At 38.6% G+C, this 288,358-nt stretch overlaps 1 protein-coding gene and 1 non-coding gene across 2 annotated transcripts; both read left to right on the top strand.

The window, feature by feature from the left end:
- The first annotated feature begins 55,724 nt into the window (after nucleotides 1–55,724).
- On the top strand, nucleotides 55,725–285,656 carry GREB1L (GREB1 like retinoic acid receptor coactivator). Its single transcript, XM_069468527.1, has 34 exons — nucleotides 55,725–55,762; nucleotides 144,232–144,341; nucleotides 157,171–157,336; nucleotides 157,884–158,081; nucleotides 168,453–168,629; nucleotides 173,614–173,790; nucleotides 177,134–177,256; nucleotides 211,224–211,352; nucleotides 214,671–214,787; nucleotides 215,324–215,443; nucleotides 216,507–216,644; nucleotides 218,658–218,843; nucleotides 223,408–223,734; nucleotides 224,929–225,057; nucleotides 225,617–225,751; nucleotides 228,294–228,491; nucleotides 244,400–244,580; nucleotides 246,692–246,884; nucleotides 252,435–252,568; nucleotides 255,604–255,943; nucleotides 260,493–260,608; nucleotides 261,571–261,815; nucleotides 265,173–265,744; nucleotides 265,984–266,086; nucleotides 268,409–268,564; nucleotides 268,858–268,997; nucleotides 270,832–270,993; nucleotides 271,102–271,309; nucleotides 276,340–276,505; nucleotides 277,523–277,750; nucleotides 278,702–278,843; nucleotides 279,823–280,023; nucleotides 282,377–282,515; nucleotides 283,598–285,656. Exons 3-34 carry the CDS (start codon nucleotides 157,180–157,182, stop codon nucleotides 283,759–283,761), a joined length of 5,901 nt encoding a protein of 1,966 aa, XP_069324628.1. The 5' UTR covers nucleotides 55,725–55,762; nucleotides 144,232–144,341; nucleotides 157,171–157,179; the 3' UTR covers nucleotides 283,762–285,656.
- Nucleotides 104,660–104,744, top strand: LOC138383545 (small nucleolar RNA SNORD62). The gene has a single exon (XR_011233611.1). It is a non-coding gene; the product is annotated as a small nucleolar RNA SNORD62 (small nucleolar RNA).
- Nucleotides 285,657–288,358: the final 2,702 nt, after the last annotated feature.

The following is a 288,358-nucleotide window of genomic DNA, read 5'->3' as shown; positions in this document are numbered from 1 at the left end:
CTCTGTATCTCAAGATACTAGTAAATACTATTCACAGCTGAGCCATGTAGGAAACCACGTGGCTTTTCTGTATGACTCTTTACTTTCTTTAGGAATATCCTACAGTTTCTTTTGTTACCTTTGTTTTCTATATATTTTCACTAATTCAACCTCAGAAGCCTCTGGTAATTGTCTAAATCTCTTAACACATTCACATGCACCAGGTATTTCATCAATTTAATCTTCTTAAGAAGCCTTCCCCGTCCTTGCTGGCTTGTTCCAATCTGGACCAATTGGCCTCTATCCCTAGTAGATAGGTAGGATATTTCTTCACCTTCATTCTGGGATTCTGTTGGCTTTTCTATTGAGTCCTTTGTTTACTGTGTCCCATATCTTGGTTGTTTACCCCTTTGCTTTAATGAAGCACATTCTCTTAGTAGTTTCCTGAGAAAGAATGAATGAAAGATAAAGCTTTGAGACCTTGCATGAGTGAAAATGTCTTTATTTGCCTTTCCTATATGATTGATAATTTAGCTGGGTCTAGAATTATCACTTGGAAATAATTTTCTTTAAAAAATTTGAAGGTATTTTTCGTTGTCTTCTAGATTTCAGTGATGCTTATGAGAAGTGTAAAACTATTCTGATTCTTGATCTTTGCATATAACCTGCTGCTTCACTCTAATAGCTTGTAGAATCCTCTCTTTAATCCCTAATTGTAATACATTTCAAAATGATATGCTTTGGGATGAGTCTATTTTTATTCACATTGATGGGTTTTTTCAATTAAAAAATGTGTATCCTTCATTTCTAGAAATTTTTCTAGAATTATTTTTTTGATGATTTCTTTCCTTCCTTCTATTTCTCTGTTTTCCTTTCTGGAACTCCTATTAGTTGTACCTTCCTAGGATTGGTACGCTAATTTTGCTAACTCTTCTATCAAATTTTCAATTTCTGTCTTTTTGTTCTATATTCTAGAAGAGTTTCTCAATTTTATTTTCAAGTTTTTTTATTTAGATTTTCATTTATCCTATTACATTTTTAATTTTCAAGAGCTCTCATTACATCATCCTGTTTTTGTTTTTGTTATTGAGACAGAGTCTTGCTCTGTTGCCCTGGGTAGAGTGCAGTGGCATCATCGAGGCTCACTGCAACCTCCAACTCCTGGGCTCAAACAATCCTCTTGCCTCAGCCTCCTGAGTAGCTGGAACTGTAGGCATATGCCACAACACCTGGCTAATTTTTCTGTTTTTAGTAGAGATGGAGTCTTGATCTTGCTCAAGCTGGTCTCAAACTCCTGAGCTCAAGCAATCCTCCTGCCTCAGCCTCCCAAAACGCTAGGATTACAGTAGTGAGCCACCGTGCCTGGCCCATCTTGTTCTTTCATATATTTAATATCTTCTTTTATTTCTCTAAAGATATTAATTAATTGACATTTTCATCTCTATGCATAGCTTTTTCCAGTTTGTTTTGGTTTTTATCTTCCACGCCAGAGACTTTTCTCCAATATCTGATGATGTTTGGTTATGAGTTCACATTTAAGAGAAGGACACTAAAAAGCTGACAGGGGGCCTCCCACCTTGGACTCCCAGAGTGCTAGGATTACAGGCATGAGCCACTGTGCCCAGCCATCTTTTTTCTTAGTCTAGCCAAAGATTTGTTGATTTTGTTTATTTTTTAAAAAAAACTTTTTGTTTCATTGATCTTCTGTATTTTTTTGTCTTAATTTTATCTATTTCTGCTTTGATCTTTCTTGTTTCTTTCCTGCTAATTTTGGGTTTGTTTGTTCTTGCTTTTCTAGTTCCTTGAGGTACATTGTTAGGTTGTTTATTTGAAGTCTTTTTACTTTTTTGATATAAGCATTTATTGCTATAAACTTCCCTCTTAGTACTGCTTTTTCTGTATCCCATACATTTTGGTATGTTGTAATTTCATTTTTATTTGTTTCAAGACAAATTTTCTTCTTTAATTTCTTCATTGACCCATTGGTCATTCAGGAGTATGTTGATTATATTTCCATGTGTTTGTGAAGTTTCCAAGGTTGCTGTTGTTATTGATTTTTAGTTTTATCCCAATGTTATCAGAAAAGATATTTGAAATGATTTCTACTTTTAAATATGTGTTCAGACTTGTTTTGTGGGCCTAGATGTGGTCTATTCCAGAGAATGTTCCATGTGCTGATGAAGAGAATGTATATCCTGCAGCAGTTGGGTGAAATGTTCTATAAATGTAAATTAAGGCCTATGAGGTCTAGTGTGTGTTGTGGTCTATCTCTTCCTTTAGATCTATTAACGTTTACTTTATATACTTGGGAGATCCAGTATTGGGTACATATATATTTATAATTGTTATATCTTCTTGCTGAATTGACCCCTTTATCATTATATAGTGACCTTCTTTGTCTCTTTTTTCAGTCTTTGATTTATGGTCTATTTTATCTGATATAAATAGAGCTAATTCTGCTCCATTTTTGGTTTGTAGTTGCATGTAGTATCTTTTTCTACCTCTTCACTTTCAGCCTACAGGTATCTTTATAGGTGAGGTAAGTTTCTTGTAGGTAGCATGTAGGTTGGTCTTGTTTCCTTCTTCATTCAGCCACTCTATGCCTTTTAATTAGAGAATTGAGTACATTTACATTTAGCATTATTATTGATAAGTAAGGACTTATAACTGCCATCTTGTTGCTTGTTTTCTGGTTGTTTTGTACTCCTCTCTTTTCTTCCTTTCTTATTGTCTTTCTTTGTGGTGAAGTGATTTTCTCTGGTAGTATGTTTTAATCAGTTGCCTTTTATTTTTAGCGAATCTATTACATGTTTTTGTGTTGTGGTTACCAGGAGGCTTACAAAACCCATCTTATAGATAACATGTTATCTTAAAGAGGTGAAAACTTATCACAGATCACAAAGAAAAAAATAGAAACAAAGAAAAAAAGAAAACTTCTACACTTTAACTTCATTCTCCCACATTTTGACTTTTAGTTGTCTCAATTTATACATTTTGTATCACCTATCTCTTAACATGTTACTGTAGCAATTATTGTTTTTGATAAATTTGTCTTTTGTGCTTCATACTAGAGTTATGAGTAGATTGCACACCACAATTACAGTATTAGAGTATTCTGGGTTTGCCTGTGTACTTATTTTTACCAGTGGGTTTTATATCTTCAAATATTTTTCTCTTCATTTTTTCCCCCTTTTTTGCATTTTAGTGTTTTTTTTTCTTTTAGATTGAAGAATTGAAGAGCTCCCTTTAGCATTTCTTGTAAAACCAGTCTGGTAGTGGATAATTCTCTCAGCCTTTGTTTGTCTAGGAAAGACTTTATTTCTCCTTCATATTTGAAGGATAGTTTGGTGGATACAATGTTCTTGGATGGCAGTTTTGTTTCTTTCAGCACTTTGAAAATGTAATTCTACTCACTTCTGACTTGTATTGGTATCTGTTGAGAAGTCTGTTGTCAGACAAATTGAAGCTCTTTTATATATTATTTGCTTCTTTCTCTTGCTGCTTTTAGTAATCTCTCTTTGACCTTCACCTTTTGGAGTTTGATTGTTATATTCTTTGGGGTAGTCTTATTTGGGTCAAATCTGTTTGGTGTTCTCTGACCTTCCAGTATTTGGATATTTATATTTCTCAAGTTTTGAAAAATTTTCTGTTATTATTTCCCTACATAAGCTATCTACCACTTGCTCTTGCCCAACTCCCTCTTGAACACCAAGAATTCTCAGATTTGGTCTTTTGAGATAATTTTCTATATCTTGTAAGTGATCTTTGTTGCTTTTCATTCTTTTTTCCTCTGTGTGTTTTAAATAGCTTGTCTTCCAGCTCACTGATTCTTTCCTCTGCTTGATCCATTCTGCTATTGAGAGCCTTTAATAAATTTTCAATTTTAATTTTAATTTTAAAATTTTTATTTATTTTTTTGAGATAGGGTCTTGCTCTGTTGCCAGGGCTAGAGTGCAGTGGTGTCATCATAGCTCACTGCAGCATCAAACTCCTGGACTCAAACGATCCTCCTGTCTCAGCCTCCTGATTAGCTGGGACTATAGGTGCATGCTACCTTGCCTGTGTAATTTTTCTGATTTTTGTAGAGATGGGGTTTCACTATGCTGCCCAGGCTGGTCTCAAACTTCTGGTCTCAAGTGATCCTCCTGCCTCAACCTTCCAAAGTGCTGGGATTACAGATATGAGCCACCACACCTGGCCCCCTAATACATTTTTTAGTTCATCAAATGTATTTCTCAGTTCCAGTATTTTTTTAATGATTTCAATATTTTAATTAAATTTCTCTGATAAGTTTCCAAATTATTTTTCTGCATTATCTTGATCACTGAATTTCCTTAAAACTAATATTTTGATATCTTGGTCGGAGAGCTCACATATTGCTGTCTCGTTAGGGTTAGTTAATGCTTCCTTGCTTTGTCTGTTTGAGGATATCATGGCTCCTTGTTTGATATTGTTTCTTGTAGATATACATCTATATCTTTGCATTGAAGGATTTGTTATTTATTCTAGTTTTCTCTGTCTGGTTTCTTTTGGTTTTTATTAGATATATTTGCTTAGAGGTTCTTTACCGCTAGGTCACTGCCTCTTTCTGAGCTCTAGGTGGCGCCTTAAGCCCAGGTTCACCTCTGCTCTGGCAAAGGATAAGTGCCGCTCTTCCCAAATCATGGGGGTCCCAAAGGGGATACCCCAGCAGTGTGGGAAGGCTGGCTAAGTGTTCATGCCCAGGGGACCTGTGGGACAAACCTCCTACAGTGTGGTGCTGCTGAAGAGCCACTCTGATTTGGCGTCTCCTTTGGCTGAGTTACCAACCAGAGTTCCCAGGGCTGGAGATGGTAGTTCCACCTCTCCCCTTCATCTCTGCTTATTCTAAGGGATATTTTTCCCTTCAGGCACTCATGATCCTTCTCATGGGTTAAGAAAGGGACAAGTCTCCTGCCATGGAACCCAAGATGGTGGAGAAGCTGGTTGTCCACCTAAGTCTCATTTTTTCCATTATAGAAATAGTGAGTTGGGGAGAAATTGTGCTTGGTGCCAGGAAGAATGGGGGAAGGGGCATCACTGATATGGAAGTCTGATTCTCTTACTATCTGCTTGGAGTTTTTTCACTTTTCTGTGGCCCTGGGAACTGTCTCATCTTCATATTTGAGTTCTGTGTTATTTCTAGTGATAATCTAGGCACTGTATATTTGGTTTTGGTTTTTTGTGGTGGAGGGGAGTGAAGTCAGGTTGCTTCTACACAACCATTTTTTCTCTCTTTCACTTTTGAAGGATAATTTTGCAGGGTAACAAATTCCAGGTTGGTGTTTTTTCCTCTCGACACTCCACTCTTTTCTTCCTTGCATGATTTCTGAGAAGTCAGGTGTAATTCTTTTATTTGCTTCCTGTAAGTGCTATGGTTTGAATGTCTCCTCCAAAACTCATGCTGAAACTTAATCCCCAATGGGTCTGTATTAAGAGGTGGGATCTTTGAGGTGATTGGATGATGAGGGCTCTACCATTGTAAATGGTTTAATCCATTCATGGATTAATGGATTAATGGGTTATCATGGGAGGTGAACTGCTGGCTTTATAAGAAGACAAGAGATCTGAGCTAGCATGTTGGCATGCTCAGCCACCTTGGCATGTGATGCTATGCACCACCTCAGGACCCTTCAGAGAGTCCTCACCAGCAAGAAGGGCCCTACCAGATGCAGCCTCTCAACTGTGGACTTCTCAGCCTCCATAAATGTAAGAAATAAATTTCTTTTTCTTTATAAATTACTCAGTTTCAAGTATTCTGTTATAAGCAACAAAAACAGACTAAAACAATAGATAAGGTGTTTTCTTCCTTTGGCTTCTTTCAGAATTTTTTTTCTTTATCTTTGATTATCTGTAGTTTGAAAATGATATGCCTAGGTGCAGTTTTTTTGTTTTGTTTTGTTTTGTTTTTGTTTTTGCCATTTAGTTTGCTTGGTGTTCTCTGAACTTCTTGTATCTGTGGTTTGGCATCTGATATTAGTTTGGGGAAATTCTCAGTCATTATTCTTTCAAATATTTCTTCTGTTCCTTTCTCTCTTTCTTTTCCTTCTAGTATCCTCATTACACAATATATCACATCTTTTGTAGTTATCCCACAGTTCTTGAATATTCTGCTCTGTTTTGTACAGTCTCCGTTCTCTTTGCTTTTCAGTTTTGGAGGTTTCTATTGATATATCCTCAGAGGTCCTTTCCTCAGCCATGTCCAGACTACCAGGAAGCCCATCAAAGGCATTCTTTTTTCTGTTACAGTTATTTAGCATTTCTTTTTGGTTCTTTCTAAGGATTTCCATCTCTGCTTCCAGTACCTACCTGTTCTTGTATCTTTTCTACTTTATCTATTAGAACCCTTAGCATATTAATCATAGTTGTTTTAAATTCCCAATCTAACATTCCTGCCATGTCTGGTTCTGATGTTTATTCTGTCTCTTCACACTGTGTTTTTTGTCATTTAGTATGCTTTCTTATTTTTTCTTGATAGCCATATATAAGGTACCAGGTAAAAGGGATTGCTGTAAATCAGCTTTTAGTGATGTGGTGGTAAGCTGTGGCAGAAGGGGAAGCAGTCTCCAGTCCTATGAGTAGGTCACAGTCTTACATTCTAGTGGATAACATTTATGTAGCACTAATTATAGGTCAGGCACCATTCCAGTCCTTTAAACATAGTGTTTTATTTAATCTACCCCCATTTAAAAAATAGCTGTACTAAAATATAATTTACATACCACACATTTCACCCATTTAAAGTGTACAATTCAATGGCTTTTAATATAGTTACGGAGTTGTGAAGTTCTCATCACAGTAAATTTTAGAACATTTTCATCACTCCATTAAAAAACCTGTATTCTTTAGCTGTTACCTCCTAGTCTTCCTATTCCCCTCAGCCCTAGGCAACCATCAATCTACTTTCTGTCTCTATAGGTTTACCTATTCTGGACATTTCCTATAAATAAAACCATATAATATATAGTCCTTTGTGATTGGCTCCTTTCACTTAGCATATTGTTTTCAAAGATCATATATGTTGTAGCACATATCAGTACTTCATTCTTTTTTACTGCCAAATAATATTCCATTGTTTGAATATACCTCATTTTGTTTATCCATTCACCAGTTGATGGACATTTTGGTTGTTTCTACATTTTGGCTATGATTAATAATGCTGCCATGAACGTCAATGTACAGGTTTTTATGTAGATGTATGATTTCATTTCTCTTGAGTATATAGCTAGGAGTGGAATTGCTGGATCATGTGGTAATTCTATGTTTAAGTCTCTTAATCCATTCTGTGTTGCTATAAAGGAAATACCAGAGGCTGGGTAATTTATAAAGAAAAGAGGTTTATTTGAATCACAGTTCTGCAGGCTGTACACGAAGCATGGCACCAGCATCTGCTTTTAGTGAGGGCCTCAGGAAGGTTACAATCATGGCAGAAGGCAAAGGGGGAGCAGTTATGTCACCCAGCAAGAGAAGCAGAAGAGCAAGGAGGAGGGGTGCCGTGCTCTTTAAACAACCAGCTCTCATGTGAACTAATAGAGTGAGAGCTCACTCATTCCTGTGGGGCAGGCAAGAAGCCATTCATGAGGGATCCACCCCCATGACCCAAACACCTCCCACTAGGCCCCACTTCCAACATCAGAGAATCAAATTTTAACATGAGATTTAGAAGGGACAAATATCCAAACCACATCAGTGTCTAAAGAACTATCAGACTGTTTTCCAAAGTGGTTGCACACTTTTATATTCCCAGCAGCAGCGTACGAGGGTTCCAATTTCTCCATATCCTCACCAACACTTATTATTGTCCATCTTTTTTATTGTAGGCATATTAGTTGATATGAATTGGCATCTTATTGTAGTTTTAATTTACATTTCCATGATGGCTAATGATATTGAACATCGTTTCATGTGCTTATTGGCTATTTGCATATCTTCTTTGGAGAAATGTCTGTTCAGATCATTTTTCCATTTTTAATGGGTTATTTATCTTTTTATTATTGAGTTATAATAATTTTTTAATATATTCTAGATCCAAGTCCCTTATACGATATTTGATTTGCAAATATTTTCTCCCATTCTGTGGATTTTCTTCACTTTCTTGATTTTGTCTTTTGAAGCACCAAAGTATTTTTGTTGTTATTTTTATTTTGTTTGTTTTTGTGTTTTTTTCCTTTTTTTCTTTTGTTTTTCTTTTTTTTTTTTTGAGGCAGAGTCTCGCTTTGTTGCCCAGGCTAGAGTGAGTGCCGTGGCGTCAGCCTAGCTCACAGCAACCTCAAAGTCCCAGGGTCAAGTGATCCTCCTGCCTCAGCCTCTCCAGTAGCTGGGACTACAGGCATGCGCCACCATGCCCAGCTAATATTTTCTATATATATTTTTAGTTGTCCAGATAATTTCTTTCTATTTTTAGTAGAGACAGGGTCTCGCTCTTGCCCAGTCTGGTCTCAAACTCTTGACCTCGAGCGATCCTTCCGCCTCAGCTTCCCAGAGTGCTAGGATTACAGGCGTGAGCCACCGTGCCTGGCCTGTTTTTGTGTTTTTTAAAAAACGAATTCTCGGCCGGGCGCGGTGGCTCACGCCTGTAATCCTAGCACTCTGGGAGGCCGAGGTGGGCGGATCGTTTGAGCTCAGGAGTTCGAGACCAGCCTGAGCAAGAGCGAGACCCCATCTCTACTAAAAATAGAAAGAAATTATATGGACAGCTAAAAATATATATAGAAAAAATCAGCCGGGCATGGTGGTGCATGCCTGTAGTCCCAGCTACTCGGGAGGCTGAGACAGGAGGATTGCTTGAGCCCAGGAGTTTGAGGTTGCTGTGAGCTAGGCTGACGCCACGGCACTCACTCTAGCCTGGGCAACAGAGTGAGACTCTGTCTCAAAAAAAAAAAAAAACGAATTCTCACTATGTTGCCCAGGCTGATATTGAGCTCCTGGGCTCAAGCAATCCTCCTGCCTCAAACTCTTGAGTAGCTGGGACTGTAGACATAAGCCAATGCACCCAGCCACCACAGTTTTCAATTTTGATAAATTCCAATTTATCTTTTTTTTTTTTTTTTTGTTGCTTGCACTTTGAATATAATCTATCCCCATTTTAAAGTTAGGAAAATTGAGTCTCAAGTTTACCTACCTAGTTTAAATTTAGCTGGAATTCAAACCCAAGAAGTCTGGTTCTAAAATTCCATGCACCTAACTACTTCACTATGTTGCCTACTGGGGGACTTATTTTCTCTATTTCATAATTTTAGAGGTAACTATTTTAGCTGGAATTTTAAAGTTCTATTTGTGTCTTGTATATATCTACTCCGTGAAAGGAAGCATGGAAGGAAATAACAAGGCATTTTTAAGTTCATCTTCTCAAACTGCTTTAATCATAAGAGAAATTTGATTCTCATTGTAGTTTGTAATAAAAGGATAAAAATTAAATGCCACCACTGCTGAATATTTCAGCTTGGTATAATCTATAATTTATTTATAATATATATTTATAATATAGATAAGTATGACCCAGCTCTATTTATTTGTCTAGGCTTTTCTCATTTTACCTTCCAAGCACATGAACTGTCTTTCTGTTACTAGAATACTCTATTCCTGTCTCCCCTACCTCTTACTCCTATATACTTCCAGTTTCAGACTAAATTATCAATTTCTCAAGAAATTTTTCACTGCCTTTCCAATCTAAATTCGACTTCCCTGATTTATGCTTTCATAGCTCTCTATATTTTTCTTTGATGACACATACCACATACTATAATTACAATCATGGTGTTCTTCATCTGTCTGTCTCTATCATCACATTTAAACTTAACAGGCATCTTAATTAGTTAGGTACCATTTTATCCCCAGCAGCTAACACAGAGCCTAGCACATTGTAAGCACTTTGTTTTTATTTGCTAATCAGTTTATCCATGTAATTGATAACTCTAAAGCTAATAAGTCAAATTATTGGCCTGACCATACCAAATAGGTAATGGAAAATTGAGTGAATTTATTTACTGGTCACTAAAATAACTATATATTGAAGGTAATTTTTAAAAAGTAATAGCTCAGTTCACTTGGTAAGTGGGCTGCAGTAAAAAAACAGTTTAACAAATATAATAGCCCAGTGATTGAAAATGCATTTGTTTATATACCTTCTGCCTTGTAGCAGTCAAGAATTGGGGCATCTCAAAGAATTAACAAAATGTTGCCTGACCTGGAAAGGACAGCCGTCTCCTTTGCCTCAAACCCTGCTCCTCTTTCAGTGTTCAACTCCTGTCGTATTTTCTTCATGAAGCCTTCTTGTACAACTGAAACACCCAATGGCTTTCCCCTTTCACTAAATTTCTGTTGCAGTTAAAAGTCCAAGGCCCCCAAGTCAGCACTGGATCATGTACACCACCGCCTTGTATTGTTCACAGTTGTTTTCAACAGTAGTCTTATCTCACCTTATTAGATTGCAAATGCCTCAAAGGGAGGAACCAATACCTTTATACATCTAAACCCCACAGTGCCTAAAGCAGTGCTGAGAATGTGGTGCCCACACAATCAGCACTTAGTGACTTGTTTGTAGGCAAAAACAATGAATTAATCTGACAGTATTGGTCCATATCTATCGAAAGTGTACATGTAACAACAGCTGTAATTCCTGGGAACAGCGGAACTCACTTTGTGGGTGGTGGGTTTGTTTAAACCTTTTTAGTACAGAGCTTGTCCTCCAACTACATCAGCAATGAGAAGGGACAGGGAGTCTCCTTTCTTCTTCTTCAACTTCTCTAGGGTCTTGCCATGAAAAAAGTAAAACAATAATTAGAACTGTTCCTATTCTGAGATTAGGTTCTCTTTGAGGAGACACTTTAACTCAGTGTCAAAAAAGCAGCTGCTTTGTGCTTTTAGGGAATGTACCTAATTAATCAGAGGCCAAACAAGTAGAAATAAAACCAGGCTTCCATTTTATTATTGAGTAAAGCTATTTGAGCTCCAAAAAGATTTTGGGCATGACATGTACTTGCCCCGCTGATTTAATGAGCTTCTCACTGATTCACTGGAATTTTGGCAGGATCAGGCAGCATCCTTGAGCAATGGCACCCTACTCTACCATGGACCCCTAGACAAAAGTGCCAAGAGGGTGTTGCCAGACATCCAATCAGAGAGGGAGGGAGAGTTTTGTACTGAAGGTAGAAAGAAATTCTTCATGCTGACCATTTCTCCCTATTTCATTCAATTGGTCATTTGTGAGCCTTTCAAAAGTATTTCTTCAGAATCTATTATGTGTCTAGGATGACTCAAAGGAAAAGTAAGAATTAGTGCTAGCTTTCTAGGAGCTTGCAATCTGCTTCAGAAGATTAGGTACACACACAAGGCAGGTAAGTAACAATAGAAGACAGAATTCGATTACATTTTGATCAGAGGAAAGCAAAATCACTATGAATAGGAGTTATCAGAGAATATTTTCTAGGGTAGTGGAAACTCTACAGAACCTGGAAAGGGTTATTTATAATGATATTTTCATAGCTAGGTCATTAATAGCCAACTTACTCCCCCCAAAATGGTTTAATTTATATCAGATGCTGAGTTATTTGATTTACATAATCCTATTTAAGAGTCATGGAAGACTAGAATATGTACTATTTTTCACCAAAAGTCTAGCTGCAGAAAACAAGGCAAGCCTAGATTGTTTTTGCCTATGATCACTGACAATTTGAAGTAAGATTTCAATAGGAAGAAAATAATTTTAGTTGATTTTAAAAATACATTTCAGCTTATCTACCTAGGAGTTTCTCTAAGTAAATAAAGGACTATTTCCTTAAACAAATCACTCTATCTCTGTGTCCGCTCTTTCTATAAATATCAAGATATTGGCCTAGAGCAGTGTTTCCCAGAGGTTCTACAAAATATTAATAGATATTATGCAAAAAGGGGGCTCTATGATCATGCGTATTTCACAAACTTTGGGTTAAACAAAGTTATACTGGGTACTTATTGTAGAATTTCTTTCAGCCTTTAATATGATTATTTGAATTGTGGGTTTTCAAGATGAGGGTAAAGTATGTACCACTTCCAAAACTTATTTGATTATAGAATACTTTTTTTTGGTAGAGAGAGGGTCTAGCTATGTTGCCCAGGCTGGTCTTGAACTCCTGGCCTCAAGTGATCCTCTCATCTCAGCTTCCCAAAGTGCTGAGATTACAGATGTGAGTGAGCCACTGTGCCTTGCCTAGAATACCTTTTTAATGAAGCATCATGTTGAACTGTGTTCTGACAACTCAACTTGGGTAATATGAATGCATTTTTGGGTTTAAAAATGTTGTGATTCTGCATTTGTACATTAAATGTATATTTGTAGATCTATGTGAAACCTAATTATTTTGCTAGTACTGATTTTACTTAAAACTTATAAGAAATATATGATTTTTATACATTCCAAACTTAGAGAATACGTTCATTTTTTTCTTTTAAGTATCCCAAACCAAGTTGCAGTTACAGGTAAATCTGTATTACACTAAAACACTGAAATGGTTCCAAGTACGTAACTGAAACTTAATTCTTTCTTTGGTATTAATTTTATAGTCTTTTGATTCTCTGGTGTTTTCTCCAAAGATGCTGCCTTTAGAGACAACTTTTTGTGCTTAAATTTGTCCATTAAAGAGGCTCTGTTTGATATAGGGTAGAAAATTACCTAATGGAAACAATAGTTAAGCCTAAAAAAGTTACCTTGTTATTAAACAAGGCCTGGTGCTTTATTTAATTATGATTTTTATCACCTAATAATAGCTGGAGAGCTTTTATTTTTTTTAAAGAGATACTCCTCCTGTGGCTAACCCACAAAAAGATGCCAGGTCACATTTGTTTGTTTGTTTCAAGAATCCGCAAACACTTACTTTTACATTTAAAACAACCTTACTCTGCATTGAAATGTCAGCCTCTGGGGTTTTATAAGACCCCTGCTGATTGACCCTACCCTTGACCTTAGCTCCAAAGCCCAACTCTTTTCTGGCATGCCCGAGTAGAGAATTTATTTACTTTAACAGTAGGGAGCCTGAATTCCAGGAATATGCTTTTAAAAAGCCTCCAGATACTCAACGCCTGTAATCCTAGCACTCTGGGAGGCCTCGGCGGGCAGATTGTTTGAGCTCAGGAGTTCAAGACCAGCCCAAGCAAGAGCAAGACCCCGTCTCTACTAAAAAATAGAAAGAAATTATATGGACAGCTAAAAATATATATATAGAAAAATTAGCCAGGCATGGTGGTACATGCCTGTAGTCCCAGCTACTCGGGAGGCTGAGGCAGAAAGATTGCTTGAGCCCAGGAGTTTGAGGTTGCTGTGAGCTAGGCTGATGCCATGGCACTCTAGCCCGGGCAACAAAGTGAGACTCTGTCTCAAAAAAAAGCCTCCAGATATATTTACGAAATCATCAACTCCACATGCATGGGAGGCTCTACTAACACACACAGTGGATAATAGTGGTTGGTCGCTGTCAAGGGCTCTGCGGAGATGACTCAGCTCTAAGCAACAGGACCTAGAGGGGTATAAACAGAGTTCCACTAGAAGTGGCCTTTTTGATCATCAAGAAAAAAAATAAAAATGATAGTCCTATGGTACCTCAAAGCAGGGAGGCAGTCTTGGGGCCAATTCTCCATTTTCCCTGCCTGCCTATATCCATTGATTCCCATTCACTCTCACATTTCCTGCTAACATTACTGTAGGGTTATAAAGTGCAATACCCGCTGCATTTTTTGAAGACTTTTTTTATTTGAATTGGATAACATGCCCATTAAATATTTGTAAAATGCTAAAAAGTACAGAAGGAAAAAAATTACTCATAGCTACTATTACATAGCTATTACTAATTTATTAATAGTAAATTTCCTCTAGTTTTGGGGGGCAGAGTCTCTTTTTACACATTTGTAATAATTTTTATATACAATTTTCTCATGCTTTTACAACATATTGCACTCAACAGGCATCTAGGGTGCAAAATTTAGGAAGGCCTTCACTCTCAGGGTTGTGAAAACACAGGGTTGGCACCTGAGAGGGAGTGTCTCCTTATGTTTTGCTCCCTGTGTGCCTTGCTTGCAACACTTACTAGTGTTTGATTGAATAACTGGGTACTCTAACCTAGATAAATTGACATAAACTAACCCTCACAGTCACAATCCCAAACCACGATTTTGAAACATGCTTGCAAAATATTGTGAAAACCAGAGACCAAGGGAAAGAGGGTATTAAGAGTTCACCAGGAGCCTCTTCATACCCTAGGTGAGAATGTCAGTGGCCTGAAAACAAATTCAGATTCCTTTATCACAGTGTGGACTGGTCTCAGTAAAAGCAGGGACTGTTCCTCTAGAGACCAAATTGTATACTGGAGTCCCCCATTATCCACGGTTTTGCTTTCTGGGGTTTCAGTTACCCACAGTCAACTATGGTCCAAAAATATTAAATGGAAAATTTCAGAAATAAATAATGTATATGTTTTAAATTGCATGCTCTTCCGAGTAGTGTGATGAAATCTCATGCTGTCCCACTCTGTCCCACCAAAGGAGATGAATCATCCTTTTGTGCCACAGCCCGTGCTGTACAGGCACACCTCAGAGATATTGTACGTTCAGTTCCAGACCACTGCAATAAGATGAATACCACAATAAAGCAAGTCACACAAAGTTTTTGGTTTCCCAGTGCATATAAAAGTTATGTTTATACTATACTGCGTCAAAATGTGCAATAGTGTTTTGTCTAAAAAATGTACATGTCTTAATTAAAATATACTTTATTGCTAAAACATGCTAACGATAATCTGAGCCTTTGGTGACTTGTAATCTTTTTGCTGGTGGAGGGTCTTGCCTTGATGTTGATGGCTGCTGACTGATCAGGGTGGTGGTTGCTAAAAGTTACGGTGGCAATTTCTTTTTTGTTTTATTTTTATTTTATTTTATTTATTTATTTATTTTTTTTTTGAGGTGGAGTCTCACTCTGTCACCTGGGCTAGAGTGCTGTGGTGTCAGCCTAGCTCACAGCAACCTCAAACTCTTGAGCTCAAGCAATCCTACTGCCTCAGCCTCCCGAGTAGCTGGGATTACAGGTACATGCCACCACGCCCAGCTAATTTTTCTATTTTTAGTAGAGATGGGGGTCTCGCTCTTGCTCAGGTTGGTCTCGAACTTCTGAGCTCAAGCGATCCTCTGGCCTCAGCCTCCCAGAGTGCTAGGATTACAGGTGTAAGCCACCGCACCCAGCTAGCAATTTCTTAAAATAAGACAACAATGAAGTTTGTCTCATTGATTCACTCTTCCTTTCACAAAAGATTTCTCTGTAGAATGTGATGTTTGATAGCATTTTACCCTCACTTGAATTTGTTTCAAAGCTGAAGGCCATCCTTTCAAACCCTGCTCATTTATCAATTAAGTTTATGAAATATTCTAGGTCCTTTATTGTCATCTCAACAATACTCACAGCATTTCACCAGGAGTAGATTCCATCTCAAGAAACCACTTTCTTTGCTCATCCATAAGAAGCAACTCCTCATCTGTTCAAGTTTTATCATGAGATTGCAGCAATTCAGTCACATCTTCAGGCACCATTCTTAATTCTGGCTCTCTTGCTATTTCCACATATGCGGTTACTTTCTAGACTGAAGTCTTGAACCCCTCAAAGTCATCCATGAGGGTCAGAATCAACTTCTTCCAAACTCTTCTTAATGTTGATACTTTGACCTCCTCCCATCAATCATAAATGTTCTTTAATGGCATCTGGAATGCTGAATCTTTTCCAGAGGTTTTCATTTCAATTCACTTTGCCTAGATTCATCAAAGGAATCACTATTTATGTCAGCTGTAGCCTTACAAAATGTATTTCTTCAATAGTAAGCCTTGAAAGTTGGAATTACTCCTTGATCCACAGGCTGCAAAATGGATGTTGTGTCAGCAGGCATGAAAACAGCATTCATCTCCTTGCCATCTCCATCAGAGCTTTTGGATGATCAGGTGCATTGCCAATGAGCAGTAATATTTTGAAAAGAATCTTTTTTTCTGAGCATTAGGTCTCAACAGTGGACTTAAAATATTCAGTAAACCATACTATAAACAGATGTGCTGTCATCTAGGCTCTGTTGTTCCATTTATAGAGCACAGGCAGAATAGATTTAATATAATTCTTAAGGGCCTCAGGATTTTCAGAATGGTAAATAAACATTAGCTTCAACTTAAAGTCACCAGCTTCATTAGCCCCTAATAAGAGAGTTAGCCTATCTTTTGAAGCTTTGAAGCCAGGCATTGATTTCTCCTCTCCAGCTATGAAAGTCCTACAAAGCATCTTCTTGCAATATCAAGCTGTTTTGTCTATTGTCTACATTGAAAATCTGTTGTTTAGAGTATCCACCTTCATCGGTGATCTTACCTAGATCTGGATATCTTGCTGCAGCTTCCACATCAGCATTTGCTGCTTCACCTTGTACTTTTATGTTATGGAGATGGCTTCCTCCCTTAAACCTCATGAACCAAACTCTGCTAGCTTCCAACTTTTCTTTATTATTATTATTATTTTTTTTTTTTTGAGACAGAGTCTCGCTCTGTTGCCTGGGCTAGAGTGCCATGGCATCAAGCTCACAGCAACCTCAAACTCCTGGGGTTAAGCAATCCTTCTGCCTCAGCCTCCCGAGTAGCTGAGACTACAGGCATATGCCACCATGCCCAGCTAATTTTTTTCTATATATATAATTTTAGCTGTCCAGATCATTTCTTTCTATTTTTAGTAGAGACGGGGTCTTGCTCTTGCTCAGAGCTGGTCTCAAACTCCTGACCTCGAGCGATCCTCCCACCTCGGCCTTCCGGAGTGCTGAGCCACTGCGCCCAGCCTGAAAACAAATCTTACACAGCCTTATATTCAATTTTTTTCTTCCAACTTTTCTTCTGCAGCTTCCTCACCTCTCTGAGCCTTCACAGAATTGGAGAGAGTTAGGCGCGTGCTTTGGATTAGGTTTTGGCTTAAGGGAATATTGTGGCTGGTTTGATCTTCTATACTGACCACTCAAACTTTCTCCATATCAGCAATAAGGGTATTTTACTGTCCTATCATTTAAGTGCTCACTGGAGTAGCATTTTTAATTTTTCTTAAGAACTTTTATTTCTTTTTTTGCATTTACAACTTGGCTAAGTCCTTGGCACAAAAAGCCTAGCTTTCTGCCTGTCTTGGCTTGATGGTGGAGGGTCTCCACCAGCCTTCCTCACTAAGCTTAATCGTTTCTAGCATTTGATTGAAAGTGAGAGACATGGAAATTTTCCTTTTACTTGAATACTTAGAGGACATTATAGGATTATTAACTGGCCTAATTTCAATATTGTTGTGTCTCAGGAAATAGGGTTGTCTGAGGAGAGGGAGAGAGACAGGGGAATGGCCAGTAAGTAGAGCAGTCAGAGCTTACACATTTATGGATGAAGTTCACTGTCTTTTATGGGCATAGTTTATGACACCCCCAAAACAATTACAATAGTAAATTGAAGATCACTGATCACAAATCATGATAACAGATATAGTAATAATGGAACAGTTTGAAATATTACAAGAATTACCAAAAGGTGACATAGAGACATGAAGTGAGCACATGCTGTTGGAAAAATGGTGCTGATAGACTTGCTCCATGCAGGGTTTCCACAAACCTTCAATTTGTAAGAAACAAAATATGTGTGAGGTGAATAAAGTGAATCATAATAAAATGAGGTGCGCTCATCTATGCTACTGCCCATTAGTCACTCAGTAGTGGTCTTGGTTACCAGATCAAAAAAAAGTACAGTATATATAGGGTTTGGTACTACCTGTGGTTTTAGGCATCCACTGGGGGTCTTATAACTTATCTCCTGTGGATGAGGGGGGGACTACTGCATCACAGAACATTCCAGGGAATTGATAGGAATTGCATAACCATGTCATTTTTATCATTAATAACCCAGCCTCTAGGACAATGGAGACTGTCAAAGGTAACATGGAAGGAGGGGAGGCAGTGATTACCAGACCACAGGGAAGAGATGTAGATGCTTTACTGTGTATAACACTGTCTTTTTAAATGTCAAAAACTCAAAGAACACATGTGTATGAGGAAAGAACATATCAAACTTGATGAGGGTGCATTCATGACCAAAAATCCAAATCATAGCTGGGACTGCCTCAATTTCTTTTTCTTTTATCTTCTTCTTTTTTCTCTTTTAACCTTTCCCAATCCCTCCACCCCACACTATTCTTCAGCAGTCAGTTCCAAACAAAGGTAAGTAATTATAATAAGAGAATATCAGCAGGAATGTGTGTAAAAAGTGGAAAAGTAATGAGTAAATAAACAAAAAATAGGAAAGAAACATAAGCAAAAAGGTAAAAGAAAAACCTAACTTCTCAGAAGAACTATCCCAGGAAACAGATTAAAAATTCCAGCAGGGCACAATGACTCCCACCTGTAATCCTAGCACTTTGGGAGGCTGAGGCAAGAGGATCACTTGAGCTCTGGAATTTGAGGTTGCAGTGAGCTATGAGACGCCACTGCACTCTAACTCAGGCAACAGAGTAAGACCTTATCTCAAAAAAAAAAAAAAAAAAAAAGAAAGAAAGAAAGAAAAGAAAAGAAAAGACAAAAAGAAATTCCAACAACTAGTTGAGTATATAGTCTCAGAGAAATCAGGTATTATGACCTCTCTATTAAAAGTATTTACAGGCCGGGCGCGGTGGCTCACGCCTGTAATCCTAGCACTTTGGGAGGCCGAGGCGGGTGGATCGCTCAAGGTCAGGGGTTCAAGATCAGCCTGAGCAAGAGCGAGACCCCGTGTCTACTAAAAATAGAAAGAAATTATCTGGACAACTAAAATATATATAGAAAAACTTAGCCGGGCATGGTGGCGCATGCCTGTAGTCCCAGCTACTCGGGAGGCTGAGGCGGTAGGATCACTTAAGCCCAGGAGTTTGAGGTTGCTGTGAGCTAGGCTGACGCCATGGCACTCACTCTAGCCCAGGCAACAAAGCGAGACTCTGTCTCAAAAAAAAAAAAAAAAAAAAGTATTTACAAAAAGATGCAAGCATTTAAAGAGGACATTATAAAATAACCTATAGATTTTAAAAGCAAGGTGGCATAATGCCCCTAAGTTTCAACCATCTTGTAGCATGTGTCAGAATTTTCTTGCTTTTTAAAACTGAATAATTCCCTTGTATGTATTTATCACATTTTGTTTATTGATTCATCTGTTGGTGGACACTTGGGTTAATTCTCCTTGTTGATGATTGCAAATAATGCTGCTACCCACATGGTTGTACAAATATCACCGGAGACCCTGCTTTCAATTATTTGGAGTATATACTCCAAAGATTGCTGGATCTTATGGTAGTTCTATTTTTAATTTTTTGAGGAACTGCCATACTGTTTTCCACAGCAGCTGCACCATTTTACATTCCCACCAACAGTGCATAAGGGTTCCAGTTTTCCCACATCCTCGCCAACATTTGTATTTCCTTCCTTCTTTCCTTCATTCCTTTTACCTGCTTACCCCTAGTCTTTATTTAACAAAAGACACCACCATTCATTCAGTTGCTAAGACCAAAACTGTACTGCCTGCCTTGATTCTTCATGTTTTTTCACACTCAGCATCACATCCTTCAGCAAATCCTGTTGACTCTATCTTCAGAACATATCACTCATCTAATATTTCTTACTTCCCCTACCATTCCCCTCTTAGTCCAAGCCACTATCACTATGTGACATGAATTCTGTAATAGTCACCAAACTCGTCTCTTCACCTCCACTCTCGCTCCTCACACTCACTGCCCATTCTCTACACTGTAGCCAGAGGGATATTTTTAAATGAAACAAAACATTTCACTCTCCTGCTCTCAATCCCTTTAGTGGTTTCCCATGTTCTTACTATATAAGAACAAAGTCCAAAATCATTTTCATGCTTGCAAAGTCCTTTACTATGTAGTCTCTGGCTACCTCTTCAGCTTCATTTCTTAGACCTTTCCTCTCATTTATTGCACTATTTCAAGCTTTTCTCCTTACTCTTCCTAGAACTTCCTATTCATAGTCTCATTACAGGAACTATGCTCTTGCTCTTCCATCTGTCTGGAATTTTCTGCCAGATATTCACATGACTTGCTCCCTCATTTTATTCAGTTTCTCCTCAAACTAGTGCTTTGCCAACACTTATTTTTTGCTGTTTTTTTTTTTTTTTTTAAATAGTGGCTATCCTGCTAGGTGTGAGGTGGTATCTCATTGTGATTTTGATTTGCATTTCCCTAATGATTAGTGATGTTGAACATCTTTTCACCTGCTTGTTGGCTATTTATATATATTTTCTGGAAAAGTTCAAGTTCTTTGCCCATTTTTGATCTGGTTGGGTTTTGTTGTTGAGTTGCAAGAGTTTTTTATATATTCTGGATATTAACCCCTTATCAGATATATGATTTGAAAATGTTTTCTGTCATCCTGTAGGTTGCCTTTTCTCTCTGTTGATTGTGTCCTTTGATGCACAGAAATTTTTCATTTTGATGTATTCTGTTTGATCTATTTCTGTTGTCTGTGCTTTTGGTATCATCTTCAGAAATCATTGGGCCAGACAGGGTGGCTCACATCTGTAATCCCAGCACTTTGGGAGAGTGAGGCAGGAGAATGACTTGAGGCCAGGAGTTTGAGACCAGGCTGGGAAACATAGCAAGACCCTGTCTCTACCAAAAAAAATAAAATTAAATTAACCAGGTGTGGTGGCCCGCACCTGTAGTCCTAGCTACCCTAGAGGCTGAGGGTTGACCCCAGGAGTTGGAGGTTACAGTGAGCTATGATTGCACCACTGCACTCCCGCCTCGGTGACAGAGTGAAACCTTGTCTCAAAAAAAAAAAAAAAAAAAAGAGAGAAATTGCCAAATATCCAGTGTCATGAACCGCTACGTTTTTAATAAATGTGTGCTCACTGTTCATAATTTTTAACTAATCTATGCTTGCAGATTATTCTTATTTTTATTTAGAAAAAATTTTAAAAATCATCAAGAAGAGTATCTTTTAATAATTAATTTATAGCTTTCTTATGTTAGGGTCAAAAACTATGCCTTAGGCCCTAGATTTCCATTCTTGAAAATTTGATAAGATTTTCTTATGTCTTAGAACATTTCAGTGTTTGTTAATATTCTTGGACTTTAGAAAAGAATGCAGTTGCATATCCTATGGTTTTAGAGCTAAAGTTATCTATAGATATTATGTATGTGTTTTGTTCATTATCCAAATCCTCTCTTTTCTATTATTTTTGGTCCATGTGAGCTGTCAAATTCTTAGAGAAATGGGTTAAAATTTTTAAAATAAATTATTTTATTCCCATTAGTTATTTATTTAAATATTTTGGTGCTATGTGTTTGCACTTTAAAATTAGCATATCAGGGTTTGAGTTCCAAGTCCATCTATCACTGTGACACTGAGAACATCTCCTAATCTCCCTAATGCCTAGTTCCTCATCTGCAAAATGAAAGCGTTAACCACAGTCATTCCATAGAGTTTTAAGGATTATTTGAGAAAATGTGTGTAAAGCACACAGCTAACTGTTCGGCATGTAGTGAGTGTTCACTATTCTTTTTATTGTACCTTTTGCTAAAGTAAATTGGCCTTGTTGTTCTACCTAATGCTTACTTTTTAATTATGAATTTCACTTTGATCTTATATTGCTCCTTTTTTCCTCCTCTTGCTTGTAACTTTATTGACCATTCATTTATTTTCAGTCTTTCTGTGTCATTTTATTTCAGATATTATTGAGGAGAATATAGTTGTATTTTCTTTTGTTTTTTCACTCTGAGGGATTTTTGTCTTTCAATAGTGAAATTTAACTCACTTGATTTATTGTTGTTAATGCCAAGAATGTATTCTACACATCTTAAATTATGTTTTCTCTTTGTTATGTTTTATTTTTCCATCTTTTCCTGACTTTTGTGGTATTGGTAGTTTTCTTTGTGTTTTTTTCTCCCAAATTATTTGGAAGTTCTACAACCAATTGTGGTTATTATCTTTAAATTAAAAAAATTGAACTGATAAATGCTTATAAACATCAAGACCAAAAGGGTATCTATTCCTGAGTCCCTATTCTCTCCCCAAACATGATGAAACTTTTAACAGTTAAAATTCTCTCTCTAAGAGCCCATACCTCCCACATTTGTTGAAATAAACTGGAATTTTAATTTTAGATTATTTTTAATATTTTAATTTTTGCTTTTTCTATGATGTGAACCCTGTCTTAACATTTACATTAGATTGTATAAAAACATCAATAATTATTTAGCTTTTACTAGGTGGTATTTTTTGTATATTTTATTTTCCTCTTTACTGAGTCTTTTAATTAATTGCAAGTAACATCAAACACATTACAGAGAAGCTTGATAGTAAGTAGAATTTGGGCATGTTTAACTGAGATAGTTCTGAGGCAAGTTGCAAGTACAGTTCAATGAAGGCTCCAACTCTTATCTCCAGAACTGTTTTGTTGTTTTGTGTTTTGATAATAACCATTGTAATGGGTGTGAAGTGGTATCTCATTGTGGTTTTCATTTGCATTTCCCTAGTGGCTAATGATTTGAGCACTTTTTCATGTACTTATTGGCCATTTGTGTATCTTCTCTGGAGAAATATCTATTAAAATTATTTGTCCATTTTTCATTTGTATTGTCTCTTTATTGTTAAGTTGTGAATGTTCTTTATATATTCTGGCTAATAGATTTTTTTTTTACCAGATATGAAATTTGCAAATATTTTCTCTCATATTGTGGGTTGTTTTTCCACTTTCTTGATACCATCCTTTGATGTACAAAAGTTTTTAATTTTATGAATCAGTTTATCTAGTTTTGCCTTTGTTGCTCATGCCAGAGTGTGGAGCCAAGGGCAAAAGGGTGTTCATGAGAGCATAACCAGGATGAAATCATAGAAATTTCCCCATTACTAAAGCAAAGGATAATAAAAAAGCATCACAATAAACATTCAGAAGGATTCTATCATTTATGTGGGCTCTGCTGTGAGTCTCACATTTTTCACTGCACTTGGGGTTTTAATACAGCATATCTATGTAGAAGCATTTGGGAATCATTGTTATGGGGCTGAGTGGATGGATTTACAGAAAATAATAGCAGTTAATGTGTAATAGTGTTCCAGGCACTAATGCATCCTCTCAATCCACATACCCACTCCCTGAAGTATATACTATTATGATGGGGGAGTCAAGTAGCTTGGTCAAGTTTACATAATAGATTAAGTCTTAGAGCCAGGGTTTAAAACTATGGGGTCTACCTTCAGAGTGTTCACTTTTAACCGTATCATCTTTCATAATCACGGAAGTCTGATGAGGGATATACAGATACCAAAGGAGGTACAAGGCATATACACAAATTCAGGGCAAGAGAGTATGTTATCTGATAAAGGTGACATTGAACTATTTCAACCTACCAGAATGTCGATAGATTACTCTCACTAACTTTTAACTTTGTTAGGGACTTGCCTTGTTTACTGATGAATCACCAGTAACACTGATGCTCTTATGCTATCTGATTCACAGTGCGTGCTTAATAAATGTTTACTGAATGGATGAAGAATGAATACCACAGTCCTGTAATATTATACTAAGGTCCTTGAGTGACTGTGCCGTGTTTGCCTTCACATTGCTAGAGTCAGTCTAGTGTGCTCGGCACAATGGTCCTTGAACTAAACTGAGAGAAAGCTGCACTGTGATTTTACTTTAAGGCTGCTCGGTGTTTGCAGTTTCCTTATCTTTAAAATGGAAGGTGTTCCTCCTGTCTCTCCCCAATCCCCCAACTCTACAGACCTCACGAAGAATTGGGTTTTTCAAAAGATTCTCACCTGCTTTAACTTATGAGCTTAGTTTATATTCATCAGGTGAACCTGAAATCTCAGGTTTCTAAAGTACGTAGTGTCTTTTCTGCATATGTGGCCAGTTCTCGTGATGAGTTTGCTGAGTGACATAGGATTCCTTTTAGCTACACTGCTAATCATCTGCACCTTTCTATATTATAGTTATTTTAAAAAATACTGATTTTATTTACTGAGCCCGTGTTGTATGCATGACCCAGAACTGTGGGAGTACGGCAGTGATTGAGAAAGTAATGTTTTCCAAGTTCAGGCCACTTAAAAATGTTCCTATGTATTTTTAAAGGCCCAACAATAGGAATTTAATTGTAAAACAACAACAAAAACATTTCAGCTCCTTAACCCCACAAGGAGCAAAACATGATTAAAAAAAATAAAAATGCCAGTTGAGTATGTCTTCCCAGTGGAGGAGGGAGAGAAGACAAACTGAATGAATCACTCACTTTTGCTAGTGACAACCGAACTATGCCTTGAGTTATTTTCTGGTGATTCGAGATTTCCAGTTAATTTCCTCTGCATCGACCAAAACAGAAAAGAAAGAAAAATGTATTTCAGTTCCGGAAAAGAAAAAGAGAAGAAGAAGAAAGCAGGAGAAACAAAAATACTGACTTAGCATCTGAGATCCAATTTAATTGATACTGTCTTTAAACTACAATTTGCAATTATACAGTAACATTTGACAATGAGTCCAATCCACCCGGGACTGGGCGCCGCTAGCGTCCCCCACTCCCACGAAGATGCTGAGCTCTCTGGGGCTACACTGCCGCCAAAGGTACTAAAAATAGATCACCTTTTCTCTACCTAGACTCTTCCACGACATCCAGCGATCCAGCGTGGAGCTTTTTTCCAGAAGGTGTAGTTGCGTATCTGTGGCAACAATTTAGTTTAAAGAAATGGAGGAGCTACACTTTTAATAACTACAGCCGCCAGCTGTGAAAAGTGGAGCTAAATCTGTCACTATCGGGCCGCAGCATCTCTGGAGAACATTGGCCCCGCAGCACCCGTCAAGGCCCAGGGCAGGCTGGACGTGGCTGCCCCTGAGGCGGAGCTTCCCCTGCGGTCCCGGGAGGCTCCCGACGAGCCCTGCCGAGCCAGCGGCGTCCCTGAGCCGCTGACCTGAGCCCCGGGCCGGGGGGCCTTGCTCATCTGGGAGGTGCAAAAGTCTGCTCTGGCCCGGTGCTCTGGGGCTTGTTTGGTTTTGTCCGCGCCCTGCCCCTGCCCCTGCCCTACCCCCTTCATGCAAAAGGCCAAGGGTTTTTGACCCACCATTGCCCAGGCCGAGTTCATGCTTAGGGCTCTTTAGCCGCCGTCCAGGGAGCAGAGAAAGCAATCGCGCAATGAGGCGAGAGCACTCTGTGAATGAACGCGGGCTCGGCGGGAAAACAATTTTTCTTCTTGGCTGCCCGCGTCAGCGGCCCTAGGGGGCAATCCTCCTTCCCAGAGACCCCCTGCACACCCGGGCCTCCGCACCTCACGGTGGCCACATACATGTTTGGTGGAGTTTGGAAATAGAGGCGTGAGGACAGTGCACTGAGGGCTCCACGGTGTGGAGCCGTCTTTGGAAGGAGTGGGTAGGGAAGCGTGCGCCCACTACGCTCACGGAGGGCCAGGAGCCCTAAAGGCCACTCGCGGGCGCGGAGGTAGCAGGAGGGCGAGAGGCGGGGCAGGGGGAGGAGGCGCGGGAGTCCCCGCCGCGGAGCTTCTGGGCAGGCGGGAGGGGCAGCACCTGAGGAATCCGCCTCCGGCCGCGGCGGCCGCCGCCTCGCTCCGCCCCGGGGAACTGAGCGCGCGGCCCGCGAGCCTGCCACAGAGACGGCAGCCGCCGGCGGCGCTAGCACCTCGGAGGAGGGCGGCCGGAGCGAGCGGAGCGCAGCGCTGGGAACTGGACTGGGGGTGGGGAGACGAGCCCGGCCGAGGCGAGGGCCACCCCCTGGTCCTCTGCCCTCGCGCCCCGCCAGGGCCAGGTGAGCGGCTGCGGGGACTGCAGGGCGCGGGCGTGGGGAGGTGAGAGGTCGCCAGCCGGGCGCGAGCGCACGCCTCTGCTGGGCAGGCGCTGCCCTTTGGCGGGCTGGGCACCCTGCCTGCGCCGGGAAGCGCAGCGGCAGACTTTTTCGGGAGAAATAGGAAGGCGGAGTGGGGGTGTGAGCACGAGAGCGTTTGTGTGGCGAGGGCAGGCGCCTGTGCCAGCCTGGGGTCCGAAGCCGCTCTCTTCCCGCCGCCTCGCGTCGCCCACCGAAGGGACCCAGCCGGTGCTCTCCACGCCCAGAGGCCAAAGGCCTGTCACCCCGGGTTCTACTCGCCGCCTTTGTGGCGGGAGCGAGGCAGCCCGAGCGTGGGATGAGGGAGGCTGCGGCGCGCCCGGCAGCGCAGGGAGCTCAGGGGCAGAGGCGACGAGGGGGCGCGCCCCAACCGGTCTCCCGGAGCCCCTGGGGCGTGAGGGTGTCGCTGGGGCTGGCGGACCGCAGGTACGGAGACGCGGAGGTGACGGGGAGAGGATGCATAGAGCTCAGCTTGGGAAAGTTGAGAGCGTTCAGACGTGGCTGAGCGTTCGCTCAGCGTCCATGGGTTTCTTTCCTCCACACCCAATGTCACTTCGTCACGAGCGGGCGCGCGTGTCTTCGGCCATCATTTCCATTTTTCTGTGAGTGGCCGAGGACCATTTTTATTCAGAATGAGACACAAAGGGTTGTGCTGACAGCTGACCCTGACACAAGTAGAAAGCGAGGTGAGCTGTGCCTTGGACGGGGGAGGGTGACGATGGGGCGGTTTGTTAAAGTGAATCGATTCCTGCGGCCCCTCTTCCGAGCTCCATTAAGAGGAAATTATCTGTGGAGATTCAGTGCGTGGGGTTTCTCGGTTACACCGAGCCCAGGGAACGTCCCAGAACACGATTCATCTGCGCACGGGAACAGCTGCTGCCTCTAACTGAGGCAGACGGATCCCGGAGAAACTCCCCAGTCTTGCCCCTTTCTTCTTTCTGTGGCCGTGACTGTTCCCAGGTCCTTCTCCAACCCACTCTGACCCTCTGTCGCCGGCTGAGATGATAGAAACCAAATTTTAAATTCTACTTTCACACCATAAGGTACCCCTCTCCCCCTTGCGACGAGAAGCTCTGTTCAAATCCCATTTTTTTAAGCCTAACCATTTAAAGATAGGGGTGAGCTTTTCCTCAAAAGGTTTTTGAACTTAATGCTCCCTTAAGAACCTCTCGTTCCTCTGTACGTGTTCTTTTAAATTAATTAATTAATTAATTTTTTGTACATGTTCTTATACTTTAAATCCTCGAATTCTGCTTTGAGATTTGTGACTGGGTTGGTTCTTTCGGAAAATCTCTATCAGATTTTACAAATTGTAGTACTGAAAACTTGTTTAAAAGAGAAAGAAATTAAGATAATTGTTTCATTGAAAATATTTAGGAATGAAATTACATGCATATAGGTATGTATTTAAAAGGAAAATTTTAATTAATGAATATTGAAAAGTAATATGATAGGGTATACATTTCAAATAACAGTGAGCAGTATACAGTCTTAAGTCTCCTCTCCCCAATTCCATCCTCCCATGTCCTGTCCTCCTCCCCAGAAGCAACCACTGTTGTAAATCTCCTGTATATCCTACCATAAATCTCCTATTAAAATGAAATTACACTATAGAAATAGAGGATGAAATGAATCTAAGACTGAACCATATATTAGTGGTGATGACAGTAATTTGATATCCACTCATGATGACATTAGAATCTTATTTGGCCTAAGGTGGACAATTATTACCTTGAAGATCAGTTAGAGTGGTAAAAATCTTAAAACAAGCATTCAGGGGAAAGCAGAACTATTAAACTATTATCCCCTCCCACACACATACCAGTTTCTCCACACCGGTTTTTTATAACATTTGTTGATTTTTTCCTCCATTTTGGAACTCTACGAAGAAGAGAATGAGTACTGTAGTTTACTTTGTCTATTGCAGTGTGTGTCTGAAAACACTGAAAGGACATATGTATGCTCCCATTGACATGACATAATATAAAAATGTTAGCACTAAGGGAGAAATATGGAGGCCAGTTTAAGACATTTGGTTGCATCTCTTAGTTTCAGGCCTAGATTTGCCAGAAAGTAGCCACACGAAGTAACTTTCTTGGAAAAGCTTGTATTTCCCCCTCAGTTAAATAAAGAAATTGAACTACATGATTCTTAAGGGTCCTCCTAACTCCAAAACTCTATGATTAAAATAGTAGTTTTGTAGGTGTTCTAAGACTGGCTAAGAATAATCCAGTTGGATATTAGACAGTGGGGTGACAAAAAAAGATTCCTGAATGGCAGATTCATAAAGAGGAGTTTAGAGATATTTAAACTACATTCCTGCTCTTATGGGTTTGATATCATTGGAGAACAGCTACTTTAACTTTCCCATAAAATGTCTGTTTATGTTGCTGAGAGAAGCCAAACCCTAGGCTGCATGGGCCTCTTCGTGTCACCTTGTGTGGCTAAAGAGCGAATTCTCTTCACAGCTCACACTGCCATTTTTAGGGAAATTACTCTTACCAAATCCTTACTTTTCTTTTTGGTAAAGTGGAAATAAAGTTTATTTACTTACTTCAAAGAGACTTGACATACTTTAATCAGTAATTCTCAAAAGTATTTAGACTATGAATATATTCCTTACAGTTAAGATATTTTAGTTACCTTATAAGTATTCACTTAGAGATCATGCTCTTAGGAAACTAATCTCTAAAACACCTACAATCTTTAGGCTAATGATTCCTGGGTGGACACTGGAGTTGAGGAGTGATTGCAAAGTTGTGATTGCAAAGTTATGAAAGTAAAAAGAATTAGCTAATTTTAGTTATGTATGATCTAAATTAAGGGATTTCACAAGTACACTGTGCATCATAATTGTAAAAATCGTTGATGTTAAAGTATGGATCTCATACTGGAAGCTTCTGAAACACTGAAAAATATTATGTAATTATTTTGAATAAATCTGTGATATAAGTAAATTATAGTAAAGATTTAGGAATTATTTGATTGGGATGAACTAGCATAATAGATTTGTAAGGTTGCTTAGAGTAATCTTGATTGACTGAAAAAACTGATAAAAAATTAAGTACCAATAGTGAAATTCTTCAAAATGGCAATAGTTTCTGTTTTTTTCCAGCTCTCTTCCCAGTCTTGGTATATGAATGTATATTTTTGCAGATGTCTTATCATACTGTAGAGACATTTTTTACTGATTTCTTAATAAACATTTTTCTATAGTTTACTATTACTTATGTTAATTTTATAATTGTTTATGCAATGGATGTCTCATCATTTATTTAACCTTCCTATTTTGAGTTTTCCAGTATTTAAAAAAAAAATATAATGCCCATCTTCATGAATGTAACTTTATTCTTTTCTTTTTTGACTTCCTTAGGAGAGGCAGTATAGTGTAGTTGCAAATAAGTTGGCTTTAAAATGAGAGGTTCTGGGTTCGAACCTAGCTTCATCACTTATTGGTAATTATTGGGCCAGTAACTTGTTTTTTCAGAACTTTAATTTACTAATTTGCAGAATGGCTATAGTAATAGCTCTCTATGAAGTTGTTAAGATAAAAAGCAATAACATGAAACACATATTGATTGTAGCTATTATTTTTATTAGGAAATTTCCAGATTTCTGGTAATTTCCAAATTACTTTCTAAAAGGATTATATAAATTTATACTGTCATTAACAATCTATGTGTGTGCTTATGTTATTTTAAAACATTTATATTATTGTTACTAATTTGATCAGTATGAAATTGTATCCCTTTGTTTTGATTTGGATATGTTTGGTCTTGTACAAAGTGAGGGATAGTTTTTTCAGCAGTATTCTACAGTTTTCTAAATGAAGTGGTGGAAGTTTCATTGCCTTTATCATTTTGAGCTGGACTATAAGATGGATATAAAACAGAGGTCAGCTAATGGAGATGGAACCCAATTTTCCAATAGGCTTTTTAAAAATTAATTATAGTTATATTGTATTTTCAGCCTACAGTAATATTTTTTAGCTCTTACTATTATTTTAAACCTTAGAAAAGTAGCTGTTAAAATTAATAACTAATATCGTATGTAAATCCTATGTAAGTAAAAATACAATCTTTTCCTTGAAGGGCTGATTTATAAATAGTAGTATTGTCATCACAATTTGATGGATTTTTACTAGGACTGCTTCTCGAAACTTGAGGAAAAATTAGAGAGAGAAAATTTATGATCTTGAATCATGTTATCTTTTGGCTACAAATGGATAATGAAGCTATGCTCTCTGACTGGAGTTCTTATAGAGTCAAGGTAATTTAGACTACACAAAAGTAAGTTCTGGAGTTCCAGCAGCCCTGATATTTCTGACAAACACACACCCAACATGGATAACAGCAGCTCTTTGTGCTTTTGAGCCCCAGGAGGCTCCCTATTGTGTACTCTTTCTTCCCTCCCATTCTTGACTGACTGGTGATAGCAACTCCCTCAAGTCCAGATGTGAAGTCCCACAGTGACTCCTCTCTTTTACCCAACTCTGTGTTTACCCCTACCACCCATCCCTTCAGCATGTTTGCTTTTGTTCTGTCTATGATATAGAGAATTCACTATCTTCAAGGTTGTGGTTTCAGGTTTTGTTTTTATTTTACCCTATGCTCTAGAAGTATCTTCAACAATCCCTATGGTAGAGACTCCAGCCATGATTAGCATAGATTAACACATAATCAGCACTTGATAAATGCTTGTTGCTGTGAACCATATCTTGTATTGTCTTCTCTGTCCCTGGTCATGGTTCTATTTTTATGGTATCAGTCTGCAGAAGCAAGTTCAGTTGTGTCCTGTATTACTGTGTTTGCCTATATTACCAAGGTTAGGAGTAGGGAAACCTGCTTGTTCTGTATCATCTCACTGCTTGTGTGCTTAGGGGAGTTTCTTAATTCCTGTGCCTTACTTTTCTTCTGTAAAGTGGGATTAACAATTATTACCCTAATTACCAACCTTCTGCCTAGGATTGTGAAGATAAAATGAAATAATGAGTGTGGACATATTTTAGAAAGAAGGATTTACAGATTCATGTTATGTTGTCAAAGTTACATATTGTCATTAGCCTTCTCAGAGTGTCCATATCTTTGAGAAAACCTCATGTCAGTGTGGAGTTGCACTTGGAGCTTAGAGTTAAATGCAAATTCTTGGGGCCCACCCTAACTTGTTGAATCAGAAACTCTGAGGATGAGGCCTACCAATCTGCATTTTAACAACCCTTTCAGTGTTCAGATTATAAAGATTCAATAGATTGATAAAATCTAGTGTTGGCAGTTGGCTAAAGAAATGGTTATTCTCATATTAAGAGTGATGGCAAATAATTACAAATTTTCTGGAGAGCAATTTGGCATTATGTATCAAGACTTTAAATACCTGCCCTGTCCAATATGGTAGCTCCTAGCCACATGTAGCTATTTAAGTGTAAATTAATTAACAGTATATACAACCAAAGATTCAGTTTCTTAGTTGCTCTGGTCACATTTCAGGTGCTCAATAGTTGCATGTGGCTGGTGGCTACCGTGTGGGTTGTGTAGATATAGAACATTTCCATCATTGGAGAAAGTTCTATTGGAGAATTCTGGTCTAAACTCTTTGACTCAGAAATTTCTCTTCTAGGAATTTGTTAAAAAGAAATAATTAGATGCACAAAAGCATATAACAAAAATATCACATGAAATGTTATTTATAAGATTAAAAAATTAGAAATAAACACCATATTAAAAATTGAGTTATAGTAAATACCTATGAAAATAATGTTAAATATGTTGTGAAAGTATTTCTATTATAGAATCATTTTACTTATTTGGGTAGATAGCTTAGGTACAAGAGGTTTGGGGATCAGTTTTTCTCTTCTGAAAAATGCACATGAGTATGACAGAGCTTTTCCTTCTCAGCCTACAGCTCTTCTCACAGTAGAATAGGATGACTTTCATTAAAAAAAAGTGAGCAGAGGTACTTGACAGCTCTCTAAATTGTATCAGTATCAGCTGGGTTCTTGTCAGAAATTCACAATCTCAAGCCCCTCCCCAAGTCTGCTGAATCAGAATGTCTGGCAGAGCCCAGGAATCGGTGTATTAACAATCTGTCCACTTACTAGCTGTATCTGCCTCCTATCACCGAATCACTGAAGTGTCATTTGTTTTATCTTAGCCAAGTTAAATCTCCCTGAACTCTGTCCAGGCACTGTTCTAGGTACTGGAGATGAAGAAAAGTGACAAATATCTCTGTCCTCTTGGGAATCAAACAATAAACAAAAGAAAACAATAAAACAGATTTTCTTTTAGATAGTGAGAAGTGCTAGAGAGTAAAATAGAGCAGAAAGGGAAGTTAGAAAGGGAGATGGGGTTGTGATTTTTTTGCATTGAGAAGTGACACCTGAGAGAAGACCTGAAAGTGACAAGAGACTGAGCCATTGCAAAGTTTAGGGGAAACGGTTCTCGCCTGTTGTTGCAGGGGTAACTAGGAGACCAGTGACCTAAAGAGGAGAGGCAAGTGAGGGAGTGAGTGGGGGATTAGGTCAGAGGGGTAATCTATTAATAGATCTTTTTACTTCAAATTCTTTGTTCTCTCTAGTGTACCACACTCCTCGAATTCTTTTCTTAATCAGTTTGTAAAGAGATCAAACATCCTGAAATTTACTGTTTTTCAGCGTGATCTGTCAACTCCTGCCACGTTTGCTTGGGGTGCTTGTTAAGTACAGATTATTGGTCACTAGAGCTACTAATAAGAATTTCTGGGGTGGGGCCCTCAAATGTGCATTTTAACAATCTTTCCGGGTGATTTTTATGGACACAAAAGTCTTAGAACCACTCTTCAAATTTATCATTCTGTACATTTGGTTTTTATAGAGCAGATGCACCTAAAGTTGTCACCTCTGCCTGTATAGGTTGCAATGTGAAGAGAAGATGTAATTGGTATGTCTTATTTACTTTCTGTACTTGTAAACCAATTAAATGGACAGTACTTATAGTAAGATTATATATGCATACATATATATATATATCTTTATGGAGGTATTTGGGAAACTGTAAGACTATTGTCATGATTTGTACCCACATCAGAGGATGGGGGAATATTTTTACTTGAGAGTTCTGCCACCCACCCCCGATATAGTCTGTTCTGTTTTTTGGAAAGGGTAAATTTAAATCTATCTGATTTTTTTCTCGTGTTTTCTTTTTCCTTTCTTCTTCCTCTTCCCTTCTTCCTGAAATCTAACCATTCTGAGTCAAACATCATTAACATTTTGGTGGCCATTCTTTTATGCATCTCTATGCATATTTGTGTGTATTCACCAACATAAATAATTTTACATGAGTGGGATTATATTATTTTTTTAAAAACTGTAGTCACTTCTTTTAAAAAAATCAGGGGTGTATTTTTTCCCCTTCACCCTGTATTTTCATGCCAACAATGTCACTGATCTGCCATTTGTGTTGTTACAACTTTTTCCATGATCATGTAACCTTATAAATATTGCATATTTTTCAGTATCTTATATATGCTATTTTATTTTATATATATGCACATATATAAGAAATCATCTTTCTTTTTCACTTATACTTAATAAAATACAAAGGCTGTAACTCTAAGTTAACTGGTATATCTTGTATCTATTCTTTTTAATTCCTACATAGTATTCTATGAAAATATTAGACAGTTAAACAGCCATTACTTCATTGCAGGGCATTTATTTAAGCTAAGCAGGAAACCAGAACTACATAGTAAAAGATAGACATATCTGATTACACAATTCTAAAACATTTTTGTAAACCAAAAAAGAACCATAAATACCATAGACAAATGACAAAGATCGGGGAAAAAAAATCTCTACATATACAGATAAAAGATTACCATATGTGGCACATAAGGAACTCTTACAAAATGATAATAAAATATTTTTTAAAACATAATTTTAAAATATTTTGCAAACACTAGGACTAGCCATTCACAGAATCACTATTCCAAATGGTCAATAAATATGAAAAATGCTTAGCTGTTTGGAAATATAAATTACAAATAGTAATAAGCTATCACTTGATACCTACTTGATATTAACATAGAACTTTACATTAAAATTTCCAGAACTAGTTTGTTTATTCATTAAAAAATCTATATAGAAACTTTTGTTATGTAAGTTATATTAAAGCTCTAAAACATAATTATTTTGATTTGCTCAGAGAATCTGAGGGAGACTTACTTTCTTTCAGACTCAGCTCAAAATATATTCTGTTTTAAAACAGAAGATTATTGGATTTTAGGGCCATAGATTAATCTACCCTGAGAAGAAAATAATGTTGCAGGGTTTACTTGACTTGGGCAAGTCAAGTAAGGTTACTCAGCTAGTCCTGCATGTTTTCTCATTTACCAGATTATTTCACAGTGTCTTCTCATATCTTTAATTGCAACTAATGTAGAGAAGTCATATTTTAGGAATTTTTTTCATTTACAAAAGATATTGAATATGCTATATTTAGAGAAATTATACTTTCTTTAATATGTTCAGATTTTAAGTAGAAATAATTGCGTATGAGAACAATATAAAAAATCAGAAAAGAAACATGGCAAACAATCCTACCATCCTTACAAAATGAGCTGTTGCGGCAGTTCTGCTTCAAATATTTATCTATATGCATTAATGATTTTACATACTAATAATAGTTCTCTAATATTTCTAAAATCTTTTGGTAACTTTGACTTTCAGGCTTTTTAAGATGGTCTGCTTGACTCTGCCTTTCTTTTCTTTCAATCTGTTTTTCATGGATGCCATTTTTAAGCCTTGAACGTTGTTTCGTATCATCCAAATGATCAAATGCCTTCAATAGCGACCGGTTTCCTCCTTTAGCATTTCCCAAAGGCTGTCACCCTAATCATTAGTACTCCAGTCTAATGCTGTCAGCTGCATGTAACAAAACAAAAAAACTAAAGGTATTAAACAATGATGAGTTCTTTACATCACCAAAATGCCTAGGGAGAAGGAGGAGAAAGGCAATTCCTGGGTTAATTCATGTGCTTAACCACATCATCATGGACCAAGATTCTTTTGTTCTTTCTCTGCCATCCTTAGCTTGTTGATGTTTGTCTTCCAGCTTGTCTCTGCATCATCCCAAGATATTATCAGCACCCCTAAGACTCACATCCTTACACAGGTTTGACTGGACTTAGAAAAAGGCTATTTTTCTTTAGGCTAAATGCTTTTTAAAGAGTTTACCTACATACATAGATGTCCCAAATCCCCTTGGCCAAAATTCACCACATGCTCATGCATACGTCAGTCAGCAACAAGGAAAATGGCATTACCAGACTGATGTAGAATATTCAAGATTTATATTCAAGGGGTTCATTCTTTGAGGTCAGCATGCACAAACTCTGGGGTTATTAATATTGAAGAAGATCAGGAAATAGCTTGGTCAGGCAACCAGCAGTGTATGCCATGAAGTTGAATTTCCTCAGTTCCCTTCAAGGCTCTTCAGAGTCTGACCCCACGATAATTTAAGGCAAAACCTGTATTCTAGATAAGCCAATCAGTTGTCTCTCCTGCCTATATGTATCTTGCTAATGTGCCTCCCTATGGATGACTTGACTTATGCTGTTTCTCTTTTTTAGAAAGTTCTCCCTATTCTCTAGAGCTGATGTGGCTATTTCAATCTAAATGAAGTAAAATTTAAAATTTAGTTCCTTGAGCACACTAGTCACATTTCAGGAGCCTAATGGCCACGTGTGGCTAATGGCTACTTTACTGGATCACAGAAAGTTCTGATGGACAGCCCTGCTTTAGAGATTCTTACAGATTATATCTATTATTTAACACAGTGTTGCCAAACTAAGGACCACCTATATGAGAATCAATTGGAGGTGCTGTTTAAATGTAGATTCTGAGCTCTAGGAGTAGGCCCTGGAGCCACTTTCATGCCTAATAAAGATGAAGAACACTGCTTTGAAATGTAGTTTAGTTTATTTCTTTTATAGAAATATACTGAATTTTGGAGTTTTCCTTAATTTTCTCCTACTCTAAACTTCTATAGCATTCATAGTTTGTATGTCAAGTTTTAGCATTTCATTATAGACATTAATATTTTCTAATTGTTTCAGAAAGTACTTTTTCCTGAATATTATAGTATAAGCCCCAGAAGAGGAGGTACTATGGCATATTATTGCCTGTGTTTTCCAAAATGTCTAATATAATGTTGGGTACATAATAAATATAAGTATTGACTGATGAATTATATTATACAGAACTGACAGTCTACAGTGTATTTAATTGGCAGTTTTTTGAAAAATCATAATACTGTCTACCATATTGGAGATAGGAGATGGATGATAGTAAGAATATCTTCTTACTATTTTTCCTCAATTTCATTTGTTGGAAATAAAGCTGAAAATCTTGGTTATATTTCTAACAAGTAGTATATGAGGGTGTTCCCTATAAGGCTTAAATTTTCAGCATTTAAAAAGTGCTCTGACCCCTTGATTCTCTTATAGAACATAAAATAGTCAAACCTCTGGATCCATAGTTGATAAAGAAACTTTCTGTTGCAAATGAACTTCCCACATGGACCAGGGTTCCTCTCCTGATTCACTAGAGAATCCCAGGTACCTTTTCTGGCTGTTCTGCTTTGATGATTTAATAATGGCCTGAGAATTGCTGGAGCAGGAGATTAAAGTCTTGGCAATATTAGAGAATAGCTACTTTTGCATCTTCACAAGTTGGAGCACAGTGAATGATCAAGGTAGAATAGTAACACTGTGGTCATGAGCAGTGGCATCTCACTTAGGACTAATGTGAGGAATGTTTCTCTTTGTGCATAATTTCACAGATTGCATCATTCCAGGAGGTTACGTGAAAACAAATGAATACATTTCTCTGGTAGGCTCATTACCTTATAATACAACATCAATCTAATCTATTACTTCTTTTTTTTTTTTTTTTGAGACAGAGTCTCACTCTGTTGCCCGGGCTAGAGTGCCGTGGCATCAGCCTAGCTCACTGCAACCTCAAACTCCTAGGCTCGAGCAATCCTATTGCCTCAGCCTTCTGAGTAGCTGGGACTACAGGCATGCACCACCACGCCTGGCTAATTTTTTCTGTATATTTTGAGTTGTCCAACTAATTTCTTTCTATTTTTTTAGTAGAAAGGGGGTCTCGCTCTTGCTCAGGCTGGTCTCAAACTCCTGAGCTCAAACAATCCTCCTGCCTCGGCCTCCCAGAGTGCTAGGATTACAGGCGTGAGCCACTGCGCCCGGCCTAATCTATTACTTAAGAAATAAAATCTGTATTGAACAAGTAACTATTTTCCTCTGAGACTCTTGATATTTTTGACTCAAAGGTAGTTGACACATAATTTAATTACCAGATAGTCACATCTCTGAGACAATGGATCAATGCACCAAGCACAACACTTGGTACAAAATAGGCCCTCAGAAAATGCTAGTTCTTTTTCCTCTTGTTGATTTGAATGATAGGTCTCAGACTTTATCAGAGAGTAGCAATTAGTTTTAAGTGTTTTGCCTCCCAATTAAAAATGTTACCAAGTTATTTTCTGGAAAAATTAGATTGTGTAAAAATCTCCTTTCTCCTCCTTCTTCTTATAAATAGAGGAATCAAATACTAGGTGTGGTATTTTTACAATATTCTTGGTCAAAAGTTGTACAGGAGTTGTTTGATATTGATAGGTATTAAATGGACCATTTGCATAATCTTCTAAAGCTCTGTTGGAGTCTGGAAGTGTATGTCTGGGTTATGGTATTTCAGATATTTGAAACGTTTGAGGTTTTATGCTATCATAAAGACCCCTGAGCCAGTAGAATGCCTTATCTCAAATTCTGCCTCCAGAACGGGGAATGTGATGGAACACTGGCATATTTACATATCTGGAATTTCAAAGAGATTGTATGTTAGAGTGCGTGTGTATGCACAGAACATAGCCTTTAATTTTAAAAAAAGCCCCAAAGGTCTTTGTGACCTATATACTCTTCCCTGCTTAGTCCTCTTCTACTATTTAATAATTTAATTTATAGCAGGAATTAATAATTTAGTTTAATAATTTAATTAATAAAAATTAACATACAGTACATCACACATTGTACACACATCATTTCTAATTCTCACAACAGCCCTGTAAAGTAGGCATCATTATTCTTACTTTTATAACTAAGAAAAGTAAGGCCCAGAAGGATTTAGGTAAATTTCACAAGAGCCCTTGGGTAGTAAGTATAAAGTTAGGATTCAACTAAGGCTGGCTGATTTCAACACCTTTGTTCTTTCTTCTATGTCATACTCTTGGGTACATGTTTTGTAATTCAACTAGATTGTAAGATCTGGATTTGTATCTTAAAATGTTTTATATTATCCAGAAAGTTAACTTATGGCAAATATTGCTGCTCTTGCTCAAGGTGAGGTAGCTAGGTGCTAAGAGGCATATTATTAATAGCTTTTTTAGACCCCACTAGGGGACCATTTAGTGCCATGTTTTCGGGAAACAGACTGTACAAGGAGGTATCGTGTTGGGTATGGAATGGTGCCAGAGGGAGTCAAGTCTTGGCTTTACTCACCAAACTTGAATGAAAGCTCCAAGACTGCAAGTGCTTTGTCCCCTTCGCTCACAGCTCTATCTCCAGCCCTAGGACAAGCTGGTAGTTGCCCCTCAGTAAACATATGTCGATAAATGAATGAATGACCTCTGTAGGGACCTGTTAGCTTTCTTCCATGGCTGTGTATTCCATCCTTAACCTGTGCCAAACTTCTTTCTGCTTTAAGCCACTGACTCCAAGGGAAGTGGGAAAAGGGAGGGTAGATGGAATAACATAAGCTTTTCATCTCTACTGGAAATACTAAGACAAAGCCCATGCCCTTTGGAAGCTGGGTCAGTAGCATTACCTTTTGAATAAAGCATGGTAACAAGGAAAAAGGAGTTCAAAACAAATCTGTGGCAAAGGTGAAAGGAGATTCATTTAATTTTTCTCTTTGAATTTTATAGAATGATGATGTCTTTGTAATCCTTCATGCATGTTCAATTTATCATCAAATTTACTTATGTAATTTAGGTAATATGGACCTTACACTTGCCAATAAATATCCTAGTTAATAAAAAATAATTGAAGACAAGCAGGGAGCAAGATGGCCAAACAGAAACCTCTGGTGATTGCCTTTCGGCACAAACACCTAATTCAACAACTAGCCACACAAGCAAGAACCTTCAGAAGAACCAAAACTCAGACCATAACGGAGTTTGGAACTGTACTGAGAACACCTGAGGAGGCCCCTGCAGGACAGGATCAAGGCCAATGGAAAAGGAGAGAAGTTCTAGGGAGTTCCTACAGGGAAGTCCAGCCTATGAACCCAGAAACCAGTCACAATCAATATCCAGGTTTAAAGGGCGCATGTGTGGAAGCATATGTGAGTTGTTTTTTTATTGCATTACAGTCTCCTTTTGTCATGCCGAAGCCTTCAGTTAACTTTTGTTAAATGCTACATCTTGATCTTGGCTGTGCTGTAATTGGAGAGTCCTGGGGCAGAGAGAAGCAGAGAAAGAGTCATGAGCCCCAGGAAAGCCAGATAAAACATGGCAACACAGGGTCTCACTCATGATAGTATCATGGTCTGGATGGAGGCTGGATGATGACAAACCCAAGCACAGATTTGTGAAACAAGTGTAGCATTGCCTCAGGATGCTCAGAGGATTTGGCGAGAGGAATCTAAAAAGAAGTGCAGATCTACTTGGGGAAAACTGGAACTATTAGTTATTGAGACATTGACAAGAAGAGCAAATAGGTGTTCACACATGTAAAATAACATATAAAGAGGAACATTCGATACATATGTTTGAAATAAAAATGGATTGAGACAATCTATATATGAATTAAGAGTGAACTTATTAAATAAGTTCTAGAGTAACCATACAGACTGTAAAGAACAGATGTAAAAACAATGGAACACTCTCTTGGTGGTTAAGGGCAATGTAGAAGCTGAGTCGATGGAAAGCAGGACTGGTAACAAGACTTCCCGTAGATTTTTGTTTAATCATATTTAACATTATGTATTTGAAACATTGAATTAAATGTTTGTTTAAAGTAGGCTAGAAGTTGGGTAACCTGGGCCTCACATCACAGGTATTTTTGCCACATAAATTTAGCAGACTTACATTAAGTGAATGTAAATTCAAAGTATCACCCCCTAGACTACCTGTAAATTACAAATAAAAAAGGTACTTTTACAATGGGAAAAAAATCAGTGGATACCCCTTAACCCAGTAATGAAACTGAGCTTCACCAAAGACAAGACAAACTAACGTGATAGGCTCCCAAGGTGCTGCAGAAAGAGGTACACAGGCTCATGCGTGGAGGTTCTTGCCAAAACAGATAACCTGAATCTAACCATAAGAAAACAACCAGATAATTCTAAATTGTGGGACATTCTACAAGATAACTGGCCTAGACTCTTCAAAAATGTCAATGTTGGGCCGGGCGTGGTGGCTCATGCCTATAATCCTAGCACTCTGGGAGGCCGAGGAGGACGGATCGCTTGAGGTCAGGAGTTTGAGACCAGCCTGAGCAAGAGCGAGACCCCGTCTCTACTAAAAATAGAAAGAAATTATATGGACAGCTAAAAATATATATAGAAAAATTAGCCGGTTATGGTGGTGCATGCCTGTAGTCCCAGCTACTCGGGAGGCTGAGGCAGGAGGATTGCTTGAGCCCAGGAGTTTGAGGTTGCTGTGAGCTAGGCTGATGCCATGGCACTCTAGTCCAGGCAAAAGAGTGAGACTCTGTCTCAAAAAAAAAAAAAAAAAAGCCAATGTCATGAAAGTAAAAAAACAAACCTCAGAGGGCCTGTTCTAGCTAAAAGAAGACCAAAGAGACATGACACCCAGTGCAGTGTGTGGACCTTGACTGGCTAGCAGATTTAACGGGAGGGAAGAGCTACAAAGGACATTTTTAGGAAAACTAGAGAAATTCTAATTTTGGAAAAACCTAGAACTGGATTGCATATGAGATGATTTTAATGTACAACATTAAATTTTGGGAGCATGATAATTTATAGATATGGAGGAGAATGTCCTTTCTCTTAGGAAATGCAGGTTGCAGTATTTAAGGTGAAATATCATGATGTCTAAATCTATTTTCAAATGACTCAGCAAAAGTATGTAAATAGAGTGATAAAGAAGCAAATTTCACAAAATATTAATAATTGATTAATATCTGAAAAGAAAAATAATCGAAGCCATATGGTATTTCCAGGATAATACTGCAAAGTGGAATAGAACCATGAAATTTATAGTCTGGAAAAAAGTGTTTTGAAAAATGTGACATTCTTGTACTGTATAAATGTTAAAATTCATATTGCTTATTAGATTTTAAATTGATAAGACTTCCAAAATAGTATGAATTTATTTTAGATACTATTGCATGGGAGGTTACCAAACATCTATCTATGTGGTGTTTACCCTTGGGAAGCTAAAGTTCATGCATTGCAAACAGATACTATAATTCTATCTTAGATTAAGGTTTAACTGTACTGATTTTTTTAAGGGTTTGAAGTAATAATTGATGACAGTAATTATAATATCAAACTGTCTTTCAGTTTTCATTTGGATAAAAGGTAATGACTTCATCAAATACACTTTCTTAAAAGTAATTTTTCTCTTCATAATTTTCCTACTGAGCAAGAGGTTTATATCCAGTGAGGATAATAGAATTCTCCGTTGGACAGAAAATTAACAATAAGGATAAGTTAATAAGTCTTTATTAAGCACCTATAATTGGAATGGATGCTGTGGGGAGAAAGAAAGGGAAATAAAGAGCTGTCCCTGCCCTTGGGGAAACCTACAATCTAGTTAAAACACAACACTGTGGTTTGTGGTTTTGTAGATTCACATCTAATTTTATTCAAACCATGTTCCTCAAACCATTACTAATGTAGTAAAAGATTTATATAAGATAATATGTAAAGGTGTTCTTTGTTCTGTTCCCCAGTATCAAAATTATAAAAGAATTCAGTTGAACTGATATCTAATGGAATTTTAATGTTCATTTTTTTAAAACTAGAAATTTTTAACTTGTTCATGAGACAGTGAATGTAAAATTTAAAACAGTGCTGGTGATGTTAAGAAAATCATGGTATGAGTCTTAAGTTTTTAGTGACACTTCATGGATATTATATACTTTTGTAAATAACACCAAAAGCGTGACATGCACTTCTTTTGGTAGGAGGTGGGGTTATGAATTTGACCACTATTCAACTCATATCCTTTCTTTTGGTCTTATAAAGCAGAAACCAATTTAAGTATATATACTCCTTTTGATATGTTCTTTATATAGTTAATAAAGAAATGATCATTTATAAAGAAAATGAATGAAAGCTCACTTTGACCTTCAGACTATGTTTAAAGCACATTTACAGTTAAGATTATGTAAGTAGTATATTATTATTCTGATGCATGTAGATTGTACTGAGAAATAATATTCAAAGCATGGATCTTAAAGCATTTTCTTATAAATATAATTCACTTTTTAGAAATTTGGATTTTCTGCAATTTTTCATTAGTGAACGCTGTGTGTACTCTAATTTGGCCCTTGATATGTTTCCCATTAGGTACAATATTAAAAAAATAATAAGATGAAATCAGTACCATATTTATGTCATATGTTATCTTTTTAGAAATTTTCTTTTAATTGAATGAAACTAAATTTTCTACCTGATTTGTGGACCACCAGAGAAAGGAAGATAATATTAGGGAAAGAAAAAAAAAAAGAAAAGACTTAAAGGATAATTAGAACTCAATAATTACATAATAATATCTTAGCTTTAAACTCTGTTAGTCCTTTATATTAGGATCCACTAAAGAAGATCATAAGTTATTCTGCTAAATTGTAGCTCATTACATTTATTAGTCATTTATTTTTGCTGCTATTGTTTTATTTATGAAAAAGCTTATGTGCATGGGAAATCTGTTCTGAGTTGGACTTTTGTTAGTAGAATTCCATTTTGACTTAATTGCTTAGAGATACTTTTCCCTTAACTCTTCTATTAAGTGAAAGTATTAGCATATAAATCCATTTGAAATGATATATCAAGTTGACTGATTAAAAATAGTTGTGCAGTCACAATTTTCTTTCCCCTAAGAATTAAATAGAGATTTAAATCTCTGAAAACATTAATGTGTGGGGGTGGTTATGATGGTCCAGCTGCCATTGTGTGTGTTTCATTTAAATGTAAATTTATCTTAGAGACCCTAAAGATGAGCTCAGAAGGTAGAGAATTTTAATTTGAATAGTCATTTTCTTCTTTTTTTCCCATGAATCCTGAAATCCCTGTTTTACACTAAAGAAAAAAACTTATTAAACAGCCAGTACTCAATTATCTTGTTTTAAGGGTTCTTAATGGATTGTCAATTTTCTCTCATAACAGTTTTTCTATGATTATGTACTTCTATTAAAATTAGTTTATATGTTGTAAAAGCACATATAACAAATAATTCCATTTCCAGTATGATCCGGAGTATTACTTTGTAGTTCTGTGTAGAGGAAAACAGTAGTGTTTTAAAAAGAAATCATGTTGTAGAAATAAATTTCAAATATTTAAATCTGAGATGTGAAAGAAAACTATGCAAGTTAGACGCACACTGACATATGTATGACACATATCATATATACTATGTATATGTTTAGACTATCTTCTTAACCACTGATTAAAACATAGTCTGATACTGTAATTATAAATAAATTTCCAAGAACAATTTTTGAGGACAAGTTTTTAAAGAAGTTCCCATTTATCACTATTCTCTTTAAGACAGAAAGTCAACATTCGAAGTTCTGTACTTCTTTAAAATTTTATAGTCATGGTGTATATGTTGTGTCAGCTACCATGGATGTTCTCTTAAGCAAGGTTACCTTCTATTGCCTTTAGCAGCCTTTTCTACTACTTCCCTATAATAAAACAGGCCATTTGGGTGAGTTACTGTTGATTGCATATTTTGAAGTTATTTTTGTCTTTAGTCATTGCATTACCAGCCTGTGATTACCTTGTGTTAAAAAAACAAACAAGTAGACAAAAAACCTCTTTGATCTACCCTAACCTTTCTATATGTAAATTTTGGAAAAGTGACACTGTAGCATACCAATAAAATGTACTCCTGAATTGACATTTCCAAAGTAATTATAAAAAGGATTATAAAGTTTACTAAGGGAATTGCTATTTGTTGGTTGGCAAAATTTACTTAAGCCACATAAATGTAAATATTTCCTAAGCAACCCCTATAGAGTCAAGGGTTCCCGTCAAAGAAAAGACCTTTGTTTGTTCTAAATATCTTTATTTTGTACAGTTAGGAAAAGTAAAGGAATGTGTTCTGAACATTTTTGAGAGGTATTGAATTTTTATTTATGTCACTGTTTAATATATATGTGTTTCCATAGAGTGCTTGTAAATTTAAGACATAATTCTGCATGTTTTGCTTTAATTAATAGTTACTGTTTAGAATTTAAAACTGAATTTTACAGTAACCAATAGGGGTGTGAAATGTGTATTTACAGCAGTACCCTAATTTACACATTCTATGACATGAAGTCAGACATAGCGGTTTATAATAAAAATCAGTGATTATTTTTCTCCTGTTTTCTCTGTGATTCTAATAGAATATGTGGAAGTGTTTTCCTTGAGAACAGGAATGTTAGTACTATTGTTAGGAGCAATAGCTGTACTCCTCCCCTTAAACAGAAATCTTTTTTGCTCCTTCCTCAACTTCTATCCCATTCCTCTAAACTCTTGAGGCTTGGAGAAAGTGAACTCAAAAAACCAGAGTCTTTCTGTATTTTGAATGACAGACCTTGTAGAGGCACTTGTGTGGCTAAGTTTCTCTCATCCCAGATGAAGTAAGTAAATACTTTGTAAAATTCTACACAGTGGTTGCACCTTTACTTTCCCAAATAGTTGCTTCTATTTTTAAACAAATAAAACTAAGTTCTATTTCATTATGTGGATCAAAGCTCCAGTTAGTTTAAGACACATATTTTGTAACAAAAATTTTATGTTTCTTAACACCATATAGAAATTAGTATTACTATTTATTAGTTACTTTTCTTGGTAGCTTGTCATTGGTAATTGTAAAAAAAAAAAATATTTCTAGGTTACAAACCTAGAAACTCCTTTGCAAAGTGGTGGCCCAATGATATCAATGTGTAGAAAAGGATTATGATAAACCAGTTTTCTCTGGGCTCATTTCTATTTTGTGTCATGGTTTGAGAAAAACAATAGATGAGAGCAAATTAATATGAATATTTTTAATCATTCCACCTGGTAAAACTTAAAGCCATGCCTAAAAATTGTGGGTTTTCAGAGGTATTTTCCTTTCAATAATTGCTGCACAGTAACTTCCCCACTTTTTATAAAGATTTTCTGTTTTAACAAATTAGATGGTGTTGAGGGGGGAATATAGGTAATTCTAAAAGGTTTGTACCCCACAGTAAGGTTATTACCTGGTAACCAAAAATGCTGTCTCAATCTATTTTTGGAGTGCCAGAGAGGGCGGGGGATGGGAAGAATGAAACTTGAATCGGTGACCATCTGGCCCAGATTTGGCTGATTTCCTGTGCACTGCCCTTTGTTTCAGCTAGACAATGGATTGTTCCTTTTAAAGATAAGAACTCTGTTGATGACTTTGTGCTGAATCAGCAGGTTTGGTTTGGGATTGCAAGCATAGAATCATATTGAGGGGTTTTCTGTTGTTCTGAGGTCACTATCCTTGTCTTCATCTATTACAAAAATATTCTTAAGGTTCTTTTCTATAGTTCCATGGAGTGATGGGATTACAGACAAATTGAATAAACTCATTGGGAATGTGGCTTTCTAGATTGATATTACCTATCTTAAACATTGAAATTTTTCTTGTCTTTAGTTTCCAAAATTAATATCTCCCTGATTGTGATTTTTGATAAATCTTTATGTAGAATTTGCTCTTCTGTCTGAATTTGAATTTTCCATTTGAATCTCTAATGATTTAAATTTAATGTTGTCCTCAATCTGAGTTAGGCTTTTATGATGTGGCTATGTAAATGGTAAATTTTCTGTGACATCTGTTGCCATACATCTGCAAATTACATTTCAGGATGTTAGAGCTATTTTCCTTACTTTAAATGCTACCTAATCATTGTGACACTGTTAAAAAATGGTTATTGATTAGAAGTAGGGATCTCTGTCACCTAGCATTCTAAGTCAACCCTCAGTTTTTGTAGGTTACCTCAAAGAGATCGAGTGTTGTTAAGTGCTATTTTTCAAAAGACAAGAGCAAACTTCCCTGCTACCATCTTGCTGTGTGGCCAAGATATATAAAAATAATCAGTTTTACTTCTGAAGTTATAGGAGGATTGTTGGCAGATTTTAAGCAACCTTTTAGTTGACTCACAGCCGAATGGCCATCTAACTCTGTAGTACAGAATTTTCTCTAAAAGACTTTTTCTGAAAGCACTTATAACTTTAAAATCATGCATCTGAACAAAATGGACTGTTTTGAGAGCTAATCTATAATTCTTTTATGTAGATAAAGGTATGTTGTTTAGGTAGAATCAAAGGGCCTAATCGTAAGAAAAAAGCTTAATAGTTAGTTCCTTGGGGATCTAATTATGTAGCAGATGGGACCACACGGCACAGTTCACTGTCATTTGGTGTAATTAATTTTGGGTCCACATCCAGCAAACGTGAATGACAACAAATGACACAAAATCTTAGTTTGCTTCCGTATGGGACACTGTCCATTCATATACTGTTGTTTCCCTTCTCTTTGGGATCTCTTTAATCCACTACTTGCTCTATTTGATGGTAATAAGGTCTCAGAATTGTTTGTTTGCTTTAAACGCATGGGTGGTTTTGATATATGGATGTTATGGATGTAATGGATGTTAATTGGAATAGAATATTCAGATTTAGAACACAGGTTAGTTTAATGATAAAATATGGGACAGTTAAAAGCTACACCACCACCACCATCAAGACCAGTTCTATTTTATCCCCCACTAACACACACACTTTAATCAGGGACTAGTTCGGGAACTAGTTCGAGGTGGAGGGGAAGGTCTTATCCTTTTCTCCCCCTCCCCCCTCCTGGTCACCCTTCACCCCCAAACCTCTGACTCTCCTTCAAATCTCACTGAGGAATTATAGTCTCTACAGAGACTTGGTTGCAGATGCCTGGAAAGTTTACACTGCAGAGAGTTGTTTTGTTTGGCATAGCTAATCAGGAGCCAGGCTGGAATTGCTCATAGCTGTCATTCAGGTTTTGTTTCAAAGTCCAAGGACCTGCTGGGAAAAACAAAAAGCTAATGAAAGCTGACTGTATTTAGGCCTCAAATCTGTGGAATCTGAAATGATGTCCTGACAGTGTATTCTTATTCTTCCACATTCTTGCCGTTACTAAGGTAACAGATTTTTAGAGGCTTTCCATCTTCATTGTCAAGTATTTGCTACACTTATTGTTGTTTTTCAGATTAGAGCAATTCAGATTATCTCCTTTTGAGATGATGGAAAAAGAGAAAATAATGGAAATAAAATGTCTGAATCAATTACCATGAATCAATTACCCTGAATGCTAGTAAGATCATTGTTTTAATTAAAAATTCTTAGATTCATAATGCATATTAAAATTTAAGACGAGATCAATTTCCCCAAATTTGTGAGTGCTGTATGAAATTCCCATTCTTGTAATGTGAAATAGTATTCATATAGTCACTAAAGAATACATCTTATGGGGAAAAGGTATGTAGTGAAATACCTTGTATTTAAGATCTTCCTTCTTGAATGAAAAACCAAACTATATGAAAAACTGATGTGCTTGAATTCTTATCTGCAAATATTAAAATCAAGTAGCATGAAAAAATGGACTGTGACAAACTTATTTACTAAAAAAATGGTCTTTTGATATTGGTTTTCACAGGATGGTTTGGGTTGGTAGATTAGCACTCACATATATGAAAATATTATTGTTTTTACAGTCCATTTGGGGCACATATCAAACCTGTGGTTTGATAAGTGATAAACAAAAGATAATTTTGTGGAGACAAGGTATTCTTTGGGTTGGCTTTAGATTTGAGAATCCCCAGGATGTTCCTCAATGGTCTTATAACTTTTGTGAAACATGTTGGCAAGACGTTGACTCATTGGAAGATGACACAGTTTTTTTTTTACACATTTATCAAACATCTTCATCAAATACTCTTTCCCCTGTGGCATTGACTATACTATTGAAATGACCTAGTTTTAGTACTGATCAGATCACAGTGCTAATTTGGTCCCAACACAATAAAAGCCTACATTCATAGAGATAAAATCTGGCTTAATTTTCTTCCAAGAAATAAGTAAGAGAGTGGGCAGCTAAGTGGAAAAAAAAAAAAAAAAAAAAAAGAACCCCTTAAGGGTCTGGAGGAAAAGTGTTCAAAATGTATTAGGAGGCCCTTGTTTTAATTTCTGTATCTTTGTTCTTGCTAGTTTCCCAGTTTGGAATTTTATCTTCTCTCTTCTCCACCTATCTAAATCCTACGCTTCTCAAGGTCTGGCTCACGTCCTTCTTTATTCCTAAGCCCTCTTCAACTGCTGGTGTCCAGATAGTAAGAGAGGCTGCATCCTCAGCTGGTCACAGTATCTAAAGAACTGTGTTCAAATAGGGTTTCAGCATTTTTAGGGAGGAGAATGATTAGGATGAGGGAGATATAAAGGGAAAATAACATAAAGGGAATAATTTAAAATGGGCAAGTTTAATGCAGAAATGATTTAGAGAGAGACACGATAGCTGTCTCCAAGGACTGGCATGTGCAGCTGGAATTAGATTTACTCTAATTACCTTTAAAGCAGTGGTTTTCTAATTGAGCTCAGCAGAGCTGCAGGGATTTTGTGGTGAGCCTTGGGCTGTGGGGGTGCAAGGGTAGGGGGTAGAGAAGAACCAGGGACTAGGGGACATGCTGAGTGCCCCCTGCAGCTGCCAACAGAAGAGTTCCACTTTTAACTGCTTTTTTATATACTGGGTTTGTCCCTAATATTTCCTTTAAAGACATGCTGTACTGCTTAAAAAATAAAGTTTTAAAAAATCACCACTGTATAGAATAATAGATAAAAGTTTTGGTTCAAATTGAGTTGAAATGTTCTAGCAATAAGAGACTTTGACTGCTTTGTGAGATGGGAGTTCCACATTAAACCAGAAGGTTAATGACCCTGGCAAGGATGTTGGAAGATATCTGCTTTAAAGGAAAGATTAGGTTGGATACCTCTTAGATTTCCTACAGTTCTAATTTGTTTAGTTGATTTCTTCTCTTGTTGTCAATATCAGATAATTTGGTACTTAGCTGTTCTTAATTGGGTTTTGGGTAAACCTCACCTCTCCATTAAATCATGAAGTTCCAGAGAGTAGGAACAATGTCTTCACTGCTTTTGGATTCTTTGGATCCCAGCACAGATGTAAGGGCTCAGTAAATGCCTGTTGATACCGAGAAATGGCTGCAAGAAGCATTTGCTTGATTGCCTTATGACCCCATCCAATCATAAATGGTGATAAGGAAAGGTATTTGCAGGATTTTTTTCTCCCATTGCTTTCTGCCCTTCAGGAATAGTAGAAATGAGAAAGGAGATTTAAGATAGGCACCCCACCCTACCCCCACCAGCTTATTTTTTTTTTTTTTTTTTTTTGCCAAGAGGCCAGGCTACTACTGTGTCTAGCAAAGGAACATGGAAATCACAAGTCTCTATACAAATTGAGAAAGTGAGGCACAATAGAAGAAGGGTGAAGTGAGGAGATTTCCAGGTATTCTGAGTGCAGATAGAAGAATACATTGAAAGAGGATCACATTGGCAGCCTGGACTTCAGGGTCTTTTGCCCTGTGATTCAGTTGGTTCTGATTTTATTGAGAACTAGGACTAAAGGGTATGAATTATAGGAAAGTTTTCCAGATGCAAGATTGGAATCTAGTAACTGTGGTAGAATTGATGGGGCAGGTAGGTGCTTGATGAGCACAGTGGAACCAGAAGCAGCCCTTTCACTCATAGGCCTTCATATTTTTGCCTTTGTGCTGTGGGGAAAAGGCCGGAGTGTTTGCCCCAGCTCCTGGCACATTGCCTTCTAGTAGGCACTAAAGAAATCCTTATGGAATTCAGCTGAATTTTATTAATGGGACCTTCAGAGCCCATTCCCAATTGCAATGTACTGTATGTGGTGATCATAGTCATTCTTGCTTAAAGTCCCCATACCTCTGCAAACTCAGGTGAGTTTAGTAACAACAAGTTTCATGATGTCAATATCTTAGAGTTCAAATAGGGGTCACATTCAGAAACACAAATACACTTGTGAAGATCTCTGTACAAGTTCTTCATTGGTGTTAAATGATAAGAGGACTCTCTGGAGCCAGTAATGATTCCACCATTTAAAAAAAAGCCTTGTCATACCCTCAGGAAAAGGGATACTTTTCATAAGGTGAGTAATTATAAACCATAACTATGTATACTGTAATGCTTGAGTACCTTTTCGGGTGAAGATGTCATAAACAGAAAGCTAGACTGGAAAGGGCTCTTAAAATTAGCCTAAGACCCATGCCTACTGGGGGCCCAGAGATACTTAAAGAGCCAAGATTAGAGCATAGGTTGATTCCCAATATAAATGCCTATTCATAATGGGGAGGGAGGATATCTTTATTCTGTAAATTTTTCATAATATTTAGGAATGGCCTTTCTTCTCAAGGCAGTTTTGTAATTTGGGGATTATGCATAATTCTGGAAATTGTTTATGTATCCTTAAAGCTACTAGCATGTCTTAGGGCTTTATGCAATAAGAGGGCACTTCAGGTGTCAAGAACATCACAAAACTGCTCATATAGTAGACAAGATAACACCATAATGCCTTAGGCAACAAGTGTCTTATGTAAGTAGGAAGAAAATATAAGGTCTGTGGAAAGAAGTTTAAGACAAGTAAGACAACTGATTTGGAAATTATGTATCTGTAAAAGAAGAAAAGAGGATTAAGCATATTAAAGCAAATTATTGGAACAAATTTTTAATTCATTTAAAAGAACATACTTTTAAGGGCTTTAAAAAACCTCAGTTGTATATGTATATTATATGATTCTTAGCAACAGGTTCTTAAAATGTCTATCAATCAGCATATTTGAGTTCTTGTAGACAGCCCTAGAGATCAGAAATACGATCAGGATAAAAGTTTCACAGAGGAAGATTTAAGCATATAACAAGAAAGAACTTAAAAAATATTTTACTTTATTATTAAATATGTCATAGAGTCTAATAGTGAAAATTAGGTCATCTTCTACCCCTGCCTTCCAGCTACCCAGATCTCCTAACCAAAGATAACTCCAGCTTCTGGGATATCCTTCCTGAGATGTTCTGTGCATGTACATGCTCGTAGGGAAATATAGCAAACGTGGTTTGGTAGTCTGCATTTTCACTTAGCTATATTTTGGGGATTGACAAAAACCTTTCTGTGAACTAGTTCTCTTCAGCAGTGCAACAGGCTGTCTTGTGATGTAGCTGAGAAGTGGCACTAGAGTGTTCAACAGAGGCTGGAGGATGGGATTCCCATTCTAGGTAAAAGTTGGGAATTGAAGATATTGAAGGTTCCCCTCTCAAATTTTGTGATACATTTAAGTGCCTACTGGGTGCTAAGCACTGTGGGCACAAAAAAGAAACATAAGGAACTTACATTTTAGTTCAGAAGATAAGATACATGCTTACATGCAAACCATCAGAATAAATGCAAAAAGTTCCATAAGACAAAATTAGTGATATCACAAAGCTGTGTACAAATAGTTGTTGAATGAGCCAGGTAGATGGTAGTAAGTACTATGAGTTAAGCAAAGGGTAGGAAAGTCTAAGAAAACATTGCTTAGGAGGTAGGACCATACCTGAGCCTTGAAGAAATGACTTTGGATTACTAGGGAAGAGGTAAGGGAGGGCAGTTTATTGTTGTGGAACACTGAAAGTGAATACAGGGACAGTAGGTAGAACAGGATGAAAGTGGAGGAAATAAGAGGTTGATTGGGAGCGAAGCTGTTAGTTTAAGACCATGTAACAGAGTCAGCCAATTCCAGGCTCTGAAGTGCAACTCACATAAAATGAATAACAAATACAATACTTACACTTAAGGAGCTTGAAATTTAGTGAACTAGTTTGTACCCTGTGGCATGTTTTACATGCCTCTGATTTAGTGATTTTTTTTTTTTTTTTTTTTTTGGCAAGCAAAAAAATTATTTACTGATGACAATGTAATGTCCAATATTGAATGATTAGATGTTTCACTGAATGATTGGTCTATATAATTGCTGAGATCGATATGTACAGAGAGTGGGGAGCTTTATTTCTTGTTCTCTCCTCCTCGGCCTAGGGTCTCTCCTCAGGGCGCTTGCCTGCTTCCTCAGTCTCAGACCTGCAGTTCTCAGGAGCTTCCTGTGGGCCTTGTCTGCCAGCAGCTTATGGATGTGTTCCATGAGAATCCTTTACCTTCCAGTAGCAGCTGTGATGCATGTGGTGGTCAGTACTCTTAGATTCACAGTAACTTCTGAGCAGCTGGTGCAGAATTCCCATATTCCTCATCCAGGTTACCTTCTCGGCCTTTGCACACAGGCAGCTTACTTATGCCTACATGCCTGCCTTTCTGGCAGGCGGAGGTGTTTTTCTGTTAGCCCAGGAACGAACAGTTACGGGCTTAGGGGGACAATCAGCCTATCTATCTTTGATCATGTTCCAGGTCTGCTGGTGAGAGTTGGCATTGGCGATTCTGTTGGTCTCACTGGGATCCAGCCAGACCTACCCTTTGCCACAGTGGAAGATCTTGGAGAGTAGCCTCTTCTAAAGCCGACCATACTCATGGCTGGGGCCTCAGTGCCTAAAGTAAAGCTGTTTTAACAGTTTTGATGCTGAAATGTAATTATCTGAAGCCTCTATAATATCCCAAGTGAGAAATTATGTAATATTCATACTTTAAGATGAGGCATAAGTTTTATTTGTCCTGAGGAGCTGTTGTGTAACCTCTTCTCTATTGATAAGAGAGCATTGTGTTCCCCTTCTAGCCCTTGTTCTCTAGGAAGGTTAGAGCTAAATTTAATGCTGAACTCTGTATTTACTGGTGAGTATATTTGATTTCCTCTATCTTCTGGACTTGAACTTTCTTTTACTGTTCTATTACCTGGTGCATATTTCTTTTCTTTTTTTCTTTTTTTTTTTTTTTTTGCAACAGAGTCTTGCTCTATTGCCCAGGTTAGAGTGCTGTGGCATCAGCCTGGCTCACAGCAACCTCAAACTCTTGGGCTCAAGCAATCCTCCTGCCTCAGCCTCCCAAGTAGCTGGGACTACAGGTGTGCACCACCATGCCCAGCTAATTTTTTTCCTTTTTTAGTAGAGATGGGATCTCGCTTTTGCTGAGGCTGCTCTTGAACTCCCGACCTCAAGCAATCCTCCCACCTAAGCCTCCCAGAGTGCTAGGATTACAGGCATGAGCCACCATGCCCATTCACAGTGCATATTTCTTATTGTAAGCCAGGGCACATCTTGTTGGGGAAGACAAAAGGTACAAATGAATTCAATTTATTATAGGCTTTAAACCATTCCTAAAGAGTCAAGACCATGTCCTCTCAGCACATAGAATTAATTCCAAGGTCATAGTGGGTACTCTAAAAATGTTTTGGAATGGATGAAGTTCAACAGAAGTTCAGAAAAGTCTGAGAGACTATTTGAGTGGGAAAACTAAAGATGCTATCTTTTTTTTTTTTTTTTTGAGACAGAGTCTCACTCTGTTGCCCAGGCTAGAGTGAGTGCCGTGGCGTCAGCCTAGCTCACAGCAACCTCAAACTCCTGAGCTCAAGGGATCCTCCTGTCTCAGCCTCCCGAGTAGCTGGGACTATAGGCATGTGCCACCATGCCCGGCTAATTTTTTCTATATATATTTTTAGCTGTCTATATAATTTCTTTCTATTTTTAGTAGAGATGGGGTCTCGCTGTCTATATAATTTCTTTCTATTTTTAGTAGAGATGGGGTCTCGCTCTTGCTCAGGCTGGTCTCGAACTACTGAGCTCAAACAATCTGCCCACCTCGGCCTCCCAGAGTGCTAGGATTACAGGCGTGAGCCACCGCGCCCGGCCTAAAGATGCTATCTTGAAAGAGAAGGCATTTATACTCAACTTTGAGAAATGAATGGGGTTTGACAGGTAGAGATGGGCTGATGGATTTTTTAGGGAAGGGAATTGCATAAGGAAAAGATGTAGAGGCATAAAGATATGGGTCTTATCCTTGTAAGGCGAATAATCATCTTGGAGAATCATGGGGAAGGTGGATGGAGTGGTAGGAGGGGAGCCTGGCCCACTCTGCTCTTAGGATTATCATCTGTGGCTATTACTTGGCTCCTGTCTCCTTATCATCTTGTCTGGAGTGAGGCCCCAGAGTCCACAGCCCAGGGCATAAAAATTCACAGGGACAGGAGAGGGCACACACCCCACTCTCCAAGTGTCCTTTCTCATATTGCCCTTGACTCTTAGTCATTGACTCTAATCCTTTACTTAAAACAACTTAGCTGCGATGTTATTTTAACCCTGCCTAAAACCCAAGCAGTCCAAAGGCTGTCAGGCAACCTTAATTATTCTTTAGTGTACTCACCAGGAGGCCCTGCATATAAAGCACACTTACACATATAGGAAGCAAGGACCCCCTCACAGACAATGGATTAAATCACTACTTGAAGCTGTATGGCTGAAATTTGGAGGTAATAAAAATAAAAGCTTATATTTATCAAGCATTATGTGCCAAGCACTCTACTAAGTACATTATCTTGATTGTGCCACTTCATCCTCATCACTGTCCTTAGTCATCAGAAAAATGGGCACAAGTTTAGTACCATTTAAGTTTACACAGTAAGTGCCAGAGCTGGGATTTGAATCCAGGCAGTCTGACTCCAAACCCTGAAATCTTAGCCAGTACATTGTTCTGATTTAAAGAAAGCACATTAAGAAAGTATGAGAGATAAACATATCATTCTGTATTCAATAAATGATGACAAACAATTAAAGGTTAGTGTTAAATTAACAGGCCTTTCTATTTCAGATTTCACAAACTGAGCGGCCTTGGGCTCATTGAGGCCTTTGTTTTGTCATTTCAATATCTGAATTAAAAGTTATCTTTGAATGCCTTTAGATAGGCATGCATTCTTCTTTTCATGCAAGTCCCCTGTTAGTCCACAAATTTATGGCATTGGTGCATGTATGATCAGAATGCATTTATTATGTTTGTTCGGAATGCAGCCCCCACTCATGCAGGTCCCTGGTTAAGGCAAGAAGAGGGAGGAAGGGATGATGGCAGCCATGCAGGCCTCCTTTATCAGGGAAGGAAAAACCTTTCCCAGAAATTCCTGCAGTAGACTTCCCAGTAGGTCTTAGCTGGAACTGGTTAGCATGACCATCCCTCACTGCAGGGGAGGCTAGAAAGGTGAGGAATAGAATGTTCATGATGAGCTTAGATCGATCAAAATCCTTCACCTAGAGCTGTGCGCACTGGCATCCCAAACAAAATTGGGGTCCTGTTAGCAAAGAAAAAGGGATGGGTATTTAAAAAGGGACTAAGAATATCTGTCATTATTGTGTTCTTTAAAATTCTGATTGACTGCATACTACCTCACAATGGAATGATTTGTTAGGATAAGCTAACTCCTATAACAAACATCCTTAAAATTTCAGTTGCTTAACTAATTACTTGCTCACATTGTGATGTGACCTAGTGAGGCTGTTCTCCTTGCTGTTGCTCAGGGATCCAGGGTCCTTTCATCTTGTTCTGCTGTCATCTTCCAATTCTGGACTTCAGGATTGCTGTGGAAGGAAGAGAGAGTATACGGAAGGCAAGCAGCTCTTAAATGTCTCGGCCAACACTTCAGGTACATTCCATTGTGAAGAATAGGAAATGTTTGGCCATGTCTCTAGGGAGAGGAAGTAGGAGGTTTGGTGAGCATCTAGCCAGCCTCTGCCACGCTGTAGTTGAGTGAAATCTAGTTGTCACTGAAGATGATCAGACAAGATGGATAAAGGTATTCTTTACAAATGTGAAAAGTGACTTTCACAAGAAATTATAAATAAATGGGATTAACTATTTTTTAATATTTATTGAAAATATTTCGCTTAATATTTCTCTTTATACACAGTTAAAATATGAAACATATTAAAAATATAAAATGTGCTGCTCTTTAGCTGTAATAACTGATTGGCTTTTATCTCACTTGGCTTAAAACTCTCAGAGGGCAAAGACTATGTACAATTTATCTTTCAATCACGAGGGCTTAATGCTGAGAAGATAATCAATAAAGACATAATTAATGACTAAATAGATAAATGCATGAATGAATGTATTGACAATAGTAAAACTTCAATTCAGACTAACAGGATAAAAGACTAGTGTTGAATTCGTGAGAATTTCAATTTATAGAATTTTTATTAAAATGCTTTTCTCTGTAGCAGAAGTGATAATTTGAATTAGCTACTCACAAATAATTAACTTATGTAGTATTATAATATTTGGTAGCATCTAGTTGAATTCCAGTGATTTTTGAGGTAGGCTGGGCGTGGTGGCTCACGCCTGTAATCCTAGCATTCTGGGAGGCCGAGGCTGGAGGATCGCTTGAGGTCAGGAGTTTGAGACCAGCCTGAGCAAGAGCGAGACCCCGTCTCTACTAAAAAAATAGAAAGAAATTAGCTGGACAACTAAAAAAATATATATGGAAAAAAATTAGCCGGGCATGGTGGCACATGGCTGTAGTCCCAGCTACTCAGGAGGCTGAGGCAGAAGGATCGCTTGAGCCCAGGAGTTTGAGGTTGCTGTGGGCTAGGCTGACGCCACGGCACTCTAGCCTGGGCAACAGAATGAGACTCTGTCTCAAAAAAAAAAAAAAAAAAAGTGATTATGAGGTAAAGATCTTGAAATTTTTTCATAAAGAGATTAAACATGCAGTTCAGTTTGAATTCAAATTTCATATCTGTGGTGAATAAGTTAGTGAAATTTTTATTTCATTAGTAATATTTGTCATACTTACTGTTTTAATTTTCTATTCATTTAATTCTACCATTCAGTGAGTTCCTTCTCAAACAGAAGACACTAATAAACACACTGTTCTATAATTATTAATATATAACCAGGTGATTTTATAATTGTAAGGAGGGCTAGAAAGGGGGAAAAGTAACCAGGAGTACATAATTTACCTTGGAGATTTAAAGAGGTTTTTGAAGAGGTACTGTTTGTGTTGAGATGAAAAGGAAGAGTGAGACAAAGCCAGACTGAGAATTGGGGAAAAGAGCACTTCAGAATGTTTGAAGGTACTGAGGAGAAGTTCTTGACAGGCGGGAGGAACTGAGAAAGGAGGTCAGGAGAGGTGAGAGGCAGGCACTGGCTAGATCTCATGGGCTTCCTAGGCCATGTTAAGGCATTGGACGTTTGCTTTAATGCATTAGCTCATGTGATATAAAAAAGGAAAAAAGAAGAACTTACTGTTTTAGATGACAACATATAATAAACCTTTTAGCCATCATAAAACATTTTGGAATAAAATATGTAAATACTGTCTTAGTCTGTTTGGGTTGCTATAACAAAATACCATGAACTGGGGGCTTATAAACAACAAACATTTATTTCTCATACTTCTGGAGGCTTGGAAGTCCAAGATTGAAGAGTTGGCAGATTCAGTGTCTGGTGGGAGCCTGTTTCCTGGTTCTTTCTGGCTGTGTCCTCACATGGTGGAAGGGGCGTGAGGGAGCTCTCCGGGGTCTCTTTTATAAGGGCACTAATCTCATTCGTGAGGGCTCTACCCTCATGACCTAATTACCTCCCAGAGGCCCCATTCCTAAAACCATCACCTTGGGGGTTAGGATTTTAACGTGAGTTTTGGGCTGACAGACATTCAGACCATAGCAAATACCAAGTATATAAATATAATAAATACAATTTTTATTTTTAAATTAAACCAACCAGGTGTGGTGGCTCACCCCTGTAATCCTAGCACTCTGGGAGGCTGAGGTAGGAGGATTGCTTGAGGTCAGGAGTTCAAGACCAGCCTGAGCAAGAGTGAGACCTCGTCTCTGCAAAAAATAGAAAATTTAGCCCGGCATGGTGGTGCACACCTGTAGTCCCAACTACTTGGGAGACTGAGGCAGGAGGATTGCTTGAGTCCAGGAGTTTGCAGTTGCATGAACTGTGATGACACCACTGCATTCTAGCCTGGGTGACAGAGTAAGACCTTGTCTCAAAAAAACAAAAACAAAAACCCACACTTGTAGCAGCAATTAAAAAAAAGTGAAAATATTGGTTGCATTTCATAAAGGAAAGAAAGAAAGCTAAACTAGATTGACAGAAATATGGTGGGAGATGGATTTAAAAAAGGGGAGAAAACAGAATTTGATTTAAACCTCACTTTTTATTTTTTTATTTTTATATTTATTTTATTTTATTTTTTTTTATTTTTTTATTTTTTTTGAGACAGAGTCTCACTCTGTTGCCCGGGCTAGAGTGAGTGCCCTGGCGTCAGCCTAGCTCACAGCAACCTCAAACTCCTGGGCTTAAGTGATCCTACTGCCTCAGCCTCCCGAGTAGCTGGGACTACAGGCATGCGCCACCGTGCCCGGCTAATTTTTTGTGTATATATATTTTAGTTGTCCATATAATTTCTTTCTATTTTTAGTAGAGACGGGGTCTCGCTCTTGCTCAGGCTGGTCTCAAACTCCTGACCTCCAGCGATCCACTCACCTCGGCCTCCCAGAGTGCTAGGATTACAAGTGTGAGCCACCGCGCCCGGCTTCCAACCTCACTTTTTAAATCAGAATAATTTCTACGTGAATTAAAGTTACCAACATAATAACTTTTATTTAACTTGTACTATGTGTCAAGCCTAGAATTAAACACTTTGTATTATATTGTCCATATTTTACTCATTTAATCCTTGGAGCAGCCCTATAAATGAGGGGTTATTTTTCTCCCATTTTGTAGTTAAGGCAGCAAGGCTTAGAGAGATAATGGGTAGTGCTACAGGCACTATAAATCTTGGCAGTTTGGCTCCAGAGTCTGTGTTTTTATCTGTCACACACATACTGTCTCAAAGTTCTAGGAAAAAATATATGCGAATATTTACGTAATATTGATGTGGGCAAGATCATTTTAATTATGATTATAAAGCCAAAGACAAGGGGGAAGGATTGATAGATTTGACTATATGCACATAGTTTAGTGAAACTTTTACATTTTCCCCAAATATCCAAAACAAAAATATAAACAAAAAGAAAAAAGTCTTGGCAGTGTATATAATAGACAAAGTGTTAATATTCTCTGTACATAAAGCATTCTTATATTTAAAAAAGAGCAAATACCTCAAAAGAACATGGTCTGGGGCAGAGGTCAACAAAATCATCTTGGACCAAATATAGTCCACTGTCTTATTTTGAAAATGAGGTTTTATAGGAGTGTGGTCATGCTTATCCATTTGCATTTTGTCTGTGGCTACTTTTGAGGTATGGCAGAGTTGAATGTGACATCCAAGCCAACAATGTTTAATATCGGGCCCCTTACAGGAAAAGTTTCCTGACCTCTGATACAGAGGAGTATCTACTTTTTGTGGTCTTGAAAGACAATAGAGAATCTCTTCTCTTTGGAATGACTTGGAGTAGTCCTGTTGAGCAGCAGAATGGACCAGCTGGGCTCTTGAGGTTCCTTCCTCACTTTCATCCTCTTTTATCTTGAACTCATCTTGGGTTGAGTTATTACATATGAATGCCTGTAGGCACCTGTTGTCTCTTATGTCTTTATTCCCATTGAGTAAGTCCTCCTACTAACCTATCTTTCTATACTTACCTTCTTCTATGGCACTACCTCTTTCATGGTAAACAAACCTCATAGTCCTCAGTGTTTCCAAGATACATTCTTTGACTTTCATCAATACCTGACTCTGCAACCATCTACCCTTTTCTGCTTTTGCACCTAGGTTGTTGACTTTTGCTGGAGAAATTCACACAAGCAGGGCAATTGATGTTACAACTACATTCATGGTCTCTAACCTGGTCTGGGAATCCTGTCCTGAAATCTTGTATGATCCCAAATCAGCTGAGAATTACCTCTAAAGGCTGGCCAACCTAACCTTTATTCTCTCACTTTAGCCCTCTTGTCCTACCACCCCCTTCCAGCTCTCCTACGATGAACTCACCTTCTACTTCACAGAGAAAATGGAGGCCTTCATGCAGTAAGTACTGGACCCTAACCTCTTCTCATTCCTCAGAGTCAGGAATCCCTTTGTGATACCTTCTTCCTGCTTTATTATCAACATTTTGCCTCTAAAATGTTTTTTTTTTCTATAGCTTATAAACTAGTTCATCTCTAGTCTTTCTATAAAAATGGAAGGAAGAGAAAGAGGGAGATGGGGTGGGGATAAAGAAGGAAAGAAAGCAAAGGAAGAAACGAAGTTTGTTTGTTTGTTTGTTTTTTTAAAACAGAGTCTTGTTCTGTTGCCCTTACTAGAGTGCAATGGCATCATCATAGCTCACAGTAACCTCAAACTCCTGGGCTCACGTAATCCTCCTGCCCCAGCCTCCCAAGTAGTTGGAACTATAGGTGCATGCCACCACACCTAGCTAAGTTTTCTATTTTTTGTAGAGCCGGGGTCTTGCTCTTGCTCAGGCTGGTCTTGAATTCCTGACCTCAAGTGATCCTCCTGCCTCGGCCTCCCAGAGTGCTAGGATTACAGGCGTGAGCCACCGCGCCCAGCCAAGAAGCTCTTTTGATATTTCTTTGGATCCTATATTCCTCATCAGCTGTCCTGCATACCTCTCCTTACCTTCAGCTCAGCTTTTTGATCACAGGCTCTCCACTTGTCACCAGCCCCTCACACAGTGTCATAAGGTTTAGCCTCCTGTGAGGCTTGTGCAGGTGCCCTGGCCAAAGTTGTCATGATAAGTGTGCCCTTCTGGTCCTGTCTTCTTGGACTCATTTGAGCTTGTGATACAGTTGACCGTTGCCTCATTCTTAAAATTTGCTTCATTTTCTTTGTGGATACCATTCTCTCCTGGTTTTTCTCTTTTATTTTTCCTCAAGTGCTTTGTGTGCTGTTACTCATTTTCCCACCTCTTTAGCAGAATTCCACCCTTAGTCCTCTTTTCTCTCTCTCTTCCTAGGCAATCTCATGACCTCTGTACTAATGACTCACACATGTTTTCCCATCCTAGACCTTTTTGAAGAGTCAGTCCTCCATCAAGTGCCTACTAGGTGAGTCCCATGTCTGGATGTCCTAATTTCATCTCAAACTGAAAATAGCCAAAATTCAACTCTTCGTCACCCCATCTACACCATGCTATGCTATACCCTGTCATACTGCATGAACCACCAGAGCATAATGCTTTGTGACTTATCTGCCTAAATTCCCTTTTGAGCTTCTTGAGGGCAGGGACCACATGTTTCATTGCTGTATATCAGTGTCCAATACATTGACTTTGCTCAGTAAATGTCTGAGAAGGCTGGTCATGGTGTCTCACACCTGTACTCCCAGCATTTTGGAAGGCTGAGGTGGGAGGATCACTTGAGGCCAGGAATTGGAGAGTAGCCTCAGCGACATAGGGAGACCCTATCTCTACCAAAAAAAAAGGAAAAAAAATTAGGCACGCATGGTGGTGTGCACCTGTAGGTAGTCCCAGCTACTTGGGAGGCAGAAGGGGAAGGATAGCTTGAGCACAGGAGTTCGAGGCTGCGGTGAACTGTGATCTTGCTTCTGCATTCCAGCTTGGGTGACAGAGCAAGACCCTATCCCTAAAATGAATGAATGAATGAATGAATGAGATAATTGAAGTAAGGAAGAAGAATGAAAGCAAGAAAGGATGAAAATTATTTTGGATTCAAGTGTTCCCAGCAGAAATAATGAAAAATCAATCAGTAGATTGTCCTCTGGGATGAACTGATTCTGGGAAATTGGCTGAATGATGAAGTGCCAAAAATATTCTCCTTAATCTAGGACCTGTTTATAGAACACAACAAAAACTCATGAGGCCTTTTGAAATCAGTGTGGCTATGACAAATGACTTTATATTTAGTGTTGAAACCATCTGGATTGTAGATTGTAGGATAGTAAATCTACAACAGCATCTTCCTTAAAACATGAAGTTTAGTAGTAAGTGTTGAAAATTTTACATTTAGCACTTAGTGCACTTTCACTTAGTACCGGAATTTTTGGTACTTTGTGGACTGAGAACACTCAGTGTAAAATGTTCTGGGTGTAAAACGTTCTGGTATCAAGTGTACTTAGAACATTAAAATCAAAATACTAATCCTCAAACAATTCATAACACCAACTAAAAAATATGTAACAAGGAAAACACCAGTCACATTGTATTATAAAGTGGAAATATTATGGTTTTCAGAGCCCATATTTAAATTAATAAAGTAGCAATCAGAAATCATAAGGAAACGTGTATGCCAAACTCTGCAGAAACCAATTGATTATATATTTTTAAAATTCACTTGTCTTGATGTCAATTATAATGTTTCATTTTAAAAAGTCAACTTAAGACTTGGAAATTTGAAATTAATAAAACATAAGAATAGTCTAATAGTTACGTTAAAATAGTAACAGTTCCTGTATACCTGAACACATGTGCTGTAAAGTAATGTTATCTACAGCTAACACTATGTTTCTCTAATTTTCCTGACAAATATATTATTGTAAAAATAAGCATTCAAGGTTTAAATCTTTCATAGGGTAAAAAATGTCATTAAGATATCCCAAGTCTAATATTTATATTGAAGTCATTCTAAAAATGCAATTTTCCTCATCACTTCAAACTCCTTCCCTGTTTAAAGAAAATATAATAATATTTTGGAGAGTTGGGGAAATAGAGGAAAAGGGCATCTATAATTCTACCAATTTTGCACAGCTTTTTGCAGAAATTTTTTTTCATAATCAAAATTGTATAATTTTGTATTCTTTTAAAGTTAATATTTCTCTCATGAATATTTTTATGTGATATTACTAAATAATTATGATTATAAGTTTTTATAGCAGCCTAATTCCATCTAATGATATATTGTAATTTATTTGATCATTTACCCACTGGATAATTTAACTCATTAACTGCCATGTGAGTTGTACTTAACTCATGCTAGTTTTGAGCCCAGGGCCTTGTGAAGCATAGGTAACTGCATTTGGTTCATGAAAATCTTACCCGTTGATGTTCTTGTTGTTACAATTAATATTGACAATTTAATTGCATATAACTCACAGAAAACAATAAAAAATAACAAATTTTTCATTAAATTAGAAAGGATCATTTTGTTTTCCAAGTTTTTATTCTATTTTAGTAATAAAACACCGTGGCTCCAAGGAAAAACAATTTTTTTCTAGGGTGGCAGTCAATGTGTTAAACAAGATCCAATTTTTTACTTGGTACTTATGGATCTCTCCCTATCATACTTTGTATTTTTTTCTTAGAGTAGATTTCCAAAAGTAAAATTGCTCAGTTGAAAGTTATACTTTTAGATATATAATATATTAATGATTTCCTGAAAGATTTTTTCCAATTTACAGTTCCCCCTAGAATCTAAGAGTGAACCAATTTCACTACTAATTTCAATTAGTAGTGAACCAATTTCACTACTAATTCAACAGGGTTGGGTTTTTTTTTTTTTTTTTTTTTTTTTTTTTAAGCGATAGAGATGGGGTCTCATTGCATTGTCCAGGCTAGAGTATAGTGGCTATTTATAGGTGCAATCATAGCACACTACAGCTTTGAACTCCTGGACTTGAGCAATCCTCCTGCCTCAGCCTTGCGAGTAACTGGGACTATGGGTGCACACCACCATGCCCGGCCTAATTAAGCAGGGTTTGTTTCTTTTTTCAGTTGATTTAGGTGGGTACAGGTGGTTTTTTGTTACATGGATAAATTGTGTAGTGGTGAAGGCAGGGCTTTTGGTGCACCAAATAGTATATATTATACCCACGGGTGGTTTGTGGATGCCCCATCCCACTGCCACCCTCCCCAGTTCTGAGTCTCCAAAATCCATTATACCACTGTGTATGATCATGTATACCCACCATTTAGCTTCCTCTATAAATGAGTACATGCAATATTTGTTTTTCCATTCCTGAGAGATACTTCTCTTAGGATAATGGCTTCCAATTCCATCCAAGTTGCTGCAAAAGACATTATTTCATCCTTTATGTCTCAGTAATATTTCTCTTTATCCACTTATCAGTTGATGGGCACTTAAGTTGATTCCATATCTTTGCTGTTGTGAATTGTGCTGCAATAAACATATGCGTGCAGTTGCCTTTTTGATATAATGGATTCTTTTCCTTTGAGTAGATACCCAGTAGTGGGACTGCTGGATTGAATGGTAGGTCTACTTTTAATTCTTTGAGGAATCTCCATACTGTTTTCCATAGAAGTTGTACTAATTTACATTCCCATCAACAGTATATAGGTATTTCCTTTTCACTTCATCTGTGCCAACATCTGTTGTTTTTTGACTTTTTAATAATGGCCATTTTGACAGGGGTGAGGTGGTTTCTCATTGTGGTTTTAATTTAATTAATCCCTGATATTAGTGATGTTGAGCAGTTTTTCATATATTTCTTGGCCATTTCTATGTCTTCTTTTGAAAAATGTCCGTTTATGCCTCTTGCCCACATTTTTTTTTTTTTTTTTTTTTTTTTGAGACAGGGTCTCTGTTGCCCAGGGCAGAGTGCAGTGGCATGATGATAGCTCACTACAGCCTTGTACTCTTGGGCTCAAGTGCTCCTCCTGCCTCAGCCCCCCTAGTAGCTGGGACTACAGGCATGCATCATCATGCCCTTGCCTGCTTTTTGATGGGATTATTTGGTTTTTTTTTATTGCTGATTTGTTTGAGTTCCTTGTAGATTCTAGGTATTAGTCCTTTGTTGGATGTATAGTTTGGGAATATTTTCTCCTATTTGGTAGGTTGTCTATTTACTTTGTTGATTATTTCTTTTGCTGTGTAGAAATGTTTTCATTTAATTAAGTCTCATTTATTTTTGTTTTTGTTGTATTTGCTTTTAGGGTCTTAGTCATAAATTCTTTTCCTAGGCCAATGTCCAGAAGAGTTTTTCCTAAGTTTTCTTCTAGAATTTTTATGATGTCAGGTCTTACATTTAAGTCTTCAATCCATCTTGAGTTAATTTTTGTGTATAATGAGATATAGGCATCCAGTTTTATTCATCTGCATGTGGCTCTCTAATTTTCCAAGCACCATTTATTGAATAGGGCATCCTTTTCCCATTGTATGTTTTTGTCTGCGTTGTCAAAGATCAGTTGCTTGTAGATGTATGGTTTTATTTCTCGGTTCTCTATTCTGCTCCATTGATCTATGTGTTTGCTTTCATACCAGTACTATGCTGTTTTGGTTACTATAGTCTTGTAGTATAATTTGAAGTTGGGTAATGTGATGCCTCCAGATTTGTTCTTTTTGCTTAGGATTGCTTTGGCTATTTGGGCTCTTTTTTGATTCCACATGAAATTTAGGATTTTTTTTAATTTTGTGAAAGATGATGTTGGTATTTTGATGAGAATTGCATTAAATCTGTAAATCACTTTGGGCAGTATGGACATTTTAACTTGATTCTTCCAAAGAGTACTTCTCTGGTTGTTTTTTGTTTTGATTTATTTTACTTAATAGACTTATTTTTTAGATCAGTTTTGGGTTTACAGAAAAATGAAGCAGGAAGTACAGAGGCTCCCATATGCCTCCTTTTGCACACTATAACCTTAGTTTCCCCTATTATTAACATCTTGCATTAATGTGGTACGTTTGTTACAATTGATGAATGAATATTGACACATATTATTAACTAAAGTTCATAGTTTATATTAGGGTTCACTCTTTGTGTTATACATTCTGTGGGTTTTTACAAATGTCTAATACCATCTATCTGCCATCTCTATATCATGTAGAATAGTTTCACTGCCCTAAAAATCCCTTGTGCTCCACCAATTCATTCCTCTCTCCTACCCTTCAAGTCCTGGATGACCACATGTCTTTTTACTGTCTCCCTAGTCCTGCCTTTTCCCAGAGTGTCATATAGTTGGAATCATACAGTAGACAGGCTTTTCAGATTGGCTTCTTTCACTTAGCAATATGTATTTAAGGTTCCATCATGTCTTTTTGTGGCTTGATAGCTCATTTCTTTTTATCACTGAATCAAAAGATAATATTCCATTGTATGGATGTCCCGCAGTTTACCCATTCACCTATTGAAGGACATCTTGATTGCTTCTAGTTTGGGCAATTATGAATAAAGCTGCTAAAAACATTTAAGTGCAGGGTTTTTTTTTGTGTGTGTGTGTGTAGACATAAGTTTTCAATTCATTTGAGTGAAGTATATGTTTTTATATTACTTGTTATTTTATGCATGCATTATCTTCTCTCAACATATTAATAGAGTAAATGTTTAAATGATTTTTTTCTCCCTGAAAAGTCTCTCTTTTCTCCAGGTTGCTTTTTGTTTATTGTTTTGATCTCTATTTTCTGTCTGAGATATTTCTCAGTTGTCTGGTAATCCTGGTTGTCTGCTCTTATTTAAGAGCAGTGCCCCAGAAAGCTGATAAGAAGCTCTGATCCCATGGTGAGTCTTGCCACCTGTGGGCCATTTCACTGAGAAATGCCCACTGTTGGTATGTTAAATCCTTCTTCCCAGACCAGTTAGATCCTACAGAGAAAAATCTAACCTCCTGCCTTGATGGTATAGGACTTGTTACCATCTTTCTGGGAGCTGAGTTGGAGAAGAGGTCTGGAGATGGGTGGACTCGGCTTTCAGTATATACAGTATTCTTCTAATCCCCCTGTTTGCAGAATGGTATCCCCACCCTCAACTGTTCCTGTCCAGCTTTCTGTAGAATGGGGGAGGTGTGGTTGCCTGCTTGGAATTAGGGAAAGGATCTGGGGATTTAACTGATTTTTAAAAGAGAATTTCAGTTAATCCTTCTGTTTCTAACCTTACTTTTATTCCTATACCTGGAATCTAACCTAGAGCTGCCTTAGGGCTGGGGGAGAGGGGTGTGGTTTACTGTGTAAGGCTGGTTGTTCCTAAACTTCCCCCATTACTGAGTTGCAATATGACTTTCTCATTTCTGCAAAGTCAATTTTTGCTTGTCCATCTGCTTTTAAATTTACAAATTTTGTTGCTGTTTCATTTGCTTCTGTCGTCTTTTGTTCTTTTGATTTCGTGCCTTTAAAAAACCCTTTACTTTTAGTTGGGTTTTGCTAGGAAGAGAAAGTAAATACATTTGTGCAATCTGCCATATTTATGTGGAATTTTCGTATATCTTTTTTTAAAAGGAAAGTAAAATAAATTTTCTCTGTAGGTAAGAGAAGCTAATTGGCTAAGAACTTCAGAAAAATATTTTTCAAAATTCAAATTAATATTTTCTATAAATGGACTACTGCATACAATTTTGGTACATGTCCATTCCAACTTTTCTGTGTGAGTATACAAACGTGATTTATTTTCATTTTTTTGGGCACACTTAAAACTTTGACTCAAATGGTACAAAAGCAATTTATGTAACCAAAACATTTGTACCCCCATAATATTCTGAAATTAAAAAAAAGAAAAAGAAAAAAATACAATTATATATATGGAAATAGAAAGCAGATGGGGATTAGCTACAGACAGACCTGATGGATATTTTGGGGGTGATGAAAAGGTCCTAAAACTGAATTGTGGTGATAGTTGCATAACTGTAAATTTACATAAAACTAGTGAAATATATACCTACAATGGGTATGTTTTATGGTGTATAAATTATAACTCAATAAAATCGTTTTTAAAATTTCCCACTAAACAGCAAAAAATAAAAAACCCAATCATTATATCATAAATCTTTGTTCACTTAAAAATTTATTATGAATACATTTCATGTAAACAAATTTAGACCTATAAAGTAGAAAGAAGTGCTTAATTAACATATTGTATTTCCTCCGACTCTTTTCCCCTCCCTCTACAAAATATATGAAATCTCACTTTCATAATACCTTTTTACGTTTGCATCTTTTCATTCTTGTTAATGTGCTTACATATTGATGCATAGTTATAATTATTGTGTATAATTTAGCATTGTAATTATAAAAATCACATCCTGTTTTTCCATATGCTACTTAAGTATTGTTGACAGTTACGTAACACTCCATAGAGTACATGTTTCATACATTAATTACCTATATCTCTGTTTGAGCATTTAGGCTATTCAAAATTTCTACTGTTAAAAATGATGTATAACTTTATGCATTTAGCTTTTTCCTCTTTTTTGGATTATTTACTCAGAATAAATTCCAAGAAAGCTTCTACTGCTCTTAAACATGAATAAATTCAGAGCAAAACAAACTGGCTTTTATATGTTAAATAATTCCTTTTTAATATACTCCAGAAAATTCCATATATGGAGAACCTATCATTTGTTGCTACTACCTTTTAAGTTGTACTGCATTATGGCTTCTGATATTTTGCTGAATATATTTTTTATCAGATATACTCATTTGAAGAAGTGAAGAAAGGTAGGTTTTCCATGAAAAAACCCTAGATAATGTTTTTTCTTGCTGAAAGGCAGCAGCAACCTCACAGTGTTTTACTCTACTTAAAAATCCCACATAGAGGGGTGCAGAACACACTTTAGGTAGGACAACCTCAGATTTCTAATGTTTGTTCATTCTACATAATTGTTTGTGTTGAGGTATCTCATCATTGATTTGTGGCCATGTTGTAATGGACACGTGCTAGGAAGCTTTCTTTTTTTTTTTTTTTTTTGAGATTGAGTTTCACTCTGTTGCCTAGGCCAAAGTGCAGTGGCGTCATCTTAGCTCACTGCAATCTCAAACTCAATCTCAAACTCCTGAGCTCGAGAGATCCTCGTGCCTAAGTCTCCTGAGTAGCTGGGACTACAGGTGTGCGCCACCATTCTTGGCTAATTTTTCTATTTTTTGTAGAAGTGGAGTCTCGCTCTTGCTCAGGCTGGTCTCCAACTCCTGGCCTCAAACGATCCTCCCACCTTGGCCTCCTAGAGTGCTAGGATTATAGGTGTGAACCACTGTGCCCAGCCCTAAGAAGCTTTCTTTTAAACCAAAAACTTAGTTTAAAAATTTTTCAGTTAGCATTAATGGATCATTACTTGGACAAGTGGGGAAGTGACTGGGCATTCTGGAGAAGGCTCCAGGAGTTCTCAGCATCTAGGATATTATACCTCGCCTCTTAAATGGGCAGGTGCTCAATTTACTGGAATCAAGGAATCTGGGGGTTTTGTCCTTCTGAAATGACCAGCCACTTGAAGTCTGTTTTAACCATCTTTAGGATATGAGCACCATGTTAATCTGTGCTTTCCTACAATCTTTCCTGCACTTTCTTCTTCTTTTTTATTTTTTTAAGTAGGAAGATGTTGTTGGGTTTTATTTTCCCTAAAAAGAGTGCAATGATAGCCATATTGTTCAGTTTGGGAATAATTTCTAGGGATTTGATTTTTCAGCTCTATTTGTTGCACTTTACCTACACTTTCTTCTGTGCTAGACGACTGGAGCCTTTCTACCAACAATTTTAAAAGATAATTTTTAAAGGCTGTGCACATTTTAAAGCCAGCTGCCTCCTTGGAAAATACTCCCCTTCTCACTTCTCTTCAGTAGCTAGGCAGTCAGGAAACCCAATGTCAGGAGCAGGAAGTGCTCCATTCCACCCCCTTTGTGTGTATGGTACCTGTCAGCCTTTCACATACTCCTACTTCATCCCCCAGTTGATTCAAGGACCTGTTTTTTTGTTTTTTAAAGCTCTATTGAGATATAATTCACACACCATAAAATTCACCTATTTAAAGTATACAATCCAATGGTTTTTCACAGAGTTGTGCAACCATTACCATGATCAATTTTGAAACGTTTTCATCACCAAAAAAAAGAAACCCATACCTATTAGCAGTCACCTCCATTTCCCCTAAAATCCCCCAGACTTAGGCAATTCCTAATCTTTCTATCTCTATAGATTTGCCTATTCTAGACATTTAATACAAGTGGAATCTTATACAATGTGGGCTTTTGTGACTGGCTTCTTTCACTAAGTGTAAATAGTGTTTTCAAGGTTCATCCATGTAGTAATATGTATCACTACTTCATTTCTTTTTATTACCAAATACTATTCCATGGTATCATTGTACAACATTGCTTCTTCATCAATTGACAGACAGTTGGGCTGTTTCTACCTTTTTTTTTTTTTTTTGGCTATTGTAAATAGTACTTGATGCTGCTATGAACATCAAGTGCAAATTTCTGTGTGAAGGTATGTTCATATCTTTTGGGTAGAGGACTGGATTTGCTGGGTCATATGGTAACAGTATGTTTAACATTTTGAAGACCTGCCAAATTGTTGTTCAAAGTGACTGTATGGGTTTATGTTGCCATCAGCAATGTGTGAGGGTTGCACTTTCTCCATATCCTTACCAACACTTGGTTATGCCTGTCTTTTTTCTTTTAGCTGTCCTAGTGGACATGAAGTCATAATAGTATCTCATTGTGGTTTTGATTTGCATTTCCCTAATGGCTAATGATGTTGAGCACATTTTCATGTGCTTATTGGCCATTTGTATGTCTGTCTTCAAGAAATATTTTTGTGAAATCCTTTGCCCAGGTTTAGATTGTGTTATTTGCCTTTTTATTGTTGAGTTGTAAGAATTCTTTACATATTCTGGATGCAAGGCCTATATCAGATATAGGATTTACAGTGTTTTCTCTCATTCTGTGGATTGTCTGTTCTTTTTCTTGATCATATCTTTTGAAGCACAAAAGTTTTTGATTTTGATAATATCCAGTTTATCTGTTTTTTATTTTGTCACGTGTGTTTTGGGGGTCTTGTCTAAGAAATCATTGCCTAATCCAAGGTCATAGAGATTTATACCTACGTTTTCTTCTAAGAGTTCTATAGTTTCAGCTCTTACATTTAGGTTTATGATTTGAGTGAATTTTTATGTAAAGTATAAGGAAGGGGCCTAACTTCATTCTTTATATGTGGATATCCAGTTGTTTTAGCCCCATTTGTCCAAAATATCTTTTCCCAATTGAATAATCCTGGTACCCTTACCAAAAATCAGTTGACCATAAGGGTAAGGTTTTTTCTCAGCTCTCAATTGCATTCATTCTATTGATCTGAACGTCTGTTTTTATGCCAAGTAGTACACAGGTCTTGATTACTGTAGCTTTGGATTAAGTTTTGAAATTAGAGGTCTGAGTCCTCTAGCTTTATTCTTCTTTTTGAAGATTGTTTTGGCTATTTTTGGTTTCTTGCATTTCTGAATGAATTTTAGAATGAGCATATCAATTTCTGCTAAAGCCAGCTGGGATTTTGATAGGGATATACTAATTTGTAGATCTTAAGGGCTTGTTTCGTGTGGTTGCCTTGGGTGCCAAAATGGCACCTTATGACTCTGCCTCTCTTGTCCTTCTCCCAGAAGACAGAGTTATCAATGGCCTTAGTACTAAAAGAAAAGGAAGAAACCTATTCATCTAAATGTTAGCAATTGTGTTTTTCCCCTTCCTCAGTTTCCTCATATGTGAAATGAGGTTAATATGTCATAAGGATATTGTGCAGATTAATTTAGAGAATCTATGTAAAGCATCCAGTAAGCACTCAATAAATGTTATCCATAATCTTTGTATCTTATCTAGAATCTTTGTATCTAGATTGATTCTCCAACTTCTTCCTGTACTGGCCTCATCTCCCACTGCTCTCCCAAATATGACCTATACTCCAGGAAAACCTACATTTATCTGATTCTCAAAAGCCCATGTTCGTTGACAGATGTTTGGTATATTAAAATGTAGAAAAATAAGAACAATATTTGTGATATGTAGCAAAAAGGGTATTTTCCATTAAGAAAACCTTAATTGAAAAAGTGTAATTTTTAATTTTTTTTTCTTTTTCAATTTCTTTTCTTTTTTTTTTTTTTTTTTTTGAGACAGAGTCTCACTCTTTTGCCCGTGCTAGAGTGCCATGGCATCAGCCTAGCTCACAGCAACCTCAAACTCCTGGGCTCAAGCAATCCTTCTGCCTCAGCCTCCCAAGTAGCTGGGACTACAGGCATGCGCCACCATGCCTGGCTAATTTTTCTATATATTTTTAGTTGTTCAACTAAGTTCTTTCTATTTTTTTTTTTTTTTTTTTTTAGTAGAGACAGGGTCTCGCTCTTGCTCAGGCTGGTCTTGAACTCCTGACCTTGAGCGATGCACCCGCCTTGTCCTCCCAGAGTTCTAGGATTATAGGCGTGAGCCACTGCACCCAGCCAAAAAAGTGTAATTTTTAAGCTCCAAGGGAAGAGAGCGTAAAGAAAGAGCTGTTGGAATATATATTTTTTTAAATCCTTAAAAAATTCTCCTTCCTAGTCTTGGTAGTTTCTCTTGACTGGGATGCTTATGGCTTTGAAGCCAGTCAGGAGCTAACAAATGAAGGAGAACCTGGGCGGTGTGTGTGTGGGGGTGGTTTCTCCAAGATTAAGTGTCAGATAGAGAGGATTTTGTGTGTAGGTTTACCTGAATAGCCTGTAAGGAGAGTCCCCTCTGTTTAATACCCAACTAAGTCTGTGCCCTGGTCCAGGCACCTCCCCAAGTACCTGAGAATTTCTAGGTAATATTTATATACTTAGCATCAGAAATATTTCTGGCTTGTTGCCTCTCACTCTGTTATGGCTTGTTACTTCTCACTCTTGAACATAGCTTTGAGCTTCTGAACCTCTGGTCAACCTAAAGAAGTTGATATTAATAGTTTATGACTAAACAACTTTATTAACATTATAATGTTAATATAATATTATCTTATAAACTGGAGATTTCTTTGCATTTATTGTCCTTTTCCTTACTTTGGAAATCTGGTTTCTTACATTCACATTTTGAATTAACAACCATAAAATACAATACAATCCAGTGGTGAGGGAATAGATTTCTTTAGTGGTTTATAACTTTCACAAATGATACAATATTTTTTGGTACAATAGCCACAGAGTTTAAGGAGGATATTTATGGGCAATAAACTAATGAGTTTGTATTTGTGTGTGTATGACGTTATGCTCATTTCTTTATTCTCCGTGTAATACTGTTAGCTGTTGATGTCTTATCCATTTTCTTAGCTTCCCTCAAATGTTCTCTATTCCATAAAACCTATCCAGACCCTCCCAACTAGATGTGAGATTATCTTCTTTAAACTCCATAAATAGAAGTTTATAAATCTATCACAGTACCTGCTGGATGCTACTTTGTGTGGTAGTTATTTGTATATTTGTATCATTTTCCTACTAGGGTAGCTCCAGGCACTATATGTTGTTAATGGTGGTCTACCCTTACCTCCTAGTATGATTCTTTTTACATAGTGTTTACATATGTTTGCTAAATTAAACTTCTCACTAAAGGTGGAAGGGAATTGGCCAGCCACCCACCCATATGGGTGGCCATTTTCATGCTCTTGACTAGGGTTACCTCATCAAGGAACCTCCTACAGAAGTTTACTGTACCTGGCTCTATAATGGGAGCACTGGGGTTTATAATTCATGTAGAAGACACCGTTAACACCCTCGTACAAATAAGAAGATAATGTTGATGAATCTACACTACTGATTAAAGAACAAATCAACTAGAACTTCCTCATAATGTTGACCTTGGGGTTCATGCCATGGGAGCACTTATTTAAATATTTTTGTTTAAAGTTAATTTCTAACCAAAGCAACTTATTAAAATAGTGAACAAAAACTTAGAGACTGCTTGGAAGGAGCCCAAAATGTACCAACCCTGTATCAAATTCCATGCCATAGTAAGTTGTTATCTAGCAAAATTCCAGTGAGCAGAATTACAACTAATACATACATGTAGGTAAGTAGATGACTATGTTTGTTCCTGAGGTAGAGTAGGTTCTGTATAACTTAGTATTGTCTTCAGTGTTCAGATTACTTGGAACCCACCATCTTTATTTTATTTTATCTTATTTACTTACTTATCGAGACAGAATCTCACTCTGTTGCCCTGGCTATGTAGAGTGCAAATGGCATCGTCGTAGCTCACTGCAGCCTCAAACTCCTGGGCTCAAGGAATTCTCCTGTCTCAGCTGCCCGAGTAGCTGGGACTACAGGCACACACCATGATGCCTGGCTGGAACCCACCATTTTAACAGGGGAGACCAGCTGTGCTCTAGGAGCTAAGGGAGATAGCATTTAATAGAGCAGGGCAGTATGTTAGAGCAGTGCTTCTCAAATTGTCTGTGATGAAGACCAGTTTATTTTCTTTCCAATTTGGAGTAGAACAATAATTTTGTAAAATACAATAAACATAAAAACTAGAAAAATGAAATTTAAAAAGACATACAAAATACAAATCCCAATTTTTCAATATTAGATTCAACAGTTACATTTCTGTTCTGTCCTTGTCTGATCAGGGACCATCTCTGGTCAAAGGACCACATTTTGAGTAATACTGGTTTAGAAGATGAACTGTCCTGATAAGCTCGTTCAGGGGCTTGTATTACTGTATGTGGAGTCAGTTAGGAGATCTCTTTGACTAGAATGTAGTCTCAGGAGTAACAGGAGAAGATACTGCATCTTTCAAGGGGTCAGGCAAAAAATTAGCTATTCTTCATTCTGCAGGGCAAAAATATTTGAATAGGAAGGAGGAGGATGTAATATGATGGAAGTGGCACCTTTGGAAATAATTTTCATGCTTAAGATTGATTTTAGGGAGAAAAATGAAACACAGTGAGACTTTCAAAAAACAAATCATGAGGTTCAGGCAAAAGACAAACAGTAAATACAGCCTTGCAGGGGTGGGGAAGCCTTATTAAAAGGATTTGTTCTGTAAAATTTGGATTTGGCCAAAAGACAGCACTCAGTGATCCAGAAGGCCACATGTGGCCCCAAGACCACAGGTTCCCCACCACCTCAAGTCTGCGGCTGAGGAAGTAAAAATGGAGCAGCAGCAGAGATATTTACTGAGTCTCTCTTATGTGCTAAATATAGTACTCAGGACTTTACCTAATACTTTCTCAATTAATCTTCATAACAACCCCATATGGTAGTATTATAACCTCATTTTTCAAATGAGGAAATAGGCTCCAAGAAATTGAGTAACTTGCCCCAAGGTCACATCACTTTCAGATGGGCAGAGTATATAACCCCAAACTCAGATTTATTAGGTTGTGAAATGAGTGTCTAAATAAAGTGATTTTGGCAAATCTTGCTTAGCATTTGGGCCATGGACTTGAATGTTACCACTATCCTTTAATACCAAATAGCCTGTTAACTGTTTTTTGTCTTAAGTTTTTAGAGATTTGGCCTTGAATAGAAGAGGTGGAACGGCATAGCAGGAGATAACCCTGAGGGTTGTAGCCATGGCATGAGCAACATACCCCTGTAAGGTGAAAATCTAACCTAGGGTAGATTTTCACATTGGGCCTAGGATGTTAACCTAAGGTGGATGTTTAATATGTAAGTGGCATTTTATAATCTTCTACTTTTTTTTTTTTTGAGACAAAGTCTCACTCCATTGCTCTGAGTAGAGTGCCGTGGCATCAGCCTAGATCACAGCAACCTCAAACCCCTGGGCTTAAGTGATCTTTCTGCCTCAGCCTCCTGATATAATCTACTTGTAATCATGTAGTTTCTCTGAACTGCATGTTTAGATTTTTAAAATCATATGTCCCCATTGCATATGATAAAGTGTTTCATCTGGCCTACTTTAAGTCCTATTGGTGCCATGCTTTTCAAAATGAGCTGACCCTCTAATAGATTAATTATATGGAATTTTTTTTTTTTTGGTGTGAGTTTTTGGTTTGTTTTTTTAAAAATAGAAAAGAACTAGAAGAGAACATGTAATTAGTCATACATGCTATTTTTTCCCGATACCAAGACTTACACCATGAACTTGTACTCATTGTTCTAAAAAAACTGCACACTCTACCACACTATTGGCACTCTGTGAATGATAAATAATAACTCCTTGGAGAGGAGGAGAGGTCTTTTGTTAAAATGGAGTACAACATTCATTGCCATTTGAGATATATATACGCTAATAAATAGCCCAAACATTGCAGTTGTCTGTTATACATTCATATTAAACCCTGTCATCTGTTCTTCATTGAAATTATCTATTTTTCTTACATGCTACTGAAAATCAATTTTAATTTAAAACATTTACCCAATATTTTTTTTCCCTGCAGTGGCTGAGTATCTTATGACTCACTCCTACATGAACAAGAGAAACACTGCCCTTGAATATATTTTTATAGCAAGAATGAGAGTTAAAAGTTACCATATTTTTATTTGGGTAGAGTTATTGCTCTAGTGAAGTGAAGGGAGTATCTTTAACAGGTGTTTATTTCTTTGTCTGTTTGTTTTAAGAGACAGGGTCTCGCTCTGTTGCCCAGGCTGGAGTGCAGTGATGTCATCATAGCTCCCTGTAACCTCAGTCTACTGGGCTCAAGAGATCCTCCTGCTTCAGCCTCCTGAGTAGCTGACTACAGGCATGTACCACTATGCCCAACTAATTTTTTTGTTTTTTTTTATAGAGACAGGGTCTCACTATGTTGCCCAGTCTGGTCTGGAACTCCTGAGCTCAAGCAGTCCTACTTCCTCGGTCTCCCAAAGTGCTAGTATTACAGGCATGAGCCTCTGTGTCTGGCCTGTAGTAGGTTTTAGCAGCCTTATAATAAGAGGAAAAGAATATCAACATCAACTTAAACCTATCAGCATGAAATAATTTAAAAAAATAATTTTTAAACTTATTAAACGTCAGTTTAATATTATTGCCCTTTTCCCCCCTTTCTTTGTTTTGGTGGTAGTGGGATGCATAAAACATTTTGGGCTGTGTTAGCTGAAAATAGTCCAAAAAGCTTTTTTACCCAGATGAGTAAGAAGACTACCCAGGAAAAAAAGGGCTGTGATCTTTCTTCCACTTGGGGAAATGGGTATGTGTCTGTCTGTGCAGGGAGAGGTACTGGTCCCTCATTCCTGGTGTGAGCACATTTGTGCCACTGTAGGGCTGCAGCCAGATTGCCGCTTTTGGACCAAGGACCACTCCTCTAGGCCGACCAGTCCGCACCAGGTACTAATGAATGGTGGTGAAGCTGAGCTTTGAAAAATGCCAAGAAGGTTATTTCTTTGCAACAGTAAATAGAAATGAAAAGGCTGTACTTCCTATTAGTTGGATATTATTGTTTTCCTAGTATGTCTCTTGAGCATACATCAAGGAGATTTTTGAGAGCTGAGCTAAAAATATCTGTTTTATATAATAGGCCTAATAACTTTTGTGCAGGTTTAATTTTTAGATAAATTCTGGGGTATGTGGGAAGTTATGATATTTATGAAAAGTAAGGAATTGAAACAGGTGACACAGAATTTGTAAGGCCACCATGCTTTCTTTCCCTTTCTTGATCACCCTCCTGACAGCTGAGGACAAGAAGATGAAGATTTGCCTCATACCCTTTCATTAGGGATGGAGCTACCTGACTGTACATTCAAGGGACTCTGATTTGATGAAAGGAAACTAACAGCCATCTCTCTTTCCATCTGTTTCCCAGAACTATAATAATAAAGACTCACTAGAGAGGATCTTCAGTAAAATATGCTTTTTAGTCTTGTCCTTAATATATGTACCTATTTGAATAGAATGTAAATTATCATTTTACTGATATTGGCCTAAACAATTCTTTTGTGTAGGTTGATTCCAGTTACTTTACATTCAGCCTTGCCCTTGGTTTAGAATAGAAAGGGGAACAATCCATGTTTGTTTGGATGATAAAAGTCCGGTTTCTGTGACAACTTGGATTGTTTTCTGCTTTATCAAGGCAGTTAAATCAGAATTGTCCATGGGTGATATTTGGTGGTGGTATGCCATTACCATAGCAACAGACTGCATTCTTGGTTGCTACTAATTGCCTCCAGAATTAAGAGGACATGGAGGTTTTTTTCTGTTGACAAGGCATAGCATTTGTAGCAAAGGCAAAAAGGTCTCTATTAGAGCTACTTTATTCAGAACGAACAGCTTACTGACTGAAATAGATGGGACTGTTGGAGTTTACCGGTGACTTGCTGTGCTGTCTTTGCGACAAATACTATGCTGCTACCTGGCTTCTGGAAGATAGAAAAGGTAAAGTGGACTTTAACCTTGAAGTGTTTCTGTGGAAAATGTAATAGCGTGAACACCTGGCTTCCTATCCTATTTGGTCATGCAACTACCAAATGGATCATTTTAATTACCTTCCAGATGTAGCCAAAACAAGAGATTGAGGGGCTTCATTGAATGCTAATGGTAGTACCATATTCCTTTCAATGATAATATAAGTTTTTGAGCCTTTATCTTTCAGGCAGGTTTGTGTGAAATGGATGAGTCATCTTTTGATATCACTGTTTTATTTTGATATCACAATACACTAATATAAATGTTGTTACTTAAAACAGACATCTTATATAAATGCTTGTCTAATCCTCAACTACTGGGCAGATGGCTCCACTTCAGTTTTCTAAATCATGGTTTGGGTATTTTCCCCCCAAAACAAAAAGGTTCATTTAAGATAGATCATCTCAAGTTTATGGTGAACTTTACTGTAGACTCAGGGCATGTAACACTTAGCCCACCTGTACCAGCTGACATTATTAGCTGTCATTTATATAATGAGTCTTTCCCTTTTGAAAGTACTTTATAATGAACAACATTTGTCCTGTATGATTTTTGTCCAGCCAGGCAATTTATTCTCTAAACCTAGTTCTATATTCATTCCACTGAGGTCATCAACTAAAAATGATTTGTAGACCAATATTCTATCGTATTCTTCAGCCAGTTGGTCATACATCATAATCTGGCCCTGTTTCCTCTCCTCTCCTCTTGCCCCCAGGCTGTACCCTGGAAACACTGAGGACTTGCCCCATTGTTCCTAAAACCCGGGCATTCTCACATGTCAGTGACTTTGTACACCCTGTTCCCTCTGCTCACCTGGAATTCTCACTCTGCCCTTGCTCTGCCCAAACCTGTTTGCCTGATGAAAGCCTGGCTCAGTTCAGCTCCAGAGTTACCTCTTTCGTGAAGCCTTCCGTGACTCATTGTCCACCTCCGTGTTAGAGACATCTGGGGCATCTCCTTGTTGGGCACACATGTCTATTTCATCACTACAGAGTGAGTGCTTTTTCTTTTTTGCACTCCCAACACCTAGTACAGTACTTGGTACTCAATATATGTTAGTTGAATGAATAGAGAGACAGCCCATTCATTTTTTTTTTATTCCTTTACACTGCTAAAAGAAGGAGGAAGGGAGGTACCCACATTATTTGAAAATACTGTGAACACGATGGCTGTGTATTAAGCAACATGCTGAAATTGTGAATCCATGCCAACCTTAGACATAATTGTGAAGTAGGTGGTTCCCAAGGCTTCCTTTATAAGGTTCAATTCATGCATCTTACTGGCGACTAAAACCTTAAAGAAAGAGAAATGGATTGTGGAATTTCTGGGGGCCCTGAAACCACTACCACACCTGATATATGCAGGCATCTCTCCGTAATGACACCAAAGACTGAAAGATTTGTTAATAACAAAACCCACCCTGTAGAGTAAGAACTACTGGTCTACATAGTTTACTCTGAATATTTATATTATATGAACTGTAAAGCATACAGGATGAGTTTGGATGTTATTTTCTGTTTCTGCCTCTCTGAAAAGCTGGTAATAGCTCTTACTGAGTAGCTAGTGAGCATTCTCCGTCACGATCTGCATTGTACCGTCTTCTTTGCATCCCAGATTGCTGACTTGCAAACTTTGGAAAGACCTCAGGAATGCTACTGTAGATAGGCTTATTAACTTGATGAAGCAAAGGAGAGAGCACAGCAGGGGAACTGTGAGGCATCTCAGCAACATAGAGGTCTTTTTGTAGGGTTTGGTCTTGTGCTGACTGATTCTAAAGAGGGACAGGGAAGAGAGGATGGATGCTGGATTGGGTGGCATCATGAAGAGGGGCAGTTTAGTAATTGGATATCTTAACAGTCTTTGTTCAGGATGAGGGAGGAACAAAGGGGCTGGGGAAGTCATTGGCAAGACAGCAGCAATCACAAAAGGAGTGATTTTGCAGCTCTAGTACAGCCTTGGGAGTAATGCCTTCTGTTTGCTGTGCCGCTGGCCTTGTCTGTGTCTGTAATAGACTTTGCAGAACCAATGTTCACGCTCTCATGAGGTTACACTGTAAGATTTACAATCTGGTTCTAAGATTAAGGATTAAGTAGACTTGGCAAGACTAGGCAAGTAAAACACAACCAAACTACTAAATAGGACTGACCATTCACCCATGGACGTGGTATCCCTTAGCATAAAATCTCTTTAATGGTCTCCTGGCAGAGTATGAATTGTAAATTATCAGAAGGTAAAAAGTAGGACTTCTTAAACAACTCATATGATTAAGCAACCTTTATTCATCACCTGCTATGTGGTGACCTTCATGCCAGGTGTTTTGTGTATGTTGTATATGTTTTTTCTTGTGGGTTTAAACATTTAATGAATAATTAATCACTTTTCGTGCAGCCAAAAGAGTATGCGCAAACATAACCTGTTTGTCAATATAGTCATTCATTTACAAACTCACTCTAGCTAGAGTTAGGCTCTAGGAAAGAATAAGACATGGTTCCTGCCCATTAGAGTGTAATAGTGCTGTTCAGTAGAACATTCTGTGGTAATGGAAATGTTCTGTTCTGCATGGTCCAATATGGTAGTCCTAGCCACATGTGGCTCTTGAACACTTGAAATGTGGCTCATGTGACTGAGAAACTGAATTTTAATTTTAATTTATTTTTAATTTAAATATTAATAGTGGCATATGGCTAGTGGCTATCATATTAGACAGCACAGCTCTAGAAACTCACAAATGATAGAAATACAGATGCTCATAATTTAGGGTGTGATGTACACTCCAATACAAGTCCCTATAAAGTACTTTAGAAGCTCAAGAGACAGCCTCTGCTGGTGAAGGTGACAGGGAAAACATCCAGAGGAGAGGAGACAGCGTTGAAGTGAGACTTAAAAACAAATTAATAATAATAACAGAAAAGTAAGAGAGGGAGTGGAGAAGGTTCATTCCAGGCAAAAAGCATAGTGTGCAGAACCACTGAGGCATTAAAAACATGTATGCAGGCTCAGTAGGGTGGCTCATGCCTGTGATCCCAGCACTTTGGGATGCTGAGGTGGGAGGATTGTTTAAGGGCAGGAGTTTGAGTCTAGCCTGAGCAACATAGTGAGACCCCTTCTCTACAAAACATAGAAAAATTAGCCAAGCATGGTGGCTCATGCCTGTAGTCCAGCTATCGGGAGGCTGAAGGTCACTTGAGCCCAGGAGTTCGCGGCTGCAGTGAGCTGTGATCGTGCCACTGCACTCTGGCATGGACAACAGAGCAAGACTCTGTCTTTAAAAAACAAAATTTAAAAAAAAAAAAGACGTATGCAAGTTCAGGAAAAGGCATCTGGCTTGGTAGGATCAAAGTGTAGGTTATTGTAATATAACCACTATACGAAATAACCTTTATGGTAAAGGCTTATTTGTACAGATTAAAAACAAATTTAACACATTTAGCATGCATTGTATAGTACAGTATACATTGTTAGAAGAACAGCCGTAGTTATTTAAAATAGATGAATAAGTTGTCATTATGATCCTCATTTTGCAGAGAGAAAATTGAGGCCTACAAAGTTAAAGAAGTTTGCCCAAGGACACACAATGAGTGGAGAGAGTCAGGATTTCAGCACAGGCCTGTTTGACTTCAGAGATCAATCTCTTCATCAATGTATCTTCCAATTTAAATTTTTTCTCAGTTTAGAATTGTGATGAATTTCCCTGGGTATGTTTTTCTGATTTGTTTCTGACCACTAAAAGTCTTCTATTACTTTTTTGTCTCTGATTTTTTATTGAAAATATTTTCTGGCTAAGAGATAGGTATTATGTTAATAAGATAGTCTATTAACAAAGCATTTCATGAACTCAGGTTTTGGAAATAGCTCTATTAACAATGTCCCTTCTTTTTCTGTATATTTATGGCACTAGGAGCCTTTTATATCCTAAAATGGAGTAGTTAAGGAATTAGTTAAATTGGAGGACCCAGTCCATTCATTCTCAAATTTGAATGGGCTCCTGTGGCCACCATGCCCAGAGCATTCTTGCTTCCTGGAGGTGGGGAATGGCTTGTTATTTGAGCCTCTCCACATCTTAACCTAAAGGTCATGACCCTGGGCTCCAACTTCTTTTTTGCTTTTTACCCTTTCCTGAGAGCAAATCTTAGTGGCTGGATAGAGGATTTGCTTTTCTTAACTGAGAGGAACTGGATCTCTGCACCTGTCTGGCAGGCACGGTCAAGTCCTGAAAATATCCCTTCCTGGCTGAGAAAGTACTTGTGCTCTGTGAGGACTTTTTCATTTTTGTTTTTTTATTTTCAGATGTGAAAGAACTCACTTGCTGTTATTAATATTTGCTGATTTTTCCCTCAAAGTCCATCTCAAAGTCATAGTAAGGTACATATAACATTTGTACTTGCCAGGCCTGGAGAGTATGGAGAAGTGTAATAAACAACACCTGCTTCAGGGAGCACACACTCCACTGCCAATGCAAGACAGAGATTAAAGAGTGGTACAGGCAGTCCTGGAGGTCTTCCAAGGAGGGCAGGACTTAGCTGAGGAGAGAAAGGGCAGTTTATGAATGGAACACATGCGTGGGCAAAGGCATAGGGTAAAGGGAACCAGTAGAATGGTTTGGCTGAAGTAGAAAACATAACTTTGGCTGCACATTAGAATCGCCTCTGCAGCTTTGAAAACAACTCCCCTAATGATTTTGCTTTAACTGATCTGGGCATCAGGATTTTAGAGTTTTGCAGATGATTTTAATGTGCAGCCAAGGTTGGGAACCATTGCTAGAGTCTCTCTACCCGGAGTGTGGTCCACAGACCAGCAGAGCTGGCCTCACCTGGACGCGTGTTAGAAATGCAGAATCTCAGGCCCAGACCTAGGAAAGCAGTGTTTGCATTTTCACAAGGTCCCAGCTGACCCCTATGCACATTTTAAAGTTTGAGAACCACTGCTGTAGAGAAAAGATGAGAAATATGGTTCACGAGGGCCCAATTACCTAACCAGATTTTCTGAGCTCTCGTGCAGGGCTGGGAATGAGTTACAGGTGTGCAGTGATAATGCTTCCCCCTCCAGCCATTAGGGATGCTTGTACTTCTTGTCACCAAGAAGTCTCCTCCTGTTAGCTCTGTGTGCTCCACAAATAGTATTGCATTTTCTTTGGGCACCTTGGGGGAAAAAGGCAGGGGTGCACCAGCTACAGCGTCAGACCTGTCAGTGGTAGAGATCCCCTGAAGATTTTTCATCCAAGGATGCTATGTTGTGATGTAGGAAGATTCTCCTGACAGACGTATAGAATGGGGTGGGTGGGGGCTGTTCTGGGGTCTGGGAGACATGTTAGGGGAGACTCACAATAATTCACACACAAGGTGAGCAAGGCCAAGACTAAGGAGCATTGTGATGCTTAGGAACCTGAATAGCACTGAAATACCCATTCCCAAATCTTTAGGGCAAAGCTTGGAAGGAATTACAACAGAGTCCCTTACATCTTTTTAGAGACACCTTGTAACTTTTTGTTTTGTTTTCATTTATCCTTGTGTGGAGAGTTCTGATGATTAAAATCTGCTTGGGGTAAATAAAGCCATAAACATTCGGCTCTCACTTGGCATCATCCCCTAGTTCTTGGTGGGTGGGATCATCTGACTTGAGGGTTATTGGTGATTTCAAAGGAGAAAGGAAAACAATGATGGTCATCATTTGGTGATTGGGCAGTGAGGAGGAGTTTCAGGAAATGGAGAGGTTAAAAGTCCAAGTATGAAAGGCTCACTATCGAGGAGGACTCAGGACAATATTTCTAGTAGGGACAGCACTCACGGGGAGCCCATACGTTTTAGGAGATTATTTTGTTTGGGACAAAATAAGTTGAAATTATTAGTATGCTAAATTGATTTATCCTTCAAGGCCAAACTAAATTTGTACCTCTTCTTCTGTGAATTCTTTCTTTCCTAGTTATCCCAGTTCACAGCACTCCCCCGCTCACTCACGTGCCTGTACAAACTCTTTCTTATTCTTTTTCTCTCTCTCACTTCCTAAAATTCTCTTTGATAATTCAACAAGCATTTTTTTGTTCTAATATTTGAAAAGGACGGTGGTATCTACTTATTTTCTAAGAGCTCACTTAGAGTTTATTTAATTTTCTTATTTATGATTGTATCCTGTCTCCCAAAATAGTTGGTAAGTACCTCAAGGACGTGGACCATGTCTTATTCTTTGTCTCTTCAGGGCTTTGCCTTTTGGTAAATGTGCACAAATAACGATGATTTTCTAAGATGAGTCATTTCATTGAGGCATTTGTGACTTTATAAAATAGCTGTTTTCAGGGGTACTCAGTTAAAAATAATTTGAGATATACTTTTTCATTTTTCAAGTTTGTTGCTCTTTCTAATGAAAAGAAATGGAGGGGTGGGGAGGGAAGGCTAAACAATCTTTTAAAATACAGAAAAAAAATACAGTGTGCATTTAAAACTACATAGTTTAAAAGTAAGCTGAAACAATACTATCAGAATAAATATTGGGATCTTTTTGTGCTCTCAACAGCTCATTTCAAAACAAGTTTTTAAAAATTATAAAAGTATAAAATCTTTTTACATATCTCTTTTTTCCTAATCTTTTTGCATGGTACTTATTTTCCTTAGTTGCTTTTCTCATGTTGCCATTTGGGTTTCTTTTACTTTCTTTTTTTCCCTCCTGTTTGGAAGTGTTACCATTTGTTGTAAGAAGGTAACTCCTGGCCATGTTTGTAGTCAGGAGTGTTACTAGTCATCTGGATGTGACCCGCAAAGACATTTAAACTGTTAAATTGTATTTTTATGGGCAACATATTGAACTTAAATGCTTTAACAATTTTACTTAGTTTCACATCATGACATGCTATATTCATGCCTTTTCTTGGAATTAGGAAACCTAGGAAATATATATGCCAAAATTCAAAAGACATATATATTTTGAAATTTGGGACACTAAAAATTGTCAGTGTCATCTAAATTTTGAAGGGGAAATTATTTTAATTGTAGTCTGCTGTCATATTAGTCATTATGGTAGAAGAAATGTATATTACACATGGAATACCAGCTAGAACTTGACCAGAAAGAGTGAAACTACTTTATCAAGATTAAATCAACAACAACAAAAAGGCCTAAGCTGGGGAAAACCTTTTTAAAGAATTCCTTAATGAATCGATCAGTAGTTTATATCCTTAAAGAATTTTTTATGGTATAGTAATGAACATTTATAACAGAACAAAAATAAGCCATTTCCTAACATTAGCCTCTCTGCCTACGGAGGTCATAAAAATTGTTAATGCAGATGAGGTTGCCTTCTGTTGTGTGATGCTAATAGGAAATGGATCATTGCAGTTTATGGGGTCCTTAGCCATTTTGGTTCATGATAAATGGCTGACTTCAAGTGACATTCCTTCACGGATTTCCCACTATTCATCACCTGAAAGAATGGAACCCAAACATGAAGTTGATTTTGAAGTTGTCAGGAGTTTCACTGTGGTGTAAATCCATCCTAATTCAATGTTTTAATTGATTTAGGAAGAAATCATATGAGCAAAAACACTCGTAAATGTTTTATGCTCTTATTTTCTTTTGTTCAAAAGCCAGTTTTGTGACTCTCTTATCCTGCTCTAACTTCTGCTGCCTCTTCCCTTTCCCCTCCCCCTCTCCAAACATTCTCTTTTGAAAACTCCCTTGATTTTATCTTTGCAGATGCTTTGATGTAATTAAGTTGTTTTGCTCTATAAAAGCCCAAAATAAGCAGAAGGAATGAAACATATTTTCAACTTGTATGTTTATCTATATGACAAGCGTTAAACAAAGTAGTATTGAAAACTTCTCCCACTGCTGTGTTCTTGCTATTATCCTGTTTTCTCCCTTTCTCATTATCTTTTCTTGAAATAGTCCCTCCTTCCCACCCTTCAACAGGACGCACACCATCCCTGAGTGGAGTGGAGGGACTACTGGAATAAGGCACATTATCTAAACTCTTGCTCTTACAAAATTATTCCCCAGCTTATTTTCAGGGAAGCCTTGCTGATACTGTAAGACTTATCCAAGATCTAGTCATGCCTGACATATGCCTAAAGGAAGTTCGAGTCTTTCCTGTGTTATCTCGGTGTTTGGAATGTTTATCTCTGAGGCAGAGCCTGTGTTTAATTCAGTAGCATGATGCTTTCCATGTTACTGGCATTTGAAGAGTGTTCAATATCTGGCAGGATGCTATTGAGAAAAGAAAAAGTAAATGTTCCCACAGAATGTCTTAGAATCATTTAGTGTAATTGAGATAATTTGCCATTTATTTCCTTGCTTCTTAAAGGGATTTTTTTTTCCTAACTCCACCTGAACCTGACGGTACTTAAAGGGATTTGAGCCCCCTTATCTGTATGCATTGTTGGAGTGAGGGTGACAGTAGGTTATTTTGGTTGCTTTGTAGAACTTAACAGGAAGAAGCCATCCCTTGGCTTTTCTTGAGGTACTGGTATGTTGGAAAGGAAGCTAGCCAAACTCTCCCTCCCAGAGACTGTCTTTTGAAACAGAGTATTTTAGTTCCTAGCAGATCCCCCTGAAAGGCTTTCATGGAGCTGTTCAGACTGTTGAAACATAGCCATAATTTAATTTTTGGTCTGCATTTGCATGGTACGGCCATTGGTGGCATCAAGGCTGGGGCTGGGAGGAAGTTGCTAAGGGAAGAAAAAGGAGTGAGGGAAAGAGAAAAGGAGGAAACCACAAAAAGAGGCTGTGGGCATAGATACCCTGGTTAGACCATACACTTTGACAGCATTTACCATTTTTTAACTCTGGCATATTAAAGTGAACATTGTCTTTTACTTCCTTCCTTTTTCTGTTTCTTCTTCTCTGCCTTTCCCCATAGATGGGTGTAAATATGTTGAAACTAAGGAAAGGCAGACTGAAATCTAAGGTACGTAAGTTTTTCTGGGAGGAAGGGTAGAAGATTGAAAGAAACACACCTCACCACCCAAAGAATGCCTTCAGAGTGAACAGTAAATAGAAGTATGCTTTTTTGGAGGCGGTGGGGGGGTTTCCGTTTCATAGGGTTTTAATTATTACTGTCAAAATACAAAATTACAACAAATTTAGTTTTAGATAGAATTGGCTTTTATTTGTGATTCATGAATTGGGGCAGCCTCCATTCTACAAAATAGAATGAGAGCTCCCACTGGGCAGTGGCAGAACAGTGGGTTTTGTAAGGTGAAAACAAGGAAACAGAACAATAGGAAAAAAACTGATTAACATCAGGTCACTTCAAGTTACTTTTTCTGTAAGGGTTGAAGCAGAGGGGACTTCCTTATTATGCTGACTCAGGTAGACTGGAATCTCCTGTTTTCAGAAAAAAACTGGTCTGTTTTAGGATCTGTTTCCTTAAAGCTTCAGTTTGATTATGTGGCATTTAACATGGGTGACTCCATTTTGGTTTTGTCTGGTCTGTTGGGGCCTCATTGTTGGCTTAGTCTGAACAATGGCGTCCCATACCATCCATGGACATTGCCACACCTTTTGAATGCACTGTGTTCTTGAAGTCTAAGTCTTCACATGAACACCTTTAAGGCAAATCTTGAAGTGTTTCTCATCCATTCTCACTCCCTGGGTGCAAGTTACTGTCATCTGTTAGACTTGCACAGAAACTGCCAAATAATCCCTCAGAATTAAACTAAAAGTGGGGAGTGAGGGAAGTCCATAAATGGAAAATTATTGTTCTTTTGGAGGTTTTTATTTTATTTTATTTTTTTTTTATTTTTTTTATTTTTTTTTGACAGAGTCTCACTCTGTTGCCCAGGCTAGAGTGAGTGCCGTGGCGTCAGCCTAGCTCACAGCAACCTCAAACTCCTGAGCTCAAGCGATCCTCCTGTCTCAGCCTCCCGAGTAGCTGGGACTACAGGCATGCGCCACCATGCCCGGCTAATTTTTTCTATATATATTTTTAGCTGTCCATATAATTTCTTTCTATTTTTAGTAGAGATGGGGTCTCGCTCTTGCTCAGGCTGGTCTCGAACTCCTGAGCTCAAATGATCCGCCCACCTCGGCCTCCCAGAGTGCTAGGATTACAGGCGTGAGCCACCGCGCCCGGCCTGGAGGTTTTTAAATTCTGAAATTTATTGGAAATTTTTAGAAGAACTAAACTTAACATTAAGCATAAATATAACATTTTCCAGGGACTTTCTAATTGGTTTTTGAAATTCTCACTAAAGAATTGGTTAGCTGTTAATGATTTTCTCTCTTCACTTACTGATTCAAAGGTGTGATGTTAGTTTTACCCTGTAGGCTGTTACTTTGCTTCTTTGCACTTCAAAAAGATCTAAGGTCCCTCACTGATTATGACTTTGCCACTTCCTGCCCTATTGTCCTCACAAAGGAATTTGGTGAGTTTAGACCTCACTGTAAAGAAATCAGCCCAAGTAAAAATTCTTGATATTTGCATGTCTATTAAACTCAACACATGTGCTTTTCATTTGAACCTGTTTAATTGTATAATTTATAAGGCAATACGTACCGGGACTTGAGAGTCCTCTTGTGAAAATTGAAATGCCTTTCACTTACTTCCTTTCATGAGGAATCCTGCAATAAAATAAGAGAGCCAGTCAACTAGAAGCAAAGACTGTGGGGAACAACCAGGTCAGGAGTTGTTTACATTTCCATGAAATTCTGTGGACCTACAATCAAAATTTAAAAAGCATTAATGTATTATTAACACCTTTTAGTCAAATGCCCCTCATAGAATTTGCTCATCTTTTGATGTAGCAGTACTGATAAACCTTTCTGCAATAGTCATGCCTCTTCCTCGATATCATCTGGGAGTGACCATTGTGTTCAGGCTTGAACTAGCAGAGCAACGCATCTGGTTCTGAATCAGGAGAGTATTGCCTTGACTTGCTTTCGAATCTTCATTAGCTAAGCCCATGTTATTTTTCTCCTGGTTGTGGTCATTCTTTGCTACAAGTAATTGTCAGTCATGTGGTTTTTGGTGGGGGAATACTTGAACTAAGTTGGCAAGGGCATCAAGCAAACAAAGATATTTCAGTTTTTGGTTTTATGATTACAACTTTACATCATCCTGTGTTTTTTCAGCACTTTACTATGTGAAGCACAACAGCCTACAGAGTAAATTTAAAGACACAGTCTCCACCTCTCTCAAGCATGTTTCTAATAGTATCTTTCATTTGGATTGTTAGAAAACAGAATATATCTGACCTTTCCACAGAACTCCAGATTCATACATACAACTGCCTACTCTACATCTCCATTTGGATATTAATAGGTATCTAAGGTATAATATGTACAAAATGCAACCCTTGATTCCCCTACATAACCATTCTACCTACCTCAAACCTATTTTTCTCCAATTTCTTCCCCTTTTCAGTTATTGACAATACCTGGCGGCTCAGGTCAAAAACCTAGGAGTTATTTTTTATTTTTTCTCTCCCTACGTATATATCCCTGATTCAATATGCCAGCAGGCCTATCTCCAGAATAGGTTCCCAGTCTGTCCACTTCTCCTCCATGTCTATTTTCCCACTGTAGTTCCAGCTACCATCACCTCTTACTTGAATGACCACAGTGGCCTTTTCTTCCCTACAACCTTTTCTCCATGCAGAGCCAGAGTGATCCTTTTAAATCAGAGGTCAGATCCTCTCTAGCTCAAAACCCAACAGCAACTTCCCATCACTCTTGGAACAAAATCCAAATTCCTTGCCCTGCAAGGCTCTGCATGGTCTGGTATCTCCTTAACTCTACTGTCTTATCTCCTATCATTTTCCTTTCACTTACTGGCCTTCTTACTATTCCTCAAGCCTACTCAGCTCATTCCCACCTCAAGGTTTTTATCTTAGCTGATCTTTGTCCTGGAATGCTCTTTCCCCAGATCATCTCATGGCTGACTTCTTCTTCTTGTTCAAGTCTTGCCTAAAATGCCAACTCCTCAGAGGGGCTTTCCCTGAGCATCTCATGTAAATTACATCTCTTCCTGCCCTGGTAATCTTCATCCCATTACCTTACTTTATTCCTAGCAAAGATCACTATCTAAAGTTCTTATTTAGGCTACCTATTTATTGTAATTCACCATCCCTCTCCTCTAAATGTTTGCTTCTTGAGGGGGTGAGACTTTGTCTTGTTCACAGAGGTTTCCCCAGTGCTTATAACACTGCCTGGTATGTACAGTTTGTACTTAATAAATGTTTACAGTCAAATTAGTGAATGAGAATATTTAGGACTGGGTGCAGTGGCTCATGCCTGTAATCCTAGGACTCTGGGAGGCTGAGGTGGGAGGATCACTTGAGGTCAGAAGTTTGAGACCAGCTTGAATAAGAGTGAGATCCCATCTCTGCTAAAAATAGAAAAAATTAGCCGGGTGTGGTGGCACACGCCTGTAGTCCCAGCTACTTGGGAAGCCAAGGTGAGAGGATTGCTTGAGCCCAGAAGTTTGAGGTTACAATGAACTATGTTGACGCTACTGCACTCTAGCCAGGGGGACAGAGTGAGACTCTGCCTAAAACAAACAAAATTAGGCCATGAGGAATATAAACTACTGAATCAGTAAAAGTGAGTATAGATTATATTTTAGTGAGAATACTTCTGCCAGATTTTCATAAGTAGTTCACAGGCAAAGAAATGAACCTTTCTCTTCTGGTTATTCTGTTAATTTGTGACAAGGAAAAAGAGACTGGCAATCATAGTCAGTTGGCTTTTTCTCTTGTAGTATCTGTTCATGTAAACTGGTCATCATTTGTCAGTTCACATATCTTTTATTTGCAACTCGATGTGAGTGTTATATGCTTGAACAGCAGTACAAAGTGTACTCCTTGCAGATAAGAGTCTGAAATTGTCAGTACTCATTATGATGAGAACAGCTTGCACGGAACGCTCGACCACGCATATGTCTTTCTCAAGAAAGAAAACATCAAATTGCAGACTGAGTGTGGTAAACAACAGTGCATTTAACTATAAAGTTTCTGAATATATAATGATTATCCAAGAATTGATGAATATATAGATAATGAAAACTTACTATTTATTTTATGATTATAAATCTTTGCAAATCAAGTGTAATAAATTGGGTGTATGCATTTGATTAAAGCAGGAAAGTGAAGAAAATGGAAAGATATTTTTCTTTTCCTTGCTGTGGTTTGCTAGCAAATGTTGGTAGGCTACAGGTTACAGACTCATCAAGATTAAAAGATGATAATGATATTTTGTTTTTGTCTCTTTTATTTTTGAGACCAGTCCAGAATTCTTAGACTCTTCTTCCCAGTATTCCATTGTGTTATTTTCTGTCATTTGAGTGATAATATTTTCCCTTCTGTTTTCTTTTTTTTTTTTTCCTCTTTTTTTTATTTCAGCATATTATGGGGGTACAAACGTTTAGGTTATGTACATTGCCTTTGCCCCACCTGAGTCAGAGTTTCAAGCATGTCCATCCCCCAGATGGTGCACACTGTACCCATTAAGTGTGTATATACCCATCCCCTCCTCCTCTCTCCCTTCTGCTTTCTTAGGAAAAGTAGCAGGCTTTGAAGTTAAGAACTTTTCCCATTGACAGTCTTCATAAATTTCCCAACCTCAGCTGTCTTTTCTGTGTTCTACTGCCTGGGAGCAGTGTTTGCCTTGGAAGTTTTGGGCACCTTTCCTTCCCCCTATTCCATTGGCAAATCCCCAAATCTGAGTTCTGCTGTATTTTCTCATGCTAAAACTTTTAGTTATATGCAGCAGTCACCATTAATCCTTTGATTGGTTCCCCCACCGGGGTTGGTAGATCTGTGGCTCACTGATTCAGGTCTGGCTGAATTAAATCTCACAATTTCTCTGTTCTTTGAATGTAACTTTCTAAATTGGGATGTGGTTTTTGTCCTAGATGAAATCCTGTTTTTAAATTAAAAGAGCAGCCCTAACACTCAGGTTTTGACCATCGATACAGAATAAGAGTTTAAAAGTGATTCTTTCTCATGGGACTATGGGTAGATTGATCATGAATTGGCATCTTGAAGATTCCTAAACATCACTGGTTCAGGGATGGAAATCACCTCTTGTTAAAGATACCTTCCTTCGCCCCTTCTGACTACCTCTCCGCCCTTGTCTGTTCTGGCTCTCCCTAGCCAGGAGGCTCTGTGAGGACTACAGCAACGTGCTGTGCAGGAGACCCAGGGCAGGGAGGAGTGAGGTCAGGCTAATTACTCTTCTGCTCCCTCCTAGTGGGGTTGCCTTGGGCTGCCTGTGCCCCTTGACCTAAGGTCATGGTTCTTTGCTATAAGACTTTCTCCTTTTGGGTTTCTGCAATCAATCCTCCTTCTCATCTCTTTTCCCCCATGAGTGGTAACAGTTCTCCTTGTTGCTGATGCCAAATTATAGCAGTATCCCTTGTAGTACCCCTACACCATGTCCATATCTTTGCAAATTGTCCCTTTCAAATACATTTCCACAAATTACTCTAATTTGAATGTGCCATTGCCATCTGTTTCCTGTTGGGATCCTGTCTGATACAAATGACTCTTACTGTTTCTTGGATTTTGGATGCTATCAACTATTTTTGACTAAGTACCTACTATGTAGATATCACCTTAATAGAGTCTATGGAGTGGGCACAAAATAGTCACTGCCTTCTTGGAGATCTATCATGTGAGATAGACAGCTTCTCCTTTACCTTATTCCGTATTCAATCAATGTTCATTGAATAGCTACTGTAAACCAAATGTGGAATATGGATCTGAGGCAAATAGAAAGCCTAGCACTATTTGGTCTCTGCCATTATAAATTGTTACCCATATATTTACAGATCAGTCTAGGTGTTAAGATAATTATAATTCACAGTCCTGAACCAGGCAGAGATAAAGTCCCTCCATCCCAGCCTCACACATTTTTCAGGATTGAACAATGGCTAAGAGTATCATCACCACTATCATTGTCGTTATCATCACTGGCCCATAAGAAGCTGATTGGGAGCACGTAGAGGGCATGGGCTTTGACTTACTCATCTTTAGAGCATTAGCAACACACCAGTGCCTTGCCTGAGCCTGCAGATGTCTTTAACCCTGTGATTTATTTTGTTGGGTCTTACCTTCAGTTTTGGAAACCTCTCTGATGCCCAGTTTCTGAACTTCTGTCAGTGATTTTTGTGGCTCTGGACTAAGGAGGGAGGTATCAGCCTGATTTCTGTGTCCTTACAGCCCAGGGTGCTATAGACCCTCATTAGTCTTCAGTAGTCTCCTGTCTTGAGAGCTCGATAAGAAAGCAGAAAATCATCAGCCTGTCTAGTTGTGCATGATGCCTGGTCTTGGCCTGTTCTGTTCTTAGTCTCCAGCTCTTAGTTCTATAGTGACCTCTGCAATTCTCAAGTGTGACCATTTCCTGAGCTCTTAACAGGACCTCTTTTGTGCCGTCATGTCTTTGGATGGGAATCTTGCAGAGTGTCAAGGAAACCCTTCTGGGCAGATGGAAGATTTCAATTGAGGACAAGTTTTCTTTTCTTTATGTTAGCATTGGGTAAAACATATGCTGTGGCTATATTTCATAAGAAGGGGCCTGTGGTGAAATAGATCTGAGCAATTGTCTTTAAAAAGTTCCTTCAGGCCGGGCGCGGTGGCTCACGCCTGTAATCCTAGCACTCTGGGAGGCCGAGGTGGGCGGATCGTTTGAGCTCAGGAGTTCGAGACCAGCCTGAGCAAGAGCGAGACCCCATCTCCACTAAAAATAGAAAGAAATTATATGGACAGCTAAAAATATATATAGAAAAAATTAGCCGGGCATGGTGGCGCATGCCTGTAGTCCCAGCTACTCGGGAGGCGGAGGCAGGAGGATTGCTTGAGCCCAGGAGTTTGAGGTTGCTGTGAGCTAGGCTGACGCCACGGCACTCACTCTAGCCCGGGCAACAGAGTGAGACTCTGTCTCAAAAAAAAAAAAAAAGTTCCTTCACTTGTAGGATATCTCTTAAGGCTGTGGGCCACATTTTAGGAAAACCTGCTTTGTATAGTGGAGTTGTATCCTCTAGAACCTCAGGCTGTAGTGACTTTCCTTACACAGCTTTCAGTATCTGCTAACCCAGAAGAGCTACTAGAGTCAGAAGATATATTAGTAGTATTAGGCAGGTCAAAAAAGATTTGACACTCCCTGTTCTGTGCTGGGGGAGCAATGTGTGTGAGTGGACCAGCCCAGTGGGTAAGGTCTCGTGTTCATCTTTAGCATCGTGATGTGAGGATCTTTTGGCAGCCTGGTACTTCACATTCTCAACAGTAGGCATCATCAATCTACACTACAGCCCAAACTCTCCCTGACAGGTGTGGGGGTGGAGCGGGGGCAGCGTACCTCACCATGACCCCGTTTGCATGATCTAAAGGCCGTGGAAGCAGCCAGAATAAAATCTGCTGCACCTTACCGAATGACTAGGACCTGTTATGAAAAAATAAAAGTTACCCTCTGGCCTCTTTTCCCTACTCTGTCTCTTGTAACCAGCTTCAAGTCTCTCTCTCCTCTTTTCTTTCATGACTCATCTTGCCCCTTCTCTGTGAGTGAGCAAAACACAGTTCTATAGCTATATGGTTTCATCTAAATCAGGGTCTGGCAGTGTCTGGAGACATTTTCAGTTGTCACATGGGGGGAGTGCTACTCAAATCCAGTGGGTAGAGGACAGGGATGCTGCTAAACATCCTACAATGCACAAGACGCCCTCCCCCTCCACTATGAAGATTTATCCAGCCCCAAATATTAATAGTTCTAAGGTTGAGAAACCCTAATGTAGACCTTAATCTGCCTGGTAGAACTTTGTGTGATGATGGAAGTGTTCTATACAGTAATTATTAGTGGAGATGGAGCACTTGAAATGTGGCTAGTGCAACTGAGGAACTGAATTTTCAATTTAATTTTTCTTTAAATGGCCACACTATGGCTAGAAGCTACCATACTAGACAGTGCAAATCTAGACCATAGGTCCTGTCCAAATACCTTGGTTTACAAATGCTTGGCAGAAATGGCTGGTACCTGAGAGACGGGAGGATTGGTGGGAGAATTTAGAGGAAGCTGCAAGGGTAGTGCGTCTTTAAGAAGCTGTGAGACTGAAGGCAGGGTGGTCTCCTATGGAGAAGACAGGAGGTTTTTCTTTTTGTAAGCAACAGCCATTTCATTACCGTCAGATTCTGTGGGTTAGAAATTCAAACTGTGCAGAGCAGTGATGACTTTGTCTCTGCCTTACAATATCTGGGGCCTCAGCTGGGGGCGGGGGCTAGAATGATCTAGAGTTCTCTCTTAGGGATGACTTGAAGCCTGGGTTCAAATACAGCTGTCAGTGTGGCTTGGGCTTCCTCACAGCATGAAGGTTATTTGGACTTCTTATATGGTGGGACAGGGCTTTAAGAGTAAGTGGACCTAGGAATAAGGTGGAAGCTTCATGGCCTTTTATGATCTAGCCTCTGAAGTCATACTGCATTCCTTCTGCCTTATTTTATTAGGTTAAGTCATTACAAGCCCGCCATAAATCAGGGGGGCAATACATAGACCTGACACCTCATCAGAATAAAAAGCAAAGAATCTTTAGCCATATTTTAAAACCATTACCCATTTACCTGAGCTTTTTTTTTAAATTTATGTTTTGACAAATTAAAAATTGTATATATTTGTCATGTTCAATGTGTTGTTTTGAAATATGTATACATTGTAAAATGGCTAAATCAAGCTAAATAACAAGTGCCTTACCTCCCATACTTACCATTTTTGTGGTAAGAACACTTAAAATCCACTCTCTTAGCAATTTTCATGAATACAATACATTGCTATTAACTATAGTCACCATGTTGTACAATAGCTCTCTTGAACTTATTCCTCCTGTTTAACTGCAATTTTGTATCCTTTGACCAACTTCTCCCCAATCTCCCCTCACCTCATTGCTACTCCCTGATAACCACCACTCTCTCTACTTCTGTAAGCTCAACTTTTTTTTATACTCCATGGGATTTAGAAGATAGGTTTGGAGGGGCCTTGTCATCAGGAAGTTTATATGAGAGAGAGCTCAGAAAGCCACCTGGTACCTTATGTTGAAAGATGAAACTATATATAGTCATACATCACTTAAGGATGGGGATATGTTGTTAGGTGAGAAATGTGTTGTTAGGTGACTTAGTCATTGTGTAAGCATCTTAGAGTGAACTTACACAAATCTAGCCGGTATAACCTACGACACACCTAGGCTGTGTGGTATAGCCTACTGCTCCTGGGTTGCAAACCTGTACAGCATGTTACTGTACTGAGTACTGTAGGCAATTATAACACAATGGTAAGTATTTCTGTATCTACACACATCTAATCATAGAAAAGGTACAGTAAAAATACACTCATATGCTCTTACAGGGCCACATTCATATATGCAGTCTGTTCTTGACCAGAACATTGTTATGCAGCACATGACTATTTATTTTAGAATGAACAGAGAATTGGATAAACTGTTCAGGAAAAGAGAAAGCTTAAGTTAGTGAACTAAAAGCAATGGATATAGAGGGAAGAAATGATGGCGGATTAAGTAATGAGAAAGGTCGATAAAGAAATGTGGAAGGAGAAAAGGTAACATGATGAGAGAGGGGCTGGAAGAAGAGTGTGACCAAGACAGGTGGAGGGCTTGCTTCATGGAGGAAAATTAGTTGTCAGCTCTTCTCCTCCTTCTTTCTTCTACTTAGTGTCACTGGGAATTTCTTTTTTTCTGTACCCATGTCTATCAGTCAGGGTCCCAGCAGGACAGACATGACACACTCAAATTGGGATGATTTGGGGAGAATTTCATACAGCAACTGTTTACAAAGTTGTAGGTGGAACGTAGAGCAGCATGTGGGACAGTGCGGGTTCTGTCCTTGCAATGCAGAGGACTCTGAGGAAAAAGCTACCTGGTAGGGGCTGTGACCTTCAGGGGAGGATTCAGGCAGCTGTAGCAGATCTGGCTGGAGGAAAATACTCTGAATTCGTTCTCCTCCTTGCTTACAATCTCCCTGTCTTCAAGGGTTCCCGTAGGTCCATCCCAACTGGAAGCCAGAGCATAGGTACCCTGGGTGGCTGTGAGGCACACAGGCCAGCCTCCTGGTGTAGAGCAGGGTCTATCCAACACATCATGACTACTCTTTTTGCTTTCAACCTTCTCCTTCCCCTCTGAATAGCCCTACATGTAACTTTTTTCTCCCACTGTTAGTCAGCCTTTGTCCTTTACAGTTAAGACTATTTTGACTCCAGCAAGTACATGTGTAGTGCTGGTATTATAACCCTTTGGGACGATTTCTCAGCATCTGTGCTCTGCCTCTCTAGCAACAGAGACTCTTAGGTGCTCTAACTTCTTAGCTTCTTTTTTTAAAAAAATGCCTGGTATTCCAGCTCTCTCATGGACCAATGCCTGCTACTTTTGCCTGGCCTGAGGTCAGTTTTCTGTGCTGGAAGCAGCCCTTCACCTGTACCCAGGGAGATAGTGAATGACCATATAGCCTTCTCCAAAAGAATTTTCCAAATATGTTGTATTTACCTGCCAGCAGGAGGCATTAGAAATCACAAGGGCGTTAAAAGGTGTTGGTTTTCAAATCACTGAGAAATTGAACTTGCTGACATCCCTTGGCCCTGATTTAATCATCCAGGGCTAAAGTAAGAAGGGCTAAACTAGGTTGGAAATGGATGGATGAGATACAAAGGATGTTTCAGAGGTTGAATGTATAGGTCCGAGCATCTAGTTGGACATAGGAGCAGTGGAAAAGGAGTAAAAGGTAAAATCACTTCAATAGTCCAACTCTGAGTAATTGGGAGAACTGTGGTATCATTAACCCAGGAAAAGACAATAGAGTGAGCAGCATATTTGCTTGGGAAGTCGAGTTACATCTGGGGCATGTTGAGCTTGAAATGGTGGTAAGGTAGTCTGTGGAGATGTTGTAGAGGCATTTAAAGACGCATGTCTGGAGCTTACAGGAGTGGTTGAGGCTAGAAACAAAGAAGAGGTGTTTAAGGATATACAAATGGGTGGGATCCCCAAAGGGGAGAGGATTAGAGGTTTCTCAAACTTAAGATCATCGTAAGAGTCACTACTTGATATTAAAAAGTTCACTATACCACCTCTTCCAAAGACTTGCACCTTCAGTAGGTTTGGGCTGATACAATTGTCCTAGGAATATTCATTTTTAATAAGTACCCTAAGTAATTCAGATGTACTTTGAGAAGCACTATATTTTAACAGAGAGAGAGAAGTTTCAGAGACTAAATTAAGGAGGATCAGTGCTCTGTTAGGTTACAGGGAAAGAGGAGAAGTGAAGAATGAGGATTAGATGAGTGGAAGAGGTTTCTGAGTTGTGCTGTGTGAGCCAAGCCATGGACAGGCAGAGCTGGGGCATGAAGAGCTGGTAGGGGAGTGGATGCAGTATGAAGAATGTAGCAACTAACAGTGTTAAATGCTGCAGAGCAGAGGTTCGCAAATTTTTTGGTCTTAGGAACACTTTATGTTCTTAAAAATTATGGAGGATCCCAAGGAACTTTTGTTAAGTGAGTTATATCCAGTGGTGTGCTGGTAAACCAGTTCTCCAAAAGCTCTGATTTGTAGTGCTTTCTGATTTCCATTGTATCAACTCCCACCTACCTATCTCAAGCTATGAATAGCTTCCTTGTAAACTGAGGCAAGCCAGCTCCAACACACCACTGGGTAATCTATTGATATTTATCATAATAATATTTACAACTAGGATTTTTTTTTTTTTTTGAGACAGAGTCTTGCTTTGTTGCCCGGGCTAGAGTGAGTGAGTGGCGTGGCGTCAGCCTAGCTCACAGCAACCTCAAACTCCTGGGCTTAGGCGATCCTACTGCCTCTGCCTCCCGAGTAGCTGGGACTACAGGCATGCACCACCATGCCCGGCTAATTTTTCTATGTATATTTTAGTTGGCCAGATAATTTCTTTCTATTTTTAGTAGAGATGGGGGGTCTCACTCTTGCTCAGGCTGGTCTCGAACTCCTGACCTCGAGCGATCCACTGGCCTTGGCCTCCCAGAGTGCTAGGATTGCAGGCGTGAGCCACTGCACCCGGCCTACAACTAGGATTTAAAAAGATTTAAAAATAAAAATAATCATTCACCACATGTTAACATTAACACTTTCTTAGGAAAAATAACTTTTCTAAAATAAGAAGAAATATAATGACAAGGGCAACATTGTTTTATATTTTTTGCAAGTCTCTTTAATATCTGCTTAATAGAAATATAAATGGCTCCTCATCTCTACTTCTGTGTTCAGTATGTTGCAATATTATATGTCATATAGCCTCTGGAAAAGTATATTTAGGAGAGAACGAGTGGAAAAGATGAATTCCATCTTAGTATTATGAAAATAGTTTTGACTTCGCAGATACCCTGAAAGGATCTCAGATACCCCCCTGGGTCCTTATACCACACTTTGAGAACTACTACTATACAGAAAAGGGGGTCACAAAATTTTATTGATTTCATATGCTATTAGTAAGAGTTTGAGTAATCATTTCCCTTATTGTATCGATATGCTAAACACATTGTAAAAAAAATACAAAATAAAAAATATTAAGGTTGAAATTAAAAACATGAGCAAGAGTTTAAGGTTTTTTTTTCTTGTACCCCAAGTATTGTCTTGCATAGTACACAGCTCCTTAGAGACCCATGGTTGTAAAGAATGAAGCCTTTGAATGTAAGGCCTTTGGGTTTGGTGAGTGGAGGGCCTATATTGTCAACCTTTGAGAAAACAATATCCGTAAAGTGGTTAATACAGAAGTAATGTGTACAAAGAGTAGAGGGGGTGATAGAGGAGAAGAAGTCGAGATAAACTGCTCTTACGCTCGGTGAGGGACAGAAAGACAATAATTAATTTTCTTGGCCAGGCAAGGACTAGGTACATTTGAATCAAGATACTTTGAAAGAAGCCAAATATCACTGCAAGCATTAGTTATCTTTAACTTCTCTCGCAAGAGCAAAATAAACAAAATGATAAAATCCTTGGTGGATACTTTGGAGATATTCTGAGAATGATGTTTTTATAACAGAGTCAAGCAATACAGGTAATAGTTGCATGGAGGTTTGTTTATTCTAAGTAGGTCAGAACAAGTCATTCTGATGGTTTTGAACTGGCATCATCAGGCAGGACTGTCCTCTCCTTTTGCAAATAGGTACTCCTCTTCACAAATGAATATATTTTCACAAATGGGCTACTGGAGTCCTCTGAAAAATGGTAAATTATGCCCAAAGTGTCACCCATTCACCTCCCTGCTCAATATATCTTTCCCTCTTCTAGGCACATGTGCTGTTCAACATGGGAACTTTATTCTAAAGATACTATGCTCTGCTAGATACCACCTAAACCCAGAAGGGGTTCAGTTGTAGTATGTTAAGACGTCAAGCATGCAGAGGTGCATGCATTTTTGCTAGCCACTCTCCATGGCAGAGGATTTCAATAGCCAAAAGAAAATATCTCTGGTAGTAGAATTTTTTTTTTTTTTGAGACAGAGTCTCACTCTGTTGCCCGGGCTAGAGTGCCGTGGCATCAGCCTAGCTCACAGCAACCTCAAACTCCTGGGCTCAAGCAATCCTACTGTCTCAGCCTCCCAAGTAGGTGGGACTACAGGCATATGCCACCATGCCCAGCTAATTTTTTCTATATATTTTTAGTTGTCCAGCTAATTTCTTTCTATTTTTTTAGTAGAGAGGGGGGTCTGGCTCTTGCTCAGGCTGGTCTCGAACTCCTAAGCTCAAACGATTCACCCACCTCGGCCTCCCAGAGTCCTAGGATGACAGGCGTGAACCATCGTGCCTGGCCTCTGGTAGTAGAATTTTAATGACTGAAAGAAAAATAGGAGCCAGGAAGGTAATTGCCAAATGAAACCACAGAGGCAACTGTCTCCTCCACCAACTCTGAAAAATCCATTTTGGGGACTTTAATACATATTGTACATTATGAAGACAACAAAAATGTATTTTATTCAGTCCTTACTAAATACCAATAACTGTTATGAGCTAACTCATGTTACCTCATTTAATCCTCAAGACAGCCCAGCAAGGTAAGTGGTATTATCAACATTTTGCAGAAGACAAGGTTCTGAGAGGTGAGGAAACTTACACAAGGTTGCCCAGCTAATGAGAGGCAAAGAAGGAGTGCAAATCCTCTCTTTTACCCCTGTGCTCTGAGATAGCCATAGCAGCAGTGATCCAAAACAACAGAGTGTTCAAGACGTTTGTTTTCGGTTTGTAGTTTTCTAATGTAATTTCATAACAGACTAATCGTGCCAAAAAAAAGTGAGAAAGTATATGGGTTTTAAATATTTTCTCCCCATGTTTATCTTTCCACTAAAACTCAAAAAAAACCCACTTTCCTCAAACTTGGATCCAAACCACATTTCTTAGAATCCTCTGAAATACTTAGCTCAGATTTATGTCCTCTCCAAAGCCAAATGACTCTGTTATTTCCCCGTCTTTATGAAGAGTAAAACAAGTGACGACTTCTTTTATTTCTCTTTACTCACTATGTTTGTATGGGCTTTTTTCCTCCTCAACATGAATTTTAATTTTTTAAGTAAACAAAATAATCATTTACCAATCTCTTGCTTATCCTGGTGTCAAAAAGTGGGCAATTCTTTTCTCTGGCTGGCTACAGCAGAGACAATAAGGGAATTTCTGCAGAAGGGATTACTTAGTACATAGGAATTGTTTGTCTCACCTGTTTGCCTGCTCTTCCTAAGTCTACTATCAGTGATTTTTCACCAAGGTAGCCTAATTACCAAGTTGCTATGGTAAAGGTGCTTCTATTCTTTGCCACAGTTTCTTTATAATACTTGCTATTTACACAACCCATTCTTAGAATCTCAGAGGTGATGGTAGATAGTCTAGAAAGATTAGAAAGATCCAATTGGCTTTGTGAAAGCTTAGAAACAGACACTTGGAAAACTACTAAACTCCTCAAGGCCAAAAATGATTAATTATTCTTCTATAAGCCCTTAGCACTTGGAACAAGGTCTGCTTGACATGCAGTAGGCACTACATAAATGTTTGTTAAACAGGAAATGACGGCAGCTATAAGATGTCAGTAGGAACACCAAACAACAAGGTCAGGGCATCTGATTTGTGAAATGGGAAAAATTTATGACTTAAAGATTTATGACTCAGTATTTCCTAATTTTCTATTTCATGGTTTGTATTTTGTGGATAATTTTAGACCAGTGGTTGGCAAACTTTTTCTCTACAGGGCCAAATAGTAAACATTTTAGGCTTTGTAAGCCAGCAATATATGTTCTCTGTTGCAGTTACTCAACTCTGCCCTTGGAATGTGAAAACAGCCCTAGACAATATGAAAATGAATGAGCATGGCTGTGTTCCAGAAATATTTTATTTATGAAAATAGGCTGCAGGCTGGATTTGGTGGGAGGGTCATGGTTTACCCATTCTTGATTTTAAGGGTTGAAATTTAATGGACTTTGTATTGAAAGATACTTTGTGAGTCAGTTTCCTATCTTAAAACAAAATGACCATATGTAAAAGTCTTTGAATAGGCTTGGGCTTTGTAACCATTAATGGAGGTCAATGGATTTGGTGTGTAGGTAGAGAGTAGAGAGGTAGAGATTATATTCATTGAGATCTCCTGTTAATCTCTAACCGTTAAAGATGTTGGTCGTTAAGAGTTTATACCTTGGGCGGGTGCAGTGGCTCATGCCTGTAATCCTAGCACTCTGGGAGGCCGAGGCAGGAGGATCGCTTGAGGTCCGGAGTTCAAGACCAGCCTAAGCAAGAGTGAGACCCCGTCTATACTAAAAAATAGAAATAAATTAACCAGACAACTAAAAATATATAATTGGGCATGGTGGCACATGTCTGTAGTCCCAGTTACTCAGGAGGCTGAGGTAGTAGGATTGCTTGAGCCCAAGAGTTTGAGGTTGCTGTGAGCTAAGCTGACGCCACGGCACTCTAGCCTGGGCAACAGAGTGAGACTTTGTCTAAAATAAAAAAAAAAGAAAAAAGTTTATACCTTTTGGCCCAGTAATTTTTCTTCTCAGAGTATGTCATAAAAAGTAATCAGCAATGAAGGCAAATATTTATATTATGTTCAACTTACATCATTTTAAATAAAAATTTAGGAACCATTCACATATTCAACCTTAGAAGAATGGTTAGGTCTATTATGATATATCCATTTAAAAATATATATCTGTTACCAGTCTCCCCCCAACATTTTTGGGGCCCAGAGCAAGAGGACACAGGGAGGCCCACATAATATGTCTAAATATTTTAAAGTTATAAATCAAGCTAACAGACTGCTGAAGTATGTTTCATCCTCCTTCTTTGACAAATACACCTTCTTCTTGATCACCTGGAAGGCCAGCTTTAAATTTAGAATTCTCAAACTCTTTGCAATTCCATATTGGAATGTCATGGCTTGGGGAGAAGCAGCCAGTCTCCTACTCCTCTTGGCTCTGTTTCAGCCCTGCAGCAAAAGGGGCCTTACACAACCCTCACATCCTAAATCCATCAATACCCTCTGACCCCTGGCCCCCCAACCTTGGGCCTGGGTGTACATAGTGCTGTGCAGTCTGCCCTCAGGGCATAGGCCTATGGAGCGTCTAAGCAGGACCTTTTGGTTATATTTCAGAATTCCTCATACCATGAGAATGAGAAGGATAAGAATGTTCTAGAAGGATGGCTCAAACTCTGCGTGGATATATCATCCTTTTTCTGTGGACCCCTCATCTCCTGGCATGGTATATAACCAGAGAAGGGTTACTGTAAAATGCAGGGTGCAAGGCCAGGGAGCATTTGCTTAGTTTAAGAACACTACTGCCCATTACAATGGTTAGCAAAAGGTTTTAATAACATGAGAAACATTTTCAATGTGATTTTACATAAAAGAGGCTTAGAAGTAAACGTATAGACTGATCTCAATCATGTGAAGGAAAATTATGTACAAAAAGAACTGGAAGGAAAAAAAGCAGAACTCAAAGGAAACATGCCAAAATGTTAAATGCATTTGCCTCTGAGTGCTGAGATTAGAGTGAGTTTTTTAAGATAATTTAACTTTTTCTTTACTTGCCCTATCTTCTATAGTGATCATGTTTTGCATTGATAATTAGAAGAAAAATAACTTAAAAAAAACTTCCTAAAATATTGGCCATGAGTGTTAATAAATGCAGCATGGTCCTAGAATAATTGCTTTTCTTTATCATAGTTTTCAGGAGGCCTTTTACTCTTCTTTTTGACCTTTAAAATAGCATTTATTGCCTTTTTATTGTAAAAGTCTTAAAATTAAGGATGTTTTGAAAATGTGTAGAGGAAGGCAGTGTGGGACAGTAGGAAGAGAGGGTATATCTTGGCTTGGATCTCATCCCGACTATTTACTAGCTGTGTAACGTTGGGGAAATCTTCCAACTTCTCTGGACTTCAAATTCTTGCTCTGTCACCCAGTTTAGAGTGCAGTGGTGTCATCATAGCTCACAGCAACCTCAAACTCCTGGGCTCAAGCGATCCTAATACCTCAGCCACCACGCCCAGCTAATTTTTCTATTTTTTGTAGAGATGGGCTTTCACTCTGGCTCAGGCTGGTCTCAAACTCCTGGCCTCAAGCAATCTTCCTGCTTCTGCCTTGGCCTCCCGGAGGCCAGGATTACAGGCATGAGCCACCCCACTGGGCCATTAAATTCATTTTTTGGTCTCAGTGATATACTTCCAATAGATCCTTCTGACCTCTACTGTGGACTCAATAGCAGGGAGATGAAGAAGACAGTGCCTGAGAGACTGAGGCAGCCCTCAGTTAAAGTAAAATGTCCCCCTAAGTGTCTGGGGCAGTTAGTGCGTAGTTAGGTGGGAAACGTAGGCCGGAGCCTGCCTCCCTCCTCCTGGGCCTGGTGCCGCAGCCTCCCTGGTTCCCTGAGGTGTGTCCCAGGTGTGTTGTGAGTGGGGTGTGTGGTACAGAAGCTTGAGGAACCAAGCAGCCCCTGCACACACACACCTTCACCCCCACTGAGTCCCCTGGGAAGTGTAGATGTGCAGAATGGCTTCCTAAAGGGACATTCAGAAATAGTGAGACCAAAAAAAAAAAAAAAAAAATCCTTTTTTGGAAAATAGGGATAATGGCTATGCCATAAGATGTTTATGGGAAGTCATTATAATTGCATATAAAGATGGCTTGGTACACAGTGGGCCATCAATGTTGCTTTCCTATCTCCATTCTATGACTTGTGAGCTAGGAGTGAGAATGGAGATGTTTCCTGCCTCTCAAGATGTCTGTAAGTTAATGGGAAAAATAACACATAAAACACATAATAATCAACTAGAGAGCAAACGAAACATAAGTATAACGAAGATGGGGGTGATTGGTGGTTGTGGGGACCATTGGCAGCTCATTTTTTCTGGGTCTGGTGAGAGTTTCACCCAAATAGGTGAAGTTTATGCATATATGTTAAAATAACTCAAACCAGATTTAAACCCAGAACTCCCCAGAGGCTGTGACTGGCTGGCGTTCTCATGACCTTGGATATATTTGTTAACTGGATAGAAGGACACAAACAATAATCTCTTCAAGTTAGAGGCTGGGTAGAGGATGTAGCTATTAATTTTACTGTAGAGTAGTGAGTTCCTAGCTATAGTCTGCTTATTTCAGTAAACAAGGGAAACATGTTTGCGACAAGCAAAAAGCAAATCGGCCACTTTAATGCTAGTGTTATTTAAGATATCAGCAAAATGAGGGCATGAGCAATTTCTTTTTGTTCCAGTCTTTGTCTGAGTGGTGGAAGAGAGAGTCTGGCTCAAATTATAGAAAACCAGGAAAGGTGCAATATTACGTTAGAATACTCTTAAGATTACAGCTGAAATTTGTCTCCCAGATCTTTTTGTCTCTACCAAATGGCCATGAGTCATTTTGAAGGTGGCTGAAGGGATGAAGCTAGGATTAAAGGGAAGAACATCAGGCACAGAGATTATTATTACCGTTTTATCCACATGCTTTTGTGTTCTTGGGACTTTTGAGAATGTTTTGCATGTTCCCTGGCAGTAAAAAACACCTCCTTGCTACTGGGTTGTTACAAAAGACAGTAGGTAATATTTCCAGAAATTGTTTTAAGTTGTTGAAAAGAAATATCTATATAAATACAAAGTTATGCTGCCAGTAATGTTAGCATCATTTATTTTACTATGACTTTAAAGAAAATTGACCTTGTTATTACTGTTTCTTAGCAACTAGTTGTAAGTTTATTGAAATAAGCATCTTCCCACTGCTAAATTTTACTGGCTAAAAAAAAAAGAAAGAAATAAGCATCTTCTTTTCTAATACATTTTTAAGAAACCCCTATCCACGTCAGGTGTGGTGTTGGTAGTGCATACCTGTAGTCCCTGTCACTAGGGAGGCTGAAGCAGGAGGATCACTTAAGCCCACTTGATCAAGACCAGCCTGGGCAACCTAGCAAGACCCTGTCTCAAAAAAGAAAAAATCCCCATCCAAAGTTACGTAATGGTTAAAAAAATTGCAAACTCATTATATAATAATTTTGTAATTGTAAACAAATATTAGTTTATCAAATGTCTTTCATGTGACTAAGAAATATGATCTGTTCATGTTCCTCCCAGCTATGAAGTAAAGTCAGTGAGCTAACCTGCAGTCAGTTTGGGCTCTGCTGCTTACATCTGGGTAACCTTCGTTAAGTCCCCAACCCTGCTGATGTGTTTCCTCAGATAGAAAATGGGGATAAGTCATATCCCTGAGGATTGGTGTAAGGATTAAATGAGATGAACTATGATAATAGCCATTTCAGAATGTAGTATTTAGTAAATATTCAATATATGTCTAGAGAATCTAAATTTGTTTGATCACACCACAGCAAAAAAAGGAAGTTAAGGGTAAAAACAGCAAGTAACAGTGTACTAATCCATAAACTCAGATGAAGACCCCATGATCCACAGGGTATCTTATAGTTGTTTTTGTTTTTTCCCCCCAGGTAGGCATAGGCAGCATACTAACTTTAAAGGCTCTACTTTATGCTTTCTAAGTTCTTTTAATTATGTGCCTTTTTAAAAATTACTCTAGATTCTTCCAAAGAACTAGTGTGACCTTGACAACAAGGCCCGTATCAATGGGTCAACACCCAGTCGTAACGGTTTTGTTTGTCTACCTTCCAAGACCTGAATTTTGAAAACTCAAAATAATTATAATATATATCCAATACGTATACAAGTATAAAACGCAGATACTTTTTCATGCATATTCTGTTTTCTACCTTCATGAAGACGAAGTAAATCATACATAAACATGCCAATGTCAAAAATATATTCCAAAAACAATTTATGGGATGTGGTCAGATTCGGATTATAATGACAGCTCTTTTGACCTTGTAGAAGTAACCAGGGCTCTCTCTTCCATATGTCAAACGTACTCACCAGATGACAGCTAAATGATCCTGGCTATCAGGCTAAAATCTAGTACTGCAAGCATTTCTCCTTCCAGGAGTTACTTATGTTTGTTGCTAAATATGTATTTGCTAGTTGTTATTGTAAATGTACATGTTAGACATCAAACAAGCAATGAAATGTAAATTATAAAAAAAAGATAGTTATTTTTTCTGTGAAAACTAGATTGAATGATTTGGAAAAACTTGATAAAGGTGAGTTGCCAAAAACAATTCCTGTTGAAATAGGTGTGGTGAAAGTGCCATAAAAGATGTTGATAGGGAGAATCATAAAAATCTAGAAGTATTCTCGACTTATATTGTTTCATAAGCATAGTTAAATTCTTATTTCACTCAAAACAGACAGAAACTGGAGATTAGAGTTATAACCACATTATGGATGTGGTTACTCACAGTGACTTCCAAATAGCCGGCTCATACCAAAATCAAAGGCTCTTGTCCTTCATTCATATTGGCCAATGAATTTATACTTACATGTTTTCTTTTTTTCTTTCTTTCTTTTTTTTTTTTTTTGAGACAGAGTCTTGCTCTGTTGCCCAGGCTAGAGTGCCGTGGCATCAGCCTAGCTCACAGCAACCTCAAACTCCTGGGCTCAAGGAATCCTACTGCCTCAGCCTCCCGAGTAGCTGGGACTACAGGCAAGCGCCACCATGCCCGGTTAATTTTTTCTGTATGTACTTCTAGTTGTCCAGCTAAATTCTTTCTATTTTTTTAGTAGAGATGGAGTCTCGTTCTTGCTCAGGCTGGTCTCGAACCCCTGAGCTCAAACAATCTGCCTGCCTCGGCCTCTCAGAGTGCTAGGATTACAGGCGTGAGCCACCGCGCCCTGCCTATACTTATATGTTTTAAGTTAAATGAATAAATGGATCTTTTTGTATGTCTGAGTCCCCACTTTATCAGTCAGGGTTCAATCAGGGAACAGAGCTACTATGAATATTATAAGAATAAAGAGGCCAGGCACAGTGGCTCATGCCGGTAATCCTAGCACTGGAGTGTTGCTTGAGGCCAGGAGTTCAAGACCAGCCTGAGCACGAGTGAGATACCTGATCTCTGCAAAAAAAAAAAAAATAGAAAAAATGAGCTGGGCATGGTAGTGCATGCCTGTAGTCCCAGCCACTGGGGAGGCTGAGGCAGGAGGATCACCTGAGCCCAGGAGTTTGAGGTTGCAGTGAGCTATGATGGTGCCACTGCACTCTAGCCAGGGCAGCAGAGTGAGAACTTGTCTCCAAAAAAAAAAACTTCATGATGAGAATCAACTGAAAAGCTATTATAAACAATAAGAGAATTCAGAAAGTGGCTGGATATATAATTTAAATGTGAAAATAAGTAGTGTTACATATACAAACTAGCTAGAAGACATACCAGGGGAAAAGATCCCCTTTAGTTTAACAAGGAAAGGAAAAAAAATCAAAACAACAAAACACCTGGTATTAAACAGAAGTATGCATGATCTAGATTAGTGGTTCTCAACTCGGGATGGTTTTGCCCGCCAAGGAATATCTGACAATATCTACAGACATTTTTGATTGTCCAGTATCAACAGTGCTGAGGTGTGAAACCCTGATCTAGGTGAAGAGCACTATAAAATGGGACTTAGGACCACAGGAGAGGGCTAATCTATGTTCTTGGATAAGAATCTCCTCACTGGTAAAATACATAAATTTTTCCTAAATTACTATATAAATTTAATGAGATCTCAATAAAAAGAAAATGAACCAGAAAAGCTGATTCTAAAGTTCGTATGTAAAATTAAGCAAGAAATTCTAGAAAAATTCTGAATAATAATAGTAGTGGTATGAAGGACAATCCCTATCACATATTACAACAAAACATCTAAAACTATGATAAATATAACATTAAACTCATAATAGACCCAAATATACACTGGGATTTAGCATGAAATGAAGAAGACCTTTCAGATCAGAGGGAGAAAGATGCATTATTCAGTGAATGGACTTAAGTTAATTGGATGCAATCTGGAAAAAAATAAAATTAGATCCATGTTCCATATTTTATACCAACGCAAATAACAAATTAATTAAATATTTAAGTATAAAATTATAGTAAACATGAGATTTTTTTTCTTAATCTAAGGATGAACTTTTTAAGTTTGAAAATAAAAGATTAACAAGTTCAATACATAGAAATAAATGTATAACAATATAACTTAAAGTTGGAAGATGAATAATGAGCTGGAAAAATACTTATAACTCATATCACAAAGGGCTAATTTCCTTAATTTGTGAAGAGTACTTTTATATCAACCAACAAAAAATGGAAAAATGGATAAAAAATATGAATAGACATTTCATAGAAAGGCTATAAATGGCTCCTTAACTTGAGAAGATACTTAACCTCACTCAAGAGGAATACAAATTAAAACTTCAGTGAGCTACTGTTTTGTTCAATTAAATAATCAAAGTTCTAAGCTAGTACATTGGTGTGCATCTGGAGTCCCAGCTACTTGGGAGGCTGAGGCAGGAGGGTCACCTGAGCCCAAGAGTTAGAGGCTGTAGTGTGCTCTGATCATACCTGTGAATAGCCACTACACTCCAGCCTGGGCAACATAGCAAGGCTCAATCTCTAAAAGAAAAAAAAGAAGTGCTAAAAGTTATAATAACATTCCATGGGTAAAGGTATCGTGAAGCAGGCATTCTCATATGTTGTTGGTGGGAGCAACAGTCCCCAACCTTTTTGGCACTAGGGACCGGTTTCATGGAAGACAATTTTTACACGGAGAGGCATGGGGAAGCGGAGCTCAGGTGGTGATGCCACCAATGAGGTGCGTCTGCTGAAATGAAACTGGCCCACTGCCCACCTCCTGCTGTGAGCCCTCCCCCGCCCACCCTGTTCCTAAGTTTCATACAAGACAATTTTTGCACGGATGGGGGTGAGGGGTAGGAGGAGGCAGAGCTCTGTAGCCTGGTCCCTAACAGGTCACTGACTGGTACCAGTCCATGGCCCGGGAACTGGGGACCACAGGGTGGGTGTATAAATTAATATAATTTCTGTAGAGAGCAATTTAGCAATATCTATCAAGATTTTAGATACACATACCCAGCAATTTCATTTGTAGGAATTTATCCTACTGAAGTACACATTTCAAATGGTTGTGATACAGTTCATCATTGCAGCATTCTTAGTAATAGCCAAAGATTGGATACTCACTAGTGAACTGGTTAAATCAATCATGGAATACTAGACAGCCATAAAAAACAATTTGAATACTATAGTCTGATATGTAAAAATCTCCTAGATCTATTATAAAGTGAAAAATGTAAAAAACAGAAGTATGTATAGTATACTACCATTTGTGTTAATATATACATAGATACATATATACACACATATTTATATTATAATTCTATTCCATCTTCCCTCAGACAAATAAACAAAACTGGTTACAATGGTTGTCCCTAGGGAGAGAGATTGAGTGGGAGAAGAGTAATTTTTCATGCTGTTTATCTGTGTGTGTGTGTGCATGTGTATATATGCACATACATACTATGGGTGTATACTGCTTATTAAAACATTAATTTAAAATGTTTTTAAGAGAAATATATATAGATAGCCCACATCATTGGGGAATAAAGAGTTCCTAATTTTTCCAGAGAATCATAATCTTGAATGTATAGAATTTCTAAGTTGTAAAGGATCTTTATAACTTATTCTCTTACTCAGATTTTAAAAAGTAATGATTTTATAGAAGGCTTTTAAAACATTATTGTAGGTTATTAATTGCTTAATAAATATACCTTTATCTTGATTATTTAGGTTATATTCAGCAGCTTAGTTTTGGGCCAGGCTATAGACTAGAGTCATGTACTCTAAACTGAAAGGCTCCAGCTCGTTACATATTTTAAGTTCTTTCTCCTTTTAAAAATTATTTTTCCTGTCTTCACTTTCAGTGTCAAATTAGAAGCTTTACTTTATATATAGTCATTGTCCTTGCTGTTAGCATGCCACTCCTTTTGATCTGCCAAAAGCTAGGAGTAATATAAGCAAATTTCTTAAAAGTGTGTCTAAAATGAGAGTAAGTTTGGGATAGTGCCTGATGGCTTCCCTTGAATGAAGTGCAAATACCTTTAGAATGTGAACTTTGTGCTATCTGTTGGGTCTGTTTATATACTTATTTGCCTACTTTTAGACATTGTTTCCAGTAGTTGAGAATTCTGGGTCAATGACTCATCGAAAACTTGTTACAATATTTGAATTGTTGGAAAAGTTGAGCATGTACTTACTTGCGCTTCTTAACTAATAATATTTAATGAAATATCTATGCATGCTTAGTATATAGATGTCCAATTCCTGTTTACTAAACCTAACTGAAGAAGCACTTTATTGTCCTGTCATTCTGGACAAGAATAAAAGCTGAGTTTGTAGGAGGTTGAGTGTAGATGTATCTCTATTTCTTGGGTATCATTTGGCTCTTGGGGAAAAGATAAATCTTGATTAAATATGAAAGGCAATATTCACAAAATAAAATAACAGGAAATTCCAGGTAACTGGTAATTTCAAAATCAACCAGAAAACAATTTTTGTTTTAATCCTTATTACTGAAAATGTTTCTAAGGAGAATACTCCACTTTTCTGCTCTAGAAGGAGACCGTATGGGCATAAGTTAATTGCTGCATATGAGGATCCTTACTGGGTTCTAGAGTCACAGTCCTCAGTAGCTGTTCCATAATGGTGTAGTTATAAATTCTGGTAACTTAATACACAGGACTGACTTCATTTCTGTCAGGACACTCACTGGAATTTCAGAAAGGTTTTAAATAAAATAAGAGTTTGTTTTATTAATCTTTCATTTTATGTCAAGTTTAGACATAATTTTATAGTTTTGGATCTTCTTAATTACACCAAAGTCTCTTTAGTAGAGAAATCCTAAGTCTTATCTATTTCTGTCCAATTAGGCTAGGGAAGTTGCCAGAGAACAATAGTGTTTTTGTGGGAGTAAACTTTGTAGTCTGAAGCCTTTTGCTAAAATGTTAGTCATAATAAGTTTATACAGATTGGCAGCATTACCTATTCTTCTCTGTCTTTGATGAACAAATAACCAAATCTCTGCTAGATTCCTTCTTGTACCTCTCTTCTATGCTCAAATCCAACAGAAATTAAATTGAATGAAGTAGTGGCCAGACTGCTCAATACTGTATGACAAAGAATATTTATCATGCTGGCTTGTTGTGAAGGTATAGCTATATAATTTTTGTCCTGATGTTGGCTGGAAATTATAGCAAATTGAGGAAGTCCACTGATAAGTAAAAGTACTTACTGAATGTCCCCAAACAGGGAATTGGTTGTATAAATGATGTTACATTCATATTGTAGAATTCTAAGAAAGTCTCAAAGATTGTGTCATTATTTTTTTTAGCATAGGAAAATATCATAAATTGATAAATGAAAAGAGCAGTGTACAATATGATACCTTTTTGTGAGAGAAATTACATGTACACAAAAACTAAAAAGCTAAGATAATATAGGAAAAATGTTAAAAGGAGTTGATTTTTGTCAGGATTAGGTTTGGCAATGTGAACAAAGAGCTAAGAAATCATGACTTAAATAAAATAGAATTTATTTCTCTCTCACTTTTATGAAGTCCTAAGGGAGACAATCTAGGCCTGAGATGGTGACTCGAGCTGTCAGAGACCCAGAGACCTTTTCCATCTTTGGCTCCATCCTATTCCCACAGATGCCCATGGACCAAGATAGCTGGCTGCTTGAGCTCCAAGCATCTTGTCCACAATCCTCCCCCACTCTCAGTAGTAATTTTATATTCTTTTTATAAAAGTGAATGTGATGAGTAATCATGCAGTTTAGTAAATAAACCAAGTTGCTTTTCATTAAAATGTCGTATTAATTTTGTTTATATTTGTAACACTTTATTGTTAATACAAATCACCTTTTAATCTGATGTAACAGATACATGTAAAACAATAACATGAGAATGAGACTGCTACTACCTTCTAAAAAGGTCTCTTTGACCTGGACCTTTATATGTTGAAACCCATCATAAAAGAAGTTCTTTCCATTTAGAAACTTCCTGAGTAGTGAAATAGAGGTATTAACCAGCCTGTTGTTCCTTCCTCTTTCTCTAAACTTGTTCTCATTTCCCATTTGGCATCCCTTTTGGTAGATGTCTGCCCTTTTTTTCCACCTGGCTGTCTCAGACTTAAAGACTGGTCTAGCCACAAAATCCATTGAGCCATTCGGTTTATGAAGTAAACCATGAAACTTTGAATTTCAGGGGCAACTTTAAAAATTAGAATTTATAGTGAGTGTCATAGGATTCCTTTGGAAAAGAAGCAGAAGTAAGAGAATAGTTTATTAAAAACAAATTGGAAAATGTTATTTTCCTAAGGTTTCAATCTACTCTTAGATTCCTTCTTGGGGAGTCCAGGTGTTGGTAACACAGGGAAAACAAGAGGCCCTACAGGGTCACACAGACACACAGGGCAACACTTCCTTTACTACCTACCCCATCTAGATTAATGGCATGACATTTACTGAAGTGCTCAAACTAGAAAATTCCCAGTTATCCCAGACTTCCCCATCCCTGCTCACATTCCATGTCTAGGGGGGGGTCACTAAACCTTGTCGATTCAGCATCCCATGTAAGTCTCAAATAAATGGCATCTCATCTCCACTGTCCTTGCTAGTCTCACTGTCTCTTGTCTAGACCACTTTAGTCATCTCCTTAGGCAAGCGCTCTCTTTTTTGACTGTTCCTTATTCTGTTCCTACTCCAGAGTGTCTTGCATTTGGTCCCATGAATTATCTTTTTGGAAAACAAATTTGCTCATGTCACTCTTTTGTCTTTTGCCTACAATTTTCAAGGACTCCCCTTTAATTTGTAAAAGAAAGAAAGAAAGAGAGAAGAAAAGAAAAGAAAAAAGAAAAACCCAGTTGCCTTTCTTAACCTAACTCCACTGTCTAGCCTAACTTTTCAGACATACTCAGAAAGCAACACGGACTTCTTTTGCCCCTTTGTTCCTTCACGTGGAATGTTTTCAACCTCACCCTTTCTCTGTCGTGTGAACTCCTGCTCATCTTGGAAGTCTTGACTCTGTGCCACCCTCATGCCCAGGATTTTTAAGCACTATGTGTGTTCCTCTGTGAGAGCCCTAATTACACTGTATGGAATTGTCTGAGCTGTGAACTTCTGGATGGTACGGTCTTATTCACATACATGTTCTCAGCCTCTGTCTCAATGCTTGGCACCTACAGGAACAAAATAAATATTCATTGAATTGAGGGAGATAAAAGCAAGTGCAGAATGTGCTTTGTGTATCCTAGTAAGACCCCATCCTGAAAATATGCCCAGACAACCAGGAAGCAGGGTGGGGAAGCTGAGCCGTGTGAAGCAGAATGAGGCACGCACAGTCTGCAGTCGTTCAAATGTGGTCCTGAGAAATTGTCTGTTTCCAGCCCTCGAATCACCCTGGACTGCCCTGCTCTTCTTTGCTTGCTCTGCCTAACAACTTCATTCTTTTCTCTCAGTTGCTCAGAAAGGTTCATTTGGCTCAATCTGTTGGGCCTGCTTCTTTCTCAGCACCAAAGGCTGCTATATCTATTATATGTACTTGTGTGTATGTGTCTCAAGATAAACTCCCAGAAATAGAACTGGATGTGTCCACTTAGAGGATTGAGTGAATGAGGGGGAAAGGGGGGAATAGGGAATGAATAATAATCAGTTGTTATGGACTGTTTGCCAAATGCCAGGGTTTGTATTTAATCCTTATGACCACCCTGTTAAGTGTGTGCACCATTATTATCCCTACTTTACAGCTGTGTTAACTGAGGCAAAGGGAGACTGAATCCCCTTGGGAAGTGGGGATCCAGTCAATGTGTGTCTTTATCCAAAAATCAGTGCTGTAAGCACAGTTAGTTTCAAAATATTGTAATGGACCACATTATAGCTGACCCTTGTCTTACAAAGATATCTGTGAAGAGCAAAAGAATGAAATGTTTTTCCCTGAGTTTTTTGTGAGCCCTGGTGAGTTTTTCTCATGAAGGACTTACAAAGATCACTGTAGACAAGAAGATATTCCTTTTGAACTTGAACATAATCTCAAGGACTTCCAGAGTGTCCAGGAAGATTTGCCTGTCCTTTTCCTGGGTCTTATATACCTGGCCCTGAGAAACCTGTTGCTCAAGTTCCATTATAACCAGTCAGTAAGTGTTTATTGATATCCTTCTTGACAAGATGCTGTGTGATGCATAATAAGCAAACAAAACCAATGAGGATTGGTTCTTCCCCCCCCAAAAAAACCCACTCCTCACAATCCTGTTGATTTCTGGTCCTTTGCTGGTGAAGGAACACTTCGGAGTCCCCCTTAGATCTTTATCCTAGATATAACTCTTTTTTCCTAAGTCTTCAAAAGGGTCATCCATCCTGAATTTAACTTCGCAATTTCAGAAAAACCATAACCAAGCCACTCATTGCAGAATAAGTGGATCCTGGCTTTGGGCTAGCTGTCAATTGTTCCCCTTAGCTGAAAAAGGCAGGCCAGCTGGAGAAGAAGCCCCACAGTGGCTCAGGCAGTGGCCGTCTGTCCTTCTAACCATGCCAAGGGGAGCACCAATGAGTAGGGGCCCTGGCCTGAAAGGGCTGGCCTCACTTTTGGGCACTGGAAGGATAAACAAATATTTTCACAGGGTGCGTCCAGAATTGAGTAGTCAAGGTCACTGTGGTGCAAACAGAACTCATGGTGTCAGTGTGTCCTGGTGTCTGGGCTCAAGTGCCTTTCTTGGCAGCGTCTGTAAAGAACACAGAGCATGCTGTAACCTCTGCTGTTGATACTGGGTGTGCTCTTACCCCAGCTTAGACATCTCTAGATCTGTTTCCATTTTGTGTTGATTGCTTTCAAAGTGGAGCCAGGCTTGCATTTGCCGTGGATTGGACTTTTGCCCAGTGTGCTTTGCTCCTCCACTTGAAATTGACCTATATTGCTCTGATTTGTTAGTCCCACCCCAGGAAGTAGCAGGTACTCAGAGGAGTATGGAATGGCCTTCAATTTTCTTTCACAAATGGGGGTGAGAACATACAGGCATACCTAAATCTCCCTTTGAAAAAACTTTACTATGATGATTCTGAAGAAATGTGGGGTTTTTTTTTTTTTCTTTCTTTTTTTTTTTTTTGAAACAGGATCTTACTCTGTTTCCCAGGCTAGAGTGCGGTGGCATGATCATTGTTCACTGCAGCTTCAAACTCCTAGGCTCAAACAATTCTCTTGCCTCAGCCTCCCGAGTAGCTGGGACTATAGGTGTGTGCTACCATGCCCAGTGAATTTTTCTTTTTTCTTTTTTTGTTGTAGAGACAGGGTCTTGCTATGTCGTCCAGGCTGGTCTTGAATTCCTGGTCTTAAGCCATCCTCCCGCCTTGGCCTCCCAAAGTGCTGGAATTACAGGTGTGAAACCACTGCGCCCACCCTGAAAAAAAATTTTTTAAGGGAGTGTCAGTAGTATTTTCTTCTTTGACTCACCTGATTTTTTTGGTTGGTAACATATGTAGTCCCTCCCCACCCACCCAGATAGCCACGATGTAGGTAAGAAGTATTGCGTGACTGTTCAGATAACAAAGAAAATCACAATATTATGCAAGTATTAGACTTTTCTTGTTTTTTAATGGGAATGTCCATCTACATACAGTGTAGTATATAACACTTTCTAATATACATGTACTGTTCCATAGCTTTGAGAATTTTCTTTTTTGTAAGCAGACATTGGGCTAATTTATCTGCAGAGTTTTTATCTGGCTTCAAAATCAGTGCCTTGTCATTAGCAAACTTCAGTTACTAGTTTTAGTCAAGTCTGAGCTGCACAATGGTTGGATTGGTGACTATTATATTTGTTTAACTGCTGTAAAGTAAGTTTGCAACAATAGATGCTTGCACTTAAATAGGCCTGCAGAGTGTTAGAGCCCTATCAATCATGCAGAGATTTCCCTCCTGCTGTCTCCTCTGATGGACAATTCTGCTGATGTGGATATTCAAAAAGAAGGGATCAGGAAGAACAGATGATGGATAAAGACAATCTTCTGTCTTGAGAGGAAATCAGAGAAATCCTTTTAAGGAATTTCTTTGTCATGGTGTCAGAAGATTAATTATGCTCGTGTGAGAACAGCTTTCTCATTGGGTGAAAAGAGACATTATCCTTCTGACTTGTGACAGAAGATTTTCAAAGACAGAGAGTTAAAGATTTCAGCTACTCTGATATCTTCTTATTCTGTTGTCTTCTAAGAATCCTCCAAGACCCTTGGATTACATCTATGACATTGTGATGTTCAAGGAGCAATTAATGAATTGGGAATTTTTGTTTCAGGCAACTTCTCCTCCTGTTCCTCATGAAGCTCTTTAGAAGCCTTAATATCTGAGTTTGTACATCTGCTTTTAAAATAACATAATAATAGTAGAGATGATAACTTATTACAAGCCAGGAGTGGTTTCTTGTTGTAGTGGTATGGCAGAAGAGACATCACAGTACGACAGAAACTTGTACAACAAATCAGTAAACACAATTTTAACACGGCATATAACTCTATAACCAGAAAAGGTATCATTAAGAAAATTCAACTCTTAATTGTATGATTTAATCTAGTTATAAGTAGTGATAATATTTAAGATATTAACATTGTTTGCAACCACTCTGAGCAATGAATCAGTATTCAAAAAACCTTTGAAAGTTAAAGACTGAATACATTTTATGAAACATAAAAATAATAAAGTTGTTTCAAATAACTTTATCTTCCAGATGACTAAAACCTTAAAACTCTTTGAACAAATTATTTCAGTGAAAAATCTTCCTCATAGACATTAGTTAATACTCTGCCTTTTAAATAATGCACATGAACTGACCTGAGGTCATAAATATAAACGTCTGCTATTGTGCTGTGCTGAAAAACAATGATGTCTTCAGGGACCATTGGGGTATTTAGTGTAGGGTTATTTGCCTCTGCATTGACTGGTTTGAACAGCCATGTTTCTGTTTTACTGTTGCTTTTTATAGAAAGGGAGTCTCTTCCCTTCAGGTGGTTAATCACTCCTTCCTGGAATCTGTGTGTCATGTTGCTCATAAACTGCTATTTTGCTTTTTACCTGAGGGTTAGCCTATGCCTACATTACAAATCAATTCTATTTCTTTTGTTATTCACCATAAAAATTCCTTTTTCTCTTATTTCCAGGTATTTCACTGGTAGATAGTTGGATTTCCAGAAGTCTGATGTCTGGAAGGAGGTATTACTGTGCACACACATACACATACTCATATACACATGCACATATAACTGGGTTCATTTATTAATTGTATTAAATATTTACACTATGTATAGTATATTATTTTAGTGACTCTGTGACTATGGATCACCAGGGCACACTTTTACATTGAAGCCTAAAGAATAGATTTCCAGAGCTGGGCTCAGTGACTCACACCTATGATCCCAGCAGCTCGGGAGGCTGAGGTGGGAGGATCACTTGAGCCCAGGAAATCTAGGCTGCAGTGAGCTATGATCATGCCACTGAGCTCCAGCCTGGGAAACAGAGTGAGATCCCATTTCTTTTCTTTTCTTTTCTTTTTTTTTTTTTTTTTTGAAACAGTCTCACTCTGTTTCCTAGGCTAGAGTGCCGTGGTGTCAGCCTAGCTCACAGCAACCTCAAACTCCTGGGCTTAAGCGATCCTCCTGCCTCAGCCTCCCCAGTAACTGGGCCTATAGGCATGCGCCACCATGCCCGGCTAATTTTTTCTATGTATTTTTAGTTGTTCAGGTAATTTCTTTCTATTTTTTTTTAGTAGAGACGGGGTCTCGCTCTTGCTAAGGCTGGTCTCGAACTCCTGAGGTCAAACGATCCACCCACCTTAGCCTCCCAGAGTGCTAGGATTACAGGCGTGAGCCACTGCGCCCAGCCAAGATCCTATTTCTTAAAAAAAAAAAAAAAAAAATTAGCTTACCAGTGACTGTATCACTTTAGACACGTCTTTTCTGCCTTTCCTGGGGCCCCAACACTGCTGTTGTGAAATGGTGGCTACACCTTGGTTTTAAATAAAGATTAACTATTAGATTCCACAGTAAAAATCATTAAAATGGGCATTAAATATTAGCTGATATTAGTAATTAATTGTAAGTTTTACAGTAACTGTAGTAATTGTAGGGTCAGATTTAGATTTTTGTGAGAGTTTGTAGCCAAAACCAGTGAGTAAGTCAGTCTTATTTTAATTCACACTTGATAGTGATACTTGGATGAATAGATTAAGTTCAAAATTTAGAGTTCTTGAATTTTAAGCAGGATCTAAACTTCAGTATATTACCAGTTCCATTTCCAGTTTGAGTTTTTAAAGATGATAAGCCAAACTGATGATTTTTATAAAACACACAAAGTGTTTAAGAAACAATTCCAGGAAAATGAAAGTCCAAAATGGTAAAACAATCCCTTTTCTCCTTCCTTTATCAAGAGGGACCTGATGATTCTGTTGCATTTTATCTTGCTGGATGAAACATCATCCCATTATGCTCCTTTTGTGCTCTTTTTTAGCAGAATGAGTTAACTTTTGAGAGGGCTTTAATTAAAACTGGAGGTAATTCATCTCTATGACTTAGAACATTTGAGGGAAAAACAGTTTACTAATTAGTGAAAAATATAGCCAGTTATAGATAATGTTTTTCTCTTTGTTTTTCTGAGCTGGCCATTAAAGGAAAACAATCAGTTTATCACCTACTAGCTGCATAAATTCAATGGAAAAGAACTTTGGGGCTTTTCCTTCCTAAACCCTTGCTGAATTGTTCTGGCAGTACATAAAAGTGGGTCATTTGTATCTAAAATACTTCACTGATGCTCCATTAATCTTAGTGATGTTGTTCTCTCTTTCCCTGTCATAAGAGGGAACAAGGGGTTATTGTGGGGAAAGAAGAGGAGGTAAGCATGTTTTAAATGGATGTATAAATGTATAGTAGGGGAAGGTCACTTAATATTTTGCAGCCTGGCCTTTCTGATAATGAATACATGATCAAGACACCCATAATTATTTTGTGATATATTTTATATTACTTAGTAATAGCATTATCATACCTTCAGCATTAAGAGGAATGCTTCAACAATTTTTGAAAAAGATCATGTGTGTCTTTGGGTATACCAAGAAGGTCGTCATTTTAAAAACAAATGGTTTGTCAGACCAAAATAATGTGAAAAGATAGATGAATCAAGGACAAAGATGTTTTTCTTTGGTTATTTTGTTTTAAATGTAAAAGCTCTATCACTCTGCTTCTAATACACAATGATTAGAGAGGAAAATAACCTGAGAGTTTCTCAGCTGTTGGATGTTTAAACGAACCTTATGAAGACCTTGATTATAGCCTTTGTAATGCGTTTTGCTTTTCTTAAAATAATTCCTTATTATTCTCCATTCTTTCAGTGAGAGAATACCAGACAAGCAAGGCTGCAGTGACCTTCTCTCTTGGTCTCCTCTGTTATTGGCAGGTTTCAAAGGTTAAACTAGCTACAGATGAAATGTAATCATTAGTGACTCGGTGCCTTTCCAGATCTCTCTGGAAAAACTGTAATAGCCAACTTTGTTCATTGGGAAAGAAAGAAAGAAAAGTCATTCCCTGAGTAGTTTGGAGTGGGAAGAAGCTGCCTTCTGTCTTACTTAAATAAACAAACGAAATGGAAAAACAAACTGCTTCTTCACATCTGGTAGAAAGCTCCCTCTTTTGCTGAAGGTTCACATGTTCCCATTGCTGTGCCTGGTTGTGTGAAAATCAGGTGTCTCCCTTCCTTCTGTAAAGTGACTCATGTAGCTACCATGAGAGAACACTGACTGCTTTACCTGTAGTCCAGCAGCATCATTATACAGAAGAAAGAAGCAAAATAAATCCCTCAGCATTGGAAACAAAATCATATGACATTCAACTCAGCCTCCCACATACCTGTTAATAATAAAGCAACAGGACCTTATGACAATAATGCAGTGACAAAATTTGAATAAGCAAACAAATTCTGCTGGGTCCCTGTAATAGGGAGTCAGATTGTACTTGTTCCTGTGTGTGCACTCTACTTAATGTGACTAATTTTTCAGTTTATACAGTGATTTATTTCCTTCACGACATAAACACAAACTTTGGCAACCAGAGCAAGATGTTACAGGCAGCAGTGCCATGATTTCTGAGGCCCATGGACGTTACTTACCACCAGGGTACTGCTAGTAGTCAGAACATATCGTTGCAGATTCCCAGTGTATCTTTCTACCCTCACCTTCACCCTTTATGCTCTTGGACCACTTTATCAGAACTCCCCTCCCCGCTGGCATTCCTTCTCTGGTGAAATAACTTTTGTAATTGGTATTCAATAATGTTGTGGTTTTTCTGCTTAGCTTTTCCATGAAACAGCATTGTCAAATATCATTTGCAGCCTCTTTATCTCAGAATTCCACAGACGTGATGCCCCTCATTACATAGTTGAACATTCCATAATGTTCTTTGGGAACACACAACCTTCATGTAATGCAGGAGCCAATGATCCTTATGAAAGTTTGGTTAGAAGCCATTTGTGGGGGAAAAGTAGAATACAATACTTAGAGGAATCTTTTTTCTTTGGGATCCTAAGCATAATGTTTCATCCCAATGATTTTGTGAGGTTTTATGAGGATAATAGTTCTCATGAAGCTGTTGGGATTCTTTTGCTGTTTATTTTTAGTGTTTTGATTTTTTTTTAAGTTTTATACTTAAAAACTTAGTTGATAAACAATGTTTAATTTTTAATGCTCTTGTTCCCTGCTAGGGCTAGCCTGAGAGGAAAAGGTAAAGGTCATATGCCACAGGCAGAGGGTGGACGTGATGCTCATCCCAGGACCAAGTTGCTGTTGTTATGGGAAAATGGTCTTTCATAACTCTGTGGTGCTCTTAGGCACCTCCTTTGAGGAATTCTGAGCACTTCGTTAACAGAACCGCAGAATGGCAAGGGGCTTAGTGTGGGCAACGTAACTGATTTATTTCCATTTTCCAAAGGAGGAGATTAAAGCACAAAGGAGTCAGCTCTGCAGTCCTGAAGTCAGACAGTGAGGGGTTTTCTCTATCTTTTTTCCTTTTTTTGTCCTTTCTCTGTAATGTGTTTGGCTAATCCTTACAAATAAGCATTCCATGTACTAATCGTACACAATTTTGATCTCTTTTTTTAAACCAAATAAATAGTTTTCAAATTAATGTCATAGAATCATCTGAGGTTAGGGCTGCCTATTTGCTAAATGCCCTGTTCTGGGGCATTCAAAATACAGATTCTTCAGTCTTTCCCTAGACCCACCGACTCATAAATCTCTGACAGAGAGGAGAAGGAATCTACAGGGTAAAAGTGTTCTTCAGGAGATTTTGAGCCTCTCCCTGAGCTGGCTCTGTGAGAAACACTGCTCTAAATGACTGGATTTAAAGGGTGTCCCAGCCTGAGCAAGAGCGAGACCCCATCTCTACTAAAAATAGAAAGAAATTATATGGACAGCTAAAAATATATATAGAAAAAATTAGCCGGGCATGGTGGTGCATGCCTGTAGTCCCAGCTACTCGGGAGGCTGAGACAGGAGGATCCCTTGAGCTGAGGAGTTTGAGGTTGCTGTGAGCTAGGCTGACGCCATGGCACTCACTCTAGCCTGGGCAACAGAGAGAGACTCTGTCTCAAAAAAAAAAATAAAATAAAATAAAAAAATAAAATAAAAATAAAGGGTGTCTCACTGGCCATGCTGGCCTCATCAGGAAAAATCAATAGTAATTCCTACCAAGTTTTCTATTTTGCTATATTCAGGTCAAATATAGACCATGCTATAGCAGTTGCTGAAACAAATGGGACCATACATTCTATTCGTCCTGCAATGGCTCCTGATCTATCATTCAGCACTTTCTACCACCACCATCGCCATCGGACCAGCCAAATGACTTCCAGAGCGCATCTCTGCACCAGATGTCAAGGCTGACCACCCCACCTCCCTTGCCTGTTGATTGTCTCATCCACGGCCGTGATGACTTGTTTCTCCATGCTGTTTCTTCCTAGGATTCTCCAGCATTTCTTCACTTTTTACCCCAAAATAAAAATAAGTTGTCTTCCTACTTAAGCCATCAGCACCCATACCTTTAGGAGGTTCCTTATATTTTGCTTCTCAACGAAGACTTTCCCAGGGCAGGTAATAAAATGAAAAGTAATAAGGGAGAGTGAAGATCATATTCTTGGATGAAAAATTGTCATTCTGGGCTAAATTTTAAATTTATCTTATTGGAAAATTTGAAGTTTGAAAAAGGCACATAGTAAAGTCAGATTTTTTTTTAATTGAATAGAATCTCATAAAAGTAGGGTAGGAATTCCATATTCTTTTAGTCTGAATTCTCTAGTAGACCAGGAATAACTTTAATTTTTTTTTCAATTCTTTTTTATTTAGACTGACTGTCAGTCTGACCTCAGAAATCTCTAATTAGGGATTTTCACAATTTGTGTAAGTAAACTCATGTTTAACTAACCTACATTCATCAGTTCTCCCTTGAGTTTTAATTAACAAGTTTGATTACAGTTTGCACCATTTCACATACTCTTTTCTGTGACTAGAGAGAACACAATGTGGCTTAGATTGAAGAGCACAAGATATGGAGTTTAACGGATGTAAGTTTACATCTCAGCACTGCTAACTTTCTTGAACAAGTCACTCAATCTTTTAGATTCTGTTTTCTCGTGTAGTGAATGCAAGGATATCTATCTCAGAATGTTGGCCGGGCGCGGTGGCTCACGCCTGTAATCCTCACACTCTGGGAGGCCGAGGCGGGTGGATTGCTCAAGGTCAGGAGTTCGAGACCAGCCTGAGCGAGACCCCGTCTCTACTAAAAATGGAAAGACATTATATGGACAACTAAAAATCTATATAGAAAAAATTAGCCGGGCATAGTGGCGCATGCCTGTAGTCCCAGCTACTCGGGAGGCTGAGGCAGTAGGATCGCTTAAGCCGAGGAGTCTGAGGTTGCTGTGAGCTAAGCTGACGCCATGGCACTCACTCTAGCCTGGGCAACAAAGTGAGACTCTGTCTCAACAAAAAAAAAAAAAAAAAAAAAGAATGTTATTATAAGGATTAAATGAAGCAACACGTATCAAAGATCCCAGGGTAGTTCTAAGGTTTTATTTAGAAAATTTTGGTTAATTTTGACGTGGGTTACATCTAATAATGATTAGGAAACCTCTCTCAACCTTAGACTGAGATATTGTCTTAGTAGGTCTGTTATTTTCATAAGTTTTTCTTTGACCAACCAAAAATAATCACATTCTTATAAAGATCTAGAATGTAGGACATTGTAATTATTTTCACTTTTATTTTCATTGCCTTTTACAGTGGACACTTTATTGATGGATCTCAAGTACAGCTTACCTCTCTAGCAGTTACCCTACTAAGTGGCATGGGTTTGTTTGTTTATGTATCTATTTTTTGCTTTATTTGTTTGCTTCTAAGATCCCTTCCAGGTCAGACCATGTTCCCTGCCCCCACTCTCTGGACCTGATGATATAGGAATATAACTGTGGTCCTCACCACCACAACCCTTCACACAGCAACACAATAGAAAAAATATTGGTTCTGGAATCAGGAGGCATGCATTTGAGATTCAGCTTGGCTACTTATGAGTGTGGTAATCTTATAAAAATTAACTGAGATTAATATATGTGAAAGGACTCTATAAACTATAAAAGCATGTTCTTCCTATGGTTAGGGATTTATGTAAGAAAGTATATTAATATTTATTGCATGCCTAACATGTGCCAGGAGCTCTACATACATTATCTTCTCTACTATAACACTATGAGGTAGGAGATATTATTCCCATTTTACAGATAACTGGTCTCAAGCCATGTGATTATAAAGTAGTGAAGCATGATTCACCACACTGCCTGTCTTCATTGCTTTAGGAACAGCCCAGGTCAGGCCATCCCTGGCTGCCTTGAAGAGAGGAAAGGTAGATGAGAAAATGGAAGGAGACACTCTGTGTTGCAGTCAGCAGATAAGGAGCTATCTGAGAAAATACACTAGTCACTGACTGGATAGGATGGATACCTGCCGCTTGTCTGTGGAACAGCTGAAAAGACCAGAGAGGCCCCCACACTGGCGGGGGTTTCTTCAATTGAGAGTTTGTGGTGGAGGTTGTGCCCCTTGTCTGCAACCAACTTGAACTATGGCTCAGCCATAGTCCCTTGATCTCTGTACTTCCCTTGTCCTCTGTCATATAAATGTGATTGGCTTATTATTTTTAAACCTTAAGGGGTGAAATACTCTGGTAAAGGGGTCTAGGGAAAGACTCAGGAATCTGCATTTTGAATACCTGAAAAAGGGTTTCCAGATTTAGCAAACAGGCAGCTCTAACCTCAGAGGATTCTATGACATTGGAGTTTGAAAACTACTTATTTGGATGAGAAAAGAGAAGAGATAAATAATGTGTGTGATTATTAAATGGGATGTTTGCTTGTAAGGATTAGCATTTTAGAGTTTACATTTGCTGAACTTTTCCAATGTTTTTCCACTTGAACACAAATGAAGTCAAAGTTTTCACCTGGCCTGAAAGCCCCAGGTGACATCAACCCTTTAAGTGTAAACGGTTTCCTTCTGTGTCAGTGCAGCTTTGCTCCTGGCCCTATGAGGGTTTGCCAAAACAATGGGAGTACCTTTCAAAGGGAAGATGGGAGCTGAACTACTTTTGTCGGTGGTGAGGGCTCATGATCTTAATCAAACAGAACTGGGGAGGTATGAGGAGAAATTGATTTTCTGAAAACAGAAATTACAGGGAAATGTTCTCATTATTGTACCTCAACTTTGGCTTTAGGCTTTAAGGACTAGTATTTAAATTATCAGAACCATTTTTGCCTATGTGTTTATGGGTTCTCTAACACTTGTAAAATTTCAGGCTGATTGATGGTCTGTACATCTGGAAATGTTGAGTGGGTGACCATTTGATCTAATATTACACATCTTATAATCACTTACAGTTCAGGAGGTTTGGGTTTTTCAGGTTTGTATTTAAAGTAGCACTCTGGAGTAGAATGGGGTAAAATTGAAATGATGTGTGCAACAGATTTTAAAGTCATTATAGACCTTTAAAATGTTAGGAAGAGGCCTTCTCTTCCTAGTTCTTCTGGAGTTGGGAAAAGCTGGGTTGAGAGGGTGAAAAAAAAAAAAGTTAGGAAGATTAAAAGAGAAAAAGGCCAGCGTGTCTGGATAATGAATTTTGTTCATGAACATGTTATATTCAAGAACCATCCTTAGGTACTTGTTCTCGTAGGCTTCAGTGCCTCAAACACAACTGAGGTGGAATTTTTAGTTCTTAATAATTACACTTAAGTATCTAATGATCTAATGAAGACAAGTTCTAAATGTGTCAAAATGAGTTCTTCGTATCTTATTTGAATTTTTTTTTTTGTTTGTTTTTGCTTTAAGCTAATCTGCTTTAGGGTTCTCAAATCCAGGCATTTTACAATGCAGACTCTAGCAATGGCATTCATTTGGAATGCTGCCTTTTGTTTACTAGCTTTACCAGACGCTTACTGCTTCCTTTGGTCATCTGGTGTCTTCACTAATGTGATTTGTACTCCTAGGCTCTGCAGGTAGCCATGGGCCTTTATAAGTGGGATTTACAATGGGACTCACCACCCTGGCTGCTAATGAAGGCGGCCCCAGGGATTTTGTTTTGTTTTTTCATCTGTCACCCAAAAGAGTGGAGGAAAACTGCTCTGCATTTTCTAATTCTCCTTGTTTTACATTTACTTTAACTTTTACAACTGATTTATTTATTAACTATGGTGCAAAATATATAAATATTTTTGTTTAGGAGTCAGAATGTTTCATCTGCCAGCCCTTCACGCTAATCACTGGAATTGTTTATTATTGAACCTGGAAAGAACAAAGTAAATTCTCTGTTTAAACTCAACCAATTGGCATTTTACCCTCAAGTGTTTTTGTCTTTCAGGAGATTTTTCACCAATTTGGTTGTTTAAAAATACATGGCTGGGAGCCATGTACCAGCCTTGTCATTTAGTACTTCTGTAATCTTGACTAAGTCACAGAAACTCTTTTGGTTTCTCATCTGAAAAAAGGAGTGTGTTAACAAGGTACATAAGAGATCCAAGATGATGTTTCATATTCTTCCACCTTGCTTCTCTTTTTACTACCAAAGTGAACTAAGGTGTGCCTTCATTGGATTTTTGGGTAAACTTACCACTGAAAAACAAATTTGCATCTAATAAAATGTATTAACTAGCAGTCAAAGCAATAATTAAATATAAAATGTTAATACCTTCATTTTAGAAGTGATACACTTTGTAGATTATAACCCAGTTTTATAGAGAAAGGGATTTGCCTATTTCCAATAGGGAAACACAGAACTCATGTTTTATTATAATTGTGCTTCATAAGGCAATGGTTCTCAGGTGTGGTTTAAAGGTCTTCCGAGGGTCATGGAATCTTTGGATTGTAAAACAGGAAGGGACATCAGCCATCATTGGGTCCAATCCCTCAAGTTTTACTAATGAGAATTTAGGAGGCCCAGAAATGCTTAGTAGCTTGTCTGGGTCACAGAATTTATAGAGCTGCTAGTAGAGCCCGAACTCCAAAGACAAAATGGGAACATACCAGGGAGGAGGAGTCCTCAGTACCTCTTAATGAAAAACAGAGAAAAGGGGTTGAGAGGAGGGACTGTTAATTCCAAGTCTGAAACCACTGCTTGATAGTGTTAAACAGTTGGTTAGTTTTTCCATTGCGGGTTGCCAGATTAAAGTCAATTGAATCCCACAAATGTTTAACGAGACACTGCTCCTGCAAAGGTGATTAAGCCAGTTTCTCCCTTCTGGGAGGTTACAGTCTTACCTGGAGATAAAACAAGTATACAAGTAGTTCTGTGCAAGTTGCTGGGAATAAAAATGATAAAAAACCACAAACAGCGACTCTGAGGATTTCAAAGTCCAAAGGGAAGATGGGTTTAAATAGAACGTTATAGGCCAAGTGTTTAATAGCAAGTTAAAGGTAAATTCACGGTGCTCTGGGAACTCACATGCAAGGTCTTAAATCAGACTGAGAAAAGTGAGAGGAAGTAATAAGATGATAAAATGCTGGCAAGTGTTCTTATTCTTGAGTTGGTGATTGCTACTGGAGAAAACCCCTCATCCTTGCTGATCGATATCACTATAAATTCATTGTCCCTAATCATAAATGCTACTTAATTATATCTTTGACTGCTGTTGGCTGAGTTCCTCTCCTTTTTATCTACATCACTTAATGTCAAATCTATTCCACTCTGTTCAAGCCTGTACCCAACTGCCCCTTTCTCAGCAGGCGGCTCCTCTCACTTCTAGGAGCCCCTGAAGAGTCCCAGTAATTGCCTTGACTTTAGCTGACCCTAAGTACTAGTGATACCAAGTGCTTTATCTCCAACCCTGGCTTCCCCTTGAACTTCAGACTCATCTATCAAATTACTGCTGTATATCTCCATTTGGATGTTTTACAGCCATCTCAAAACTAATATGTCTAAGAACTGAATGTATCACCTTCCATCCAAAACTTCACCTATTTCCTCAAAGTGCCCTGAATCAGAAAAGGTTCTGTCATCCGCCTCAATTTGCATTTTTAAAAAACTACTCTGGCTGGACCATGCCACATGCAGAAGGTATGTCCAGGTAGGAGGCTATAATAATACAAGCACTATACTCCTTGTCATAGTATTTCATATGTTGTATGTATCTCACAATTGCATGAAAGAGAGCATCGTCAAGTGATTTAAAACATGACTTTGGCCGGGTGTGGTGGCTCACACCTGTAATCCTAGCTCTCTGGGAGGCTGAGGTGGGTGGATCGTTTGAGCTCAGGAGTTCGAGATCAGCCTGAGCAAGAGTAAGACCACGTCTCTACTAAAAAAAAAAAAAAAGAAAGAAATTACCTGGACAACTGAAAAAAAATATATATATATATATGTATATATATATAAACATTAGCCGGGCATGGTGGTGCATGTCTGTAGTCGCAGCTACTTGGGAGGCTGAGGCAGTAGGATTGCTTGAGCCCAGGAGTTTGAGGTTGCTGTAAGCTAGGCTGACACCATGTCACTCTAGCCTGGGCAACAGAGTAAGACTCTGTCTTAAAAAAAAAAAAAAAAACCCAAGGGAAAAAAAACCATGGCTTTGAAGTAAGATGGATCTGTGTTGATTCCTGGTACTACCACTTACCAGTTAGCTGTGTGACCTTGGACAAATTATTAAACTTTCTAAGGCTGGGTTACTTCATCTGAAAAATGGAGACAATAATAGTACTTATACGGTGTTCTGGGGATTAGAGATATCACATATGAAGCATTCATCACTGGTGTCCCTAACTAAGATCCATAGAGCAGAGATCATTTCTGACTTGCTCACCTTTGCAGGACCTGACATGAGAAAGGCATTCAATATATATTTGTTGGATGAATGAATAAATGAGGTGGTGGCATGCCTGGATTAAGCTACTAACAGTGGGCATGGAGAAAAGCAATACAAGGTGGAGACCTAGGCTTCTTCCTGAATTACTTCTCCATGTCATCAGTCACTAATTCGTACTGATTTAATTCCCAAGTATTTCCCAGGCCCATGCCCTCTGAAACCCTACCATAACAGCACCCATACAGGCTATCATGATCTCTCACCAGGACTATAGTAGAAGTTTCTAAACACTCCCCCTGCATCCTGTCCCATTTTACCTCCTTGTGGGCCCCTTCCACACTGCCACTAGAGGAATCTACTGAAAGCTGAAATGGGAACATGTCATTCCTTTGCTTGACACCTTTTCACAGCTACTTTTTATCTACAGGATCCAGTCTCAGCTCCTCAGACCTGGGTTTCATTTCCATGTTTCTTAGTTACTTCCTTTCTCACGCTTGGGAGTCTAGTAATGCCAGGTTGGTCTTGGTCTTGTCTTCTGGACATACTGTGCTATTTCACGTCTTCACACTTTTGAGAGCTTCTTGCTTATTCTTATTCTTCCAACATCCTTCTCTCCTGTGTCAATTAGGTTTACATTTGTTTGCAAATGACAGGAAACCCTAAACAGCAGGTTAGAAGTTTCTTTCTTTCCCTCATAAAGTTTGCAGGTAGCAGTCCAAGGCTGACAAAGCATTTACTGTCACCAGGGATGAAGGCCCCTGCACATTGGCTGTCATCAGTATGTGGCTTCCATCCTTGCTCCTCTCTCTTCTCTACCTGCTCCCGGTCCTCATTCCATTAGTCATCTCCTCTTTTCTATGTCATCACCTCTCCCTTTCCTTTGAGGGAAGAACTGCCTCCTGTAAGCATCCCTCCTTCTAATAGGTCCTTCCTGCTATTTTCCCTTTCCTACCATTTGCAACCTGTTTCCACCCTACTTCACCACACTTACTTCTTGAAAGAGTAATCATATGCCATGGCACATTTTCATTCCTGATTCTATGTGTTTGACTTCTCCTACCTGTCAAAACTGTCTTGTCCCTTGGCTTTCACACCTCCATCTGCTCCTGGCTCCCTTCCTACTTCTTTTATTGCTCATTCTCCATCTGCTCTGCTGGTTTGCCTCTTCCTTTGCTTGCCTTTCAAAGGACAGCATTTCTCACGGTTTGCCCCCACCCCCTACCCTGCCCCTCGACCCTCTCTCACTCCACATACTTTCTCTACCTAGACAATTGCTAGGTAACCTCTCCAGTACCCCATCAGCTACCTGTGTGCCTGCTGTCTGTCTCCAGGGCCTGTTTGTTCAGTCCCCACGTCTTGAGCCCAAGTCTTGAATTCCTAACTTCCTACTGAAAGGGCTCCTCTTCACTGTTCCTTCCACGCCTGATTCTGTGCATGCCCCATCACCTCTTCCTAGACTCTTACAGAAACTTTTTACCTGGTCTCTAATCCAATTTTTATACTCCTACCAGAGTTACCTTTTATTTTTTTTTAAAAATCTGGTTAAGTTCTCTTTCGAAAACTTCCATTGGCTTTCTCCTGCTTCCAGGATTAAATTCAAACTCCTAATTTGGCATTTAAGGGTCCCTTAGAGACTGGCCCCAACCTACTTTTTTATTTTTTTCTCTTGCCACTCAATCCCTTCCACTACCAAGCATGAGCCCAACAATTAACTTTCAGTATTTCTAAAATACCCCATGCCTTTGACAGTCTGTTCTGTTAACCTGTGAGGTCCTCCTAATATGTTTGATGAATTTCCACTTTATTCTTTAAAGCCACCCTTAAAAGTCACCTCTTCTCTGATGTTGTCTCCATTTCTACAGAGTTGCTGCATTCTCCAAGCTTTTATAGTACTTTGTTCCTACTTCTAATGAACATTTGTACATTTACAGATCTGTCTTCACCTCTAGATTGGGATCACTTGGAGATTAGGGACTGCCTTTATCATCATTCCTAGAACAGTTCACAGTCGTTTCTAGGGGAATAAATGAATAAAATAGTAAAATCAGGAAATCAGAATAGATTGTACTTTAATAATAATGTGTTCTGTTTGGGACATTAATTTTGGACATGTTGAATTGACCTACTGTGGTTGGGGGATAGCAGAACACAAAGGTGATATTCTATAGGTTTTCTTAATTCAGGAACAGCAACTCAGAAAAGGCTTTGTAGCCAATGATGTAGATATTGGGAGTTACCAACAAACATGATGAGAAACAACTGATTGGATCCCATGTTTTTCAGGAATGGACTAAAGAAAAGTAGAAGATCTATGGGAAGTGAGGACAGGGTTGGTAGTGGGATTTGGGGTATGGAAAGAGAAAACCCATATTTGACAATTTTGCCTGGGATCCTCTCCCTCCTCACCCCCTACCCTGTACTCCTGATGGCTTCCTCAAACCCATCTTGTCCATTGTCTTTCTCCTCTTCTGCTGTTTGGAGGCACATGGCTGGCAGAGGCGAGTTTGGGTTTCTGCCCCTTTTGCAGTAGCAAGAGAGAATGGTTAAGGTGGAAATATGTGTTTTGTTCCCCTCACAAAATAATCAACAAACAGAAAAAGTTTAAGACTTTCTTTTTTAAAATGGAAAAATAGCATTTATTCAGATAGGTTTTTTTTTTTTCCTTCTTATCTCTTTCTTCCTCTGTTCTACCCCTTTGCTTTCTTAGAGCCTCTAGGAAATAAGACACTGGCTTATACAGATTATTTCATTAAACAAGTAAAGTGAGTTCTGTGTTTCACACAACTGCTTAACATTTTAAAAATTGGTTAATTTATTTTATTTATTTATTTTCTTTTTTTTTTTTTTTTGGAGACAGAGTCTCACTCTGTTGCCCAGGGTAGAGTGCCATGGCGTCTGCCTAGCTAACAGCAACCTCAAACTCCTGGGCTCAAGTGATCCTATTGACTCCTGAGCTCAAGCGATCCTCCTGTCTCAGCCTCCCGAGTAGCTGGGACTACAGGCATGCACCACCATGCCCGGCTAATTTTTTCTATATATATTTTTAGCTGTCCATATAATTTTTTTTCTATTTTTAGTAGAGATGGGGTCTCGCTCTTGCTCAGGCTGGTCTCGAACTCCTGAGCCCAAACGATCCACCCACCTCGGCCTCCCAGAGTGCTAGGATTACAGGCGTGAGCCACCGCGCCCGGCCTGGATTTATAAGTGTTAAATGAGACAGTGTATGTGAGGTACATGGTAGGTATTCAGTAAATGGTAGCAGTTGTTACTGTTACTATAATGTGCTTAACCATTTCCCTATTGATGGAATATTAGGTTATTCGCAGGGGTAGAGGTATTAATGTTTTACATTATCATGTGGATAATAGACTTTAACTCTTTTCATTAGAAACATTTTCTTAGCTGGTTCTTTTTTTCATTTTATTTGTTTAATATGCAGCAGTTTTATATTAATATTTTCACTAGTCACATCTGTCAGTCTTTCCTTTGTGATCTCTAGGTTTAGAATGCTAAACTTTCACTACAATACCATATTAAATATTGGTAATGTAGGTGATAAATATAAGTATAATGGATAATTCTGTTTCCTTTTAGTTTTTTTGTTTTTTTGTTTTTTTTTGAGACAGAGTCTCTGTTGCCTGGGCTAGAGTGAGTGCCATGGCGTCAGCCTAGCTCACAGCAACCTCAAACTCCTGGGCTTGAGCGATCTTGCTGCCTCAGCCTCCTGAGTAGCTGGGACTACAGGCATGCACCACCATGCCCAGCTAATTTTTTCTATGTATATATATATATTTTTTAATTGGCCGGATAATTTCTTTCTATTTTTAGTAGAGACGGGGGTCTTGCTCTTGCTCAGGCTGGTCTCGAGCTCCTGACCTCGAGCAATCCACCCACCTCGGCCTCCCAGAGTGCTAGGATTACAGGCGTGAGCCACTGTGCCCGGCTCCTCTTAGTTTTTATATGGTTTGGTGTGGATGGTCATATAAATGGATTTATTTATGAATATTTAAATTTAATCTTTTATTCTCTCTGGGTTTTATTTTTAGTGTCTCATGTAAGTTGTTTCTTTACTATTACTTTGTAAATTGTCAATCATTATTTCAGGATCATTGAATGAATAATTTGTCCTTGCCTCTATTATTTTATAATGTCTCAATTATTATATAATAATCTTAGAAATAAGAAAGTCTTTTTGGACTGTCACCAATGAGCTTCTCATTCTTGTTCCAGTCCTGCCTATTAAATTATTAAATTATTCAAAAAATATTTTTGAGTGCCCACTATGTTGAACAGTACTATAGTAGGTGCTGGGATTTCAATAATAGGCAAAAAACAGAAAAACAGTTCCTGCTTTCATGGAGCTTAGAATGTAATAGGGAAGACAGCATTAATTAGTCATACAGATTATTACATAGCTCAAAAGTGAGTTACTTGTTATTTTTTTATTTATTTTTTTTTTTTGAGACACAGTCTCCCTCTATTGCCCGGGCTAGAGTGCCGTGGCATCAGCCTAGCTCACAGCAACCTCAAACTCCTGAGCTCAAGGGATCCTCCTGTCTCAGCCTCCCGAGTAGCTGGGACTACAGGCATGCACCACCATGCCCAGCTAATTTTTTCGATATATATTTTTAGCTGTCCATATGATTTCTTTCTATTTTTTGTAGAGACGGGGTCTCGCTCTTGCTCAGGCTGGTCTCGAACTCCTGAGCTCAAACGATCCGCCCGCCTTGGCCTCCCAGAGTGCTAGGATTACAGGCGTGAGCCACCGCGCCCGGCCGTGAGTTACTTGTTAGAAAGGAGATGAGCAAGGTTCTATGAGAGCTTGTAGGAAAGGACAGAGAGTTAGGGATGGTTTCCTTTAGGAGCCATGTTCAAGTTGAAATCTAAAGGATGAAAGGAATTTAAATAGGCAAAAGTAACAGATAAAGGTAGGTGGTATTACAGGTAGAGGGAATCTGTCTTTAAAGGTTGATCATTGTTGCTGGAGCACAGCGTTGAGGAAGAGAGCAGTGCAAGATAAGGCTGGAGAAACGGGCAGGGCTAGTTAGGAAATTGGTTTTTATCCTGAGAGCAATGTAAAACCTTGAAGGCTTTTAGCAAAGGGTTGACATGATACTTGCACTGTAATGCAGGGAAGTGATTGGAAGGTGCCAGAGAGGAAGCAAGGAGAACAATTAGGCAAATTGGTACAGGCTTTTGGGAAGAGTGCCTACCCATGAGGGCCGTTCCACAGAGCTGCTTGAGCTTCCTTAAAGCATGGTGACTGCCTTCCCTCACAGCACGTGATCCAAGAGATCAAGGCAGAAGCTGCAGTATCTTCTATGACCTTGGAAATCACACACTGTCTGTTACTCAATATTTTATTGATCATACAAGTCAGCCCTGATTCAATGTGGGAAGGTATTATATAGGAGGTGAGACTCCCTTGGGTCCATCTTGGAAGATGGCTACCACAGACTAAGCTCTGTGCAATGCCAACATTTAGGAAATTGAGAAGCAGCATATGGATGGAGGAAAGCTAGAAAAGCAGTGAGATGAAATCCAGCAGAAAGTAAGGAAGTTTTAGAAATCTACTGAAGGGGCATTTTAGATGAGAATTGAAAAATGTTCATTGGATTTTGTGACATGGATTTAATGACCAAAAGCTTTTGTTGTAGTATGGTTTTGTGTGGTTCAGACTCACTTCCCCTTATAACCTTTTTGAAAAGATTTTTTTCTTGTCTTTTCCTTAATAATCTTCCTTATGAATTTATGGATGTTTCTATAAAGTTTCACAAAAATTCTACTGATACATTAATTAGAATTGTGTTGTTTATTATTTTGTCTGAGAAATACATATTTTTACAATGATTAGACTTCCCTTAAAGAACCTACTATATTTCTCTGTGTGTAAATTTTCACTTAAATCACCTAATAGTTTGATAATTAAAAAAATAACATTATCACCTGTCCTTAAGATGGTTCCTAAGCATTATTTTTCATGTTGCTATTGAGAATGGGATCTTTTCCCTGCCCACCCCCAATTAAAAAAGGTTTTTAATTGACAAATAAAAATTGTATATATATTTATGGTGTACAACATGATGTCTTGAAATATGTATACATTGTGGAATGGCTAAATCAAGCTAACTAACATATCCATTACCTCATTTATAATATTTTTGTGGTAAGAACCCTTAAAATCTACTCTCTTAGCAATTTTCAAGTATATGTTATTAACTATAGTCACCACGTTGTACAATAGATCTCTTGTACTTATTCCTTCTATCTAACTGAAATTTTGTGTTCTTTGACCAACATCTACTTCCCTCTCCATCCCAACCCCTGATAACCACCATTCTACTCTCTGCTTCAATGAGTGTGACTTTTGAAATTCCACACATATAATTGAGATCATGCAGCATATGTCTTTCTGTGACTGGCTTATTTCACTTAACATAATGTCCTCTGGGTTCGTCCATGTTGTCCCAAATGACAGGATTTTGTTCATTTTAAAGGCCAAATAATTTTCGATTGTGTATATACACCACATTTTCTTTATGCATTCATCTATGAGGGCAACTTAGTTGATTCCATGTCTTGGCTATTATGAATAGTGCTACAATGAACATGGGGGTGCAGAAATTTCTTCAGGATGCTGATTTCATTTCCTTTGGATATATACCCAGAGGTGGGAGTGCTGGATCATCTGGTAGTTCTATTTTTAATTTTTTAAGGACTCTTCATACTGTTTTCTATAGTGGCTGTACTAATTTACATTCCCACCAAGAGCTTGCAAGCATTCCTTTTTTTCCACATCCTCTCCAACTCTTATCTTTCATCTTTTTGATAGTAGCCATTGTAATAGGTGTGAGGTGATATCTCATTGTGGTTTTAGTTTGCATTCCCCTGGTGATTAGAGGAGTTGAGCATTTTTTCCTATACTGTTGGCTGTTCGTAGGTCTTCTTTAGAAAAATGTCTACTCAGGTCCTGTGCCCATTTTTTAAATTGGAGCTTTTTGTTTTCTTGCTATTGAGTTATTTGAGTTACTTACATAGTTTAGATTTTAACCCCTTATTCAGTCATGGTTTGAAAATATTTTCCTTCATTCTGTAGGTTGTCTTGTCACTCTGTTGATTGTTTCCTTGGCTATGCAGATGCTTTTTAATCTGATGTAATCCCATTTGTTTATTTTTGCTTTTGTTGCCTGTGCTTCTGGAGTCATAGCCAAAAAATCATTGCCCAGACCAATGTCATGGAGTTCTTCCCTTATGTTTTTCTTCTAGTAGTTTTATAGTTTCAGGTATTAATTACATTTAGGTCTTTAATCCATTTTGAGTTGATTTTTATGTATGGTGTGAGATAAGGGTCTAATTTCATTCTTTTGCGTGTAGATATCCAGTTTTCTCAGCACCATTTACTAAAGAGATTATCCTTTACCCACATGTGTTTTTTGGCATCTTTGTTAAAAATCAATTGACTGTAAATGCATAGATTTATTTCTGGGCTCTCTATTCTATTCTGTTGATCTATTTTTATGCCAGTGTGTCTGTTTTTATGTCTATACCATGCTGTTCTGATAACTACAGCTTTGTAGTAGATACTGAAATCAGGTAGTGGGATGCCTCCAGCTTTGTTCTTTTTGCTCAAGATCTGCTTTGGCTATTTGGGATCTTTTGTGGTTCCATACAAGTTTTAGGATTGTTTTTTCTTTTTTTGTGAAAAATATCATCAGAATTTTGATAGGTATTGCATTGAATCTGTAGATTGCTTTGGGAAGTATGGGCATTTTAACAATATTAATTTTTCTAATCCATGAAAACAGGATATCTTTCTATTTATTTGTGTCTTCAATTTCTTTCATCAGTGTTTTATAGTTTTCAGTACATAGATCTTTCACTTCCTTGGTTAAATTTATTTCTAAATATTTTATTTCATTTTGTAGCTATTGTAAATGGGATTTTTTTTCCATTTCTTTTTTGGATAATTCGTTATTAGTGTGTAGAAATGCTGATTTTGTATGTTTTGTATCACTTTACTGAATTCGTTTGTTAGTTCTAACAGTTTTTTAGTAGAGTCTTAGGTTTTTCTATATATAAGATCATGTCATCTGCAAGTATATACAACCATAGTGTTTTCAATCCAGAAGTGTATCAATTTATCCCCCATTTTATGGATAAGGAAATTGAGGCCCAGAGAAGATAGGTGTCTTGGCCATAGTTACTGAGGGGCAGAGTTAGGAACTGTGCGTTTTGAACATCCAAATTTTGTTGTGCTGTATTAATAAGAACTCAAGTTGCATGCCCGGTCAAACCTTGTTGGAGCTAATACTCCTTAAGTATCACTTTCTTTGGTATCAGATTTCAGAGTAGTAATATACATTTTACAGCACATTTTCAGTTTTTAGCATTGTCATTTTGAAGTATAGGGCCACGACTTGAGGAAGTGCCTCTTATTTCCATTCAATTCTCCTAAGACATGATTCCTACCAGACAGGAACTATTTCTTCTTTGAGGTCTAAATAGCACCTAACAATCTATTGCATTGAATAAATATTTAATGAAGATTGAATATTTCCTCTGTGGTGCATCAATTACTCTTGTTGATTCTCTGAGGAAAGCTTTTCTTTTTTGATGTCATGTAGTGGGTTAAGACATTTGTTTTCCTGAATGTTGTTATTAATGCCAGTTTGAATTCTTATGTCATCTCAAATATAAATCTGAGACTCAGTGATCTGACAGCATGCAATAAAGTCATTTACTAGGAGAGTTGGTTTTTCTGGAATTTGTGTTATTTAGGGCTCTGAAAATGAAATATATTTGCCAGTGAGGTATAAGAACATTTTTGTACGTTTTTTAATTGAAGAAGTGTAATTTTTGTTAGTACCTCCAAAAATGTGAATAATTTTTTCCTTTCAATTGACAAACATTTCTACTGCTTGTATTTTTAACAGCCATATGTTTGCCTTTCTTATTTTTAAGCTTTTCTTAACTGATATTATTAGGTTTAAATGAAATACATTCATCTTTGCCTGTGGAGTCTCCAAATTTATGAAGTGAATGAAATAGCTTGAACATTTTCAACTTGTAAAATTGGATCACTGTAATTGAATCATTTGGTGCAAGTTGTTAATGTGGCATTCAGATGGAATTTATCAGAATCATTTAGAAAAACCAACTCCTCTCATTTAAATAAAACAAAAAAATGAATAGGTAGAGGAAAAGATGTATACACTTTTTATTCTCTTTCTACTCTAGAAAGCAAGTGAACAACATTATGAAATAGATCAGTCATGCCTAGTGACAAAATAGCCTCTATTTCTAAGGAATAACTTCACTGTGTTTCACATTTGATGATTTGGGGGGACACATATTTCAATGTAAATAACTGTTGACCTTGTTTGTGTTTATTTTACTAGAGGAAAATTGTGTAAGTGTGCATGATGACAGTTATGGTACATATTTGATAACAAGGGTAGGACAAATCAGTTGAGTCATAGTGGTCTGATATCTGTTATTAGGTCTTTTTGACCCAGGAGTCTGTGACCTCTGAAATCTTTGCTTTTTTGGATTTGTTAAGGCATTTTACAATGTAAGGATTTAACTTTAGATGAACACCGCACTCTAGGAAGTTAGCTAATGTGGTCCAGAACAAAGAATACCAAGACATAATTTGGGAAAAGTTTAAGAAGTTCTGATAACATTATGAGAGAAGAAAGAAGCTACAACTTACAACAAAGAGAACCTGAAATTTAACCTGATATTTGCAATGCTCTGATTACTCAGGAGCATTCCATTTTCTGAAATCATTGCCAAGAAAATGTACCCAAATCTTGAGTTACACACTGTTCTTGCATCTGATTGGAAGGGGCATGTTTGTTAGGTATTGCAGATCCAAGGCTGCACAGACAAAGGTGGGGACTTGGGGGGAGGGTTTCAGTCAGGGAAGGGAAGCTTCCTAGACATTACAGCTCTGTCCAGAGGCCAAATGGGAGATAAATCACTACTGGCCACCTCTCTTATTATTGAAATGGTTCAGCCCTGGGGTTTAACTGAAGGACTAACAGGGTTTTGAAGTGCAAATAGGATGGTGAAGGGTAAACCCTTTTAGGGTTTCATTTTGATGGATTTTTTTCCTGTGTGGATTTCTGGTACTGACTGTGATCTGGAAGAGGCCCTTAAAAAAAAAAAAAGTTTTGTTTTGTTTTTGATCAATCAGGCAATAAGAACTTTCCACAGGGGTGTACTTTTCCTGCATGCATATTGATCCTATTGTGTTTAAAAGTAGGTCATTTAATTGGGTTTTTTTTTTTTTTTGAGACTTCTGCAATGGAGCTGTCATTTCAAGGTCACTTCTCTCTTGGTATTAATGCCAAATTTTGAGAGTGTTGAATGATGTGGTACTTTTGGATTAATGGGTTGTAGGGCATTACTTAAGGCCAGTGTGTGTAAGGCTTTGTTTACAAAGTCTTCCAGATAAAGATCCAGTCCATATTAGAATAAGTCTTTTATATAATGATAAGCATTCTATAATTAATCTTTTTTCTATTATGTTATGTAATTGTACATATTCATTTTATTATTTTGTATGCATTCTGTTTTGTCAGCCTTAAAAAAACTAAAAATTCTGAGATTGTGAAATACTGTACTTGTTATTTGTAAAGATATACTGAAATGTTTGAGGAAATAAGGGAGATAAGAGATATCTTGATTTATCAGGTTGAAAAATTTTCTTTTACTCCTTGCCTTCAAATAATTCAAACACAGGAGATAAAATGAAATATCTTTTAAAATTTATATTATTTTGGAAAATGGGAATGTGAGAATCATTCATGACTCCAAAGAAAAATGACTGTAGCGTAACTTAAAGGGTCTCTGTGCAAAGGTTTTAAGAAATATTAAAATTTTTTCCTAAAGAAATGTCATTATAAATGCTTGCATTTCTTCTTAGAAGTATTGTTGATGGAACTTTTCTTTAGCATTTTGGAGCTTTACTTTAGATACAAACTCTTTACTTCAGATACTTTAGATATAAATATTTGTGTCATTTGCCCTTTTTGAGACTAACAATGTATTTAGCTGCAACAAAGATTTTCCCTTGTGTTGCTTGATATCTATTATAAAAACGGTTGTTAATCTCTGTAATTGACATTGATCACACAAGGTTCTTAACTGACCTCCAGGTTGGTTTTTGTTTTATGTGCTTCAAAAATTTCCCTTCATTGTATATATCTAAATATTAGAGATGTATTTACTTACTATTACTGTATGATGATTTTAAATAAGATATTTTAAATAACAACAGCACCGATAATAAAACCCCAAAACCCTGGATGGCATCAGGCAGAGTCTCCTGCATCTATAGCTTCCCTGTCATTAGTTTGTTGCTGGGAGATGTTAATATGACCTTTCTTTTGTTAGAAAAAGAGATCTGCAGCTCTTCCCAGAATTCTCTGTTGACTGTCTTTTTAACCCAAGTTGGAGGTTGTCTGATGAATGAATGGTGAGCTTTTTTTTTTTTTATGAGCTGCACATATTGTTGACATTGTCACATGTTGCTTTTTAATTTCTAATGTGTTTTTAATTTGCAAAGCATGCATGTGTCTTTCACAGCAGTAGAACTGAGTCAGCATTTCTGAGTTTGCCTTATGCAAACAAGAAGGGTCAGGCTTAAGAATGCGTATCTAGTCTTAGATTTCCTGAAACACACATGTGAATGAATTTCACTTTGAATATTGTTGAATTAAAGAAGATACTTGAGAAAGGCTTTTTCTCCCCCAAGAACTTCTCTTGCCTCTTGGTGAGTGAATTGCCCCAATATAAAAGCATTGGGGTGGGGGGGAAGTGAGTTACAGAGTGAAAAGGCAATCCACAAATAATCACTCTTTTCTGCCTTTGATTGTGTCAGATTTTTTTGTGTGTGTGGCAATTGTTTTCTTTTTCGCTTAGAAGAGGTTTATGGTCCAATGTCTGTCAAGTCAGCCTCTGTCTTAAGGTTGCCAGTTGTATTTCTCTCTGGAGTTCCTGGGGGTGATGTTATCTTTTGTTCACTCAGCAGTGTGGTCGTTCCTGAGAGCATCTGTCACTTTAGGCATTACAAGATGGATGGGTCTCCAGTGAACTGCTGGTTGAAGCAAATGGTGAAAATAAGAAAAGACAAGGGGTTTCAGGGTCTGCAGAGGGGACAGACAACAAGGAAACACTGTTAGAAATCAAGAGTAAGCTGAGCAATAGAGGAAGAGAAAGCAAAGATGGATCAGATGTCATTTTATAAACATCTTGGAAATCAGAATCTTTGGGAGGCTATTGTGATCTGAGGGAGACATCTACATCATGGTAAACAATTCTGTGCTTTGGGTTTGCAAAATGTTTTTGGATTATTTTAAAAATCTGTGAAAACTGTTGGGAAATAATGACATCGAATATATTATGTGAGGATTTTGCTGTTTAGAGAATTAGTAGTCTTATAAAATGTTTTAAAGATTAAATTTAAAATCTAAACCTTTAAATTTTTCTTTTTATTTTCACTTTTTTCTCTCCTCCCTCTGTGTTTTTTTCTTTTTCAGTAAGCAACTGAGCAAGCATAGATATTAAAATGTGTGGAAAGTTTTGGCCATATAACTAACATCCTTATTGTTTACTGAATGCTTTTTGGCATTTTCAGGGAATCCTGAAAATTCTATGCTCATGCTTAAGGGAAGCTGGGTGCAGATTTTAAGTTATTTTCAGGAACCTTCAACTTAATTTAAGTTGGCTCTTTGATCAAAGAAAGAAATATAATTGTTAATGATCTGTCAGAACAAGTTGGAGATTTGTACTGTATTTAGAAATTCATTTTGTTGGTGAAGGTCAAAATTTGTAAATTCTGGCTAATACAAAGTCCCTCCCATGAAAGACAAGGAACAGCAAGGAGGTTGGACCAAGGAAGTGGGGCAGGGTAGAATGCGATTGAAAAAAATGATTTTGTCAAACTTTTTGGCATTTGTCTATGAAGAAGACCATAGGTTGAAAGGCAAAGAAATTAAGATGATTAGAAGCTTTAAGCTATACAAATGGTTGAGTATCTTCCTTCTCTATGGGTGTAAATAATAGATGAAAGAGTAAGAGTGACAACAAAGGATCAGGTCATTTAGGAGAATGTGTGCAGCCTGAATAGGGGTCTGTGGCCCAGGGCCAAAGGTCTTAGCTTTGAGTGTAATTAGAAGAAAATACAAAAATGTCATTACTAACAGGTGAAGTGTGCAGCACGTGGCCAAAAATTAGCAATTTTAGACTCTGAAGCTATTGGAATTGGATTACTGACCTTTTTTTTAAATCATTAAGGTCCTTGTGGAGTAATATAGTTTCATTGGCAGTAATGCAGTTTGACCTTGTTGACCATATGGGGTAATCTTGGGTTGGGATGTAGGTAGCGAGGCTCCTCCTGATTTAGAAAAAGATGTCTATTTGTGTGTGGGTGAGATGAGAAATATGTGAGTTTGAAAATCTGGGTCTTGCATTTTGAATTATTCTTTTGCCTGAGGACATTCTTCTGACAGTTAAGAGAGGTAAGATATTTTTATTTTAAAGTCTAAAATGGTTCTTTCCTCTCTATATAGTTGGCATAAAAGAAAAGCAAAATAAAAAAAACATTTTTTAGACAACCTAAGTTAATTTTACTTCAAATATTTTAGTGCTATAAATATTTATACTGACATTAGTACATTTGTAGGAAAATCCTTGTTTTCTCTTTAGACACACTAACAAAGGGCTAGATGCTTCTAATTTATGTATCAATGATAGTTTTATTTCACTTTATGCTTTACCACTATATTTCCTATTTTTGCATGAAATAGTTTATATTGACCATAATCTAGTAAGCAGAGAGAATAATAGCACACTATAATTTTCAATCAATTATATGTAATTATAATTAGTTTAATATTTTCTAGAAATACACTACTCAAAAGTGTAGGAAACAGTAGCTTTTTTCTTTTTGCAAGCCTCTTGGAATTTATTCAATCAATGTTAGTTGTGTTTTACATTGTTGATAGTTTTTTGAGTAAATTTTGGCCAACTATCAGGGATTATTATTCTTAAAATCCTTAGAGTAAAAAAATTACCTTACACTAATTTCATGCTAAAAATAGTCTGTGGGCCTTGGCATTATGGTAACACCTGCCATAAATGCAGACTTCACAGACTTAATTCAACTTACATTTAGTGGGTGGAAATTATTTTTGAGTATAAATAATTAGGAGTATTATTTTGGGAGTATTTAGGAAGGGGAAATATCCATATATTTACCCGTTATGATGTATATGGAGTTGCATAAGACTTTGATAATTAATTTCTACTTGTGATTTTTGTGGAATTGTAAATATTTAGATTATTGTATTGTAGAATATAATGTATTTGGAAATTAACTTATGTCTTTATGTACGTATTTTTATTTTTTATGTTTTTGCAGGTGCAAAAAAAGCTTTAAACAAGTTAAAATCTAGGCAACAGACTCCCTGAAGTGTTGACTGCCCAACCTAATCATGAACGTGATTCAAAAATGTTAATAAATAAACCAAGGTATTGTACAATTATATATGCCCCCCTCTACAACTTTCAAGATCAAATTTGTTTTAGGAAGTTGTGTTTAGAATTTAAATAAAGCCACTATACATTGTCCTTAAAGTGATTAAGCAATATTTCCATGGACTCTTCTCCTTCTGTTTCCTCCCCTGCCTGGTTTCTTCTCCCCTTGCCCACCTTCTCGCTCCTCCCCAGCAAAACTTATTCTGCAATAAGTTTTTTTCCCTATAACAGCCTGTATACCTAAATTTTTCCTATGTAAATATGTCCTTTATACTTAAATTAAGAAAATAAGAATTTAGTTTTTGATTCCCCTTTGTTGATTGAAGTTTTATCTTTCAAACTGCCTAATAAAAGGGATTAGATTATTGGCTTCTGCAGAAAAACCCAAACTATATCTAATGGCCACATGTATTTAAAATTTATCTCATATAACACTATTGTGAGATGTATGTTATAAAGGTTTTATGAAAGTTTTTTTTTTCTATTTTTAGAATGCTTTTAATTTAAAAAAGGAAAAAGAAGATAAAGCCTTTTTCCCCCCTCCTATGTCAAAGAAAATCAAAAGCTGGCTTAGAATTGAAAATTTAGGGCTACTGTTTTAGGTTAACTCTTGTCTGTCAGGGAAGGGGTATATCCCAAGACTGTCTCCTTTTGGAAGTTACAATGTGCTTAATGTGCTTAAATAGCCTGGTATTTCCAAAAGAGGCCAAAGATCTTTTCCTCTTTTATGACCCGTTGTATCCTTTTGAGGCGAAAAAGAACAAGAGGGTCATTGCCACTTCAGCCTGGTCCCGGTTTGTCCCTTCATGGTGACCACGCAGATACTGAAACCCAGTATTAGCTTAACATTTGGGCCTGGAACATCTGGAAAATGGTCAGAGATAGAGTGGAGGAGGCAGAAGAAAGAGGGAGAACTGTTGCATTTTGTTTCACCAGGTGCTAGGAGGAAGCAACATTAGCCTTTTTGATATGGGAGGCACATTCTGTGGACCCTGGAGTTAGGCTTCAACAATTGAGGAGGTCAAAGGACAGCTGAGTGGGGTCAGTGAGACACCATGGGGTGTATTTTGTTACTTAGTAAAAGGAGCAGCCTCCTAAAACCTTAAAGGATTCTCTTGAAAATCTGTGTTGTGAAAAGGTTTTATGAGTCTCATGGCAAAAACTCCTGATTTATCTAAGGAATGCTCGCTTTTGTCTAATAGAAGGATAATCCTTACCAAATGTTGGCAATTACTATAAGAGTCAATATAGGTCTGAAAGAACAGTTAGGGTTTAAAGTGTACTTTGCTTTCCAAAATGTTTATCATTTTAAGGTTTCTCTCTCAGTGAAGAATTCTGCACTGTTGAGATATCACCTTTTTCTTTCCACGGAGCAGAAAATGGGGGAAGGGGGTTGGGGATGGAGAGAGAGAGAGAGGTAGGAGTGAACCTACGTTAATTTAAAAATTATTCTACAAGCTTTTGACCTTACCCACAAATAGTATATTATTATTAAAACTTTAAAAATACCAAAACTTGTTAACTCTAAAAAGTTATCTTTGAATTTATTGTAACTTATAAGGGAAATAGGTGGCACATGAAGTGTAACATTTCTGGATTACAGATTTTTTTAATTTAGTTGTTAGTAGTTGATAGAAGGGGCTATCAGTCGATGAATAACCTTAAACTTTGTGCTTCTCCCTGGATGTGTCAAGAAGAAAAGCAATGTCAGAGTTGAGGCTAGAGAATAAGAAAAGCAATATAACAGGGAATTTTCTCTCTGAAGGGAAATGGAGAAGGAGAAAAAAATCTACATGTTGTAAAAGCTCTCTTTAGCACAGCCCATGACCTCAAGAGACCACTTGTATGACTGTGGATACCTTTGAGAGGTATTAGCCACCTGGCAGATAGGTTGTGAAAGGAAACTGTTAGAGGAATCTGGCAGTATTTTGATATTCCAATTTATACACTATATTTTATATTCCAAACTATACATATATATAGAAAGAAAGCATATATGACAATGTGTATGGTAAGGGGAAAAAGATAAAATGATGAAAAATATTAATAGGCCTGTTAATTTATACATTTACAGTATTTATTACTTGCGTGTGTGATTTTTAAAATCCTTTTCAATAATTAGTCGTGTTAGAGGAACATAGACATAAATCTAAGGCTTAGCACGCAGTGTGCTTTTTTTCTGTTCTCTCAAGGTTAAAGCACCTTTCAACAACTAATTTAGAAACCTAAGTGTAGTGACTGATAATTGCTAGAGAAAACCTACAGCTGTTTAAGTAGCATTGAAATTGTGGCAAAACTGACAAATACAATTAGCAATGTTAATAAGATAAGACTATGGAAAGACAGGGCAGATGACAGGGGAAAGATGAAGGTAGCAGGAGTAAGAAATGCATAAAAGAACAAAATCAGAAGGTTTTAAAAAAAGAAAAAGAACAGAATGTTTACAGTTGCTTTGAATTTCCAGTGCTTTTTCTTTTAAGCTAAGTCTTCTTCTTTTATTACTTACTCTCTGAGTTAGCAGCAGAACATGGGTTTTCCAAGTTAAATAATTCAAATGCATTTGTTGATCCCCTAACTCGCATCTGATTTTGGCAAAAGACAGCTGTTTGGCAGTAGTATTTAAGAAACACAATCAAGTTTTGCTGTTTCTAAGGCACATTGTGATTTGCAGTGCTTTTTTAAAGTCAGTTTTAAATGCACTTCTGTTTTACTGTAATTACTGTGAGTGGGAATTTCTTTACCCCTCTTTGCACCTTTATAATGCTTAGTAATCCAAGTACATTACAAAGGAGACCCTGTTTCTAGATTTAGTGACCCACCATTATCAAAAACAAAACAAAACCCAAAAAACCTGTAGAAGTCTTTAATGTGTTATTACAATTATGTTTATCTGGTTAATGTTCATAGCCCACTTTCCAAATAACTTCTTAGGAATAGCCAATGGGGCTAGGTAAATAAGAGAAATTAGGTGAGTGTTATGTGAAAAATATTTAGTTATTTCCCACTATACTTTTAAAGGATCAGATGAAATTTGGAAAATTACTGTAGTACCTTTTGAAATTCTGTGCGTTTGGGAAATTGCCTTTTGCCTCTGGTGTTTTATATAGATTTTAATGATTGTTGTGATATGTCCCCAGAAGTTTGTTCTCTGAAACCATACAGACTCTGAACTCTGAGTGTGGCAGAGTTGATGGATGTGGTGAGCCACACTTTGGAAGCATTTTTTGTTATTTAATGTTTTCTGTTCTGGATTATTGACTATTCTCCCTGTTGAAAAATTGGTCTCTGGTGACATGGTAGAGGTCACACGTTGCCTATTATTGTTTGTTTCTTTGATCTTACACAGGGATTGCCTCTGGTAATTACACTAGTTTCAGAGAGTCTTGACAGGAGGTGTTTATTTTACAGAAGAATTTCTGGCATTTCAAGGAGGAAAGTAAAGATTTCCAGTAGTAATGTGTACCTCTTTGTTACAAAGGAAAAATAGCATTGTACTTTATCTTGTAATTATGACAGTTTTTAGTCATTATTATAAAATTAGTTGGTATATTACAGTAATTATTTCTACAAGAATTTAATACATATTGCATATCTTGTAAATATATTGCTAAAATGGTAAATTTTAGAATTAACTTACTAGGGCTGGGTTTTTATTTCAGTATCTAAAATACTTTTGGCTTCAGAAACTGTCAAAAGAGATTCATCTGAATTTAAATGTACAGAACTATTAAAAGAGGTTGAAAATTTTGTCTTTTAATCTGTTTGCATTTTCTAAAGATTCTCAGCAAGGAGGATGAATAAAAATGAATTAGAACACTTTTGAATGCATGGTTAGCTTTGTGCTTTTTTGGAATGTGCTTGGAAGAGATGATATCTCTTCAGACCTGTTTAATGTATAATTGGATATGACACAAAAGCGCAATCTATTCTTTTTTTTTTTTAAACTCCATTCCAGCTTTAAACAAAATATTTTCCTCCCAAAACTCACAATCTATTGGGAAAGTTAAACAAACCCTAGACCCAACTAACTGTAATTACGAGTGGCAAACATCAGCTTAAAAGAATAAATAAAATGCTAAAAAAAGCACAAAAGAAAGAGAATTTATATGCTTGTTTTTAATTTTGGATTCCAGACTCTATGAACACTTGCAAGAACTATGGTTTATTTGTCCCGGAGTCGTATGTTATTGCTCTCATCAGTGAATATTTTTAATAGAGAAAGCATGTAAGCAGTAATACAGTAACAAATGATTTTCATACACAAAGTTGAAGAATTTTATCACTGTTAAGGGACAGTCATAATCTACTCTCTGCACTCACCTTACAGATGCAGAAACTGAGCTTGAGAGGGGTTAAGTGACTTGTTCAAGGTCACATCACTAGGGACACAGCCAGACCTCTTAGAACTTCAGAAATCTTTTATCCCTCAGTCATTGTGTATACTCTAGAGCAGCAGTCCCCAACCTTTTTGACACCAGGGACTGGTTTCGTGGAAGACAGCTTTTCCACGGACGAGTGTGGGGGGGATTAGGGGGGAGGGGGTCTTGCAGCCTCTCGTGGGGGGCATGCAACCTGGATCCCTTCCATGCACAGTTTGCAGTGGGTTTCGCGCTCCTCTGAGGGTCTGATGCCACAGCTGATCTGACTGGGGCTGCTCGGGTGGTGATGGGAGCGGCTGTGGGTGCATGTGGGACTTCTCTAGCTCACTAGCTGCTATGCCAGGTTCCTGATGTACAGCTGCCTGGGGGTTGAGGACCGCAGCTCTGGGGTTGCACTGTCTAATATGATACCTACTGACCACACGTAGCTATTTAAGTTAATTACAATTTTAAAAAATTGAAATTTTAGTTCCTCAGTCACACTGGCCACATTTCAAGTGCCAAACTGCCACGTATATCTCATAACTATCCTATTGGACATTGTAGAATGTGAACATTTCCATCATCTCAGAAAATTCTATTGGACAGCACTGCTCTTGGTGTCAAAAGTCATCTCTCATGATTTGTATGTGTGATTGTAAAATTTCTTAATAAATAGTGTATAGTGACAAATAGAAGCTTTTGGAACTTTTACGTTAATGGTCATTGGTCATTTGTTCCTAAAACAATGCCCCAGAAACTAATGTAGTGTTCAACTCATACAAGGGAAAAATGCATCTTAATTTTCTTAGTATGCATAGTGTTAAAAAACAAAACAAAACAAAACAAAAAAAACAGGCCAGGTGCAGTGGCTCATACCTGTAATCCTAGCACTTTGGTAGGCCGGAGTGGGAGGATCACTTGAGGCCAGGTGTTTGAGACCAGCCTGAGAAGTATAGTTAAACCCCATCTCTACAGAAAATAGAAAAAATTAGTCAGGAACATGCCTGTGGTCCCAGCTACTTGGAAGGCTGAGGCGGGAGGACTGTTTGAGCCTAGGAGTTTGAGGTTGCAGTGAGCTATGATAACACCACAGCATTCTAGCCCAGACAACAGAGCAAGACCCTGTCTACAAAAAACAAACAAACAAACCGCCTACTGTTACTACTGACATTTGCTGCAGTCTTATTCTGTACCAGGCAGTATTCTAAAAACTTTATATACTATATACAAAATTTCATGTATTCTCACAAAAACCTATGTTTGGTAGTATTATCCTAATTTGACAGATAAGAGTTGAAGTAACTTGCCCAATATCATACAGGAAGTATGTGGGTACAGGATTTGAATTTAGATCACCTTATTCCAGAGCCAATGTAATGAACTACTTGATAATAGGATTTCTATAAATGCTGGCTGGCTGGGTGACTGATTGTTAAAGTTTAAAAAGTGAGTGACAACATCTGTCAACAAAAAGGTAACAGAAAACTAGGAAGTTACACGAAGTTGTCTTTTAGTACTATGCCTAGCACACAGTCAATAAGTTGTGCTTTAAAAAATATTAATCTCAAACCAAAAATAACCACACACACATACACATACACACCCCACAAACAGGATGTATCACCTTCCCTCCTACCTTTGTTTCTATTTCAAACAACATGTGTTAGTGGGAAAAGCATGGGCTTTTGAGTTTAAATTTAAATCCTAGGTCCAACATTTACAAACTTGATGACCTTGGCTTGTTGCAGAAACTAGGTCAGTTGCCCTATAGATCTGTCCCTCGTTCTGAATCTGCTTGTTTCCTCGTGATTTCATTTAACTTGCTCCTTGATTCTATAAATGGAAGTTGCTCTAGAGGGTTGACTAGATTCATTATACCCTTTGGCAGGAATACTTCCTGGGTGGTGTGCGTCTTCATATCAACACTGTGTGCTGGGAAGGCACACAGCGTCTCACTGCCTCACTTTTAGTGATGCTCAGCTTGATCACTGGGTTCAGGAGGTGATAGGTTCATCTCTCTTGTTGTAAAGTTCCCCATCAACCTTCTATCTCATGATTTCACTTATTATCATTGCCTGCATGAATTTTTCATTAGAGGTTGCAAACTGGTAATTTTATAATCATCATTCTTTGCACATTTTTTAGCTGGAATTCTTTATTTAAAAAAAAAAAAAAACTCTCAATAACCAAGGCTATTTGGTTACTTTGAGGTACTGAAAGAACAGAGTAAATGCTTCCCTCTTTTCTTTTCCTCCTAATAGTGTTCAATTAGGTGGTTTGTTTTTGTTTTCTTCTAAGAGGAGCTTTCTCTTTTCCCCTTGAGTAGCAAAATTAATTTGTGAGTTTTTCTGCTTTAAATATGCTTCAGTCATTTGCATTTATTCTGTTTTATGTTCAGTTTCTCTAATCTTTAGCCCATGGGAGCCCTTCAGGTGGTTTCCTATGTCTTTTGACATGGCCCATTAGTTCTTGATACCTTCTTTACTTTCCAGCTCAGGATGTTCGAGGCTCATCTTCCCTAGTTCCTGCCCCAGACTTGGAACTGGTCATTCCTTCAAGGACCCTTGATTCCTTTCAATGGGGAACGTATTATGAAACTGCAATCAGGGTACTAGGACGTGCTTATTAATAGTTAATGAATATTATTGCTTCTGAGACTTATCAGTAGACAAAGTTTGGAAATACATATTTTAAAACTTAAAAAATGAGTTATTACTTAGAATATGCATTTTCCCATCTACCTGTTTCATAGCTTAACTTACCATTAAAACCAGGCAACTCCAAAGTAGTGTCTTAAATATAGTTCTTTTTCTCTTAGCATGTTTTTGATTTTTTTTTAAAAATCAGTGTTTTTCTTGTTTTTTCTTGTCACTTCCTGTTTAAATCCTTTTTAAAATTAATGTTTATTTTCTTCAGATGGTATTAAAAGATAACTTTTATTAAATGCCACCTGTAGTACTTGAAAATATTTATACTTAGTCAGAAGAGAAACTTGTTGAGGGAGTATGGTTGGATCAGTACAAATGTATGATTTTGTACCTGGAGGAAAATAGTCTGGAGTGATTATGCTAGAAGGCAGTAGCAGAAACTCCAGCTCTTAGGGAGAGCGTCACAGCCTAAGCACTGCAGTGAATTTCATTTTCCTTGGAAACTTGAAGCACCAGCAAAGGGTGGAGGGAGGTTCACTTTGCAAATTCAGCTGTTCTTACCATATTTTTGAGTAGTAAAATTATTTTTTAAACTACTTTTTCAAGGATAGTCATAGAATTGGGATAAGCTCAGTTGCTATATGATATTTTCCTTTTCCTTTATTGTATTATTCTGTAATACTCTTCATTACTTTAAAAATTGGAAGTTACCAATAAAAAAAAGAAAGATAGTAATCTGTAAACAACCTGACCATCAATAGATAAACATTATTAACAAGCTATTGTATTACTACTTCCTGGCTTTTTTTCTGCTTACGTCAATACTATCTTCACAGGGAAAATTGTGTTTATAAAATTTCTAATAAATTCATATCATATTATTAATATAACAATTTTTTCTTTTGACTCCTACCTACCCAAATTAAGTGTTCTGCCAGGAATGGGGAAGGAAATTTAAATTAAATTATGTTCACTTTTTTAAGGTAACAGATTGGGCAACATCTCAAATCTAGTATTTCTTTTTACTCTGATGTGAGAAGATAAGAAAAATACACTCTCAAATTAATTGCTCTTTATTATTTGAGCTCCAGAAAACATTCTCTTTTCCTCATAAAATAGAAAATAAAACCTTATTTAGAGAGGAGAAAGATTGAAGGAAAATATTTTAGGGAGTTGATAAGAATATTTTTAATTTCTAGATTTGCCACAGCAAAGGAAACATGACTGACTCTTTCAAAGTCAGAAGCAATGGGGAGCAAAAGGGTACAGGCAAGAGAATTCCCAAATTCAGCTGGTCGTGCTGCCAATTGGTCTGATGCTTTGAAGTCTAAGGCCAGGCCTGTGCCTCCTTCCCCTGTATGTGTGCATGTAGTTGTTCTTTGTTAGGTATTTAACCCTCTGTTCCTCTTTTTCTTTTCTCTAATACTTACAGTGAGGAGTTTTTTAATGGAGGGGGAGGGTTACTTTATTTTGTTTTGTTTTTTAAAATTGTTGTTTAGCTTTGTCCCTATTAGCCCCATATCTTAAGTTAAAACTCCCTTTTCAGCCTTGTCTTGCAACTGTGATATGAGATGAGGACACATCAGCAAACAAAAATTTTCTTCTTTGATTTTTTTTTTTTTTTTTTTTTTTGGTGGTTGGCAATGTAGTATTTTACAGAGTATCCATTTACCTAATTGGGTCATTTTAGTAGGTGTTTTAATAACTGAATGGCGTAAGTGATAAAGCTAACGTAAGAGAGCTTCTTCTGTAGCCAAACTGATGAGGTTCTTCTCTGTCTTTCTCATTTCCTTGAAGTGTGATCTTGGGCAGGTTCCTTAACTTCCCTAGGCCTCAATTCTCTTAAAAATGTGGGCAGTAATAGTACTTGCCCAGCACTTAGCGCTGCATGTTACTATTATAACTGTCCAAAGAAAAATGCTTCTTTTCACGGTTCTTAACAATGATAACCACTACCACTACCACCATCACCACCACCACCATTATCAGTACTAGTAATAATAACAGCAGCTACTATTCTATCAACTGCCAACAACACCAACAGTGCCTACCATTGTGATACATGCTTTGCATATAAATTTAAATTAACTTTTAAAAAATATAATCTAATTTGATGCTTTAACTGTAAAAAGTCTTTGAAAGTAAAAGATTTAATCACTGAGGATAATTTTTCTACCCCTCTGCTATGTACTTAATAATTACTATATAAGTACAATATTAATAACAGTAATTATTAACCATGAAATTTTTAACAAAAAGGAAATAAAAACACTATAGATCAAGGAGTACTCTCTCTGAAAGTGCATTGCTTATCCTTTCCATTTTCAAGAGAAAAAGGAGAATTGAGGAGAGGCTATGGAAGCATTAGCAGGTGCCTCCTTCTCAAACTACCCATTTTTTTCACTTCTGCAGTCCTCCTTCCTGAAGCCACCAGATATAGACGCTGCCTGTCTACCTCCACCCCCACCCCCCTTCTTTAATAATTCTTTCTGTGGAAAAAGGGAAAAGGCTAGAGCAGAAAGGCCCCTAATCACAATGTCATGGTGGTTTATAGTTGATCCCATCTATATTTTGAGCAATTAATTTGTGATTCAGAAAGAGCCCATATTGTTTGCTATCCTTTTCTTAAACATTTCCTGATATCAGTGTCTATTAGTATCTCAATATCAGTGTCTTGTTAGTATCTCAGAGGTCTATAGTGCTATAACAAAATATTTAATAGAGTTTATCCTTTTGTAATTTTACAATAAAAAAAGAAAACATGGAAAAGCAATGTAATGCAACCTCATAAACTTGATGTCAGCCAGATACATAAAATATTTAAGTCCGTAAGGAATATCACACATTGGCTTTCTTGTTACCATTTGATTTAATGTGATATTGGGCATATATTACACAGGCTTCCTCTGAACCACACCTTTCTGTGGCTAGTGCTGGACGATTTAGGCCAGAAGTCCACAGTTACGCTAAAGAAGTGTGGGGTCAGTTCTGTAATTCTTTACACTATCGTTAGCATTTTTAAAATGTCCAGTTATGTTTTTATTTGGAGTAGAGTCAGCTACTTCCTCTTACTTCACCAAGTCTGAGCGGGGAATGGATACATCCCCTTGTCTTTATCAGAGTATTGCTAATGCTCTCGTAGGATTATGATATCTTCTGTGATGATGAAATGCCATTGCCCATTTTTATGTTGATTTAATATTTTTATTCAGCACAGTATTTATTGTCTTGTTTATAGGTATCTGTCCTTATGCTCCTTAAACTATAAGGGGAGAGGATTGAGATTATGCGATCTTCCATGTATAATTTGGCACTTCTTTATTAAACTAAAAAGATCTCTTGGAGAATGCAGATTTTCAAGATTTTCCATGATGAAAGGAAGATAACTTGTTGGAGTGGTACTAGATTAAGAAGAGGCAAGATTTCCAGTCATTTGGTGCTCTGGAGAAAGGCTAAAGGTCTACCTTTGAAGTAATTCCATTGTTCACGGATAAGAAATCCCATTATTAACTCTGTGCTAGTTCCTGGTGGTGTTCTCCCTTTAGCAAAGAAGAAAGGTGAAATGGTTGTTGGATTTTGACTTAGATGCTAGTGACACAGCGTATTTATCTTCCAACCCCTACCCTGCTTTGATCATGTGTGGTACTGTTGAAAAATAAATTTCTTTTAAGCTTTAGAAATTTTTAATGCTTACCATTGTACTGGTGGGGAGTCTTAGTTCTTGGCCAAAAACTTGATGTTTCAGGAAAATTTCATTTGACAGACTTTGTTGATTTTCTTCCATTTCAACTTTTAATTGGATATCATATATATATATGTATATACTCAACTTTTAATTGGGTATGGTACATTTGGGGTATATACTTTTTGTAAGAAAGGAATGTAATAATTTAAATCCAAAGCATTTAGTTTTTTATTACCTATTATGAGAAAGGATGCCAAAATAGGATCCTGGCTTTTCCTCCAAATCATAGGAATCTCTAACAAAGTTTTGACAAACCCAGCCACTCTTATGGAAATCACTGTATACTACTTCTACCAGGAATCACATAAGAAGCTTCCTTTGCTATATACAAGTAGCTCAGAGGCACCAAAATCTCCTATGGAGCTCCTGGGTATAAGTCTGGGAAACTTGAGAGTAGGATGTGAATGTGCTATGCCTGGCCCCTTCTCTGCCCATGAGTCGGCAGGCAGGACCATGGCCCCCTTCCTGAGGAGCCAGATGCATACTCAGGGTCCTTCTCAGCCAGTCCTCTCGGGACTCTCTCCAGGAAGTCAGTCAGAGTTGACGTGCCAGATGAAATGCAATATCTATCCCTCTCTTTGATAGGAGAAGTGGGGCTAGGATAGTCTCAAAATTACCTGTTTTGAAATGAGATTTACCCAAGTTGAGCCTACACAGGGGTGCAGGCTGTGTCATCCCTTGGCTAGATACCGAGTTCTGGCTCCACTCCTTACAGCTAATTGATAGTGGGCAAGTCACTTAGCTTCTTCAAGCTTCAGTTTTTTGTTTTGTTTTTTAATCTGTGAAGTGGAAAGAAGTCATACCTACTTCAGAATACTGAGGATTAAATGAGATAACCTTTATAAAGTCCTTAGCATACTGTCTAGTCTAACAGTTCTCAACCTGTTAGTCTCAGAACCCTTTTATATACTCTTAAAAATTATTGAGGACCCCATAGAGTTTTTGTTTATGTAAGCTATATTAAAAATTAAAACTAATATAGATACTAATATAAAACTTATTAATTTTTTAAAATTAATAATAAACCTACTACGTATTAACATAAATAACATATTTTATGAAAAATAACTATGTTTTCCAAAGAAAAGTTAGTGAGAAGAGTAGCCTCTCTGCTTCTGCAATCTGTTGTAATGTCACATATCACATAGATTCTGGAATATTCCACTGTACACATATGAGAGAATGAGAGTGAAAAAGGCAAATAATATTCTAGTAATCATTTGAAAATAGTTTTGACTTCATGGACCACCAAAAGGGTCCTGGGGCCCCTGGAAAATAAGAATCATTGATCTAGCCAATAATTAGCACCCAATAAATTGTAGTTATTATTGTTATACACAGAAGTTTTTGTAACTGGCAAGTACTATATATTAATAAATGCTAGTGATGAGAAGTGAAGGTCATGGCTTCAAAACTTTTTACCATATAGTTTCCTGAAAAGTCCCAAATAAGATTGTACTTTAAATGAGGCAAAAGAAACAACGTTTCTCAAATAAATACTAATAATACATAAACGAGTTCTTTGAGTTTAAGAAGCTCAAATCCTTTCAGGAATTTGTTAATTAAATATATTATCATAAAGCTTTCATTTTTTTCCAGAGGAGAGCCTTTTTTCCCCCCTCTAGAGGAATAGATCTTAGTAAAGAGAGAAGTAATTAGATATTTACTCTGAAACCAGTGATAGAGTTGGTGTGGGGTTATGGTTGCCCAACAATTTTAAGGAGGTAGCATGGCCCCATTTTTAACCAGGCTGGGCTTCACAATTGACAGGTCAATCTTGATTTACTGGTTAGAGAGCCTCAACTTAACGCATTTATTAATATTTGATTCTTAGATACAGAATCCTTTAAAGGGGCCTTTTGAGATGGGTTTGAACTGTAAAGACAAAAAGCAGAAGTGATATGATAACAACTTACACAAGTTATCTTAACAAGAAATATAGGTTGTTTATATAGTTCACATCTTCAGATATACGGATATAATTTATATTAGCTGTATGTGTCCTTTGAGACATACAACCTCTAATTATATCAATTTTCTCCTTTCTTTTTTTTCTTTGGGGTGGGCAGGTGTAGACCATGGGGAATTCATATGCTGGGCAACTGAAATCTGCTCGATTTGAGGAAGCTCTCCACAACTCCATAGAAGCCTCTCTCAGATGTAGTAGTGTGGTACCACGGCCCATTTTTTCCCAACTGTACTTGGACCCTGATCAGCATCCCTTCTCATCTGCAGGTAAGGTTCTTAGTCACACACATTTCTAGACTCCTTTTTAAGTTTTATTATTATTCTTATTATTTTGCAGAAGGTGGTGAGGACAGGGGGATAGACTCCTTTTAAAAGAAGTGGGAGGCCGAGGAGGGAGGATCACTTGAAGCCAGGAGTTCAAGACCAGCCTGAGCAACATAGCAAGACCTTGTCTCTACAAAATATAGAAAAATTAGGCAGGTGTGGTGATGTGTGCCTGTAGTCCCAGCTACTTGGGAGGCTGAGACAGGAGGATTACTTGAGCCCAGGAGTTTCAAGTTGCAGTGAGCTATGATGACACCACTGCACTCCAGCCTGGGCAACAAGAGAGAGACCCTGTCTCAAAATAAATAAATAAATGAAATACAAATATAAAATAAAATAAGTAGGGATTCCAAATCTTGGGACCTCTGAAATAAATTAGCTGAAAGATAGAAAGTGCTAATCTTCCTTTCTACAAATATGTCTTTCAGAACTATGAATTTTTCTTAAGTATCTTTTTATTAAATTTGCTATGATTTATTTGCTTACCCAGATGTCAAACCCAAGGTGGAGGATCTGGATAAAGATTTGGTACACCGGTACACACAAAATGGAAGTCTGGATTTTTCTAACAATCTAACAGTTACTGAAATGGAAGACGATGAAGATGATGAAGAAATGTCTGATTCAAACAGCCCACCAATTCCCTATTCACAAAAACCTGCCCCAGAAGGATCTTGCACTACAGATGGTGGGTTTCAGTTTTGCTTCCCTTTTGCTATTTTCCCTCTAATATCTCTAGCCTATTTCCAATCATTACATATGGTGCTCAAGGCTGGAAACCAGTAATTATGGAAAGGAATGGGGAATGATTATGGTCTTATGTTATCTCGTATGACTTCACAGCAGGTGTCTTTAAGAAAGACAGGTCTTATCATCCCATCTTAGAGATGAAGAAGAGACTGAGATTCACAGTTGAATAACTTCTCTAAGATGGTCTGTGGCAAAGGCAAGTCTAAACCCAGGTCAAGGCTTTTCCAGTATTCCTTGCACTTCCTGCTACTATTTTAAGAACTTTTTTAGTGTTCCTTCTTTGTAACTTTCTATTCTACTTCCCATAAACAATCAGAAAAATATCAGATGTTTCATATTTACCTTTTACATTTATTTTGAACACTCATCCAGTATAGAGGATAAAAATGTAATATTAAATGTAATATATAATTATTAAATGTAATATTAAAATGTAATCTTTCATAAATATTATAAATGTAATAATTTATCTATAGAGGATAAAAATGTAAATATTTTGATAATCCCATTTTATTTATGAGGGTGAAACTCCTCTTCCACCAAGGCTTTAACCACACTTTTAATTAGAAAATCTTGGTATAAAGCATTTTCAGTATTTCATGGTTTTGGTGATATCATAGCTTAAATTACACTTTCTTTCCTCCATTTAGTTGTTTACTGAGCTATTTCCTGATGATCCCAGCCTGATTAGTTTATAATACTTTATCCAGATTAGACAGAGTACAATTTTTATACCTAGACTGACTTGAACCTGGAATGATTTCAGATTGCAAATCTTGTGGGGGTGGGGTTAGGAGAGGGAAAGAAAAATAATGAAATCACAGGACATGCCCCTTACAAAGCTTGAAGTGCAAATAATTGGAATAAACTAGAAATTCAAATATAGAAATTCACCAGATAGCAAGCACTATTTGGGAGTTTTATTTTCTCTTGACTTTTTCTTTCTTTCTTCTTTCTTTTTTTTTTTTTCCAATCTGATAAACAGTAAAGGGGTCAAAATCCCCTACTGAGGAGATGAGGAGACCTGAATAATTCTCTAAGTAGCCTATCTGCCTGATTGACTACAGGTGGCCTCTAGCAGTTATTACCACTGCTCTGAGTGAGGCCTGCCCCTAATCTAGCACATCATTTGTATTTGCTTTCACTTATGATTGTTTTTTTTGCCCAGACTTAATATATGTTGATTTAGTCATTATAGATGTAATACAGGCCTTTAAACCTGTGGAGGTGTGGGAAGTGACTAGCATTATGCTGCTTCTGACTTGTTTTATATCCATCTTCATGCCTTTTAATTTAATTCAGCAGTCAACTCATTTATCAATTAACAAAGTAAAAGTTGAAATCATTTTTAAAATATTGTTGGATTCCCATTGAGAATCTTGTTATATGTGAGAATTACCTAGAACCAGAATAGAAGCTTTAGAGGACATTTTGAAATATCACATTTTATACCAAAAATAAGGAGAATTCCCTTGTTTTTCCCGTGCCCTAGGTGTGTTTTTAGTTTGCATTGTGGGGAACCCAGCACTGGTGTATTATTTATAACTAAATATGGAGAGCTGTGTAGTACTCACCAAGATATAAAGTCAGTGATCTAGAGTTAGCCAGTATTTCTCAACCTTTAAAACATGAGAATATGAGTACATGGGAAGGGTAATAGTAATTTTAAAGATAAAAGAGGTACAATTTTTCTGAGAACAAAGAACTACCTCACCCACATTTAAGATTCAAATTCCAAGACAACCCCAAAACACTAGTCCTCCGTTTAGATTTCTACATCAGATACTTTAGGTTCTTACAGTTAATGTCCATTAATCATTTTCCCATTTTAATTCACCTGGGGGTAGGCATTTAAAACAAAAAGTTTATAATTTGGTAGTTTACAGTTTACATGTAGGCCTTTCAATATGTCTCATTCTAAGATAGTTCTAAGAATTTGCTTACTCAAATGGAGAACAGCCCTGAAGTTTTCCTTATAAATATGGCAGTGAAATAGGGCAATATACTCCCTGGGCTTGTTTCAGTATACCACCTTCCCTTCATGGGAAATCTTTTATTTACTTAAGGCTTAAAGGAAGATAAAGCTATTTTTAGAGGCAATTTAGATAAGCAGATACTTAACACCTGGTGGGCTGCTGGGGGTTACCATTCAGATGTAAATTTTGGTTGCTAATTTCTTATGTAAATTATTGGCATAGTGTAGGTTCCTACCCTGCTGGGAGGCAGTTGATTGTCTAAAGGGGTAAAGGGCAACCAAATTTTAGGCCTCCCAATACTGCTTTGATTACTTTAGTTTGTGTTTACAGCTGTTTCAGTAAACTTTCCCCTCCCCCTTTTAGCTTACTCTGCAACCTTCAAGTTGGAGATAATTGGAGAATGCAAATCTGTTTCTGTGAAGTGAAAACCTTGGCTATTTTCTTAGGGAAATGCAGATGAAGTTTATAAAGAAGGGCCTTCTACCATCATATCTTTTTTTTTTTTTAGTTAAAATCATTTGCTCTGCAATGAGCCTTGGTTTTAGGGCAACATTTCGGTATTACTCTCAGAAAATGAAATTTCGGGAGGCAAGTTTGTCAAATAAATTATTTGTATCCCATGTCAGTAACTTACTTCTCTTTCCTTGTGTACAGTAAACAGGCTTAGATCCTTCTTTAGAATACTCTTAACCTGATCTTTCTGTAGCCTCTAGGAGAAAGTTCAGATCAGTCTTTTGGAATTATTTCAGATGTAATTCAGAATTACCTTCCGGGAGTACTAAGGTTTCTTTTCATTTAGTTTGAGGTTTTAATTGAGTTTTAATATTTGATCTTTATTAGATTAATAATTTGATATATTTCTGATAGTGGGGAAAAGAACTACCTGCCACATCGGATGTTTGGATTCTATAGATCTTGAAATACAATCACATTTCATAGATTCTTTAGCTCTCCACTGTTTCTTACAGACACACACAGCTTATTTCCTATCTTTAAAAAATTAAATTAAATATTGCTGTTTGTATATTTTTTCTTTCTTAGGGCTCCTTAATGATATATTTTGTGTATAATTAGGTGATCTGAATCCCAACAATGAGGATTTGGAGGAAACAGTCAGAAAAGAGTTATTTACAACAAAAGGCAAGACCCTTGGCAGGTGAACTTATTTTCAGAATAACTACAAACTGAATCTAGGAACTTTTCCTTGACTTTACAACCATTGTTGGCCTTGAATTGATTTCTTCCTAACCACATTAGTTAGACTCGGCCCTGCCTTCCCTTTCTCTCCTATTCTCTCTTCTCAGTTAAATTGCCTGTGTGGTTTGTGTTGACAAGTAACCAGAAGGTAACAAGATAAAATATGACTATTTTATTTTATAAAATAGACTTTATTTTTTAAGAACAGCTTTAAATTTTTGGAAAAATTGAGAAAAATAGTATGGTTTCCATATATCCTTGCACAGTTTTCCCTATTACTAACATCTTAGTATAGGGCATCTGTTGCAATTAATGAGTCAATATTTATACACTTTTACTAATTTTAACAATTAAAGTCCATAGTTTATTTGAGTTCTTTAGTTTTTACTTAATGTCTTTTTTTCTGTTCCAGGATCCCATCCAGGATATGACATTAGATTTAATTGTTATGTCTCCTTAGGCTCCTGACAGTTTCTCAGACTTTCCTTGTTTTTGATGACCCTGACAGTTTTAGGAGTATTGGTCAGGTATATTGTAGGAAACCCCCTAGTGGAATTTGTCTGATATTTTTCTCCTGATTAGCCTGGGGTTTTGGGATTTGGGGAGGAAGATCACAGAGGTTAAGTGCCATTTTCATCATACTATATCAAGGGTATATACTATCAACACAATTTATGACTGTTGGTGTTGACCTTGGTCACCTAGCTGAGGCAGTGTTCTCTCCTCCCCTCCCCCTCCCTCTCCTGTGGAAGGAATGCCAGCTCACACCTAAGGAGTGGGGAGTCAGCTCCACATCCTTGAGGGCAGAGCATTTACAAACATTATTCAATGTTTTATTTATTTATTTTTTTTTAAAGAGAGGAGTCTCGCACTGTCTCTGAGGCTGGAGTGCAGTAGTGAGATCATAGCTCATTGCAGCCTCCAACTCCTGGGCTCAAGCAATCCTTCCCCGTCTGCCTCCCAAAGTGCTGGGATTACAGGTGTGGGCTACCAGTCCTGCTTTCATAAATTATTTGAAATTCTACTGCATGGGAATTTTCCTCTTTTCCCACATGCATTGATTTATTCAGTCATTTATTTATATCATTATGGACATAAAATAAATATGGATATTTATAATCTATTACTAATTTATTTATTGCTGCTCAAATTGTTCCAGGTTTGGACATTGGGAGTTCTCTCAGTGGGTTCTTTTGCCAGTTTTACAAATGCTCATCATTGCAGGGTTTTTTTTATTTTTATTTTTTTGCAAAAACTAGTACATTTTTTTTTTTCAGTGGCACAGGTACCTCTTGAAATACTTTTTTAAGAGGAGGCTAGAAAACATGCTTCTCATGGACTCCTACTGTTTGATAATTTTTTACTTTTGACCTCTAGATGTCCTCATATTATCATATGTGAGAAAACCCTAAACTGTTTGTGCCTCTTCTTTTGAGTGAACTGTGTAGTTCTCATTTTGCCATGTAAGTTGCTCCGAAATGACCTCCCTTCCCTAGAAAATGCTGATTTCTGCAGGCATTCCTCACACTAGCTGTGCCTTCTGGACTCTATCCCTCTTTAGCCCAGAACCAAAATTATACTTTTCCCCCTTCTTTGTCCTTTTGCTGCAATGTAGTGTTTGAGAAATCTTATCAGAAATGTCACTCTCCAAGCATGGATTACATTTGTGCCTTGAAAAAACTTGAATTAAAAGGATTCATCAGCAAGGATGAGAGAGGTGGATGCTGACATGGTCCAAGGCTGGCAGGGGCTGGTGAATCAAATGACACTCAGAATTTAATCTGAAAAGGGACAGGGAAGTCAGGTGATAGGACCTAGCAAAAACAGGCAAGGAAGAAGTTGCATAGGAGAGTATCCTACATCACCCTAGGGGAAGGGGGAACTTTACTCAGGCATGTGCCTCATAACAACAGTTCAGTCAATGACTGCATATATGATGGAGCTGAAAAATGCCTATCACCTGGTGATGTTGTGGCGTGTAATGTTGGAGTGCAACTCATCACTCACATGTTTGTGGTGATGCTGGTGTAAGTAAACCTACTACTGCCAGTCGTATAAAAGTCTAGCACATACAGTTATGTACAATACATGATACTTGATGATAATAAATGACTGTGTTACTGGCTTATGTATTTATTATACTATTTATAATTATTTTAGAGTGTACTCCTACTTATTAAAAGAAAAAAAAATTAAATGTAAAACACTCTCAGGTCCTTCAGGAGATGTTCCAGAAGAGAGCATCATTATCATAGATGACAACTCCATGTATGTTATTGCCCCTGAAGACCTTCCAGCGGGGCAAGATGTGGAGGTGGGGGATAGTGATAGTGATGATCCTGACCCTGTGTAGGCCTAGGCGTATGTGTGTGTTTGTGTCTTTGTTTTTAACAAAAAAGTTTAAAAAGTAAAAGAATAAGATTAATTTTAATAGAAAAATCTTACAGAATAAGAGTCAAAAAGTTTTAAAAAAATTAAAAAATTTATAAAGTAAAAAGTGACAGTAAGCTAAGGTTAATTTATTATTGAAGAAAGAAAATATTTTTAAATAAATTTGGTGAAGCCTGAGTGTACAGTTATGTATGATGTCTATAGATAGTAGTGGACAGTAATTAGGCCTTCACATTCACCCACACTCACTGACTCACCTAGAGCAACTTCCCGGCCTGCAAGCTCCATGGTAAGTACCCTATAGAGGTGTGTCACTTTTTATCTTTCATACTGTATTTTTACTGTACATTTTCTATGGTTAGATTTGTTTAGCTATACAAATACTTAACATTGTGTTACAGTTGCCTGCGGTGTTCAGTACAGTAACATGCTGCACAGGTTTCTAGCCTAGGAGCCATAGGCCGTGCCATATAGCCTAGGTGTGCAGTAGACGATACCATCTAGATTGGTGCAGATCCACTCTATGTTGTTCACACAATGGCAAAATTGCCTCTCAGAACTGTCCCATAGTTAAGGGAGGCATGACTGTGTGTGAGTCAGAGAGGTGTTAATTAGGTGGAAGGATCAGCTAATTTGGAGTTAGGAGGCCTGAGTTCTGGTCTCACCATTTCTGGTTGCTTGGTATTTGACCTTGGGCCATTTTCTTAGCCTTTTTGGGCCCTTTTTTCGTTTGCATATTAAAGAGATTAAAAATAGATTAGTGTTCCTCAATCTTTGACTCACCAATCTCTCTTATAGTAATGTATAATCTTTTGAACTCCTCAGGGATTGAAAAACTAATTTTGTCATTACATAGCATATGATAAAGACTTGATTTTAAATAGAAAGTATTTATTTTAGATCAGTATATTAATGTATCCTTTTATATTCATACTATATAAGAAAAATTGTCTATAGTATACCATTCAATAATTACTATTTAATTTAGTTTAAATTGATGTATAGGAAAAAACATGTTGTGTTGACAAATTCGGAAATAAAATATTGTACTTCCTTTGGGGGGAGGAGGGAAACCAAATGTTTTTAAATGTTTTCTAACATTAAAAAAAGTTTTAATACCTAAATTTTGAAATTCCTACATTTTAGTTTTAAAAGGATGTACTAGTTTATTTTTATAATTTTTGCATTTTTGCTCTGTGATGAGAACGTTTTAGGCTGTTTGCAAGAAAGTGTCTATAAATAACATGCTGATGAAAGAGATAGTGTTTTCCCTCTCATATATGAAAAGCCAAGTTGAATTATAATCACTACATTTTTACCTTTTTAACAATTGTTTTTTGGTGTTCTAGAAACATATCGGTGCCTTTTATATAATCTTATAATTTTATGAGTGAGGGTGGGGAATGAATTTAACTTTTATATTTAGCAAAGAACATATTTAGATGCATTTGTAAAATTACTCTTTTTCTGTTTATTAAGACAGTATTCCCTGAGCTTCCCATCTTTAACCAACATCTCATTATGTATATAAATTAAGCAATCTATCAATATGTGTGACTGAAAAGAAAAACAATTGGAAATTGTATAATCAAAACCATGCAATGATAATAGAGTTTGAGTGAGTAATGAGTTCACTCAGGTGGTTTCCACTAACCCTACACCTGTTGGGTGGAAAACCCTCATAACATTCTGTTTTAAAAATAGGACATTAGGGAGTAGATAGGGAAAAATTAAAGTAGGATATTAGAATAATTATTTGAAATTAATAACTATATTTAAATTTCAATTATAATTCCCAAGTATCTTGGAACATCTGGAAATTTAATAACCACTTATTGAAAAATGCTGTGTTAAATGGTCTTGAGTTTCCGTATAACATAATTTGCAAATTGGTACAGACTTGTGGTTCTGTCTAGTCCGCTCTTTCTAATAGAGAATGAGTCACAATTGTAGCAAGGGTGCATTGCCATTATACTTCTCAGTGACAGAGAGCGCTCCCCAAGCATCCTGTTTTCCATTAACAGGCAATCATGAACTTCTCCCTTCTGAATTTATCTATGCCTTTGGGAAGATATTTTATATGTTCTACCTTTTAGAGCAAGTCTTAATAAAGGTGCTACTTCTTAGGGGAAATATGTTTCTAGGTTTACTATCTATGTGGAAATTAGTAATTCCTTTGATTAAATTAGTGTTCCTTTTAGCAATTTGATGAAAAAGTCTGTGTTAACCCCTCATAGTTGGATTATAAACATTCTTAGCTTTTCTTTTGCCGAGTTGAATACTGTGCTTTTTGTCTGTTCTTATATGGCAGACTTCCCATGTCGTACATCACTGAATATTACTGAACTCATTGGGTAGCCTTGGACATGTTCCCTAATCTTTCTGAGGCTCAGTATTTCCATCTATGAAAAGGAGAAGGTAGTACCTACTAGAGTTGTTGAGAAGATTAAATAAGATAATCCATACAGTGTTTAACACTGTACCTGGATTATGGTAAATGCTTCATAAATTTTAGCTGCCATTATCATCATCATCATCAATTCCCAGTTTCCAAACCTGTGAGCCCTGTCCCTTAGAGGGTGTAGGAACAGTGAATTTTTTTCCAGGGGTTCCATGTAGCCATAGGCTCAAGAATGTTTGCAAACTGAATAAGTAATATGACTCACATATATAACTGACTTTTTCAAATAAATCTAGATGATATTATGAATAATTAAATGCAGATTCATTTAAAATTCATAAATATTTCATAATAACTTTTTAATATTTTTCTTAATTCATAAACTCTAAAAGTTAAATTGACTTTTTTAATGTTAAAAGACAATCCACAACTTGTAATGGTTGAGCCCCATTGTCTTTATCTATCTATCTATCTATCTATCAAATTAACGACAGGGTCTTGCTCAGTCACCCAGGCTAGAGAGCAGTGGTATTATCATAGCTCACTGCAGCTTCGTGTTCCTAGGCTCAAGCGATCCTCCTGCCTCAGCCTCCTGAGTAGCAGGGAATACAGGTGCATGCCACTACACCTGGCTAATTTTTTATTCTTTGTAGGTACGGTCAGGGGGTCTCGTTATGTTGCCCAGGCTGGTCTTGAACTCCTGGCCTCAAGCTATCCTTCAATGTTGGCTTCCCAAAGTACTGGGATTACAGGCATTAGCCACTGTGCCTGGCCCATCTTTATCATTTTAGTCTTTCTTCTGTGGACTTCTTCCAATTTTGTTATGCTTGCTTTTGAGGTTTGATGATCCAAATCACACGGTAGATTTAAAATGCACCACAACTTCATCCAATGTTTTGATAATACTTTCTTTTTTACTTCTCATATACTAAGTGATGATATTAAATTATTTGTTGGCATTTGGTTAAAATCATAATATGAACTGATGCTAGAAGCATCTGGCATGGTTCTTCCCTACTTTGTACTGGGCAATGATGGTGGTGCTCCTTGCTAGATTTGTGTGTGGAGAGGTAGGCGTCTGTCCTTTATGCTTCCAAAATTCCCTGAAATAGCATTATTCAGCTTCTCTTGGTTGCAAGTGACAGAAACCCAACTGAAATTGACTTAGGTAAAATGAAGATATTGTAAGAATTTCAAAGCAAAGGGTTTCATGGCCAAACCATGGCAAAGGCAAATACAGCTGGGCTTCAGGGATCCAGACACTGCGGAACAATCTCCCTCAGCCTCTTGTCTCTGCGGACAGAGCTTCTTCACAGGTTGAGGAACAGGGCTGCCCCAGAGTAAACCAAGCCATAGCTTTCCCCAGAACTGTATTCAGAACTAGGGGAAAAGTTTTGATTGGAAAAGACCTAGGGGAAAAGCTTTGTTTAGGTCAGGTGTCCACCCCTGGATCAATCAACTATGGCCAGAAAGGTGGGATATCAAAGTGGCCCAGCTTGGGTCAGGGACCAGCTGCACATCAATCTGGAGTATCACAGCTGTCCAGGGGAATCACATGATTAGAGTACAGAGAGGATCATATCCTAGAAGATGTGCAGCACAACAGTAGTTGTCCTCTATAACATTGTCTTTGTGATTCTTGGTTCCTTATACATTCTTCCAATTGACTACCGTGTGAGTTCTTAGAGGAAGATATATTAATTTTGTTCAATTCTGTATCTCCAGGCCCATGACAGCATCTGTTGCAAATGTTTGTTTAATAAATTAAGAACTAATGAATTAATATAATACATTATGGTATACAAAATGATTATGTAAGATTTTGTCATGTCTTGTCATGTCAGGTTGTATCTAGTGAAGTGACCCAACAGCTCTGCATTCTAGTTCTGGCCTGTTCATTTATGAAGTCACCAAACTCTGAGCTTCAGTCTTTTCTCCTGTGAAATGGAGAGAATCTCTATTCTGACAGTCACCATTTAGAGAAGTGAGTTTGCACTGGAAGTAAAAATTACTAGATTATATGCACGTAAAAATTATATGCATTTTTCAAGGTTTGCTGTGTATTTATCATTGCCTTACTTGTGAACCAGAAAATACAAGGTTATTTTGGCCAAAGCAGATGGAAATATCTCATTTTAGTGTCTGTTCAGCTCTGTTCAGAGGGGCACATACAATAGATTTATCTTCTGGTTGGAGTATATGGACCTTAATTTTAATATAAAAACATTTTAGTCCTTGACAGTGATTCCCACAGATTAATCTCCTCTCCAAATGGTTGGTAAGGAGGTAAAATCTCACTAAACATTTCATTGTGTCCCTTTTTTTCTTTATTGCCGGTTTTTAGGTTTTTGTCAAGCAGGCAAGGATTTGCGTTTGGTATCACTGTGTATGGAACAAATCGACATCCCAGCGGGATTCCTCCTGGTGGGGGCCAAGTCTCCCAATCTTCCTGAACACATCCTAGTTTGTGCTGTAGACAAGCGATTCCTACCAGATGATCATGGAAAAAATGCACTTTTAGGTAAGTATTTCATGCCTATAGAATTCCTTTCACGATGAGGAAGTTAAAATACCTGTTTATTTAAAATTATCACATAATTTTAAAAAATATATCACAGAATTAGTTGGAGATTGTATAGTTTAGTATAATTATGAACATTTTTTTTTAGTAACTTCTTAAAATTTAGTTCTTTTAATTCATTCTCAAAACACTTGCCTTAATTAAAAGACTTTTTTTGGTGAGATATTAAGATAGCATGCAATTTATCAAAAATTAATATTTTATAAAATAAAACAGAATTTACTCTCTGTAGAGTCATTGATTTAGACCTGATGTCAAATCAATTCTCAATTATTCATCTGTGGATTATCTACTTTGTAACTAATTTGTCATTTTTCCATACCACCCATTATTCCTATCTGTACTTGTTTGATGTGATTTTTGTTTTATTTTTAACATTAGTTCACTCAAAATAACTAGGAATAAATATATATGTATACATATATTATGATATAAAATGTATAACTTTATCTCAGAATTGCTTTACTTTCTGGTATTAGAATTTGGGCTTTTTCACAACATAGCTTCCCTATATTCTTTTTAGATTATTTTAAATAATTAAAAAGATAAGAGGGGACTTGAGATTTGTTGCTTTTTTTACTGCTATGTTTCTCTGTAGTTATTTTATTTATTTATTTTTTATTTATTTATTTATTTTTTTTGAGACAGAGTCTCTCTCTGTTGCCCGGGCTAGAGTGAGTGTCATGGCGTCAGCCTAGCTCACAGCAACCTCAAACTCCTGGGCTTGAGCAATCCTCCTGCCTCAGCCTCCTGAGTAGCTGGGACTACAGGCATGCGCCACCATGCCCAGCTAATTTTTTTCTATCTATATATATTTTTAGTTGGCCAGATAATTTCTTCCTATTTTTAGTAGAGATGGAGTCTTGCTGTTGCTCAGGCTGGTCTCGAACTCCTGACCTCAAGCGATCCACCCGCCTCGGCCTCCCAGAGTGCTAGGATTACAGGCGTGAGCCACCGCGCCCAGCCTATTTTATTTATTTATATCCTTTTGGAGACAAAGTCTCACTCTGTTGCCCAGGCTGGAGGGCAGTGGCGTCATTCATAGCTCACTGCAACCTCACCCCTGGACTCAAGCAATTCTCCTGCCTCAGCCTCCTAAGTAGCTGGGACTACAGGCAAGCACCACCATGCCCAGCTAATTTTTTGTAGAGGCGGAGTCTTGCTCTTGCTCAGGTTGGTATCAAATTCCTGGCTCAAGTGATCCTCCTGCCTTGGCCTCCCAAAGTGCTGAAATTGCAGGCGTGAGCCATGACGCCTCAGCCTTGGAGTTGTTTTCATTTCTCAGAATTTTTCTTAGTATAGATGGAATCAGATAGATGTTTTAGGCACAAATATCAGGGAAAAGGAAAGAGAAGAGGGCAAAGAATTCAAGTATTGTATTGATCATGAGGTGCATTTGTTTGTTTAGTTTGACACAGTCTTCCCAGTTACAGAGTGTCATCAGAAAGTCTAGAAATACATCGATCAATACTTTGAGTCAGAAAGTGACCCTGCATATGCTTTATAAAGGTTCCTTAAATTATAGTTCAAAGGTTTCTCGTGGTTCATAGGAAAAGAAGTGATAATTTTCATTTTTCTTAAGGCTCTCATAAAAAAAGAATATGTTCATTTTATTTTCTGAGTGAAATTTAACAGATGGTTTGATATAAAAGTTTAATGATAAATCTTACACATTGGACTAAATTAGCAAAGAAGTTCCAATTATTCATTTGTTCATTTATTCACTCATTAGTATTTATTCAAAGTGTACTGTATGATAGAAATCAAGCTAGGCTATAAGGACAAAAAATTTAGAAGTCTCAGTCCTTTTCCTCACAGAGCATACAACCTAGTAGCCTGCAGCAGAATGACTTTAGAAAACTTTTTAGCATTTTAAAAGCTTTGTAGTCTCATCTAATGAAACAGTTCAAATGTGGCTCTGACTACAGACATTGAAAATCTCTCATAATGCCTTTTTTTGCTCAGTGATTCTTTATGACTACAGAATCTTCTGAGACTGTGTCATGGAAAGGACACAGAAAACACCATCAGAATAATAGATCTCATAATCCTTTGAAATCAGGAACATGAGACCGAAGACCATAGGCTTTGGAATCAGAACTGGGTTTAAATCCCAGATTTGCTACTTAGTACTTTAAGAATTTGGGCAAGTGTTTTAAGAACTTGAAATCTCAGAATCTTCATGTGTATGATGGGGCCAGTAATGCCTATCTTGCAGTATTGTAAAGATCAAATGAGATGATGTTTATAAAACACCTATCCAACACAGTGCCTGGGACATCGTACTTTCACTTCAAATGATAGTTATTTTGCTGTAATACTTATTAGATACCCTTATAGACTTGGAACTTTGCTTACTTTCTCTAGCTTTGCAAATGGACATAATTTTTCAACAGCCATTTCTCATGTAAAAATATTGTACAGCAACAGAATGGTAGAAGGTTTTTCTTAGATAAGCACAATATTGAGATTTTTACATGTTCAGTACTCTATTGTCCAAATGCTAATATTCATCCAACATTTCTTACTTATGGTGGATGATTTTAATATGCATTAAGATTTAGTGGGAAAATTTTTAAGCTTCAGCTATTTTAGAATCCCTGTGGACTCCAATATCAATCTATCTAAATTTTTATATAAATTATACAGATTCCAAAGACTGTGGGGGAGTTGATTAAAAAATATATTGATCCAGTTGGCAGTGCATATACCCCAAATCTACCATGCAAATGGAAGACTTGATTGCCAGAAAAACTAGAAAGGTAATTGGGCTGTAAGAGGTGTTATTTTTTGTGTTCGATAATAGCAAGAACTTTGAGCAGATAAATCTCCCTTGAACCAAGGCTAATGTTGAAATCATATGGAGTTTTAAAAATGGACTGTAGGATTCTAACACTTTCATATTGTTAACTTATCATTAATGTGAAGGTTCTCTTCTTTGCACATCATCTAGACCCCATTTTATCTTTTCTTCTTCTTCACATTCTTGCTTTTTACCCCAGAGAACAGACAAAGGAAAAGATTAAAAACTCAACCTTAGTAATTTGTTAATTCTAATTTTCACACTAATTTTTCCTGAACTACTTGGACCTATCAGTTAAGCCTCATTTTTTGGCACTGTTCTTAATTATTTTGGCTGAAAGTTTCTTAAAAGCTTTTAACTGTGTTTTGGGTATGGTATACCTGCTTCACAGGTCAGGCAATTTTTCATCAAGGCATGGTGATCACACCAGAATGTAATTTCCACGAAGGCGGGGGCTTTGTCTCCTTTGTTTAGTGCTAAAAACCTGGTACTTGAAACAGTGCCTAGCACGCAGTAGAATACAAGTATTTGTTGGATGGGTGGATAGACGGATGGATGGATGACTTCAGGAACTTGATGAATTAGGCAGCCATTGACAACCTGGGTTTGTTGTTTTTTTTTTTTTTTGGCTTAGAACTTTAAGATATTGGACAAATATCCAAATGCTCTCAACTACAATCCATCTCTGAATATATTTAAGTCATTTATAAAATTATAGTAATGTTTGCATTTCTATAAAGTAACAGTAATAAACTATTAATTCTATGAGATTGGCCAGAGGTTATGACTATCTTTTCTTCACATTGTTTCTCCAGTGTTTAGCAAAATGCCTGGATATAGGTAGGTGCTCAGTAAATAATTGTTGATTGAATAATAATAAATTGGACTTTCCACTTCTAAATGCTTTGAATTGATTGTCAGCATTCTGAGATTGGGGTATTGTGTGAGATATTCTGTCTTTAATCCTTCTGGCCTTTTTCTTCTCCTGAAATATCTTTGTTAATTATATAACAGGTTTGTTTAGGGATTTGGAAAGAGTGTGTCACTTTATCAGTGCATTTATTATATAGAATGCCCTTCCTTATGTGCAACTTTTTTGTCCTGTTCATCTCTGTGACAGTAAATGTGTTATGTCCTCATCAGATATAACCAGAGGAACTAACTTTCTTCCTGTCTGCCTTTTACTCTGTGTACCAAGGGGGACTGAAGGGTTGATTTTCAATAAAGTGAGGCATGGCTTCTCATTCTCCCAGCCTTCTCCATTTCTTTTTTCCATGTCCCCTGCTCCAACCAGGTCACTCAACTTTTATTTTGTTTGATTCATCTAAATGAGGACTTGTTTGGGTGTTAGATCTAAAGGAATAATATGCTAGTTTGAATAAAGAAGTGTTAAAAGAGGACATGGAAATCTCGTGGAACCCATGTCAGAAAGTATATCTAGATACCACAGAAATGGAAGTTGACGAAGCCCTGAATTTGTACATCCCGGCCCATCCTCTGCTCTCCTCTCTGCAGACCAGCTTCCTCTTCACAGTTGTTTCCACACCTTAGCTTACATGTGGATGACATAGCCCCAATTCAAATTCCAATGTTACAAAACCTTATAAATCCAGGGTCCAGTATCATCTGGCTGGCTTTTTGTGTTTATTTCAAAATTCCAAGAGAAAGACTCTGTCCCAGATTAGGTCAGATAATGGTCCGCAGCCTCATCAGCTGTGGCCATGGAAGCAAATTCATGTGGTGGGCAGGAAAGAGAACCAGGGCTAGGACCCGCAGGTTCATCTAAGAAGGGAATATGTGGGGAAGAAATAATGGACATCTCTAGAATCAAACTTTTTCTTATATTATGTATACTATATAAATCCTATTATATGATACTATCTATTGTATTTCCTTAACCATTATCCTTTTAGAGCAGCACTTAAATTATTTCTAGTCTTTCACTATTATAAAATAACTCTGCTAAAAAACATTTTGGTGCCTGTTTGTTTTTCCCCTTGAATTCCTTGGAATTGAGACATTATTGGATCAAAGAATGTGACGTGTTTCTATGCCTTTTATATGTAAAAGTATTGTGTCAACTTATAAGGCCACCAGTAATGTTAGTTTTCCTCATTTCAGGGTTTTCTGGAAACTGTATCGGCTGTGGAGAAAGAGGATTTCGGTATTTCACGGAATTTTCCAACCACATTAACTTGAAGCTCACCACCCAGCCAAAGAAGCAGAAGCACTTAAAGTACTACCTAGTCAGAAGCTCCCAGGGTGTACTGTCGAAGGGACCTCTCATCTGCTGGAAAGGTAGTCAACTCCAGGAGGGAAAGGGGAGGAAATGAAGATTTTACAATGGTGACAAGTTATCCATGTGGGGTTCAGAGTTCAGGTGTAATACAGATAAGTATCTCAAGTTCAGAAGGCTATTCAAAAATTTAAAGCCCTCTGATAGGTTATTTGACTTGCTCTGTACTGTTTTTAATCGGGACTATTCCCGTATAGGAAAGTATATGTCTGTATTTGTTTCTTGGGAAGGTGGTGCAGCTCTCAGGGAAAAAATGGACTCTAGTTATTCCATCATTTAGAGAGGACCTTAGAGTGTCAGTTCCTTTGTCAGATGCTCTTTTTACTCTATTTAATTTCTTTGGTAATTCTCAAGTAAGCATGTTTAGAATAAACAGTGCTTTCTTCATAATACCTGGGAAAATGCACCATTAAGTTGGCAAAGTTTTGTTTCTTTTACATTAGAAACAACTTATTTGTAGAAATGAATCCAGTTGAAACTTAACATCTTCATGTGTTTGATAGGAATGGCCACAAGTTGTATTCATTGTTTTAATGCAGAGGAGAATCTAATTCCTATTGATCAGTTTCTTAGATGCTGAGATTTTTTTCTCCATATAATAACTATCTTTACTATTTCTATTTGTTGTCCATACAAGATTTTTTCTTATGAAAAATAGCATAATAAACTCAACTTAGCACCACAGATTTGTCTTTGAGTCCTTTCCCTTAATTTCTCTTGGTTGCATTTGAAGTGGCACAATGTAAAACCTCAGGAAATGGCTACATGTTCCAAGACAGGTATCATCAGAACTTCAAGCTTGTGACCACTGAATCATAAGCTGGTGAATTATAGGTAACTGTTTGTCTTAAGAAAGGACTTTCCTCTAGAAAAATCATTCTGAATGTTATGAATCCTAATAAAAAGGTAAAGATCGGATAGATTACCTCCCCACATCTTAACTTCCTTCGATAGCTTTTGCTTTGGTTGCATAGAATATTTTTGATTTCTCATTTAGTGCTTAATGACAATTCATCTTTCTAATAAAGAATAACATTTGTGAAAGAAGCCTCATGTTTATAGCAGTTGCTATTTTGGAATTGGAATTATATATATTTATATATAAAATATACATATATACCTATAGGCACACATAATGTGGAGATATGCTTTTAGGCCAAAATACAGTAGCTCTTCACAGAAGGTCGTAGCATAGAAGGTTATACAAAACTGCCTCCAGCCCTTGTATGTACCTGATAAACTTGGAAACTCTCCAAAAGGCCCTCTATAATTAACTTTGTCATATGCAACCATTTATATTCTTTTCTTACATGCTACTTTTTGAGACTAATATAGTGTAATTTAGTTGGACATTACAGTCTCACAGGCTATCATGGTATTCATTATCTTCCTGAATCAGTACAAAGTACTGTTAAAATATTGTACCAGAACCCTATTAATATTGGCTTATTTAGACTGGTGCAAAAGTAATTGCAGTTTTGGACTGTGAATTTTTAAATCATTATAACTAGGCTCAAACACATCTTTATTAATCAAAATAGGAACCATCACAATCAACACATGTTTGCCAATGAGAAATAAGTTTGTTCCTGTAGTGTAAAAATCCACGCTTCAGGACTCAACGAACTCTTGGAAAGCATTTTCTGCATCCTGCTGATTGTGGAAGTGTTTTCCCTGCAAAAAGTTGTCAAGATGCTTGAAGAAGTGGTAGTTGGTTGGTGAGAGGTCAGGTGAATATGGCAGATGAGGCAAAACTTCGTAGCCCAATTTGTTCAACTTTTGAAGCATTGGTTGTACGCAGTGCGGTCAGGCGTTGTTATGGAGAAGAACTGGGCCCTTTCTGTTGACCAATGCTGGCTATAGGCATTGCAGTTTTCGGTGCATCTCATCGATTTGCTGAGCAGACTTCTCAGATGTAATGGTTTCCCTGAGATTCAGAAAGCTATAGTGGGTCAGACCAGCAGCAGACCACCAAACAGTGACCATGGCCTTTTTTTGGTGCAAGTTTGGCTTTGGGAAGTGCTTTGGAGCTGCTTCTCAGTCTAACCACTGAGTTGGTCATCGCCAGTTGTTGTATAAAGTCAACTTTTCATTGTACATCACAATCAGATTGAGAAATTATTCATTGTTGCGTACAGTAAGAGAAAACAACACTTTAAAACAACGATTTTTTTTTTATTTTTGGTCAGCTCACGAGGCACACACTTATTAAGCTTTTTCACTTTTCCAATTTGCTTCAAATGCCGAACAACCAAAAAATGGTTGACGTTGAGTTCTTCGGCAAGTTCTCGTGTAGTTGTAAGAGGATCAGCTTTGATGATTGCTCTCAATTAGTCATTGTCAACTTCCGATGGCCGGCCACTGTGCTCCTCATCTTCAAGGCTCTCATCTCCTTTGCAAAACTTCCTGAACCACCACTGCACTAGATGTTTGTTAGCAGTTCCTGGGCCAACTGTTAATGTTGCAAATTGTCTCCACTTTTTTTTACAACCCATTTTGAACTCAAGTAAGAAAAACACTGGAATTTGCTTTTTGTCTAACATCATTTCCATAGTCTAAAATAAATACAAAATAAACAGCAAGTAATAAGTCATTAGCAAAGAAAAGTGAGAAATGTGCATTAAAATGATGTATAATATAACCACATTTTTTAAGAATGCATTCCAATATCAAATGGCAAATTTCAACAATGCTAAAACTGCAATTACTTTTGCACCAACCTAATAAAACGAGCTTGGCATTGCATGATCAGTAATCACATTGAATATTGTTTACCTATCTCTTTTAACAAAAACTAGGCATGATATTAATTTGAGCGTTTCTAATTTTTCTCTACTGCCTATATGTTTTTCTTTGTTTCTGTTTTTGGACGTAAATTAAGGTTGAGAAGAGAAGGTTGAAGGCAGCCTAGACAGACCCTACATTACTGCTCTACACTTAAGTCAACCCTTGATAGGAGGTTAACTGGTGTATGGAGAGCTTTTTGGGGTTTTATGAATTATTAATATTTTAGCTTCTGTCTTACCCATAAAACTAGCATGACTGTGTTGGTTATGAGTATTTTCCCCCTGGAAACCAGTCTGTGGGGAACCAAGGTCTGATCGCTCTTTGTAATCCTTCGCATTCCAAACACAACATCTGGCCTTAGGAAAAAGAACTGTGTTCACCAGCCTGGACATTCTGTTGCAGTCAGGATTAGAGGAAGGGGATCTCTGATTAGAAAAGTGGCTATCACTTAAGGAGAAGCAGTCTATTTTAGAGATTGTATGGATCGTGTCTCCATCACTTGTTTTGACAGAATATTGGTCTCTTCATATAATGTGATTTTTTTTTACTCCTTTCCAGAATGTAGAAGCCGACAATCCTCTGCTTCTTGCCACTCTGTTAAACCAAACTCTTCGGTGTCATCAACTGTGACCCCAGAAAATGGGACAACTAATGGATACAAATCAGGATTCACTCAGACAGGTACGGGGTGTTTTCTTTTGGATGTTTCAGGCAGCAGATGTATATTTAATGAGGCATTTTTAAGCTTACTGTTGGCTGGTTTGAACAGAGATATTTCAAAATAAAGATATCACTTGAGTTACTATTAGAATTAGAACTCAGCATTGAGATGGCTTAGTCTGTGGGTGGCCAGGACCCAAGTCTCAAGAGTCCTGCCAGCATTAGGCAGGGGATGGAGAAAGGAACTGAAAATTGGTAGGGAATTTAGCTCAAATATAGGATCTGATTCTAGGGGAGACTGACAGCAGGCAATAAGTAGAAATCCAGACATGGGGGACATCTGCATCGTAGCTATCAGGTGGGGCTAGTACTGGGGACACCCTCATGAAGACTGGAGTCCATGGTAGGGCTTTAAGCCCACAGAACATTATAGGGGGTCGTGTACCATCTGGGATACAAAGTAAGGTCCAAGGTAGGATTGTGGATCAAAACAGATGAATCCAAGATAGGGTCCAAGATAGGGGCTTGGTTACAAATAACCAGATAAAATCTTAGTCCCTGAAACTAGGTTGCAATATCAGGGCAGGATCCACACAATGGCCGACCTGCTACTGAGCAGATAAACTACTAGGCTAAGGCTTCTAAAAATTCCTGCAGTAGACAGCACTGGCCCAGGCCCTAAGGTCAGGATGAAACTCCAGGTGGGACCTAATGGTTCCAGGTGGCTGAAGGGCTGGAGGGCTGTAACTGAAAAGATCACTGAAGATAATATTTGAGAAAATTACTCAGAACCAGTCTCAGTTATATCTTAGGCAAGAAGGAAAGTATTTTAAAAGGATTGTTTTCCAGTTCACTTGTTTTTGAGAAGTACCATTTTACCTGTCTGATATGCAAACTTCGTAGCATATGTGCCTTCCCAGTGTCCACTCAACCACAAGTTGAAAAGAAGGTCTGCATAGCAGACCTCTTTCAAATTTATGTGAAATTCTCATGAGCTAGTAAATTGTTTCTATTTTTTTCAAGATGGAGGTGATTATTAGAGTATGTTAACAACAATAGCGATGATAATAAGGCTAAATTGATTTAGGGGCACTTCTTGCCATGTGCCCATACCCAGCTAAGTCCACCTCATCCTGGATAAGAAAAAAGTCTAACTTGTCCAGAAGATTTAGATAGAGGCTGTGAAGAAGAGGCACCATTTCTCTTTAGAATAAATGAGAGATAATCATGTCACTAGGTATTCAAGAAAGAAAAAAGTTGGCAATTTGCTCCTGGCATTGAAAGATTAGCCCTTATTACATTAATGACAAAACTGCATGTCTCTCCTAGGATATTATTTTAGTGATTTGATCAATTCCACTTTTCTGCCATTAGATCTTGGGACTATGAAATATGATTTTTCAAAGTACAGTATTAAAAGTTAATATATACTTCATTCTAACAAAACTTTATCAAATGTATTATGTTCTAAGAATCTTATCAGTTGCTGTAAGACAGGGTTCCAATGACTGACAACTGCAATATTTTAAAAATCACTCATATAAGGGATTAAAGAATAATAAAAGAATTCCCTTACCTAAAAGGGAGAAGTGGATGTATAAATAACCAGTTGTACCTGAAAATAACAAAAAGATACTAAAATGTTAATAAGCAGTAATACAGTTTTAATTATGCCAACAAATATACTGTGAAAACAAATTTTGCTCTGAAAAAGGAATTCAAGATTCAGGCTTTAGCAAAGGTGCCCAGTTACCGTCATGAGACACAGGCGACGGAGGGAGAGGTGCTGACCGACACACAGGGAACACAGGTGATCAAGTGTTATGCCAATGTTCTTGTGTGTGTCCCTTATGGGAGTGTAAGTGGTAATCTGACCATGAAATTAGTTATTAACAAGTTTAGGTGCAATCCAGAAGCTTTGTATATAAAACTTTCATACTGATGAATTATGTTTACAGATTCTTCAACAATAATTTCTTTCTTCTGACACATGTTGAAAGTAATAGGCTGTAAGAATTTCATGTTAGTATTATGATATCATTGCAAACATTAGGGTATATGGCATCCCCATGGAGATTCACCTAATTTTTCTATTTTTAGTAGAGATGGGATTTTGCCCTTGCTCAGGCTGGTTTCGTACTCCTGACCTGAAGCAACCCTCCTGCCTCGGCCTCCCAGAATGCTAGGATTACAGGCATGAGCCACTACTCCCAGCCAACACAGCTTTTTCTTGAGTTCCACCTGCCAAGCTCTGGATGTTCTGCTCTGGCTGGCTTGCCACTTACCCTTGCATATTTTCTCTTAACATTTTTATGTCATTAATAATTCACATTTTAGTCACTAATCTCAGTGAAATATTTTATCATTTTTACTGAAGGTGGCTATATCTTTACCTACATCACACATGCATGCTCTCCCCCACCCCTACATGCACGTATTGTGTTTAATCAGGGCATGAATTAAAAAATAGATGAAAAAGAAATCTTTGCCTAACCCAAGATCTTGAAAATTTACCTGTTTTCTTCTAAAGGCTTTATTGTTTTAACTCTTGCAATTAAGTCTATGAGCCACTTTGAGTTAATTTTTGTGTATAGTGTGAAATGAGAGTCTAAGTTCATCTTTTTGCATGTGGATATTCAGTTGTCCCAGCACCATTTATTGAACAGACTATCTTCCTGTCAGTGAATTGCATTTCTCAAAAATCAACTAACTTAAATATAAGGGCTGGGCGCGGTGGCTCACGCCTGTAATCCTAGCACTCTGGGAGGCCGAGGCGGGTGGATCGCTCGAGGTCAGGAGTTTGAGACCAGCCTGAGCAAGAGTGAGACCCCGTCTCTACTAAAAATAGAAAGAAATTATATGGACAACTAAAATATATATATACAAAAAATTAGCCGGGCATGGTGGCGCATGCCTGTAGTCCCAGCTACTCGGGAGGCTGAGGCAGTAGGATCGCGTAAGCCCAGGAGTTTGAGGTTGCTGTGAGCTAGACTGATGCCACGGCACTCACTCTAGCCCGGGCAACAGAGTGAGACTCTGTCTCAAAATAAATAAATAAATAAATAAATATAAGGATTTATTTCTGTAAAAATTGATAAAATGAACCTCTAAATCTACAAAATCTAAAACTTTTGTACTTCAAAAGACACCATTAAGGATAAAGAAAATCGGCCGGGCGCGGTGGCTCACGCCTATAATCCTAGCACTCTGGGAGGCAGAGGCAGGTGGATCACTTGAGCTCAGGAGTTTGAGACCAGCCTGAGCAAGAGTGAGACCCCCGTCTCTGCTAAAAAAAAAAAAAAAAAAAAAAATAGAAAGAAATTAGCTGGACAACTAAAAATATATATAGAAAAATTAGCTGGGCATGGTGGGGCATGCCTGTAGTCCCAGCTACTCAGGAGGCTGAGGCAGTAGGATTGCTCGAGCCCAGGAATTTGAGGTTGCTGTGAGCTAGGCTGACGCCACGGCACTCTAGCCTGGGCAACAGAGTGAGACTCTGTCTCAAAAAAAAAAAAAAAGAAAAGAAAAGAAAGACACTGTATACACAATGGAATACTATTCAGCCATGAAAAAGAATGAAATCCTCTCATTTGCAGAAACATGGATGGAACTGGAAGTCATTATGTTAAGTGAAATAAGCCAGGTATAGAAAGGTAAATATTGTATGTTCTCAATTATTTGTGAGAGCTAAAGAAATTCCTTTCATGGAGGTAGAGAGGAGAATGATAGTTACCAGAGGTTCGGGGTGGCAAGGTGGTGAAGAGAGGTTGGTTAATGGGTACAAACATACAGTTAGATAGAAAGAATAAGTTCTAGTGTTAGCACAGTAGTGACCATAGTTAACAATAATTTATTGTATATTTCAAAACAGCTAGCAGAGATTTGAATTGTCCCAACACAAAGAAATGATAAACGTTTGAGGTGACAGAATCCTAATTACCCTGATTTGATTATTACACATTGTATTCCTGTATCAAAATATCACATGTACCCCATAAATATGTACCAATTATGTATTATTATGCATCAATTTAAAAAGACATATTAACAAAATAAAAAGACAAATAACAGACTATGAAAAAATATTTGCAAAGCACAAATCTAATAAAGAATTAGTATCAGAATTTACAAAAAAACTCTTACAACTCAATAATAAGATGACGAACAACCCAATCAAAACATGGGCAAAGGATTTGGAACAGACATTTTTTCAAAGAATATATACAAGTGGCTAAAAAGCACATGAAAAGATATTCAACATCATTAGTCATTAGGAAAATACAAATCAAAACCATAATGAGATAACACTTTATACCCTCTAGGTAACAACTATTTGTGGATGTAGAGAAATTGTAACCTTCGTACACTGCTGATAGGAATGTGCTGGTAAAATGTGGCAGCCACTTTGGAATACAGTTTGGCAGTTTCTCAAAAAGTTAAACATAAAACTACCATACAACCCAGCAATTCCATTCTCAGGTATCCACCCAAGAGAAGTGAAAACATATGTTCTTACAAAAACTTGCATGCAAATGTTCATAGCAACATTATTCATTATAGCCAAAAACTGGAAAAAACCTAAATGACAATCAACTTGTGAATGAATAGACAAAAATGTAGTGTATCCATACAATGGAATACCGTTCGGCATGAAGAAGGAACAAACTATTGACACATGCTGTATCGTGGGTGAATCTTAACACTATGTTAAGTGGAAGAAACCAGACAAAAGAGACCACATATTGTATGATTCCATTTATATGACATGTGCAGAAAAGGCAAATTTATAGAGACAGGAGGTAGATTAGTGCTTGCCTAGAGCAGGGGGTGGGAATGAAAATCAACAGAAAATGGGCATGAGGGTTCCTATTGGAGGGATGAAAATGTTTTAAAACTGATTTATGGCAGTGGTTGCACAACTTGATAAAATTACTAAAAATCATTGAATTGTATACTTGAAATGGGTAAATTTATGATATGTAAAGTATGTCTCAGTTAAGCTATAAAAATATATTAAAAAGCTTCTCTGAGAAAATTGTAATCCTTTGGGGTGGCACTGTGTCTCTTTCAGTTCAGTACAGTCTAATTTATTGAATATCTCCTATGTGGTGAGCACTATTTCAGAGCAGAACGTATATGGCACAGGGCTTGGAATCAGAGCCCCGGTATTCAAATACTGCACCTGATTATACTGGCTGAGGATTAGATAAGGCACTCAATTTTTCTACACCTTGGTTTCCTCATTTGTAAAAACTAAAATTAACAACACCTGTTTTGCAACCTTGTGACAACGGACTTAGCCTTGCTACCATGCTTCTACTTGTGTGACTTTGTTCCTGATTACAATTATTCATTAACCATCTGAATTCTCTATGTGCTGGGAGCTTTATGTTCATTTTGTTTATCTCTGTATCTCCTAGTACCTGGAAAATGCCTGAAAATAAATGTTATTTGAATTCCAATTTTTTTTTTTTTTTTTGAGACAGAGTCTCACTCTGTTGCCCAGGCTAGAGTGCTATCGGTGACGTGATCATAGCTCACCATAACTTCAAACTCCTGTACTCAAGTGATCCTCCCACCTCAGCCTCCCAAAGTGCCAAGATTACAGGCATGAGGGCTGGGTGAGGTGGCTCACGCCTGTAATCCTAGCTCTCTGGGAGGCCGAGGCAGGAGGAAAGCTTGAGCTCAGGGGTTCAACACCAGCCTGAGCAACAGTGAGACCCTGTCTCTACCACAGAGAAAAGAAAAACAAAAAGACCAAAAAAAAAAAAAAAAAAGTACAGACATGAGCCACCATACCCATCCTGAATTCCATTTTTCTTTAAATTTGGAATTAGCATTAATTCCAAAAGGAATTAATGCTAATTAATTAAGGAGGATTATTAATTTCCTGGCATATACTATTTTTCCAAATGAAGATGATATGTTCATCCACCATTAGGAGGACACATGTTTTTATCTCCTAGCTTGTAGGGAAGGACCGGGATGAACCACCAAGCTCTGCCCCTGTAACTAATAGTATAACTTTTTAGAAGACTCTATCATTCAAGACCACTTTATGACCTTTTTGGGCTCTAGGTACCTTTGCCTATGTGGGCCCTTCCTCTATAGAAAAATATTTAAAATTATGTTTTATGACTATGTTAGTATAAAGATGAATACATTAATATTATCTAGGCTGGGTGCGGTGGCTCATGCCTGTATTCCTAGCACTTTGGGAGACCAAGGTGGGAAGATCACTTAAGGCCGGGAGTTTGAGATCACCCTGAGCAAGAGCAAGACCCTGTCTTTGCAAAAATATAGAAAAAAAAATTAGCTGAGCATGGTGGTGCATGCCTGTAGTCCTAGCTACTTGGGAGGCTGGGGCAGGAGGAGTGCTCAAGCCTAGGAGTTTGAGGTTGTAGCAAGCTATGATGATGCCACTGCACTCTATCCCAGGCAATAGAGTGAGACCCTGTTTCAAAAAAAAAAGAAAAAAGTATATGTTAAAATACTTTCTTTGACCTAAAGTTCATTTTTTTAATTTTAAAATAAATCAAAACATTGTCATGAGCCTTTAAAAGTGTCATATACCCTGTATGCTGTGCTTTCTGTGCCTGATGGAGGAGTTGGCCCTGTTATTGAAGGTATTGTCCATAAAATGGGATTCCTCCTTGTGAACCACAGCAGGCTCAAAGTAGCGTGAACCTCTTACTATCTTAGCCTTGTGTCATAAAGAGGTAAGCACAATAACAAATGAGAGGGCTTTCATCAAGCTCATAAAGCTTTACTAAGAGAGACAGGGTAGAGATGGCACAGAAATAGACACAGCAACAGAACAGAGTAGGAAGTCCAAAAATAGATTCACATAACATATATATATTTCATACTTAACAGGAGTGACTTGCAGATCAGTGGGACCTGTAAATAACAACAACAAAAACCATTCATCCAGTTTTAACAGCCTCACGGTTGTTCAATGGCAAGGGATCATTACTGAAAATCCATACTACCAAGAAAAGGAGGTTGGGACCCAAATTTGTAAGCTCAAAATTGTAGCCATTAATCTAGTAAGCGTTCTTAACCCCCTAAACCAATGTTTTTGAGTTTAATTTTCTAACAAAGCCATTCTTATAAACATATTTTATATTTAGTGAAACTAATATCTGAAATATATATTAATAAGAAAAGGAAGAAAAAAGGATAAATAGGTAAAAACAATGAGTATTACAAATTCTATCTCATTGAACAGAAAATTACTATCTGTTTCTATTTCTATCCTAATGCCATACCTTACTCGAAGTACAGTGGATGAGTCATCGTTCATTCCAAGGGTGAGCTGGATTCCATCTGCATTTATAGCTGCACAATGAATTGGTTCTTCCATGTTACACCTTGATATCTATGCATGATCTACTAGGTTCCCTATCCTATAAAATTTAATTTAAAAAAATTAAAAAAGAAGTCACCATAGAGTAAAAAACCAGGCCATAAATTGGGAGATGATATGTGTAATACATGAAACTAACAAAGGGCGAATATCAAGAACATATGAAGAGTGCCTATAAATTAATAGGAAAAAGACACATCAATGGAAAAAAATGAGCAAAGACTTCCACAGGCATTTCATAAAAGAAGAAATCCAAGTGTCCAATAAATTCAGGAAAAAGATGATTAACCACTTTGGTAATTACAGAAATTACATTAAAAATACAAGATACCATATACACATACCAAATTGGTAGTATTAATAATTTGAAGTAAAACAACAGTAAATGTTGGCAAGGATTTCAAGTAATAGGAAATAATATATACTGACTGCTGGTAGGAGTATTAATTGTTGCTAGCTCTTTGCAAGTAATTTGCAATACATAGTAAAGTAGAAACTTTGCATATCCTATGATCTAGCTATTCTGTTCCCTAAGGAAACTTCTATATTTGTGCCTGAAGAGATATGTACAATAGTGTTCATAGCAGTGTTTTTCACAATTGTCTTAAACTGGAAACAACTCAAACGTGCATCAAAAATAGAATGGATAGGCTGAGCGTAGTGGCTCATGCCTGAAATCTCAGCACGTTGGGAGACTGAACTGGGAGAAGTGCTTGAGGCCAGGAGTTTGAGACCAGCCTGGGCAACGTATTGAGACCCCATTTCTACAAAACATAAGAAAAATTAGCTGGGTATGGGGGCACACGACTGTAGTCCCAGCTACTGGGGAGGCTGAGGCAAGAGGACTACTTGAGCCCAGGAATTTGTGGTTACAGTGAGCTATAATCATGCCACTGTACTCTAGTCTGGGTGACAGCAAGACCAAGTCTCTTAAAAAAAAAATAGGTTAGGAGTGGTGGCTCACATGTGTAATCCTAGCACTTTCGGAAGCTGAGGCAGGAGGATTGCTTGAGGCCAGCTGTCATGACACCATTGCACTCTAACCCAGGCAAAAGGCAGACCCAGCCTTCCCCTGAAAAAAAGAAAAGAAAAAAGAAATCAGTTTTTACGAAACTACATCATTTAACTGTCCCTAAAAGGTAGCTGTGCTTGTCTCCTTCTTCTTTAAATCTGACCTCCTTTGAGTGCTAAGCTTCCTTCCCTCTCCAGGTACATCCTTGAGGCCAGGGTAATTAAAAGTTCCTCCAGCAAGTTTTTCCAAACTCAGTTCCTCATGAAGATTCAATGCTTCACCAAAACAGTCTCCTTTTTCCAAATATGGTAGGAACCCTTTGGCTGGCAGATTTGACTACTTCTAACCGATAGTGAGAATGTATAGGCTTTTCCTTTACACTGCAAACTCTTTGATGGCAGGGATTGTATCCTTGTCTTCCCCAACTGTATCCCCAGAGCTTAGCGTAGTACCTGGCATACTGAAGAGGCTCAATAAATGAATGGATAAATGGATGGGAGGGAGAAAGAAGAAAGCCAATGATTTCCCCCTCTCTGAGACAGGAGAGGAAGCTGAAGGCCATGGATGTGCTTCTGAGACTTCGCCTGCAAAAGAGAAAACTCAGCGATTTAGCAAACATGAGAAAGAATGGCACACTTTGTAGAAATGAAGAGACACAATGTAAAGCCATTTTACATTAGCCAGAATATTTAAGTGACAGAATATAGTGCTGGTAAAACTGACACTCTCAGCCAGGCTAGTGAAGGTGAACAGTGGTATGATGTTTTAAGAAAGCAATTTGGCAATATGTAAAAAGCACCTTAAAAATATTTATATTCTTTGCACTAGTAATCTCACTTCAGAAGGCTTAGCCAAGAAAATAACCCAAAAGGAGAGTCAAGACATTCACTGTCCCTTTATAATAACTTAAAAGGAGAAGCAACCTTAGTATAGAAACAATTCAATAAATCATGGCATACACACATAATGAAGATGCTAAAAAAGATAATCATGAACACTGTGCAGCCACGTAGGAAATAATTCTGCTAAGTAAGAAACATAAAATTAAGACTCTATGGGTTTTTTTTTGTTATATCACGTAAAAAGATGATGTGGATAAAACTTAGAAGGGCATGTACTAAAAGAAAAAAAATAGTATGAGGAAGAAGTGAGATTTTAGCATGTTTGTTTCTATTTCTGAATTTTCTTTTACATTATAGTTCTCATAATTAAACACTTAAACATTCTCAGAATTAAGCTAAATGTATTGCTCTCTAACCCGGGCAAAAGGGAGACCCAGCCTTCCCCTGAAAAAAAGAAAAGAAAAAAGAAATCAGTTTTTATGAAACTACATCATTTAACTGTCCCTAAAAGGTAGCTGTGCTTGTCCCCTTCTTCTTTAAATCTGACTTCCTTTGAGTGCTAAGCTTCCTTCCCTCTCCAGGTACATCCTTGAGGCCAGGGTAATTAAAAGTTCCTCCAGCAAGTTTTTCCAAACCCAGTTCCTCATGAAGATTCAATGCTTCACCAAAACAGTGGAAATGTCTACTTTTTACTGATCTCTCTGCAGCATTCTTTACATGTGTGGAAATAAGGGTTAATACCTAACATAGATAAGTCCAAGATACAGTTAGAAGATAACAAAACCAGAATTCAAACTCTCTCTGTTCACTACTGAACAATTATTTATATATAGGGAAATTTCTGGGTACGAGAAGTTGAGGATACAGAGACGATATTGATCTCTACCTAGAATTTTGTAAAAATGCTCATGTGTCTCAGATTTCAAGAGCAGAGTAGGGGTGGGAGGAACAGGGAAACAAGGAGGTAGCACCAGCGTTAAAGAATCAATAGCGTATCAGCTCAACATCTGCTCCTTGCCAAAATGCAGAAAGGGGACTGAATTTACTCTCCCAACAGCAACAAAAATACCAGACAAAAATACATGAAAAACGATTTTTAATACACTACACATCAAGCAACAAAGAACAGTGATCCCTAAGAGATGGGAAATAATCAACGTGAGTCTTACTTGCCCTAACCTCCTGCCTTCAGAGGCTTCCCAGACCATGATACAGGGAGGGGGAACTGTGGTGAAGCCCTGCAGACTCCTTGAGTTGAGTAGAAGGAACTGAGAGTCAGGGGAGACCAAAGCAGCTAGAATTCACAGAATCAAGTACCAGAGAGGAGAGCTGCACCAAGAAAGAAAAACCCAAAGATGCTCAGGGGGTCCTCTCAAATGTTCAGCATAGTATATTAATTGGTACCTGCACATAAACAAGCTGTTCAAGGCTGATAAAAAGTATCATCCAAAAGGATTACAGGAAACTGCCCAGCATTCACATAGGGCCAAGAACAGCGACTGTTCTGAGCAGCCAGACAGGAAAACCACATAATATATCAGACATTGGATAGAGTACTAAGAAGGGTCATCTTCTCTCAGTAATGATGAATACTTAGCCCTAGACTGAGCACTGCTCCAGTTCTTGCCTAAAAGTATCATAAAAGCAAAACCCCAAAGCATCACATTATTTAACTGCATACCAGAACAAATCCAAATAATTTAACTGCTTACCAGAACAAAGCTCAAGGATATTTACAGAAATGCAAAAATATCCAACACCCAAAAAGGTAAAATTAGCAATGCCTGACATCCAGTGAAAGATTATCAGGCATGCAAAGAGGCAGGAAGATACAACTAATATCAAGGAGACTAATCAATCAAAACCCACATAGAAGTGACACAGATGTTAGAATCCGCAAAGAAGGACATCAAAACAATTATTATAACTACATTTCATTTGTTCAAAAAGTTACGAAAGATATTTAAAAAAGACCCAAATTAAACCTCTACATATAAAAACTAGAATGTTTGAGATGAAAACAATACACTGGATGGGATTAACAAAAGATTAGTCATTGCAGAAGAAAAGATGAGTGACTTGAAAGCATAGTAATAGAAACCATCCTCAATGAAACACAGAGAGAAAAGGAAAAGAAAATTAAAAGAGCATCAGTGAGCTGTGGGATAACTACAAGCAGCCTAATATAGTGGTAACTGGAGGGCCTGAAGGAGTGAGAGTGGGGGAGACAGAAACTATATGTGAAGAAATAATAGCCAAAAATTTCCCAAACAGTGAAAATTATAAACCCACAGATCCAAAACATTCAATGATCCGAAGCACAGGAAACATGAAGAAAACTACACAAAAGCACATCATTATAAAATTGCTCAAAACCAACAATAAAGAGAAAATCTTAAAAGCAACCAGAGTAAAAAGACATGGTATGTACAGAGAAACAAAAATAAGCATGACATCAGATTTCTCATGAGAAACAATATAAATGAGACAGTGGAGCAACATCTTTAAAGTGCTGAAAGCAAAGGACAGTCAACCTAGAATTCTTTATTCAGCAAAAATATCTTTCAAAAATAAAGGTGATATAAAGACACTTTCAGACATACAGAATATGAAAGAGTTCACCACCAGCAGATTCACACTACAAGAAATGAGAAAGGATGTCATTCAGATAGGTAATGATACCAGATGAAAATCTGAATCTAACAAAGCATTGAAAACTACTGAAAATAGTTAACTACATGGGTAAATATAATTTTTTTCCTATTTAAATATATTTAAAAGATAATTGACTGTTATACCAATATAATAATACATTGTGAGGTTTATAATATATATAAACTAAATTGCATGACTATAGTATATAGGCCAGGAGAGGAGATATGAAAGTTTGCTACTGTAAAGTTCTTATACATGAAGTCTTGCAACATCACTTAGGTTTTACTGTGATAAGTTGAGATATACAGTCATCCCTTAGTATCCATGGGGGGATTGGTTTTAAGATACAGCAGAATTTTTTTTCCAGATATAAAATTTGCAGAAGCTCAAGTCCCTTAGATAAAATGGCATAGTATTTGCATATAGCTTATGCACATCCTCCCATATACTTTAAATCATCTCTAGATTACTTAAAATACAATGTAAATGTTATGTAAATAGTCATTATACTGTATTGGTTTTTTTATTTGTATTTTTTATTGGGTTTTTTTAAAGAATATTTTTGATATGTGGTTGGTTGAATCCACAGATGCAGAACCTGTGGATATGGAGTGCTGGCTGTATACTATAAACACTAAAGCAACTACTAAAATCACCAAGAGTCTTACTTAGTAAGCAACAAAAGTGATAAAATGAAATAAAAAAAATTTGATTAATCCAAAAGAAGACTGAAAGGGTAAAAAGGAGACAAAGAATAGATTGGACAACTAGAAAGCAAATAGCAAGATGATAGACCTAACCACATCAAGAATCACATTAAGGCCAGCTGCAGTGGCTCATGGCTGTAATCCCAGCACTTTGCAAGGCTGAGGCAGGAGGATTGTTTGAGGCCAGGAGTTCAAAACCAGCCTGAGCAATGTAGTGAGATCCAGTATCTACAAAAAATAAGAAAAATTAGCCAGGCGTGGTGGCACACATCTGTTGTCCCAGCTCCTCAGGAGGCTGAGGGAGGAGGATCACTTGAGCCCAGGGGTTCAAGGCTGCAGTGAGCTATGATTGTGCCATTGTATTCCAGTCTAGGTGACAGAGTGACACCATCTCAAAAAAAAAAAAAAAAAAAAAAAAAAAAAAAACCAGAAAAGAAAAGAAGAAGAATCACATTAATTGTAAATAATCTAAACTCCCAATTCAAAGGCACAGATTATCAGATGGAATAAAAAAGTAAGACCCATCTCTGTGCTGCCTGCATAAAATATAATTAAAATATAAAGACACAAATGAGTTAATGATAAAAGTATAAAACACAAGTACAATGCTAATGCTATTCAAAATAAAGCTTGAGTGGCTATCTTAATATCAGGCAAAATATATTTCACAGCAAAAAATATTACTAGAGGTTAAAGAAGTTATTTCAAGATGATAAAGAGGTTAAACAATCAAGAGGACATAAAAATCCTAAACATTTATGTACCTAATAATAGTGCTTCAAAATACATAAAGCAAAAACCGATAGAATTATTTTGAGAAATATATAAATCCACAATTAGAGTCAGGCATTTCAATACCACTCTCTCAATAATTGATAGAACAGGTAGATAGAAAATCAATAAGGAGATAGAATATTTGAATAACACTATCAACCAACTTGATCTGATTGGTTTTTATAGAACACCCAACCCCACAATAGCAGAATACACAGTATCCTCAAGTTCACATAGAACATTTACCTGGCCAGAGAAAAAAGATATATTATGCACAAAGAAACAAAAATAAGCATGACATCATACTTATGGGCCATAAAACAAGCCTTAATACATTTTAAGGGTTCAAATCAAATCATACAAAGTATATTCTTTGCCCAAAATGGCATTAAATTAGAAATCAATAGCCAAAAGATCTCTGGAAAAATCCTCAAATATTTGGAAACTAAATAACACACTCCTAAATAATCGGAAGATGAAGACAGAAATTTAAAGCAAAATTAGAAATATTTTTAATTGAACAGAAATGAAAAAATAACATATCAGAATTTGTGGGATGCCACTAAAGCAGTATTTAAAGGGACATTTATAATGCTAAAACCTATATTAGAAAAGAAGGGTCTCAAATCAATGAACTCAGCTTTCACCTTAAGAAACTAGGAAAAAAGGTGGGTACATAATGGGAGGTTGCTGGGTGGGTACAACGTTGCTTCAGTGATGCATGTACTGAAGGCCCTGACTTTACCACAATGCAATGTATCAATGTAGCAAAATTGCACTTAGACTCCATGAATATATACAAATAAAAAATAAATGGAGGCCGGGCGTGGTGGCTCACGCCTGTAATCCTAGCACTCTGGGAGGCCAAGGTGGGCGGATCGTTTGAGCTCAAGAGTTCGAGACCAGCCTGAGCAAGAGCGAGACCCCATCTCTACTAAAAATAGAAAGAAATTATATGGACAGCTAAAAATATATATAGAAAAAATTAGCCGGGCATGGTGGCTTCATGCCTGTAGTCCCAGCTACTCGGGAGGCTGAGACAGGAGGATCGCTTGAGCTCAGGAGTTTGAGGTTGCTGTGAGCTAGGCTGACGCCATGGCACTCACTCTAGCCTGGGCAACAGAGTGAGACTATGTCTCAAAAAAATAAATAAATAAATAAATAAAAAATAAATGGAAAAAAAGAAACTAGGAAAAAGAAGAACAAATTAAACCCAAAGTAAACAAAAAGAAAGGAAATAATAAAGATCAAAGTGGCAATCAGTGAAATAGAAAACAGAAAAATAATAGAAAAAAGATTAATAAAACCAGAAATTGGATCTTTGAGAAAAATCTATAAAATTGACAAACTGAAAAAAAAGAAGATACAAATCGCCAATATTGGGAATAAGAGGGGTGACATCACTACAGATTCTTATGATACTACAAGAATAATAAGGGAATGTTAGGAACAATTTTATGTCAATAAATTTGATAACTTAGATGAAATGGACAAATTCCTTGAAAGACACAAATTACAAAAGCTTATATACCATAAGAAAAAGATAACCTGAACAGTCCTATAATCTATCAAATACATTGAAAATGTGATTAAAAATCTTTCCTCGAAGAAAACTTCAGCCCCAGAAAACTTCACTGATAAATTCCATCAAACATTTAAGGAAGAAATGATACCAATTCAAAACAAACTCTTCAAAAAAATCAAAAGAAATGGATTATATGCTAACTTATTCTATAAGACCAGCATTACCTTAATAATAAAATCAGACAAAGACATTACAAGAGAAGAAAAATTCAAACCAATATCCCTCATGAAATAAACACAAAATTTCTTTGTTAATAAAATTTTTATATTTTGAATCCAACAATATGTTAAAATGATAATACATCATGACTAAGTGGGGTTTATCCCAGGGATACATGGAGAATTTAACATTTGAATATTAATCAACATAATTTACCATGTTAACAAACAAAAGGTAAAAACAATATAATTATCACAATAGATGCAGAAAAAAGCATTTGACAAAATCCAACATTTTTTTCCAGATAAAAACTCTTAACAAACTAGGAGAAGAAGGGAACTTCCTCAAACTGATAAAGGGCATCTACAAAAAAACCCACATCTGATGTACTTAGTGATAAAAGACTGAATACTTTCTCCCTAAGATTGAGAAAGAAACAGGCATGTCCACTCTTACCACTTCCATACTGGAGGGTCTAGCCAGTGCAATAGGCTAGAAAATGAAATAAAAGGTGTCCCTATTAGAATGGAAGAAGTACAGTCATATTTCACACAAATGGTACTGTTAATGACAGCATATACAATTATGGTCCCATAAGATTGTACCATATTTTTACTATACATTTTCTATGTTTAGATATGTTTTGATACACAAATACTTATCATTGCCTACAGTATTCAGTACAGTAACATGCTGTACAGGTTTGTAGCCTAGGAGCAGTAGGTTATACCCTGTAGTCTAGATATGTAGTAGGTTTCTAGATTTTTATAAGTACACTCTATGATATTCAAGCAAGGACAAAACAACTCACCATACATTTCTCAGAACATATCCCTGTTGTTAAGTGACACGTGACTATAAAACTGTCTTTATTCACAGACCACATGATTGTAGAAAATCCAATAAAATCTATAAAAAAGCTGCTAGAACTAATAAGTGAGTTTAGCAACATTATAGGGTACAAGAACAATAAACAAATATCAATTGTATTTCTATATGCCAGCAATCAACTATCAGAAATTAAAATGTAAAAATAATAGCATTTATAATAGCATAAAAATATGAAATATTTAAGTATAAATCTGAGAAAAGGTATAAAAGAACTCTACCCTGAAAACTAGAAAGCATTGCTGAGAGAAAGTAAAGAAGACCTAAATAAGAGAGCTCCTTCTTGTTTATGGGTTGGAAGACTCAATATTGTTAAGATGTCAGTTCACTCCACCTTGACCTGTAGATTGAACACAATCCCATTCAAAATCCCAGAAGTTTTTTTTTTTTTTTTTTTAGAAATTGACAAGCTAATTCTAAAATTCAAATGGAAATGCAAAGGACTTAAAATAACCAAAACAACTCTGAAAAAGAAAAAAATTGGAAAGCTAACATTATCTCATTTCAAGAATTATGAAGCAACAATAATCAAAATGGCATTGTGTTGGTCTAAATATACATAAATAGATCAATGGAACACAGTAGAAAGTCTAGAAATAAACCTACACATGTATGTACAACTAGCTTTTTAACAAAGGCACAAAGACAATGCAGTGAAGAAAGGATGGCCTTTTCAACAAACAGTGCTAGAATAACTGGATATCCATATGCAAAAACATGACCTTTGATCTATATCCCACACCACATACAAAAATTAACTCAGATGGGTCATAGACCTAAATGTGAAAACTATAAAACTGCTAGAATAAAATATGAGAAAAATACTTGTGACCTGGGTTAGACAATGATTTCTTAGTTACAACTAACTTTGACCAAAAGTACAATCCATAAAAGAACAAACTGATAAATTAGACTTCATTAAATTAAAAGTTTGTTCTCTCAGAAGACACTGTTAAGAGAATGAAAAGACAAGCTGCAGCTTGGGAGAAAATCTTTGCAAAGCATATAAAGGAATTGTGTCCAGAATAAATAAAGACTTTCAGGCTGGGCACATTGGCCTGTAATCCTAGTACTTTTCTTTTTTTTATTTTTGAGACAAGATCTCACTCTGTTGCCCGGACTAGAGTGTGGTGGTATCATCATAGTTCACTGCAACCTCAACCTCCTGGGCTCAAGCCATGCTCCTGCCTCAGCCTCCTAAGTAGCTGGGACTGTAGGTATGGGACACCATGCCTGGCTTATTGTTTTTTAAATTTTTTAATGTTTTTGTAGAGATGAGAGTATCACTGTGTTGCTCAGGCTGGTCTCAAACTCCTGGCCTCAAGCAATCCTCCCACCTCAGCCTCCCAAAGTGCTAGAATTACAAGTGTGAGCCACCGTACCTGGCCCCACCTTTAACATGGAAAAGATATATGGATGGTGATTAAGTACTATGAAAAGATGCTCAACACCATTAATCATTAGGAAAATGTAAATTTAATAATAATGAGACACTACTACATGCTTAATAGAATGGTTAAAATTGAGACTATACCAAGCATTGGTGAAGATGTTGAGGAAGTAGAACTCTAATACACAGCTGAGAACATAAAATAATAAAACTACTTTGGGAAAGAGTTTGGTAGTTTCTTAAAAAGTTAAACGTATATCTACCATATGGTTTAGCCATTTCATTTCTAGGTATTTACCCAAGAGAAAAGAAAATATATTTCCATACAAGCACTTGTACACAATGTTCATAGCAGCTTTCTTTGTAATAGCCAAAAATTGGAAACAACCCAAATGTCTATAACAGGTGAATGGATAAATAAATTGTTATATCCATACAATGTAATACCATTCATCAATACACAGTAATGAGCAATTAATACTCATAACAATGTGGATAAATCACAAAATAAATCTGGTGAGTGAAAGGTGCCAGACCCCCCCCCCAAGTAATACTATATGATTTTATTTATACAAAACTATAGAAAATGCAAAGTAATCTATAGTGACAGAAAGTAGATCACTGATTCCTAGGGGTGGGAGAGGAAGAGAAGCACAGGAGGGAGGAATTACAAAGAGGCTCAAGGAAATTTGGGGATGAAAATATGTTCATTATTTTGATTGTGGTGGTGGTTTCATGGGTATGTACATATGTCAAACCTTATCAAACTGTGGACTTTAATATGTGCAGTTTATTGTCAGTTATACCTCAGTAAAGCTATTTTTAAAAATCAACAGCATAAGAACAGGTTAGGAAGATATCTCATTTAACATTAATTTTAGAGGGGAAATGTGTTCATATTTTGTTGAGCCTAAAAATACTGAGTTGTAGAAATGCCCCCTGTATTTCTGGAGACAGGATTTGATTTCAGAAGTCAAATAAGGCTTTGCCTTAAGGAAAAGATAAATGTGTTAGTTCAAAAGCTGCCTCGTCTCAGGAGGGCGTCTTGCTGGTCAGTAGAAGCTGCATCTCAAGGAGACAGCTGTAAACTGGGCCTTTGGTTCTCACCTGTTTTGAAAGACAAGGCAGGCCTCCCTTAGGACCAAAGGTTGCTGGTGCTGCTGACAGGTGGACCCCCGGAGATGAGAGCTAATCAGATAGATATGCTAATGCCCAAGCCGGGCCCAGATGGAACCATACGGTTCAAGTAATTAACACAAAGCATAGCCCATGTTGACTTCTGGGATCATCTCTGTCTCCAAGAACACAATCACCAGAGCCAAGATGTCTCTGTTTGTTGCTAAAGTAATAGCCTTATCATAAAACTTAGAAGTTTGCCCCAAGAAGATTTTATAACCCATTGTTCCCCTAGTTAGAGTTAAAGGATCTGTAGTAGCCTTTTAGGAGACTTTGACCCTAAAGCAAACTGCCTGTTAGTATGCAAATCCCGTTGCCCTTGGCAACGGGGAAGCCTGTATGTACCCTATATAATACCTGTGTGGAGTTTCAGTCGGGGAAATATTTGATGCGGGTAAGATATTTCCATCCGGATACCCTCCTTTATCTATTTTCATAAACTTTCACTTTATAAACTATATCTTTGGCTCTGTGTATTATTATTGCCATTACTTTATATTTTTATTTCTGTTTCCTACTATATTTTTCATCCTTTGCGATGACCCCTGCCTGAGAGACCTGATCGGAAGAAAAAACCTCTTTGCAGGGAGCGTAGCTAACTCCCTGCAAACTGGCGTAGTCAACTTAGAGATCTGATCAGAACAAAGAGAAAAGGACCTCTTTGCGGGGAGCGTAGCTAACTCCCCGCAAACTGGCGTAGTCGGCAGGACACTCCGATAGGGTCTTGAAGGCAAAAGGCTTTGCTCGAGCGAAGAGTTCCCGAATTGCATCGCAAGGGACCTGGAGTGGATTGAAAGTCGCGCGCGTGTCTTACCTAGTGAGAGGTAAGTGAACATCTCCAGGGCAAAGTAAATTATTATTCTGTCCGGATTAAAATAATGAGGAAGACTATCTTTTCTGAGTATGTGGAATTGTTGAGAGCTTATTAAAGAGTACTAGAGTAATTGCCAAAAAGAAAAATCTCGAGAAATTGTTACATTTAATTTCCAAGCACTGTGATTGGTTCCCACCTCCGGGTGAGTTCAAGCTACAGCAAAAGTAGTTGGCGCTGAAAACATTATGAAAAGCGCTCCAAAAATAAATAAATAAATTAATAAATAAATTAAATTCCTCTATGTATTTAAAAGCTCTGCTCTTTAATTTCTCAAGCTCTACAGCTGTTTCATTCTAACTCAGAATTCTCTTTTAGCGAGACGGAGGATATCCGTCCTAAAATAAGCTTAGTAAAAGATCTGGAGCCTGTTTTTAGCAGAAAAGAGAAGGTCAATTGGGACCTTCCGTCTGCATTGGGCCAGGACAAGACAAAGCCAATAAAAGTAGGTACCGACCCTCTTCTTGGGTCTATAGAAAATATAGAAAAGAGAAAAAGAAAGAATTCTAAAGGAGAACTTTCATTTTAAGAGCTCTCTGCGTGGCTCAAGTCAGCTGCTTTAAGCTTGGGAACCGCTACTTTCTAATGTAAATGATTCCCAGAAGCATGATCCACCTTTGAGAGAGGCTGTTAAAAAAAAAAAAAAACTTTTAAAGAACAAACTAAGATCTTAGAAAAGATGATCAGGTTATTGCTCAAATTCAACAGTGCTGTGTTAGAACATAAGAGAAGATAGCTTCTCCTAAACAGTCTGTGTTTTCTTGTGTAAGATGTTAAAGAAAATGTTAATAAAACTTATGTAGATTTTATTACTGGATTACAAGATGTGCAAAAAACGGTTAGTCCGCCTGACTTAAAAAATTTAATATTACATATATTGGCTTTTAATAATACTAATTCAAAATGTTAGCGGCTTTTACATCCGCCGCTCAAAAAAAAAAAAAAAAAAAAAGGGGTTTCGCCGAAAAGTTAAATCAGAGGCTTTTAAAATACAAATGTTGGCTGAGGATAGCAGTGGGAAAGGCATCCCCAAAAAGCAAAAAACTGTCGTAAAATGTCTCGATTACGTCCGTAAAGGACATTTTGGGAAAAAAAAAAAAATTATAAACAACTTTCCGGAGCTTTTATCACTGACCGGAGCTCTCTTACCTTAAAAGGGATTTCAGTACATTTGGGTATAGTTGATTCAGATTACTCAGAAAAAATTTCAGTTATGATGAGTTCCAATTTTGATTATCTTATTCAGGCTAGAGACCGTATTGCACAACTTCTATTGTTACCTTATATACAGATGTTCTAAGGCAAGGAAGTTTTGGGAGCACTGGAACTAAAGTGTATTGGCAAGCTTTAATTAATGACCATAGACCTCAATTAGAGATTAAGTTAAATGGCAAATCTTTTGTTGGACTTGTAGATACTGGGGCTGATGTTACAATTATTTCTAAAAGTTTTTGGCCAAAGGCTTGGCCTTTACAAGAAGTTCCTACTGTTCTTACTGGAATAGGAACGATGACTGACATATTTCAAAGTCGACAAATTTTAAATTGTTCAGGCCCTGATGGACAGACAGCCACTTTAAAACCTTACGTGGCTAACATCACTATTAATTTGTGGGGAAGAGATTTGTTACAGCAATGGGGAGCATACATCAATATACCTAATATATCTGCTCCTGCTAAACAGATTATGTTAAATATGAATTATAACCCTTGTTTTGGTTTGGGTAAAAGGAGCCAAGGGCCTAAGACTTTTGAGGCACCAAAGGCACATACTTCTCGACATGGTTTCTGCTATCCAAATTTTGGATAGCGGCCACTGCTGCTGAAAAGGACCATTATGCTCTGGCTTTAAATTGGATATTACAAAAGCCTATATGGACAGAGCAGTGGCTACTAAACCAAGAAAAATTGGATGCTCTTCAAATATTAGTAGAAGAACAATTACAAGCAGGACATATAGAGGAGTCCACCAGTCCGTGGAATTCTCCTATATTTGTTATTAAAAAGAAATCTGGCAAATGGCAAATGTTAACTGATTTAAAAATAATCAATATAATTATACAATTAATAATCAAGCCAAACATATTGTTTCTCATTGCCCCACTTGTCAATTAATTAGTCAGCCTAAATTTTCTGCAGGAGTTAATCCTCGAGGTCTCTTGCCAAATGAATTATGGCAAATGGATGTTACTCATATTCCTAAATTTGGCAAGTTAGGTATTGTACATGTTACTGTAGATACTTATTCTGGTCTTATTATGGCTACTCCATCCTCTGGAGAAACTGTTAGACATGTACTTTCACGTTTACACTCCTGTTTTGTATAAATGGGAGTCCCAGCCACCATTAAAACTGACAATGGCCCTGCTTACACTAGTCATTCTTTTACAGCTTTTTATATTAAATGGGACATCAAGCACATTACTGGCATTCCTTATAATCCTCAAGGACAAGGTATTATAGAACGTACACATCAAACTTATTAAAACAAAAAGGGGGAGGTAAACAGTCTCCCAAAGACAGAATAAATCAAGCCTTATTTACCTAAAATTTTTTGAATATTCGTAAGGAAGATAAATTAACAGCAATAGAAAAGCATTGGAATGGGAGTCCACAATCAGACTCTTTCCCTCACCAGCCTATCTGGTGGAAAGATAATGTAGAAAATAAATGGAAAAAAGGATGGGCAAACGTGTGGGGGAGAGTTTTTGCTTGTGTTTTGACAGATGACAGACCAACAGTCTGGATTCCAAGCAGAAGAATCAAACCCAGAGTGGAAACTCGAGGGGAAAAAGCAGAAGACACGTCAGGCACAGACCATGATGTGGGGACAGCTGAAGAGAACATACAAAGAAGCAGACAGGATATTGAACCGGACATCTGTACCTAAAACGTCTGTAAATCTTTTTCTTGCCATGATCTGCGTGGTGAGCATGGTGGTAAGAGTGTCTGGCAACCAGACACATCACTATTGGGCATTCTAAAATTGCACCCACAGATATACCCCTCTGTAAGAAAGTAATAATTTCTGACCCTAAAACTTGGGTACAATGGGACAACTGTAGAGCTCACACGGGGCGCATTCTTGCTGGGTCCACTTCTTATGGTGTTGTCCTAGACTGGAGTCCCTATGGACATCCTGCCTCCTCTCACAATCTTAAAAAGCTTCATTGGAATAAAACTGCCACCTCGATGTCTGTAAAAGACACTGAACTTAAAAGTCATATTACATGGCTCAATGATGGTATGAGCTCTCCAGCTCCTCATATTTTAGATGGCCCTATTCATGATCAATTGTGGAAAATATCAGCTGCTTTGCACCCTTTGCAGGCATGGATTAGCACACACACACTGGATACAAACAATAGCCGAGAATGGACTTTTAATTTAAATTCTACTCATTATATTCAAGTTTGTGTTAGACTGCCTTACTTATTTATGATTGGACATGCTGTTTATAAAGAACCTTCTTTCCTAGTGACCTGTGACAACTGTTCTTATTATACCTGTATTAACAATTCTATAAAGTTCAACCCTTATAAAGAAACACTTTATATTCTCAAAGCCAGAACAGGACTGTGGTTACCTGTTGAAATGAATAGAGTCTGGCAAGAAACACCAGCAATGTTCCTTTTGGATAAACTACTTAACCACATTCTTAAATGTACAAAAAGATTTATTGGTCTCTTAATAGCAGCTATTTTGGGAATCATTGCTGTCACTGCTTCTGCGGCCACCGCAGATGTGGCTCTACATCAGACCGTTCAGACCACTGAATTTGTTCAAAATTGACACCATGATTCAAATCAATTATGGTCTACCCAAAATCAAATTGACTCTAAATTAGCTACTCAAGTGGCTGACTTACAGCAAGCAGTCACCTTGTTGGGAGACCAGATTATAAGTCTACAAAAGCAACTTAGACTTCGTTGCGATTGGAATATCACTCAATTTTGTGTTACACCTCACATATATAATCAAACTCGGTTTCCTTGGGAAAACATCAAAAAACATCTACTTAATCAAGGAAATCTGACTGAAGAGATTGGAAACTTACAACAAGAAATATTAAGTACCTTCAGTCACAAACTTAAATTGCTCTCTGAAGCTGACATTATTAATGACATCTCTTCTGGTTTGGAGTCAGCTGATCCACTTTATCATCTTAAGATCTATGGGAGTTCCACTATTGTAACTTTTGGCATTATTTTAATCCTTTGCTTGTGTTTATTTATAGTCTGGAAAAAACTCCAAGGAAGACAAGAATCCGGAGACCAACGCCTCACTGTGATGGCTGTCCAACTCCATCAACTTTCTTCAAAAAATAAAAAAGGGGGAGATGTTGAGCCTAAAAATACTGAGTTGTAGAAATGCCCCCTGTATTTCTGGAGACAGGATTTGATTTCAGAAGTCAAATAAGGCTTTGCCTTAAGGAAAAGATAAATGTGTTAGTTCAAAAGCTGCCTCGTCTCAGGAGGGCGTCTTGCTGGTCAGTAGAAGCTGCATCTCAAGGAGACAGCTGTAAACTGGGCCTTTGGTTCTCACCTGTTTTGAAAGACAAGGCAGGCCTCCCTTAGGACCAAAGGTTGCTGGTGCTGCTGACAGGTGGACCCCCGGAGATGAGAGCTAATCAGATAGATATGCTAATGCCCAAGCCGGGCCCAGATGGAACCATACGGTTCAAGTAATTAACACAAAGCATAGCCCATGTTGACTTCTGGGATCATCTCTGTCTCCAAGAACACAATCACCAGAGCCAAGATGTCTCTGTTTGTTGCTAAAGTAATAGCCTTATCATAAAACTTAGAAGTTTGCCCCAAGAAGATTTTATAACCCATTGTTCCCCTAGTTAGAGTTAAAGGATCTGTAGTAGCCTTTTAGGAGACTTTGACCCTAAAGCAAACTGCCTGTTAGTATGCAAATCCCGTTGCCCTTGGCAACGGGGAAGCCTGTATGTACCCTATATAATACCTGTGTGGAGTTTCAGTCGGGGAAATATTTGATGCGGGTAAGATATTTCCATCCGGATACCCTCCTTTATCTATTTTCATAAACTTTCACTTTATAAACTATATCTTTGGCTCTGTGTATTATTATTGCCATTACTTTATATTTTTATTTCTGTTTCCTACTATATTTTTCATCCTTTGCGATGACCCCTGCCTGAGAGACCTGATCGGAAGAAAAAACCTCTTTGCAGGGAGCGTAGCTAACTCCCTGCAAACTGGCGTAGTCAACTTAGAGATCTGATCAGAACAAAGAGAAAAGGACCTCTTTGCGGGGAGCGTAGCTAACTCCCCGCAATATTTTATGATAATTAAATGCTACTTAAGTTGAATCAAAAGTAAAATATAGCTGACATAAATAAGTAATGCAGGCTCAGAGTGCAGTGATAGGAATACAATGTCTACATGGGAAAGACATTACTCTAATTGCAGTTTGAATGTGAAAAGAGGTCCAGTGTACTTTATTCAAGAAAGAAGCACATTATAGGGTCTACATTTTGTACAGATGTCAAGGGCAAAAAGAGACTGAAGGCCTTGGTCATCTGGAAAACCCTCAAGATTTAGCAAAACATTTATTGATTATCTACTGTGTTCTAGGCACTGTGCTAAATATGTTTGTTGTTACTGTGAGGTTTTTAGCACCATTTTGCAGATTATGAAACAGAGTCTAGGGAGCGTGAAATAAGAGCCTAATGAGTGGTAAAATGAGGATTGAAACACTTTCTACTCACTACTTAATTGACTCCCTTCATTTAGAAAGGTCCCCCCCCAACCCCCAGTGATTTCGGGCTAACAGAGTTATTGAAGCATTGTATAAAAAGAATAAGGAGATTATTTTGGCATTTTTTTCATTTTATTTCTTTAGCCATGATGTGACAGTCATTGTACCAGGAGCTGGGAATGCCCTCACGGAGCTCATGACCTAGTGGGAGAAACAAGAAGTTACAGAAGTTACTACCACAACATAGAGAGCAGAGCTGTGACTTTCTCAAGGAACTTTCCAAGTTTGTGAATCCTCCAGTGCTTACAAGTTCCTCCTTTAAGTGGATATGAAATCACTAGTAGAGAGAATGAGGCCTTGGTGAGATGCAGATGCTGAGCGATCAGCTACTCACTATCTAAGCACCAGGTTCTGCACAATAGCCTCACAGCCCCGTGGTTCAAATTCGTGTCAGAGCAAGATGACAGGGCATAGCATTTTGGACATTTGGGGCTGCTCCAAAATAATCAAAACCACTAGTGTTAAATGCTAAATGTGAAAATGCCACCATACATGATAAATTCAAGAATCAAAGCATGTGCAAGGTGGTAAAGATTAGGGAATGACACAATAGGATTTACATTTTGGAAAGTTCACTCTGATCTTATCTAACACTTGTCTATGCTTTCTTATTTTTTTCTAATTTATATGTTAATGAAATAGGAAAAATATAGAAATAAATTTTCAAAAATTAAAAATAAAACCATGGAGTCTAATCAGATTGTTTTAAGATAAGTAAAATGGTTTGGAGAATCCCAGTACTTTACTTGACAGAGGAAACTTTCTACAAGGACAGAACTTGTCTTGTTTACATTTTACTCATAGCTCCTAGCAAGGTTCTTGACACATGGTAAGTGCTCAAAGACTAATTATTGAATAAATAAGTAAATGCAACAGTGGGATTTGTTATAATAAACACTGAAAAGTATTTCTTGGATTTGAGATAACTTTGTAGAAGCATTTTCATTGGAATAGAATTACTGTGTAAAATCACTATGTGTAATCTAATACTGAAGTAAATGCTCACTTTGTATATTTAAGAAGTATTTCTGGCCAGTACAGTGGCTCACGCCAGTAAGCCTAGCACTTTGGGAGGCCAAGGCAGGAGGATCACTTGAGGTCAGCAGTTTAAGACCAGCCTGACCAAAATAATAAGACCTCATCTCTACAAAAAATAGGAAAAGTTAGCCAGGTGCGGTGGTGCGCACCTGTAGTCCCAGCTACTCAGGAGACTGGGGCAGGAGGATCGCTTCAGCCCAGGAGTTTGAGGTTGCTGTGAGCTATGATGATACCACTGCATTCTATCCCGGGAAACAGAGGGAGACCCTGTCTCAAAAAAAAAGAAAGAAAGTACTTCTGATGCCAGTACCAGTTGTGAATCTAAATGTAACCATATTCTATCCTTTTTAAAAATAATAATTTATTTTCCTGTTGTGAAACATTTACATTTTTCAAAAATACCTATGTGCATTTATGTATATGTACATATATAATATAGGCATAAATGTACAGTAAAAAGTTTCTCTTCCAGCCACTTCATTTCTACAGGACCTCACCCCCCAAACAGGTAACCACTGTAATTATTGTCCTGTGTCTTTATAGATTTTTTAATATCTATTCAAGCAGGCACAAATTCTTATTTTTACACCTTGTTACTCCAGAGGCAGCATTGTGTATGCACTTTTCTATACCTCACTTTTTCATATTGTTGTGTCTTAAAGACCTTTCCAAATCAATAGAGAGCTTCCTCATTAATTTTTTATTGCTGCATACTATTATACTATCTAGATATGCCATAATTTACTTACCCCATCCCCTATTGATGGACATTTATATTTTTTCCAAAAAATACAGCAATAAATAACCTCAATGATTTATATCATTTCTCACATGCAGATTAATGTCCAGAAATTGTTCATTTGTAATTCCCATACATGATATCAAATTACTCTCCAAAAAGGTTGTACCAATGCATGCATAGCAGTGTATATTTCCACAGAGGCTCACCAACAGAGTTCATTATTGAAGTTTTAAATTGTCAATCTGAGGGGTGAAAAGTAAAATCTCAATGTCATTTTATTTTGCATTTCCCTTATTGACATTGACCATTTTTGCATTTGTTTAAAAGCTATTTGCATTTTCTTTTCTGTAAACTCTAAGTTTATATCCTTTACACTTTAGTTATGGAGTTGCTGTCATAGTTTGGGTTCTGCTAGAATCAGAGCCTAAGGGTAGGACTTGGGTACGGGTTGTTTATGATCCCTGGAAGCAGGAGTAAGCCAACATAAGGGTGTGCTTTCTACGTAATTGCTATAAACCAGGAAGACTTGAGTACGCTAGATCCTCTAAGAAGCATGCAGAATGCCTCAAAGAATTATCCTTCTAAAGAAGAGGAGGCTATGACATTTATTCTCATGTCCCCCATTGATTGAGGATTGCTCCAGGAGCATTCTACTTCCTTGCACTTCTGGACTATACACAGGGCTGAGAGAGCTTGGTGGCCCTGGAGAAGGCCCTGAGACAAATGGCTAAAAGAAGCCAGATGTGAGCTTGAGGTAGGATGCTGTCCCCAGGAGTCTGAGCTCACACTGAACTGTCCAGTAGAGCTCCTGCTGAAATCAAAGGTGGACCAAAAGGACCTGAAACAGAGCATCAAAGTGTCTGATTCAGTAGTCTTCTTTCTTATCGGCTTCTATTGACAGGAGTGCAGTGTAATTATCTATGATATTAATTATAATTATTTTCCCTGGTTTATAATTTTGTTTATAGTATTTTTAAATAACCACTTTATTAAGATATAATTCATATACCATACAATTCACCCATTTAAAATGTACAATTGAATGGATTTTTGTTTATTTGCAGAATTGTACAATCATCACCACAATAAATTTCAAAATTTTCATCACGCTAAGAAGAAACCCATACCCATTAACAGCCACTCCCTGTTTCATTCCTCCCCTCAATCCCTGGCAACCACAAATCTATTTCCTATTTCTATGGATTTGTCTATGCTGGACATTTCATATAAATGTTACATGTGGCCTTTTGTGACCAGCTTCTTTCATTTGGCATAATGTTTTCAAGATCTATCTATATTGTAGCATGTATCAGTACTTCATTCCTTTTTATTACTGAATAATATCCTATCATATGGATAAGCTACAGTTTGTCTATCCATTCATCAGTTGATGGGCATTTGGGTTATTTCCACTTTAGGGCTATTATGAATAATCCTGCTATGAATATTTGTGTACAGGTTTTTGGGTGGATGCGTGTTTTCACTTCTTTCTCATTTTATACCTAGAAGTGGAATCGGTTGGTCAAATGGTAACTATGTATAAACATTTGAGGAACTGTTTTCCAAAGTCGCTACACTATTTACATTTCTACCAGAAATGTGTGAGGATTCTAATTTCTCCATATCCTGGTCAACACTTGTTAGTACCTGTCTTTTTTTTTTTTTTTTTGGAGACAGAGTCTCACTCTGTTGCCCAGGCTAGAGTGAGTGCCATGGCGTCAGCCTAGCTCACAGCAACCTCAAACTCCTGAGCTCAAGCGATCCTCCTGTCTCAGCCTCCCGAGTAGCTGGGACTACAGGCATGCACCACCATGCCCGGCTAATTTTTTCTATATATATTTTTAGCTGTCCATATAATTTCTTTCTATTTTTAGTAGAGATGGAGTCTCGCTCTTGCTCAGGCTGGTCTCGAACTCCTGAGCTCAAACGATCCGCCCACCTCGGCCTCCCAGAGTGCTAGGATTACAGGCGTGAGCCACCGCGCCCGGCCAGTACCTGTCTTTTTTACTATAGCCATCCTAGTGCATATGCCATAGGATCTCATGGTTTGGATTTGCATTTCTCTAGTGGCTAAGATGTTGAGCATCTTTTCATGTGCTTCTTGGCCATTTGCGTATTTTCTTTGAAGAAGTATCTTTACAAATCAATTCTCAATTGCCCATCTTTCAATTGGGTTATTTTTCTTTTTATTACTGATTTATATGAGTTTTTAATGTAAAGTTTATCAGATATATGATTTGCAAAGATTTTCTCCTACTCTGTGGGTCATTTTTTCACTCTCTTGATCATGTGTTATGAAACAAAGTTTCTTCTATTTTGATGAAGTCCAATCATCTGTATTTTCTCTTGTTGTTTGTATTTTTGTGTCACATCTAAGAAACTATTGCCTAATCCAAGGTCATGGAAATTGCTCCTGTGTTTTTCTCCTACGAGTGTTATAGTTTTAGCTATTACATTTAGATGAATAATCCATAGGTTAATTTTTGTATGTGGTATGAGGAAGAGGTCCACATTCATTCTTTTGCCTGTGGATATCCAGTTGTTCCTAAACCATTTGTTAAAAAGAATATTTTTTTAACCCATTGAATTTTCTTGGCACTCTTGTTGAAATTCAATTGCCCATAAAATGCAAAGGTTTATTTCTGGACTCCTAGTGCTATTCCATTGATCTATATGTCTACCCGTTTGCCAAAACCACACTGCATAATTATGGTAGCTTTGTATGAAGTTCTGAAATGGGGAAATGTAAGTCCTTTAGCTTTGCTTTTCTTTTTTTTTTTTTTTTTTTTTTGAGACAGAGTCTCACTCTGTTGCCCAGGCTAGAGTGAGTGCCGTGGCATCAGCCTAGCTCACAGCAACTTCAAACTCCTGAGCTCAAGCGATCCTCCTGTCTCAGCCTCCCGAGTAGCTGGGACTACAGGCATGCACCACCATGCCCGGCTGATTTTTTCTATATATATTTTTAGCTGTCCATATAATTTCTTTCTATTTTTAGTAGAGATGGGGTCTCGCTCTTGCTCAGGCTGGTCTCGAACTCCTGAGCTCAAACGATCCGCCCACCTCGGCCTCCCAGAGTGCTAGGATTACAGGCGTGAGCCACCGCGCCCGGCCGCTTTGCTTTTCTTTTTCAAGATTGTTTTGGCTCTTCTGGGTCCCTTATATTACCAGATGAATTTTAGGATTAGCCTGTAATTTCTGTGAAGAAGCCAGCTGGAATTTTGATGGGGCTTGCCATGAATCTTTATGACAACTTGAGTAGTGTTGCCAGCTTAACAATAGTAAGCCTTCTGATTCATGAGCATGAGATATCTTTCCATTTATTTAGGTCTTCTTTAGTTTTTTCGACAATGTTTTGTAATTTTCATAGTAAAAGTTTTGTACTTCTTTTGTTCAGTTTATTCCCAAGTATTATTTCGGATGCTATTATAAATGGAAGTATTTTCTTAATTTTATTTTTGGATTGTTTATTGCAATTACATAGAAATACAGTTGATTTTTGTATATTGATCTTCTATCCTAGAACCTTGGTGAACTCATCTATTAGCTCTATTAGTTTTGTAGTGGACTTCTTATATACAAGATCATGTCATCTATAAAAAGATATGGTTATACTTCTTTCCAACCTGGATACATTTTATTTTATCTTCCCTCCTAATTACCCTAGATAAAACCTCCTGTACAATGTTAAATAGAAGTGGCAAGAGTGGACATCCTTATCTTGGTCCAGATCATAATTTGATCTTAGGGGAAAGCATTTAGTCTTTTACCACTAAGTGTGATGATAGCAGTGAGTTTTTCAAAGACACCCTTTAGCAAGTTGAGGAAGGTTCCTTCTGTTTCTAGTAGGTTGAGTATTTTTATCATGAAAATATGTTGTCAGATGCTTTATCTGTGTCTATTGAGATGAGCATGTGGTTTTTGTTCCTTATTCTATTATTAATAATATGATATACAGTATTACATTGATAGATTTTTGCATGTTAAGCCAACCTTGCATTTCTGCTATAAGTCTCAATTAGTCATAGTATATAATCCTTTTTATATGTTGCTAGATTCTATTTGCTAGTATTTTATTGAGCATTTTTTTGCCTGTATTCATACATTTCATAAAATATGCTCTGTAGCTAGCTTTTCTTTTGATATCTTTGTTTGATTTTGATATCAGGGTAATATTGGCCTTGTAAGATGAGTTGGGAAATGTTTCCTCCTCTTCTATTTTTTGAATGTCTAATATTTTATATCAATGTTACATCAATTTGCCTGATTAAAATATTCTAATTCTAATAATATCTAAACCTGTTGGTATTTTCCTAGGATCACATTAAATTTATAAATTAACTTAGGTTGATTGGTATCTTTTTGACATTGAATATTTCTGCTCAGAAATATGGCATATCTTCACATTTGTTCAGATCTATTTTCATGATCCTTCCTAAGTATTCTTTTAATTTTTAAAAATATTTAATATAAAATTTTCAAATATATATAAAAATACAGAGATTAGTATAGTAAACTGGCCAGGCATGGTAGCTCACACCTGTAATCCTAACACTCTGGGAGGCTGAGGTAGAAGGATTGCTTGAGATCAGGAATTCAAGACCAGGCTGAGTAAGAATTAGACCCCATTTCTATTAAAAATAGAAAAATGATAGAAAAATTAGCTGGGCATGGTGGTGCATGCCTGTAGTCCCAGCTACTCAGGAGGTTGAAGGATCGCTTGAGCCCAGGAGTTCAAGGTGGCCGTGAGCTATGATGACGCCATTTCACTCTACCCAGGGTGACAGAGTAAGACTCTGTCTCCAAAAAAAAAAAAAAAAAAATCACCACCATGGGCCTGTCAGCCAGGTTTAATAATTATCAACACATGGTGATTATCATTTAGTCTTCCTCCCTCAATATTTTAAGATAAATCTCAGACATTATGTTTAGAAATATTATAAAGTTTTCTTCATATAGTTGTGATATTTCTTATTGATCTTATTTCTAGGTATTTTATCTAACTATGGGTTGTTTATTCATATGAAGATTTATTTCTATACATTAATTTTGTACCCTTTTATTGTTTTCAAAACACTATAACTATTCTCTAGTAATCTGAAGTCATTGGTTTGAAAATATTAGATGAATTACCACCCTTCATTATAGGGATATGCTACAGTTTTAAGTATAAACTAGTGTAGTAAGTCACTAATCTTGTTCCAAACAATATGATAGTGTCCTGAAACATAATGACCAACCTGTGGAAAGGCACAGCAAACTTACCTGGTTATCCCTGTCCTGGTAGCTCTCTGTTAGGATGTGAAAAACATGGGCCATCTTCAGTTTCCTGCAACTTTGTAATATAGTTGTTTTTGTTTTTTTGATCACAGAGTCTCACTGTCGCCTGGTCTAGAGTGCAGTGGCATCATCATAGCTCACTGCAACCCCAAATGCCTGGGCTCAACTGGTCCTCCTGCCTCAACCTCCCTAGTAGCTGGAACCATAGGTGTGTGACACCGCGCCCAGCTAATTTTTTCTATTTTTGGTAGAGATGGGGTCTCGCTCTTGCTCAGGCTGGTCTACAAACTCCTGAGCTCAAACGCTCCTCCTGCCTCAGCCTCCCAGAGTGTTAGGATTACAGGTATGAGCCACCATGCCCGGCCAACTCTGTAATATCATATGTGCACTTGCTAGCCTGTTATTCCAGTCGACCTTAAAATCACTTGCTGGGCAGGGTATGGTGCCTCACTCCTTTAATCCTAGTTTGAGACCAGCCTGAGCAGGAGCAAGACCCCATCTCTGCCAAAAATAGAAAAAATTAGCCAGGTGTGGTGGTGTGCACCTGTAGTCCCAGCTGCTTGGGAGGCTGAGAGAGGAGGACCAGTTGAGCCCAGGAGTTTGAGGTTACAGTGAGCTACGATGACGTCACTGCATTCTACCCAGAGTGACAGAGTAAGACTCACTCTCAAAAAATAAATGAATGAATGAATGAATCACTCACTGGCAGTAAGGCAGGCCCTCAGAGGCCCTCAGAGAGACACATTAACTCTTCCAAGCCAGTAGGGGACCATTTCATTCTTTTGAGTTCGTATGAGAAACGCTGATTAGATGAATCAGGAATCATGTTGTGATATGAATAATTATTTAGGTAATTTCAAATGTAGCACTGTTAGTATCCAGTTATTTATAGTACCTTGTTTTTTAGACTCACAGAGAGTTTTAACCATCTTTTTCACACTTTCCTGTGTTAACTGATCTTGCTGTTCTGCCAGAGTAGTGGGGGATTTGGGGTCTCTACTCATTTCAGAAATCTCTGGTTGGCTTGAGTCTTCATCTCTCCCATGGTCTGTCTCTGAAATAGCATGTAGTTTTTCTGGGATGAATTATTTTCTGAATCCAAATAGAAGCTTTCATTTAGATGTACCTGATATTGTAGTAAATTAATTCTATTTTATTCAAAAAATTAAAGCAACTTACTTTCAGGGAAAAGTGCTTTCTCCTAGATTGCAATGAGTTAGTTTCCCTGACACTTTAAATACGAAACTCATCTAGATAGAGAAAAATATATCTTTATTAAAATACGGCTTTGAGGGGAACTATGAAGACCATTTTTTTATGAAGCATGATGATATCCTTGATGCCAGGTCATCTGACTTTGACTAAGTTAAATGACTACTACTATAATATTTAAGGCAATAATACTTACCTCACAGGGTCATTATAGGGATTAACTGAATTAATATATTTGAAGTACGTAAAATAGAACCCAGCACATAGTAACTTCTAGTGAGTATTTGTTATATAAATAAAAAATAATCAAACCTAAATACATAGAAATTGACTTTCTTTTTTTTTTTTTTTTTTTTTTTTTAGAAATTGACTTTCTTAAATGTCAGACTAATTCAAGGAAAGAACTGAAATTCTATAATCTGCATTTTCTCAACTCGTAGTGAATTAACTTCCTTCCTGCATATATAAATAGTTGCTAATTTAAACAACCTCTTTCATTTTAAAGATTCGCCGATTCTCAGCCCAGCTAATTCTGCAATCAATTTAAGTGGAGCTCAGGACCTGACCCGGAATAAGAATGTTGTGAAACCACTGGCTTTGTCTTTGCAGGTTGTAGGGAAGACTTTTGCTGCAGGTGATGTTTTCCTCACTTATATTTCTTTGGTAAATACATAGTCTATAAAAGACTTGTATGAAATTTAATGGGCAAATTGATAGAAGAAAACAGAAGCTGCCAGTTAAAGACAGATGTGGGGCTGTCTATAATAATGGATCATGGTACAAAGCTTTGTGTTCTCTGTGTTCCAACCAAAAGAGTCAGGGAATGACATTTGGCACACAGAGGAGATACAGTGGTTTGATTCCATTCAACAAACAGTTATTGGGCACCTGCTATGACTAGGAACTGGGGATAGAAAGAAAAATAAAACTTAGTCCCTGACCCCTAATGTCCTTGTAATCTAGTGAGAGAGACTGTGGAAGACCAAGCTCCTCCAAGAACTCATTCTTCATTACTCCCTAAAATGTTAGACTAAAGCCCCTGCTCCATGTCCCTGAGCATATTGTCATATTTGCTGTGATACACTGAAAATATCTTGTCAGGGGTCTATCACAGCAAATATGACAATATGCTCAGGGAGCACGGAGCAGGGGCTTTAGCCTGACATTTTAGGGAGCAATGAAGAATGAGTTTTTGGAGGAGCTTGGTCTTCCACAATGAGGAGATATTTGCTGTACAGAGGAGTGAAAGGAAAGGCACTTCAGATTCAAGAAAGAGCCAGGAACAAAGGTTAAAAGGAAAAGAAGAGGAAGGAAAGGGGAAAAGTAGCACAATGTACACAAGAACTTCCAGCAGTTCAGACTTGTTAGAACCATAAAATGTAAAACTCATCAGGTAGCAGGACATGAGCAAGTGATGGTCAAGGAAAAGTCATGGGAGGCCAGGCCAAGAAGCATGAATTTTACTCTCTAATTTAGCAGAGAAATGACATGGTCTGATTTGAACTTGAGCTAGATTATTCTGGTCTTAAGAAGATGACCAGAGGTAGGAAAACTAGTTGGAGGTCATTGTAATAGTCTGGGTGAGACGTGATACGAAGTCCCTGGCCAGAGTGATAATAGGTTGAAGAGGAGGGTGCAGATTAGAGGAGTACTCAGGAAGGAAGATCAGCAGGACTTGACTGATTAATGGGAACATCAGAGAAAAGGGGTCTCCACTGACTTCCATCATTCTGGGATGGTGGTGCCATCACCTGAGACAGGGAACACAAAAGGAGGAACAGGTTCTCCAGCAGGAAACTGTGAGCTTGGTTTGGAACATGCCGAGTTTGAGATACCCATAAGACATCCATGTGGAGCTAGTCAACATTTAATTTATCATGGGGGAGGTCAGAACTCATGGTCTAGAGTTGAGCCACCAACATATGGTTGAAAAGATCAGGGTAAATAGGATCAGCCAAGGAGAGATGTAGAGTGAGGCAAGGTTAGAATCCTAGAAAAGTCCAGTGTTTAAGGAGAAGAAATGGTAAGAGAGATGGAAGAAGAATGAGGAGAAAGAGAGCCTATCGTTGTTGGAAACTCTTCAACAATTACACATCATAATTTATGCAGCCCACTTTTGTTCTCACTCTAGTCCAACAATTCTTACAGGATCTAACGTCTGGTTAGATTACAGACTTGAACAAACAGAATCAAGTTTTTTACAGTATTAAAAAATAAATCAGGCCAGGTGCAGTGGCTCACGCCTGTAATCCTACTACTCGGGGAAGCCGAGGCTGGAGGATCGCTTGAGGTCAGGAGTTTGAGACCAGCTTGAGCAAGAGCAAGATCCTGTCTCTACTAAAAATAGAAAAAAATAGCCAGGCATGGTGGTGCGCCTGTAGTCTCAGCTACTGGGGAGGCTGAAGCAGGAGGATCACTTGAGCCGAGGAGTTTGAGGTTGCTGTGAACTAGGCTGACGCCATGGAACTCTAGCCCAGGCAACAGAGCATGACTCTGTCTCAAAAAAATAAATAAAATAAATCAATGAAGAAATGGATCAATAATCATGGTTATGAGACCATCAGATGAAAGGTAAATGACTTTATAATGCTAAGGATTAGGCTCACAACTCTCAAACCTGCTAATCAACCCTAACATCACAAGAAGAGAGAAAACTGGCCTTTATGTGCCTCCTGATGGAAGTACTGTACTTAGGCTATACTCTTTCCAAAAAAAAAATTGAACTTGAATTTGATCAAGCATCTATATCTGACAAGTAGTTTATTGGAAATACAGGGGACAAGGGGAATGCTCAATGTCATTGTGGGTATCCAATCAGCAAAATCCAGAAAATGGAAAATTCTGCCAGGTTTTCAATAAATTAATTGTCAGAAGAAGCAAAGAAAGGAGGAATCCTATAGACTGAAAGAGGGGAGGTATGAGGGACGTATCAACTAAATTCAATGTGTGGATCTGTTTTGAATCCTGATTTTAACAAGCCAACTATAAAAAATCATTTCTGAGATAATCAGGAGAAATTTGAATACTGATGGGATATTTGATGGTATTAAGAAATTATTAATCATTGTTAATTTTAAGTATAATGATGATATTACAGTTATTTATTTTAAAGAATCTTTTTTCTTTTTAGAAACATATACAGAAGTATTTATGGATGACATGGTATGATAAATGGGTTTGCTTCAAAATAACCCAGAGCGTGTACGTGTGTATGTGGAGAGGAAGGAAGTGTGAGGTATAGATGAAGCAAGATGGGCTATGTGTTGACAAATGTGGAAGCTGGGTGGTGGGTACATAGTTTATTATACTATTCTCTCTCCTTTTGTACATGTTTGCAAGTTTCCATGGTACCACATTAAAAAAAAAAAAAAAAAGAATTGTTTTCCCTTCTTTCCACCCACCATCTCCAAAGACTTCATTGACAGTAATTCTAAAAGACTTTTGGGGGTCCTAGGAAATCATGTTTAGGTGACATTTAATTTTAATGAAGGTACTCTTCTGATAGTTGTAGCTGGTTTTATATAACTGGATTGAGTCCTATCTGTGAGGTGTCTTTGAATTTTAGAATGTGAGGTTGGCTGGGTGCAGTGGCTCACACCTGTAATCCTAGCATTTGGGAGGCCAAGACAGGAGGATTGCTTGAGGCTAGGAGTTCAAGACCAGCCTGAGCATGAGTGAGACCTCGTCTTTATGACTGGGCATGGTGGCATGTGCCTGTAGTCCCAGCTGCTCAGGAAGCTGAGACAGGAGGATTGCTGGAGCCCAGGCATTTGAGGTTGCAGTGAGCTGTGATGATGCCACTGTACTCTAGCCTGGGCAAGAGAGCAAGACCCTATCTCAATAGATAGGTGGGTAGGTAGCGTATGAGGTCTATCGGATGGTTGCAGCATCACAGAAAGCAGTATCCTGTTCAGCCTCTGTTCTGAGCGGCTCCTCTCTTCACGTTCTACAGATGCTGCTAATGGAAACAGTAGCCATGGAGGGAAGAGCAGTGCATCCAGCTCCACTCCAGCCCGCCCAGGGAACTACTCTTTGTCACCAAGACCTAGCTATGCAGCAGGAGACCAAGGTACAAATTCATCTTAGAGTTTTGAAATAATGCACTTAATTAGGTAGAAGTGTTATAGATTTTGGAATGACAAATTATCTGACAGCACACTCTGGAGTTTTTCCTTAGGTTTTCATACAATGTTTTGAAAGTTTATGATTGTTGTGAACAGTAGTGATTAAATATCTTGGGATTCTACAGAGATGAGACTAACTGAGAAATCATGTTGAAACAGGTGTATAAGGAAATGTCTTGAAAACCCACGGGTTCTGCTGACCAGAGTACAGGATTCAAAGTTCTTCTCTGTTATGTGATCCTGGGCAAATCTGAGCCTCTTTTTGTTTATCTACAAAATAAGTGTAACAATAATACTTGTCCTACAACTCCATAAGGTTGTGGATAGAATCAAATGAAATAATCTGAACTTTGTCTTTACCTCCAGCAGAATGGTTTAGACTTTCTGAGAAATAATCAAATTAAAGGTTTTATGTTACTTTGGCATTCTTTCCTTTCTTCCACGTGACTGAGGACAAGGCTGTCTTTCTTTTTGTCTTCAGCTACCATGTTCACTTCTGGGCCACCAAAGAAACGACACCGGGGGTGGTATCCCGGGTCACCTGTCCCCCAACCTGGTTTAGTTGTACCTGTTCCCACAGTTCGCCCTCTTTCAAGAACTGGTAAGATTTTTAACAGAAGATGGATTTTAAGGTTTTTTTTTTTTTTTTTTTTTCCAATTAGTAGAGATATCTTCTACTCCTGTTCTTTCCCTGAGCCCTTGAAGATAAATTTCCTTAACCAACCATTGTGTTCAATATTATGTGAGGATATCGATGGTAGCTAATATTTTGTCCCCATCATATCTGTCTTCCCTACAAGCACATGTATCATCACAACTGATCTGAATTCAACCTTCGGCTTAGTTGTAGCCCATGGAATTGATAAGCCATTCATTATCTAGGACATGATGCCACCAACCACCATCACTGGGCACAAATGGACTTGCTGTGCCAGTAGTAGTGTTAGATTTTCCCTCCTGTGATCCGGTTCCTGTGTGACCCATGCTTGTTATTTCTGGCCTAGACTATTCAATCTGTGGCTAGAAACCTGAAAAACCAACTAGTTCTCCTTCTTAATGCCCAAACTGTGGCCATTTGGTACCTACAGTTAAATGTTCAAACATCTGTCTGCCTTGCTGTACAAACACAGACAACTGGAAACACACCAATTCTAAGGCATAGATGGGGTTCATTAAATGTTTAAGCTTTCTCAAATAAATAGTTGTAAAGACTACATAAAGATCTTACATACACAAAGAATTATGCCAATATGTCACTGTGGTTGCCTCTAGGTAGTACTGACTAATGAGGAGTTTATCCTTCTTCACACTTTTCTGTGCTTTTCAAAATTTATATAATGAACAGATACGCCTTTGATAATGGGTGGTGGGGGTGGGGGGGAGATAAAATACAAAACAGAATCCAAAAGATTGTATGTGGAAAAAAACTGAAAGGAAAACTACCAAAATGCTACATAGTAGTTATCTCTAGATGATATGATTATGCTTGTTTTTTTCTTCCTTTTGTTTTTCTCCTAATTGTGTATACTATACACAAATTAACGAAAAAATACCACAAGCCATTAGACTTCTAAAACTTCTATATTAAAACTGTATTGCTTTCCATTGTATATCATTTAGACTTCATGTCTAATCCTTCCTGTCAAACAACTTTTTTTTTCCAGAGCCCCTTTTATCTGCCCCAGTTCCACAGACCCCATTAACTGGAATTTTACAACCTCGGCCCATTCCTGCAGGGGAAACTGTAATTGTTCCTGAAAACCTGCTGAGTAACTCAGGAGTTAGACCAGTCATTCTGATAGGTAAGGCAAAGGAATTCCGAGTCACCTGTGCCTTCTGGAATCTCAGACTGTTTTTATTGTTTGTGTGTTTATTCATGTATTCAAGGAGGGATTCATTTATCCATCTATTGATTCTTTCAGCTTTTACTGGTCACTCCTTCGTGCTGTATTAAACATAGGATTAGAAGTTGGAGAATAAGGCAAAGCCTTTTTGCCCTCGGGGAGTACTGTTCAGTGGGGGAGCCTGACCTCCCACTATCACTGGGTTAGTAAATAACTATTACAACACACTGTGATGTGTGAGCAGGTAGAGGTTCATAGCCAAGAGCAACAAGAGCTCAGGGGAGAGAGGGCCTACCTCTGCCTGGGGGGGTCTGAGAAGACTTCTGAGAAATGATGTTGAAGCTGCATCCTGGAGGGTTGGTTAGAGTGGACAAGGTGGAGGAGGAGACATTGCAGTCAACAGGAGCCAAAGCACAGAGAAAAGAAACAAGCTAAACCAGCTAACAGACCTTACTCAGGAGAACCAAAAGGCCCCACAGTTGCAGGTCTGAACTGTGGGCAGCATCTGTCAATCAGTATCTTTAAGGAGGCTGAGACCTTCTAGGTGGTCTATTAATGGAGGTGTAGACAGGTAGGGGTCCATAGATTCCTGGACTGACTTAGTGCTTTTCACGCCCACATCAAGAGTCCTCTCGGTGTTGGGGCTAGCCTAAGCCAGAAGGAGACTGACTGCCTGGTTTACCTCTAGGACAAGACAGATAGGGGCGGATGGGTGTTCCATTTCCACGGGTCTTTAGGGTGTGTTTGTGTGAGGTGTTATTTGCTTCTTGCATGGGTCTGAGCCCACCTACTTGGACCGTTTTGCTTGGAGCCCTGCCCTTTCCCAGGCTGCGCTATCTGCTGATCCTAGATCTGTAGGCATCACGGGAATCTCAGTTGTTTAAATTCCATATGGTTTAGGAAGTTCTGTTTTGAACATCAGCACAGTGCAACTTAGCCTTGGAAAGATACGTAGAACATGGGGACCCCTTAGTTCTTTGGTGCCTGCCTTTTAGAAAGTCTCACAGAGAGATTGTCCTCTCCACCACTACCAAAACAGAGAATATTTTTCACATGTTTTTATCCTGTCTGTTTCTAAGATAATTTGAGACTATTTACTGACAGGAAGAAAACTTAATAAAAATAGCTAAGATAGAAAAAGGAGTAGGAATCTCCAAGCACCTACAACTGGTACAATGTTGCTGTTGATCAATGACTTTAGCTTTTTTTTTTTTTTTTTTAGAAAATCTCAGTAAGTGAAACATGTATTGTAGTTTGTTCATTTTCTGATTTTTTATCTGGAAAGAAACTTGATCAGGAACTTTATTGGAAAATATCATTGAGGTTTTACTCAGGATACAGAGGTGTTTTGCAAACTCCTCTGTCTTCTATGGCAGTGATATAATGTTAACATGTCTCTTCTGTGGGAAACAGAGATAATTAATTTGAGTACAGTCATCCCTTAGTATCCATGGGGTGTTGGTTCCAGGCCTTCCCATACCAAAACCTGTGTATACTCAAGTCCCTGATATAAAATGACATAGTATTTGCATAGAATCTGCATGCATCCTCCCATGTACTTTAAATCATTTCTAGATTACTTATAATACCTAATACAATGCCTGCACATCCCTTCATTCATGTGGATTCAGCTTAGTACTTGGCAGGTAGCAAAGTCAAGTTTTACTTCTTGGAACTTTGTGGAATTTTTTTCCCCATGAATATTTTCCATCCACATTTGGTTGAATCCACAAATGTAGATACAAAGGGCCAACTGTATTTTGCTTCCTGTTTCTCCGATTTAATATAAAGATGAAATTTGAAGCATCCAAGTGAATTTCATAGGAATGATATATTTGATTGATTTGATTGGTAGCCCTCTCACAGGGCAGGGAATTTTATTAAACATCTTTGATCCTAGTTGAGCAAGTGTACCTGGTTGGACCTCAAAAAGAAATGTTGAACTGTATTGACCTGCTTCTATTGGGGCAGGCTATGGCACTTTACCCTATTTCTATGGAAATGTTGGTGACATTGTTGTGAGTCCTCTGCTGGTGAATTGCTACAAGATTCCACAGTTGGAAAACAAAGATTTGGAACAATTAGGGTTGACTGGCAGCCAACTTCTGAGCGTGGAAAACATGATCCTTCTAACGATACAGTATCTTGTGCGGCTGGGTAAGTTATTTTCCATAATCATTCCCTGGTAACTGTTTTTATTCTTTTTTTGTAATGCCCTTTTTCCTTTCTTTCTCACATTCATCCACCTGTCTCTTATTTTTCTTCTTTCACTTCTAACATTCTATTCCTTCCACCTTATTCTCCATGACTTTTCTCTTTCCTCTGGTTTTGTTTTCTATCCGTTTCCTCTTTGCTTCTTTGGGTCCTAGAAGAGATGAATTGCCCCACCTAGTGTCCAGTCTCATGATACTCCAAAGGGCTCCAAATTAGCAATGTGGGCAGAACTGTTAAGGGTTGTGCCATGGGCACCCCTCACTCCCTCCACCTCCAGGAGTCTGGCCAGGCCACCTTTCTGAAAACACAACTACCATCTGGAATACAAACATAGTCACTGTCTTAAACAATTTTTCCCAGTTTTCCATTTAGCCTTTTTATCTTATTTATCCACTGCCCCATACCAATTTTTTTTTCTTCTCCAGCTACACTCCTTTGATGGAGTCCTGTTGTGCTTTCCTTCATTGAGGTAGTAACTGTGGACCTCCCTGGAAGGCTCTCTAGGCTTTAGGGTAAGGAGGATACATAGGTCATGAACCCTTCACTTCCTCTATTTGGTATATCCTCCTGAGCCCCCACAGTGGGAGTAGCAGGTGCCCTGACAATGCTATAGTGGTTCAGCAGCATTTACATTGAAATGTCCTTTGTTTTGCAAACCGCAGTAGGCCATCTAATATGCAGCCTAATTATACACTCACTCCAGGACTTCAAGCCACCAATTTAGGTAGAAGAATGTTTGAGATATAAAATTTTTATATTAATCATAAAAAATTTTGTATGATCCCAAAGATTATGGTTTTGTTGCCTTGTAGGAAATTAGTCAGTACTATATCTGACTGACAACCCTTATTTCAGCATGCCTTTTTCCACTGACCATATAAACCAGATTTCTCATATTCTCATGGAACTGGCTTTGTCTTTCTGCTAGTTCCTGAATGAATGAGTTGAATAAACCTTTGAAATGTGAAAAAAAATAATTTTGGACACATTCATGAATTTTATTAGTATTAGAAAATACTGCAGTGTTAAGTGATAATAAAAGCACTGGGACAAATAGTTTACAAACCAAAAGCTTCATCTGCCCAGGTTCAGCCTTTGGGGCTTCAGTTAGCAGCCTGGCCTAGAACTCTTAGTGCTATGAGGCTGCTTTGACATGGGCTCTGCTTTGACATGGGCTCTGCTTTGACATGGGCTTTTGAAACTTGCAATACTTCAGATTTCCCATGAGAGCTGATTTCATGATAAACCTAGGACTTACTTAATCATGCTTATCGATAGGTAATAAAATTATAAAAATCACCTGAGTCTCCAGCTCATTTGATGTTATAATTTTAATTGCTACATACTGACATTGGGCTCTGGACTGTGTTCTAAGACCTAAAACCATCTTCTAGATGCACCCAGAATCAGTAAAACAAGGCTTCATAGAGCAATGATATTATAGCCAACCAAGTCAATCACTAGAGCATTTGTTTTTCAATCTTAATAACAATTTAAAAAGTCATGAATGACCATGTTAATTAAACAAACCAGATGGTCAAAATAAAATGTCTTCCATTAAATTACTAAGAGCTCTTATCTTAAAAAAAAAAAAATAGAACAATCTCAATTTAATTTTACACAGACTCTTCTCTGCCCCGCAAGATCAATTCTCTCCAGAGTTTTATTTTCAATCATTCAGTTATGTCTCTCAGTGTACAATATGAATAATTATTCCATTTTTTTTAATCTAAGCTTTCTACATTGGGACTTCTCTGCCCCTAAACAACCGTTCTGGAGTCCTTAAAATTTTTTTTTGCCTCTGGAGGTTTTGAGAAGGCAGCAAGAATATTTTCACATATGCCATAGAGTATAGAAAATTAAAGAAATAAATCCAAACTTCTAAAAGGACAGTTTTAATACTTTGGTGGCTCAGTTACTTGGAGGTAACAGAGAAGAAGAAAAGCAAGATTCTTCAGAAAGAACAGACCTTTCCACTACAGTCACTTTAAAAAAAAATCTCAGTTATTTCACAATCTGAAAATCTTTTGAAGTAGATAATGAAATCAGCAAATCCAGAGATTCTTGCAAGGCTCCGAGTCTGGTGGAACCTTGTCTTTTCCTATTAAGGTAGCTCTATCCAAAAAGCCATTAGAACTGATGCCTAGGCCAAAATGAGTTACTGGAGATCAGCACTTGAAGGAAAAAATTACTATTATGAAGCTTGCAAAAAGTGGAAAAAAGGCTCCTCTGCTTTAACTATAAAGGCTGAGGATGAAAAAGTGAGAGTTGATGATTGGAAGCAAGGCATTTTACTGTAAGAAGTCTCTTAACCTCGTTTAAACTTTAACATCTTTTTCTCCATTTCTCAATTCCTAACAAGAATTCAGTCAAAACACTATAAAAGTATGTTTTAAGACAACAGAGAATGCTGTGAACGTGTTTGATAATTTTGTTTTCCCAGAACACCTTTATATTTGAAGTTAATTATGCTTCCTGATGGAACATGTTACTCAATCCTGTTTCGGAGTAGGTCTTATGGCCACAACTATTAACCAGGCATCTGAGCCTTCAGGTCATCAATAAGGGACAGTAGGGAATTGGAGAGCACCAGGGCCACCTGCTTTGAAGCTGTCACATGTCCTGGTGTAAGAAAACTTTAAGTAGACAACCACCTTCCCTTCATTTGCAACAGTTAGTACAAATCTATCCACTTTAAGCTCACTGCTAAGTATGTACCTAGCAACCACTACCATGATGCTAATTTGATAAAGCTGAATGAAGATCAGAAGTCTTCGTGGCTCCCAGGTGATTAAAACAACAACAAATGCTGTAATCCTAGCACTCTGGGAGGCTGAAGCAGGAGGATCACTTGAGGATCACAGAGGTTTGAGACCAGTCTGAGTGAGACTCCATCTCTACAAATAATGGAAAAATTAGCTGTGCGTGGTGGCCCACACCTATAGTCCCAGCTACTTGGGAGGCTGAGGCAGGAAGATCGCTTGAGCCCAGGAGTTTGAGGTTGTAGTGAGCTACGATGATGCCACTGCACGACAGAGTGAGACTCTGTCTCAAAAATCCAAAAACCTCCTCCTACCAAGTGATTGGGAAGGACATAAGAAACATAATATAATCATTACAATTTTCTTGTCCTATTTCCACGTATAGAAGAGAAAAATCTGTCTATGATGTTTCCACTCGCCTGTGTTTCCCTGGCCCCTAGCCAATCCTGGAAAAACTTTGTTCTCCAATTAAAATAGCTTATTTTTTAAATGTATAATACTGTATTTAATCTTCCTTGTCTGAAAAACATTACTAAAGCCCTCATTGTCCTAATTTCCCAGAAAAGATGGGTAGGGCCAGGGAGGCCACTTAAATTCCTGTTAGACTTGAAGTTTAGACTTCCTAGAAGTTGGGGGCTGTAGTGCTCCGTGATCATGCCATGCCCTGCCCTCCAGCCTGGGCAACAGGAAGGAAGGAGTCCTGGCTCACTCGAGGGGCCTCCTTCCCACACAGAAGTCTAGTCCCTCACCCTGTGTTCTTTTGTACAGGGCTTTTATCCCTGGGGTATGGGGCTATTGCTTGGTCTCAGTTCGCAGATGCTGAAGTGTGTGTTTACTGGAGCCTGAGTTTCAAATCTTGGGTTCACATAGCAAAAGAAATTACTGAATACAGGGAGTGATTATATTCTCACTGGTTTCAATTTAAACTAAATATAGAAATCTTAGTTCATTTGTGTCACTTGGATACCAAACATTGACTTGCTCATTTTGTTCTAAAGACTGGTTGAGTTTCTAAAGAGAATGAGAAACAAAGTCCCCCTAATTCCAGAGGCCACAGGTCAGCAGTATGAGCTTAGCCCTAAGCACGGCTAGGGAAGAGGGCCAAATGCTGTATTTGACAATCCCAAACACTGGGAAATAACTAGATCATGAAAGCATTCTCTATCTGGGGAAAGTGTGAGGCTGCCTAAAATATAACTTGGGAGTGAAAAATAATTAAACTTAATTTTCCTGTGGACATTATTCTCAAAATTAGATATAGAGGCAGTATGTTAAAAATGCTTTTCAAAGTATCTATGAATAAAACGAGAAATGAATGAAACCTAAAACTGATTACACACCAGCAGGTTGGCTTCTTATTTCATTAGTCAGTAGCAATTTCCATAATGCCAAGCTTAATAGGTCAAGAAATAAGCCATCTGTGATGACCATCTCTCGAGGCATACAGCAGAACTGATAGTCTCTCTCAGTTCATCCTCTCTTAAAGAGACCAGGGTTAGAATAGAGGAGAACAGAAGCCTGATTTAAAAAAAAAAAAAAAAAAATAGAGGCAAAGAGAAAAAAAGAGAAGGCAATGTCACAACAGGAAGTGGTTAGTATGGGCTCTATACATGGGACCACCCCAGGAAAAAGAGTTTGGTTCCCAGCTGGAGTAGGGCAGGCTTAGGAGGACAGCAGGATGGTGTGTGTTCCTCTCTCCTACCTGTAATTTTTTTAAATTCCAGCTGTAATCCTCTTCATTATAGGTCCTGATCAGATACCTCTCAGGGAAGAATTTGAGCAAATCATGCTGAAAGCTATGCAGGAATTTACTCTGAGAGAGCGAGCCCTGCAGATAGGTGCTCAGTGTGTACCTGTGTCGCCAGGACAGCTTCCCTGGCTTGCAAGATTAATTGCCAGCGTATCTCAAGACTTGGTTCATGTGATTGTGACCCAGAACTCTTTGGCAGAGGGCATTTCAGAGACACTGAGGACTCTCAGTGAAATGAGACACTATCAAAGGCTACCAGATTATGTTGTGGCAATTTGTGCATCGAAAATCAGAGGAAATGAATTTTGTGTGGTAGTGTTAGGTGAGTAATTTTGTTTTTTTGTTTGTTTGTTTATTTAATCCATTCATTCAACCATCTGTCCATTTGAAAAGTATCTATCAGGTACTTCGGGCATCTGTGTCATCAATCTCTGATGAATTGCTCCAATTCGAGTTCTTCCTCCTAATTTTAACTTTTCCTTTCCTTCTCAGGTCAGGTTTTTGTAGCCCTCAGTTTGGCTGGTGCCCCTGTCAGCTGGTTGTGGGGCATTATTTCAAAGCTCACCCTGGTTACAGATACCCTTGTCTCATGTAACTGCTGTCCTTAAAAGGTTCTGGAAATGTTACCACTCTAGCATGTGATAAAGCCAGCACCACAAGTGGCCTAAGCCAGTTAGTCAAATTTGCCAGAAACTTAGCTCATATGTTCTCCTTTTCACTGAAGAGTCTATTTAATATTGTAATGTTGATGCTAAAGAAAAGATTCAGAAAGTCAGCACATTGTCTGTTTGTTTGTTTCTTTGTTTTTCACTATGCTGTTTTTTTTTTTTTTTTAAATCAGGCACCATCCTGAATAGCGATTTGGACTAAATTTTATTTCTCTCCTCTCTGTACTGAATGGCTCTCACCTCTTCCAAGCAAAGAGGTGAAGCCCCTTAACTTTGGCAAAACCTGTCTGCACATCTTTCTGTGCTATATATATTTTCAGAAAGCTTCATCACACAATGTGATACATTAATTTTTAAAATTTTTATTTGTAAAAGCAACTTAACATAAGTTATATTTTTAAGGCAAATATTCATAATAACCATGCATACACAATTTTTATGAGTTTTTTTCATATTCTTTGCTAGTCTTTTTTTCTGCTTATGTCCGCTGCCCCTGGGCACTCATTGGCCCCAATGGCCCAAACTGGGGGCAGCTATGGTGTCACCCACAGCCCCTGGCAGGGCACGGGGCCCCTAGTCTTTAAACACATGCGTGTGTATGTTTTCACAGTTACAATCGTAAGGTACATCATTTTTTCACTTCATCACCTAGCATTATAAATGTTTTCTGCTTCTGTCTATAGTCTTCAAATTTTGACATTCCAAATCTTTTAATGTGCCCTGATTGTCTTAACCCAAGTCCCTGTAGTAATACCCTTTGGTTGTTTCCAGTTGTTGCTATTACAAATAATGTTCCAGTGAACGTTTGTTCTATTGCGGAGTCATCTCTTCTCCTCTCTGTTCTGCAGGCCAGCATCAGTCCCGAGCGCTGGCAGAGAGCATGCTCACCACAAGTGAGTTTTTGAAAGAAATTAGTTATGAGCTCATCACAGGAAAGGTCAGTTTCCTGGCATCACATTTCAAAACCACGTCATTAGGTGAGTGGTTGTAAGATCCAGCAACACTGTCAGCCCCTAGCTGCATGATTTTCTGAATTTAAATCTTATCCTGTGAGGAGAGGAGTGTGGAGCATAAGCTTGCCAGCAGATATATCATGTAGAGTGATTTATCCTACATGTTTTGTTACTAACATCATAGGAAGCAGCAGGGGGTCTGGAGGAAGACATGTCAGTACTAGGATCAGAAGCCTCAGCTCAGCCGTGACTTTGTTGAGGTCTCTCTCTCCCTGAATCTCAGTTTTCTAATACGTCAAATGGGGGTAGAATAATCCCGTTCTGCCTGCTTTCAAATATTACAGAGGTCCAGAGAGAGAAGAGTGTGCGAAAGCATGTAAACTGTAAGCACAATCCCAGTGAGGGTAGCTCTTGCGATAGAGACGCCCCTGTAGAGATGGCCAAGCTTAAACACCAACGTGAATCACTGGCCAGCCAACAGATCTTGATGAGAACCCAGCCTAACGGCCAAACGTGGACACTGATAAAAACGATACAAACATCTCCTTCCTTGTAACCTTATTTCCGATTTCTTTTGTAATAGGCGATGACCTGGACAAGCTGCTAGAAAAAATGCAACAAAGAAGAGGAGACAGTGTGGTTACCCCCTTCAACGGAGACCTTAACGAATGCGTGTCACCCCAGGAGGCTGCTGCTATGATACCCATGCAAAACCTGGGTAATGTCACCTCAGACCAAGAGGAGGAAATCAGTCCTTGGGACGGCATTATAGAAACTAAGTCATTCTGAGGGTTTTGAGGATTCTTCTTGAAGTCATAGACCACGACAGCCTTTTCCTCATTGTCTATGTGATAAATTTGGTTCAAATTAAAAATGCCTTACCATTAAAAGTTTTAAAATGCCTTGTTCCTGGTAAAAGTCTCCTAGAATGAGAATCAAAGACTGTATCTTAAGGACTCTCTCTTGTTTTCCCTGAAAGATTCCAGGGAACTTGGTGCATTTTCCTTAGCTCTACCAGCTGTGCCCAGAGAGTTGTGCTTGCTGAGGGCTTCAAAGAACTGCTTGAAAGAAGGTCTGGACTATAGGCCTGCAGGGCCTCCCTCGTGCTCCTTCACTTACACTCTGACTCCGATGTCACCTCAGTAATAGCGAGGCCTTCCTGGCAGATAGAGCAGCACTGCCAACAGGTCATCTGCCCTGCAACAAGCTTCAGGGCCAGGAGGGAGACCGGGGGCCAGGGATGAGGAGTTCTGTCCTTAGACTGGATTCTTTTGGGTTCAAATTCCTGCCCCAATTCTCTGATTGACAGGGACAACATAGGAGAGGATAGGAAAAAGAGCAGGCGAAAGGATAGATGGGAAACAGACCCACATAAGCTGCTGCTGACAGCCACTTGGCCACCGCTTGATGGGAATGCATCATTTATATATTAGGATTGCCTCAGGCAGTAAAAGCAGTGTGGCTTGGCATCAGCTCAGTTGTGAAAACACATGCAAATACAGGCAATAAAATGTTTTGCCTTCTGGACGGTATTTGGTAATAAAGTGATCATCCAGATGATCTAAAATGTGTTTATATTAACTATTTTGAATTGTTAACACATTTAGAATTTAAACATTCTCAGAGGACTTACAGATTCCCAAGTACATATCCTTGGTTCCCTGTTTAAAAAACATTGCTTAAAGATATTTGTGTGTTTCCTCAAACTTCAAACCTTGCTAAGTTAATTTCTACACATTTATGGAGGTGTTTGGTCCCCACCGATCCAACCTGTGAAATGAAGAAAATAACAGCCTAACTATATCAAAAGACAGACTTATTTTGATCACTAGTCTTTGTGCTGCAAAAACTATTTGGACTACTATTAAAAGTTGTAGCTTTGGGGCCGGGCATAATGGCTCATATCTATAATCACTCTGGGAGGCTGAGACGGGAGGATTGCTTGAGCTCAGGAGTTCAAGACCAGCCTGAGCAAGAGCAAGACCCTGTCTCTACCAAAAATAGAAAAGTCAGTCATGCACTGTGGTAGGCGCCTGTAGCCCAGCTATTTGGGAGGCTGAGGCAGGAGGATCACTTGAGCCCAGGAGTTTGAGGTTGCTGTGAGCTATGATGATGCCACTGCACTCTATCCCAGGACAACAGAGCAAGACTCTGTCTCAAAAAAAAAAAAAAAAAAAAAAAAATTGCAGCTTTGGGCTTTTCCAGTGTGTTCTCTCAGCCAGTAGGGAGACCACCCATAAAAATCTCCACTCACCATCAGTGTCTGTGGTAGCTAAAGTACTGTGACTGCTGTCTTTGCCTAGACTGCGTTGCAGTTTAATTAGCACAGGTTAATTAGGCCCTTGTGATTCTGTTTTAGCCAAACTGCCACATGTGTTCCTGATAAAAAGCAGGTCTTTAAAGGATGGGATGTTGCCTGCTCAGGTGTTTAGCTAACTAAACTTGTTTCTTTCATTGCTTGTGTGTGTGGATGTGCACGCACATATAAGAAAGATTGATTGCTTGGTTATACTTGCAATAAAAAGCTACTGACATGCTTAGAGTATCTGAGCAATGTTTTTGTAATACGTCACCTGCTGAGTGGCCAGCTGGCTATGTCATGAGTCAGGTCTCTTCAGATAGTCCAGGCGTCAGCACTGGAGTTGACTACAACCAGCTAGACCTGCCAGGTCACACACACTGGCAAAGTGGAGCAGAGTGGGAAGAAAGGTGAAGGTCAGGTCTGCGTGACCTACGTTATGTAGTCCCTGGGAGGGGAATTTCAGACCATGTTGCAACTGACGTGCTGAACAGGAAATGTTTACTGTAGTGCCATCCAGAAAAGCTCAAAGAAACTCAGCATCATTGTAGTGACAGCATCACCTCCTTCCCTGAACTGGGTCTGGGCTCGAGCACTGGCCGGTGCTGATATTCTTAAAGAAAACTGGAAACTCTCCCCTTTCCAGAGATGAGTCCTGGCTCCAGCTGCAAGGGTGTAGTCTGTCTCCATGTGTCTGGCTCGGGGTAGGGGACGTTAAACTAGGCATTTGTGAGACAATCAGTTGATTTTAATACATTTGTAAAACCACATCCACTCCTGAGCACATCCTCTCAGCCAAGTTTCCAGGGAAAATAGACACATCTGTTAAAACTCAATAGAGAGTACGACTAGCATGTGAGGATTCCTTACTGTGTGTGTGTTATATGTCCTCATATGAATTTATAGTGGCCATTGTGGAAGTAAATTAATCTTGTTCTTATGACTTTTTTTTAAATTTTAGATTTAGATAATGAAACCTTCCAAATTTATCAACCACAGCTCACAGTGGCCAGAAAACTCTTATCCCAGGTGTGTGCTATAGCAGACAGTGGCAGCCAGAGCCTGGACCTCGGTCACTTCAGCAAAGTGGACTTCATCATCATTGTCCCAAGGTCGGAGGTGTTGGTCCAGCAAACTCTTCAACGGATTCGACAATCAGGTAAGAGTGAACTTCTGAAGAGGAGCCTACCTAGATCCAGCTTTAGCTCTCCTCTGCCTCTTTTCTTTTGCTTAATCCAAATGTTTATAGGACACTGAAAACTTTCTTCAGCAATAAAAATCATAAAGGCACTTTAAATGTTTTTTTGAATTTATAAGTTTTCCCTAAGAGTACTCTGTCCTTTTTCCCTCCAAGGTCAAGGGTAAGTTACTTGCATGTTTGCCAGATACTATTACGTCCATGACATAAGCTGTGGGACTCGAATCTGGTCATTCATTGATGAAGAGAAATTTTCTCCAGATCAGGACAGCCCTGCATGGGATGATGGAGTCTGTGCCCCTGAACTCCTTCCCTGCTCCGATAGGTCACCTTGCCATAGGTGGATTCTTGGACATTTAGTGTATTACCAGGACACTTGCTGCCGAGAAACCAGAACACCATCCTGCCACGTCAGCAATGAGATTGAGACATAAAAACGCAAGGTTAGAATTATTCCTAATAACTTTAAGAGAATGAGTATAGAGGAAGAAATATTTTTCCCACATAATGTTAAAAGGTAGAGAGCAAAACTTTTACAAGTCTAAAAAAAGGAGCCACTTTACAAGTCTGTGGTAAATAATAACCCTTTTCAAAAATAAAATTTGCTTAGAATTACAAGAAGCCATGAGGAATTTAGAAAATTGAGACAGCTGAAAAGCACTTGGCCTTTGTAAACTAGGTTTGAAAAGGAAATTATAAATGTCGAGTCGCTTCTGATTACCTTAGCTGGGGAAAGACACATGCACAAACACGTGCGCACACGCACACACATGCACATTTTAGCTGGAGGATGAATCTTTTTGCCACAGTAAATAATCTTATTTTCAATATATTTAAAAACAGGAAGCAGAAAAATTCAGAAGTGCTTAAAACATGGTCTATATGTTCCATATCTATCATACAGTGCCCCTTTTAAAATGCAAATTTCCCTTCAGTGAGTCTGGGGGTTGCTCCAGAGTCTGCATTTCTAACAAGCTTCCAGGGAATGCCAGTGCTGCTGGTCTGAAGACCACACTTTAAAGAGCAGGATTCTATAAGAAATCTTGTGTTGTTAGGTCCATGGGCCAAATGAACTGACTAAAAATACATTTTCCCTCTCTCTTTAACCTCTCCTGGTGGCTGTGACTGACGCAGGTATAGTCTTGTCCACATCTGGAGGCCCAGGTGCCTGGTCAATAGCGTAGTCTTCTTTTTAGCCTCTCAGTTTCTGAATGACAAGTTACAAAATGACCTGTTGGAAATATCAACTTGTAGGTGATGAGCTGGAGAAGGTAAAATGCCAGCTCTCCCAGAAACCAGAGTAAGTTCTATGCTCTCTCAGCTACCGGCCATTTCTGCACTTTTTTCCTTCCCTCCCCTCATTGTGGGAAGTAGACAGACTTCAGTCACAGCAAGCAGTAACCAGATTTTTTTGTTATTTCTTATGGATTTTCTGCTTTTATACATGAAGGAAGTGCCTTCTCTTTTGGGTATTTTACTTGTACCAATTGGTATCTGTGGCCTCCCTGAGTTTGTGATCTGATATCCCAAGTTGTGCTTGAACAAACATAGCATAGTATCTTGTGAAGTGACAAAGTTGTCTACAGAAACTTTTCCTGAAATAACCTCTCGGTGACCTGTACTTTCACCTTTCGCAATGGATGCAATCCCTGAAGAAAGTGTGTAGATCTTTCCTTTTCCCTTCTCAGTTCCCTCAGATTTTTCTAGAGTATTTTAAGATTGCCACCCCTCAGAAAGGTACCAGAATTTGACTAGTTGTATAAGCTTAGAATCTAGAAAAAAAATGTTATAGACAGATTTGGAAAACTCAGAGCAAAGCATATTTTAAAAATTATTCACATCTGGCTTGGGCATACACACTGAAATTTTTCTTGCAAAAATAATCACTTCTGTATATTTAAAATAACTTTATTCATTTTTATTATAGAAAAACTTGATTATGGTATTCTTTTTGGGAATAACACCAATTGGGTATCGGACAGTGGTCGGGGCTGGGTGGAAGGGATGGGTGTATACCTACTTGATGAGTGCGATGCGCACTGCCTGGGGAATGGACACGCTTTAAGTTCTGACTGGGGGGGATGGGGTGGGGGGAGGGGATGGGTGCATACCTACATGATGAGTGTGATGTGCACTGTCTAGGGAATGGACACTATTGAAGCTCAGACTCGGGGGGATGGGGAGGCATGGGCAATATATATAACCTGAACTTTTGTACCCCCATAATGAGCTGAAAAAATAAATAAATAAATAAATAAAATAGAAAAGAAAAATAAAAGAAAGTAAAAAATTAAAGTATTTATAATCCCACCATTCAAGGATAACTACTGGCCGGGCGCGGTGGCTCACGCCTGTAATCCTAGCTCTCTGGGAGGCCGAGGCGGGTGGATCGCTTGAGGTCAGGAGTTCGAGACCAGCCTGAGCAAGAGCGAGACCCTGTCTCTACTAAAAATAGAAAGAAATTATATGGACAACTAAAAATCTATATAGAAAAAATTAGCCGGGCATAGTGGCGCATGCCTGTAGTCCCAGCTACTCGGGAGGCTGAGGCAGTAGGATCGCTTAAGCCGAGGAGTCTGAGGTTGCTGTGAGCTAAGCTGACGCCACGGCACTCACTCTAGCCTGGGCAACAAAGTGAGACTCCGTCTCAACAAAAAAAAAAAAAAAAAAAGGATAACTACTGTTAAAATCTTGGCACTAACAAATGACTAATACCTAGCATTCCACCTCTCTTCCCCACCTGTGTCTGATTTTCATTTGGCATTACAGTGTACATGCTTTTCCATGTCATGAAAAGCTTTCGTAAGCATCATTCTTAATGCATGTATAGCATTCCATACCATAACTACACCAACATGTATTTGCTTTGATATTTAAATACTTTCATATTCTTGGAGCAAATACCAATTGATGGAAGAGAAAGGACCAGAAGCATGTTAAAGTGTAAGGAGAAATTGTTCAGGGCAGAGTAAATAGCAGGAGATCATCTACTGAAATAACTCTTAAAAATCATAGCTACTAAAACAGAAAAAGTTCTCAAGAAATCATCTGACTCCCTTTCCTCACATTTCATCATGAGCTTAGTTTGCCTGAGGCCACGGAGGGCAGTACCTTGGGAGAAAGGACACTGGAGCCTCTTTTAGTGCCCTTCTCAGGCCCGGCCCCAGCAGGTGCTCACTGATGTTTGAATGGAGGGAGGGAAGGGATGGGCAGCAGGAGAAATAACGTCCACGGCCTCCACTTCCTGGTCCCAGCTGCCTCCTTTCCTAAGGAAAGATGTCAGCAGCCAGCCTGCCAGGAAAAGCACCAGGCAGGGAGACGTGCCAGCCTGTGCAGAAAGGGCACATCCTTGGCAAGCGCGTGTGTGGCTGAAAGTAGAAAGATGAAAATAGAAACCATCACATTGTTGCAGACCCAGCACTAAAGTGAAGCATCTGATACCTCAACTCACATTCTGATTAAGAAATGAAGGAAAGACGGGAGGGAGGGGGGAAAAAGAAAACAAATAAAATGTTATGGAAGTAATTTTAAGGTTAAAAAAAGAAATGAAATGGGTTAAACATCTTTAAGTTGCCTAAAGTAGATTTGTAACTGCTAGGGCGATCAGTGGAGAGGAGCATTTTTAGACTATAGGCAATGCTGTTGTTTTAGTGTGTGTGTGTGTTTTTTTTTTTAATTTGAAGTTCGAACTAGAGAATACTAGGGTACTGGTGCAAACAAAATGCAAGCCACTTTCAATGCAAGGTGGGTGGGATGAATACGGAAGTGTTAGTGCCTGTCTGGATGTTTCCCCTCCCTGCTTTTAGGATGGTGTTCGTGGGAGCCCCAGCACATGGGAGCCGGTCTGGGAGTATCAGTTAAGGAAGTGTCATCATGCTTAGGGGAATGACACAAATTTGATGCTTCAACACATGCATGATTATGAAAGTGCCAGAGAGATATATTTGTCTGCTGATATATAGGTAGATTACAATGGAGGCCAGGAAGTTTTAACGAAGTGGTAGAGATTGGGAGCAGAACTGAAGAGATAGTGGAAGACATTCTCACTTTCTAAAACATGTTTTCTTGGTCTCATCAACTTTATGCCGCCTTGTTCGTTACCAACACTTTCAACATTAAAAAGACAGTATTTATTGGGCAGAGACAAAGGTGGCAGGGAACAGGATCCTGGGGAAGAAAGTCCTGGGAAACTACTCTGTCCTGAGGTGGAAGAGAGGACCAGTGACTCCTCTGTGCAGCCTAACTGAGCATATCCGCTCACATCCCAGCAGCCCAGCCCAGCCCCTAGCTCTCAGCACCCTCAGGTCCTCATCCTCAAACACTGTTGTCCCCTAGTATATCCTGCTAGATCCTGGAATCATCCATTCAGATGTTCCCAACTTCATACCACAATCTCTTCTTTGTTGAATACTGGACACCGTGTTGGATACTGGGGCAGGGGGGGCAGAGAATCGGCCTTTCCAGCTGATGCCATAATAAATTCTTTTCTTCGTTCCTTAGTCGGTTCTCTCTCTATTCTGCACAGTGGCTATCGCAGACTCTACTTCACTCACCAAACTTCAGACCTCATCCTACTCTCATAGTAAATGACCATGCTACCTATTTCTCCCCTTTTCCCCACCCAAAGCGGGGAGGAAAAAAGCCCAAAACTTCAGATAAAAACTTCTTGCTTTCAAATCTAGAAACTTGACTGTGTGTGCCTCTGTCTTTCCTCTCCCCTCCTGACCGGTGGAGGAGCTGCCCTGCTCTGGTTAAGCCTGACTCTCCCACCTCACCCTAGATACCATCCCAGCCTCTTTCTCAGAGACCTTGCACTGCCGATTTTTTCTCACATTGATTCAACTTCTTTCTCTCCAGGGGCTCATTCCACCAGTTTTAACCCACCACACTCTCTCAAAGACAGCACAGCCTCTGTTAATCCTACCTGGTCCTCCTACTCCTTTCTTCCCTCCACTGCCAAACCAAGACAGTTGTCCAAAACACATTGGGCCAGGCACAGTGGCTCATGCCTGTAATCCGAACACTTTGGGAGAAAGAGGTGGGAAGAGCACTTGAGCCTAGGAGCGTGAGACCAGCCTGGACAATATAGCAAGATCCTATCTCTACAATAAATAAGAAAAATTAGCTAGGCACGGTGACACTACTTGGGAAGCTGAGGCAGGAGGATTGCTTGAGCCCGGGAATTGGAGGCTGCAGGGAGCTGTGATCATACCACCGCACTCCAGACTGGACAACACAGTGAGACCCTGTCTCCCAAGAGAGTTGTCCAGTGCCACCTCCATCTCCCCATCTCCCAGTCACTCCCCAACACCCTGCAAGCTAGCTCCCACCCGCATAGCACTTTCATCAGTATCAACAGTGACCTTATCAGTTCTTATCCTATCTGAGCTTTTGGCAACATTGGGGACCTCCATTCTTTCCAGTTCCTCTGGCTTCCAGGGCACACCCCTTCCCAGCTTTCCTCCTACTGCGAGTGAGTGGTGCTCACTCACACCCTGTAGTTCTCTGGTCGTGGCTCTCAGCACACTCTGTGTTATAGTTGCATGTTGATTAATGATCTCTCTCTTCAGCCAGAAAGCAAAATATTTAGGGAACATATTTGTCTTGCCTACGGCACAGCAGGATTGAATTTTAAGTTCAAATCTATTTTGACAGGAAGATGTAGAAGTAATATTTAAGATCCGGTAGACCTCTGGCAAAAACAAATTTGGTTATTAAAACCATGTTCCAGAAATCTACTTTGGCCATGAGTAGAGACATGAATTAATTAATGTGTAGGCGGTAGGCGTGTCAGTCAGTCACACAGGGCTCTGGAGTTGTATGCGTGTGTTTAGAATGCTGTTTTTGCACAGGTCTAGTACTGTTTCCTTCCTAGACGCAAACCTAGAGCACAGTGACATGTACCTGGACAAAGTCTCACCAAACCCAGATTAAAGAATTCTCTCCCAGTGGGAGGACAGAAGGGAGCCGGCTGGGCCACTAGGAGACAAAGGAACTGCTAATTCAATGGGCTCTGAAAGCAATTAGGAGGATTTTACCCAGCTATTTCAGGCCTAGGTTATTTGCTGAAAAGAAATGGCAAGGGTGAAGGAATGCCCATTGTTAAAATAATGCTTTAAAACTCAGCATGCTCTAATGATTTAGTATTATCTTGATTTTCATATCCTTTTAAGCATTAGAATGGTTTTTTGTTTTTGTTTTTCTTTGCATATCAAAACTTTAGGAAAATTAATTCAATCCATACAGAAGATGAACCACAAAACTGAAAGTAGTTTAATCTTTCATTGGGACATCTTCATAAGAAGAGCTAGAAATAAAAAAATTTAGAAATCAAATTCTTTATTAAAAAAATTCAAAGGATAAGAACGTACAAGTGAGAATACATTGTTCACTCCAAGTAAACAGGCATATGAGGGACATTGAGATGAGTACTGGATCATCTTTAATGATGCTTGGACATTTTGATATTGATCAGTTCTCTGATCAATATCAGTTTTGCTTGATATTCAGACTGATTAGCTCCTTCTATTAATGGGTTCTGGCCACTCAGATTTTTCACCGTTGTGGCCTTTGACACTGGTACTCAAAAGGTAATGTAGACATGGTGCTCATGTTCTTGGTTTTATTCCTCTTCAAGGCCCCTGGATGGTAGAAAAATTGCTGCTTCTCCTTTAAAGTTTTTAGAGGAATGGCCTCTGAGAAACATTATGTTGTTTTTCTTTTGAATCCCCTAGAAGAATACAAGTTGGCGCAAGTTTTCCTCAAACACATCTGGATTCTGTCACCTTCAGTAGGACTCTAGTCTGGCTGCTTGTGGTCCTTGGCCCTCCAAGAGCCTCCTCTCTGGGGCCTGTAGCGTTGGGTATTTCTGAGGAGGATGTTTGTGACTGGGATACCACCCTAATGGCAGCTCCCCAAGGTTCAGACTAATAACTTTTGGGAACATGGTGATTCCCAACCAACACTCGCTCTGTTCTGGAGCTTGATGAGTTGTAAAATGCCATTAAACAGGAATTACTAGTGCCTCTTTTAAGTTCCCACTTATGTCAAAAGTAAGATTTCGCCTTCAGATAGACATAGCCTTGAATCTCTTAGTACCTCCATCAGTAAGTACCCCAGGGGGGCCCTGCTGATATCCATTTTTTATTTTGGGGTTGGAAAAATGTGATAAATTTGCTCATACTTTACTGGAAAATAAACTTTTATTTAATCCTATAGAACTGTGAAAAAGCAAGTTACATTATTAAGAAAACAGAACAAAAGTGACCTTTCCTAGACCGGCCATTTCTCAGCACTTCTGACATTTTCAGATTCTATGCCTCTCTGCTTAGCTTTGAAAAAACAAAGCATGAAGGCTGAGTCAGAAACTAATGAAAAAGTTTATCTATGTGGGGTAGAAGAGATAGGTATGGGATGAGTATAACTTTTTATATAGTTTTGACTTTTGATCCTTAAATAATTTACATATTTAAAAATTAAATTAAAATGATGGCGGCTGAGTGCGGTGGCTCACGCCTGTAATCCTAGCACTCTGGGAGGCTGAGGCGGGCGGATTGTTTGAGCTCAGGAGTTCGAGACCAGCCTGAGCAAGAATGAGAACCCGTCTCTACTAAAAATAGAAAGAAATTATCTGGCCAACTAAAATATATATATAGAAAAAATTAGCTGGGCATGGTGGTGCATGCCTGTAGTCCCAGGTACTCGGGAGGCTGAGGCAGTAGGACTGCTTGAGCCCAGGAGTTTGAGGTTGCTGTGAGCTAGGCTGACGCCATGGCACTCTAGCCTGGGCAACAGAGTGAGACTCTGTCTCAAAAAAAAAAAAAAAAAAAAAAAAAAAAAAAAAAAAATTAAAATGATGGGGGAAAGCAAACTTAAAATTGAATACAAACAGAAATAAATGAGCCTAACTGCATATCACTTTGATAACGTAACCACACAGCAAAAATAATTAACTCAAGTAATCTTTGAACACATTTTCATACTGTACACTCTCAGGGTGATATATCCTAAGAGCAAAAAGATTTCAAAGAAATCCTGAGTATAATTAGTATGCTTGTGGGGAGTGTTACTGACAATTTAAAAACTATTTTGCATTATCATAGGAGAGAGCAGATAAGTAAATATTTTAATGTGGTTGAAACCAGGGTTCTCCCAGGAAAGAAAGGAATCTCAAATGGGAATGGGAAACAAGGATTTTTTTTTGTTTTTAAATTGGAGATATAAGTATTAATTCATAATTAGAAAAAAATTAAAAATATTCTCTAGCTCTGTCCACTGAAAGGTCTTACAAACAGTGACATCCCAGTATCAGCACACTGAGCATCTAGATCTTGGCTTCTAAACACTGTTCCTACTGTCCCAGCTCTGAGGTGGGAAGAGTCTGGAATATTTCGTTGTGCCAGAGAGTGAGAAAGTACTCAAAGATTGATGGGGACATGTCAAAAGAACATAGCAGTGTGCTTGAAGATGATTTTATTGGCCAAATTTGAAAATTTTGAGCATCAAAAGAAATGATAGCAATGGATTGCAATCTACTAAAATTTTTTAAAAATCCCGTAAGCCCAGGGTAATACTAAAAAATAAAACGGGCAGGAGAAGTGAGGGATGGGAGGAAAGCCCTTCTCTACAGAAGAATACCAGTTAATAAATGTAGGAAAAATTATAGAATTAGAAAATCCCTATTTTGTACTACCAGTAAAATTATTGGTTCTGACAAAGATCATCAATGGATACTAAAACCATTGGGTAAAATGTCAGACAGTCACAATCTCCAATTATCATTCCACAAAAATTACAAAGAGGAAAAAGTATCTCTGCAAGGGAGAGATCTGGCAGTAGACATTGCCACAACCAAGTAATCAAACTTTGGCAACTCTAGCTATGGAACAAATTGATACTATGTGCAAAGGGAATTACATGATGTCACCTATGTGGTATAATTGCCAAAAAGGTTTAACCTGATCACAAGGAAGCTTCCAGACAAATCCACATGGTGTGGCATTCTACAAAACAATTAGCCTGAATTTTTAAAAATAGCAATGTCATGAAAGACCACAAAGAAAAAAAAAAAGAAAAGCCAGGGAGGCTGTTTTGCTGTTTTGTTTTAATTATGGAGAATAAAGAAAAATGACAGCCCAGTGTAATGCTTAACTCTTTCTATTATTTATTTTTAAAATGACAAATAAAAATTATACATATTTTGATATACAACATGATGTTTTGATATACATAAACATTGTGGAATGGGCTAAATCAAGCTAATGTTAATTTAAAATCTACTCTCAGCAATTTTCAAGCATGAAACACATTGTTGTTAACTGTAGTCACCATGTTGTACAATAGGTCCCCTGAACTTATTCCTCCTAACTGAAATTTTATGTCCTTTAACCAAAATTTGCCCAGTCTCCCCAGCTCCCAAGCCCCACCTTAATTCTTGATTGGATTCTCGACCTAAAAATAAAAAATAAAAAACACAGTTTTGAGATAATTACTGAAATTTATGGACTGTGTATTAGAGAGTATTATCCTGATGTTAGGTTAATTCCTTAGCTGCAACAATGATATTGTAGTTATGTAGGAGAATGCCTTTATTCTTGGGAAATAAATAATGAAGGATTTAGGGGTAAATATTATCGTATATGTTACTTATTTCCAAATTATGTAGCAAAAACAACAGCAATAAAAAGTAATTTTAAAAAAAAGCAAATGAAGCAGAATATTACCAGATGGTTAATCTCAATGAAGGATACACAGGTATTTATTGCACTAATCTTTCAATTTCTGTAATATTCAAAATAGGAAGTGAAGGGAAAGTAGTTGCTGTTCATTGCTGATTTATCTATCCATCAGATAGAATTTAGTATAGTTATTATTATCTTCAACTAGGTTTTAAAACCTGGATAGATATTTGCATTCCTTTTTAAGAAACTTTAAATTAATTATTGAATAGATCAAATTTGTACAATTTTTAAAAGGTATTAAAAAATCACAATAGAAGGAACATTCATTACTCAGCAAACTAAGGAACACTGAAGACTCTGGTGTGCCTCCTTGATGCCAATGTGCCTCCCCTTTCACAGTTACCATTATCCCACTTTTGTGGTTATCAGTCCCTTGTTGGTTTTGGGTTTTTTGGTTTTTTTGTTTTTGAGACAGAGTCTCATTCTGTCCCCTGGGGTAGAGTGCCATGGCATCAGCCTGGCTCACTACAAACTCCTGGGCTCAAGCAATCCTCTTGCCTCAGCCTCCTGTAGCTAGGACTTCAGGCACACACCACCACGCCTGGGTAATTTTTTCTATTTTTAGTAGAGGCAGGGTCTCGCTCTTGCTCAGGCTGGTCTTGAACTCCTGACTTCAAGTGATCCTCCTGCCTCAGCCTCCCAGAGTGCTAGGGTTACAGGCGTGAGCCACCGCACCCAGCCCCCTTGCTTTTATTTATAGTTTTACCATAATGCTTTAACTCCTAAACAGTATACTGCTTAATTTCACATACTTTAAACCTTTCTGTAAGTGGAACCACACTCTGTATTCTCCTGTGATTTACTTTTTATCCTCAACATTACATCCTGAAATTGATCCCACTGTGTGTAGCTGTAATTCATTCATTTCAGTGCTTTTTAGTATTCTCTTATATGAATATATCACACATTTTAAAAAAAATCGATTCTACCACTGATGGACATTTGAAATGTTTCTAGTTTTTTAACTCTTTCAAACAGTGCTGGTACACATGTATAAAAGTTTCTCTGAGAATAGAATTATTGGCGCACAGGTTATGTACATTTTTAACTTTGCCAAATAATGCTAAAGTTTTTTCCAACATGGTTATATTTATACCCCCACCTGCAATATATGTGCTTCAGTTGCAGATATTTGATATAGTCATGCCTCTTTTAAAATTTTTTATTTTAAATTAATTTTAGGCACACAGAAAAGCCACAAAACTAGCACAAGGGATCCAAAAATGAAATTAAAAAAACAATTATATTTATAATAGCATCAAAAACAATAAAATATGTAGGAATAAATTTGACAAAAGTACAAACCTTATACTCTGAAATTATTAATATAAAACATTGCTGCAAGAAATTAAAGAAGACCTAAATAAGTGAAATGACATCCATGGTCATGAATTAGAAGACATTAATATTTTTAAGAGGGCAATATTCCCCCAAATTGATCTACAGATGCAATGCATTTCCTACCAAAATCCCAGCTAGCTTCTTTGAAGACACTGACAAGCTGATCCTAAAATTCATATGGAAATTTGAGGGACCCAGAATACCCAAACAATATTTCAAAAGAGGAACAAAGTTGCAGGACTCTCACTTCCCCCTTTTAAGTAACAGAAGCTACATAAGCTACAGTAATCAAGACAGTGTGGTACTGACATAGGACAGACATAAAGATCAACAAGATAGAATTGAGAGTCCAGAAATAAACCTTTCTATTCACAATTGAATTTTGACCAAGGTACCAAGATAATTTAACGGAGAAAGAATACTCTTCAACAAATGGTGCTGAGATAATTGGATATCCACATGCAAAAGAATGAAGTTGGACCCTTACCCTCACATACAAAAAATAAAATGTGTCAAAGACCTAAATGTGAGAGCTAAAACTGTAAACTTCTTAGGTGAAAACAGGTGTAAATCTTTGTGATCTTGGATTAATCATTAATTATTTATTAGATATGACACCAAAAGCACAAACTTTTATAAATAGATAAACTGGACATCATCAAAATTAAAAATATTTGTGCTTTAAAGGACACCATCAAGAAAGTGCAAAGACAATCCACAGAATGGGAGAAACTGTTTGGAAATTATATGTCTGATAAAAGACTATATCGACAATATTTAAAGACCTATGACAACTCAATAATAAAAAGACAAATAGATATGGGTGAAGGATCCGAATAGGCATTTATCCAAAGGATATATATGAATAGCCAGTAAACACATGAAAAGATGTGCAACAATATTAGCCATTGGAGAAATGCAAATCAAAACCACAATGAGATATTGCTACACAGCCTACTAGGATGGCTATAATCAAAAGGACAGGTAATAACAATTGTTGAATGTGTAGAGAAATTGGAACCTCATACGCTGCTGGTGGGAATATAAAATGCTGCAGCCACTTCAGAAAACAGTTTGGCAGTTGCTCAAATGATTAAACATGGAGTTACCATATGATCCGGCAATTTCACTCCAAGGTATGAAATGAGTGAGAAGTGAAAACGTGTGCACATAAAAACCTATATGCAAATGTTCATAGAAGCATTATTCATAATAGCCCCAAAGTGGTATAATTCAAATGTCTATCAGCTGATGAATGGATAAGTAAATTCTGGTGTATCCATACAATGAAATATTAGCAATAAAAAGAAATGAAGAATTGATACATGCTACAATATGGATGACACCTGAAAACATTATTCCAAGTGAAAGAAGCCAATCACACAAGACTGCATCGTGTATGACTCTACTTATATGAAATGTCCAGGATAAGCAAATTTATAGAGACAGAAAGTAGATTGTGATTGGCTAGGGATGAGAGGCAGAGGGGAGACTGAGGGGTGATGGTTAAAGGGTATGGAGTTTCATTTGGAAGTGATGAAAATGTTCTAAAATTGATTATGCTGGTTGTTGTCCAACACTGTGACTATGCTAAAAGCTATTGAATTGTACACTATAAATGGGTGACTTATGTGTGAGCACATACATTTCTCAATAAAGCTGTTAAAAATAGTAGAGAGTTCACTATACCTGTCACCCAGCTTCTCTGAAAGTTAACAGCTTATATAACCATAGTGTAATTATCAGAGCAGGAAATCAGTGCTGAAAGGATACTTTCAACTAACAGCAGACCTCACCAGTCTTTCTCATAATGTCAATTTCTTGTTCCAGGTTCCAATCCAGGGTCCCACATTGCATTCAGTTATGTCCTCTTCAGCTCCTCCAATCTGTAACATTTCTTCAGTCCTTGTTGTTCATGTCCTTAAGTGAATACTAGTCAGTCAGTTGTTTTGAATAACACTTCTTAATTTGGGAATGTTTGATGTTTTCTCACAATTAGATTGAGGTTTTGTATTTGGGGCACGAAAACCACAAAAATGATATTGTGTTCACAGTGCATCGTGTCAGGAAGTACATGATGTTGGAATGTGTTAATATTGGTGCTGTTAACCTTGAACACCTGATTAAGGTGTATCTGCAGGTTTCTCCATTGTAAATTTACTGTTTTCCTCTTTGTAACTGATAAAAAATCTTGTGAAAATATTTTGAGCTTTGCTAATATCCTGTTTCTCCTCAAACTTTCAACCACTAATTTTAGCATCCATCACCGGATCTTGCCTGCAATTTATTGTGGTATTTGCAAAATGGTGATTTTGCATTTCTATCATTTTTCCTCCCTTTACTACCAGTAGGAATTTATTAATTGAATTTCATAGGGAAAAGCTGCTACTTCTTATGTGTATATGCATTTATTTATTTATAAATACAGTTCATGGATTCTTATTTTATTCTATGGGTTTTTCCAACACTATGATTATTTATCTTTCTGCTCAAATTTTCCAGCTTTGGCCATTGGATACTCCTTAGGCAGCCTCGTGTTTTTTTTAACATATCCTTTTTCACATGCTACTTCCTTACTTTCTGGAACTATAAGACATCCTAGGGTTATTTTTTATTTCCCTGCCTCAACCCTGGGATTAACCTCTTTTTCAAGAAAACCTAATTCCTTTTATTGAAAAATGGTATTTAAAGTACCTAGGAATATATTTAACTAAGGAGGTAAAAGACCTCTAACAGGGAGAACTATGAAACACTGAGGAAGGAAATTGCAGAGCACGTAAACAGGTGGAAAAGCATACCATGCTCATGGATCGGAAGAATCAACATTATTAAAATGTCTATACTGCCCAAAGTGATCTACAGATTCAATGCAATCCCTACTAAATTACCAACATCATTTTTCACAGATATAGAAAAAACAAGTTTACGTTTTGTATGGAACCAGAGAAGACCCCATTTAGGAAAAGCAATTTTATGCAACAAGAACAAAATGGGAGGTATTACTTTACCAGACTTTAAACTATACTACAAGGCTGTGGTTATTAAATCAGCTTGGTATTGGCATAAGAACAGGGACACAGACCAGTGGAACAGAACTGAGAATCCAGACATAAAACCATCCTCATATAGCCATCTAATCTTTGACAAAGCAGACAAAAACATACTCTGGGGAAAAGAATCCTTATTCAATAAATGGTGCTGGGAAAACTGGATAGCCACATGTAGACGACTGAAACAGGACCCACACCTTTCACCTCTCACAAAAATCAAATCACGGTGGATAACAGACTTAAGGTGCAAAACTGTTAGAATTCTAGAAGAAAATGTGGGAAAAAACTCTTACAGACATTGGCCTAGGAAAAGAATTTATGAAGAAGACCCCAAAGGCAATCACAGCAACAACAAAAATAAATAAATAAATGGGACCTGATTAAATTAAAAGGCTTCTGCACAGCCAGAGAAACTGTTATGAGAGCAAACACAACCTACAGAATGGGAAAAAATTTTCGTAGGCTACACATCTGATAAAGGACTGATAACTAGAATCTATTTAGAACTCAGGAAAATCAGCAAGAAAAAAATCAAACAACCCTATCAAAAAGTGGGCAAAGGACATGAATAGAAATTTTTCAAAAGAAGACAAAAGAATGGCCAAAAAAGATATGAAAAAATGTTCCACATCTCTAATCATCAGGGAAATGCAAATCAAAACCACAGTGAGATATCACTTAACTCCAGTGAGAATGGCCTTTATCAAAAAGCCCCAAAACAATAAATGTTGACGTGGATGTGGAGGGACAGGAACACTCATACACTGCTGGTGGGACTGCAAACTAGTGCAACCTCTGTGGAAAGCAATATGGAGATACCTTAAACAGATACAAGTAGACCTACCATTTTACAGGCAATCCACTTTCCAAAACATCACAATACTGCCAAATTAAATGTCTAATTCATTGTTCTTGGAAATATTCACAACAAAATTTGACTATATTTGGGTGAAAATTGAAAACAACCTCTGTGTAAAGGTTCCTAATTAAAAGTGTTAAAAGCAAAATTACCTTTCTGTCCACCTTTTCTGGTACAAAGAATTTTTCATATGGTAAAACATTTTTCCTTTTTTCTTTTGTGTCTGTATGTAGAAGCAATTTTATTATAGACAGAGATAACACAGTACTAAAATTCCACAGTTTCTAACATTTTGAGACTATAGCCATCATAAATAATTCACTTTATTAATTTTGTACATAAATCCAACATTCATTGAGGATTTCCCATACTCTAGATACTGTGTAATACTGTCACTGTATAAAGATGACTAAAACACTACCTTAAAAAGCTCACAATCTAATGTGGTATCTTTGGACATCATACTATATTTTTTTTTCTTCAATATGTTTTCTTATATGCATTTTGTTGCTAAACTTGGGGTAAGGAAGGCTTGTGCTTATATTAATTTAGTCCAGAGCTGTAGCCCAAAGCTTAATTTTTTCTAAGTGGCCTAATTAAACAGATGTCTCATATATTCAACTGCTTTTACTTCATGTATCAGAAAGTTCCCAGTTGTTATTTGTGTCAGGTATGGGAAGTGGGTGGGGTGTTATAAAGAAAAGGATATCTGTTATTCCCTCCTCAAAACTGTGGTGGGGAATATGAAAAGGAAAAAATAACTGCTCTATAAATCTCTTTATACAGTTAGTAGCCAGTATCAGCTGACAACTTAAGTTTATCTCGTGTGTGTGTGCGTGTGTGTAAAAAAAAAATGATCTCTTTTTTTCTTCTTGGCAGGTGTCCTTGTGGACTTGGGTCTGGAGGAGAATGGGACGGCTCATCAGAGAGCAGAGAAATATGTCGTTCGCTTGGACAATGAGATTCAAACCAAGTTTGAAGTTTTTATGAGGAGGGTGAAACAGAACCCATACACGCTGTTTGTGCTAGTTCATGACAACTCCCACGTGGAACTAACGAGGTGATTGCTTCAGAGTGAGCAAATACAGTATTTCTTTTATTGAAGTAGTCGTTACATAATGAAATATTTTAAAGGTGATATGATACCCTAACATTTGGCGTCTTCTTACTGGTAACTTTTTCCTTCCCTTTTCTTGCTTCCTCACCTTTTCTTAATGACATAATGTTGGTTTCATTCAGCTGTACTGTGGATGACTTTAGAAATTCCTGCTAAAAAATACTGTCTTAAGAGCAGTGTGGACCCCAGCTGCTTCAGAGAAAGGAAGTTGAGATGAATGAGCTCCCAAAAGGGAGGCCGGCTTCCCCTTCTACCTCCTCCCCACTTCTTTTCTGTTTCCTTTGCTTCTCTTCCTTTCTCTCTTGCCATTTCTCCTCCTCCTTCCCTTTTTCTCTTCCTTCTCACTTTTAAAAACAGTAGAGATGCCGTTTCAGTGATCTGAGAGCAGATCTGAAACCTTCTCCAGTTTCCCAGTTTAAACAAGAGAGTATATCATATTTCTTGGGTGAACTTACTAACGAAAGAACAGTGAATGTGGAACCGTAAACATGGAATGGTGGAAACCCTTTTGCTTGTAGATCAAATTATAGGAATTATCTGGTAGGGTGTATCTTTGCTCCTGTGGACTAAAAAAAGGTTAAAGCGGGGGGAGGGGACAGTTATCGAGTATTATATATCATGGTTTGTCCTCACCATGTAGGTGGGAGAGAAATTTCAGGTATCGTCAAGCATTTATAGACTTTCTTCTCTCCAGGAGACACTGAACTTGGGAATCTGGAAGTTTTTTGGCTTGTGGTAGGAATGTCAGAATTACAGAAGCACTTGTTCACAAGCCAGCATATGTTTGATACTTGACAATCTGAAAGCTAGAGCCATACACAGGTGTAAATGAGATCATGCATAACTTGTTAGATTTCGAAGGAGGAGGAAAGGGAGAAAGGGAGGGAGGGAAAGGAAATTTTTCCTACATCTGTTCAGTTATTGCTAGTGTTCTATGAGCAGAAATAGCTCACTGACCTTAGACAATTCGTCTTTGAAAGCTTGGGGTACTATTTCTCAGGATACATGTTGGATCTCTCTGTATTTAATTCTCCAGTGCAACAAGATTATTTCCTTGACAAAAAAAATGTACATATATGTGGTTTTGAGGCTGCGTGGCAACCTGGTACATCCAAATTGAACAGAACTGAGAAAGGTTCAGAGGTGAAAGTCTCGGTCAGGGAGTGGTGTGGGAGGCCTCCTCGGCCCTCCTCACAGCCTGGCAGCCCCAGGGAAGGAGGAGAGTAGTGTAACACAGTGGGGAGACCTTGCCTCTCTGTATCACTGCAAGGTTTAAAAACATCATGTTCTCATAGAGAAGCTCCTTCATTCAGGTGATTTTCAAAGTACAGTCATGTGCTGCTTAACATCGGGGTTAACAACGGACCACATATATGACAGTGGTCCCTTAAGATTATAATACCATAAAAGAATAAAAAGATTATTACTATATTACCGTATTTTTACTGTACCTTTTCTATATTTAGATATGTTTTAGATACACAAATACTTACCATTGTGTTACAATTGCCTGAAGTATTCAGGACAATAACATGCTGTACAGGTTTGTAGCCCAGGAGCAGGAGGCTATGCCGTCTAGGTTTGTGTGCGTGTACTCTGTGATGTTCCCACAATGACAAAATCACCTCAGGGTGTATTTCTCAGAATGTTTCCTTGTCTTTGAGTGACGCCTGATTGTAAAGTGATCCATCTCAATTGCAGATTTAGATATCCTTGGCCTGGATAACTGAGTTTCCACTTTGAGGTATTAGAGAAAAACTGAAAAGGGGAAAAAAAGTGTGTATATATATACATATATATAAAATATTATATTTACACATACCTGAAATCTGTTTGAATAGAAGGAGCATAATTTTTTTCATGTCTAAATCAAATTTTGGTTGTTTCTACTCCTGCTTCCAACTTAAAAGAGCTAGAAAAGTAAGGACTAAGACATCCTAACTTAAAAGGACTAAAAAAATAAGAACTAAGACATTATCCCCAAGTTGGTGTCTGATTCTGCATCTAATTATCTAAGTAAGGAGGTATTAACATGACTTTCCATATTTCCACAGTGTCATTTCAGGCTCTTTGTCACATGGTGAACCCAGTCATGGATTGGCTGATAGAGTCATTAATTGCAGAGAAGTTCTAGAAGCTTTCAACCTCCTGGTGCTCCAGGTTAGCTCCTTCCCATACACACTACAGACCCAACAGTCCCGAATAAGCTCCGGCAACGAGGTTCACTGGATCCAGCTGGACACTCTGGTGAGTCTCTCGCCTGCTCTCTGACACAGGTCACGTTCCCAGTTCCCCAGGGACCTTGTAACAAAATATGGTCATGGCTTAAGACCCATAGTCCCAAGAGTTCTACATCTATCCTGAAAAATATTTTCTACAGCCTACAAAATGTATGCTAAATATACTACCAAAAAAAAAAAAAAAAAGGAAAAAAGAGTTTCATAAAAATAATAGAAGATTAGCCATTAAGCAAAGGATCTTTCATTTAAAAATATTGAACACATTGGCTATTTAAAAATATGGCCGGGCATAGTGGCTCATGCCTGTAATACTAACACTCTGGGAGGCTGAGACAGTAAGATTGCCTGAGGCCAGGAGTTCAAGATCAGCCTGAGCAAGAATAAGACCCTGTCTCTACAAAACATAGAAAAATTAGCCAGGCATGGTGGTGTGCACCTGTAGTCCCAGCTACTTGGAATGCTGAGGCAGGAGGATCACATGAGCACAGGAATCTGAGGTTGCAGTGAGCTATGATGACACCACTGCACTCTAGCCTGGGCAACAGAGCAAGACCCTGTCATAAAATAATAAAATTAAGATAAAATAAAATAAAATAATAAAATACAAATAAAACACATTGGGCTAGACACAATAGCTCATGCCTGTAATCCCAACACTTTGGGAGGATCACTTGAGCCTAGGAGTTGGAGACCAGCCTGGACAACATAGCAAGACTCTATCTCTAAAAAAAAAAAAAAAAAGAATAGACAAATTAGCTAAGCATGGTGACCTATGCCTGTAGTCCCAGCTACTTGGGAGGCTAAGATAGGAAGATTGCTTAAGCCCAGGAATTGGAGGCTGCAGTGAGCTGTGATCAAACCACTGCACTCCAGACTGGACAACACAGTGAGACCCTGTCCCAAAAATAAATAAAAATAAACATGTTTAAATTAAAAATACCAGAAATGTCTTACATAAGACTAACATACATTTATCAACCCAGTGCATTTCATTCTGTCATGAATTAGGTAAGTTTCCCCTTACTTTGAGCTCTTATCTTCAAGCACTGGTTTGTTCTTTGCAGTCAGCAAGCTAAGGTCCTTGAATGGTGTTGGTATCAACAATCCCTCCCTTATGAGAACTATCTCAATATGTTCACTATCACTAGAGATTGCTCTGAGCTTTTGCTTTCTTGGTATCTTCCCCATGCCAGCTCCATCCATTCATTGGGAGGTCAAATTCGGGGTGAGATAACAGGTGCCCCAGTTCCTTTGACACTAAAGTACAAGGTGAGTCTGTGGGCTGCCCAAGTAGCTGCTGGGTTGCTCTGACACAGAATGGGATTCCCAATAGAACAAATGGAAAGAATAATAATTTTTTTAATCTAACAGACAGTTTTCCATTAAATGTTAAGTTTCACTATACTGTTGAGGTGGAAGGAGAACTATCCTAATTTGTCCAGTTTTTTGTAGAAGGGATCACACTCCAGTGACAGGAAGAATTACTAATAACTTTGCCCTTTATTTTCTCCTGACATGAAGTAATAGAGAAACAGGCTTCAAACAATTTTCCTGAAAAGTCATTCTATGATTATGGATAAGTTTTTAGATTTAATAATGGTATTGTGATTATATTTCTAAAAAGATTCTTATCTTAGAGATATCTAGTGAAGTGCTCATGGCTTAAAGATATGTTACCAGGGATTTATCCAAAATAACTGATGGATGGGAAGATATTATACTCTCCCAGAGTTAAAGGTTTTTAAAAATCATCCCTACAAAATTGAGATCAACATAGAGAAAAGGAAAAAAATGCTACACCTGATTTACGACAACAACTTTCTGTGTGTAGGGGAGAAGCTCCTAACAATTAGTCTCCTTTAGTTATCCTGAAGCCAATGTCCTTCAGGAGGAATAATTGGAAAAAGCAAAGTAATTCAATTAAAAAAAAATTACTGAGCACTTGTGGGCTTGTGTTGGATCTTTCAAAGAACACACAGAAAACTGATAGTTTGGAGGAAAAAGCAAAGTACATACCTAAGTCACTATTATCCAAAGTAGAATAAGACAATGTCAGAAAATCAAAATGCTCTGGGGTTGAAATGAGGGAGAAGTCACATCCATTTGGGAGGACCAGGAAAAGCTACCTGGAGAAGGGAGCACTGAGGATGATGGTGGACAGAGAAGAAGACGGGGCAGAGAGAGACTGGGGGTGGGAGCAGGCGCTCCTGGCAGCAGACAGCGTGGGCAGGGGCACAGTGGAGGAAACAGTGGGCATTTTATAGAGAATACATAGTAGGATGCAAAAGAAACCTGGTAATATACATCATACGAGGCTTTGAGTCCAGCTGGCAAAGTTTACAGTTATTACACAGGCATTAAGGATTTTGTAGCAAGGGTATAGTATTATTAGAATATACATATTTCTTTTTTTAAAATATTAACAATGTAAATACACAGCTGGATAAATTTTCACAAATGGAATACACCCATGGGACCAGCACTGAAAGAAACAGAACATTGCCACCACCTCAGAAGTCCTGTGTCTCTTCCAGGCACCCCTCCTGGCCCCAAGGGTAACACTGTTCTGGCTTCCTATACCCTGGGTTGGTTGTGCTGCCCAGTTTTGACCCTATGTAAATGGAATCATGCAATATGCACTCTGTTGTATCTGGCTTCCTGGGCTCCACAGTATGTTTGTGAGATTTGTCTATATTTTGCATGAGTCATAAAACATTCATTCTTATTGCTGTGTGTGTGTGTGTGTGTGTGTGTGTGTGTCTAAAACATCGTGTGACTCTACCACCGTTCATTTATGCTTCCTATTTCATTTATTTCAAATAGTGCAGCTATAACATGCTGGCTGGCATATCCTTTAGTAAATGTGTATGTGTTTCTGTTGGGTCTGTATCTGGGAGTGAAATTTCTGGGTCATCGGGTGCACATATGTTTAGCTTTAGTAACTACTGAGAGGCTGCATTTTAAGGCAGTTCATTCAATCTAGAGGCTAAGTCCAAGTAATTAGAAGGAGGAGATCAGTCACTGGTTTTTCTGATAATTCAGGTTAGAATTAACAAATACCTGCATCAGAATGATGGTCCTGGCAACACAAAAGATGGAAGACATAGTCAATTTTCTAGGACTTGTTTATTCAGGGAGAGGGAGGAGTCAGAAATATTTTTGAGGTGATGCCTTTAGTTGGGAAAAAAGCTTGAGAGGAAGCTTGATTTGTGGAGGTCAGGTGAGACTGACTGAGTTAGGACCGAGGTGAGCGCACCATTGTAAATGCAAAACTGCAGTTCCCATCAGGGCTTTACAATGTAGATCTGCAATATTTTTTCATAAACAGTGATTATGGAAGCAGCTGGTGTGGATAAAATTATGGAAGAAAATAATGAAGAGAATTGTTGAGAGGGCCGTGAGGCCAAGGACTGACAAGTCACCGCTGCTGGAGTTGGCCTCAGGAGTCCTTGGTGACCTTCCAGGGAGCAACGTCAGGGGATCAGAGAGTTTGGCTGGAGCAAAGGGAGAGACGGCAGCCAAAGCACAGGGAGAGCTGGGTGCAGGGTCCCTGAGAGGGCAGCCTTCCGGAGGGGAGACAGTTGTTTTCGTTTTTTGTTTTTTAATGAGAAGGGATGTTTTTCCCCAAAGAAATAGTGATTCAATAAGTCATATGATTTATGATATTTGTAACATATCTTTTTTTCCTAACCACTATATGATATGGGAACAATGTGTAATAGATCTTTATGGTGAAATCATTCAATTTCATACATATTTTAAAGGATGGTCCCATTCACTCCCATTATAACTTTCGTAACACTTAAAAACTATAGTTACAGTTTAATGCAAACATAACAGACTGGGGAGATAATTCACTTCTAATTCTAATTTTTAGTAGCTCCGGTTCTCAAAACCCACAGTGGCTCCAATTGATTCCAGGTGTCTATTTAACAACCTGCCCTATAATTTTACAAAGAAAAAAGGGAGAGAAATAAAAAATTAGGACAGGTGGATGCAGCAAATTATAATGCTGCGTCAGGAAAGGGAGCAGGCTTGGATAGGATTTTATTTTCCAGAAGAAACAGGAGCCAGGGGTGAGAGGAAATGTGAAGACCAAATACAAGATAAAGGTTTTCGAAATGACTGTGTGCCTGCAGCCCAGATGGGAAAGGAAACGTAGATGAATGACTTTTTCTTCCCCCCCCCCCGCCCCCCTGAAATTACTTATTTGACACAGCTATTCAGAACACAGCTAAACCCAGAAGGAAACAAGCAAAGGCTTCTAAACCTCTGAAATAGATGTCGTTCAGTCTGTACTCTAATTTTCTAGTATCTACAAGAACATACTCTGGTCCTCTCATAAAGTCTATTTGCTCTCCAATAAAACCCTGTTCCAATAAGCAGATTTAACTGGTTTTGGGGGCCTCAAAAAAATTAAAAGCTGCCAATTAAATAGTGCTTTATTTTGATCTCATTGACCTTGTATCACGCAATTACTTCTCCCTTTAGATGGGTTACTGAAAAGCTGAGAACCAAACTTGCAGCCCACGTCTAACAAAGTGTGTGAAAACTTCTGGCATGCATTTTGGGGAGTACTAACTTTGCCCCTGACGCAATCTTATTTCTCTTACCCTTGCTTTTTTTTTTCCTCTGATAGCCTAATTTCCTTTTATCTTATTAGACTTTTTCAAGTTGCCTGTTTCCTTTATGAGTTGGAGAATGTTTAAAGAGAAATGTCAATACATAATAAATAGCAAATAAAAGTGAGACTACAACATGACAGCAAGAAGAAATTACTGTAAAAAATTAATGTAGAAAAGAGGCCAAAAAAAAAAAAAAAAAAAACCCGGTCCATGAACTCAAAAATCTTTTGTAATAATCTGAGGCTTCTTAGTTTAAGGACAAGCAGCCTGTCCTCCGAGGGCATCCTTGTGTCTCATCCTAAAACAGTTACTCATTTTCATAGTGATAACCAAGTCATCAAGAAGGGAGATAGATTAAATGCTGTGTACGCTGTTTAAGAAGGCAGAACAGTATATATTCCATTTTAAAAATAAATTTTGTTTGTAAAAGGATAAGCTTTTATGAGTTACCATTATTAAATGATGTCCAAAAAAGTTGTTTTCTGTAACAGAGGAGTTGAGTGTGTCGATCTCCAGGAAGTTCTGTGGATAGCGTGTGTATCAGTATTGGAGAGCTGCTTCCAGCAGGGAGAGAATGGGAATTGAAGCTATCTGACCTTGTGTATCTGAACAAAAGAAAAAGAAAGCAAACCACTGATGTAAAGTTACTATCTGCCTTAGGGAAGTGTGTCAACATTCCACTAATAACATACTAAGTTCATTTGAAGTGAAAGCTGAGAGCCTCAGACAGAGATGATTACAGAGTTGGTGTCAGCTTACCTAACGAAACACAATTTTTTTTTTCCTTACCTGCCAGGAAATAACCTCTTACGGGGATTCTTCCAACCCCCGCCCTCGAGAATGGGACACACTGTGTCCTGTCCTCACTGGGTTTTTGCTCTGTCTTTTGTGAGGCGAACATGATAACCACTATTGCTCTGTCTTTGAATCAGGAGGACGTGGGCTGCGAGGAGAAGCTGTACTTCGGCTTGAATGAGTACAGCAAGTCTCTGCAGTGGGGGATCACAAGCCCACTTCTGAGATGTGACGAGACTTTTGAAAAAATGGTGAATACACTCTTGGAGAGGTAAATAAGGACTTCTGTCCCTTTCCTCTAGCTGTCCTTGCAGATCTAAAATAGCCAAAAGCCTTTTGTGTCAGTGCCACAGAGAGTTTGATGGAGCCCTTGAAGATGACATGCAAAGGCTGAATTAAAACAGCCTTTCCCAAGATGACCTTCTATTCCTGTGGGTTTTATGATCATCCAAGACCGGTAAAGAAGAGTAGTGACCCAAGCGGAACGTGGCACCCACCCTCCATGCTGAGTCATCTCCCAATCATGCTTCATCGCTACCACCAGGAGGTTAAAAGGGCACAGAGGGATTTACTTATTAAAGACCATTCCTTTGGAGGCCGCAGTGAGCTATGATCGTGCCACTGCACTCTAGCCTGAGTGACAGAGCAAGACCCCATCTCTTAAAAATAACAACAAAACAACCATTCTTCTGAGCTCGGGCCTCCCCGACCCTACACATCAGACTTTTACATTTTTCCCTCCTCTCTCCTCTTCCCACCACAGGCAAATACCCTCAAATGACTTGGCAAAAACTAAACTTTACTGAGAGATTTGGAGTATACACTGGAAAAAAACGAAAGCTCAGATAATTTAAGTGTGTGCAGTTCTAAGGGTACCTCCTCTAGTCCCTGACCTTAGGGATTAAGATCATGACTCTTCTGGCTTTTCTGCCTTTTTTTTTTTTTTTTTTTTTTTTCATTCCCCAGTTCCAGATCAAACTCTGGAAGAGTTTTTTTCCTCTCTGACCTTAAATCATAGACTCAAAGAGTAGGCAGAGACATTAGAATTTACCTAACCTAATAGAGGTCCCTCTCTGCACTCTGCCACAATACTCTGATCATCCAACAATGGGGGAACTGGGCAGTATTTTATGAGGCAGATTCTAATTTTTAGAAGTTCTAGTTCTTAAAACTGGCTCCAAATGATCACAAACCATCTGTTTAACAGCTTGCCCTATGATTTTTGCTAAGAAAAAAGAAAGAGAAATAAAAATGAGGACATGTGGATATATCCTGTACGGCAAGGTATAATGCCACATCGGGAAAGGGAGCAGGCTTGGAATAGGATTTGATATTTTCACAGCTGTTGGATTTGAGAAGTCTTAGCTGACACTGTGATGTTAATCCTTTCACAGCACATGGTGATCTTAAATTTCTAAAATCATCCCATGAGTCTCTCCCCTGCGAGTGTTTCCCACCCGCCCATTCCATCCACCAGCTTGACATGTCTTCTTCCCAGTAACATCAGTCACAGCTTTATAATTTGCATTTTAAATGATGGTCCCATCAACTTCTATTACAACTTCTGTGACACTTACAAAACTATAATTATTTTAATGCAGACATAATAGATTGGGGAAACTATTCACTTCTAACTCCAGAATTACTTCAGAATGTGAAATTTAAATGCCTATATATCAAAGTTACCATTTATTCTAATTTTGGCTTTTCTACATGGCCCATCAAAAAAACCTTAAGCTTTAAACCTAGTCATTTATGCTTATTTCCTCTAGCTCAGTCACCCCAGGCTAGTAACAGATATGACTTACTGAACACCTGAAGGGACCAGCCCAGGATTGCTTGAACTGAAGGATTTCTTCATTTTTCCCCAACCTGCTAAATCCTTGCAGTGTGTGAAGACATTGTTAAAGGCCTGATTAAAATCCAGACTCAGCTCTGTCTCTGACTAGCTGTATGACCTGGGACAAGTAGCTGAATTTCTCTCTGCCGGTTAATTCATTTTCCTTCTACGAAAAGGCAGAGTGGTTAGAATATAGGGCATCTATGGCCCTTCCCAGTTCTGAAATACCTCAAAAGTATTCACATATTATTCATTTGATGACCCTAATTGGTATTTGACCCTAGGCTTTTCTGTGCAAGGCCGGTGGACCACTTGTTGTATTTTAAATAGAATTACGAAGTGGAACAAAGGTGAAATCCCCCCTTAGCCGACCCAGCTGCGAGGCGGATGCATGTGCTACCAGCTGGCAGCTAGAAAGAGAGGCAGACTCCGCCCCACTGTGCCAGGCTCCACGAGAGCCTTGGCCAAGCTTGGCCCCGGCCTTGCTTTGCCAGCACTTACTTTCTGGACTAGCACCTCTTCGTGCCTGGCTGCAAATGGATCCTCTTTGCCCATTTGTCCTCATTTTGTGATCAGGCCTGGATTTCTGAGGAATAGCACCAAAACAGGAGATTTCTTTTCTACCTGCTCTGTATTGTAAAAACTGCCTATTTGAACAAAGTGAGTCTCTCACCTGGCAGTCCAGGCTCTTGCTCCCAGGCTCAGCTTTGCTCGGCTGCCTGGACTGAGCAGGGTCTCGGGTGATATGAGACCTCACCACTAGGGGGTGCTATGTCTCCAGTCAGCTCCAAGTTTTCTCTGGCACCAAGGAACAGTTTGTGGCAAGATAGTTACTGCGGCTGTGACGATGACTTCAAATTGGTAATAATAATTACCCTTTTACAGATGATACTCCACAAATTATTAATGTCTCAGTTTCCTTTACTGTAATTTTAAGTATCAGAGAAGTACATACTGACAACGCTGCTATTCTAACCCCAATGCTGCCAGCAAAAGGTGAGGCTCAAGGATGATCCATTGTGACTGTCAGCAGTTTAACCCGACTAGACCAGTGTGTCTCAAAATCTGATGTGCATACAAATCACCTGGAGGTCTTGTTAGCTGCACGTTTTGATTCAGTAAGTCTGGGTGGGGCAAGCTGGCATTTCTAACAAGCCGCCAGGTGCTGCTGCGGCTGCTGGATGATGCTGTTGGTCCACAGACCACGCTTTGAAGAGTGAAGGTCACTAGACCATCTCCAAACCTCCTTAATGTGCTACACTTATCCCAACAGGTTATGACTCACATGCTTTGGATGCTCAACTTTTCCTGCCAGTGATGTGGGATCCAAGGTCACTCTAGAGCTAAAACCCCACCAGAGATCCGTAACCCCTTCCTCACCATGCTCGATCACACTCACTGCGCAGGCCTTGCTGTTCCCAGCTGGTCCTGCTGCCTGAGTGCTAGTGCCCTGTGTTCTGTTGAAGGTACCCCAGGCTGCACAGCATGGTCGTCCGCTGCTACCTGCTCATCCAGCAATACTCGGAGGCTCTGATGGCTCTCACCACCATGGCGTCACTCCGAGACCACAGCACACCAGAAACACTCAGCATTATGGATGACCTCATCAGCTCCCCAGGAAAAAACAAAAGTGGGAGGGGACACATGCTCATTATCAGGGTGCCCTCAGTGCAGCTGGCGATGTTAGCCAAGGAGCGGCTGCAGGAGGTGCGTGACAAGCTGGGTCTGCAGTATCGGTTTGAGATCATCCTTGGGAACCCGGCCTCTGAACTCAATGTGGCAACGCACTTTGTGGCACGATTAAAGGTTAGCAATGGACAGACATTTCTCCTTCAAAATACCATTTGTTTCTGTTTTCTAGGGATCCCACATAGGTGGCTCAGGAGCCTGAGTTTAATAGGTGTTTGCACATGTGTGAATTTGGTCTTCATAACAATGTTAAGGCTAAACTAGGGAACATATTCACTTTCTTAACCGGAGCTAGAGTATAAAGATTCTGTCAAGCCCCTTTTTAGCATGTGCATGCAGTTGGTCTTCCATGCTCTCCAACTGCAGGTGCAAAAAATGAGATGACTCAATTTGACCCCATGTTTATTGACCTTGTTCAAGATGCATCTAGCCCACGGCCATCTGTTTTCTCAGAAAAAAAGGTAAGTTGTCCTCTTAGACCCCTGTGGGGTAGCCCTTTAAGTATCCTCAACTCACTGATTCTCTTCTGTTCATCCAGCCTGTCAGCTCATGTCTAGAGTCGGTAAAGTATCCTGCTTCAGTACTCACAGAGAACTACTCCTAGGCCTCTTGCATGTGGATTCCTCAAAAATTTGTTCTTTCTTTGTACTTGCTTTGACCCTCAGCCCCAAGGCTTTGGCTGGACTGTGACTTAGCCAGGTGTCCCCAAGAGGAGTTTCATGCATGACTGAGGCCCTCCTTGCTCCCTCTGCACGGCCAGTGCCTGACTGCTTGTCCCCTTACCCTCCTGTCAGGCATGGGGATGGGGGGAATAGAATTCTTAATCAACTAACCTAACTCCCTACCTTATGCCTGCTCAGTTTTTTTCTGGGGACTTTTACAATCCAATATGGCCTAGCTATTACAGATCATTTCATTAAATACCCACATACATATAGGTATGGAACTGAGCTAGGCACTGTACGTCCGAGTTAGACCAACATGGTATCTGTACACTAAATACTAAGCTATTTTGGGTTAAGAAAGATGTAGTTTGGCACAAATTTTGTGGGGGAAAAAGCACATAGTCTTGGGGAATTTGCATTTTCACCTTGGGCTGCAGTTTCCCATCTGCAAAATGAAAGAGTTGGGCTGTATGATCTCTAAGAACTCTCATTTGGGGATGATTATTTAGTGTTCAAAAGTCATTCTGCAAATGCGAATCTCTTTATTCTATTAGCTAACCTAAATTGAATAATCCAAAATGCAAACAAAATATTTTATATTAGTTTGATAAGCAATGAGAATAAAATTGTCCAAAAATACAAACTCCTATATTTAGGAGAAGTGGAAACATTTATATTTCATATGTAGATATATATTCACAATTTTAAATTATACTCATAGACTTCATTACAGCAGAATTGCTAGGATTAATGAAACACTTCTTAGAGTATAACTAATTCACTGAGACCAGTGCTTTAGGCAATATTGAATAATGATGATGAATATTGAATAATGATAATGATGAGGAATTTGGAAAGGCACTCGGATCAGCAACTCTATGCAGATCTCACACACCTACTGCCAGAGAGGATCTAAATGGATGTGAGGCTGCAGGGTCTTCTCTGGGTCTCCACTGACACTGATTAAGTGTAGCTCCTTACAGAGTCTTCGGTCATTGGTTCAGAAGGGCCGGTTACTGTGTCAGTATAAATCAGTGGGTCCTAAATAATTTTCTCCTCTGGGCCTTTGTTTGAAAACCACAATCAAGGCCTGAGTTTCTTCCCATGGCTGCTAGCTCATCAGAATCACCTGCAGGGATTTTCAAAGGGCCATTCGTCTGTGCAGCCAGGGTTGAGGACCGTTGTGCCATAAACAAAGGAGTTCTCAAGCAGTTACTTCTCAAAGCAGCAGTATCTCTCTCAGCTGGTGTGAGTAGCTGCCAGGCACCAACTACGCATAAGACAGTCCCATGTTCTCAAAACCACTGGATCACATCAACCCATTCTTTTGATACTCTCTAACTGGGAGAAAAAATATGAGATCCTGTTTGGATGTTCACATTCTAAGCAAAACTTCCTGTTGTCAGGTAGATTTTGGTTCACCTATTTCTAAGTTACCAACCCCCTTTACTATTTTCAGGATGGCATGGGTGTGCCTTTTATCTCTAGTCTTAGGTAAAATCCAACACTTTTTCCATTATGTGATCTCATTTTTGTGCTTAGCCCTAATTATCCTGTTATGTATTGTGGTTAACTTGTAAGTGATCATGAGCCCTTTGGAAGGATACAAGGTTTAAATCTAAATAAATCAGTTCCATTGCTTGAGGCCAGGAGTTAGAGACTGGCCTGAGCAACAATATAGTTAAGACCCCATCTCTACAAAAAAAAATTTTTAAAAATTAGCCAGGCATGTGGTGCGTGCCACTAGTCCCAGCTACTCAGGAGGCTGAGGCAGGAGGATCACTTGAGCCCAGGAGTTTGAGGTTGCAGTGAGCTATGATCATGCCACTGCACTGTAACCTGGGCAACAGAGCGAGACCCTGTCAATCAATCAATCAATCCATTCCTCCAGAAGGCATGTAAAGCTTTCATTAGATGTCCTTGGCCTTAAGCCCTGTATTATCGTTAAACCCAATAATTATGTAGTTTTCTGTGGTAAGTTCTCTGCAGTAAATTCATCTGGGGGGCATGGTCAGTCCATGGAAGATGTGCAGCCATCATTCATCAGAAGTAGCAGCGTGATGGAAAAGCATTTTATAGTGGGTTTGGTCTGATTGCTCTGATTGATCAAAAGTGAGACTTATTTAATAATCTTCTGAAAATAAATCTCCTCATGTATGAGAGTAAGACATTATATCTGTTATCCCATCATTATAACCCAACCTCATTATTCCTGGTGGAACCATGATCCATAGATGGTTTCTGGGAGACAAAACACATTCATGGGGAATCCCAGTGTCAGGGATATCATGAGTCCCATGTGAAGGCTATAAGTAAAATTATTCTTATTCCAGAATAGTTTGCGTTAATTCAGGTAATGTTATGGTTCCCTTTGACATAAAATAGTATGGAAAATTGAATTTTTGTGGAGAATATTTTTTCTAGGATTTTAAAAAATCTTTTTTGCCAGATTGACTTTTTTGAAGACATAGAAAGTCTCTCAAACTTGTAAACAGTTATGTAGATCCACTGATTTCCCCTTGGTATGCGTATATATAAAATAAAATATTAGGCAACAAGTAAAAGCACAAGAATGGTTAAGGTTCTTCCAGTTTTACAAATTATGGCAATTTCATTTGAAGTAATTGCGAGTATGTTTATTTCTAAAGACTGGTTTTCCTTTATTGAGCCTTTTCTCGACATCAACAAATCATTAATCAAACCGTATTATATTATCTCTTGCCTGATGGATTTCTTTTTATCCCATTTTATGTTTAGCAAAGGAAGTACCAGTCTATTTTAAAATAAAATCGTATGCATTACTTAACACCTCACTTCTTAGTCTTTGTTCCCTAAAGCATTATCAATTCATTCTTATAACTCCTCCTAGAAAGCTAATAAAAAGCAATCAGATGGTACATACTTAAAGTTTATGTAGCAGAAACCACCTCATCTACTTAAGAGATGGTCTATTTTCTTTCTGTTCTAAAATAGAAAAAAATACAAGATCTTTTCACTTTTGAGTATCTTTCAATTTGGATTTTCTTTTCAATGATATAGTTCTGTCTTCAAGATTGATGCTCCATGTATTAAAGACATACGTGTGTGTGTGTGTGTATATGTATATATATATATATATGTGTGTGTGTTAATGTAGATGAGAAATTGGTGACTAGATTCTTTGGGAAACTATGAGCAAAATGCATTACTCTTCCAAGGAGTAAAATTACTCTTCCAATTTTAAAAAAAGATTTTTTTTTAATCCTAGAAAAATATTCTCTACAAAAATTCAGTTTTCCATACTATTTCATGTCAAAGGGAACCTAACATTACCTGATTTAAAGCAAACAATTCTGGAATAGAAATCATTTTACTTATAGCCTTCACATTGGACTCATGGGGCAGGTTTTTTTCTTTTTTTTTTTTCCCTTGATCCAGATCTGGTTATATTTTTAACCTTTTGATGAGAGACTCTTTGAAGTCCCTAAGCCAATAATTGCCAGTTATTTTAAAAATCAATAAAGTAAGAAAGAGGGAAAATAACCATCAGAAGTGGTTCATTATTTTCTTGGTGAAAATGTCTGTTTTGATGGAGTTCTGAGATTCTTTTGTGAGTCATTCACAACTGAAACTGTCTTTAGTCAACCAATCCCAAGAGTTTGTCCATTATTTGAAGAAAGTATATTTAAGTGCCTTGAATCAGGTAGATTAGCCAGGATTTCTATAAGGTTTGCATCACTAGTAGGATTTTTCACATTGTATGTTTTTTTTGGCCTGTGTGGCTAATACATGAGATATACCAAGATCTCCCATTTTATCCTGTTGAGATAAAAACTGCAGGTCTCATTTTTATGGAAGTGTTTTATGTCTGCTTCTTAGTAGCAATTGAAAGATTCATATATACACACACACTTAATGGAAATCATTTGGAAGCACAATGTGTTTAAAATCTGTATAGAAAGCTGTAAAAAATGGGAAACCTCAATGAGTTTTACTTTTGTCGTATGCATCTCTTTCCACAGACTTGGAGAGGAAATGAACCAGAAGAGTGGATCCCTCGGACGTACCAAGATTTAGAAGGTCTGCCTTGTATAGTGATATTAACTGGCAAAGATCCTCTTGGAGAAACCTTTCCCAGGTACAGTTTCAATAATTAATTCTACTTTTCATTAGTTGTCCAGCTGAACTGATTATTAAAACTTGGCTGATGCACCATTATTCCATTTGTTTGGCAGGTAATGAGAAGCGGATTGTTTTATGCAGGGTTATAGGAAATACAGTCTTCCTTTATTTTCTCTTTCAAGTTTCCAGAGATACCCAGCATTTCTGGGAATGGGAGAGATGTCTGTGCATCTGAGAAATGTCTGTGCATCTAAGCAGGGCAAGCAGGAAGGAAAAGCAGGATTTTTTTTTTTTCCTGAGACAGGGTCTCATCCTGTCACCCAAGCTAGAATGTCGTGTCATGATCATAGCTCACCATAGCCTCGAACTCCTGGGCTCAAGCGATCCTCCCACCTCATCCTCCCTAGCATCTGGGACTATAGGCCCGTGCCACCACCCCCCTGATAATTTTTCTGTTTTTTGTAAAGACAGGGATCTCACCCTTGCTCAGGCTGGTCTTGAAGTCCTGGCCTCAAGCAATCCTCCTGCCTACGCAAAAAATTTTCCCCAAAGTGGTAGGATTACGGGTGTGAGCCACCATACCTGGAAAGGATTTTTTTTTTTTAAGTGCTTTTTCTTTGTTAATCTGCTATTCCTACCCCACCTCAAGGATCTGGGCTCCGTAGCTTGGAAGGCAACAACAACAATAATAAAAGCAATAACTGAATGCTTACCCTGGGTGGCAGGCCATTCATTCCTTACAATAACCATAGGAGCCCAGCACTGTTATTGGCTCTATTTTATACTTGAAGACAGTGAAGCACCAAGCAGTTAAGGTCAGTACAGCTGGGAAGTGGCAGAGCTGAGGTTTAAATCAAGGCTCGTCTTACACTGAAACCCATGCTTTTAACTGCTGCCTGTTGTTCAGATCTCCAGGCATACGTAAACTCTACGTGTTGGCCAGATGGACTCACCAACAACATAATTACTTTTGTTCAGGTCTTTGAAGTACTGTGACCTCCGGTTAATTGACTCAAGCTATTTAACTCGCACGGCCTTGGAGCAGGAGGTGGGTCTGGCATGCTGCTATGTCTCAAAAGAGGTGATCCGGGGACCCACTGTTGCCCTGGACCTCAGTGGGAAGGAGCAGGAGAGAGCTGCTGTCAGCGAGAATGACTCCGACGAACTGCTGATCGACCTGGAGCGGCCCCAGAGCAACAGTAGTGCTGTCACTGGCACTTCGGGTCAGTGCTTTCCTTTCTCTTTCCCAGATATGAGGGATGGGAGTGAGGAGGGGGGTAGGAGTGTGGAAGGTAGAGGCTTTTACTGACACTCCCAGGGCTTCAGAGGAGCCCTTGGTGACTCTGGCATCCTCTCCAGACCTCAGCGATACTTGGAAAACATGACTGTCGAACAGCCACAAAATACTTCTCTGGGTAAACTTTTAATGAAGAGCTTGGCAATAGGCTAAATATAATAAACTTTATCAACCCCAGGCTGAACCATCTTCCCTAGTCTTTCCCACCCTCAGTCTTCTCACAGTAGATGTATAAATTATACATCTCATATTTGCACAAGGGCCCTGTTTTTCTTCTAGGTCCTAAAGCTGTAAGTTTGTGCTAAGTGGCTTAGTACCTGGCATAAAATGTTTGTTTGAATGACTGACTGACTTTTCTAAATACGTAATGGCAAGTGTTTGTATACTGAAGGCTACTCTGGGGCCACTGGTCGATTGCGAAGATCCCCCATGCAGCATGCATGAAAGAGAGGCCGCTGTCATACAGAATTACTGTATGTCTCAGGGCAGCACCCGGCGTGAATGTTCTTCTGATAAATTGTATTATGGCAAATCCAACATTATTTCAATTTTTTTCTGATTATGAAAGTAATAAAGCTTGGCCAAACATGGTGAGACCCCATCTCTACAAAAAATTTAAAAATTAGCCAGGTGTAGTGGCATGCACCTGTAGTCCCAGCTACTCAGGAGGCTGAGGCAGGAGGACTGCTTGAGGCCAGGAGTTGGAGATTGCAGTGAGCTATGATGGCACCATAGCTGGGCACCATAGCTGCACTCCAGCCTGGGCAACAGAGTGAGACCCTGTCCCTTAAAAAAAAAAAAAAAGTAATAAAGCTTAAGGCAGAAAAGTTGGAGAATGTAACAAAATACAAAGAAGAAATTAAAGATGAAGCATAGGCCGGGCATGGTGGCTCACGCCTGTAATCCTAGCTCTCTGGGAGGCCGAGGCAGGCGGATCGTTTGAGCTCAGGAGTTCGAGACCAGCCTAAGCAAGAGCGAGACCCCATCTCTACTAAAAAAGAATAGAAAGAAATTAGCTGGACGACAACAACAACAACACCAACAACAACAAAAAATATATATATATATATATAAATAAAATTAGCCGGGCATGGTGGTGAATGCCTGTACTCCCAGCTACTTGGGAGGCTGAGGCAGGAGGATCGCTTGAGCCCAGGAGTTTGAGGTTGCTGTGAGCTAGGCTGATGCCACGGCACTCACTCTAGTCTGGGCAACAGAGAGAGACTCTGTCTAAAAAAAAAAAAAAAAAAAAAAATGAAGCATAATCCCACTACCAGAGGTAACCACCAATGATGTTGGGTCACATGTCCCTCCTTCTTTCCCTTTTTTAAACTATCATTGAGATGATTCTGGATCACATGGATGACATATACATACAAACACACACACAATTTATTTATTTATTTATTTATTTATTTATTTTTTGAGACAGAGTCTCTCTCTGTTGCCTGGGCTAGAGTGCTGTGGCGTCAGGGTAGCTCACAGCAACCTCAAACTCCTGGGCTCAGGTGATCCTTCTGCCTCAGCCTCCCAAGTAGCTAGAACTACAGGCACTTACCACCATGCCCAGCTAATTTTTTCTACATATTTTTAGTTGTCCAGCTAATTTCTTTCTATTTTTAGTAGAGATAGGGTCTCGCTCTTGCTGAGGCTGGTCTCGAACTCCTGAGCTCAAACAATCCACCCACCTTGGCCTCCCAGAGTGCTAGGATGACGGGCGTGAGCCACCGCGCCTGGCTAACACACACACAATTTTGTGTCCAAAAGCCCTAGTTTTCCTGTTCATTCTGTCAGCAACTGTTGGACGGCTCTGTGGGGGCGCTAAAGGGGCAGGGATCTGTGCGGGCTTCTGCCGTAGTGACCCAGCCCCGGGAGCCTGAGGACTGCCCTTCCGCTGCGTATGCCCAGCTGGTCCCCTCGGCCAAGGGTTGGGGCTACTGTGGTTACCACTCTACCTCCCTCAACCCCACCTCTACAGGTGCACAGTTTTCTCTCTGAGACTTCAGAGAGATTTCAGGTTAGTCAAGAGGTTCAGAGGGTAGTACAGGGTAACAGAAGGGATGGGGAGCCATCACACGTAGGACCTTTTGCATTCCGGCACCAGGAAGGCACGGTGAGGAGGGGGAGTCTGTCTTCCTTCCCGTGGTCCTTTAGTCACATGCCTTCCTCTCCCTTCACTCTCAGAGCTGCCCCCCAGTTTTCTTGTCCTTGCTCCCATTAACTGGGACAGAGGTAATGGTTTGCCTTTGGCTGTTTAGTTTCCCTCCCCACAGGCCACGCTGAGGTGATGCGGGGCCTCACTGCCCAGGGAACCCAGGGCCATAGGGGGAAGGGCAACGTTTCCTGTAAGAAGGAACGACACGAAAGCCGGATGAGCAGGTGGAGTGACTTGGTTTTAACAACCTCCAGTCAGTGGCCATTCAGGATTTCCCAAGGTGGGGATTTGACCCACATGCTTGGACAGCACCAATCTGAGCTCAGAGAGGGCCGTTAGTCCTGAATATAATGAGCTTCTGTTTGTCCTCAGACCAAAGAGTGGCTGATCTCTTTGAGGAAAAAACATATTTGAAGTTCATTGCCAAATATGCAGGGATCCTTGGGGCAGAGCAACCCCTCATTTGGAGATTATGCCTTCACATGGCGACATCCCCAGCCCTGGTTTGGAAGTGGCTGCAGCCTCGGATTTTATCCACAGCCACAGGTGTGAGGCCCTCAGCTCGCAGAAGGAAGCCACTGGAGTAGGACCTGAATATGCAGCCTATGCTGGGCAGGGTCCCAGAAGGAATCAGACAGCAGATTCAAGTGAGGTCATTTGAGGAGAGTTTAATAAAGTGACTATTACAAAGATAAGGGCTTAGAAAAGGAGCAAGCGGTGGTGTAGAACTGGGTCTAGTTAATCCCAGGGAGCCCTGCCCACCACTGGGCCTGAAGTGAGGAAAGCGAACAGTTACTGGGACCTGAGCCGAAGCCCTCGGTAGAAAGGTGGCGAACCCAGGCTGACCATGCAGGGGGAAGCGGGGAAGAAATAACCAACTTCCTGCTGGTGTTTCCTATTGGCCAAACCCACCGAGAAGCCAGGGCAAGGGAGCGGGATGGGCCAGGGTGGGCAGTGAGGCAAAGGGACGGTTTTGAGCACAGGATCTGTAGCCGCAGAGCTGAGTGAGGTGTCAGCTGCTTTCCTGGCCTCTGCCTCCCTCCCAGAGGTGCCAGGCGCGTGGGAGGAGCACACCTTAGCGTCAGTAACAGGGTGGGCACGGGGTGGCCTCTGTCCTTCCTCTTTCAGGTTCCATCATGGAGAATGGGGTGAGCTCTTCCAGCACGGCCGACAAGTCCCAGAAGCAGTCCCTGACCCTCAGCTTCCAGAGCCCAGCCCCCAGTGTAGGGCTGGATGAAGGGGTCTCCGCCGGCATAGCCGGAGCTGGGGAGGCTCTAAAGCAGGAGTGCGATTCCCTGGGCCCCCAGCTGGCGAGCAGCACCACCTCCAAGCCTTCGTCATCCTCCTCGGGACCCAGGACCCTTCCGTGGCCAGGACAGCCTATCAGAGGCTGTAGGGGCCTGCATGCGGCCCTGCCGCCAATCGTGATCTTATCCAAAGCAGCCTACAGCCTTCTGGGCTCTCAGAAGGGTGGCAAGCTGCCCTCCTCCTCGTCCCTGCTGCCCCACGCCGATGTGGCCTGGGTGAGCTCCCTGCGGCCATTCCTGCACAAGGACATGAGCAGCGAGGAGCAGTCCCTCTACTACAGGCAGTGGACCTCTGCCCGGCAGCACCACGCTGACTACAGCAACCATCCGGACCCGGCCTCTGGCACCCGGACCTTCCACCCCCGGCGGCTGCTGCTGACTGGGCCCCCCCAGGTAGGGACAGGCCAGGCTGGGCCCTGTCATAGGCTACGGTTGGTGCATCTTCCCTGGGAAGGAAGAAGCCAGGGAACCTCTTGTGGGGGGTGGGGGGTGGGGAGTGGGCATGACAGAGCCACGAGGACCTCATTCAGGCCTCTGAGAGGCAGGAGACACTGAAGAGCCAAGGTGTGAAATCTCTTTTCTTTTTTCTTCCCCTCCTCCAACCCCTCCCCAATGAAAAATATTTCCATCAGGTGGGAAAGACTGGCTCCTATTTACAGTTCCTTAGGATCCTCTTCCGCATGCTCATCAGGCTCCTGGAGGTGGATGTGTACGACGAGGAGGAGATCAACGCTGGTGAGTTCTGAGCCAGAGCCTTGGGGGGGCGGTTGAGGGGCAAGATGTGAAGACATTAAACACCAAATCCTGGAGTCTGCTTCTGCCTTCTGGGATTTCTACAATACCTAACTTGCAGTGTTACTGTGAGGTTAAAGAAAATATGCCCAGCAAATAGTTCTAAGTAAACTGTGGCCTTTTTTTTTTTTTTCCAGCTCCTTGAGGTCAGGGGTGGAGTATTCTACTTCTGGCCTCCCTCTCTCCACAACGTCCAGCAAGATGCTGGGCACAGAGGCATTTTATAAAGCCCTGTTAGGCAGATTAATTGCCTAGATGGTCACACTGTTATAAAATTCAATGTGTAGTACTCAACTGCTTAAGCATCCAGGGCATATTTATATTCCAGATATTAGTCCTGGGTTGGTTAGCTGGAGTATATCTTATATTTTAACCATAGGCTCTGAGTGAAGGCATAGGATTACTGTAATGAAATGAAAACGTCTATGCATAGAACCAAATGCTAGCACCACAAACAAAATCCCTTCCCGTGTGCAGTAAGAGACAGGGGGAGCCAGTGTGCAGAGCAGGATCCTTCAGCCATCTAACCCCAGGGAGACACTTCCATTTTGTGGCTAAGAACAGTGGGCTCAAAACTATGGCTTCACACCTCAGAACCACGCTGGAGGGGAACTGCGGGGAGGCTACCAGGTAGAAGTTCTCCTCAGGCCCTTCAAAGATGAGTCCAGAGTAGGGAAAGCCCTCGGCATCACCTGTCGAGTTAGCTCTTGGAGATCTCACCACACTTGTTTTCCCTAAATAGTTGGACCTGTTCCCTGACCAGCCCAAGGGACTAGTTTAAATGCAGGCCAAGAGTAAGTAAAATCAGACTTATTTAATCATTTTATCATGGCTTCACATGGCTTCAGCACTATTTCCATTCCTCATCAATTCCCACCCATGATTTTAGACACACACACACACACACACACACACACGATCTTGTCTTACCATCCGTGTCTCCCTGCGTCCCTAGCTGAGCTGCAGCAACTCCCCAGGTCCCCCCCAGAGGAGAACCAGAGCTCCAGGTTGGCCTCAGAACACCCCAGGCCCCTGGAAGGGGGCGGGGCCCCGAAGGGCAAAGGCAGAGCCAAGCAGACCAGGAGTCGGGCCTGGCATTCCTGCCAGCTTTCCCACCAGGCTCCTTGGCACCACGACAGAGTGATGCCTTTGGTTTTATCCTCGGATCATGCTACAGTGATCTTGAATGTCACCCTGTGTCTGTGAGCTGGGAGTCTGTTACAGCCCACTGGACAGGAGAACCTGGCCTTTGTAGTGAGACACACTATTAGTGTGGCTTTCTTCCTTCTCCCTCGTTTCAGTGCAGGTTAATGCAACGGTGTTCTGAAGAGGCACAATGACACCTTTTTAAAAAACTAGAATAATCTTGAAACTTTAAATAAAGCACAAACTTTAACTCAGGGATATAAAAATAAATGGTATTATTCGTGTTAAAAGATAATAGTTGTACCTCGGTCTTTAGACTTTTTATCAAAGTTTATTTCCTTTATCCCTTTGAAAGTTGTCTTAAGCTACTTTTTGATCCTGTAAATTTTCATTATTAACAATGATCATCTATTGGATACCTGCCTGTGTGCCTGCCACTGTCTCGGCGCTTTAAATACACCATCTCTTATACTTAGCAGAATGCAGGACGCTGAGGGGGGAGGGGTGGTGCCTAGGGTGTGAAGTGGGAAGGGGGAGGGCCTGCATTCACACCCAGGTCCCTGGCTTTCAGCCTTGACTGCATATTGGAACACACTAAGGAGTCATAAACAATACGAGGGGTCCTGGGTAGTAGAAGGTAATGATTTAACTGTTCTGGGGTAGGTGGCTTGAGTGTGGGGAGTCCTACAAGCTCCCGAGGTGATCCTACAATAACGTGTGGGAAACACTGGGAATCTTGATCAGTGCATCCTAAAATCTCTTGGATGTCAATATCTTAGCACCCCACAGCTAAAATTATAAAACAATTTAGATCATCAAAATTAATCAAGCTTTTAAGGATATTTGGGGTAGGTGGAAGACTCAGTTGATTTTATAGATACGGGAGTTTATAAACTGGGTCTGTAGAGACCAATGCTGGGGGGTCAGTGAGGACAAACATTCCTTTCAGCTTGAGTCTGAAGAATTCTGGCTCCTTCTACCCTGGGACAGAGAAGCTCATTTTTCAAAAATGCCTTTGTCCACCCATCTAGGCTTTATGTTTCATAAAACCTCACTCCCTGATGCTTGGGAGGGCGGAAGGTCAGTCTGCCTGCTCTGTGCACTGTCTTCTCGTCCTAGATCACAGTGAAAGCAGCGAAGTGAGCCAGTCAGAGGGCGAGCCCTGGCCTGACATCGAGAGCTTCAGTAAAATGCCTTTCGACGTCAGTGTGCATGATCCCAAGTACAGTCTGATGAGCCTGGTGTATGCTGAGAAGCTGTCGGGGGTCAAACAAGGTCAGTGCAATTGGAGCCAAACCCACCTCCTTTGAAGGTCATGGAGAACCTAAATCAGGGCAGGCGGCCTGGGGCAGTTAAATCTTTGAGGGCAGCTTAAATCTGTTTTTCTCTTTTCTCCCTTACACACATGCATATCATCTTTTAATTTTCATAGCTGCTTCTCAGAGCATAAATTATCGAATCCTTGGAAAAGTCCTTTTGGGGAGTAGGGGACTTTTTTCCCCAGGCATAGGGGAGACGTGTTATCATAAGATTTTTTTTTATTTGTATTTTTGCCCCTTTATACACAGAAGTAATAAAGGAATCCAAAGTTGAGGAGCCCAGGAAACGAGACACTGTGTCCATGATGCTGACCAAATACGCAGCCTACAACACTTTCCACCACTGTGAGCAGTGCCACCAGTACATGGACTTCACCTCTGCCTCCCAGGTGCAGCTCCCACCTTTGCCCTTGGACCTGTTACCCAATATTGCTTTTGTATGAAAGGGTCAGCGGTGGAAGGATGAAATTTCAGGCCCTAGGTAAAGGATAGCTTATGAGGAGCCACTCATTGGTGAGAAAATGCATGAAGCAATGATTACATCAAATTTGGGCTTATTGAGATTATTAGGGAGGGAGGGGAAGCAGCTTAGTTTTAGTGTCTTAAATTGCTTCACCAAAATGGTTACAGGTGTCATGTTTAGGTTAGAAAGTAGCTGAGATGTTTACCTGTGACCCATATGTTATGGTATATTTGGTAAAAGGGTCTTCCACACCCCCCATTTGGCTCATTGACTGAAATGGCACTAGTATCTAACAAATCCACAGGGTGTGCCCTCTGGGCTGTGATTCCAACATGTGTGTTGATTTGCACCAACCCAGTCATATTCTTACTCCTGCTTGGAGTAGCTTTGTCCAGTGGAGTCAATGTCTGTTTTCTGCAGTGTAAACTGAGAGAGATGAACGCAGAATGTGAGCCAATACCCCACGGTATTTGGCTTCTTTTTGGCTAGTACAACTTTAAGATGGGAAAGGCAACAGCCAACAGTAGTATCCAGAGCCTGTTTTCCCCTGATTTATCTTCTTGACTTTTATGACTTGACTCTGAACACCTAGAAACAACTCTTGCTTCTTCCAGGCCATGCCGACGGGACTCCCCCAGACCTGCTTCTGTTCTCATGACCAGGTCTCCACCCTCTTCCCATATCTCATCCTGAAATACAAATGGGTACTAGAAGGGATGTGCTTAAAACTGACTGAATCATTCTGCCCTTCTAATACAAATTACCTTTTATATCCCATTTGTTTTCTTGGTGTTACTGAAAACTTTTGGAGGTCTACTTTGAAATCAGCTCACAAGAATATAAAGAATATAAAAGACTCAAGTCCCTTAGTCTATAGATCATAGGCTTTTAAAAAAGTCTCTTTATTAAAACCCCTCTATTCATATAGTTTCTGTGTCATTATAATATTAAGTAGTATATTCCCACATTTGTGAAGCAGAATAAACTAGAATTTAAGGAAAGAAGTACAATATTTTTCTATGAAATGTAGTATTTTGGTTAAAAACCAGTAAGAAACCCACCTGAATTCTAGTTGCTAATGAAAATTGATGTTATCCTTTCACTAAGCAAAGTATCGTCTGCATTGTAAAGCACAAAAAAAGACCTATTATATAATCATCCACTCAGATGGGTTACTGAAAACATGTGAACTTCTCAGCAACTTTAAAAATAGGTTAGATTTATATCTGGCCTCAATGAGTCCAATGGTCTTTCCCTGAAGCCAGAGTTCTGAGAATGACTGTTCAAACCTCTTCAGCTTCCACTGTGAAGATGGGGCCACAGAGGCATTTTAATGATGTCAGTCCTTATATTCTATTTAGAGAGCTGATACTCAACTCATTTGACCTGACCCACAGGGGTGTTTTCCCCCCATAACCAGGGACCTTTGGGAACGCGTACACAGCAGGACATCCCACAGGTGTATCTGACCTCTGCGCAAGACCGAGCAGTTGTGGCTCTAAGAGCATGAGGGATGCAAAGACAGTGCCAAGCGATGAGTGCTTCTCCTCCCATGGAGAAGCAAGATGCCAGGTTCTCAAGTCAGTGGCAGCTACTAAACAATGAAGTGTTTGCCTTCCCAACACTTTAAATGTTGCCAGAAGGTCTGGTGGCATTTATAAGTTCGTGTCAGTTCGCCTCTCTTAAGAACCTAACGGAGCGGGGTGGAAGTTTAGAAACCATGAGCTTACATTGCCTCCCTTTCTTCTTTGCAAATGCAGATGTCTGACTCCACCCTTCATGCCTTCACATTCTCTTCCTCCATGCTGGGAGAAGAGGTTCAGCTCTATTTCATCATTCCCAAATCCAAAGAGAGTCATTTCGTCTTCAGCAAGCAGGGCAAACACCTGGAGAGTATGCGGCTGCCCCTGGTTTCAGACAAGGTGGGTGAAAGCATCGGGCCACAAGGACTGCCAGGCACTAGAACAAGGTCTCTACGCTTATACCTAAGGGCCTTAATTTCCCTTTTTGGTCTGTTTTTATCCTTTCAGCAGAATTTGAATGCAGTCAAGAGCCCTATTTTCACTCCTTCCAGTGGGCGCCATGAGCATGGACTCCTAAACCTTTTCCACGCTATGGAGGGCATCAGCCACCTTCACCTTCTGGTGGTCAAAGAATATGAGATGCCGCTGTACCGCAAGTACTGGCCCAACCACATCATGCTGGTGCTTCCCGGCATGTTCAATAATGCAGGCGTGGGTAAGGGGCCCCCCTGGGATGGGGAGACGGTCTGAGAAGACAAACTGAGTTCCATTCCTCTGGCATGAAACTTTCAAAGGTCCCCCTGCCTCTGGAGAGTCCTGCCCTCCTAACCAAAGGTCTTTTGACTCCTCTTTGAATATGAGTTTTCTTTTCCCCCTTATCTGCAGTTTTGTGGCATTTCTGAGGACTAGTACAGAAGATGATACATGGAGCACCCTGGGACGGATTTGGGGTTGTAGGCTGCAGATGTTCCTGGGTTGAGCACTGTGGGGCAGGAATGTAACAGTGAGAAAGTAGATGGTCCCAGGGAGGGAGGGAGGGAGAGGAGAGTAAGTGGTTCACCCAGATGGGGTGGGCGGGGAGGTCCCTGAGTTATTCATCCTAAAGACACATGGCAAGTTCCCAGAGGGCTGCTATACAGCCAGGGAACTGTAAGCATCATTACTGCCTAAGATACAGCAAAAGTGCCTGGAAGAAGTCTTTCCTGCTTTTCCCCACGGGGTTTTAAGAGCAATGAGCTGATTTCTCAAAGGGGGCTCCCAGTTGCTGAATGTATGGCAGAGCTGTGGGGAGGCACTGGAGACGACTAGAACCTTTTTGTTTTCCTTACTCAGACAGGAAACCTCCACCTAAACCCGTAGTGTTTTAGAGCTGTACTCTTCTGGGCACTTCTTGTACTATAGTTTGAAACAGTTTTTCCCATCCGATTCTGGAGGCGTCTAACTCAGTGCTGAGTAGCAGAAGGATTAAGGATTTGGGATCAAGAGCTGCTAATTCCTATGTTAAAGGGAAGTATTAACACACAGCTTAGAGCTAGAGTGGAAGGCAGATGAGACCTGAGTAGTTTTCTTGAACCTCCAAGTTTCTTCTCCCCAGGGTCTCCTGCTTTGCCCATGTAGCTTCTGTCTCTCCCTGTGCGTTCATCTCCTTCCTGCCTTTATGGGCCTCTTCCCTTCTTGTTCCTTTTCTGCTCCCTTTCATGTTCTTCAGCTTCAAATAGCCTTAATAAGGGACTAAAATATTTTCAAAAGTAGTTTTGTTTTCAATAAAATTTTACTTTCTACATTTATCACTTTTGATATAAAGTCAAGTGAATGAAGATTTTTATATACTTCTTGTCCTTCATCCCCCCCACAAACCACCTATCCTCAAAGTAACTGAAGTGTTTTTTATACGAATATAACCCTCTTTTGTACCTAACTGAACCTTAGGAGAAAAAGTTTCCTCATCCCAGGTTTGGCTGAACTGCATAGTACCAGTTTTGCCATTTTTGCAATAATTTGGGGATAAGGCCAACATATGTCCAAATAAATACAAATATAAACTTTTTTTTCTTTTTTTGAGAGACAGTCTTGCTCTGTTGCCCGGGCTAGAGTGCCGTGGCGTCAGCCTAGCTCACAGCAACCTCAAACTCCTGGGTTCAAGCAATCTTTCTGCCTCAGCCTCCCAAGTAGCTGGGAGGGATTACAGGCATGTGCCACCATGCCCGGCTAATTTTTTCTATATATATTTTTCGCTGTCCAGATCATTTCTTTCTATTTTTAGTAGAGACAGGGTCTCGCTCTTGCTCAGGCCGGTCTCGAACTCCTGACCTCAAGTGATCCTCCTGCCTTGGCCTCCCAGAGTGCTAGGATTATAAGCATGAGCCACCGCACCCAGCCTAAACTATTGTTTTTTAGTTTGGGTAAAAACACATAAAACTTACCATGTTAACCATTTCTAAGTGTACAGTTCAGAAATGTTAAGTACATTCACACTGTTGTAAAACACATCCCCAAAACTCTTTTTATCTTGCAGAACTAAAACTCTGTACCAGTTAAACAACTTCCCAATCCCTCCCCTCAGCCTCTGGCAACATGATTCTAACTTTCTCTAAGTGTCTCATATAAGTGGAATTATACAGTGTTTGTCCCTTTGTGATGGCTTGGCATAATGTCCTCAAGATTCATCCATGTTGCAGCATGTGTCAAAATTACCTTCCCTTTTAAATGCTAAGTAAATATTCCATTGTATGTATATATTACATTTTGTTTATCCTTTCATCTGTTGATGGAGACACTTGGGCTGCTTCTACTTTTTGGCTACTGTGAACAATGCTGCTATGAACACAGGTGTACAAACATGTTTTTAAGACCCTTCTAATTCCTTTGAGTGTATACACAGAAGTGGAATTTCTGGATCATATGGTAATTCTATTTTTTTGAAGAATCACCGACCATATTGTTTTCCGTAGTGGCTACACCATTTTACATTCCCACCAGCAGTGCACAAGGGTTCCAATTTCTCCACATCCTCACCAACACTTTTTTCCCTTGAGGTGGTATCTCATTTGTGATTTTGATTTGCATTCCCCTAATGATTAATGATGTTGAGCATCTTTTCACATGCTTCTTAGCCATCTGCATATCATCTTTGGAGAAATGTTTCCTAAGTCCTTTGCTCATTTCTCAGTTGAATCAGTTTTTATTGTTGTTGAGTTGTAAAAGTTCTTATAAGGGAGTATATACTCTGGATATTAACCGCTTATCAGGTATTTGTACATATTTCCTCCCATTCCATGGATTTCCTTTTCACTTTATTTGATGAAATCTAGTTTGTCTATTTTTTCTTTTGTTGCCTTTGTTTTTGGTATCACATGCAGGAAATCATTGCCAAATTCAATGTCATGAAGAAGTCTTCCCCTATGTTTTCTTCTAAATGTTTAAAGTTCTAGGTTTTAGGTTTATGATCCATTTTGAGTTAATTTTTATATGGCCTAAGGTAACAGTCCAACCTCATGCTTTGCATGTGGATATCCAGTTTCCCAATACCATTTATTGAAGAGAACTTCTGCTCCCAATTGAAAGGCCTTGGCACCCTTGTCAAAAGTGACTTGACCATATATGAGGGGATTTATTTCTGGGCTTTCTATATATCTCTCTTCATGCTACTACCACACTGTTTTGATTACTATCACTTTGTGGTAAGTTTTGAAATCAAGTTTTGAGACCTCCAACTTTAGCTTCTTTTTCAAGATTGCACTGGCCACTTGGGATCCCCTGAGATTCCATGTGTATTTAAGGATGGATTTTTCTATTTCTACAGTCTTTCAGATTTTGATAGGGACTGCAATAAATCTACAGATCACTTTAGGTAGTACTGACATCTAACAACGTTAAATCTTCCAATCCATGAATGTGGGGTGTCCTTCTGTTTACTAGTGTCTTTAATTTATTTTGTACTTTTCACTATACAAGTCTTTTGCTTCCTTGGTTAAGTTTACTCCTAAGTATTTTATTCTTTTTGATGCTACTGTAAATGGAACTGTTTTCTTAATTTCCTTTTTTAGATTACTCAGTGTTGGACTATAGAAATGAAACTGATTTTTGGTGTTGATTTTGCATCTGCAACTTTATTAGTTCTGCCAGGGTTTTTTTGGGTGGGAATTTTTTAGAGTTTTCTACGTATGTTGTCTAGGAACTGAGATGGTTTTATTTTTTCCAATTTGGATGCCTTTTATTTCATTTCTTTTTCTTGATTAATTTCTCTGGCTAGACTTCCAGTATTATATTAATTAGAAGTGGTGAAAGCAGCCATCCTTGTCTTGGTCCTGATCTCAGAGGAAAAGCTTTCCGTCTTTCACCACTGGCTATGATGTTCGCTGTGGGCTTTCACATACAGCCCTTATTATGTTGTTGAGAATGTGAGCTCTTACACACATGTTCTCGGAAGATAGATTTTCCTATATCCTGGTTTTACCCCTCAATCCATTCAAACTTCTTTGGGTTCCTCCACAGATTTAATAGTTTGAGCCTCTTCATTTCATTATCATCTACATTTTGTTTCATTTTAGGGTGGCCACTCATAAAATCTGGCTAATTCCTGATGATCATCATCTTAATAACTGCTGACACTCACTGAGTACATACCGTGAGCGAGGCACTATCCTGAACACCATACAGTCTATGAGACAGACATTATGGTCTCCTCCTTACCGGTGGAGAAGGCAAGGCACAATGGAGTTAAACCTGTCCAAGGTAACATGGTCAGAAAATGGTAGAATCAGGGCCGGGCGCGGTGGCTCACGCCTGTAATCCTAGCACTCTGGGAGGCCGAGGCGGGTGGATCGCTCGAGCTCAGGAGTTCGAGACCAGCCTGAGCAAGAGTGAGACCCCGTCTCTACTAAAAATAGAAAGAAATTATATGGACAACTAAAATATATATATACAAAAAAAAATTAGCCGGGCATGGTGGCACATGTCTGTAGTCCCAGCTACTCGGGAGGCTGAGGCAGTAGGATCGCTTAAGCCCAGGAGTTTGAGGTTGCTGTGAGCTAGACTGACGCCACGGCACTCACTCTAGCCTGGGCAAGAGAGTGAGACTCTGTCTCAAAAAAAAAAAAAAAGAAAAGAAAATGGTAGAATCAGGATTCAAAATCAGGCAGGTTGGCTCCAGTCTATTCTCTCACTACACCATATTGCCTCTTGCAATAAGCAGATCAACGGAAGGGGCGCTGGTTCCCATAATCTTCTTCAGAGAAGATGCTGTTGCCAATTTCCTAAAAGTACCTAAAAGCAGGGGACCCATCAGTGGAAGTGGCATACCCACCCACTGCAGCTGTGGTGAACTCCCTAGTGCAGGACATGTGAGTAGCTGCTTCCAAGACTGAGCGTGCACACTTAAAAGTAATAATGTTTACTATACGTGGTATCCTCTGACGAACCGGGGAAACTGGATTCTTGCAGTACTCCAAAAGTGTGGTTCATAGATCATCTGCATCATCAAAGGTATCTCTGGTTTCTGAGGCTTCCCCAGACCTACTCAAGTACATCTCTGGTGATGGGCTCCAGGAATCTACACTTTCAAGTGATTCTCCAGTCACTCTTACATAAACTAGTTTGAGAGCCACTGCTCTGAACACTTGGCTGGCTCCCGCCTGAGCGGTTGCCATGTGAACGGGCATACCTGTGGAGAGACTGTGAGCTGCCTGCTGGGCTTCAGCCAAGCCTGACTGAAAAATGTGTAGACGTGGTTATGTTGCCTTCCAGGTGCTGCCAGGTTCCTCATTAAGGAGCTGTCGTATCACAACCTAGAACTGGAGAGGAACCGCCTGGAGGAGCTGGGAGTTAAACGCCAGTGTGTCTGGCCTTTCATTGTTGTGATGGATGACTCGTGTGTCCTGTGGAACATTCACAGTATTCAGGAGCAGACCAGGTAGTGATACTTCCAAGCAGTTCTGGGGGAGTATGACACAATGCTATAGGGAAGATGATACTTTTTTTGGCTGCAGTTCCACATGGAAGTAAAACAGAGACAGCTTTCCAGAGTAAAATGGTCAACCAAGGTCTACCCTCACTAGCACATTTTGTGATGACTTAAGAATTTTTCATGTAGACATTCACTATGTCATTAAATTCCTGGACCATTTTGGCATCATGGTGTTGGTTACCTATAAAAGTCTGTTGAGACACTGATTTATCTGTTGATGTCTGAATCAGGAGCCCTGGTCTGTAGTCCCAGCTCTGCTTCTTGACTATCTGTATGAAAAGGGAAAGTCATTTTACCTCTCTGTATCTCAAGTGCATCGCCTGTAAAATTATGGCTGGGCTAAAATCAGTGGTTCTCTTCCTGGGGCAGTGCTGCTCTCCTAGGGAGCATTTGGGGATGTCACAATGCTAGGGGGTGGTCCTCAGGGGGGTTGTGAAGACCAGAGAATGCTAAACATTTTAAAGTACTATGCAATAAAGAGCCCCTCAAATTCAGTAGTACTCCCCACTTAAGCACTGTGCCAGATAATCTCTATGCCCCTTCCAGCTAAACTATTGTGATTTTGTGTCCTTGTTTCTACTATGGACTTAAAGCCAGTCAAGTTTTCAAATGTTTCTTTATTATACATAATTACCAGAACTGGGAAGTATATTTCTATGCTTCTGACCTATGGCTACCTCTCTTTGGTAACTCTCCACTCATTCACTTTGAAACATGGGCTGGAATTCTTTCTCTGCCCTAAAGTGATAAACCTCACCCCCAAAGGGCAGCTTATTTAACAGTGACAGGCAGTGTGAAAACTGGGCTTGACATCCTCTTCCATTCCAGGCTAATACGAAGTCAATCAGCTGATTACATTCATTATTACTCGTGTATAGTAGTGTAGGCCCTTCACAAATGATCCTCTCTTCAGTAATATTACATTTATTGACATCTTATATAAACTAACTTCATATTTCATAGCCAGCCCATGGAAGCAGGCATTTCCAGTAAGAATGTGTCCTTGAAGAGTGTCTTGCAGCATATTGAAGCCACACCAAAAATTGTCCACTACGCACTCTTGGGCATACAGAAATGGAGCAGCAAGCTGACTTGCCAGAGCCTAAAGGCCCCATTTTCTAGGTGCCACGTGCATGATTTCATTCTCCTCAACATAGACTTGACTCAGAATGTGCAGTATGATTTCAACAGGTAAGTCAGGCCTCACAGAACAAGTAAGTAATCCTGGCATCTACTGATTGTTTCTGCCCGGCTCTAGCCTCTGTAATGCTTTTATTCCTCTGTCTCTGTGACTTTAATTAAGCTGAGAAACTCTTTATATGGACAAGGAGAAAGGGGGGATCACAAGTCCCAAAATGTGTCCTTTGATCACCCTTCAAACTGACCTAGACCCTTAATAGTAGCTGTTACAATATGAAATGCTTAGAAAACACACTTAGCCATCTGATTATTCAGTAAGAACTAAAACAGGCACAGAAACTACTGACTCAACACAAGGCAGGGTGTGGACCCACAGCCATGTAAGACTAAACCCTCATTCACCCTTAGCCCTCAGAAGGAAATCATTTTCCCCAAGTGTTAGTAAGACACAGAGATCTGGATCCCATAGGGAAAGGCAGCAGACGGGGATAAGCACGCTAGCCCTGGTCTTACCTCCTCAATAAATTATGTCCACGTTCCTGAAAAACCTGAGAGGACCAAGGAAGAAAGGCAGGGACCATAAAGTCCCTCTTATGCCAGCCCCGGACCCTGTGGCTATCCGAATAGCTGCTGCTTTCACTTCTGGGTTTTAACTTTGGCAGATAATTCATCCTGTTTGTAGCCGGAATTTTAGAACTAGAAGCACCTCTGCACTGCTGTTCTGCCCGAGTACACAGAATAGGAATACAGTCCTGGTTTTGCACAGGGATATCTAAAATCCCGGGGCATATCTGGGACAAAAACCACCTTACTTCCTCCTTCCTTTAATGCCCAAATCAGGTTTTTCACAGGCCAGGGTCATGAGGGTGAGCTCCACCATGAAAGCAAGGTTGGTTATTTTAGGATCTCTCCCAACATCTGCCGTACATATCTCTATGTATAATTTCATGGTTGAGATGTGACAGGCAGTCAAAGAAACCTATTGTTGTGGTTATGATTTAGGTATTTCTGTGAAGATGTTGACTTTAACCTGAGAACAAACAGTAGTGGCCTGCTCATCTGCCGCTTTAATAACTTCAGTCTCATGAAGAAACATATTCAGGTTGGCGGGCAAAGGGACTTTATCATTAAACCAAAGATGATGGTAAGTTTTGCAAGCCTGATTTGAGTTGAAAATAAGCACAATGGTATCTTATGAATATCTTTGTTATTAGATTACTAGTATTAAGCACTTTCCACTTGATTGGAAAGTGAAGTAATACAAAGGAGTTCTTACTGTCAAATCTGCAGTCTCATTTCTGTTACTGAGGACTCATGTAGCACCAAAACATAAGTTTTGACAATTCAATGAAATTACTTTAGATTTAAGCCTTAACAATTCCATCAAAGGTTTAGTTTCAAGATGACAAATGTTACATTTTTACATCCTTTATGTCTGCCGTCCCCAACCCCAGGCTGCAGACCAGTACCGGTCCGTGGCCTGTTAGGAACCAGCCCACACGGCAGGAGGTGAGTGGTGGGCGAGCGAGAGAGCGAAGCTTCATCTGTATTTACAGCTGCTCCCCGTTGCTCGCCATCTCCCCCCACCCCGTCCTGGAAAAATTGTCTTCCACGAAACTGGTCCCTGGTGCCAAAAAGGTTGGGGACTGCTGCCTTATGTGATACACAAGAGAAATGTGAATCAAGATGCTAGTCTGGTCCTTTGCCAGAATTTTTTTTTTTTTTTTTTACAGATAGTAATACAGATCAAAACCTGTGAAGAGTGAATTCCAGGGTCTACTCTTTTCTAAGAGATTTACTGGTATCTAATAATTTGCAGCATGTGGAAGCACCACTGTAAAAGGCTGCCTATTGGATCTCATGGTGTACTTGTTAAATGTAGTTAACTTTCAAAAGAGCCTACTTTCCACCTTCTACTGCCCTTGCTGTGTGCAACTTATGTTAAATCCTATTGTACTATTATTCCCAAGAGAAAAAAAAAAAATTTCAGGACCCAAGAACCTACCATCTGTCACTGTGCTACTACTATTATTTGGGACTGTTAGGATATAATCCATTGTTTCCTTGCCAGTTTCATCCAGGGACAGACACATTTTCCATGATCATCTCGGCTCTGATTTCAGGTGTCAGAGAGCTTAGCACCCATCTTGCCCCTTCAGTACATCTGTGCTCCTGACAGTGAACACACGCTACTGGCAGCCCCTGCACAGTTTCTCCTGGAGAAATTCCTTCAGCACGCTTCATATAAACTCTTCCCCAAAGCCATCCGTAACTTCAAGAGTCCCGTGCTGGCCATTGACTGCTACCTTAACATTGGACCGGAGGTAAAAGGGGTGGTGGTGGTGGTGGTGGTTAGTACTCTGCTTACCCACATCCACCTATTTCTTTCCCATTTTAGCCTTTCAAAACTTAAGTAGACACCAAAAAAAGCCTGAGACATATTCACGCGCGTAAAGGCTCACACAAGATGTGATGGCAACTCTCCCTCCTGCTACCTATTTCATCTCTACGAAACCAGCCAGTGAACACTCATAGCTTAGCTCAGATGTTAGCTCCTCCGAGAAGCCCACCTCGATGACTTAGGGCAGAAGTAGTTGCTTACTCCCACCTGCCTTAACATTTATCAGATTATACTGTAATTATGTGGATTTTCTCCACAAGATTGTCAGTTTTTCAAGGGCACACAGTGTCTCAGCCACTGTTTTAGGTGATTACATATATACCACCTGAGACTTTTATGGCTGGTGTTTCTCCACTTCCACCCCTGGACTTCTTTCTCAAGTTCTTTGCACGTTAAGTTTCTTCAAAAATTGCCATTTGCATCTCCAGGCTCCTGCCACTAAGCTTTCCCTTAGGATTATTCTATTCTAGTCATTAATGTAATATATCCTCCTTGTAAAGAATTTTTTTAAATACAGGTATAAAGAAAAAAATAAAAGTACCTGTAACAGGAACATAACATTTTGGTATGCTACATTTCCTTCTGGGCTTTTTCTTTGTATGTATTGACAGAAAACACACGTATCTATTACACACATTCTTTTAACACTCAAGTCCAACTGTGTTGGAAACTAATTTTTAAAATTTAACAGTGTAAACATTCTCATTTTTATGATGTTTCAATAATCTACACTGGGGATTGAGCCACAGATGGTAGAATTTTAGAGATAGAGGAAACTTTACAAATCATTAGATGTAATAAAACCTTCTATGGTATCTATTTAAGTTACAACCCCCACAGCCCAATTCCTCTACCCTAGAGTTTAGGGTCCTACGTATTAGAAAACACAATCTCACTACTACTGATAGCAGCTAACATTTACCCAGTACTTACTAAGTGGTTTACATACGTTATTTAATTCACCCAACAGTCCTGTGAAACAGGTACTATCTCCACAGTTGAGGAAACTGAGGTATAGTAAGATGAAGGCGACTGTTCATTCTCACAAGGCTAATAAATGGAGGAATCAGTATTTGAACCCAAGCAGACTAGCCCATGCATTTAACCATTCCACTCTTCTAACTCCTAACTATCTTATTCAATTCCCCATAATTTTTGTGAAGTTACCTTATGTTCATGGAAGCCAGATAGAGGCAAAAATTTTAATTCATGAACTGTTTTAAGCATCAGTTGAAAATTTAAGTAAATTTAAATGAAAAGCTGATTAAAAATTTATTCTCATCAGTAAGGTAATCTAAACATTTAATCTTTCCTAAGTATGCCCTTTGTGGAAGGTAATTTTCTTTTTCTTTCTTTATTTTATTTTTTTTTTTTTGAGACAGAGTCTCGCTCTGTTGCCCGGGCTAGAGTGAGTGCCGTGGCGTCAGCCTAGCTCACAGCAACCTCAAATTCCTGGGCTTAAGCGATCCTCCTGCCTCAGCCTCCCAAGTAGCTAGGACTACAGGCATGCGCCACCATGCCCGGCTAATTTTTTCTATATATATTTTTAGTTGTCCATATAATTTCTTTCTATTTTTAGTAGAGACGGGGTCTCACTCTTGCTCAGGCTGGTCTCGAACTCCTGACCTTGAGCAATCCACCCGCCTCGGCCTCCCAGAGAGCTAGGATTACAGGCGTGAGCCACCATCTTTCTTTATTTTTTGAGACAGAGTCTTGCTCTGTCACCTGGGCTAGTGCTGTGACATCAGCCTTGCTCACAGGAACCTCCAACTCTTGGGCTCAAGTGATCCTCCTGCCTCAGCCTCCGGAGTAGCTGGGACTATAGCTGCACAGCAGCACATCTGGCTATTTTTTTTTGTATTTTCAGTAGGGACAGGGTCTCACTCCTGCTCGGCTGGTCTTGAACACCTGAGCTCTAGAGATTCTCCCACCTTAGCCTCCCAGAGTGCTAGGATTACAGGTGTGAGCCACCACACCTGGCCCTAATTTTTTAATTTTATAAAGACTCTTAGATGGAGGGGCTTGTTTTGTTTCTTACTACTAACTTCTCTCATAACAGTCCTTTATTATGAGAAATAAATGAGAAGCTTTTTAAACAGGTTAAAACTTGACACACTAAATAAAAAAGGTACAAAGCTTAACCTACCCATTTAAGTTAACACTGGAAAAAACTCATCTCCTTTACCTTAGCCTGAAGTAGATAAAGATTCAACTTAAACTGCAGACGTTTCGCTTGCTCTTGGAATGCCCACGCTCTTTCTGCTTGATGATTTCAGGTGGCCATATGCTACGTCAGCTCCAGACCCCACTCCAATAATGTCAATTGTGAAGGGGTGTTTTTCAGTGGACTCCTCTTGTACCTCTGTGACTCTTTTGTAGGTGCTGATCTTCTTAAGAAATTTAAGTTTCTAAAAGGTAAATCGAATTTAGTATCCTGATTATAAATGCTATTGGTTCCCACTGGATAAAATGAAGAGGTGAAAGACATATTTTAAAGAAACACTTTTTAACACTGATTTTTGCCAATAATTTCAGTATCTTGCTTGTAAACCAGGGCCACTGATTTCCTTAAACGGGGGAGGGGGAATTAAGTTATTGACTAAGACTAATGCAGATAAACAGCCAAGTTTGTGACCATATTAGATTTTTGCCAGTATTAATTTAGAAAGGAATGATGTAATGCAAGAACACACAGTACTTCTCATCTAACTGAGTTTTAGTAGAAATCAGGTTAATAAGTCTATGTATATAACTATACACATTCTATAGTAATTTCAATATAACATTGCTGGGTCAGGAATCAACTGCAACAAATTTGTTTAATTACATCCCCAGATATAAATCCCTTAGTTATGATTCTGATACAGAAACTATAGTTGATTCAATGGGTACAAACCATAGAAAGAGTTAGACTGGCCTAAGAACAAACTACAAAGTAAACATCATAATCTTGACAAGATGACCTTTGAGGTCAGTGAAAACAGTGAGGTTCAGAACATTGTGTTTGGCATGAGAACAGGAGGGAACTGTGCATTTATTTGTATAAAGTACTTCTGGAGTAGTGGTTTCTCATGGGGATGGGGGAGGCAATTCCCCCCCTCCCCCGCTCGAGACATTTCTGGTTGTCACACTGGGGGATGCTGCTAAACATCCTACAAGACAGAAATCCCCCTCCCCCAAACAAAGAATTACCCAGTCCAGTAGTGCTGAGTTGAAAAACCCCAATCTAGAGGAACATGAGAAACAACATTGGTTGTCACAAGGAAGGGGGACCACGGTTGAGAGATTTCTCACTTTACAGTCTTTTAAACTACTGCATTTGTAAAACTACTTTTTTGAAAACAAATAATAAAACTAAAAGGAACAATTGATAGGTTACTTACCTACATGTTGGTTCTCAAATGTGTTAGCTTAGGAAACATAATCAGAGAAGTGGTAAGGTTCTTTATAAATTCAATCCCTGAGCCTAAGACACATTTCTGCCTTTTTTCCTGAAGGTGCTACCCTGTGTGTCATCTGCCAAGACAGAAGCTCCTTACGCCAAACAATTGTCCGCTTAGAGCTAGAGGATGAATGGCAGTTCCGCCTCCGGGATGAGTTTCAAACTGCTAACAGCAGTGATGACAAGCCTCTCTACTTTCTTACTGGACGCCATGTATGAGCTTTTGACAGGACCAAAAATAGCAAGGGGATGCCTAGCTGGGGTGGGACAGAAACAATTTTTTGGGATTTTTTTTTTTTCCTTTAAAGTACAATCACTGTGGAGCGAAGTGCAACATATTTGTCTATTCTCCAAAGAACTCCCCGAATCTGACCCAGGTCTTTGGGGACATCACTTTCCTTCAGTTCCAATTACAGGACCTTAAGTTCAGGTAAACTCCACCCTAGGCAGTTATGCAATTACTTAAGATAGGTCTGCCCATGGGATCCTAAGGAAGATATGTATATACTTTGGAGAATGAACATGGAGTTTGCATTGTTTTGTCTACTACACCATGTTAGGAGGAAACCGACTTTCAGCATTAGCTAGTCTGAATGCGTTACATGAGACTCACACCATTGGTGTGGAATTAATTGAAGATTAACATTTGAGGCCTGAACCCTCAGTTTCTCTTCAGATCTGTACTTTGGTACAGTATTACTCAGGGGTCTGAAATGATAGAATGTAGAAGATATTGGTATTTAAAAAAGAAGTAGCTTTGTCTTTCTCTGTGCAGTGTTAGTTTAAGATTTATAATCTTCTATGTATTGAAACTTTTGGCAAAATTTCCACAGGAGTTAAAAGTTTACTATTTAAACTGAACAAACATCAGTAAATGCAGGGCAGGCATTGTGTGCATTTATGCAGTTTCTCCTAGCTTAATTCCTTTGCTTTTCCCATTCTTCAAAAAGGTTTCCAGTCTTTAAGCACATCATGTCCATGAGAATATGGAACAGTGATTAATCCTGTGCAAGAACTGATAAAGTAGTTGAGCCAATTAAAAAGGCAGTTATAACCTGCACCCGCCCCGTTTGGCTGGAACAGCAAACCTAAATGTCAGGCTGAGGTTCTATTGTGGATGGAACTAGTTCGTTTCCTTTCAGGGACTCAAGCAAAGCTGCCTTTAAAAGACACACTGAACATTAGCCACCCTACACTGACAACAAAACAAATTGCTGAAATGGGAAATAGAGCCATAGAAAGAGAGAAATGTTTTACTTAATCTTACCAGTGACTTCTTCTGTGAGGAGTAAGGAAAATTCTATAAACTTCTACAGATTTCTCACCAATTATTTTAATCAAAAACATTTTTAGAAAATGTTCTAGAACAAACTAAGTGTACGCGAAGTTTACTCTTAAATTACTCCAATTCTCATCACTGAACAGTCTCTTTAGATTTTTTTCATTAGCCCATATATGCCACTCTAACCCCACTTGAAATGGCCGTTTTTACTTGAATCGATCTTGTTTGGGACCTGAAACTACTGAGGGGTCTACTAAGCCTGCATTTACTTAGAACAAATAGTGTTAACTGACCAGCTTTATTATCTTGTGATAACAAGGAGTTTACAGCTAGTGAAATGATGGAATGTATTAGACTGAAATGGTTTGCAGATCTCTTGTTTTTAATATAGCTACTTATGATGCTTTAAATGTATTTTGAAATGAACAATTCCTTTTAACCCCATTTTTAATTGTCCTTCAAAGAGGACCTGCCTTATATATGCTTTAAAAATACTCCTTAATTTTAGTACAGCAGAATTTTTGGCAAAGAGGTATGTTTTGAAGGAGTTCGGTTTAGATATGAATGTATTTCACGTGTTCCTGTTTTGCTGAAAGGGCCTAATGCAGACAGTATCAAGAAACCCACTGTTTGTGCAATATTCCAATACCATTTACTATATAGGGCAGACAAAATACTTGAAATAATTCTAAAACAATTGTACCTGGGACAGTTGGCCTCTCAGGGTTTCTTCTGGCTTTATGACTTCATGCTTTAAAGAATGTTTTTTTAAAGTAGTTACATCAGATGCAGGTACTCCATGTTAGTTAGGGCTGCACTCTGAAAATTCAAATGATTTTGAGCTCTTAAATACTATTTAAGTCTTTGAAGGAAAAATGCCAGAATAAAGCCGAAAGACCATCACCCCCAATGATGGAGAAACTGACCTGCCTATTCTTTTCAAAGCCTATCTTACTATGGTTTGGAGCTTTTAAAATCATCAGAATTCTTTACAGAATGTTAGGTCCTTCTTTAAGGATAAAATTGCACAAGCACAGGACACCATGATTTGTTAATATGTATCTTGGTGTGTTCAGCTTTAAGCTTTGCTATCCCTTAGAACACTGATGTGGGGTAAACGGATTTGCTAGGCCCACACAGTAACTCACCTATAGACCTGCTGAACCTCAGCATATATGACAGTTCACACAGGTTAATACTGAATGTAAACTAAAAATTAGAATTGTTGTAGTCAATTTTTTTGGCTGTAATTTATGCAATTGCTTTTTGTGATTTTTAGAAAAGGGGGCACCTGTGTTACTCTATTACTGTAAAATTTTTCTCAACCAAAATTTGGTGAATTTCACTAGTCAGTCTACCTCACATTTTGGTTATGATTCTAAATTGTCTTAAGTTGTGTTTACTGTATGTTCTTGTCCTTTCATTTAATCTGATGAATGTATTAAAATTCTCTCCCACCCCCCTCCAAAAAGTTTTTCTCCTTCTTTAAACCAATTTTTCAGTATGTTAAAAAAATGGAACAAGTTCCCTGACTGTGGCAATGTCCAAGAAAGGTTGGAAGTCCCCATATTATGGTTGGATGACTCTAAGATTCTAATATTCTGGCATAACAGTGCAAGAAAAAGTGCTAAATACTTGCTGAATGAAAATCTGTAGCTTTTACAAAGCAGAGATACACAAAATATTGATAGATCATGCCCATTTGAAGATCTCTATATAATTATAGGCAACAGATTTACAAGAGATGTTACAAATATTCATAGTACATCTACCATCTTTTATTTTACTGATAGCAATGATACGCACTTTGATGTCTTCCTCAGAAACAGACCTTAGGGTTGCTAGAACTGTGTAGTATGAGATAAGGTGTTACTGTTATCTCTAATTTATTTCCAAATTCTACCTAAATGTTACTATCTTTTGAAAAGAAATAACTTTGTTGGCCCCTCAAAATGGCTTTCAACTCTATTATGTAAAGAGTAGTAAAATAACAGAATTTGACATAGAACCCATGAAAACACCTCTTCTAGGCCAAAAGCCCCTCACCGTTAACCTCAGGAGAGGCAGTATTTGTAAGTATGATAACATGACAGATTTCAGGGAAAAGCAGAGCTTGCCAGTGTTCCACTATGTATTCCAAAGCAAGTGCCTTGAAAAGACTTAATTTTCTGCTGCACTTTAACTACCTAGACCTGGAACAATATCCAGGGAACAAACATTCATCAGGCTTCTCTATAGACATACAAACTGCCCCTTAAGCTTCCTTGGTGTCTAGGAGACTATTGCTATAACATTGAAACCTTAGCTTCACTGAAAAAACCATCACCAAAGATGCCTTCAGGAATGGCCTCTCAGGCCAAAGAAAAAGTCATTCAATAATAAATTCCCTGGGCTCTCAAATGTGAAGTACTGAGCTAAAGCATCTAAGTCAGTTACTATGACACAGATGATGTAAGGAAAAAAAAAAAAAAAAGCAACACCAGTAAGTTGTTTTCTGACCACTTCACACGATGTATTTTTACTAGGAGGGTGGGGGTGGCTACCATAAGACATGAACCTCTCTCTTTCTCTGCCAAAAAGCTCAGGAGCCATGAAAAAGATAAAGATGTATGTCTGTAGTCACTACCCCAGGAATCAACTCAGTAATCTTAACCCTAGGTGAGATGGGGATGGGCAGGCATACAGCTGTGTTCCTGTCCAGAGGGATTAGACTCCCTAGCTGGGCAGCCGTGCAAAGCAAGCAAGAACAATTAAAATATCACCGCAGGTCTGCTATACTCACTGACTGTCCTTAACAACAGTCATGCTTTTAGTAGAGACACCAAGTTCACTCTTGCATATTATGAATTAGTAAAATATTGCTGTGCATAATTCTTGCCAAATAAAACTCTTATGCATCCAAGCAGATAAGGGCATCACCTATAAAATCTGCCCATATTTGTGGCTCCTATAATGTCTATATGCTAGACATTTTTATAAAGGACCAACAACTATCTGAGGGCTACCAACAAAAAATTCATAGGCACCTTTATATAATCAGCAATTACAGAATCACCGTCTTTTGACGTCTGTGACCATTAGTGTATACTCACTGTGTCCGTTGCTGCCTCCACCACTCCACAGAGACTGCTCTTTTTTTAACGTCACTTGGACTGTCTTCAGTCTTCAACTGTGGTATGATAGCATTGACCATCCTTTGATTCTTCAAATTCTTCCCTTGATTTCTACCACTCTCTTCTGGCTCTTTTACCTTGCTCCTGCCTTCCCAGGTTCTCTTTTTTGAGACTCTTAAATGATGGTATTCCTCACAATCTCTCCTACCTTCTCAGTTCACAGACCCCAGGGTGATATCTTTTAAACCTTCAAATAACTAAATCATAAATTTATTCATTCAGTCCAAACCTGTCTCCAACTCCAGATCTACCTGTCCAAATATATACTAGATAGACATCTCCATTTGGACACTCTACAACCACCTTAAAATCTGGACCAAAGCTGAGCTCATCCTCCCCCATCCAATCCTCCCAAGCTAAT

The sequence above is a fragment of the Eulemur rufifrons genome, chromosome 5 (assembly GCF_041146395.1).
Source record: "Eulemur rufifrons isolate Redbay chromosome 5, OSU_ERuf_1, whole genome shotgun sequence".
Lineage (NCBI taxonomy): Eukaryota > Metazoa > Chordata > Mammalia > Primates > Lemuridae > Eulemur > Eulemur rufifrons.
Note: the sequence above shows the minus strand (reverse complement) of the source record. Positions and strands in the feature narration are given on the sequence as shown.

Coding starts and splice junctions, on each gene's coding strand:
- GREB1L (XM_069468527.1), top strand. CDS start 157,180: ATGGGGAATTCATATGCTGGGCAACTGAAATCTGCTCGATTTGAGGAA. Junction 177,257..211,223: donor ATCAGGATTCACTCAGACAG/GTACGGGGTGTT, acceptor TTCATTTTAAAG/ATTCGCCGATTCTCAGCCCA. Junction 276,506..277,522: donor AGTATTCAGGAGCAGACCAG/GTAGTGATACTT, acceptor CATATTTCATAG/CCAGCCCATGGAAGCAGGCA.